Source organism: Protopterus annectens, chromosome 6.part0, assembly GCF_019279795.1.
Source record: "Protopterus annectens isolate FY-2018-M chromosome 6.part0, PAN1.0, whole genome shotgun sequence".
NCBI lineage: Eukaryota > Metazoa > Chordata > Ceratodontiformes > Protopteridae > Protopterus > Protopterus annectens.
Window position 1 is genome coordinate 528,943,946 of NC_056737.1, and position 288,358 is coordinate 529,232,303.

Below are 288,358 nucleotides of genomic sequence, written 5' to 3' on the forward strand. Positions count from 1 at the left end.
GCATGTGATTTGCTTCCTTTCCAATATTCCCTGAAGATCATCACAATGTTTAATGTACAGCTTGCCCGAGATAAGGCAAATCCTGAATCTTTTTTTTTTTTAATCAGAGACAGTAGTTTAGCATTGCCTGAAAGACAAAACTGATTTCCTGTTAAAGAGCTTGACTCAGGAGTTAAGAAATTACCAGGGTTTGCTTTATATAGGTTGCAAGGTACAGCTACTTTTGAAGAAACTATATTTTAATTTGTTGGTTGTAGCTGGTAAGAGATGTAAACAGGGTGTGTATGCCTCATTGCCCACTTTTTAGAGTTGATGAAACATTTGTAAAGCTTGTACAGAAGCTAGGAACACAAAAAAATAAGTGTAATGTAGGTATACCAGGGGAAGAGGTACTGAAAGGGAGGGTAAGCAATAAAGTGAAAGTAATTGTTCAAATTAAATAAAAAAATATTTATTCAAGTTAAGCACTTTCATCTTTCAACAAGTAATTACCTCCACAGTTATTTTCAGTTTATTGATTACCCACCACAATTACATTAAATGTATTGCTTACCTACCCTTTCAGAACAGAAGTTGTATTTTTTATGTTCCTGGTTGGATGGGGTGCATTGACGTTTTTTTGTTATTGTACAGAAACTATACTATTGATAGTTACGGCTAGCCCAGTACTTTTGTATTTGGCTTTTGCACACTCCTTTTTGTTGGAGCCCTATATTTGTAAAACGCATCAAAGTTTGCTTTGGTTTGGAAATGGGAGTTGCAGCAAGAATGAACCATTCATGTTATGAGATCTCTTAGGAAGGGCATTTGTACCAGAGTTTCCTTCAAATGTACAGTATTCTTTCTGGCCCTTTCATAATTCTTTTGACTTCTTAGTATTCTGAATGTGTACCTTTTATTTTGTAAGATTGAGTGGTTTTTCTGACTTCTAGTTTGCTAGCCAGAGCAGTTGTTTTGAAGTATCATACTGCAGTGACTGTTGTAACAGACTGACGTATGTGCTGTGGAACAGTGAGCTATGTGCTATCATTTTATTAATGCACATTGAACTTTTTTTTTTTTACTAAAACAATCTGCATTGTCATAATGTCCCATTTTCAAAAGTATTCTACTATTTCATTCTAAAATTATTACAAGATTATATTTTCATTATATTATGCCCTAGTTTGCACTGGCTGATTTTTTTACTTACATATATGATGCAAGTTTGCTTCTGTGTTACTGAGGTCTATAATTGCTTTTACAAAGGAGTTTGCTGGGGATGCCAAGTCAATTTTTTCAACAATTTTTCTAAGCAGTATTAGTAGGTTTTGTATTTTTTCCTGTGGGGTTGGTATTTTTAAATGTTATGATATCCTATACACAGTAGTTAGATTTGTGAGTTAACCGGGCAATCATGAAAGAAACGTATATGCTCCACATTACGTGGGCTAATGTAAAGAACAACAACCTTGCTCACCAGTCCACAGGCTATCAAAGGCAGATGGAAGGAGTACTTGCAGCAGCTTCTGAATGAAGAAAACCCCACAGAAGTTGTATTACCGCAGACAGCCTACAGTGACAGAATAGGAGGAGCCCACCATACATTAAGTAAGTACAGCACTAAGGAAAATGGAAAATGAAAAATAAAGTCAGGAAAAGCGGCAGGCTCAAATGAGGTTACAGCAGATATAGTCAAGATGTCAGATGGAATAGGAGATAAATGGTTCTTTAGGGTACTTATAGCAGTATGGACAGAAAGGCATATCCCAGATCAGGGCTGGTGTTAGCATTTTGGGGGCCCCCAGCAAATGTCAAGTTGGGGGCCCCCTAGGCACTTCCAGTATAAGTATCATCCTAACAATGCCATCCATCCTAAGCAACCTTTTATTTCATGCTGCAAACTTTTAGGAGTAGTGTCCACAGACAGACCTGCAGCTACAAGCTTTTACATTACAACAGGCCTATGTATCACACTATCACTATGTTGAGCTGTCTAACAAAGGGGCAGTTAGAGTTACTGGCACTTAGTTGCAACAGTGATACATTGCAACAAGTCTATGTACAGGTCTGGACTTAAAGTGAAATGATGACTGGACCTACATTTCAACCCCCCACATACACACACACACACACACACACACACACACACACACACACACACACACACACACACACACACACACCCTCCAGTCCTCTCCTCTGAGTCTTTCTCTTTTTGGGCTCCCCATACCATCCACGTTACCTTTTTCTTCCTTCTCTCACATTTTGCCTTATTCTAAGCTTTTTCAAGAAGCCATAACTTTCTATATGCTCTGAAGTGCATTTTACACAACCTTTTCATCCAATAATAGCTTGAACAGAAATTATGATTAAGGAAAGAAATTTACTGTTGTGGTTCAGCTTTAGTTTTCCTTGCATCCTTCAACACACCTTTCCTGAACAAGACAGCCCAGTAATAACCACTTAGGAAATAACTCAAGTCAGGGCCCAAGAAGCCACAGGTTTACAGATGGTCTGGGATGCATTTTAGAGCATTTTCTCAACATTTTACTCCAATGGTTGCCTAAATAAAATTATGGAGAAAAAAATAATTTCAGTCTTATTTTTTTCTTTCAAGGCATAATTTGTGCCCAAGGCTTTATTTTCAAAGCTGACAAAATTGTAGCTTACAGTAAACTAACAAGCCAGTAGTTGTGAGAATATTTAAGTCTTATCTAGAAATACTGCCTACCTCCATAACCCTCTAAAAAAGACAAGTCACTGCCTATGCATCCCTCTGGTGTAAGACTGGGATGAAAGCAGAGATTTAAATTGCCTTTGTCATATATTTCAAGTGACTGATGATATACATATACATAGCATGTTCTTCACCCCAGCCGTCAAAGGTAGCCACATGTATATGTGCCTAGTACATGATTGTGAGAATGATTTCAGTAATACTCAAATTTGTTGCTCCTAGACAGTACACCTCTCTTACACAAGCTATAGTAACCTTCTTTGTACACCTCTGAGGTCTGTGAGAAACACTGCCCTCAGCTCAAACACAAGCTATAATGACTTCATGTGCGCACCTCTAAGGTTGGACTGTGATGAAAATTAAAGATGTAATATCCACACAGTCTCTAGCCCCGCATAACCCGTAGCAGCTTTATGTACACACACACACACACACACACACACATTTGAGCAGGGCTTGTTTTAAAATGGGTGTGGTTGTAAACAGAGGCTATTATTAGCTTTATCCTAAAAGGGACATATCTCAGCACCATTCAGGTTAAACTTGATACACAGAAGAATAATGTATGTGTCCTGGCATTATTGGGTGCATGCACAGATCAAAATCAGTGATGTTTTTTACACACACACACACACACACACACACACACACACACACACACACACACACACACACACGCCACAGCAGTACTAGTTATGTACTTATTTCAGCACTGCCTTGTGCAACATTGGTACTGCCACACCAGATTAGTCACTGCTGTTTAGCAGTTGTCAAACAGCAGAAGTAGTAAGATTTATCCCATGGAGGAGTAACGCATGCTTGTCACTGTCCCCACTTTCACAGAACTTCCCTGATTTTGTTCATACTTTTGCTTTATCCTTCGTAAAAAATCTGATTTGCTGTTAAATCATTCAGGATTACAAACAGTCAATTAATCTAGACATCTGAGTTTTATACTTATTGTCCAAAAATAGATGTTGATGCAAAATATGTTATTCTAGTAATTTTTAAGTGAATTAGAGAAATATTTAAACATATTTATGATTCTGAGTATTTATTTTTGGGATTGTACTGAATTCTTAAGCAAAGAAATTGAGTTATAGTATCTGGTGTTCTGGCATTATTTATAAAACTACCTGAAAGAGAAACTATCCCTGATGATCGGAAGCATCACCTCTTCTTAAAATCCAAAGTTTGCACTGAGGTAAGTCACTCTGGGCTGCTGATCCCTCTAGTGCTTATATTGTTCATGTTCATTATCAGCTTCATACTAACAGGGTCATATCACAGCCCCGTTCATGTTAAAGAGCATAATTAGGAAATTAATGCATTTTTCATTCCTCGTTTTTCCCCAATCAGCAGCAGCTTTTGTGGGGCCCCCACACAGACAAAAATGATCAAGGGGGGCCCCTGCAGCCATGGTTTTGCAGGGACTAAAAGCTGGCTATGTAGTTAGTTTTAGTGGAGAAAATGTCCAAAAGCAGAGTTTAACTAAGCCAGGAGCACTATGTCAGTAGTAAAATATTTAATGGCATGCTGATGCCTGGTACTTGACAAAACACTGTTACTACAACCAGAAATATCTTTGAATTTTAAGGGAGACATAAATAAGAGTTATCACCCTCATAGTTTATCAAGTATGCAAGACTGCTGCACTAGCTTTTGTTGGTTTTACAGATGTGACAAAATATCAGGATAAGATAACTTGCTGTGGTTGGGGGCCCCCAGGGAACAGGGGGCCCCCAGCGACCGCAGGGTTCGCTGGTGCCTAAAACCGGCTATGTCCCAGATGACTGGCAAGTAAGCATACTAGTACCAGTGTTCAAGAACAGAGTGACATTCACATCTGTGGGCAGTATAGAAGTATCAAACTCCTGTCACACTGCATTAAAGTTCTGAGGAGGGTGATTGGTAAACAAAATATGCAGAATAGTAACACGTAAGATGGGAAATGAGCAGTTTGGATTCAGATCAGGATGCAGCATAACCAACTCAATGTTTGCAGTGAGACACATACTTGAGAAGAAGCAAGAAATAAGGAAAGAGTCCAACTGGACATTCCTAGACTTGGTGAAAGCATATAAGTCCCCAGTAGAGCTGATTTGGGCCATCATGTAGTGGTTTAAAGTCTCAGAAACATTGGCAGAACTAGTGAAAGCTATGTACTAGGAACCGATGACTCAAATACAAACAGTGTCCAGCCTTACAGAGGGGTTCCCAGTAGGGTGGGTGTGCATCATGGTTCAGCTCTAAGCCCAGTGCTGTTCATATCAGTGATGAGCTGAATTAGCAAACAGGTCAGAGGGGACAGATTAGCAAAGTTGCATTATGCTGATGACATGGCTTTAGAGTTAGCCTCTGAGCACAAACTTCAGCAAAGGGTAGGAGAATGGAATGCAAAACTGAAGGCACATAGGATGAAGCTGAGTACAGATAAGACAGTTGTAATGGTAGCAAATGGAGGAAGCAGAAGAATCTGAGAATGGTGATCGAAGGGAAAATAGTGGAACAGGTTAATAGCTTCAAGTACCTGGGAGAGGTGGTTGAGGGGACAGAAACTCTGACTGAGGAGGTCAAAGCTAGAATCAGAAGAGCTGCAGCCAACTGGTGCAGAGTGTTAGGGATAGTGTATGATAGAAGAATGCCAAAAATCTTAAAAGTAAGGTGTACAAGACAATGGTGCAACTAGTACTACTGTATGGTACAGAAACCTGGGCAGTAAAGGCAGAGCAATTGAGGAAGCTATAGGTGATGGAGATGAAGTGCCCACTGTGGGACTGATGAAGGAATGAATACATAAACAAAGAAGCCAAAGTAGCTCCAATTGCAGGAAAGGGCAAAGATAACAGATTATGGTTGTTTGGCCACATGTGCTGGAAAGCAGAAGACAATTTGGTGAAGAGGATTTAAGATAGACAAGAAGAAGGAAAGAGGAAAGAGGAAATGAGGGCATCCAGCAAAGAGGTGGATAGATTGTGTGAGAGAAGACCTGTGACAGTCAAGAATGACTGTTGAAGAAGGTAGGAAAGTTATATGGAATAGGGTGAGATGGCTGCAAGTGACATGACACCCTGACCCCTTGTAGATAAATGGGAAAAAGGGGATTGATGCTGCTGCTGCTGCTGCTGATGATGATGATAATCTTTCCCAGACATCTTCAGGTAACACTGTTGCAGCATGACATCCCAATTACACCCTAACAGAAAATACAAACTTGTAGGGACACCCACTATGCTAACCATGGGTTATGCTTTATTAATGGATATATACTTCTTAACTCGGTACTTAAGCTGGTGCTTCCATTTTACTGTACTGTAGTATCATACAAGCACAGGGGGATTCACACAAAAGTAAATTAATCATAACATTCAGTCTATCTCTCAGATAGTAGTGATTAACCATGTGCATTGCAGCAGCTAAATTTACAGACTTCAGGAGATGTTTTAAAAGAGATGTAAACTGTTATATTTTACACCACTTTCTAATTTTGTTTGGCATTATGTTTCAGTTTGTAGGGTCTATTTTAGAGGATGCTCATTCTGCAATGGATAGATGAAAGGAAGATCTAAGTAAGAGCCCATCATGGTTATGGAGATTATAAGAGGCTCCTCTATATCTACTTTATTTGCAAGCAACCTTAAATGAGAAATTTACAGTTAAATAAATCTTAAAAGAAATATAACCCCAGTCTTTTGAAGCCATTTTTTAATGCTAAGGCAATGATGTTCCCAGCTTTGTGCTAAGTGAATGAGTAATGATATTTTGTTTTCAGTCAAGTGAAGCAATTTATTATTTTGAGGAAAGTTTAGGGAGATTATAGGATGAGCATATTCTACTCCAAGAATAAAAACATTAATGATAATGGCCTTTCTCACCTTGGGTATGAGAAAGTGTACTAATCAGTAACGGTATCTTAGCTGCTGCAGAACCCTGCTTGTAATCTTCTCTCTGTGTTTTATAAAAGGTAGCTGGAATTTAATAAAAATCCTCTGGTATTGTGATTGAGTAAGTGGTAAATAAGTTGCACGGTTATCCTTTGAGCATATGTTTTGAGTAGATGCAAGCATTTGTGTAGTACCAAATATCATTCTGGTTCTTTTCTTTTTTTTTATTCCTTTTTTAATATTTTTTTGTTTTTAAAACAATAGATAAAGCGATTATAAAGCAAACAAATAACTATATACATAGTCCACAGCTGATCGATATGTTAAAGTTATAAATATCAGCAATTAATATTTTTCAAGCAAGTCTTTAAGTTTAAGTCAGGATTTATATGCATGTGTAAGATTAGAAGTTCTCATCTTTATGGTATGCAATTCACTACTGTAAATGATATTTTCAATACTATTAAATTCAACATTAGAGGGGGTAATTTACTTTTCCAATTTTTGGTAATTACTTTTCTGGCTATAGCAAGAATAGACCAAAGAAGAAGCACTTGGGTTTTTGAAATAATCTTAGAAATTGGAGGAGTAAATAAAAACTAAATATTTAGAAATATTACATCTATCTGACCATAGAGCTTAAATGAAGTTTTTAATTTCTTTCCAAAAAGGGGTGATGACTTCACATTTACATACCATATGCATCCAAACAGTTATTATTTCAGAATCATATCTCCAGCATTTAATTCTATTTGATTTATTCACAATTGTAATTTTGTTAGGAGTGACAAAAGCTATGTGTAAGAATTTCCAGTGAATGTTTTCCAATATAATGAAGATGAGGTTTTACCTGTAGATTGTAATATTAATTTCTTATATACTTCAGAGAAGATGAATAGTTCCAATAGGAATTGTTTAATATGTAAAATCTAACTTAAGAATTTTATAAATTTTGACAAATATAATTTATTTTTCATTCCATTATTATTGATATTGATTATGAATTCCAATCATCTGGGGAATGATTTGTTATCTAGGTTAAATACCTTATTTATCTCTGTGTTCATAAAGTCTCTAAATAATTGTAAAATTAACCAATTCTCAGAAAATTGATTGTATTTGGCCTTTAAATTTTCAACAGTATATATATCAATACCATTTATGTTGTGATGCCAATGAATTAAATTAATTTGTAGTTTCAATATAGCATTTTGTTGAAGTTATACATTTCTAAGCAGTCATTTTGTATATGCACTTGGAAGCATAAAAATATTAAGTCTTAATACAATGGTTAGAATAAGTGAACTTTTGGAAAGAGGAAATTATGTTATTTAAACTGGGAATTTGATTTGAGGGTATAATTCCATTTACACAAACAACTTTTAATAACCAGATAAAACTATTAGGGACTATTTGTTATGTCTGGCTGTGATATATTTATTATTTGCAAATAACATTTCTTGATGTATTTGTTTCCATTTTAAATCATAAGCTGAATCTATCCACAATGTATAATGTTTATAATTGTTGGAGTAGCATACAATTGACTATCACTGAATCCTATTCCACCATTATACCAACATTTTCTGTGCCAATCAAAGGTAAGTCTTGGCTTATTAGGATGCCAACATTTTAAGTAGAATATTATTTATCTTCTTCTTCATTTTCTTGGGTTGAGATAATATTAATAATTGTAAGACAAACAATATTTTAGGGAGAATTACCATCCTAATAAACACTAATCATTCTTCCATTGTAAATAAGAATTTGTTCCAATTTGTGTCTAAACTTAAAATTTTATTAACAACCTGTTGAAAGTAGTTTGCATCATTTCTTTACTGTTAAACATGATGGTTATACAAAAGTATTTAATTTGATTGCTATTCCAAATGAAGTTAGAATATTTTTGTATATTTTTTATTAATTAATAAAGTACTTGTTTTATTATGACTATATTAAGTTCAAGATTTCTTCAAACTGACTCATAGAACTAATTATATGTTTTAATGAATTTTCTATATTTACTATTGTTAGTAGAATATCATCAGCAAAGAGCTGAATCTTTAGTTCAAAATCTTCTTTTATTTTTATACCATTAATGTTCTTATTAGATCTAATACTACTATGGTTATTTTCAAAGAGATAATATTAAGCTACCAGGTCTATATTCATCAACACCTAATCAGTGAAAATCATGTCAGTGATTTGCTGAATTTTCTAAGGGCAATGAAATAGTTGCCTGAATCACAACGGACCAAGTTTTAGTTGACTTGAATCCACCCAGCCCACTAACTATATAGGGTCTATATTAGATCAGCGAATGCTTAAAAAAGTGAATGCTGATTGATCAAACTTATGTAAGCAAAAGCTTAAAATATTGATGCAACAGAAACCCACATTTTGTCCTAGGGAAAGAATTTGGTTGTCCATTTCTGTTGCTTTGGTATTTTCAGAGCTGTGGTGGAAAGTTACGGGTCAGGTTCAGGTAAGTGCACGATTGTGTGGATGTGAGTGTTAGGGCGGGTTAGGTGAGTTAGGATTAGGGCACGGGTTAGGTATGTGTGCGATCATGTGGACGTGAGGGTTAGGGCAGGTTAGGTGAGTTAGGGTTAGGGAGCAGGTGAGGTGTGTGAGCGATAGTGACGGACCTTAAGGTTAGGGTTTGGGTTAAGGTAAGTGGATAGTTAGTGGAGTGTGTATAGTTTAGTGTAGGGTTAGGTGTCAGATTTTAGGTGTATGTGTGTGGATTGCTGTTTGTTTGGTGTGCTTGGTTGTGTGTATCTGTTTTGGATCAGCGATTTTTTTCCCTAGGAAAAAAATCGCTGTTCTGACAGTTCGAGATTGTAAGCATTCGCTTACATAAGTTCGATCAATCAGCATTCGCTTTTTTAAGCATTCGCTGATCTAATATAGACCCACTATATATACCATTTCCGAGATCACTTTACAGTGGAGAAAAGGGCAATGTTTTGTAGTTGTCCATTGTGCTTCGGGCCAACTATTTCATTGCGTTTAGTAAATTCAGCAAATCGCTGAAGTGATTTTCACTGATTATGGGTCGATGAATAGGTGTTCACCAGAATGACATTTCTGCAACCTAATATAGACCCAAGCTACCTTGTTGTTTAGCAACCATGCCCCATAATCTATCAAGGACTTGCTGCAGGGATTTATCCAATTGTTTTAATGGCATTGTTCTCACTTATGAAGATAATGTCATCTGTGTAGAAAATGAGTTGATATTTGATATATCCCAGGGCAAGTCTTTAATGAATAACGGAAATAAGCGGGGTTCTAGAACTGAGCCTAGTGGCTCGGCTCTTCCAGAAGAAACAGTCCCTCTGACCTACTGTAATTTCATTTAGTTTAGAAAGTTTTATTACCTGCATACTTTGTGAGCCATATGAATACTGGTTCTGAAAAAAAAAAAAGAACACCAATCTGTTTATGAGAATTTCTACTCCGTTGGGGATGAGCTCTTTGTCCATATTTTGTTAAGATCTAATCTGTTAGGCTGCAAATTATACCAATAGTACTAAATTATTGATGATGCTCAAGTGGCTTGATTTTTTCAAGGGTTTGGTTATAGATGGTATAGTCATTTTCAAGCATTTCTGTTATTTGATCAATGATATGTATTGGTGATAGTCATTAGAAAAGGATATAGATGACACTTTTGGGACTAGACTCCTTACGGCATATTTGAAGCTTTGATGTAGAGCACCAGCTATTAGAGAGAAAGGTGAAGGTAGTAGTTTAAGGTTTGGATTATGTGATCTTCCAATATGTAGAGTTAGGTCTTTGATAGTACCAGTGTTTTCTAACAGTTTATGTACTATTCTGTGGCTAACATGTAATAAAGAAGAATGGAAGGTATTATTAGTATTTATGAACAAAAGTAGTAGGAGTAGGAATTGCACTTGAAGTGCAAAGGTCAGTTGTCAATCTCCTCTCCGGTCCAGCTGGTGAATCTGGGAATCTTGAGGCAATGTTACAACTGCCTCATGTACACAGACAACCCTCTCCTCCTCCCAACAAATTCCAACACATGTGAGAGATGCAACCATATAGCCAAACTGGAGGCTAAGCTCTCTCAACTCAGTACTGGCATAACCAGTCAGGAGGAGAAGGAAACCATACTCACTACAATTCCAGTCTCACATAGACCTACCACGACAGCAAACCAAACACATAATCACACAAAAACATACTCGGAGGCTCTAAATAAAGATCTGCCGAAGCAGCAGAGACCTCCAAAGCAGACACCCAAGCAGCCGCTACCCCAAAACAAAACACGTGCAACACATATCTCACAAAGCCAGTGTGCCAAACAGTCACAGCCCTTAAGACTAAACAACACACCTGATACACTTGTAATAGGTGACTCTATCGTCAGGCACACTGGCGTCCCGCTCACCAGGCTGAACAAGGAGAGGGTCACGGTGAGCAGCCTGTCGGGTGCTAGGATCCGCCACATAACACAAGCACTCAGGTCACTCCAAGGCAAGTACAAATATGACTCAGTCATTGTCCATGCTGGTGTGAATGACCTGAGACGTACCTCCCTGGACTACATGAAAAGAGACATAAAGGAGCTCTCTGAGCATGTAGCCCAGGCCGGTATGACCCTGACCTTGAGTTGCATCTTACCCTCACCAAGAATGATGCCACAATATGAAGACAAGATGATCAATTTCAACAATTGGCTTAAGTACTGGTGTCATTCAAAGGGGATCCAATGCCTGTCAGCTTGGGATGATATGCTCGACAAGCCACGATGCTTCGCTAGGGACGGCTTGCACCTGTCACCCTGGGCTTTCGGATATTGGCAAAGGCTCTTGCTACCCCATAGTGACTTTTTTAGGCAAGGCTCAAAAGACAAACCCACCTCCATAGGTATCACAAGGGATAAGAAACTAAGAGTAATGCTACTCAATGCCAGAAGTCTAAACCTCAAGATGCATGCACTCGAAACTCTCCTTAGCATGGAGAACATCGATATCTGTGCAGTAACAGAAACCTGGTTCAGGGCTCCCGAGAGCACCCCAGCACTACCAGGTTATACCTCATACCATGCTTTTCGGCCCCAAAACTTGGACCGAACCACAAAAGGAGGGGGAGTATCGATATTCATCAAAGATACCCACACCTCCAGGTGGGTGGCAAAGCACGAAGCATCAGAGACTATCCATGTGCAACTAACAGTGGGTAAAACTGCCTTCCAGTTTATAGCCTGCTACAGACCACCCTCCCAAACCTAGGAACCCCACTCGGCCTTCCTGAGAACACTGGAAAATATGAAGGTCTCTCCAAACACCATTATATTGGGCGACTTCAACTACCCAAACATAGACTGGGAGCATTACTCTAGCTCCAACACCCTAGCCCAAAGGTTCCTAGAATTTATAAACTCAAATGCTATGGAACAACTTGTTACCACTCCCACAAGAGGGGAAAACATACTGGGCCTGATCATCACCAACATGGGGACTCTATGCTCCAGACCAGAAGTGTATCCCTCACTGGTAAGATCAGACCATAAACTAATCTCACTGGATATTCACATCCCGACCCCACCCCCTGCCCAGAAAACCACAGTGAAAAACTTCTCTAAAGCAAATTTTACACTCCTCAAAACTGAGGTGGAATCCTTCAAAGCCCCAGGGCCTGTGGAAAATACAGCCCTGACTGCAGAATCCTTTATAAACGCATTCTATGAACACCTTCAGGAATGCATGGATCATGCGATCCCAAATAAAACCAAGACCCAATCCTCCAAAGGCAGACGTCCTGTCTGGTGGACCCCAGCCATAAACAAACTATACAATAGAAGGAGGAAGCTACTAAATGATAAAGAAAAATCCCAAAAAGGGAAGGCATCACTGATCAGTATTAGCAAAAAACTACTGGCACACATAAAATTGTCTAAGGCCAGCTTCGAGAGAAAAATTGCACAGGACACTAAGGATAATCACAAGGCTTTCTTTAGTTATATTAGGAACCTGGGTGGTAATTCCCAGATATGCTCAGAATTAGTCCAAAATGACAAAAAATACACCGAACCCACAGACATTGCCAACATCCTAGCTGACAGGTTCAGCGCAAACTTCTCCCCCCCCTCCCCACCAAAAGGGCAAATATCTATCCTAGCGGAGTGCTGCCCCCCTGACATCTCAGATGCTCAGGTAAGAGCCGCCCTCTCCAAAGCAAAAAACACAGCATCAATGGGACCAGATGGTGTCCCGGGCTGCGTCCTACATGAACTCAAAGAAGAGCTAAACCCAAACATAAAACTACTGTTCAATCTCAGCCTTACTACAGGATATGTGCCCAAAGAGTGGCGTACAGCAACAGTGGTCCCTCTCCATAAAGGTGGTGCCTCAACGGATCCTGGAAACTATCGCCCCATAAGCCTGACTAGCTTGGTCTGCAAAGCTATGTAAAGGATCATCATGGACCTCATAAATAAAGATATTGGGGACCTACAAACACTGGATCCTACCCAGTTCGGCTTTGTTAAGGGCAGATCCTGCCTCTTAAACCTGGTTGATTTCTTTGAAACAGTCACCAAGGCCATTGACGAGGGAAGGTGGTCCACACAGCCTACCTGGACCTCGCAAAAGCCTTCGATACAATACCCCACTCGGGCATTATAGATAAGCTCACCAGCTTAAATAGAAACCCCTATGTCACTAGATGGATTGCAAACTGGCTCAAGGACAGAACCCACATGGTTAGAATTGCTGGAGCCATGTCAGACTCCAAACCAGTTACAAGTGGTGTCCCACAAGGCTCAGTCCTGGGACCTCTCTTGTTCGGTATATATTTCTCGGAGGTACAAGCCAACACGGAAGGACTGTGGCTGACCAAGTTCGCAGATGACTGCAAACTGGGTTCCATAATCGACTCTCCAGCCGACACAAGCATCCTCCAAAAGGGCCTCATAGAAACAGACAACTGGTGCCAGAGCCATGGCCTCAAGCTAAATGCCAAAAGTGTATAGTCATCCCCTTTGGCAAAAACAAAGTGCCCACAAATTACCACATAGGTGGAAATCCATTAAGTACAGAAGAAGTAATTAGGGACCTGGGGACCCAAGTTGATAGCAATCTCTCATTTGACAACCACGTGGCCAAAGTGCTTAGAAAAACATTTTATATAGCCCACCTAATCATGAAGGGATTCACATCTAGATCAGGGGAGGTCATCGTGCCTCTTTACTCATCCCTCATCAGGCCCATAATTGAGTACAATGCCCCTTTTGGGATGTACCTTACCAGACACCTGCAGCAACTGGAAAGACCCCAAAAGTACCTCACCAAGAGGATCAAAGGGCTCAAACAGATGCCATATGCTGCCCGGTTAAAGAAACTCCAGCTCTACTCAGTGGCATACCGCCAGTTCAGAGGAGATCTGTGCCTGACGTATAAAGCCATGTCCAACCCGGAATTAATGGACATGCTCCACCTCAGAAAATCCAAATCCCATCGAGCTACGCGCTCGAGAGACTTGAACCTCAGCACTGAAATAAATAGGACATGCTGGAGGGACAGATTCATAACCCAGAGGCTCCCTTCACTCTGGAATAAAATCCCAGTCCAGGTTAGGCAGAGTCCCTCATTGACTCTCTTCAAGAGGAATCTTGATGAGTGGATGGGAGATCGTAGGTTTACCCCGGGTATCACTTCTGTGTCACTGTTAGATAGAGGCACAGTATACTAACCTCGAAAAAGGGCATAGCAAAATAAATTTAAAATGGGTGGTGAAAGCCAAACACATTCTGGCTAGGCTTATAAATGCCCTAGGGCAGATAGCCTAGTATGAACCTATGAACCTATGAACCTATGCCCAGATGGGTTGTTGCAAGTAGCTGAGTAGAAAGAATCCCCACAATTTATAAATGTAGGCGTGTAGGTAAAGTGCTCCATAACCTGATTGAGAATTCTTTGGAATTTCTTTTTTGCATGGAAAGGGACTTGATCTGTATGTAAACTAAATGCTGCATTATCATTTAGTTTAAATGAATACCTAGCCTTATTATTTCTATTCTGTAAAACATGGAATGCTTACAAAACTACTGATCACATTACTTAGCACTTAGCCCATGTTACTGCATTTGTGAATTATAGGGAATGTCTTTAACAGCATTTAGTACATTGCACCTTAAAGATTCATTGATAGGACTTTGATAAAATACTGTATTTACTATACGTTTAATTTGTCAGATTATCAATAGACAATCTGGCTATTAACTAAATCAAAATTACTGTCAGCACTGCTATATACCACTCCTTTTTGTAGCAACTGGAAACAAGCTACTTCTGTTCGTCAAGCTCAGAGCTCCATTAATCCTGCTAGAGGTCTTTGTGCTTAGTGTTTACAGCTATACAATACTTCTGGGACTGTCTTTATAACAGGCTATAAATGACTAAATGGCAAAATAAAATGTGGTAATTTCTGATCCAAAGAACATGGTCTCAGATGTTATTTAGGTGTCTGTGCTTGGGCATTTTTTGTTCACCGGCTTTGCAGCCAAAATATGGTTCCATTGCATGAATATACAAAATCACAAATCTTTTTGATCTGTTATTCTGTATTCCTTACCTTGGAAGATACTAAGTTCTCACTGTGAGAGACTTCAGTACACTGGGAGATTGATTGTCCCATGGTCAGACCATTATCAATGCCTGAAAAATCAAACCTGAACTGTTCCATGTAAACCATTCCACAATGGTGCAGTTCCATTATTAAAACAGTAGCAAAGAATCTATAAATTGATTGAGTTATTAAGATGCTATTTTCTACTCTTGGATCAATGAATGACATCCCAGCTGCAAATGCAAAACCGTTCACCAAAGTGAAAAGGCAGCCAGTGGTCCTTAAAAGACTAAAGACAAAATGCACCACTGATGCTGAACTGCAACTTATAAGAGCTGTGCTGATTCCACTTCTTCTGTATGGAACGACATTACATTTCCAGTTAATATAAGCCTTAATTTTCAAACTGGGTGCATTGTGCAACAGAGTGACAATGTCTGCAACTTGCTTATGGAACAATAAATGTCACTGCTAAGTGCTATGCACAGTCAGGTAAATAGAGCTATGATTCTGGTTATGAAAGAGCTATTTTGGTCTAGTCCAAGCAATGTTTTGTATGATGAAATGAGGACACTTCTCTGTAGTCTTACCACTCAGACCAGCCATGGTTGGATGTCTGCCCTTGCATGGCCAATCAGGTCAATATATAATATAACTTCCATAAATACCTGAAAAGACTTTCAGAACATTCATCCTCAAGCCACGGAACTCTTCCTGTTCTAATCAAGAGTTGTATTTCTATGTCTGAATTTAACCTCAAGGCTCAGTCATTCAGCATTGTGAGCTTGCAGGTGTGTGGAGTAGCTAGAAGAGTAACATTTTCCATTTTTCTCTCAGGTAAACTAATTCTCCAGCCTTGTTATTCCTACTTTCTTAACCCAGACCTGACAACTATTTGAATGCCTTCTTTAAAGCTTTTTATTGACTCCAGGTCTTCCCATTAATATTGTTTTATTTCTGTATGATATTGCTTGGTAAAAGCAGTGTGAATGATTTTATCCAATAGGCAATGCTTTTGTTCATTACAGTATATCTTAAAGTGCATACATTTAAAAATATTGGTAACCTGATGTTTACAATTCCTTGCACTGATAATCTAATAACTTTTAAGGGATTTTTATCAGCAATATGATTCAGTTAATCTTATGTATCATAATATGATTATTCCATGTTCAGTTTAAACATGAAGTGATGTGATAAAACAACAGGCACTACTCCCCAGGTAGCTCCGTTGCAAATAAACAGAAATCCAATTGCAAAAAACGACCAATGCAGGCAAAGCTCCAGGTTCACAGACAGTCTTTTAATAAACACACAAGCGCTTTCACCAAATGCTTCTTCAGGTGTAACATAAGAAATAAGTACTCAAGACACCATATTTAACTATTAAATCCCAATCACATGGCAAGTCAAATCCCAATTTAAAGGTACAAATTCTAAAATTCATTCAAAAAACATACTATCAATAATACAGGTTTATGCATAGAAAAATACATCATTATAAAATGAGCACTCATAAATTTCATCACAAAAAATAAGGCACAAATATATATATATATATATATATATATATATATATATATATATAAAACAGCCACTGGGGATGCACAAGTGTCAGAAAAATATGTATTAGTGTATGTATTAGTACTATGCTTAGTGCATTTAAGGCTTGAAAAGGGTTAACACATTTATTCTATTTCACACTGCATAAAATCTGTATGAATTGCAGAAGATTTCTAACCTTGTATTGTTATGAAATATGCGCAGCTATTGCTTATGCTTTGGAAATTTACAGGAAAGTAGATAAGTTCTGCTTGTGTCAGGAAAATAATGAATATATGTATTAATGTTATGAGACGAGTTCCGCTTGTGCTGTGAGAAAACACACAGCTGCAGGAAGCTATAGATAATCAGAACAAAGACTGCTTGAAAATATGAACTGCAATCAGCATTTGCTTGTGTCTAAGTTAGAAAAGTACCTTGAAATGTAACACATGTATTAGAACTACACAATAGAAGCTTGTAACGGGCTAGGGCCCACCAAGGCCAGATTGTTTTTCTCAGAATGTTTTTCATAAATCCAGTCATGTCAGCAGAAAATCTGAGTAACATCTGCTGTAGAACAATACTGAAAGTTGTGTTTGATTACGTCAGCCATAGAAGGCAATGTCTTGTAGAACAGTATAAGAATAGCATACTTCCTGTTAGTAGTTAGGCAAAATCCTGTATTTGCATGTTTTTGTCTCCTTGCAGCAAGTTATTAAATGTGCCTTAACTGAACCTTACATGTATTGGTCTTTGAAGTTTTTTTCCTTTGACACAAGCCAGTGCATTTCTTTCTGCCGGTCCCAAGCTCGGATAAATGGGGAGGGTTGCATCAGGAAGGGCATCCGGCGTAAAACCTCTGCCAAAAATTACTGATGCAGAGAACTTTTCATAATTACATACTGGATCGGTCGAGGCCCGGGTTATCAACAACCGCCACCAGTACTGTTAGCCAACAGGGTGCTGGTGGAAATTGGGCTACTGTTGGCTGAAGAAGAAGAAGAGGGGGAAGGCATGCCCGAAGGCAGGAAGAGAGGAGGAAGGTTAGGAGTGTGTAAATGAGAGGGAGGGTAGAGGAATGGTGAGGATGCAGGGAGTAGATTTGGTAAAGGTGGATGAGTTTAAGTACTTGGGATCAACAGTTCAGAGTAATGGTGAGTGTGGAAGAGAGGTGAAGAAGAGAGTACAGGCAGGGTGGAATGGGTGGAGAAGAGTGTCAGAAGTGATTTGTGACAGACGGGTACCAATAACAGTGAAAGGAAAGGTCTACAAGAGGGTAGTGAGACCAGCTATGTTATATGGGTTGGAGACTGTAGGATTGTCGAAAAGGCAGGAGTCAGAGATGGATGTGGAAGAGTTAAAGATGTTAAGATTTGCACTGGGTGTGACTAGGATGGACAGGATTAGGAATCAGTATATTAGAGGGTCAGCTCAGGTTGGACAGTTTGGAGACAAAGCAAGAGAGGCGAGATTGGGTTGGTTTGGACATGTGCTGAGGAGGGATGCTGGATATAATGGGAAAAGGATGCTAAGGATGGAGCTGCCAGGTAAGAGGAAAAAAGGAAGGCCTAAGATGAGGTTTATGGATGTGGTGAGAGAGGACATGCAGGTGGTTGGTGTGAAAGAGCATGATGCAGAGAACAGGAATAAATGGAAACAGATGATCCGCTGTGGCGACCCCTAACGGGAACAGCCGAAAGAAGATGATACATATATATATATATATATATATATATATATATAAATCTTTTAAAAAATATACATAAACTCATATGCATATCAGATCATGAAGGTGGTAAATACAACAGACCACTCATTTTCTTCGTATTGGTCTAGCTTTCAAAACAGGTCTAAGTGGTATACAATCATTCAGCCCATGTCCTGCATTCACTCTCAGCCTAATAATCCACTGCACTTCCATTTCTTCTGTTTTTAACCTCATATCCCCTCCTCTTTTATTCCCATAATTCATTCCTATAACTGAAAACCCAAAGCTATGCATATTATCTGTATTAGCAACATGTTTTGCCAATGCATTAAACATACTTTTCTTGCCTATATGATTAATATGCTCCCTAATCCTATCTTTTAGCATCCTATCAGTCTTTCCAACATAGAATTTACTGAGTCTCCCAAGAGAAGAACAAGAGAATCTATGTGAAAATCTAAGATGGGTGTTGTCCATTTCAAGTTTGTAAAATACTTTTGTTTTGTGTGAAAATAGTTTGTTTTTTCATGTTGGTGAATGTACTTATTATGCCTAAAAGGATTCATATATGGAAAATAAACAGCATGGTATTCTAATTCCACTAGCATAGTAATTTTTGTTGGATTCTGTAGAAAGCAACAGTTTTACAGGCTAAACAGCTGTTGCATACAACCACTCCCCATAAAAAGGGAAAATCAGTAATCCCTCAATAAACAATGAATGCTAGATTTCTGTTTTGTTTTCTTTCTTGTTTTTAATTTTTTATTTTTCTTTATAGTAATAGAGCACAATGTTTATGAGAAATTGTGTGTTTTATTAGTGAAGACAGAATGCAAACTGCTCTTATCCCTGTTCACCTGTCATTGTGGTCTCTCAGTAGGCAAATTCAGAGTTGTAAATGGTATACAGCATAAACATAGTGCTCTCTCTAGACAGAAGCTGATTCTATGTTGTATAACTATGGACTAGCGAACTGCACAATGAAAATGAGTCATTACACAATTTTACTTTTGTACCCAATTTTACTTTTGTTAACACTTTTTTAAGCCCTGTGGTATTGTGAGACATGATTACAAATTCCTGTCTTCAATTAGTTTTATATTTTTGTAATGTTTGTTATGTACCTGCAGTTTTGGTCAGCTGCTGCCATGTTTAACAATGTAGCAAGTTTATTTATTTTATTATGTCAGTTCTAATAAATAAAACTAGATATCCAACCCAGGCACTGCTTTTTTTCCTGAAAATTATTCAACTTCCTGGTTATTCTTTATGTAGAGTTGGAAGAACGGAAATAAAATGCTATTCATTGGACAATTTCTTTTCTTTAGGCTAAGTAGAAAGGTATTATGGACAGTGAGATAGAGACTACATGGAAACTCACAGCCAGCCCTTTTCTGAGAGTACAAAGTACAGCATAGCTGTTGGACATCACATTAGCAATGCAGATGATCTGTAGCTGGAAAAGTCTGCTGGAGTGGAATGGGAATTGGAAGCAGTGAAAAAACAAAGAACCAGGTGGGGAAAATCACACTGTGTGCAGTTCACAACATGGGTACATGTTAAGTGAGAGAGCTACATCGTGTGTGTGTGTGTGTGTGTGTGTGTGTGTGTGTGTGTGTGTGTGTGTGTGTGTGTGTGTGTGTGTGTGTGTGTGTGTGTGCTTGTATGTGTGTACTCACGTGTGTGTGTTTCCTTTATACTGCTGACAGCATTATAGTGATTACGATATCAGTTCCTTGCTGAGACTGCAGAGATCATTGCGGATGCTAGCAATTACAGAACATTATTTGTGAGATCTGCAAACGAATCAACCAACATTGTTGAAAGACACTGGACAGGGCCTATGAAGAATGAGAAACTGAAAGCTAGTAATATAAGAGACTTAATGTACCTTTTACCAGAATTCTGTCTGCACCCACTCACCCATCTATTTTCATGCTCCAAGTTTCTTTTGGGCTATATATTTTTGGGATCAAGGATTTTGAAGGTATATGTGAAACAAATGTAACAAGCACAGCATTGTTCTAATGCATGAACATTTACTTTGACATGCAGGTTGTTGAAAACTCATGCAGGCAGAAGTTCTGCCTAGTTTATTTGATCACATCTGCTGCTGTGTGCAAGGTCTGGAAATGACTGAAGTCATGGAAGAAAGATGTACTAGATATTCTGAGTGTTCTATGAGGTTTAATGCCTATATTGTGCGGGATCTGTAAGTATCAGAAAGAATGGTAGAAGGGAATATTCCATATTAACCTAAGTTCTGCCTCAGAAGAGACATTGTGAATTGTGCAGCTGTCTATTTAACTGAAGCACATATTACCTGTTGTATCTTAATGAAACACTTTAAGGATACAAGCAAGCAGTAAACTCTGAGACAGAATAGGAATGCAAAGACTATTGTGTATTCCCTGTCATACATAGGCACACCCATCTTTTGTTGGTAGTTTATATGCTTATCACTTTTAGATATTTCCTGATATGGGCAGTTCAGTGGTGCAGTAATTAACATTGCTGCCTTGCAGTCATTGGTTCTTTAGTTCAGTCCTTGGCAGGGGTATCTTCTGTGCAGAGTCTACTTAACTTTCCTGTATGTGGGTGGATTTTTGTCTGGTGCCCTGGTTTCCTTCCACTTCCCAAATACATGTTATAGGTCAGTTAATGAGCATCAAAATTCCCAAGGAGAAGTTTTATCATCATCATCAGCAGCATAACCAACCCACTTTTTCTCATTTTCTACATGGGGTCAGAGTATCACATCACTTCTCACCACCTCTCTTGATAGAGTGCCATTCTACTACCTTCTTTGACAGTCATGCCTAATTGTTTCAGCTCTTCTTTTATGCAAGCCAGCCATCTCTTGAATGAGCATCCTTGCCTCCTCTTGTCTTCTTCCTGTTTTTCCCAAATCTCCTTCATCAACTCATCTTCTACTTTCTTTCATGTGTGACTGCAGCACTATAATCTGTTCTCCTTCAGCTTGTCTGGAATTGAGGATACATTGACTTTGGCTCTAATGTCCTCATTTCTTCTATTGCCTGCAGTCTGTATATCCTACAACTCATATTAGACACTTCATCTCCATCACCTTAAGTATCTTCATCTGCTTTGTCTTCACTGTAAGTTTCTCTGCCATATCAAAGCACTAGTTGTGCCGCTGTTCTGTACCCCTTCCTTTTCAGCTTCTTTGCCAGTTACACACTACTCCTGATACCCTGTGCCATTTGGCTGTGGCCCCTCTGATTACTGCTTTAACCTCCTTACTATGACTTCCATTCTCCTTAGCCACCTTCAACCCTGAAGCTGTTAATCTGTTCCACTAGTTTCCTTTCTATCTCAATTTTCAACTTCTTTAGATTTCTCCAATTTTTCTGCCAGGACAACTGTCTTGTCTGTACTCATTTTCATCCTATGTGCATCATTTCTTCCTTCCCCTGTCTCTCTCTCTCTAACAGGGTGCAAGATAATTACAGGGTTTACTGGAAACACAGCAGTCTCATCCAAATAGGCAGTCTGAGTCCATTCAATCCAACCACCATTTAACTAGGACAAACTGTGCATTACCATTGGCCTTGTGCCATTTCACTGGAAACTTAATTGTAAACACAGCAGACTCATCCAAATAAGCAGTCTGAGTCCATTCAATCCAACCACCATTTAACTAGGGTAAGCTGTGTACTACCTCCGGCCTTGTGCTTTAAGGAAGTGTTAGAGGCATCCAGTCCTCTGCAATTATTTTAGCCCACATAGTGACTAGTCTGAAGACAAGTGCTTCAGTGTCCTAGTTTGTAAGCAATAGCCTTATAGTCTGTAAACCTTCCTCCACTGACATCCTGTTTGTTAGTCTTTACTCTCTCCTTCCTAGTAGACACTGACACTTACTCCTACTACTCAAACTATTTCTTTCTCTTTTATTTTTCACTTTTTCCAGACTTATTTCCATTATTTATAAGTCAACCTTGGTCTCCTCCCTTCCTTTTTTATTTCTCCTTGCCTGAGACAGTTACTAAACCAGTTTCAGCTCTGAGCTAGTATTTGCATACAGTCAGCATTGATTCAGTATACTCAACTCTCTCTCTCTCTCTCTCTCTCTCTCTCTCTTTAGTGTGTTTTTCTTTTTCTATAAAAGTGTTTCTGCAAGCAAATATATATGTATGCAATAGTGAAGTCTGCAATTTGAACACCAGTCTGTGGGCTATATTACTATGTAAATTGTAAATATTATGGCAGGCTAAAACAAAGAACTTTGCCCACTCTAATAATTCCATTTTCTTAGACCACAGCAGTCCCATTGGTACTTTCTCCTTTAACTGTGCTCAATTTATTGTTTTTAGCAGTCCACTGTCTCCCTTCCTTAAGTTTATTTTTCTTCTTGTGTAACCACTTTCAGGCAGTATTTTTCAGAGCTGAACTACTGCATTCTGATTTACCTTTTCTAATTGGTTTGCTGGTCTGTGGGGGGTGAGGTAGGCTTTTGGACTCTGCATTTCAAAATCCATAGAAATGTCCTTATATTACACAGTTGTTCAAACAGTCAAGTGCAATTTTTTACTGTTATCACGATAAGTCAAGTCAAGGTGATATTGGACTAACTCTCCTACTAAAAATGTGTCCTACAAAACTAACATATTCATCTACTCACAGAGAGGCCTTTTAAACTCCTCATCAGATTTGTAGCTATTTCCATTAAGTCACTAATTGTTTTCTCTGTCTCTTGACAAGTTTTCAACCTGCTTCATTCGCCCTCACTAATGCTTGGGCTCATTCTGGTCCCCTACCCTACCCCCAAATTCCACCCACCCCCTCTTACTCTACTTTTATACTTCCATAGCACCACCCACATATTCTTCTAACCAATGCCATTGGTTCCCTCCAGTAGCAAAACAATCAATACAATTACTCCAAATAATAACACCCACTCTAATTTACCACCCAAGACTCTCTCACAACTTGTCTTAATCCTTGCCACCTATAAATATCAAATTACATCTCTACAACCAGTCTACTACCCTTCTAACATTTTTTATCCTAATTTGCAACAAAGATTAAACCTGATTAAATAAGATGCACCTAAGTCAGATTATTTTACTATTTCTCCTCACTCTTATCACCCGTTATCAAATCCACCTTCTTCAATTACTTAGGACTTCAACCAATCCTCACAAAGAATATCAACATCTACCCAGCCTTTTTCCATAACACCCTATCTCTACAAACAAACCACATCTGATCTATATTTCTATAACTATCTTAAAACTAAGCATCCAAATGCATGATCGGATATCAAAGCAAGACCAAAATGTAACTGGCCACACTTCTGTCTGTGTAAAAATATTAGTTCAAAAAATTAGTGGAGATATTCACCCCAACCCTGGTCCCACTGTTCATAAAACCTTCACTTCCAACCCCAAAATAAACCAGTCAATTAATACATCTTAGCAAAAAACAGAATCCAAACTCACCTTACTATATATGAACCTAAGAAGTATGTGCAATAAAATCCATGACAAACAGGCTTATCTTGGCACATGCATTCCTGATGTAGTCATAGCTACTGAAACCTGGTTAAAAAAAGAAATAAAAGATAAAGAGATCACCCCCAGGATACAGTATACTCAGGCATGGCAGACAAAACAAGTGTGCAGGTAGTGTAGCAATCATCTATAAAAAATTCCCTAACCATTACCTTACTTTCACAGGAAATATCCAGATTTAACAGTGCTGAGCTACTAACAACACTCCTGAAAATCAACAATAGGAAAACTATATGCTTAACAGCAATTTATATACCACCAGCAAATAACACTGATACTGCTGAAAGCATCCTGTATTGGATATCCCAACAAATTAAACATGAAACTATAATTCTTGGAGACTTTCATATAAACTGACAACTCATAAATTCTACTACCCCTACTGAATCCATAAACTTGTACATCTTCAGCAATTAATAACCACACTTACTAGAATCAATACAACTTCAGGGAGACACTCAACATTACATTGAATTCTTACAAACAAACCAAGCAAACAGACAAAAGAAGGCTGACTCTCAAATAGCATAAGTGACCACATACTGACATATGCTAGCAGAACTCACCATAACCTAGATAAGCATATTATCTATAACCAAATACAACCAATTTCAGCAAGGATATTTTCAATGAAGCACTAAAAAATATAACTGGAATGTATTTAGTACAATGTTACTAGATACTGCTGCAGAACACTTTAATACTGTATTCTTAAAGACCTTAAATAATCTAGCACCAGTGCGTAATAAAAGAGTAAGGTCCAACCTCACACCATGGCTGACAAAGGAAAAAAAAATAAAGAGAAAAATGGATAAAGCCTGGAAAAACTGGTATAAAATAGAGCTTAAAATGCCCACCAGCAATTTACACATCTTAGAAACCTTACAAAACTCCATGTCAAACAGGATAAGCAAACATATTATACCAACCTACAAGACAGACATATAAACCCAAAACACTTTGGTCATCACTAAATAAACTACCCCACCCTGGCAAGACCACTAGTCCCTCTCCAGAAACAGATGATATGACACATTCTATCCCCACACAGTTTAATTCTTACTTTATACAATCAATATTATCTCTATTAGACACTAACACTTATGCTCCCCACTCTACCCCTGTCCAATCAAAACCACCCATAATTCTTCAATTTTAGTCCAGTACCTACTTCACTAGTAAAGAAGTTGCACTTTAAACTAAAAACTACTTCTGTAGCTGTAGACCAAGTACTATCAAGCTACTTAAAAATGGCTGCAGAAGTCATAGCCTTCCCTGTGTCCATACTAACTCATAGGTCCATACCAGAAAGATACGTTCCATCACTGTGGAAAAAATCCTACATCATACCACTGGACAAAGGTGGCACTTCTACAGAGTTTAATAACTACAGACTGATAGCAACTCTTTCTCCCCTCTCCAAAATATTAGATAAATGCATCCACATGCAAGTGATGCAGTACCCAACCTCAAATAACCTGCTCTCAGAAACCCAACCTGACTTGGGGGCATGGCCAAGATGTGCTCTAGATAACAGCAGTTTCCTTCAGCTCTTCCACTTCAATTTATTTATGACAGTATTTTTTTATTTAAAAACAATCCTATGTCAATTGATACTACCTAGCATCTCTTAGGCCTGTACTTAAAACTTTCTCTGAATTTTGATTTTTTTCCTGTCAAAAGTCTCTCAAAATATTTTTCTCATCACTGAAATGTAAAATGAGCTTCTTGAAGGCTAACCTTTAAGAAACTAGCTTTAAAAAAGAATTACAGTCCTTGCTCACTAACATCCAGGAGCTATCAATAAAAATAAATAAAATGGACTCAAAATTGGACAATTTTAAGAAGAAATGCTCTAAACAGATGGAGATTTTCCATGAAGAACTTTGGCAACAGAAAGCACAAATAACAGGAATTGAACAAACTCTAAATTATATGGATGGCAGATTACAGAAAGGAGAAAAGCAGAATACTTTACTTCAATCAAAAACTGATGACTTAGAAAACCGGTCATATAGAAATAATATCAGAATCTTTGAAGGTAACAACATGGTAAGCTTTTTAACAATATGGCTACCTGAAATACATGATCTTCCTGAGGCTCTATCCTATGGCATTGAAAGAGCACGTAGATCGGTAGTATCCTCTAAAAACTAATAAAAAGATTTCATCTAAATCTGGGATAGTAATATTCCTTTCATCACATGATAAAGAAATGGTCCTTAAAACAGCCTGGTCTAAAGCACCTATTAGTCATCTCTGATGGGTATTGCTAAGAGGAAACTTTTCTTGCCTTTGATTAAAGATCTTAAAAAAACTCATGTTAAAACTCACCTCTTATTCCTGGCTAGACTGAAAATTTTCCTGAAAAATGGTCCTAAAATCTTTGAAGATTTGGATACTGCTGCGACATTTATAAGATCAAATAAATTACTTGGCAAAATAGAAGAAATGGAATGGGCTAACACCTCACTGAAAAGGATGGCAGGTAATTCATGGAAAACATCAGACAAAAAAAAGAAACTAAAAAACAAATAGTTTTATGTTTAACTCATCTTGTTTTAATCTTATCAGTATATAGAGAAAACTAAACAATTTCCTGTATTAATAACTGGACATGCTACATTGCCCTTTGGATCTGATGCAGAAAAGGACTTAAGGGGTTGATGCTTTGTTATGCACGGTAAGTGTTATATTCAAAGGGAAGGGATAAAATGAAATAAATATATTTCAAATGACTATTGGTTAATTTATTTTCTATTTTTATTTGATTTTCAATTATTATTCCTGCTTTTTGTGGTATAGTTGACAATGTTGTGTTGAATAAGGTTCTGGATATTTCTAGTATTAAATGACTGTTATATTTTAAATATCTGAGAAAACTCTCAACATCTCTCAAGCAGCTGGTAAGGGCTTAAGACTCATTTAGTGAATAATAATGAAAAAGCACTCACTTTTCCTGCTGGAATCTTTTGGTTTGTTTTCCCTGCATTCTAAGCTTGAGAGAGAGCTAGTCACGAGCTGTTTTGATGTTCGACAGGTTTCCCAGGCTCTGGTATTATGCAATCTTGAAAAGGATGAACTTTGAACTCTGACTACTTCTCTCTGACAGGAAAGAATGTAGCACTGATAAACCTGTCAAAGAACAGATCCGCAGCACAGAAGAAAACCTATTTATCTGTATGTATAGCCTCTTTCTATCGTAATTTAAAAAGAATATATCTCTACGATGCTTTAATTTAAACAACAAACTTGACAAGCATGGTTGATTTTGATATGGTTATGTTTGACATATAATATTCCTAACAAAAGCATTTTATTACGGAAACAAGTATTGCAAAATTAATTGCTCACTGACTTGTATGTTACAACTGCAACCTGAAGCGAAATGTTTTTTAAGTAGATTTGTTGTTCTACATTTTATTTTCTGATCTGCTTAATCAATTAAGGCTACTGGCTTTTTTTGATAATATACTTAACTGCAACAGCTTTAAATTACCTACAGTTCTACTATCACAAATTCTGACATATGAATGCTTCCTAGACATGGAACATATTTATTTTATAACGAGCCATAATGCATATTTAACTTATTTATTGATTTTACATGTTTCTTGCTAGTATCTGGATATTTATACCTCTTTTTAGTATTTCAGAGGTGTTCTTAAATTTCATTATATCACATTTCTATATATTAGTGGTGCTGCTTGCTGTTATGTTTTTTCCAGCAACTTCTTGATTGTTTTAGACATGCGTCTTTTATTAATAAATTAGAGAAAGGAATGAAGGGAAGGAGGGGGGAAATGAAAATGAAAGGGAAAAAAGGGGGGATCTCTCAGACTGATACCTTGGGAAGAGTTAAAGATGACAAAGAAGAAGAATATATAGATCTGAAAAGTAATATACAGAAAAGGTAGATAACCTAACGTTAACACCAAGATGCACTAGAAATGGGATGCTCATTTTGCAAATACCGAGATGTGTATCTTACAGTGCTGTATGCACCACAGCCCCTTCTGTTATTGAAATGGTTAAAGCAGGGTGTGTATGTATGTAGTTTAGGGAGAATATGTGTCTTGTTTCATAAAATGGGGAGGATTTTGCGTGAATGTAATGTCTGTATTTATTTTCACATTGTAGACAAATGTACAAATATATGTAGCTAGCAACATGGGGATAGCCTACTTAACAACAATATACTGCAAATTGTGAATGAAGTCAATGCATAATTGGCACTATATTCTGCTGTGAATATTATTTTTGAAACTTGTTAATTGATTTTCAATAACCTATTGGCTTGACATTATGAAACATATATCCTGTGTACTGAAGATGCCTTTGTTTAGAATTCAGTAGTATATTGTAGCTAAACTTGAATTATTGAGGCAAACTCTTATTGTTTCCTTAATTTCTTAGATTTAAATGTTAGGTTTACTAGACAGACATTTATGGTGATGGTTACATCATCTCTTTTTATGTTAATGTTATATTCTTTGTTGATTACATTCACTTTGCTCTATTGAATACATAGGTTGACTTGATACTTGGTTTTTATTGTTGCAGCTCATCTCAATAACTTGTTTTGAGATATATTGCACAACTTTTTGTTCTCATTTTGCAACTGGGGGCTATGATATAATAACCTCTAATTTAACTCACATTTAACAAATGATTATTTTAACAACAGAGTTATATATTTTATAATCTAAACCTTTATGATAGTTGATGAGATTTTTACCTTCATAAAAATATTGTTAAACAAATCATTTGCAGTGGTAGTGGTTGAATAACTGTTGTTATAGGACGGGTGGTTGATTTGGGTGGTGAATACTACTCATATTGGGAGTTTGTAACTCCAGGAAGGGTTTGGGTCAATTTAATATTATGAAGTCTTATTATCTTTTTTATACATATTTTTCTGACATCCACTATCCGCTATGTCATGACTTTAAATGACATCAAATATTGGATTATACTTGAATTATTGTCTTTTAATTGTTTTGTTACAGATGAAACACAGTTTAATCAATACACACAAAAAATATTAATGGTCAATTTTAATTTAATCTTTATGAATAACCAATATATTCCCTTTAAAAGGTATTTCCATTAATATTAATGGTCTAAACAACAAAGGGAAAGTCTACTTAAATATTTAAAACTACATAAATCTCACTTAGTCTTTTTGCAAGAAACACATCTCCTAAAAGAAGATATATCTAAGTTAAATACTAAACTGTATACGGCATTATCAAGATCCATGGTGGTGGTGCTGCGGTAGCATTGTCGCCTCACAGTAAGACGCTGTATGGTTCGATTCTCAGCTAGAGCGCCTTCTGCGTGGAGACATGCGTGAATGGGTGTACCTTCATTGAAGGCTGTGCATCAGGTCTGGTAACTCGGCACGTAAAAATCAACTACCAATCATTAGCGGACTAGAGTTCTGCTGTGGCGACCCCTAACCAGGAAAAGCCGAAAGACACAAACAAATACTGTATTATCAAGCTCAGACCACTGTAAAAAAAGAGGAGTAGCTTTATTACTGAGCAACACAATACCTCTTCCAAGGATTCTAGAAGTTTATAATGATGATAAGGGAATGATTTGCTCTGTCACAATTGAAATTAATAGAAAATTATTTATGCTTATAAAACATATTTTGGATTCCAGGAATTGGGGTTAATACAGTTAAACAGCACTTAAACCAAAGTGTGCAACTATCCAAAGGTAACATTATTATAGCAGGAGACTTCAATTGTATTTTTAATGATAATGATACTAACGCTCCTGGTAAAAGGAGGATTTCATCTCCAGCTAAATATCTGAATGATTTCATTGATTCATATCACCGCAAAGATGTCAATATTCAAACTGACTCAAACTCACTTTTTTTTGCATTTTACTCTCATAGACACGGTGCACATTCCAAAAATAGATAAAGTTGTTATTTCTAATGAACTGATAAATAGTTTATCTAAAACTTACATAATTTCTTGCCCACTATTGGATCATAATTCTACAACCTTTGAGTTAATAATGAAATCAACACTCAATGTTCAGATTTAAAGAATCCCTGCTTACATTACAAAACTAATAGATTTTAACAAAATTCTCACTTCTGAAATCCAAAATTTTATTACTTCTGAAATCTACATATGGGATCCATTAAATGCCTATTTATATGGAAAAGTTATTAGTTGGCATAATAACAAAAATAAACTTTGGGACAAAGATTTGCAAGAGATACAATCTAAACTTGACAAACTAAAACTTAATAACAGAATGAATAAAGATAAAAAAAGAAAAGAAGAAGAAATTATTGGATTAAATAATAAATATTTAGAGATATTAAACCATAAACCTATGATTAGTCTAGAAAAGTTTAAATTTATAAATTTATGACTAACCCTAAATCCCTAAATAAACTGGTCAATAAAACCAAAGGACTTAGTCAACTTAATCATATTAATGAGATTTTCTCTCCTAGAAAAAGAGGATGATTTCTGACGTGCAGGATATTTTAATAGAATTTAGAGAATTTGTTCATAAAATTAACCAAAAATTAAACACTATAGATTCAAGAGAAGGGATGAAAGTCTTTAGCAAAAGATACACAAAAACAAACTCTCAAAAATAAAGCACATTTAATCTTTAGATAAACCTATTTCATTTACTGATCTTCAAAATCAAATCAGTAAACTAAAACAAAATAAAGCTCCTGGTAATGATGGAATCATCCCTGAAATGTATAAGATTATGCCCAAAGTTGCACTAAATTTACTACACAAAGTTTTTTCAATCTCAAAAAATTACATCATAGTCCACCCTCTTGGAAATATAACTTTATATCTCCAAAACTAAAACCAAATAAGGATCCCTCTAAATGTTCCGTGTATAGACCAATTTCTATATTAAACATTGATTACAAAATGTTTATGTCCATTTATGCAGATAGATTAAAGAAATTTCTCCTATTCTTGGTAGATGCGGATCAGACAGGCTTTATTGTTAATAGAAATGTATATGATAACATAAAAATGATTATAGCACTGATTGACTCTGATAATTTTTTTTAATTAACATTAATACATCTGGATTTAAACTGCACTTTTGATTCAGTTAATTGGGATTACATATTCCTAGTGATGGAAGAATTACACTTCTCTACAGGGGCGGCTCGTGGCATAGGGCTGCCGGACTGCAGCCCCCTCAAAAATAAAAAAGCAAGAAAAACAAATGAAAAATAAAAAAAAATATTTTTTTAAATTTCGCGGACTTCGCGCATGCGCATAGACCGAGTCCCGACTTATCGGTCTATGCGCATGCTCAAGGCAGCCCGGCTGTCCCCATAGAGGGACACAAGGAGACGTCTGTGCACTTTTACAGTGCACAGACCCGCCAGGAGTATAGGACGCGTCCGGACTGCAAGAGGAGCAGCAGGGACTCGGGACAGAGCCTTAGGGATCTCGTCGGCGTCGGGAAGGAGCATTGGGATCTCGCGGGTCTTCAGTATTGCGCGGGAAGGAAGGATGTATGTACGGACATTCTGGATGTATTCATTCAGGTAAGGTGCTTTTTTATTTTTATTGAGTTTGTGCTTTTGCTTTACTGGAGTTTGTGTATTGGTGCTTGTGCTTTACTGGAGTTTGTGTATTGGTGCTTGTGCTTTACTGGAGTTTGTGTATTGGTGCTTGTGCTTTACTGGAGAGTGTGTGTGTGTGTGTGTGTGTGAAAATGCCCCAGGTGCTTATGGTGGTGTGGTAGGGAATGCCTCAGGCTTGAACCCTGTACCCTGTATGCAGGTGTTAAAGACTTGAGTTCCCTACCCACCACCATTTGTAAAAAAATTTCAGATTTTTACCTCATATTCGATCTGATCTGTTCCTCATAATATCTGTGGTTTGTAAATGTTGCAATGCTTGATATTTGATGGTGTAGTAGTAGCATTGTTGCCTCACAGCTGTAGGTTCTTGGGTTTGATTCTTGGCTGGGATTCCTTCTTTGTGGGGTCTGTATCTTCTCCCTGTGTTTGTGTGGGTTTGCTTTTGTGCCCTCCCATGTTACAAAGACATGTCTGCATTATTTCTTCCTGGGCCTCTGCTGAAAATTGTTTATTTGTTCCAAGTCAGACTGTCCTGATTAAAAATGTTAAATAAAATTGATAGGCATTTGAATTTCAGACTTAAGGGTTTCTGAATGTTTAATTCCTTGCGTATTTGATGGTGCAGTGGTAGTATTGTTGCCTCACAGCTATAGGTTTTCTGGTTTGATTCTTGGTTGGGGTGGCTTCTGTGTGAGTCTGCATCTCCTCCATGTGTTTGTGTGGATTTGCTCTGGTGCCCTGCCATTTTACAAAGACGTGTCTGCAGTTTTAATCCCTGCTGAAAATTGGTTTTGTTCTGTCCGCAGTAAAATTGACAGGCATTTGAATTTCAGACTTCAGGTTTCTGAATGTTTAATTCCTTGCATAATTGATGGTGCGGTGGTAGTATTGTTGCCTCACAGCTATAGGTTTTCTGGTTTGATTCTTGGTTGGGGTGGCTTCTGTTTGGAGTCTGCATCTCCTGCCTGTGTTTGTGTGGATTTGCTCTGGTGCCCTGCCATTTTACAAAGACGTGTCTGCAGTATTAATCCCTGCATCTCTGCTGAAAATTGTTTTGTTCTGTCCGCAGTAAAATTGACAGGCATTTGAATTTCAGACTTCAGGTTTCTGAATGTTTAATTCCTTGCAGATTTGATGGTGCAGTGGTAGTATTGTTGCCTCACAGCTATAGGTTTTCTGGTTTGATTCTTGGTTGGGGTGGCTTCTGTGTGGAGTCTGCATCTCCTCTCTGTGTTTGTGTGGATTTGCTCTGATGCCCTGCCATTTTACAAAGACGTGTCTGCAGTATTAATCCTTGCGTCTCTGCTGAAAATTGTTTTTGTTCTGTCCGCAGTAAAATTGACAGGCATTTGAATTTCAGACTTCAGGTTTCTGAATGTTTAATTCCTTGCAGATTTGATGGTGCAGTGGTAGTATTGTTGCCTCACAGCTATAGGTTTTCTGGTTTGATTCTTGGTTGGGGTGGCTTCTGTGTGGAGTCTGCATCTCCTCTCTGTGTTTGTGTGGATTTGCTCTGATGCCCTGCCATTTTACAAAGACGTGTCTGCAGTATTAATCCCTGCGTCTCTGCTGAAAATTGTTTTTGTTCTGTCCGCAGTAAAATTGACCGGCATTTGAATTTCAAACTTCATGTTCTTCAGAATACATAGTAGCACAACCTTTTTTCTAGCAATTTTCTAAGTTTATAAGATGAATATTTTAAATTTGTCCCTATTTTTGGGACTGTATTCCCCCATTATTGGCTTCGTCCAGGTTTTTGTGCTAAGGTTGACAGCTATGGCAAGAACTGAATTCACTAAATATGGACTGTAGAATTGTGCATATTTACTGATAAAGGTGCACTGTAGAATTGTGCATATTTACTGATAATGGTGGACTGTAGAATTGTGCATATTTACTAATAATGGTGGACTGTGGAATTGTGCATATTTACTAATAATGGTGGACTGTGGAATTGTGCATATTTACTAATAATGGTGGACTGTAGAATTGTGTATATTTACTAATAATGGTGGACTGTGGAAGTCTGAGTAGACTTTTTTATGATAAATGTTCTCAACTGGGCAGTTTTGCCATTATGGGTGCATATGTTTTGTTTCATTGCTTACTGGAAAAATGTTCAAAACAAATTTAAAACACCCTCTAACAAGTGTACTGTATTGTACAAGGAATATAATTTTTAGTACAATGAGGAAGGTGTATCAAAGAGCACATGTATGTTTCATATGCAAGGGGCCTATGATTCGAAAACAGCCCAAAATTAATCTTTATCTGCCACTGGCAAAATGTATTTTCTTTGAATGTGGGTTTCAATGCTGTTTCAATGAATGTGAGTTTCAAGGGCAGATAAGTTTTAATGCTAAGTTTTCATTGTGAGACTGCATTGCTTTGTTTAACAGATGACTTAATGTTTGTGCTGTAAAATACAAAATAAAACTTTCAAATGAAGTCCAATCATTGAAGTAAAGCAGTATGCACATTAGTGTTTATGGTAAATGGAGTGAAATAGCCAAGTAATGGTTAATTGGAATGGCTGCAGAGGCTCCAGTTCAACCATTATTTTGTCAGGGGGGGGAAGGGCAGCAAACTCAGACAGGCCCAGCTGAACTATACCTCCCAACTGTCCAGATTTTCAAAGAATGAATAGATTTTTGCTTCTTATTTTGGTTTGTTGTTCATAAAATTTGTAGTTTTAATTCCTAAATGATTTGCCAGAAGTCACTAAATAATAAGTTTCAGACTTCATAACCTTCATAAAAATGCATGTTAAAGTAAGAGCCGTTCTATCAACTGTCTCAATTTATACAAGAGCAATTTTTAGTACTGTTTATATGTGCCCCCAATATATTTGGCCTTGTTCAGATTTACTGCATTAACAGGTTGAGAGGTACATGCAAATAAATTGCTTTATAGAATTAGGCATAGCCAACCTCTCAACTGTCCCCAATTTTTGGCTCAAAATGTTGCTCTTCCCCTAATAATCCCTCCGCAAAATAGCAATTTTGGAAGAAAACATGGAGGGTTTACAATTAAGAAATAACTGTAATAATCAAAGTTATAGATTACTTGAAATGCATGTAGATTCTTTTATTTTGTCAGCTGCTCAAGGTAGCAGTACTAATATTAAAGTGTCCCTTCTTTGACAGGTAGAAGCTGTATTGTGTGTCTATTTTATATTTTTGCATCACATTTTTGGTCCATTTTTCATAAAATTGTGTTTTGGCAAATTAGTGACAAATCACTAAAGACTGAAGTTAGAAAATGACAGACATTTGAGTTTCAGATTTTATACCCTTCAGAAAATTCATACTAATGCAAGACCTATTCTATTATCTTTCTAAGTTTATTAGAGCAATATTTAAAAATTGTCCTTATTGTTGTGCCTTTGTCCCACTTCTGTGTATGGCTTTGTCCAGATTTCTTGCTCTTGAAGTTGAGAGGTATGACAAATGTGTCAGGGCCATCACAGTCAGCCAGAGATTTCAAATTGTGACATGCTTGTTGCACCCCACTCCCCATGTAGTGACTCTGGATGTGTCCAAGCAAGGCAAGGAGTAGTTGTATCTACCTTGGATGGGGAGGACACACTGCATAAGTACTACAGTGGCTTTTCATCTGTCCTTGATTTTGCAGAATGGTCTGGTTTCTGTCATATTTTTGTACTGTTGATTTATGCTTATTACTCAAAGTGCCTGTTGCTCTGTGTTTAAGTAGCAATGCTTTAATGACCATAAGGTAAGCTTGTCTGACATCGTAAGATGCAAGTAAGCTTTAATAAGCATACTGTTAAAGAATTGCCAACATTGAAAGCCTTTCTGTTGTTGCCATGCAGAGAATACTTGACTAGATAATGTATAAGCCTTGGGTATTAAAGGACAGGATTCCATTATTTTAAAAAGCTCATTACACTTGTTGGAGACTTCCAGTCATCTCTACAGGCTTTACCCGTAAACTAAACAGAATGCCAATCATGTGTGGTCCATAACCTGTACAGTAATCCTTTAAGCAATGTATCTTGAGCTTGTTTCTTGTTTGCTTTTCATTTTTACTTTTATCATGTTTTCCCCATGAAACAAGTTGTCAGGCAGCAGGTCTTTTTGGATAAGAAACATTTTTACAAGTGGGGCATCACATAGATTTCTACTTTCAGCATGTTGCTTGGTACTTTAATAAAGCTGAATATATTATAATTAGAACTGCAGTGCAAGGAGAAGTGGTTTGAGTTGAGTGCTTCTGGTTTTTCTTATACTTGATTTTGACTGGCATTCCAGTAATGTATTTAAAAAGTAATTTATTTTTTCATGCCTCACAACCTTTTGTTTCCATCTAGATATTAAGTAAGCTTTCATGCAGCCAATGCATTGAAATATTTTTATTCTTCTACACTTATTTTTGTCTTGATTGGACTTTCATAATGATGGTTTGCCACCCAGGGCAGCGTATTTAATTAAAGTTAGTTTTTTTGTGGTTTTGTGCATAGCTCCTCCCCTTTATGGTTGACCACACCCCTTCCCTTTGACCCCGCCCATTCAGCGTCTCCTGCAGCCCCCCTGTGATTTGAAGTCACCAGCCGCCACTGCTTCTCTAGTAACTTTATAGACCTTATCTCACATCTTTACAAAGTCAAGCTTATATAAAAATAGGCACTAATATCTCACAAAATATACACATTTCTAAAGGGACCAAACAGGGCTGTCCCCTATCCCATTTACTCTTCACTTTAATAATTGAACCATGGGCTAATCTAATAGGGATGGAACATGATATTGAGGGTTTTAACTTAAGTTCTAACGTGACTTCTAAAATGCAGTTATTTGCTGACAATATTCTTATTACCCTGAAGGGGAAATAATACTTCCATTCTGCTATTTTTAGAATTATGGAAAATTTTCAAAGGAAATCAGACTTGATTTTTAAAAACAATAAAACAAAAATACTCCATACTCCCCATTTATCCTAATAACTATAAATTAAATAAGAAGTTTATCAAATATTTAGCACAATCAAAGCAAATAACATACCTGGGAATAATATTAACAAAAAAAAAAAAAAAACGTTAACAATATAATACATCTTAATTTTAACCAAAGTTTAGATACTATTAAAAATCATATAAGTAAATGGAATAAACTTATTTTTACAATAGAAGAGAAACTTTCAATTACCAAAATGATAATACTTCCAAAAATATTATATATTATACAAAAAATATCTTTACCTCCTCCTAAATCAATAATAAAATAAATTCATTGATCTTTAAATTCCTATGGTTCCCAAACAAACTTAGAGTGGCATTAACTTATCATCTGAAAGATTGGTCTAACGGGGTACAGGTTTACCAGTCTTGAAAGTATACTCAATTTCATCTGTAATTAAATCAATATCTTTATTAATAGATACAGATTATAACACTAAATGGAAAAAACATTTGGAGGTATTGTCTTTTGATTTATATTTTACTCTTAATGCTCATTCCTAATGCTCATAAATTATCTATAGTAAATAACTCATTTATATGGTCATTAAAAGATTTTCTTACTACATATACCACTCAAACATATAAATCTAACTATAGGGTATTTCTTTTAAACTATTTTAGAAATTGTATTTATAAATTTCTAGCATACGAGGCTTGTTTTTTCCTTATTTCATCACTTTCCTACACAGAGGGAATTGTGTCCTCCTCTAATCTTCTGAAAAGGTTGCTAATTAAGGATAAAAATCTAATATATTGATTCCAGATGATGGTAAAAGACAAATTGAAATCAGCAGATAATCTGATAGATGAGTTTGAATTAAATAAAAACTTGTAGTTAGAAGTAAAGGCATGCAGACAGTTTATTCTAAGTAAATTTGATCTGATGTTACCCATAATTTAAAAAGTTATACCTAAATTATTAAATTACTTGATTCTGTCCACACAACATCAATTTCCTGTTAAAGGCAAATTTTCACAAATATAAAATAAAATTAGAAAAGAAATAAATAGCTACCCTGAAAGCTATTGGAACTAGTTCTTCACAATTAATAACAATCAACCTAATGGTCAAGATAAGAAAATAACACTATAATCAACTAAATTGGCCACTTCTTTGCTTAAATGGAGATTATTTGCACATAAATTTATGTGCAGGTTATTTTTAACACCTCATATAATGAGTAAAAGCAATAGGAAAGATATTTTTTGTTGGAGATGTAAAATAGAAAAGAAGGCAGATTGGTCCCACATATTTGTTGATTGTGCAGCTCTAAATAATTATTGGGACAGCATTAATAACTTTCTTCAGGCTTTATTTTCAAATAATTTTACACTTTCTAAATCTTTGGTTCTATTTAACACACCAATACCAGTGTGTGTGTGTTAAAAAACTAAATATCCTCTGGTTTGGTCTATACTAGATGAAGCTAGAAAAGTTATAACAAGAAATTGGAAATCTGATACTTCTCCCTCTTTCTCAAAATTTAAAAACATTATAACTGAAGTTTGTCACTTGGAATTTTTGACCATTAAAGCAAGATCCATCAGGAAAACATTTTCATATAATATGTGGAATAGGTTAAAAATGTATTAGAAAAAGAGTCTTGTTTCCTTATGAAATCATCAATGTACACTAAGGTTTATACAGTGCTTAATTGTGAATATCTATGTAAATACTTTACTTATGTTTTGTTTAGTATTTTTTCTTTTATTTTAAAGTTGAATATCTGTGAACATCATATGTAACTGTTTGCTTATATTTGCAAATCAATAAATTTGTTTAAAAAAAAAAAGAAACACAACATGGCTTTAGGCCTCAGCACAGCACCACTACTGCTCTACTACGTTTTACCAATATAATAAACTGACAAAGAAACAATGATCTGCTTGTATCCACAATGTTCTTAGACTTTTCAAAGGCATTTGATACAGTCTCACACCAGCAACTGTTCCTTCAAATCTCCTCAATAGGACTGTCACAATATTCCTTGTTGTGGTTCCTTAGTTACGTACCTAGAAGACAACAAGCCATTAAATGGCAACAAACCTACTCATCCATTCAACCAGTTACTACAGGTGTCCCTCAGGGCTCTATCCTCAGTCCTCTACTATTTAAATATATTTATTGACCTCAACACCTCTAATCATCATGCTAGCTTAGTTTAGCATGCAGATGACTCAACATTAATACGTGCATTAATACAATACAATAAATAATCTCCAAGACATTACCCAAAAATCATTCTCCTCTGTAGAAACCTAGCTCAAAGTATAAAACTTCTTACTCAAACACAAGAAAACTAAGTTAATGTTTTTCATCTCAAAAAGTTGCCAAAATCAAAAGCAATCTTTTACCATACATTCAGCAAATAATGCTGTCATTGAAACTGTAACTGACAGTAAACTTCTAGGCATTATAATAGATGATAATCTCAAATATGACCGCCATATACTGCACACCATTAAATCTACGCACCAGAAACTGGGCTACCTTTATAGGATCAATGGATTCATTACAGATACTGCAAGAAAAAGTCCAGCCACCACCTTCTTACTGCTGAATCTGTTATACGCTGCTTCTATTATAACAAACATAAATAATACTCAAAGAAAGAAACTTACCTCCTGCGACAATAAAATAGCTAAATTTGCCACCAGTCTCCCTCATAGGATCCACCATTGTCTTAGCTTAAAGCAATTAAACTGGCTTGAACTGCACGACTGTCTAAAATATCCAAACTGACTGCAGCATACAAACTCATTCATCATCTAGAAAAATACCCTGCATTACAAAACTTATTACTACCCTACTGTCCAGCTAGGGACCTCCATTCTTGTAACAAATTCTTATTACTTACAAGTAAGTCAAATAATGTTGCAGGAGACTCATTCTACTCCTAATGCATTGCTAAACTTTGGAATAGTATCTCCATGCAAATAAAAGTCTCCGACAAACTCAGTATTTTTAAACCAATGCTTAAACAACATCTTATCCAATCCTGGTCCTGTACATGCTCATAACAAGGTTAAATCTTTTTCACTGTACAATACTATCCAAATACTCTCCTTAAACATATTTTTTTCAACCTCTTACTAAAATGACAAAACAATTTTTATACATAACTGCTGCCCATACAATCCACTAAGTTGCACATGTGCTTTCTCTTTAGTAACTTCCACCTCTGTAATATCCTAGAATGTATATTTATAAATGTAACTACTATTTGTGTATAAATGTAAATAGAAATGTAACTACTTAATGTCTGACTGAAACTTAGTATAATGCAATGTGAACAAATGAAGCTTTTCTCCTTGGGCCTCCGCTGAAAATGGGTAATACCCAGTTGGACTTTCCCAGTAAATAAAGACAAATAAATACATTTGTATTCCATTCCCTTGCCATTTGCTGAAGTTCCTGTTCAGAATCTGTTTATAGTATGTCATCTGCATATAGCAACTTTGTTAATCTGCTCCCTCCAACCTGTTTGGCAAGGTAGAAATCAACAGTAGTGGCTGCAGTGGGCTCAGATCTGAACCTTGAGGCACTCCCATTGAGAACTCTTCAGTGAAGCCAAGCACTGTCTGTACTTGTGCCAGTGGGTCTGTCTGCATAGCCTGCAGTAATTCCACCAATGTTTCTGGGACTTCACACCATTACAGGACTGACAAAGTCAGTTTTCTTAGGACCTTGTCATATGCTTTTTTCAAGTTTAGGAATACACAGTTGGAGTCTTTCCTCATCTCTTGGTTCTTCTCTACAATTTGTTCACTGCAGACATCAGGGTCAGTTGTGTTGCATCATGATCTGAACCCAAATTGCTCATTTCCTATCTTATTTTCTGATCCTCTGTACATTTGTTTATCAGTCACCCTCTCCACACTTTCATGCAGTATGAGAAGAGTTTGTTGCATCTGTATTGTCTGCACTTGAGATAGTCCCCTTTTTTCTTGTACTCTGGTGCTAGAAACTATATTTTGCTGTCATCTGGTATATGTCTTTCTCTCCATACTATGTTGAATAGTCCTACAAGACTTTTCCTCCTAACTCACCCAAATCATGGTCATATTTGCCATGAGCCTGCTGCTTTTCCTGACCACATTTCCCTTAGTGTTTGTACTTCTTCTAGGTTGGGTTCTTCTTCTTTCATTATAAGCTGTTCATGGGGCAGCAGCTTATGTCATTTTTCTTCATTCAGAAGATACTGGAAGTACTCCTTCCATCTGCTTTTGATGTCCTCTGGACTGGTGAGCAGATTGTTGCTGGCAGGGGTGTAGCTAGGATTTTCAAATTTGTACTCACAGCTCTCAAACTGCTACCCCCCCCCCCCCAGCCAAGCTACAGCCATTCTCGTAATTCACTGTTTGCTCTTTTAGTGTCGATGAAGAGGCATTTGCTGTAATGCCTCTTCAGTAATATAATATAAATTCACTCAAACTTGGTTCCTTGAATTGAAAATTAACCTGAAATGTCAGTTCTTTGAAAAATGCAGCATGGTAGTTGGGGTAGAGAATTTATGCTTTTGTTTTCTGTAACTAAGGTACAGGTTTTGAGCTTGAGTAAATTACTAACCACCTGCTACCCCTAACTAAGATGTTTCATTCACACACACACACCCCTACAGTACCTACCTCTTAGTGCAAGAAATATGGACAAAGCCTAAAATAAACAGGGACAGATATTAAATAATGCTCTCATGAACTTAGAAAGTTGCTAGAACAGGATTTGTGCTAGTGTGAGAAAGTTGCTAGAATAACAGGATTTGTGCTAGTATGAATTTTTCTAAAGGACATGAAGTCTGAAACTCAAATGTCTGTCATTATTTAGCAACTTCAGCCTTCAATGATTTTCTAGAAAATCACAAAATTTATGAGGAACAGACAAAAAATATGGGGCAAAAATCTGGACATTCTGCAAAATTTGGACAGTTGAGAGGTATGCTACCTACCTAACACACACACACACACAAATACACACACAAAACCTCTCAACCTCTTAGAGCAACAAACTCATAAATAAAACTGAGGCAAAGGCCCAAAAATAAGGACATTTTTTTAAATATTGCTCTTATAAACTTAGAAAAGATAATAGAATAGTAGTAGGTCTTGCATTTCTGAAAGGTATGAAATCTGAAACTCAAATGTCTGCCATTATTTTCTAACTTCAGTCTTTAACAATTTGCCATTAATTTGCCAGAAAACTGCAATTTTATGAAAAACAGACCAAAAATGTGATGCAAAAATATAAAATTGCCAGACAATACAGCTGGGAACCTGTCAAAGAAGGGACACCATTTTAATATGAGCACAGTTAACTTAGAGCAGCTAACAAAATTAGAGAATCTACATGCATTTCTGAAATAAAAGTAATGTATAACTCTGATCATTACAGTTATTTATAAAAAGTAAACCCTCCACGTTTTCTTCCAAAATTGCTATTTTGCAGAGAGATTATTAGGGGGAGAGCAACATTTTGAGCCAAAATTGGGGACAGTTGAGAGGTTTGGATATTTCTAATTCTATAAAGCGATTTATTTGCACATACCTCTCAACCTCTTAATGCAGGAAATCTGGACAAGGACAAATATATTGGGGGAACATACAAACAGTACTAAAAATTGACCTTGTATAAACTTAAGACAGTTAATAGAATATCAGGTCTTGCTTTAGCATGCATTTTTCTGAAGATTATGATGTCTGAAACTTAACGTCGGTCATTTAGTGACTTCATTCCTAAATGATTTGCCAGAAAAGTTTTATTTTACATTTTACAGCATGAACACCAATAAATATCTGTTAAACAAAGCAATGCAGTCTCACAATGAAACTAGACTTAGCATTAAAACTTCTCTGTCCTTGAAACTCACATTCATTGAGACAGCATTGAAACCCACATTCAAAGAAAATACATTTTGCCAGTGGCAGATAAAGATTAACTTTGGGCTGTTTTCAAATCATAGGCCCCTTGCACATGAAACATACACATGCTCTTTGATACACCTTCCATCATAAAAGTCTACTCAAACATCTACAGTCCACCAGTATCAGTAAATATGCACAATCTCTGAACTAGTAAAAGCCATCTACATAATTCCACATTAGAGAAATCTGTAACTAATGACGAGGCTGCTGCTAGCAAACAACTTTATATTTCATGGTTTCATCTACAAATAATGTGCCTGTTGCCCTTGAGGAATAAATTGCCTATATTGCATTAAAAACAATGATACGCTAGTAATATTGCAATAGGGAATGAATGGCAAACTGATAACAGGTTCATAGTTGCTACTAGATATCTTCGCCAAAACAGGCTACAGCATCCACCCCCCTTTACAACACAGTACAGTATCAGCAATGCATCTACCTACTGTGGGAGAAGAACCCACAGTCTTCTGCATCAAAAGCAAGTACACTACCTGTTGTGCTATTAACAGTACAAGCAAAAGCATAAGCAGCACTAAACTTAAGTTCCCCTGCAGCTCTCAGCTCCTTGTAAAATGTCGGCACTTAGCTGTATCTCTGAACTTTGCAGCACAAGAAATCTGGAAAAAGCCAACATTTATTGTGGGGGGGGGGGACAAAAGCCCAAAAAAGAGGGACACATTTTAAACAGTGCTTGTATAATTTTGGAAAGTTGCTAGAATAAAATGCTGCATTATCACCATGCATGTCTTGAACCCAGAACCATATGCACTATAGTCAGTGCAACATACCACTATGCTAAATCAGCAGTTTGAAAAATAGGAAGACAAACTTAATAGCTATCATTTAGATAGCTCTCAACCTCTTAGCACAAACAACCTGGACAAACAAAGCCAATAATGATTGAATACAAGTTCAGTTCTCACTTCACACCTTAGCACAAACAGCCTGGACAAACAACAAAAACAATAATGGGAGAAATACAACTTCAGTTCTCACCATAGCTCACAACCATTATAAAAGCAAATCTGAACAAAGTTCAGAAATGGTGGTGGTTAGGGACTTTAGGCTCTTCTTACCCTGAAGCAAAGGTACAGGGTTTGAGCCTGAACACCTATAACCAGCAGATGTATTATGTGGGGGCATTTTCTCTCTCACACACACACACACACACACACACACACACACACCAGTTCAAAGCCACTTTGAATAAAATAATTGCGCGATCGTTCACACACTAAAGCCTTCACATAATACACTACACTTGAATAAACACACCAGTTCAAAGCCACTTTGAATAAAATAATTGTGTGATCGTTCACACAATAAAGCCTTCACATAATACACTTGAATAAACACGCACAAGTTCAAAGCCACTTTGAATAAAATAATTGCACGATCATTCACACACTAAAGCCTTCACATAATATACTACACTTGAATAAAGCCTTACTACAAAGCCACTTGAATAAAATAATTGCTTCACATATAATTGCGCGATCGTTCACACACAGTTCAAAGCCACTTGAATAAAATAATTGCTTCACATATAATTGTGCGATTGTTCACACACACACTAAAGCCTTCACATAATACACTTGAATAAATCCTTACTACACTTGAATCGTTCACACATTCAAAATTGCGATTGTTCAAAGCCACCAACACATACACTGTGCACTTATTTCAAATTCAATTGATTGCCTTCCAACTCAGATAATCCATTTCTTTTGTTTCCTGCTCTTGCCTTCCAACTCCATTTGCTTGCTTTGGTCTTGCCTTCCAACTCTTGCTTTGGTTCCCGCTCACAGCCAGCCAGCCAGACATGATGTGAGCTCACTTCCGACTGGCTGGTATCCTCCTTAAAGAGCCAGCACCTCCTTAAAAAGGAAGAAAGAAATATGTACGTACGTTTGGTTTTTTTTTTTAAAAAATGTTACCCCCCTTCTAAAATAGTTGTACTGAAATCAGTACAGTGCGTATGCCTCCTGACGTCCCTGGTTGCTGGTATCCATTATGAAAGTTAGTCTAATTGCTAGAGATAGTGGGTTGAACAGAACATTTGTGCTTCAGATTTCACCTACTTTTTATTGGTTCTTTTGTTTTCTTCTGTAGTATTTATTGCATGGAAATACATGGAAATCCTCTTATAGCCTTTGGTGAGTCACTTATCTATTTCTACTTTGAACTGTTTGCACTGAGTTGTGCAAGCTTCCTCTTCACTGGACTGAGCAACACAGGCTTTTCCTGAACATATAACCATTCCAACTAACTCCCACAGCTGCAATATTTCCCAAGCAGCACTTCAGATACCCTCTTACTTAAACAGTCAAGCAGCACTGGTCATTATTGGTAGTCAGAACACACCCCACACCCCTACTATTAGTGTTATTGCACTCAGAATCCTAAGGCAGTGTATGAACTGCCTCAGGCTCAGTGATAATGAACTCCTACCAAACTTAAAAGACTACCTAACTCAAGTGGAATCATCTCTCTGTCAGCCAGCTGCATGCAATATGCTTGACCCTGTCTTACCTCCACCCACATCTATGTAACATCCAAGACCATAAACTCAAAGCCAGATGGAAACAGGTGTCATATAAACAGCACACAGAAGTCCTTAAGGCAGAAACATCAAACTAGTTCATCTAGTAATGTCAGACAAATGTTCCTCTCATCATGTTGAGCAAAGACAGGGTAACAGTTAGTTACCTCTGGGGTGCTTGGATATGTAACATCACTAAAGCTGTGTTTGTTTGGTGGCTTGCTTGCTGTACTCACCCTGAATATTGCTGATCTCTGGCTGCATGTTATTTTGAATTGAAGGTTTTTTATTTAAGGTTTGATCACTTCTATTTTGTGTCTTATTTTTATATTATATTTGTTTTGTATTATGTTTTATGTTCTGTTGGAGTTTTAAGAAGTCTTGGCCAGGGTCAGTTAAAAAATGTTAGCAAAGAATTCCTTTGCAGACAGTGAATAACATCAGTTAATTAGTGGGAGGAGTTGAAAAACAGCATTGCTCTTTTAGTTAGAGATATCTCTATATAGCTGATGTTTGTTTGGTGGCCACCTTGTTGTACTCTCCCTGAATATTGCTGATCTCTGACTGGATTTTATTTTTCCCTCCCACCTGCACAGTTGTTGCTGTGTTCTTAAATGTGTTGGCTTTTGAGTTGACCACCAATACTATAAATCTGTTTTGGGGCACTCCTCCCAGTTCCATCTCATCAGCTCATTCTACTGAGTGCAGAGAGACCATTTGGGTAGGCTCACCCCCTTAGTTTCTCAAGCCTTAATTATCTTCTGTTTCCTCCCTTCCCAGTTAACCTAAACAAAAAATGCACTTTATTCAGCTGCTTTACTGTATTTGTTTTTCTTCACACTTTATTGCTTTATTTTTTTTTGTTGCTGTTCCTAAAATTGCATTTATTACTGCTTGTTAGTAGTCTGATTAAATTGTAACTCTTATACTAAGCTTTTTGGTTTAAGCACTTGGGCTTCAGGCCAGCTGTTTTACATTAGGAAGGGTTGTGGTCTACACTGTTGTGGCAGGAGAGATAGCTTACATCCTTCCAAGTTGGCAATTGCTGGTGGAACACTTAGTGTTATTCTAAAAGTGTTTGTATAACTCAAGCACTAAATGAGGCCATCTTTTATTGAAGAGGGCTCCCCTGCACACTAGTGCAGGAGTCTGTAGTTAGAACTCATCAGATTGAAGGTTGCTGGAACAGGGCTCAGTTTTGAGCTTTTTTATTGATTAATTTGTTTAGATCCATTTGTGCTCATTTGTTACATATCACCGTGTTTGTGCAATGCCCACTGCTGCACAGCAGTGGGAACTGTTGGTGGTTATAGACGCAAACACTTGTGCTTACAAATTTTCAATTAATACTCTGCTGGTGCTCCATTGGTGAGTCCTCATGATTGTCCCTAACTGACAGGTGATACATTCAGCAAAGCTCCTCAGGTACCAACGCAGATCCTATCCACTAGTCCTTCATAATTTTTGTCCACTTCTCCTGTCTTCTACTTTACCTGTTCCTTCTTGTCTTCTCCCTGTTTTATAACCACATCAGCTTACCTAGCATTATGGATGGACAATTTCCCACAGTTTCCCCAGCCAGCCTGGTCAGTATGGGCATCCTGAGGCAATATAGCAATTGCCTCATCTACACTGACAACCCACTTCTTCTAGTCCACACAAATTCATTATGTGAGAGATGCGTCTATATCAATAACCTGGAATTCAGGCTCTCTCACTCACCAGTCAGTCTATCTGACACTAAGCAGGTTGTCAACATGCACACCTCACCTCCTGCACCTACTAAACCAACACCACACAAACCTACATATGCAGATGTCCTTACAAGAAGCTTACCTAAACATCAGAGACCTCCCAAACAAAAACACAAGCATGTTCACATAATACATCCACTGGAGAACATAGTAAACATAATATATCACACACCAGTGTCTCACCAGTCAAGCCCCTAAGGCATAACACAAAAACAAACATCTTGGTCATAGGTGGCTCAGTTGTGAGACACACAGATGATCCTCTCACAAGGCTGGATAAGGAAAAGGTCACTGTCAGCTGTCTGTCAGCTGCCAGGATCCAGCAATCACACACGCACTCAAGTTTCTCAACAATAGGCACTATTGTGACTCTGTCATAGTCCATGTTGGTGTGAATGACTTGAGATGTACCTTGCTGGACTATATGATAAGAGACATGACTGAGCTCTCGGATTATATGTCTCAGGCAGCTGTGTCCCTAGCCTTAAGCAGCATTTTACCTTCACCTAGGATGATACCTCAATACAAACATAAATTGATTGACTTCAATAATTGGCTTAGCTTCTGGTGTCATTCAGAGGAGATCCAGTATCTGACAGCCTGGAATGACATGGTCGACAAACCTTGGTGCTTTGCCAGAGATGGTCTTCATCTGTCACCCCTGGGATTTTGGTTATTGGCTAAGTCTCTTGTAATCCCCATAGTGCCTTTTTTAGGCAATGTCACACAAACAAAATTCCTGACATAGAAATACCCCCTAAAAACAGCCTCATGGTTATGCTGCTACACACTATGAGTCTAAACCAGAAAATGCACTCACTGGAAGCAGTCCTCACCCTGGAAGATGCTAATATTTGTGCAGTCAGTGAGACCTGGTTTAAGGCTGCAGAGAGCACCCCAGCTATACCAGGTTACATTTCCTTCCACATGTTCAGACCACATACTGATGATTTATCACAGATAAAGTCTATGTCAACCACTATCCACTGAGGTCAGTGTTTCCATATGACATAAATACAGTGTAAAATTCAAGAACAAGTGGAACTCCAGTATCAAAAATCTATGCAATATGAATGGCATGCCTGGGCTTGGCCAAAGCTTTCAATACCACTTCACATTCAGGCATCATTGATAAACTAGTCCAATTGTAAACCCTGTGTTACCCATTGCATAGGAGACTGTCTTACCAACAAAACTCAGTCTGTCACTGCTACAGCCACAGTCTCCAGTTAAAGGTAGCTACCATCAGTGCCCCTCAGGGATCATTCCTGGGACCACGCTTCTTTAGTATAGTCTTCTCTGATGTAAAAGTAGACAACAAGGGCCTGTAACTGAAGAAGTTTGCTGATAACTGCAAACTTTGAGCTGTCATAAATGCCCCAGATGACCTAAATATTATCCAGAAGGATTTAACTCATGATAAAAAGTGGTGCTTGGACCATGTCCTAAAATTAAATGCCAAAAAATGCAGCATTCTCCAGGGGCAAACCTGGGCACCCCTGCTGCTATTACTTAGGTTACTCCCTCCTAAAAATCTACTTGATCATTATGGACATGTGCACTTTCATTGATAATGAACTAACCTTTCACTACCATGTGACCACTGTTATTAAGCCAGACAATATTTCTTCTTAGCCTGGTATCTCTTTTCTATTTCCCATGTCTTCCTGCACTCATTCTTTCTTTTGATAACTTCCTGCATGTGTGCATTCCACCAGCAGCTTTCTTTATTTACCTTAGTTCCTTATGTTGCTTGGCTGCATATGTGTTGTTAGTCTTCACAAGTGCTGTTTTGAGATGCTGCCATTCTTCTTCAACTCCATTTATTTATTCTTCCTCCTGAATCGCTAGAGCCCTGAGTATTGCCTTGAGCTCTTGAGTTTTCTCTCCAGTCATCTTCCTGGTCTTCAGCCCAGTCTCTGTTGAACTTACAGCCTTCTCTGACCACTGCTTGCAACTGATTGTGACTACCAGTGAGAATTGATGTTTCACCAGAGATAACTTGAAATCTACAGTTCTATCACAATGCCCTTTTCTTAATAGAAAGAAGTCTACTTGAGTTGCACTTTGACCATTTTTCTATGCAATCTGGTGACTGTATTTTTGGTGAATTATGTATGGGCCACCAGTATGCCATCTGCTAGACAGAAGTCTAAATGACCACTTCCTTTTGTTTTTGTTGTCTCACCAATGTGGATCCAGGCAATTCTCATATCTTGTTCTGTCTGTCCTGATATGAGCATTAAAGTTCCCCATTATTAACACTAATTACATTAATAAATTAATACTGCTTTTTCTAATTGATCCTGCAACTCCTGTCTGGATTTATTCTTTTCTTCTACTTCACAACCCTGCTGTGAGGCATACGCTGAGATTATGAATTCTGCCCTCTTTATACTGAAGACTGATTGCCTTAAGTCTGTTACTAATTCTGTTGACATCCCTCACTGTCTTTAGAATGCTCTCACTCTCCACAATTTCCACAATGTTTCTGTCTGTCCTCCTTCTGAGTAGTGCACTCTGGTTCTTAAGCCGATTGACTTTGCTACACTGCCCTCCTGCTGTGTCTACTGGATACACAGGCTGTCTCACCTTCTCTTTAGAAATGTCACACGCTTCAAGGTTTCACTGTCTCAATGAACCTATATACAGTGTAACAATCCTCAGTTAATTTTTGGCAGATTGATAGGTTTTACTCCAGCTTTCACTCAACAACCTACCCCAGATAACCTAGGCTGGGCAACTGGAAATTGGCTGGTCAGTAGTTTATTGACATAGGGCTACTAGGCTTTTTAGTGAGCATGCAGTGGATAATAGAGGCAGATAGACCACTCCTAGCGTTAACAAGAGTCCTTGGTGTAGCTCAGAGTAGGGCGAGTTCGCAATTCACTTAGTACTGGAAAATGGCCATGCCCATTTTTAGCAACATTAATCAATGTGACTAATTCATCCTAGAGCCAATTTTTACACTGTTGAGTGTCTAGCCCTGACACAGAGCATGGTGTATGACCCATATTCTTCTATCAATAGGATTCTGCATACCACAGTTGACACCTAATGCAGCTGGTCTACACAACTCTTTCTCTGAAAGGAACTACCTATAGTCTATGCTGCACACATATTCTGGTATGGTTGGCAAAGTAGCTTTAATTTATTGATTTGCTTGCATTTATTGTATTTTTATTGCAACAGCAGTAATACATGATTTCCAAGCTGAATTGCATAAGTAGTATAATCTATAAACCAAATATGAAACATTGTGCTCACATAAAGAAACCCAAGGGTACACTATTTTGTTCTCAGACCCAACAATACTACATATGGTTATTTACTGTTTAAGTAAAAAAAAACTACATGTGCTGAATAAATGATATCAGCATACAAAAGTTGCATTTTGGTATTAGCATCAGAATCTTTAGAAACACAACTAGATTAAGCAAAACTAACCTAATCAACTGTAATTGTCTATTAAGTGTACATAATACAGGGTATACACTGACACATAGTGGGGAGCGGGGGATATGTACTGGACCAAGGATGTCTATCTTGACTAGTCCAATTTACAGGGAAGCCTACAGAGAAAATATCCAACATAATATACATGTAGATTTAAATACGTACATTTTTGCATAACAGAAGTACTGCAAAAATTAAAAAAAAAAAACTTAAGCATAAAATATATAAAGGTTAAAACAGATTGGAGGTATATATCAGTGCATTCTGTACACAGCAGAGAATAGACAGAACAGATGAGATGAACATAATACATGCATCCTAATTTCTTTGTACTTGTAGATCTTGAAATATGCTTATGCATGATTATAAGTTGGTTGAGTGAAATTTAACTAAGGTGTACAATTTAAATTTGTTTAGGGATACTATAATAACCAACAAGGCTACTGACATGACACAGATAATCAGTATATTAAACTTGAATGGTGGTAATCAATTGTTTGTTAAAGTACATTTTAAATATTAAGTCATAAAAAAAGGGAAAATGGTTTGTGACAATGGGGTGGCTAGGTGAAGTGGGACACAGAAATCTTAACGTCATAGCTCTGAGGGTAAAAGCATAGGAGGGAAGGTAGGTGTAATTAAAGGGGGAACTGTGGTTGTAGGAATGTTATAGAGGTTAAGAAGTTGTGGAAGATGAAAAAAATGTAGAAGAGGATGATGGAGTTATGGTGAATAATCTCAGTGACTGAATTTTCAAAAAGAAACTTCTAATGACATTTTACGTAAAAACAAAAAAGTTACCTGGTAGTTGGTGCAGAGGGATAGGGCTATAAGCTAAAGTTCCTGTGGTACAGTGTTTGATTCCCTCAACCCTCATTTGCCTATAATGTGAATGTGAGTAAGTCACGTGACCAGATATTGTTCCTAGGTCACCTCTGAAAAGGGACTATGCATCCAGTGGGTCAACCTGGTTAACAGATGGGTGTTATTATTATAATAATAACACTTGAAAACACAGTTATTCTTATAGTAACAGCTTAAACAAAATCATTCAGTTGTATAAAGCCATTTATACACAGACATATAAAGACACAAAACAAACTGCACTGTTACTTATGATCTATCTCATTTAGCATATACATAAGCCTGCTTCTAGCCAATAGTCCTTTACAGTAATAGATATTGCTGTCAGGCAGGATACAAAGTACTTTAATTTCCTGCATACCCATAATATATTATAATCTGAAAGGGAGAGGTATTTTGTTTATAGATACTGAGCTCCTTCACTAGCCATTTAAACCTAACAGAAATGTTCTCCCACCTTCCTATGGTTAACTCCTTCCTCCTCCAGTAAAATTCTAAACTTGTAAGCATCTTTATCTCTCAGCATCCACCCTTCTCTTATCATTTACCTATATCTAGCAAATCTTGCTTTCAGCTGTTCCTGTCTCCCACACTTTCTATGTCTATATAGCAAAAGTACCTTCCTTGATTATGTTGAAGCCTTTAATTTGTGTCTAATTGACTTCTTGTCCTGCCCTCCTATACAACTCATGGCTGCTGTCAGCCATTGCATCAATTTCCTGTCTTAGTACAATATAGTGCTGCAGTCTAGACCAAAATGTCCTTGCACTGCAGGTTCTTCAGATCAAGAAAAACAGAGCACATAAATCCAGGAGGTACGGCATTTAATTGTCAAGAAAATTTATTTAGCTATTCAGCCAGACAGATCATTTTTGTGGCAAGTCTAGACACTATTGTTGATCAACCAGTTGTCTTTGGCTGCGATCTCAGATCTTTTCCCCCTTTGTGAGAAATTAAGTAACTCTTTCAGCATACATGATAATGCACTCTCTACTGGACCGTTTTTTAATAACTCCTCATTACAAGATGAGACATACAAAATATACAAGTTGTTTAAAGTGGTTTAACCAACACTGTACACAGCATTTACGTCTGACTGCATATAAATGCTGTGCACATTTTTGTTCTTTTTTTTTTTTTGGAGGGGTGAGGGGGGGTTACAAAATTAATGCACCTTACCTGGAATAATTATATGCTGCTGTAATACTGTTCACAATGAAGGACAAATCTTTATAAAAAAAGTCTTTACAGTTGTGTAGTGTCAGTTGTTTGAAACTACATGTATTTGTTTGCTTTGCTTTAGCATAATAATTCAGACAACTATTATAAATTATTAACAATCTGTAGTCTATCATATTAACACGATATCCCTCCGAAAAATCCCTTAATCATGTGTTGTCCCATCCCCCCTTTAAATAACCACACTACACACATAAAGACATTTGATGACCTTTTATTAAACTGTATTATACAATGAACTACGTACACAAAAACAACATTAATTATCTTCTTCAGCAACGATGATCTCCAAGCAGCATCACCACTTACCCTGGACGAACTTTACCTTAAGGCAGCGTACCAACTCACCCTGATACCTTCTCCACCGGGGCAGCATACTTACTCACCCACATAAAGAGGCAGCATACCTACTCACCTCACCACCATACCAAACCATAAACCAATAACCACCTTCTTTAGAGGGGGAACAGAAGAAGACAATCCTGTCCCTCTTCTCTGCCTCAAATTGCCCACATCTTCCATCCATATATAAAAGAGGAGGGTGGGAGGGCCACCAACTCACGCCAAATGTGCCTACTTTCTTTAATCCCAAACCCTTAGTACTGTCAGAAGTCCCACCTACTCCTACCTCACTTCCTTTTACATCTCCCTCTCTCCATAACCCTTTCACCACCACAAACCCACTATCCTAACCACCTACAATCCTTACCTTCCTTTCTACCACTATACCCTCCCCACACCCCTTTACCCCCTTACTCGAGGGACCGGGACAACTTAGTTTGTCCCAAACTGCAATTGTCCCATCCCCCTTTAAATAACCACACTACACGCATAAAGACATTTGATGACCTTTTATTAAACTTTATTATACAATGAACTACGTACACAAAAAACAACATTAATTATCTTCTTCAGCAACGATGATTTCCGGGCAGCATCACCACTCACCCTGGATGAACTTTACCTCAAGGCAGCGTACCAACTCACCCTGATACCTTCTCCACCGGGGCAAAATACCTACACACCTACATAAAGAGACAGCATACCTGCTCACCTCACCACCATACCAAACCATAAACCAATAACCACCTTTCTTAGAGGGGGAACAGAAGAGGACAATCCTTTCCCTCTTCTCCGCCACCAGCCTGATCCCAGGCTGTTCCCCCTACTAAACCCTATCCACAATCGTATCCTCTAAAAAGAGTTTCAGATGCAAATTAAAAAGATCCAGACCCACGTCATTAAGGTCTACTCCATCCGTTCGATACCAAGACTCCTCTCCATCCTCAAAATCTCTATGGTCAATAGTATGCATCCCCAAAATCCTTAACTGCCTAGCCAACCTTTGATTAACACACCTTCTAACCCTTTCAATCACCTTATAACTATATGCAGCCCTCCAACACAAATGTGGAACCAACTCTGACCACACAATTTCCATACCTGGGTACAATGCCTGTAATCTCATCAAATCTTGCAGCATAATGTCCACCAATTGTTTTTTAGAAACAACGCCCAAGTCATTGCCCCCTAAATGAATGACTAGTATACAAGGACAACTCACCTTCAGTTTAGCCCTCTCAACTTCATGTAACAACCCGTCCCACCTAAGCCCCCTAACACCATGCCAGGACACTGACCACCCTAAATGCACTAAACCCAAATTTACCCCATCATCCCTAACTAAAGCACTCTTCTCTGCCCAGAGAATGAACGAATGCCCCAAGATGATAATATGCTTCCCTAAAAGAAAAGAAGAAAAATTAATAATCAGACCACAACTTATCTAATATAAGACAAAAATGCATTTGAAGACCACCTCCCCACTCTTTTAATCAATTCAATAGAACTAACCTCTCTAGCTAAATCTGAAGCCCTACCTATCCTGAATGAGTGAGCTGCAAACCTCTCCGCCAGAAATCCCATACAACGTAAAACCTTCCTCACCAAAATATGAATCTACTACTTGACACCACCTTCCCATCCACTGAAGAAAAAATTAACTGATCCGCACTCCCCTTTCGCCTCCTCTCAAATTCTTTTGCCCACATTACTGGACAAATGCAAGGATTCTTGTCAGTTTTAAGCACCATCACACATCCCCTACCCAACTGATCTGTCTTATTCCTCCTTAATGCAGTAGTAACCTCACCCTTCCCTATAATGACTTCCTTCCAACACAACGAGCCTAACAACTCTGAAATACGAAAAGCACCAAAATATAACCATGTACATAATGTACCCCACATAAAATAATCCATAGACCCCTTTTGCAACGAACCTAACCCTTTCAACAAAACTTTCAATATAACCCTTGTAAGTGGCCATCAAATATCCTTACGTTCCACCACCATTCTCCCCCAACCCCTCAAAATACACCCTAATGTCCAAGACCTAGTGAAATCCTGCAACCCTGCTACCTTAGCAAAAATGCTAATTGCAGCCAAATCAACCTTAACCGCCTGCAAAGCCCTGACTAACCCCCAAGCATGAGCTACATATCGCAGTAGTAATTCTTCCGACCATACCATCTCCTCCTCTGGCAACTGCAAAATAAACTGATTAAAATCAGAAAGAGCCCTACCATATGCCTTCCTTGTAGAAGGGGCCCAGGAATGCCATACCAACCACCTGGCTACATCAACCCAAGATTCCACACCTCCTCTGGCAGGATTTCTGGCACCTCTTCCGCCCATGGAACCAACCCTAGAAACCTGCAAAACTGAAATTGGGAGAAGCTATCAGCAATCTCATTCCTTACACCAGGCACTCCTGTAAAAGAAAAATTTATTAGAAGGCTCTGCAAAACCAATTTACGTAATACCAACAATAACAAGCGCAACTTAGCTGTCTTCTTTTGCAATACCCTCACTACAGCCATATTGTCAAAGTGAAAAACTACACGTTTTCCCCTCAATTGCTCCTTCCACACCACCGAAGCTGCCCATATAGGCATCAATTCCAGAAAGGCCACATCCCGCTTCCATACCTCCTCCCAATCCCGAGGCCATTCAGCCGCAAACCACCGACCCATGAAATAGACCCCCATGCCAGCACCCCCAGCTGCATCCATAAACAACTGAAGTTCCTCCTGCCCCACCCAGTCTGACTGCCAAAAAGGTATCCCATTAAATTGTTGTAAAAACCCATTTCACAACTCCAAGTCCTCCCGCACCAGTTGGGTTACCCTAACCCAATGGTGTTTGCTCTTACCCACTTTCAGCAAATACACCAGTGACCTGCAAAAAGCTTGCCCTGGGTGTAGTGCTCGACAGGCAAAATTCAAAAGCCTAAGCAGCTCCATAGCTGAACGAACCTGAATCGTATCCTTACCCAACACTGAACGTATCACCGACCTAAGCCTCTCTATTTTATTCTCTGGTAAACAAAACAGTCCTCGCTCTGCATCAACTGTTAATGCAAGAAATTCTAAAGCCCTTGCCGAACCCTCCATCTTATGCTGAGCCAATTGTACCCCTAACTCCTCACACATAATCTTAAACTCCCGCAAATCCTCCTGTGCTCCTACCCTTCCTTAACCCACCAACAAAAAATCATCTAAATAATGCACTGCCTTTTGAGTCCTCACTTTCTGCTGCCAAATCCAATGCAGTACTGTACTGAGCTTCTCAAAAGTCGCACATGCCAATGAACAACCCATAGGCATAGCTTTATCAAAGTAGTACTTATCTCCTACCCGCATCCTCAATAGTGGCTAATCCTCACTCCTAATAGGCAACAACTGAAAAGCCGACTCAATGTTGACCTTTACCAACCATGGCTCCTTAAATTCCCTAATCACTTTCACTGCATCATCTAAGGAAGCGTAATGCACCCTAACCTCCTCTTCTGCAATAAAATCATTTACTGAATTCCCTTCTGGATAAGACAAGTGATGTATCACTCTGAATTCTCCTTCTTGCTTCTTCGGCACCATCCCCAAAGGTGACACCCTGTAAGCACTAAAAGGCGGACTGTCAAAAGGACCCAATAACCACCATGCCCTACTCTCTTTCTCCAGTAAAGCCTCCAAGATGTCCTCTTTACCTTGAACAGATCGTAAATTCTTGCAACCCTCCCACCCCCTCCCACGGTGGACTTAATAGGAAACCCCCCTTGAAAACCCTGTATTATCTCCTCTTTGATGGCCTCTAAAGAACCCGAGTCCAAATCCCCAGGACCCACAAAAATTACCCCTCCCCCGGGCTGGCTGAAAGCTTTGCCCACCAAATTCACCCTCACGACCCATAACATTCGAGTTCCAGGACAAATCCTGCCAACCACAGCTAGTGGCCGAATGACCCCCTCCACATCTCAAACAAACATGGGCAAATTTGTACCTCACCCATGAACAGGAGCCGCTATTAAATGACCAACACACACCCTCTGTTTCTGGCCCACTCAACCTTCTGTTAAAGCCCCCGTAACTATCCATCATCGTAGCCAACTATAGATCTGGGTGATGCACCTCCCAATGAAGTGACTTGTCCACAGCCTTCTGTTTGCAGAAACACTGATCATACCAGAGCCACACATTACCTGGCCTTAACCACTGTGCCTCACGAATGGTAAGGAAATAGCCTAGCAGCAGCAGAGCCAAGGACCCATCCTTCTTCAGCTGTACTGCCATAAAATAAATAAAGCCAACCATCCAATTATCCCATGTCCTAGGGTGAAGCTTACCTACCCTCTGCCTTCCCAATGCCACTAACAAGTCCTTATTGTTAGAGGATTCTGCTTCCACTAGCCATTGGACCCCTTCCACATCGATCAGCTCAAACAAATCCACATACTCCCCTTTCCAAATTTTTTCCTTAACCAGACCCAAAATGTGCGAAGTCAGAATAACTGCTTCTGTCCCCTGCCCCAAAGATTGAGTAGCCAAACAGTCCCCAGGCCACAGCCCAAAATCAAAGCCTACCTCCGAGCCCAAGCCCAAACTGTCCCCGGAACCCACCGCCCCCCTGTCACATTTCTAACCGGGTACCTGGCACCCTGTACTAGCTGCCTTTGCTCCTCCTCTATCCTTTGCATACCCCCCTCGAGATCCCCAACTGACAAGTTGTCATCCCTCCCCACCCTACAATCCTCAACTCCTAGCTCTACCGACAATGCTGCCATAATAAATCCATTACCTGCACCTTTGTCTTGCGATGTGCTGGGAACCGGTGTCTCCACTGCTATCATCTGTTGCGATGCCTGTTGCCTCCCCCCCCCCCCGGCTGGGGTTCTCACCGCCGTGCATCATCTCTTCCAACCTGGTGTCTGTTCAGGTTCCTGTACCCCTCTGATGTTGCCACCTCCTGGAATAGCTCCTCCGCTTGGGCCACAATTGCTTGCCACCTCTGCCTTAGCTCAGGTAATTTGGCCATCTGTAAAAGAGAAATAAAATATTAGCACTATTGCATAAGCCTGACTGCCCTACTCCCCCAACCCCTAGTATTGCTTTGCCCCCGCACCTTAACTTACCCCTGCCTGCCCACTGTCACCTTTCACCCACCCTGTCAGCCACACCTCTTACCATTAGTACCCCTTCCTACCCTAGCATATCCCCTATCAATATCCCTCCCTATATGTATCTATGGAGAGGGGGGAAAAAAATTATTTAATTAATTTAGTCCCTCTAATTATCTCCCTATCTACCAGCCACCCAATCCCATCACCATTCACACAAACAAGCCTAAAAACACTTACCCTCCCTCCCAGCCCGATCCTCCATAGCGGTGACAGCTAATCAATGCAGTGCGCATGCCCAAACCGGCGCTAGGACCTAACGGCTGAAAGAACAGCAGAAGCAACCCATTACACCACCAGGGAGGATGGAGAAGCCATTTCACCACCACCACCACCGAAATCCAGGATGGAGGGACACCCAATTGGTCACAATGCCATCCTGAAGACGAGAGGACCAAAGAAGACTGACCGACACCTACAAACCCACCAGGGAGCACGGACAGCAAACTGCCACTATACCACTGACAAAGAAGCATGATGGACCCCCAAACGCATGCCACAACCACCAGGATAGTGACTACAGACACAGCGTCCCACATACCCACCAGGGAGAAGATATTCCACCACCACCACCAAATCCCGGGACAGAGGGACACCCGGATGAACATGACGCCATCATGAAGGGAAACCGGAGAAGACAAATGGACACCTATGAACCCCCCAGGGAGTACGAACAGAAAACTCACCACTACCACCAACGAAGATGAAGCCGGATGCAACGATGGACCCCCGAGGAGATGATCCACCACTATACCCCAAAGCTACCACCTACCACGACCACCAGGAGAACATTTACTGCATAAATGGATGCAACCACCCTAAGAACCCACCTAGGAGCATGAGGGGATGATCCACCACTACCCCCCAACCTAACTGGGACCAGATTCCACTGATGGACCCCCCCCCCATTGTCTACCACAACCACTGGGAGAACGCCTTCCTATTTTTTTTTTTTTTTTATATATATACCCCAACCACATAGCACTGACAGCCTACTGCCCACCGGAGCTAATGATAGGCCCAGCCTCCCCCCACGGATGTCACTCGACCTCATGACCCCACCGAAACAATGCTCGATGAATCCCCAGGAGACCGGTGGATGACAGGGAGCAAAGAAAAAATGTCAACACACAGGTAAGCCTAGCACTACTCCCATCCACTTCATTATATCTATATCTATATATATATCTACATATTTTTTTTGTCCACCCCCCCCCAACCATTCACCCATGCACTCACACACACACACACACATACACACACACACACACACACACACACACACACACACACACACACACACACACACACACACACACACACACACACACAGTTCTCTATCAACCTTTCCTACCAGTAAGCTCAAACTATATTCCCAGACTCCAGCTCCCCTTAAATTAACCTCTAGAAAACACCAAAGCGGGGACTGACCCAGACCACCTAACCCCTTCTCTCCCTACCATCCAAGGCCTACATTCATCCATGATACCTACAGGTCATCTGGACATAAGCTAGTTATCACTCCATCAACTCATGCCAAATGTGCCTACTTCCTTTAATCCCAAACCCTTAGTACTGTCAGAAGTCCCACCTACTCCTACCTCACTTCCTTTTACATCTCCCTCTCTCCTTAACCCTTTCACCACCACAAACCCACGATGCTAACCAACTACAATCCTTACCTTTCTTTCTACCACTATACCCTCCCCACACCCCTTTACCCCCTTACTCGAGGGACCGGGGCAACTTAGTTTGTCCCAAACTGCATTTATTCTCTGATACAGCAGAAGTAAGCTAAATGAAAAGCAAACTTTTACATCCTGTGCCATTATTTGTCAATACTTCTTTCATACACAATATCAATAGCTGTTTCACAGATGGTAAGTACCCAGGGCAATGATTTTATACTGATCCTCTGACACATGTCAGTTTTGATCTTTTGCTTCTGTCCCAATAAAACTCCTGACCACCTAAACACTTCTACTCTTTATTTTCATTCTTTTCATTTTTTTGCCAGGTGTATACTCATTTTCTTTCACTCCAGCAGATTTTTCTTTTAATATTACTTTATTCATTTATTTATTTTATTTTACATTTACTTTACATTTGTTTACCAGGAAAGTCTGACTGAAGAGATTTCCTTTTTCAGCAGAGGCCTGAGGACAAAAGCTCCACATTGAAAAAACATACAGAAATACAATATATCCATATTATACATAGTACAAAGACATTAAGTCAGACTGGTTAAGAGCAGTGTGTATGCTCAGCTATACAAAGCTAATAACTGCATTACTAATTGTATAAAATAAAACATGATAAGGATTTACAATTCAATAAAAAGCAAAAGATTATACAAAAGTAGTGAAGCATCACATCATTATACATGGGAATAACCTAGAGAGATCAACATGCTGAGGTTTCTCCTATGAACCCAACCTTTCTATACATCCTAAATCACAGTGCATCTCAGTATATCAGATTCCCCTTCGTTGTCCTTTCTTTTCTTTGTCTTTTTTTCTAGCATCCTCCCTTCTCCTATCCAGAGGTGGATCTTGGTCAACTGGACCCCTAGGCAGAGAAATAGATCACTGTCCACAACCCTCTCCTAGAACCATTCCAGTGTTCCATTAGTTGTCTATCTCTCCCCAATTACCATAAACACTGTTCAATCTGGTCACTTTATTACAGATACTTCAATTTAATTTAAAACTTTTATTTTAAACACTGAGAGCAATTTGCTAAACAAAACAATACAGTCTCACAATAAAAACAGACTTAGTATGAGCACAGTGACATAGCTAGGGAGGGGCGAGAGGGGCCGTCCGTCTTGGGTGGCACTTTTGTCACATTTTAATTTACAAAAACTATTTTTTTTCAAAGGCATTCTTCTTTAAGAACAGTCCCGTAGCTGGTCCAGTCGCATTGCATCTGTGCATGTATTGGGCACACACAGACATCCTCCCACACTATTTGAAATTGCTTCTATACCAACTAAGGGGAATTTACAAGCGTTCAATTCACATTTGCTGTTTAAAGGAATTTAGTTTGTTGCTTCAAGGTTTGTGTGTGTGTGTGTGTGTGTGTGTGTGTGTGTGTGTGTGTGTGTGTGTGTGTGTGTGTGTGTGTGTGTGTGTGTGTATGTGTGCGTGTGTGTGTGTAAAAATGTCCCAGTTAGGTATATCTGGTAGTTAGTGTTACTCAGGCTCAAAAGTTGTACTTTAGGTACAAGAAGTCAGAGCGTGAATTCTCTACTCGTACCACTGATTGCTTGTGAGTCAAGCAGTTGAGTCCATAGCTCTTTTTCTCTTTTTCCTTTCCAAATAAATGTGTCAAAACATCTCTAAACATCCAAGTGAACCTCCTCATGAGTTCTTGAAATTAATATGATGCAGTATGCGACTAACAATAACATTAATGTCATAATCAGTTTTATTAATCCTTTAAGGTATTTTTCCGCTCTGGACATTTACCCAGAACTTTCTTTATATTACCACCCAGTTCTCCCCAGCTACTATCCCCAGTCTTCGTGATGATGTATAATACTTTAATCCCTTGCTGTTTCTCTCCCATGTTAATGTATTGCAAATATAGCCCCTTTTCACTTCCCTTCTTAGCATGATTAGTATTTTTAGAGTGTAATATTAAGCAGAATACTTGCCAAACTTAAATATCTCCACATTACCTGGACTATGCAGTCATTGACAAATACATTTTGACTGATCTTAGCCCAAATTCCTTTAGGGTGCCCCAGCTTTTTCTACAACCTTCTCCATTACCACAGGGAAAATACATTGTTCATAGTGCAGGATGACTACATAGGGGGCAAATGAATAAGTAAAACACATACTACAGTGTTAATCAGTAAACTAATTGCCCTGTCAAATTATCAAGAATTGTTTTAAAAAAACTTGGTATAGACTTGCTTTGAAATATATATAAGGGAAGCTTATTCCACAAGTAAACCACAGAGTGAGGAAATGTACCTTTTGTCTTAATGCAGTCTTTTACATATCATCCCGGCCTCTAGAGCCAAATTTAGATTGTAGCAGTGCAATATCAATCAGTAATTGAAATTCTTTGTCTGAAAGGTCTTAAAAGTAAGTCACAGTTTGCCTCATAAATGCCAATAACTGATTGAATAAAGGCCAGTGTGCCATAATCCTACAGTATAATGAAGGTATTTGATTATGGAAGTTCTCCTGGTGTACTTTAACTGTATACTTTCCAGGTCAAGCATGTCATACCTACTATGAGCATAAAACAATGAGTTATATTTGATTACTGGTGTAGAATTTGTTATCTTCTCCTGGATTTTGAACTTCAAGTTATTACATACAACGATTCTTAGATCTTAGTCATCCATTACCTTGAAATCTGCATTTGCCATACATATGTTAAATCTAACAGATGGTTTGCCAAAGTGCAAGACTCTGATTTTATCTCTATAAATAAGCAACTCTTTATCTTTCAACCTACTATATACTTTCTCAAGATAAGTGATAAATGTATATTTATAAATCATCTGGACAAGTTACAAGGGCTCCAGTTTTAATGCCATCAGTAAATGTTGCCAGACAGTAAGAATGAAATATTGAAAAGTATGAAAAGACTGTATTGAACAGAAAAGATCCTGGTACTGATTCATCTGAAAATCCTGCTGCTCACAATAGACAATGCCCATACACTTATAAACAAAAAAACATCCAGCTGTGGTTAAATCCAAGGCACACACTATGACCATAAAAACAAGAAAGTTAAAATAAAATTATTGTTCAATACACATTCCATAACTTCCATAATGAAATTCAGCATGCATTGTCAAAATTACCTAGTGCTCCAATAGCTTCATCCAACAACTCCAGTCCTGTTCGATCGGGTATTGATGTGAATAGATCTACTATATCAATTGTGGAAAAAATAACTTCTTCAGAAAAGTATTCCTTTTTAATTTGTCCTAGAAAGTCCCATGAATCTATCAAAATATGTTCTACAGGGCATAACAAATCTTTTAAAATTCTATCTATAAAAATGCCTAATGTATAAGTGGAACTATTGTGAGATGCTACTATCATTCTCAATGGCGGAATCTCTATTCTCTTGTGGATTTTGGGTATTACACAGGCATTCGGTATCAAAGAATGATTGTTACTCAAAAAATTAAGTAACATTTTATTACTTCTTCCTGACTTAAATTGTAATATCTTTTATTATGTTGACTATGTATTTGAAATATTTCTTGCTTACAAATATTTTCAAAGTTGGCTACTGTGGGGTATAGTGGGGGGTTGAATGTACTGTTCTTTTTAAACTTGTTACCTAAGCCTTCTACATTAGGTTTGTCTTTAAACATAATTCTAAAATTAATCTTCCTTGTAAAAAGCTTGAGTTCTGTTTAAATTTTAACTATATCACTTTTTCGCCGTGGTACATATTTCAGACCCTTTTTAAAAAGGGAAAAATGGGTCTCTGTCATCCTCTGTTCTGTAAAGTTAAAATATTAAAGCCATCTAAACTCAACAATTTCCCATTAAAGGCCTCAATAATTCTATTAGTTTCTAATAATTCCCCCTGTCGTTCTGCTTCCATTGATTAACCTTCTCTTGCTGTCCTTTTGGAGTGTGTGGATGTGCTAAAAAATTCTGCTGTATTCTTTTATTACCAATTCTTTCTGATCTTCTTAGGGAGGGGTAGTCTTCTTCTATAAGACTATCATTTTGATAGTTATGTCTATTTTGTTGATAGGAACCCCGTTTTTTCCTCCCTTTCTCAGTTTGTAAAGGTACCCCCCCCCCCCACTGCCCCGAATTCTTCATTTGTATTCTCAAAATCTATTCTATCCTCTCTTTGGTATGCCTTAGGTAATGCGTAAGCTATTTTAGCATTAAACTCATGTTCATCCCTCTATAACATTTTCTGTTTCCCTGCCATGTTATAATTAACTTGTTCATCTATTTTATCTAACACTCTATCATATTCCAGTTCACAATTGTTAAATGATAAATCAGCAGTAAGTTTATTATTAATATCATTAATGTCATCTAACAAGCATTTAATTATTTTTTTTATTAATTTGAATGATAAATTGTACTAACTCTAAACCATGTTTGTCAAACAAACCCCCATACACTGCCAGGATTCAGTCATAACAATAACAGAATAGCTGTTTTCGGAACATAGTGCTTACAGCTCCTCAGATTTATTGCTCAGGCCATGGCCATTTGTCTAATGCATTTTCTTTGTTTGTATTTGTATCCTGTCTCCTACTTTTAGAAGATGGCAGAAGTCTAAAAATGGGTTACAATATCCATATCTTTCTTCCTCAAACGTTTGATGGTATAAAACCTCATGTGGAACCTAGCACTATTAAAAAGATCTTGTTTCTGTAAAAGAATCAAACATCCTTATAAGGTCTAGACTAGAGCCTTTGCATTACAACAACTGCACATATATAATGCCTTTGAAAACTGATAATCTAACAAGAACAATATGATCTCTGAAAGCCAAAGAGTCACCTTGTGCCTCATACACAACTCATACATGTCATCAGTCTGGTTATGCATGTGATATTAAGAGGTGTGCAATAAATCATTAACACCGGCATGAATTTACTTGTCATGAGCTTTTATAAACCCTTTGTTTTGTTGGATAGCTTACCTCCACTAACACTGGAGAAGCTACTCGTCAGTACTTGAAATGAGTCTGATAGATTTTCTGATCATTGACTCACCCAAAAGTAACATACGACTTTGCATAGTGTTACTGCTGTCACTTCCTAAAATTGAAACAGCGATCTAATGACTGAGAGATTTGGCACCCTTGCAGTTCTTACCTATTTGTCATTTTGTATGACCTTCCCTTCCCTTCCCAGTTACATGATGAACAGTACAAATCAGGAATTAACATTTACTACTATCAAAAGATTTTTGAATATCAAACTGCAATAACTGCTTTGTTTCTCTTTCTTTCCTCCCACAATGTGGAATTAGAGAGAACCTGCAATCACCCATTGAGGACCTTCCTTAATAAAACCCACACATGCCATATCTATGATCAACAGACATTCAGCCAGATTCAATAAAGCCTACATGGTCCATTTGCATCATGTAGTAGCATACCATTTTGGATTCAGTAAGCAGTGCACCCCACCATGCAAACAAGGTAAATACCATGGCACTTTAATTACAGCATAAACAGCTGAACTGTATGCTAATCAAGCAAACGAAGAGGAAGGAGCTACTCAACAAACTATAAAGCAACTGTGTAGACTCAGTGCTGGTTTTATCTTGTGAATTCCAAAACCTATTGGAATATTGCCATGGAAACTAGACTACATGGAAAGAATGTTAGGGGCTGCTGTTGTTTTAATTATTTGCATGTGCAACACACTGAGGTCTATTATGCTGCTGCTGCTAATACACCAAGGCCAAGGAGAACAGTTTTCAGATCCCATTTAACTTATCATAATCTACATGGTGTCCCCTACAGATGATCAAAATCTTAAAACTTTGACTTTCATATGGCCGAGACCATATGATCGACGTTACAAAACTTCAAACGTTCTATACAGAGATCTCCATACAGCGCAAAATGGGAAATTTCCCTTTTCCTCACTGTAGTGCAATCTCAGAGTTGGTATATTTAAATAGCAGGGGGTGTGGGGGATGCAGGGGGGCTTGCCCCCCTGCAAAAATGTACAGGAATTTTTTTTTTTCAGGTGTTCGAACTTTTGAAACTTCAATCATATGGTCGCGGCCATATGAAAGTAGATGTTTTAACAGTTCATTCATCTGTAGTAGACCCTCTACATGATGTGGAAATTATATAGGACTACAGGATGGATAGAGACACACTACAGGAACAGTACAACCTGTCATCCTCGACTCAGAGCCAGGACAAACTGAAGGGAGCCCATCCCAGTGGAGACAAAGGTAAATTATGTGTAGCACCTAAAATCTAAGCTACAGGTACTTTTCTAAGACCAACAGGGGACATGCTGGGGATATCAAAGGTATTAGCATCCAGGATCCTCCATCAATTCCTGAATGCTATGCTTCAACATGCCAGTGACTACATGGTTTTGGTGTCTAGACATCCTGGGGAATCCTGCAGTACAATCCACAGACATGTACTGAAATATTCACAGTATATGCCAAGCTACAGCACATCATCCTAAGAAAACAGCTTCAGCAGCATCAACAAGGCAAAGCAGTATGCATCCCACCACCAATGCCAAGGTCACCACAGCCACACACAGATGGGGAGTCAGAGGTGGAACCACCAGCTGCTGTTGGTGTAGGCAGATATAGGCATGCTTAATATGCCCTTGTATTGACTAAAAGACAACACAAAGTACACTCACTCACCACCTTAGGGCCTAAAACCTTCTTCCTATGCACATACATATAGTAACATTGATGCCAGGCAACTGTCACAGCCTTTACCTCCCCATGTATTGGCTGTGTACTTCTTGCATCAGGCAATGTCAGCCCTAAACTAAAACTGCTGCAACTGCTGAATTTACAAGGTAAGTACTGAACCTGGAGTATATTGTTTAATAATATGAATGAGTGGAATACCCTTGCATTTCATTATTTGGCATTGTAAGCAAGTGAAAGGTGGGAAATTTGTACAGAAATGACATTAACATGTGACAGCAGAGACTTATTTGACTTATATGTTTCCATTATTATATAGTAAGCCTCAGGTATCAAAGATTCACACAGTCATACCTCTCAAAAGTACTGAGGATCACTGCATGCCCTCAGTTTAGCACCATACATTTGTACTGGAAAATTATTAAAGAGAGAAGTTAGAAAGTAATGATACACACTGCAGTTTCAGACTTCACAACCTTCTCAAGATCATTCATAATAAAGTTGGGAAATGTTGATGAAATCAACTGTCTAACTTTCTAAGGTCAATATAAGTCAAAAGCACAGTTACCAGTTCAAGATCACAAGTTTAGATATACTAAGCACTAACTCAGCTATGCACCCTGACCATCAGACACAAAGCATATGCATCGCTGAATCCAAAATATATAAAACAGGGATATGGCACAGTTATCATCACTTGCACAGAGTGTTGTGTGGGGGGACAGAAAGCCTAGATTGTTGTGCACATGTGTCTGTAGTGGTCCTCTAGGTGAAATTGGTCTGTGAGTATCTGCATGAACACAGCCAAGTTCTGTGATAGCTCTACATCTTGGTATGTTGAAAGGTGTGAGCTGTGCATGGTACAGGTGACAGTTCATCATTGTCATCCCCAACCACGAAAACTGTTTCTGTCAAGAGTTGCACTGACACATCCACACCCACCATCAGATGCACTGCTGCTACCTGACTGTGACTCATATCTGATGGATGAGCTACCTTCACAAGGATGCACAGGACCATGACCTCATGACCTGCCACATCTGGGTGTGGACAGCTCACACACCTTTGTAGCAATAGAAGTACTGCCACTATTGGAGCATGATTGGACATGACTATGTTGGCTAACAGCAGATGATGTGGCTGCCCTACACCCAAGAGGACGCTGTTCCCCTCCCAGCAGATATTCCATCATAGATGCCCCTCATTCCAATGTGTCATTCATCTGATCCATTGAATTGGCATCATGGTGGAGGCAGTCATGCATGTGAGCATGTGCCAAATCTACAATCCTAAGCATTTTTTCTGGAGCACTTATGGGAACATGCACATACATCCATGATGGCCCTAGCAAACTTTGAGTAGCACAGTAAGAGACACCTGGATCAGGTTGAGGAGGGACAACAGGCCTCCTCCAAGCACCCCTAACAACCCTCCTGAGTGGCACCTCACTCACACTTTGTCTACAGCCAGAGTCAACAGGCAGAGAAGCTGCAGTAACCACACTTCCCTGTTCAATTGACTTGCCCTGCACCTGTCCAATATCTGAGGGCTCAGTGGAATGGGTAGGTATAGGCCTACTGGCTGTGTCTAACTGAATTGCAAGGGATGGCTATATGTCAATTTCAGTGTGAGATTCAACCTCTGCACCCACTGACTGCGCCTTTGTTTGTCACCATCATCATTAGAGTAAGCTGATACACTGAAATCAGACCGTAGAAGTCCCATATCTCCACTATCAGGATCTCCTGTGATAAAAAAGCAACAAACACAGGAAAAATTATTATCTGAACTACTATACTCCTATATACACCAAGACAACAGTGTTGTCACTATTAGACAGTACGGCAATACACACAACAGTCCTGACAACGACATCACACAATAAAATATTTATTTAAATTGCTCATCAGTACTGACATAAAAATGTTTGGCTTACCATCTGCAGATGAGATTATCCTCTGCAAGTCAGATGATCCTGGAAGAAGTTAAGCAAAAGGTAAGGACAACATCATTGCAAGTAATAGGAACACAAGGGTAATACTTTTACCCCTTTATATGCCCATTAACTATGCTTTCAACAAGAACTTGGATGAGAAGTCCAAACTAAGCTAATCAATCAGAATGTGTTGTTAGCTGTAGCAATATTCCCCCCCCCAAAAAAAAATATGTTGTGACACAGAAGTAACATATTGATTTCAATTGTTTTACACAACAGTATTTAACAATTGAAATACCAGAATGTACCTGGAAGCTCTTCCTGAGACATGCTTGCTGTCCCACAAACTGTCACACCGATGTTGAGGACATGCTGTTCTGCACTATTCTGGGAGCTGTCTGGATCCCTGATATTGGACAGGAACTCTTCATTTGGTGTTAGTAATTGATCTGTAGCAGGATCCCCCGGGTCCCATCTCATCACAGTGCACTGCAGCTGCTCTCTTCCATGCAGATATGATCGGGTCAGTGGCCCTATGGTGCACTTGCTCATATGTTCTGCCATAGCTGCCCACGGCACTCACATTATCCATAATCTGCCACCAAGTCTGCATTCTACATGGCATATCTCCCTGTCCCCTTTCAAGCAGGAAGGCACCATGTTGCCTGAAAGCATTGATGATAACTTGATTTTCAGCATCAGTGAAGGGTTGTCTTTGAAGATTGAGACTCCAGGGTGGCATAGTCCTAGGTGTCATAAAAGACAATAGAATTATAATACATATAAATATCACATAACTACAAAATAACTGTTCCCAGATAAAACAGAAAAGGTAGCATCACAGTATTACCCACTGGAGAAACATAAAAGAGTTTAGAGATTTGAAATGTGAAACAAAATGGATGCAAAAAAGGAGAGCAACAATAGCAACATATCCTTGTTTGTGCCATAACAGAAATGCAGCTTTGCCCCCTTTCCAAAAAAAAAAAAAAAGAACTGACAAATGACACATTTTGCTAACAAGCCATCTTTAAAATGCTAAAAGTGCTATCAAATGAACTGTCTCTTATACATTTCTACAGATTCATCACAATTCATTCCATTTTAAAGTATTGCCAATCATGTATACCTGTGCAATGTCTTGACAAACATGCCCATGGCATCAGTAAACTTCTAACTAATGCATGCAGTTAAGTGTTAAAGTCTTTGCTTCAGATTTTCCTTAATTGCATTCTTGCATATTCAGTATGTAGCTGACAAAATGTAAGTATACCTTCTCTTGTTCAGTAATCCTTTGTGCAGCTATATTCCAAAGTATTAGCCTCTGTTCAGTGTTCTCCACATAAACAAGTCTCCTCACCTTAAGTTTTCCTAGTTACATGGTTGATTTTTATATGGTGTAGATTCAGAGCTGTTAGCATGGTTGAAGATGCAAATGAGGTGTGAAATGATTAGAATTGCTGAATCTCAAATACTTGGCTCCTTGTAGGAGATGTAAACATAGTGCAGGCACTCCCTCTGTATTTGCTTTTAATGGATTGCAACTGTGAATGATTACTGCAGGCTGCCCTACATCCAGTGGGTGTGTCAGGTTACAATTAAAAGGTGTCAGTTGTAAGGTTGGAAATGCAATAAACAGCACACATTTCACATATTCTGTTTATTAATATCCAACCTCCCCTTCATTTGTTGGCAACTGCATATGATATTATTTCTATTTTATATCCTCACACATTTTAAGGCCAATGATATTGAATGGCTTACAGACTGCATGTCTCAGATTACTGGTCAGATAAGAGAAGAATGACCAACAAACACAGAGAGGTAAGACAGAGTTATATATTTTCAAGCAATGATCAAAACTGGTTGTGCAATCACTTAGTGCAGTACATCTCAAAAATAATAAATGTGCAAATAGTTGTATGGTTTTGTATTACTGTAGATGATATTGCAGTTGGTTGCATGCAGAATGATTTCAGTTCCTTGCTGTGAAGCTGTTTGTGTGACAAAGAGGGATGAGGCACCCTTCCCGTGTGCTGAGGGTTTATTGGAGTAAGAGTTCAAATCCAGCTGTATGTATACATATCTCATGTGAACCAACACTATGTAGTGTGTATGTCATAGATTGATTTTCCTGATTTCAACTACTTGTCCCTTTTTTTTTTTTTTTTTTTTTTTAATTTTTCTTGGGGGCAATGTTTGCTCAATTCAGCACTTAGTGCAATCACAGGAAGGGAGGGAATGGATGTCAGGTTTGGCTGTGCTTATCTCATTTGCACAAAGTGAGGCAGTGCACAAACTGGAGAACTGGACCACCCAGGAAGCTGGCAGAACACCTGCTGACAGGACCCAAACAGCCAAAAATAGAAACTGGATTCATTCAATTAATTCTGTTGGGCACTGCTCAAACTGCTAAGCAGCGTTGCACAGCAATTAACACAGAGGCCTTAAGAATGATTAGTAAATTATGAAATGTCATTTAACTTCTCCTGTAGCAGCAGGTAAAAGTGCAGGGCTGGTGTACAGATGGTTCTGGATTCTGATACAGGGAGTGAAACCTTTTTTTACTATTGTGACAGTGCTGTTTATAGCAATGATCTGGAAAATAGACAAGTGCTATTTCAACATTGGTAATCGCAAAAGACAGGCACAGCAGATCAGCAAGAGATATTTATTTTCACTCCACGAACAAACCTCACAGTACAAAAACAATAACACTGCTACAGTTCTCAGCACATTTTCGTCGACATACACTTCATGAGAAAAGCTAAACAGTGCTCAGTGTGCTAAATTTATGACTCAGATGTTATTTGAATCTACCAATGGTGTCTCCTAACTAATTAAAATGTTAATACATTCAATTAACATCCTTGTTGTTGAAATTACAGATTTCTTAACAAAATCAAAGAATAAAAATGAAATTAAAACTTGTTGAATGTTTTCTACAATAGTTCAATAATTTAAATACTTAAAAGAACATTAAAAACCAAAAAAAATAACACACTCTCTCTCTCTGTATATATATATATATATATATATATATATATATATATATATATATATATATATATAAATGTTTAAGTACATAGAGATATTCAACACAATTAGTGCCACAATATCACCATCTAGTGGTGAATCAAAAACTTTACAAGCAAGAATACATAGTGAAAATGTATATAAATATAAATAAATACTATATGCTTTAAAAGCCATTTTAAGTAATACATAAAAAATATACCTGTTTACAAAATATTTGAAAAACATTTTAAAATGTATATGTAAAAATATTAAGATGTATATAAAAAATATATATAAAATGTAAATATATAAGTACAACTGATGTATGGGTGAGTGGTTATAACTTGGCTGATCTCAACTTTAATACAGGTTTTAGAGAGATCATTTCATTTAAACCTGGGTGACTGCTAGCCTCAAGCATTAATTGCCAAAATAACTCTCGGTATTCTAAAGAGGCCTCCCAAGGACCACCCCTGGGATCGGGGGGGTAATACCTCTATGACGAAGAATATTCATTTTGAAGATTTACATGTTAAAGTATGTTTAAACAATGCGCTGTTAGTGTTTTCCTTCCTTACATCATATCGGTGCTTGTACACCCTTTGTCTCAGCCTTCTCTCGGTTTTCCCAATATAAAAGGAATCACATGTGTCACAGGTCACCATGTATACCAAACCACAAGTATTGCAGTTTGCAAATCCTTTAGTGGTGATGATTTTGCCTCTACTTTTCAAATATATTTTCTCACCTTCCTTGATGTTGACACAGTAATGACAGCTTCCACATTTATGTGTACCCAACTTGTTTGAGAGATGTGTGACCTGTTTTCCACCTTCAAGTATGTTCTTAATGTCACATCTTTTTTGAATACTACTTTTAAGGGTTCTTCAAAGTTGAGATTCAAATCTGAAAAACTGGTAAACCTATTCCACTCGTTATTAATAATATTTTTAACTATATTGGTTTTGCCATTGAAAGTAATGGTCAAAGCTGAGTTATAATATTTTATATCTACTGGAGAATTGTTTTTAGTGTTAGTGTTGCCACAAATTTTTGTTGAATTCCCCAGAATAGGCAAAAACCTTGTGGTCCTTGCTGTTTTTACTTCTTGCATCAGTCTTTCAAGCAAATCATCAGGGTAACCTCTTTCTCGAAACATATTTGCAATAAATTCACATTCTATCTGGAAATCTGTCTCATCTGAGGTCATCCTGCTAGCTCTTACTAGCTGATCCTTGACAATTGCCTTCTTTTGATAAGAGGGGTGAGAACTTCTTTTTTATTTTCTATTATATGTTGTCAAAATGTCTCCATGTCATCCATGTGTACCCCATCACTAAATGCTCCACAGCACATGAAGGTAGGCCAACTCCAGTTGATCAGCCTGCCGCTGCTCCACTGGCTCCAGCACTGATGCCTAGTACATCTGGGAGCCAACCTGGCAGCACTCCCTCTGCTGCTCCTACACTACCTGCACCCTCAGGTAGTCCTGCCCTGGAGGCTGGTGCAGTGGTATCCTCTGGGAGCAGTGGCAGAGGTGGTGATTTTATCACCCACAGCAAGTTGCCAGGAGTGGTGCATAGGGTTGTGCACTCCAACATTGGTACATACCTACACCAGATGGAAAGCCTGCTCTCTCTCATGTTCTGTAGAAGGAGGAGGAAACATCAAGCACTCCAGCCAATAATGGAGTAAGATGACAACAATGACAGTCCAGTGAGTGAGGACTCAATTCTCACTTTGTCCAAGCTTAATGGTCATGGTCTTGGGTTGTCCCCTCCCTCACACCAATCATGGTGTCTGTGGTGTCCCTCCTCTAGGCCAGTGATCAAAGAGCCTCAATCCTCAGCACTCACATGTGGGGAACATTCACTGAGGAAAAATAAAACAGACACACACAGTATTTTCTGATGCAGTCCTCTGCATCCAGTACAATTTCCTTTAAGAGCACACAGGGAATGCACACTCTAGTCCTGGGGCTAGGCTTTCTGTCCATGTTTGAAATAAGACTCCCCACTGACCACTATAGAGCTGAGTTCTTAGCCAGATGTTCCAAACCAAGTCATCCACCACCCTCTCTGTGAAATCAGTGCTGTCAGTGTCCCTGTTCAAAGTAGCTGGCACACACATTTTCTTTGATATTTGATTTTCATACACACACACACACACACACACACACACACACACACACACACACACACACACACACACACAAAACCTGGGAAAGGCTGGTACAGCTTAACCACCTCCACCCAGGCTATAAGGTCGATTCACTGCCACCATAACACCTGAAGCCAGCTACCTAAAGACTCTTACATGGGTATCCAGTTACACTTAGTAAAATTAATACTTATGCAAATGCTAGTGTTTGATCAAGCAGCAAGACTTTCAGGAATGTGGAACCACAGTGCTACTAAATAAATGCAAGTACTATCAAAGATTAAATATTTTCTAAAAGATCAACCAAAATGAAGGGTTTAGATATATTAAATGATAAATAAAGAAAACATGAAAATAGTGAATATCTATTTACAATAAACACACAATTGTCAATCACAGTGAATATTAAAAAACACAGATGGAAAGGCTCAGACAGAGACAGAAAAAAACTACATTTAACTAATCTCACTATATTTTTCTAAATGATTGGAGAATTACTGTTCGCTAGTTATTTACTAAAGCAAGGCAAAATGAAAGTGGATGTCTCTTGTCAGGTCCTAAAACAGAGTGCACTTATCACATCTCCCACTAGTATTCAAATACAATTTCAGTACTGACTACAGAATGACATCACATCTGGTCACCTGGCTCTGTGGTTCCCACACTACCCCCTCACTAGAAACTGAGCCAAAATCTGGCACTGATGTATACACATAGAACCTCAGCTAAGATTTATTACAGCACCTGGAAACTGCAAAACAGTTCCAACACTTACACCCTTCCTGCAGAAACTAACAAGCGCTTCTCTGGCAGCATTCAGACATGTGAGATAAAAGCTTTGTGGCTTAAACCAAGTCATGTATTAATTTCATGCTACTTTTCTTAAGGTAAGCTGAGCTAAGGTTAACTCCTTCCCTTCCAGTATCCTCTATTAAAATATATACATTTCATCAGTTACAGTAATACACTCTGACATATATGTATATTTATTTTCAGTCCAGCAGGACACACTGTTGATACATATTTTTAACACAGGCAACTTTACAAATACATTTTTAACACAAACATCTGTCCAAATCAGTTTGATATTCAAATTAAATATAATTCTTTACAAAACTCCAGCTAGCTATGCTGGCATATGTTACACAGGTACTACCTTACTCTCCCTGACACAATTGGCACTACGTCACATCATCACAGTGTCTCCCAAACTTTTGTGCCCATCTCCTTCCCCTGTCTCTTGTCTTGTTTATCTTGTATGTTTGCAATTGCTTCCTCACCTACCCAACTTACCTGATGCAGACATAACTGCATATCTTCCCCAACATCCCTCTTTCTCTGAAATAAAAAAAAATGGGCACCTGTCCCATAAAAAAAATCCCATACATAGCTCTCTATTTTGCACAAATGTCTTCTTGACACACTTGATTTAGTCCAATTGGCTATACAACATGATTGCTTTGTGGTCACCCCTCTTTGTGGAGGTGACAGTCGAAATTTAGTTAATATTCTGCACATATTTTCAGTTTACATTGTTAAAGAAATGGATAGCTATGGTTCTTTCCTACCTCCCTCCTGCACATTGCTGTACTGCTTTTCCTTTGTTCTTTCCCCTGCTTGCTCCCCATTTCACAATTTTCCTCTCAACCCCATTGTAAACTCTTTAATCTAGTTAAAAAAATAGAATAACACACAACACTCATAGCAACAGAAAATGCACTTTATTTGGGCTCCATGTTTGTGGAGAGGTGAGCATCATGCACCAATGCACAGTGATGGTGAGACTCAGAAAAATGCTGCAGTTACCTCCACTCAATGCCACTTAAACCTCTGTGCTATGCCAACACACAACAACACATGTACTATAAAGAATTCATGTAATTGCCTTATCAATGTTTATTTAAAAGTATTTCAAAGTATTAGATACACCTCAATTTGAACACAGTATCATCTGGGCTAACAAAGAAATGTGTCAATGCATTTTCACCTGCTGCTACAGAGTTACAGAGTTAGTTAAGCAGCAGGTGTGTTTCGTAGATTCAATACTAACTCTCAGACTTTAGCAGTGCATCTTGCATTTGTGCACTGCTTAGCTATGCACCAATAGGAATAGTATTGGAAATGTGTATCTCACATGCACAAACACTTTGGCAACCATTGCTCAAACCCACTGCTAGCTGCACTATGGAAAAGTAAATATTATTATGTATTACTGCTGTTTACTTAAAATTTCCTCTGTATGAAATGAAATTACATGTGGAAACATAAACTGGAGGCCCTATCTAACAATATGTCACATATTTACAACACAGCCATGTGTTGTCTCCCCCAAGCACTTTAACCCTGGTGTCTCAGTATTTTTGCCACATATATATCACCTACACTACAGAAATTAATATCAAATGTGTGATATGCAATGCACATCAATCTGGTAACATGAAGAACTAGAACTGTTGACCCATAAGGCTAAAAAGCCTTACCTGCAAGGCTAAGTAAGGAATCAGCATGAACCTTATCCACAGGGACATAGGTGACCTTCAACACATTTGACCAGACCCGTTTTGTTTTTTGTCAAGGAAAAGAGCTTGCTTATTAAACCTAGTGGACTACTTTGATACTGACCCCCAGGACCTGGGTGAGGGATAACACACACACACTGCCTATGATGAATTATCCAATGCCTTTGATTCTGTCCCCCATTCATGTATCATAGAGAAAATCTCCCATCTGAGATTTAACCCATACATTGCTATATAGATAACCAAATTTCTCACTGACAGAGCACACACTGTCAAAGTTGAGGACTGCACCTCTACCACAAGACCACTTACCATTGGAGTACCACAAGAATCTTTACTGGACCCTCAACTGTGTAGAAAATATTTCTCTGAAGCTTAGGCAAAGGTAGGTGGCCTGTGGTTTACCAAGTTTGCAGATGACTGTTAACTGGACGCAGTCATATAGAGTCCCACAGTGACATATTACAGAAGGGGCTGACTCAGACAAATGATTGGTGCCAAACTCAGGGAATGAAACTTAAAGCAAACAATGCCTCATTGTCCCCTTTGGCAATGAAGTACCCCTGCTAATTATGATATACATAGCACCCCTCTAAGCTCAAACACAGTATTGAGAGACTAGGGAACAGATGTTGATAGCAATCTACACTTCAGTCACTATGTGTCTATAGTGGTTAGACACACATTCTACATTGTGCATCTCATAAATAAGGTCATCACATCCAAGTCCAGGGAGGTCATAGGTCTGCTGTACTCTGCCTCTATCAAACCTCTAATTGAGTACAATACTCCCTTCTCTCTGTACCTCTCCAGACACATGAAGCTGCTGAAGAAAACATGGAGATGTGTGACTGGGAGAATCCAGGGCTTCCAAAACATGACATACATGGAAAGACTGAAAGACCTGTCACTGTACTCAGTATCATGTAGGCTGCTGAAAGGTGACCTATGCCTGGCCTACAGTGTAGTCTTAGACCTTGCCCTACTGGAAATGCTGGACATCTGCAAATCAAATAGGACAAGAATAACTTGCTCCAGGGATTTCAACCTAATCTGAGACATAAACAGAACATGCTAGGGAGACAGATCTATCTCCCAGCAATTGACACTCCTCTGTAATAGGCTCCCACTATATGTGAAGCAGTGCTCTTCAATGAACGTATTCAAGTGCAACCATGACAACTGCATGGGTGATTCATGGATAGGGTCAGTTGGTACTGCTCACAAAATCGCTCAGCTAGCAATGACCACCTAACTATGCTCAATAAGCGTACTTGTGTTTTTACATAGCTAGGCTTGTAAACACCCTAGAATCATTAGACTAGTAACCTTCTATGAATCTCTGAAGCTATGAACTTATGCAGGCCTCCCATCTTCCCTCCAACATTGCCTGCCAATGTCATCCACTATATGTTGACCTGCAGTCTTATAAAAGTCAGACTTGTGCCATGGCGCTTAAGTAAAGTACTGAGTTCTGTAGTCTGTGTACTTAGATAGGTAGGGATTTGTTTCTCACTGGAGTCAAGTGTGTGTGTGTGTGTGTGTGTGTGTGTGTGTGTGTGTGTGTGTGTGTGTGTGTGTGTGTGTGTGTGTGTGTGTGTGTGTGTGTGTGTGTGTGTGTGTGTGTGTGTGTGTGTGTGTGTGTGTGTGTGTGTGTGTGTGTGTGTGTGTGTGTGTGTCTAGACAGAAGAGCGGAAGTGTGTATCCTACAGTTACTGCTCCAATGCTACGGACTGACAATATTTTGGTACTTGCACATGCCTACACATCCATTTCATGCAGGCCTCCCAACATCTTCTCTCCAATATAGCCTGCTGATGTCATCCACTATAATTTGACCTGCAGTCTTGTAAAATTGAGACTTGTGCCATGAAGCTTGCATAAAATACTGAGCTCTGTAGTCTATGTACTTAACTAGGTAGGGAGTTCTGTTGTCACTACAGTCAACTGTGTGTGTTTGTGCTCTTGCTTGACATTACAGAGATCCTTTTACACCAGCATGTGGGATATTGTTATTGCTGTATTCTCCTCAACAGACACTGCTGATGTCATCAGCTATATCTGATTCATGGATATGCACTATCACCATCAGGGTCAGGTCAGAAACTGGTCTGGAGGCCAGGCATAAGTCACCTAATCCTATACAATACAGATTACAGTGACATGGCTTTCAGTCTATCAACATACATCATGGCATGGTTTGTAGGCCCTGTGCTTTTTGATGAGAAAGCCCTGTGGTATCTCCAGCTAATGCATGTGTCTGGTGAGGTACATGCAAAACAGAGCATTATACTCTGTTAGTGTTCTGATGAGGTTCGAATACAGTGTTGTCATACAATCCTATGATCTGAATATGATGGCATGACTTATGATGTGCGCAACATAAGCTTTCAATACCAGTGTGGACACTTGGTGGTCAAAGTTCAGATTACTAGCTACATGTGACCCCAGTGCTTGCATCACTTGGTTTCAGCATAGCAGGACTGTTGCCAGTGCTGTAATTAGCATGGAATTCCACTTTTCAGAAGGACATCAAAACACACTTCTGCATTTATTTGTAGATCGTGTGGCTTTGTCACCAATCATTTTGTCTGTGTTAGCTCTTCCTGTAGTATGTTATCATTACTGATGAACTCAGTGATTGCCCCCAATATGCAAGAATCAGCAAACTTGGAAAGCCAAAGGTGATATACTTTAGCCTGAATTGTCAAGAAATAGTGTCCAAACAGTAAAGGGCCAAACACAAATCCCTGGGGTACACCAGTGGTGACAGCTCTACTGGTACAGGTTGATTCACAAACTTTCACAGTATGTGTTCTATTGGTGAGACAATTTGGTTACCCATATGGTGATGTAAGGGTTAATCCCCAGCTGGGAGAGTTTCTCAATTACATCTGCATGGAAGATTGTGTCAAAACCATAGGTCAGATCAGTATAGGCAGTTTGCACTGTCTTACCTTCATCCAGGCCTGTCACACAGAATCAATGGACTATGACAACATCACAGATCCATTATGGTATATCTCAGCACATACACCTTCCTGATATAGTTGAATACACATCCTCCACATGGGCTATGTTCCCATAGAAGGGTGTACATCAACATGCATACATCTGAGTTGGGGGATCAGCAGCTGATCCATACATGTATAGACACATCCTAACTCTCCTCAACTGTGAGGTAGACCAACATGTTATCATGAACCTTTTCTAATTAGACACTAGTAATATCCTGGCTGTGTGCAACAGACCTGTGTGAGTTGTTAATGCTATATCATGTCTATCACATCTGATATATGTCCTAAAATAAGTCATTGAGGTCATGCATGATGACAACACTATCATCCTGTAAAACTTGACCAGATCAAGGCATTTGACACAAATCCATACTGAGGTATTCACTCAGCACTGTCTGATGTGGTCATCACCAAGTAGGTACACCAGTGTATCACATATGTGGCATCTCACTATGCTGAAATGTGTGAACTGACCTATATCTCAGGTCCAGTGATCAGGTCTGTACATCAGGGCTGTCTGCTATGACCGTTCCTCTCCATTAGTTAAGTGATGGACATCACAGATGACATACTTGTCCAAACAGCTGCCTGAAGGACTAATTATGTGAGGAATCATTGACTCCAACTGTGATATTAGTATAATACAGACAGTATCAACATATACCAAAAATTTCTGCCTCAGCTATAACAACACCTGCAATGACAAGAAAACATGGTGGGATTTGTTAAATCAGAAAAACAAACATACACAACCCAAGTATAATGTGGAAATCACACCCTATTATCAGCCCAATATATATGTAACGTGTCCTGGAGTAGATGATAAATGGAACATCCACCAGCATGTGATTACAATGCTGATTACTCCCTTGTGTGTAACACAAATAATGAGTATGTGAAGGACTTCCACGTCAATGGCCACAATACCTCCATAGTTCCCAGCCTTCATCACAGCAATAACTGAGAACAATGCACACTTCTTCATGTACCTCCGTACATATCTTCCACTGATGTGTAACTGAAATGTACCATGTTTGTTACGGTGAGCTGTCACACAGCTTATTAGCCATACCTCAGTACACTTTTTGTGGCATAAACATGACTGATGGTGTGGAACACCAATGAAGTTGTTACACCAGATGCATGTGTGCTACCTGTTCTGGTGATGCACATACAACATACATAGGTGTTTGACAACATTAATGGCATGGGTATCATTCATGACAGTGTGGATTGTGCCATATATATTTATGTGCCATATATATTTATATGCCATGCACACTGGTCAACTATCCTGTATTGCTCATAATGTCACATACAGGTATAGCAGTGTCCTTCTGAACACCTACAGCAGATATTATAGTGCCAGAGCAGTGTGCATGATTACCCTCATCGAGTGTGTATGTATCATAATAGCTGTACGAGTATGTTTGTGTAGAATCATCTCTGATCACTCTAAATCATGTATGTTATGTCAGAGGCATGGGATTACTGGTGGCATTATTCTGATATTGCCCATGATTGTGGTTGGCTCTTTTAATGTTGTCCATGAAACTTTACCTGTGCCTTCTTGCTGGAGACCTCTGCTGAGATTGCACTCATAGTCAGGCAAATCAATTTGCACAGTTTCGCAATATGCACCCTACCCCAACTGTATGTCAGATCAATGGTAGATGTCCTCTGCATTATTCATGCATTCAGTCACACAGACATTCTCCACATTTTAATGTCACTTTGTGTGACAGTCACATAGCACACATTTTCACTGTGCAGCCCCTACTTTACCATATAAATATGTGATTGGTGTTGCTGTTGCAACCCTCTTCTATTGACATGATCTCTTCTGCTGTACATTACATAGTTTTACCTGTCCTCTTTCCCTGTGTTCATTCTTACAGTTCATCTGTGTGCCCCTGTTCAATACACACACTTTCCCTGAGTATTTATTTTACATGGCAGTCCATGTACCATTACAGATCATTTACACAACTTCAGTACAGAATGCCAGGAATGGAATTTCACAATAATCTGCATTGTAGATTCACTGTCCTGTACTATGTTTGGACCATGTACTTAGCATTCATACCACTCTACTGTCCATATTTTCACAGAATGTCCAGATGTTTTTCTTATCAAATGTGTGGCTTTCTGCCATATCACTGGGATGATCTCCAGACTGACGTGACTCAAGATTACACACATTTGAGTTTCATACTTCATATCCTTCAGAACATGTATCTTAACACAAACCCCTGGTTATTCTAGCACATTTCTATAGGGCACAAATGTCAAATATGTCCCTATTTCTGGGTCATTGTCCCCCCATTATGTTGGCCTTTGTCCAGGTGTTTTGCAGTAAGAGATTGAGGGCTATCTGTGAAGCCCTGGTGTTCATTGTGGCATTCCATGCAAAACCATGGACCTTCAATGCTATGATTACAACAGGAGTGCTATCCATGTTCACTTACACATTTTCCTGACCGGCAACAATGTTGCCAGCCATGAAACCTCACTTAAACATTGCACATGGCATGAATATGCATTGCATGCTGCTGCATTCAGCGCACCACCGTGCACACATGTAAACTCTGTGTAGGCTTTGTGCGAAGCCTGCACAGAGTTCATTGAATCCCAGGGATTGTCTTTTGAAAATTGCCATTAAGATCCTTGCAAAAACTTTGGAGACTGCATTACATGATGATATCGGTCTATAATTATTGAGTCTTCCTGGTTTTGCTGGCATAACCAATATAGCTTCGCAAATCTGCAAGAGCTAGCATGCATAATGGTGGCTGCACCTGCAAAGAAAATGCCATTCTATATCTGTTTAACCCAGGTGCAAGTTTTTAGGGAACATGATCTGGGATGCTGATCAATCAGTAGTGTGGTGCAGGTTCTCATTTCATAATGGTTATACAGAATAATTGCAGTATTGCTGTTGTGGCATTAGGGCTATAGTCCTGAAGCACTCCAGTGCTTTGTGTGTGGACTGTTCGAAAAGCATTTTTATTGCAGAAACAGGATATGGCTCCTGTGTTTTAGGACATGTGAATAAATGTCTATGCACTGTTTTAGTTTTTAGTTCTTTTTTTTGCTATGCATTCATAATAATAATAACCCAGGATGTCTCCTTAATAAAATGAAACATGAACTATTGGACCCAACAGAATCATTATTTAACCACAGCCTCCAATAAAACTTCATGCCAAATAAATGGAGGACTGCAAAGACTATCCCACTGCACAAGGGAGAGCGACCCATGGACCTGAGGAACTATGAACCCATAAACCTGATCAGTCTAAAAGGTAAAGCCATTGAAAGAATAATCATGACTTGTCAATTAATGGTATCGGAAACATACAGCTTTAGATCCATCTCAGATTGGTTTCATTAAGGGCAGGTTATGCCTACTCATGCTGGTTGACTTCATTGAGAACATCGCCAAATCAATGGATGAGTGAAAGATGGTGCACACTTTCTACTTCAACCTGGTCAAAGCATTTAATGAGATACCCCAGACAGGCATTGTAAACAAGTTAACTGAATTATGTAATAACTCCTATCTCATCAAATGGATAGCCAAATGGCTCACAGACAGAATCTAAGATGTTAGGATAGGGGAGTATACCCCCACATAAAAGCAACTAACCAGTGGAGTGCCTCTGGGCTCAGAGCCTGCTGCATTGGACATCTACTTCTCTGAAGTCAAGAGTAATATCAAAGGCCTTTGGCTAACCAAGTTTGTAGAAGATTGAAATCTAGGTGCAGTTACTGAATCCCCCCAATATACAAATACCCTCCAAGAAGGCCTGACACAGACTAATAACTGGAGCAGGAGACAGAAACTTAAACTCAATGATATGAAGTGCATAGCGGTATCTTTCAGTAAGACAGCCACCTTCACAAATTACTGCATCAATAATATACTTCTAAGAGTAGATCCAGTAGTGAGGGATTTTGGAATGCATGTAAATAGTGACTACGGTAGTAAAGAAATCATTCTATGTTGCATAACGTATAAGTAAGGATATGGCATCCAGGTCCAAAGATGTCATCTTCTGTTGTACTCTGTCTTCATAACACTGATCATTCAGTACAATGCTTCCTTCAGCATATACCTGACTAGGCACATTCAACAACTGGAGTGGCCACAGAATTTTTTCACAAAAAGTATGTGGACCACCTGAAGGCCTTGCCCTTATGCTCAGTTTCCTACAGACTGCTGAGAGCAACCTATACCTGGCCAACAAAGTATTCTTTGATACAACCTTAATGGACCTTTTGCACAGCCCCATCTGGGACCTAAATCTTTCCTGCAACATAAATAGGATATGGTGGATAGGCAGGCGTGTGTCTCAGAGGCTGTCCACTTTCTGGAACAGTCTATCCATCCATGTTTAGCAACGTTTTTTCTTGCACTTATTCAAGCAAAGTTTGGATCATTGGATGAGGAAATGTAAATGTACCTTGAAACTGGCGCCTACATCTCTGTTAGAGAGAGGAAGCTTGTAAATGCTCAGCCACTACATTTTTATTTACTCCCTCAAAACCTAATGGGCTGATACCTTTGTAATATTGTTGCCAAATATTATCCTATGATCCTATCAAAAAAAAAAGTCCTTCCTGCCTATGCTCATAACTGGCAGCTTGTAGCCCCAAGCATTTTGGTACATCATAATAACATGTTGCTTGATCAATTACTTGTATATTACTTTGTGAGCAAAATTTACAGACTACCATTGTGCTCATCGTGAAAGTGGCATGTGACAATTACTATGGGTTTCTGCAGGGAGCTGTTATAGGGTGAGGTTATGCTGCATCCTCTTATGGTGCCTGCACACAACCTGGTGTGCCCCTATGTTTAAGTGCAATTTTCTGCATAACAATAACATATTCACAGGGGTCACATACTTGCCTGTTGCATGTCATGTAGTTAATGGGATATATGTAAGAGGCTGCCCCTTATATCTGTTGTTCTGACATCTTACAACAATAATTGATGTGCTCTTTCTATTACCTCCCGAGTACAATAAGAGCATTATCAATCAAGTTGCTTACCAAAAGCAGCTGGAGGGGCTGGATTTGTTCTACCTACAAATGATTACATGTGCTTTAAATATACTCCATCTATTGTCAAGACAAAGTCACTTATTGCAGACCTCCCATTATGTCTCCTCTGAGCAGGTCCAGATCATAGATTTTCTCTCGATGCATCTCCATAACATGCCAACTCCACTGAGTCTGTTGCTGAAGAGCATGAGGGTGAAGAGGATGAGATTTCACCCACATGATGCTTGGCAGCAGGGCTTGGTATGACTCATCCTCAGCCAGAGCAGGTATTGAAGGTTGTGGGTGGAGAGAGGACTATGAAGATATATGGACCAGACAGAGAACCTCCAGAAGCTCAGAGCAGATTTGCACACCCCTCCATCCCACTATCATTAGGCCATCAGAGGATGACTTTGCCCTTTCCATTGGCCAGCCTGATCCATCAGTGTTGATGAATGCCAGTAATATATTTCTAGACTGTAGTGGCAGATGTCACACTGCTGATTCTGACTCATCCTGTCCTCATCCAGAAGTTTCACTTTCTTCTTGTCTCACATCTGATACCCTGTGTATAGTGCAACCCTCCATATCTCCATTTGCCTTTCTTCTCTCTGTACTCATACAGTATCTTCCCATCCTATTGTATGCATATCCACCCTTGGTAAATCTCTATTGTTCTGTACGCATCTGTCTGCCCTTGCACAATATACTGCACTCCTTTACTACCTTGATTTCTCTTTCATTCTTCTTCCTCTTGCCTTCTGTATTTATAAAGGAAAAAAATGGGGATATAACCCAACAAAATGTTGCCCTTCCTCTCTCCCTGTATCTTGCATGCTCTGTCTCTGTTTGACAGCTTTCTTTTTTTGTACTTTCCTATACACTTTTCCACTCCCACTAGCTTTTAGGCACCTGAAAGCTGTCAACAGATGTAGAAACCATACCACCGCAGTTTCAAATATATGGAAATGCATCATTCTGTTGCTCTTTGTGTTTTTCTGTTGAGGACCATGCTAACATCCATGGCCTTGTTACTACTTATACTGGATTATTTTGAGATTTATCCCTCCGTAAATTCACATTTTTATTTCTTGTTAGGTCCACACAATGTAGCAGATGGCTAATATATAGATTGTGTATCATGCTTCTTTGTTTTGGGGTGAATGCATAGATATATCTAGTTGTATAGCTGACATATGAATCATTTGCCTGCTCTGGACTGCAGCTAGCTGCATGACAGAAGTGACCTTTACTTTGAATATCTAATTATTATTCCCTTTGTCCCACACAGTGCCACCTAGCAGCAAAAACCTTATTCAGAAGTGCAGTGTATCCCTATGAATTCTAGATTTAAACTCAGAAAATCTCTTGAAAACCTGTTTCAAAGGCTAAGGATATGCTAAGTAGCAATTGTATTAGACATACTTGAATTATGAGGAACTCTCTTTAATTTATACCCTGTGTTTCAGATAAATGAAGAAAAATATCCAGATTAACAGAGATATGCCTTCTGTAGGCTTTAAATGTGAGGAAATTTATCTGTTAGATTTCTGTCTGCAACTATCTACAGTTTTGTTTTATAATCCTTCAGTGACATTAATACTACACACTATCGATTCCATTTTGTTAGATAGAGGTTCTAATTTGTTAACATTTGATAGAGTACATATGCACTAAAGTAATTTCTGTTAATTACACTTGGTAATTCAGCTAAGTTTTGTCATAAACAGTTTTGCCATTAAAAGTGACTCTCAACTAGAATGTTCTAAAAGTTAAGTCATTTTTAATGATCTCAGATGTAATGATATCCATGCATGTCTTAAATTAAAAGATTTTGTTGATGATTGTTCCCAAGCTCTTGAGTTTATCATCTTTAATAAACTGATTTTAAATATGCAAGATGTTTATACTGCTGTACTTTACAAAGTGTATGAAAACACATTTATAGTAATTTAATTTGAGCCTCAAATCTGTGCAGCTTATACTAATAGTGTCTCATGCTTTCTGGAGTGTAATACTGATCATAAAGAGTAATGCAATCAATGTTATTTCCAGTAACAAATGTATTAATCCAATTAGATGGAGATTAGAATTTTAAACATAATAGGACCACAGTACTGCTAGAAAGGTCTACAACCAAATATTCATACCATTCATTTTGGCTTTGAGAATCACTTAATAATCCAATTTATCTGCTACAGATTTATGTTACTTTCAGTTACACAGATTCACAGAGTTAATAGAAGAGCAGTCATGAATTTCCCATTCAGTTGCAATGGATTATGTAAACTGACAAATAATCAGCCATCAATGTAGCCATTCTCCAACATGTATCATCTATAAGAAGTGCAAGGAACCTGCAGTTGCATGGAAATGTGACAGTGAAACCTTCCACAATGGAAAAATCCGTGGAAAATTTGAGGAACTGTATTTTCAGACATTTCACCTCACAATTTTGGACTTGTTTAGTTTTAAGATGGTCAGACTAGATTAATACATCTGGGAAAATAAGCATAGGGTAGCCTTTGCTGTACTGCTATGAGGTATACAGCTCTGCATGTCTTATGCTGTTGGTAGCTTTGAGTAACACTTTTTGTCAGACAAATATATTGTAAACCAGATGAATACAGAGTGAGATTTTATGGTATCAGAACCCACCCCCTTCTGAACTTCTTTTAAGAAAGTATATGCCGCATATTAATTATTTTACTGATATTTAGTTTAGTTTGATTACATATTAATACATTTTCTTAACAAAGAACAGCTAATATTCTCTTTTAAACTCTCAGTATCAGAAACAAGAGCACAAGAGAGCAAAACCTGGTCATGGTGCATAATTGCTGTTGAACTTGTAGTTATTCATGGAACAGAAAAAGGGGTCACATCATCTGACTAAGCTTAAAGGAAACAGGTCTGGCAGACAAAAAAAGCATAATTTATGTTAAACCTAGAAGAGACAAATAAACTGTATGTCCCTCATTCAACCATTTATGATGAATAATTACTAAAGTAAAGTTGTAGGCCTGTAGTTGTGAGTATAACATTTGGCACAGCCCTTGTGCAGTGCTTACAGGAAGTGTCGTAGAACTTGAGTTCTTCTTAGGTATGCTGGTTAGGGTTCAACCCTACAAAGTCTAATTGCCTAAATTAAGTATGTTCTTAACATCTGCGTGATAAATGAAGGTTTGTCTAGGCAAAATGGAATCCAGAACAGAATGCAACTTTAGCTTCTAGTCTGAAAATCGCCTAGTAGTGATGAGTGCTGCTAGATCAAGTTCAAAATGTACTTGGGAAAAGGAGAACATCCTACTTTAATATGTAGGTTATGGTGTATTCTAGGGATATAACCAGAAATGCATATTTTGTACTAAAATCTCAAGCTTTTGCCCTCTCCCTCACCCTTTACAAATTTATTCAACCCTTAAATTGCTGCCACTGTACATTTTGGAAAGGAACAACTTATATGCAAATGTTGCCAGCCATCAACATGACAGACTATTTTTTAGAGGAGCATTCCTTTCAAGTAAGCATATTTTATCAAGCTGTATACAACAAAAACTTCCTTAGACAGATCTTTGTCTTCTGTGCTCTTTGAACCCTTACTGTATCTAAGATATGCTCAGAAAAAAATGTACTAATCTGAGAACACAGAGTATACTGAGCTACGCCATTGATGTATACTGGTTGATCCGTACTTTCTCAGCACAAATTGTCAGTTGTTTGCAGAATTGCTTTTTATTATTCTTTATTGGGGAGTTTAGGAGAGGTAAATAAACTGGCTTTAAGGTCTGCCTTTAGTTGCCACAACATACTTAACTTAATCTCAGCCATGCCATTCAACTGCCCACATTTTCACAGAATGTTCAGAGTTTTGCCTCTTATTTATTTATTTTTTATGTTTCCTCATAAAATTGTAGCTTTCTGGCAAATCATTGTGTGTTGAAGTTTCAGACTTCATGCCCTTTAGAAAATTTATGTTAATGCAAAACCTGTTATTTTATCAATTTTCTAAGATTTTTGGAGCATTATTTAAAAATTGTCCCTCTTTTGGGCCTTTGTCCCCCTATTATTTATGGTTTTGTCAAGATTTCTTGCTCTAAGAAGTTGATGGGTATGATCTCAGCTTATTGAGATTTGAAAGTAATTTTTGGTGACTAATTATCTAATCTCCATTTACTGATAAAATATGAAGGATTCATGTCAGTACATCAAGATATAACTCTCAGTTGTCCAGAATTTTACTGATTATCTAGATTCATGCTTTACATTTTAGGCTGCTGTTCTGGCAAATAATCGAGGATTGAAAGCACTAAATAATGAGAGATATTTGAGTTTCTGACTTCATGTCCTTCAGAAAAATGCATGCAAATGTAAAACCTGATGTTCTAGCAACTTTCTAAGTTTATAAAAGCAATACTTAAACTCTGTCCCTTGTCCCTTGTCCCTTCATCACCTTTGGTTTTGTCCAGAATTCCTGCACTAAGAGGTTGAGAAGTGTACATCAGGAAAACTCACATCTGAAATTAAAAATGAAAAAAAATACTGCAACATCAACATTTTTTTACAAATAATGAATAACTTTTGCTGCATAACTTCTTTAAATAAGTATACTAACTCCATGGTCACAGGATCATAGGTACGTACTAGAGTAGCTGCCCTTGCAGGTAATTTTAAGCCTAGTCAAGGTCCTTTCAAAGGTAAGACTCAAACCCTGCACTGGGTTTGAAAGAGAAACAGCTTAACCATTATGCCATCCCCCAACCTCCTAAAGAAAGGGCAACCCACTTAAATATACTAACCCAATGGTTGCATAACCCAGCCATGGAGAAATGGCAAACACCTAGTAAAGGATAATGTGACTGAGGTGACCATCTGCAGCATTTATGTATTAATGACAATGTAACAGCTGCACTTGAAACCAATGATACTACCCTACAAAATATCTATACCATTTCATCCTCTTGTATCCAGAATATTTAATACTCATCATAATATTTAGTTTACCACTAAGAATGATAATAACATCTTCACATATCACAGCCAACAGACATCACTTCTCAAACAATTGGTATTAACAGTGATGATTTGAAATTACTGTCACCATAACACTTTATATAATACGTCAAAAAGGAGTTCGTACAAAAGAAATACCAGAGAAAATATGGTACCTTAACAATAAGAGTGACTATTTGGTATACAAAAGAGTGATGCAAGCAAAGCTAGTCTATTTATTTCCATACAAAATAAATTAATATATCAGTCAACAACAACTATAGTTTAAATTTGCTCTGATCAATGTTTGCATTTGCAAATGACAATTAACACCTGGAAAACCTATAATTTCAGATTCCTTACACACAGTAAGAGGTTGTTTAATGAGCACTATATATAATTTCAGGTTCCTTATACACATTAAGAGGTTGTCTAACAAGAGCTATATATAATTTAAGGTTCTTACAGAGAGTGAGGTGGTGTAACAAGCACTATATATAATTTAAGGTTCTTTACACAGTAAGGGTTGTGTAACAAGCACTATATATAATTTAAGGTTCCTTACACACAGTAAGAGGTTGTATAAGAAGCACTATATATAATTTAAGGTTCCTTACACACAGTGTTAGGTGGTGTAACAAGCGGAGTGCTATATATAATTTAAGGTTCCTTACACACAGCAAGAGGTTGTGTAACAAGCCCTATATATAATTTAAGGTTCCTTACACACAGTAAGAGGTTGTGTAACAAGCGCTATATATAATTTAAGGTTCCTTATACACAGTAAGAGGTTGTGTAACAAGTGCTATATATAATTTAAGGCTCCTTACACACAGTAAGAAGTTGTGTAACAAGCACTATATATAATTTAAGGTTCCTTACACACAGTAAGAGGTTGTATAAGAAGCACTATATATAATTTAAGGTTCCTTACACACAGTGTTAGGTGGTGTAACAAGCGGAGTGCTATATATAATTTAAGGTTCCTTAAACACAGCAAGAGGTTGTGTAACAAGCCCTATATATAATTTAAGGTTCCTTACACACAGTAAGAGGTTGTGTAACAAGCGCTATATATAATTTAAGGTTCCTTACACACAGTAAGAGGTTGTGCAACAAGCGCTATATATAATTTAAGGCTCCTTACACACAGTAAGAAGTTGTGTAACAAGCACTATATATAATTTAAGGTTCCTTGCACACAGTGTGAGGTGGTGCAACAAGCCAAGTGCTATATATAATTTAAGGTTCCTTACACAAAGTAAGAGGTTGTGTAACAAGCGCTATATATAATATAAGGTTCCTTACACACAGTAAGAGGTTGTCTAACAAGCACTATATATAATTTAAGGTTCCTTACACACAGTAAGAGGTTGTGTAACAAGCACTATATATAATTTAAGGTTCCTTACACCCAGTAAGAGGTTGTGTAACAAGCACTATATATATAATTTAAGGTTCCTTATACACAACAAAGGTTGTGTAACAAGCACTATATATAATTTAAGGTTTCTTACACCCAGTAACAGGTTGTTTAACAAGCACTATATATAATTTAAGGTTCCTTACACACAGCAAGAGGTTTTATTACAAGAGCTATATATAATTTAAGGTTCCTTACACATAGCAAGAGGTTGTATAACAAGCGCTATATATAATTTAAGGTTCCTAACACACAGTAAGAGGTTGTGTAACAAGCACTGTATATAATTTAAGGTTCCTTAAACGCAGTAAGAGGTTGTGTAACAAACACAATATATAATTTAAAGTTCTTTACACACAGTAAGAGGTTGTGTAACAAGCACTATACATAATTTAAGGTTCCTTACACACAGTAAGAGGTTGTGTAACAAGTACTATATGTAGTTTAAGGTTCCTTACACCCAGTAAGAGGTTGTGTAACAAGCACTATACATAATTTAAGGTTCCTTACACACAGTAAGAGGTTGTGTAACACGCACTATATATAATTTAAGGTTCTTTCCACACAGCAAGAGGTTGTGTAACAAGCACTATACATAATTTAAGATTCCTTACACACAGTAAGAAGTTGTGTAACAAGCACTGTATATAATTTAAGGTTCCTTACACACAGTAAGAGGTTGTGTAACAAGCATTATATATAATTTAAGGTTGTTTACTCAGTAAGGGTTGTGTAACAAGCACTGTATATAATTTAAGGTTCCTTACACACAGTAAGAGGTTGTGTAACAAGCACTGTATATAATTTAAGGTTCCTTACACACAGTAAGAGGTTGTGTAACAAGCTCTAATTATAATTTAAGGTTCTTTACTCAGTAAGGGTTGTGTAACAAGCACTGTCTATAATTTAAGGTTCTTTACACACAGTAAGAGGTTGTGTAATGAGCTCTATTACTTAATGGGAAGATGAATGAATGCTGATCACTAAGATGCTGATGAAATAATTTGTGACTTGCCAATATATTAAAATGAAGTTTCTGGATCAAACAGGTAAGGTAAATCACTCGCTTCATACATGGACAGTATTGTGGTGGTTGGAGATTAACAGATTAATAGACTGTTGCTTGGCTAATGGCCCAAGGAGCCTTTCTAAAACTAGCCAAGTTTTCCAGAAAGAATAATGATGTCCTTTATCCAAATAGGGCAATGAGGCCAGGCATTTATAAGCTACCTCTGTCCATAAGAGAAATGTGTGCAGGCCTGGTGTAAATTTCTTATTCCCTATCCTCTTGTCTAGGTTGTGTTTAAATTGGGTAATAGATGAACTCGGCTTCACAATTATAAGAAGCCTGTTCTATAGGACAGGCAGTCTCTGGGACACATATCTGGCTCTCTAGCATATTCTGTTTAAGTCACCGATAAAATTCAAGACCTTGTATCTCTGGTACTTTTTAACTTATAAATATGTAGGAGATTCATAAGTGTGGGTTTTGCGGGTGCCTTGTAAGCCAGGCATAGATCACCCCTCAGCAACCTATAAGAGACTGAGGAGAGAGAAAAGGCTTTAAGGTGCTCTGCATAAGGCAGGTTTGTTATACCTTGTATTCTTTTTGTAAGGAACCTTTGAGGTCTCTCTAGTTGCTGCATATGCCTTGTCAAGTACATACCAAAGGGAACAGTATACCCTATGACTGGTCTGATAAGGGTGGATTACAGTGGGGAAATGACCTCTCTGGGCCTAGATGCCATGACCTTACTTATAAGTTGCTCAACATAAAAGGATTTCCTCCCCACTGTGGCCACATGGTGGTTAAAGGTAAGGCCCCTGTCTATGTGCGTACCTAGATCCTGACCACTGGGTCAACTCTTAGGGGTGTATTATCATCATGATAATTTGCTGGGATAATTGATTTCCCAAAGGCTACAATTATGCTTTTCATAACACTGAGTTTAAGACCATGGCTTTGGCACCATTTGTTAGTCAGAGATAGACCTTCTTGAAGAATGCTACTGTCTGCAGGGTAGTTGATGACAGCTCCCAACTTGTAATCATCTGCAAACTTAATCAGCCATAAACCTTCAGCATTTGCTTCCATTTGAGAAAAACAGATGTAAACAATGAGTGGGGCCAAGAGACTTTGGGGACTCTGCTAGTGACTGGCCTTTTGGTGGAGGTGGCCTCACATATTTTGACCTCCTGGGTCCTATCAGTGAGCGAGTTGGCTACCCAGTTGGTGATAAAAGGGTTTATACCTAAATTGGTGAGCTTGTCTATAATCCCTGAATGGAGTACTATATCAAAAGCCTTAGCCAGGTCGAGGTAAGCTGTATGCACATTCTTACTTTCATCCTATATTTTGGTGACCCTCTCAAAAATATCCACCAGATATAATAGGCATGACCTTCCTTTAACAAAGCCGAACTGTGATGAGTCCTGTGTTTGTAGGTTGCGTATGTCCTTATTTATCATGTCCATTATGATTCTTTCCATGGCCTTATATATGAAGGTTGGTAAGACTTATGTACCTGTAGTTACCTGGATCAATGGTTGAACCTCCTTTGTGCAGGGGAATGACTGTAGCCATCTTCCATTCTTTTGGCACAAAACATGACTGAAGGCTCCAGGTGAATAGTGATTCAAGTGGACCAAAGAGGCCATATTTCATGCTATTTATTAAACATCCTGAGGTGTTTTCAGGGGCCCATTGATGCCTTGGAAAGTGCATTAATGACCTGTTCTCTAGTAATGGTTGTGTGGATTGTGTAACTCATCAGTAAGCTTAACTGAAGTTATGTTTAATACATACTGGAAGGATTATTATAGCCATGGCTGGGTGTGGGTAATGCTGGGTTTTCCCATGGTTGACATGGTTTGTCACAAGGACAAAGCCATGGGGTTATTGCTATTATACAATTACATTATTTAAAAAAAAAAATATGGTTACTTTTCTTAAATAAAGCCCTTGTTTAAGGCTGCCGTGTGGCTCTTCTACATTTTTCTCCAGTATCCTGGGGCTTTCCTGATGTACTGTGCATGTGTATGGCACTTATGTTCCTATGCTTACACAGTACATCAATGCTTTGGCAAGAAAACAATGGAGAAAGGAAGATGAAAATTGTTTCTTTAATTTTTTTTTTTAAGACAAAATGTGGACAGTTTAGTCCCTTAAACATGAAAAGGGAGGAAAGTAAACCACATGCAAACTGAATAACATATATTTGACCCTAGGAAGTTTGTGAGATTATCGATTGACCAATATTTTCTGAAGATGAACTTACAATATGGCCTTGTGTTCAGCTCTAGCTAATTTCAAGGGTTAGTCATACATAATCCAGACAGTCAGAGCCAGTGCTTTGCATGTCTCAGAATCTTGCAAGCTCTTCGAACTAGTGGTTCAAAATTCTCAATCCAGAAATACAAGGAAACTAAAGAAATGCACCTGATTTTCCTTGTATTTCTCTCCTGTCTCTCTTGTACTTGTAAAATGTCTGGATTGCGAATTTCATACCTTTCGTCATCTTAACACAAGAAAACTGAAAAATCATAGCATATATCAATAGAAAGTCCAGGCGACCAGACTTACTTCATTGTTATATGCTCAATTTACAACTGGCACGCTGGTTGGGCTGACCAATTAACGTGCTCAGTTTTGAATATTAATAGCCAGTTATTGTATAATATGTAATAAGTGGCATTCTGTGAACCACTGCTGTTGCATTGGGAGACTGGCTGTATGTATTGCACCATTCTAAGAATGTGCTCATGCAGTTTCAAGTTACTAGACCAAGAGGTAAATTTACCTTGTCAGAATGGTTTCTAAATTTGCTAGATATGACTCCTGAATTGCCTGTTTAGCCCTGCAGAATATTATTGTGAAGGATTTTATATTCTAGTCTATTTGGATCTAGAGACAGCAGGCAGAAAGTGAGAACTTTTTATCTTTGCCCTACACCACTTTCATTGCTTTACAGTGTAATGTAGAAAGATAATTTTGGATGTGGTTTGTTTGGTCACTAACTGCTCAGTAGGAGATGATGCAAACTAGCATCTAGGAGTTGGAAGAACATTTACAGTGTTTTTGTTGAGGAAAAACTGAACCCACCTTTTCCTTATGAAAAGTAAAACTAAATGCACATTAAATGTAACATATTTCAAGATTGCAGCATCTTGGAGAAAAAGATACATTGGCATCTGAATAGTGATGAATTAGCCATCCATCTAATGTATTTACTAATATTACTATTACTATTATTATTAATATTACTATGAATATTAATATATAACTGGCCATCTCTGAAGTAGTCCACAAACAAACATGCCGATCTTATCATTGCTTAGAAGAATTTTATGAGTACTCATCTGGATTATTAAATGTTTCATTTCTTGTATATACAGCTTATCTACAATTCTTCATAATGTCCAATGTCTAATGGCTTCCAGCTGAATGAGTAGATACTGCAGGTCACATTTGAGGAAAACCTACTGTTGTTATTTTATCTATAAAATCAATGTCGATTATCAGAGATACAGTGTGCAAAGCCTCTTTTAGTAATCCATTCATTCATTTAGTGGTTAGAAACCTGAAACTTTTGCGTTGTATTTGATTTATTCATGGTTTGTAAGGGAAGGGCTGAGGAGAATTAATATAGTACTGTCTGGTTTATTAGTTAACAAATCTGTGATTGTACTTTTCAGCTTATAATGTTTACATTAAAGAAATATTGAAAAATACACAAACATAGATGGAATTGACATATATGATTAGTCACAATGGTATTATAGTGGTTAGTAATGCCATGTGCAATCCCCAGGGGTTAATCATGCTCTTATTGTAAGTATAGAGTATATGTGTTATCCCATGTCAAAATGTTTCTTTTCTATGCTCTTTCTTTTTGAAAGCATGTTACTTTTGTAGACTGTTTAAAATTTACACATACTCCTTTTGACATTGCCTGGAACATAGTTAAAGGGGGGAGGCGTTGAAGAAGCAGTTTAACTGTCCTAGTTATGTATAAACCACTTAGAAAAACAAAAAAAAATATTACATACAAACCACAATGGAGACTGTAAAAGTATTTTGTTCCATCTAGTCCTCTGCAATGTCATTCAAAACTTAGAAACTTCCCTAGTTAAACTCTTTAAAAATAAACACAAATGCAGGCTTTCCTTTCCTTTCCTGTCCTTTCCCTTCCTTTCCTTTCATTTCATTTCCTTTCCATTCCTTTCCTTTCCTTTTCCTTCCTTTCCTTTCCTATCCTTTCCTTTTGTTTCATTTCCTTTCCCTTCCTTTCCTTTCCTTTCTTTTCATTTCATTTCCTTTCCCTTCCTTTCCTTTGGTTTCCTTTCCTTTCCTTTCATTTCATTTCCATTTCTTTCCTTCCTTTCCTTTCCTTTCCCTTCCTTTTCTTTCCCTTCTTTTCCTTTCGATTCCTTTCCTTTCCTTCCTTTCCTTTGGTTTCCTTTTCTTTTCCTTCCTTTTCTTTCCTTTCCTTAACCTTCCTTTCCTTTCTTTTCCCTTCCTTTCCTTTCCCTTTCTTTCCTTTCCTTTTGTTTCATTTCCTTTCCTTTCCCTTCTTTTCCTTCCCTTTGGTTTCCTTTCCTTTCCATTCCTTTCCCTTTTTTCCCCTTCCTTTCCTTGCCTTTCCTTTCCTTTCACTTTCCTTTCATTTCTTTTCCCTTCCTTTCCTTTTTCCTTTCATTTCTTTTCCCTTCCTTTCCTTTCCATGCCTTTCCTTTCCTTTCCTTTTCATTTGTTTAATTTCCTTACCTTTCCCTTCCTTTCCTTTCCTGCTTGTGACTGAGCACAGGACTTTGATAAGGAGTGAGACTACCATCTGAAGGGGTGTCTTTTTCTCTCTAGATTTTGGTCAGGGCAATATTAAGTATCCACCAATGAAAGACTTCCAGAAAAACTAGGAGTGGGAGCCCATAATGACTTTTTGTAGTATCCTCATCATGTATAAGTTGACTCTAAATACTTATGTGAGTAAAACAATACTTCACAGTTTGCCTTCTTCCAGGCTGATTCTCCTCAAGTGAATATGTAACCTGTGGAATGAGATAATTTTCAAGTGTTACCATTATTAAAGCTATTATGCTGTCTCTTCAGTGGTACAGGATGAATCTGGAGTGGATGTGTTAGCTACAAGGATTCTTTCTGACTATTTTGAGTGGGCTGTTGATGTTAGCACTATAGTTACTGTATTTGTTCTACCACAGGAGGAGAATCCAGCATGAATGTGCAAAAAGTATGAATTTCTGCAGACCATTGAAAATTCTTGTTACAGAAGAATGCTGTTTCCAACAATACAGTGCAAATAATAATTTCCATTTTCCTTCATTCACTCATATCATTAACGTAGCCAGATATAATTCTAATCTTCCATTTTTTTAGCAGCTGCATCATCAGGTTTATACTTCCAAGATGTTTTCTTCTTTATTTTTTATTGCTACAGCATACTGGTTGTGAATAACAAGTCTAAACAATGTCACAGTCCTCCTGATTAATTGCAAATTATGTAGTTAAGTAATTCCCTTATTTTACCAGTACAAAGCAAATATAGTGTTTTTTATATGCAAACTTGGTTTTCCTTGATGCACCAGGAAAGCAAGCTAGTTGTTTTATGACTTGCAGGCAATTTACTGCAGAGAACTAAATATATGTGCTGTTAACATACTTTATCCTAAGAGTTTGTTTTTTTTCAGGTTATTTTTGCTAGCTCTGAGTGAGCCACAGTAGTCACAGGTCAGACGTGAAAATACAGTTGTGCCTAGTGGATTTATATGCTTCATAAGTAAAAACAAAATAAAATATACTATCAGTGTATTTTCAATATTTAAGTAGTACTCTTTGATGTTTTTTGCTTTCCCAGCATTGGGTGAATATAATTAATTATTTTGTTTACAGGATTATTTGTCAGTCTTTGCAAATAAGTCTGCCTCAACCCCCCATTTACTGAAAATTCATGATAGTCCTGAATCCCTTTTCCCCTACTGTCGGTCTCTCAGGAGCAAGCCACTCAGTCATGGGTGATTAGTTGCTCTGTTTCTAAGGTGAATTGATAAATAACTGGAAAAGGTAGGGACAATGTAACCTGTATTTCATCCAAATGCCCTGAAACTGAACATCACCATCATTTTCCACATTCTCTACATGGGGCTGGAGTGTTGTGTCAACTGCTGCTATCTTTTTGTATGTGATGCCACTTTCCTACCTTCTTCAATGATCATGCCTGATGGGTTCAGGTCTTCTCTCTTGAAATCCATCCATCTCTTTCCTGGATGCCTCATTTCCTATTGCTTCTTCTTGTCCCTACCAAATCTTCTTCAGCAGATTGTCTTCTGTTTTCCTGCAGATATGTTTGACCTTGTCTGAAACTGGTGCTACTTTGACTTCTGCTGTCAATTTTTGTCTGTCCCTACATTGTGCATCCTACGACTCATCTCAGGTACTTCATCTACATCACCTCTAACTTATTCAGCTGCTCTGTCTTTATGGCCCACGTGTCTGTATAATACAGTAGTACTGGGTGCAGCTTTTTTGGTCTTCTTCTGTGAAAAACTTCCCTGACACTGCATGTCAGTTGGCTGCAGCCACTCTGATTCAAGCTTTGACCTCTTTACACAAGCTTCCCTTCTCCTCAGCCACCCTTCCCAGAAACCTGAAGCTGTTAACCTATTTGACCAATTTCCCTTCTATCTCAATATTCAACTTCTATGGATTCCCCCCATTTGCTGCCATAAAAGCAGTCTTGTCTGCACTCATTTTCATCCTATGTGCCTTCAATTTTGCATTCCATTCCACTCTCCTAACATTTGATGAAGTTTTTGTTCAGAGACTTCTCATAATACCACACCATTTGCATACAGCAGATTTACTGATCTGTCTCCTTGACCTTTTCCTTAATGTAGCTCATTACAAATATGAACATCAGTGGGCTCAGAGCTGAACATTGATGCAGACCCACTTCCAATGAGAACCCCTCCATGAGCTTGAATGCTGGTTGTGCTTGTGTTATTGGGCCCTTGTACATATTCTGCACTAATTCTACCAATGTTTTCACAACTTCAAACCATTGTAGGCCCAGCCAAATCAGCTTTCCTGGGGCCTTGTCATCTTTCTCTAAGTCTATAATGTTCTGTTCCATATTGGATTTTTTTCCTCATCTCTAGCTTCTTGAACACTATCTGCCACCCTGCAAACATCAGGCAAGTTGTGCTGCATCCTGATCTGAATCAAAACTGATAATTTCCTATCTTACTTTCTACTACTCTTCATATTTGTTTATCAATCGCTCTTTCCCATACTTTCTTGCAGACTGATAGTTTAATACTTCTGTACTGCCCACAGTTTGTAATGTCCCCTTTTATTTATTTATTTTTTTTAAACTGGCACTAGAATCCTTATTCTCTACTCATCTGAAATATTATTTTCTCTTGATACTGCTATGAGTACCCCCTTGAGCCATTTCTCCCCTAAGTGACCCAACGTCTTGCTCATATCTGATGTGACCTCATCTGAGCCTGTTGCTTTCCCAGGCTTCATTTTCCTTAGTGCTGTTCTTACTTCTAAATGGCCTCTTCTTCCTCTTTCATCATAAGCTGTGTATCAGGTAGCACAGCTTCTGTGGGGTTTTCTTAATTCAGAAAATTGAAAAGATTAGTGTCACAAAAGCTAAAAAGGAGAGGCTTGTAATATAACACAATAATGTTCTCAGACTGTACCTGGTTTGCACAGTAGTGGCACAGGAGTTATTCTGACTTAGTTACTTGAGGAACAAATTTCAAATCAGTTAATAACGAATACATACTATTGGCCCTTACCTGGTTTAAAATTCGGAAGCCTAAATTGCACGCATTCTAGTGTCTGCCATTCAAGGGACATTATTCTTCAATAAATTATTAAAAAGTATAAATGTTCCATTTTTTATTTCAGAAATTGAATAGCTTGCAGTGTTGTAATATTGCACTACCCAGTTCTTCCTCATTATTAAATTGCAAAGTCTACAGGATAGCTCAACAGCATCTGATGAGAAGTAAACATGTGGTATGACTGCAAACCTGCATGCAAGGAAGAAGAGATATTCAACATAGCTAAATACTCTTTGAAAAGTAAGCATTGCTGCTTCAGAATTATTGAAAAAAGTATTATTCTTATGTTTACATCTGCATATAAAATAGATATAAAGTAATAATGAAGCAGAGGTCGACCACAGAGGTGCAGCAGATAGCTTAGTCACTTCACAGCAAGAAGTTCTTCAGTTAAATTCTCGGCTTCGGTGCCTTCTGTGCAGAGTCTTATGTGGTTTTGTGGGTTTCTTCTGGGTGCTCCACTTTCCTCACAAATTCCAAAGACATGTACTAGGTGGATCGGACACTCTAAATTGGATATAGGTGTGAGTGGTATGGATGAACTACTGCAGATGGGCTAGCCACCAGAAGTGTAAACCTTGGCTCGAGATGATTGCCACTGTTGAAGTGACCCCCTGACCCCATGTGCAAAGTAGGAAAAAGGGATTGAGGGTGGATGAATGAAGCAGAGATGAGCAACAGAAGCTGCTTCCATAAGATAACAAAAATTCTCAATTCCTAACTTTGTTTCTCTTCAGAACTTTAATACATATTTATTATTTATATAAAATAACTAAAATCTATATCCTATAAAGGACAATATTGGGTATAACCATTGCCAGTTAATTATTTTCGTCAAGGTATGTATATGTGTTTTGAGCTACATTCTCAAAGTCATAATTGTCATGTTTAGACCTTTCAAACAATAATTCCCTGGCAATTATTCTACTATTTTTAAACTTCTTAGTACTTGCCCAACATTCTTTATTTCCTATTCTATAACATGATTATATTTCTTAATTTAAACAACTGCTTTCCAGCCTGTCTGTCAGTGCTGTAGCCTAGATATTTCATCTTCCACATAAAGGCAGTTTTCATTATGCTGAAGTGCTGGGGGATGCAGGTGTCTGAATGTCAGAATGTCAAATGTTTGAAATGTGAATTCTAAGGTAATGAAATACTATGCAATTGAACTTCATCCTTTTCAAAGTGTGAAGGAGAATCTATGTCAGAACAAACTGTGCTGTGGATAAACCACATGGATTTTGCATCATATCACAAAGATGCAATGTTATATGCTTTTATTTGTTCTATCCAAATTTAAGTACATGTAAATGACATTTCAGCGGTTTTATCTAATATATATATATATATATATATATATATATATACATACATATATAAAAAACACAGATATGGATCAAAAATCTGAGAAAGATTTAGGGCTTGCTTGTTAGGGTAGATATTCAATTGCATCAGCTTTCAAATTGGTTGGCATAATGTTTTGGCAAATGTGTAGATTGTATATGTATTGCAAAAAGACAGATACAAAGTCTTGTTTAATGAATTATTGGTGGAGTATGTCAGCGCCTATGTCAGCATCTGAGATATTGTAATCAAAGAAGATCTATGCAAATGTATGCTTAATACATTAATGTGTTTTAAGTAAATGATGAAGTAAAAGAGGGAGGCTCAGAAGGAGCAGGAGAACTATTATACAGAGGAATTATTTATTAAAGCCAGAGTATGGTAGTATACCCTGTGTACAATGAATAATATTAGGAGAAGAAGTTTGTAATTATTGTTTTGCAACCTGAGATTAAGCTGACTTCCTAAAATTCTGGGTTATATAGAGCAAGTCTGATATATGTTTCTAGACTAGATTTTGTTTCCAATTGTGCGGGGCTACAAAGCTTTATTGTGCACCATCATTTACCAAGGATTTCTTTCATTTTAAGAATTTACATAGCAGTGTTACACTTGAAGAAAAGCATTTACTTGTAAAATCCCTGTAAATGGTTATTCCACATGACATAGAGGTGGAATTGGTGGGCAGTATGTTGCTTAAACACAATGATTATGCAGTAGATGAAATCAAATTCACTGGGGAATGCATATACTGTTTTTTGAAGCATAATTATTTCATGTTTAATGAGAGTTTTATCAGCAAACAAGAGGGATGCCTATGGAATGGAGGTTGGCTACCAGTTATGCTAACTTGGTGATGGGATATTGGTAGAGGAATTTGTTTATGCAAGTATTTCAAGAAGGTATCACTTTTGTGCTCACTTTATTGATAATATTTTGTTTTGTCTGAAGGGGGAATAAAATGGATTTTGAAGCCTTTATGAAGTAAATTAAAGATACAACATAGTTTTTGGATTTCAAGTTTGTCATAGATCATGAAAACATAAATTATTTTGATATGTGGATTTATAAATGTGATAAGAACAAGGAATTGCTAATTAGGGTAAGTTTTAATTCAACAGGGAGCAATTTTTTTGTATGGAGGGTCAATGAATTAATCACAGAGGAGGTAAGGAGTGATATCACAGAAAAGAAGGAGGTTTAGGAATCGAGGGTATCACAGACAAGCATTAAAGAAGGAAGTATTAACAAAGGAAACTAGAGAAGCTAATAATAGCAACAAGAAAAAAGGAGTGGGGGTAAGCATGGTGTTCACTCACAGAGCTATAAAAACCATTATTGGGAACAACTGGAAATTTTTAAGTAGTAATCAGGAAGTGTTTTCTTGTGTCAGCACATGACCAAGGTTTGTGAATAGAAGGGCCAACAACATTAAAGGGACTTTAGAGAGTGGGAAAAAGAAAAATGAAAAAGAAACAAAATCAATAATAGATTTGAGGCCACATATAAATGTTTAAGTTGTACGACTTGCAGGAATATTCTAGATGGTTCAAACACCTATTATCCCAACACCATGACAAATACAAGCCACTAGGGAGATCTACTTGTGAGTTAGAGCATGTAGTGTATTATGCAGCCTGCACAGTATTTGAGAGTTTTTATGTAGGAAAGACTAGTAGGAAATTAAAAAGCAGGATTCTTGAACAGCTGAGGGCCACAAAAAGAAGGGAACAGCTCAATGATATTTTTAGAAATTCTGACAAATGCAAAAGTTTTAAGTGATTTTTGTTTGGTTCATAGATTCATAGGTTCATAGGATGATACTAGGCTATTTGCCTGGAGGCCCTTATAAGCCTAGTCAAGAATTTTGCCTATGTTCCCTAAAAGTCAGCACCTGTTTCCCCTGTCCAGCAGGGATACAGGTGGGATCCCAGGGGTATATTTTCTGTTTCACATCCAGTCATCCAGGTTCCTCTTAAAGAAAGCTAGAGAGGTACTCTACTTGACATAAAGATATCACTGCCAAGTCTCAAACACAGGACCCTTTACACTAGAGTCAGAGCAATGCACCAATATGCCAAATCAGCTGTTTGGTGTTTTAGATTTAGATTATGCACCAGTCAATGAAAGTGAGAGTAGCTGGGAACATGATTTGAATTACCAGAAAGTATGAATGGCAAATTTTACTGGATGCATGTTAGGTAAAGGTTTGAATACAAGTATTAATTATAAGTTTGTTTCAAAAAGGAAACAAAAAAGATATGTGGAGTCAAATGACTTTTTTTTTTGCTCAAAACGTTTTTATTTTCAAATACAGTTAAATGAATTCCATAGTATTTGTTTATAACATCATAAATAACTATGTACACTATTTACATTAGCCTGACTTCTATAACAGACTTCCATATATACAATTACTTTATAGATATAACCATCCAGTTATCAGAGTATGTATGTTCAATTATTGCATAGTGTCAATCAATGATAAGACTTTTTTCCATGGGTTGTTGAGCAATGGCTTAGGATGAACCCTTAATTATTTAATTTTAATTTCCATCAACTCTGTGGTCTTCAGTAGGCTGTAGAAGTCTTCCAGAGTCAGTAGTGTGTTTGTATTCCATCTTCTGGTTATACACTTCCTTGGGATTGCAAGTATTGTCCATAATAAATACATGTTCGACATGTTCAACTGAGGACCTTCATTCACATTTAACAATATAAGAGCTTTGGATAATATAAGCAATTCATTAAATACAGTCTGTAGAAAGTTATTTATACCATTCTAGAATGGCTTAATTTTAACACAATCATAGAAAATATGGTTCCAATCTGCTCTGTGAACTTGTTCACACCTCCAATATATTCCATTTGTGGAAGAATAGATTTTAGTAATTCTATCTGGGGTTAAAAATGCTCTATGAAGCATTTCCAATTACATATTTTCCTGTATTATGTAAAATAAGTATATTTTACAGATAAGATATTTGACTTGATTTCATCAGTTAACTGTAATGAGTGTCCTTTTGTTATATATTTTCAATATGATATTTTGGGTGTTGTTTTATATTTTATCAATAGTTTGTAAAATGTCAAAATACCATTTTCCATATCGCAATCATTATATATGATTTCATATAAGTATTTAATAAGTTTAGGTATTTCTTTAAATGAAGAATTATTAATTATTCTGCATAAATCTTGTAAATATGTCAGAATGCTTTGTATAATTAGCCAGTCTTGCTGTGCTGAATTGTGTATGTTGTTTTTATTATTTGTATATCTAGAACTTTTAGATCTTTGATACATTGAAACCAACAAACAAATCCTTTCTGTTCCCAGGAGTTAATTATTTCTCTATATATTTTATGTGGATAATTCTTTGTAACTATGAATGGTGTTAAAGGGTCAATCCAAATTTTTAAATCTATATTTGTATTAATGAATTTTCTGAGTCGATATAATAATTAATCAGCTGTGTTTTAGTGGGCTTTTTATATTCTGTTGCAAACTGATACTTAGTATATACCAGGGTATATTTTTTTGTAAATCAAACTCAATTATTGATATTACAGTTAATAATTATTTTCAATTTGTAGAGTAATTTGGATTTATCCAGTCTGTAATGATTTTAGCTATGGATGCCTTTATATATGTTTCAATGTCAGGAAAGTTTAGTCCTCCCTGTTTCCATGGTCTAATATGATGTATTATGGCTATTCTATTTCTTTAGAGAAACCATAAAAACTTTATTAGGCATGAGTTTATTTGAGCATATCCAATGCAATATACAGAATCTTAGGTAGTAAAACCAGTTTTTATTAATTGTAGTCTATCTTCAAATGTTAATATTATTTTATACTATTTTTCCACACAGATTTTAATTGTGTTGATGATATTATTATAGTTTTTGAGACAAGCTCATTATTATCATTACATAGCTCTATTCCTAAATATTTAAGAGTAGATTATTGTTTCCCTATAACGTGATTACCCTTAGCCTGTAATTTTTTTTTTTTGATTTATTAAAGTGGAGTTCCAAAGTCCTATAGAATTTCTCAATTAATATATCTTCCAAATTTTCTTTTTCTAGTATATCACCTAACAATAGTATGCTGCCGTGGTACAGCGGTAGCGTTGTTGCCTCACAGCAAGAAGTTCTCCCATTCGATTCTAGGCTGGGCTTGGGAGTGCCTTCTGTGTGGAGTCTGCATGTCCTCCCCGTGGTTGGGTAGCATTCGAAAGACATGCATGCGTAAATGGGCATGCCTTTGTTGAAGGTTGAGCGTCGAGCTGGCACCGCGGCATTTCGTAAAAATCTACTGCCAATTGTTAGTGGACCGAAGTTCCGCTGTGGCGACCCCTTACTGGGAAAAGCCAAAAGACAAACAACATATCACCTAACAGTGCTTTAAATTTTTTACCCCATTCACTTTTAACATATTCTACATTTTCTACATTTTTAAATTTAAACCACTGTTAGGTAATATACTACAGGAAAAAGAAAATTTGGAAGAGGAGAAACAATTTCATAAGGCTATGGTTATTCCTTTTTGTGGACAAGTTAAACAAGTGAAAAAGATATTTGAGAACAATCGGTCCATTCTTAAAAATAACCCTAGAATATTTTCAGTTGTTGGGAAGGAACCCACATTTGTATACAAAACTGGGCTCAATTTAAAAGGGGTATTTGAACTTACTAACAAAAGTCAGGTAGTGGGTAATAGTGGTACAGCAAGATGTGATACTTGTGTGCAATGCAAGTTCATACAAGTTAAGATCATGGTAACCCTGCAAAACATTTTGAAGTCTAAAGTTTGCTTTGAAAAAGGAAATTGTCAAACATCAGGGGTGATATATTTGGCAGCTTGTAAAATCTGTCCAGCTTACTACATAGGCAAGACAGAAAGGCATCTTAGGGAAAGAATATATATCAGCAACAGTACCAGATTGCTACAAGAAATAGAAATAATGCCCCATATAAACATTCATTAGTATGTGCAAATTTTGTTCAGTTTTTATTTGGCATTATGGAGTGAGTAAGACTAAATCCTAGAGGGGGAGATTACAGGAATTATATAGAGGAAAGGGAAATTAAGTGGCAAATAAAACTAGCTGTGACTCATGCACCAGGTCTTAATGAAATGGTACCCTTAAAACCAATATTAGTGAGGAAAGCTACCTCATAAGTACTGTGTACCTTTGTGTGTGTGTGGGGGGAGGGAGTGATTCAACTACTTAGTATATATTTTTTAAAGTAAGTCAATGGATAAAATGTGGTTGATTTTTTATCTTAAACAATTTTTAAGTTTACATTTGATGAATGTCTTGGAATTTGAAAAGTTCTTTTTTATAAATGATGTTTGTTAAAATGTTCTTGTGTCAAAAGGTGTTTGTAGTGCATTTCATTTGAGCATTAAGGTGGTTGTATCTTTAAAGGATTGTGAAGGGTGATGACAGCACTCATTTTTAACAGTATTTAAAGGCTGTACTATGGAGTGCAATTAGATTCTGATGAAGTCCCCAGTTTAGCAGCTGAAAGTGCTCAGTCTGTGTTTTTGTATGCTGGAAGAATAGAAACAGCTTGGATTGAGGAGTTTGGCTGACTGAAAGTGTTTCCTACTGCTTTACAGTGTATGTTTTGGACTTTTTTATCTTCATACTCATAAATGATTTCTGGGATGATTACATTTGTTTTCCATATAATTGTTACCCCTTTTGTCTTTGTCTTATACGAAGATTGGGCCAGTATCATATATTCCTTAGGGTTCATTTATAATTGTCATTTGTTTTCGAATGAGTTTCTTGAAGGAAGACTACTTGTGCTTTGTTCAGTTTTAAATATTTCAGTAGCTTTGGTCTCTTACTAGGATTATTTAAGCCATTAGTATTTAGAGATAATAAGGTTAATTTTGAATTATTTAGAAAGTATATCCTTATTTTTATTGTGGCTATTAAACAGCTTTCTCTGATAACAGCAACACTTATGTTTACATATAAACTTTTAAGAGAAATTGTTAGTTCTATTTTCTGTGTGTTTGCCAATGAAGTGTTATATTGGTCAGGCCCACTAAGAAAGTTTTTGTATAATAACAAAACTAAAATAATAACTATTAGTATAACTAAGATCCACTCTAGCCATGGAATGAAAATAATTCCTAATCTGATGGATCATCTATGTCCATCAGATTATGACTCATACCTTTGACAAACCAAAACATCTGAACTCCATAAACTAAACTATCATATGGAGAGTATTTGTAATAAGAATAAAAAGATTTTCATTTGTAATACATTATACTGCTTTTAGTAGATTAATCAATAATTCTGTTACAGCATAAATTTTCTAACTATTGTAGATACAATTAGTACTTACACGAAAGGAAGATGACAAGCAAGTCAATCATAATATGGTAAGTTATGTCATATATAAAACCACACTAAGGAGGTTACACCATAAATAGTCACCTAACATATTCACCAGTATTAATGAAAATCAGATCTATCTTATATGATCTTCTAAGTTATGAGGAATCATACTTACAAAATGTATTACCTTATATGAACTGGTAATAGTAAAACTTTATAACTAATATTTATAAAACAATGTAGTCAACTGAATATGTCAGGGATTGTACTACGTACTTTACTAGCATATAAGTAATCATTTTGTTTTGTTACTGTCTTGCTTAAAACAACACATTTACATTATGCAAACATTAATGAAAGTTAGTGCCTTTCAGATACAGTGAACCCCTCCTTTTCCCCACATTCTTCATTTGAGAAATTTTCATATATGGCACTTCTTAGTATAAAGAAATGATATTATAAGTTAAATCTACAGATTCTCTTGCTGTGTCTAATAATCACTATTGTTTGGTGTCCTTCCTGTAGCTGCCTAACAGACAAACCAACTCAATCTCAAGTTTCACTTCTACATTCATTAATTGCCATTCTATGACAAATACTAAGACTCTTAAATTTAAATAACAACTTTCTAAATGGTATAGTCTGTAGTAATTAGACTGACTGACTATTGTTAATTCAAGACTGTTTATTCAGAATGTGACAATTGCATTCTGTGGCAATTCCAAAATTTCTGTCTTCTATTGTTTCCTTTGAATAACTTTACCTTAGTGTCATATATAAAAATATTAGCTCCCTTGGTAAGATCTTATATATTATACATGGTCAAGATGGGTTTCAAACACTGAAATTCAAGTTAAAACAATTAACTTGACTTATTATGCACATTTACTTGTATGAGAAATCAACATGCTTCTCCATGATGTTCAATATTATGTATGCCTTTATGGTGTGTTAAAACAGTGGTGATGTTATAAGACAAGCCCCTGTTACTAGATCCTGTCACTTAATATATAACTTCAGAAAAAGTAGTTCCTCTTATCTGACAATTGTATGTTATGTATCTGAGACTACTATATTAATATATTTCATAACTATTGTGTATGCTTTGGGCTGTTGCTATGTTCTTTCAAAGACCATATGCTGTAATGATTATTCTGGTTACCAGCTCCTTCCAAGCATGGTCATACAGTTCACCAAAGTTTAGTAAATAGAACTCATTGAGTTCACATATTTACTTAAGCTTTTTGGAGCAGAAAATACACTTTCAATATCACTTGTATTGGGCATCAGAACAATTTCAGTAAGTTGAAAAGTGTGTTAAATGAGTGTCTGTATTCAGGCACATAATTTAGCAACAACCTCTTAAACACGGGGGCTTTCTAAATGCTGAGATTCATCCCAGAGTCTCTGCAGAGCCGTTATGCATTGTCGGCATGGTTTCCATTACCATGGAAACCTAAATGGAGTCTATTCCTGTAAGTATAAATATGTAATGTATACCAGGGGATCGTGAGGTATTCAAAGCAAAAGCTTCACATCACTACAATTTTAACTCAATTTTCCCCTCCTTTTTTCAGTGAAGGAACAACAAAGAAGAGAAAGAAAATAGAAAAAAAAAAGAAAAATCTCCACCAAGACACTGCAGTGTCTAATAGAGGCCCTACATTCCATAAACTCTCTATTCTACACCTAATAAACCTGGAAGCATACTATCTGTTCCCGGATAAACCGATAATCATAGCCTCATCCACTTGCACCCCTCAACCCCAAGCTGGTCCAGAAACATGTCACTCTTCATTTTAACAAGTCAGTAACAAACTTCCAATGCAAAGTATCACCCTTAGCACTTCAGTGATGAGAACGACAGCATATTATCAGCTGTTTGACACAATAGCATTTTTGTACACCATATCAGATTAGTTAAAACAGCACAGATAGCTATAATACCTGACAAATTGTGATTATAGCTACATTTGGACAGATTATAAAAAATAACTATACCAAGATCTTACTAACCAATATCTCAACAAGAAGACATAAATGACATGTCTAAAATGTAGTTTAACTGAGAGTGTCATTAAAACATTGTGATAAGTATTTAAACAACTAACAGGTACTACTACTTTTATAAAATATGAATTTGGTACATTTAACTCATGACACAAATGAAAAGTACTTCATTAAACCAATTAATTAAGTAATTCGAGTATTGAAAAATAAAAATCACTGAACAAACGAGCAAGGTAAATATTCACTGAGTTCAATAAAGACTCCATGTTTATATTATATGTTGCTTTGTTTAGATTAAATAGTACATTATTCCTATTTCACTTATATAGAAAATAACCCATCTTGACCTACCTGTGTTTGTGTAGAATTGTTGAACTCTTCAATCATTCTGAATAAAACATTACTGTTTTGCAATTGTTTAAGAAGCTTTTTGTTTTAAGAATTCATACTTAGGATGCATGCTCATTTTAAGTTTGTTTGTGTCTTTCGGCTTTTCCCGGTTAGGCTTCGCCACAGCGGAACTCCGGTCCACTAATGATTGGCAGTTGATTTTTACGTACCGGCTTGCCAGGCCTGATGCACAACCTTCAACGAAGGTACACCCATTCACGTATGTCTCCAAGTAGAAGACGCTCTAGCTGAGAATCGAACTGGACAGCGTCTTACTGTGAGGCGACAATGCTACCGCAGCACCACCACCACGGGTATACATGCTCATTTTAAATAATTACTGATAATAGTTCATATCAGTTGATACTTTGAAAGAAGTAGTTGTAAGAGTTATTTTTTTTGACACAGCTATCTTGGAATCAGTCTTTTATTTCTTCTTTTTAGCATCAGTCCAAGGATTTGTTTCTTTTATTCTTTTAAGAATTGGGGACATCCATTCCATTTCTTCTGGCATAGCAATTACATTGTTATTTTGAATGAATACTGAAGCTTCTTCTAAGTCATTAAAGGTTCTAATCTCATTGGCAAAGAGGATTTTTATCTTGGTTGGAAAGCCAAGCTGTGCCTTAATGCTGTTTTGTTTTATTAGTTTTATTATTGGCCAGACCTTGTTCCTTTGCTCTATTATTCTGGTAGAATAATCATTATCAAGCCTTATCAGGCTTTGATTGCATTTTAAGGGTGATTTTTCTCCAAGCAGATTTTAAGATTAGCTCCTTGTCTAGAAATGAAAGAAATTTTATGACTGTTGCCCTAGGTGGAGTATTTGTTGAATTAGAAACAGGATTCCTCAGTGCTCTGTGCGCCTTTTCAATTCCATAGGAGAAACCTTCTTTCACGTCTAAAAAGTCAAGAATCCAAGTTGTTAAAAATGAAATAATGTCCTCACCCTCAGTGTTTTCAGGCAGTCCAAAGATCCTTATGTTATTTCTCCTTTCCCTGTTTTCTAAGTAATCTATTTTGTTATGCAGCCAGGCATTTTGTTTAAGCAGATATTCTTTTTATGTTTCTTCTTCTTTGACTCTCTCTTCAATGTCATTTAGAGAAGTCTCTATGTTTATTATTTTTATTTGATGTTGCAAAAGTTCCTTGAGAGTATCAGTCTGTTTTGAAGAATTTAATTTGAAGTTTTCTAAATCATTTTTAAAGCCATCCATTTTTGGGGATAGTTCCTGTAAGGTAGTCGTTATCAATTGTAGTTCTCTCTTCAAAGCAGCATTCGGATGAGAATTCCATGAGTTGTTCATTTTCAGTAACTCAAAATGTCTCCAAGTTTCTTGACAGGAAAATTTTTATATAACTCCACCAAATTTAATATTTATGTAGTTTAGTTGTTTATCTATAGATATTTAACTTTTTTCTTTAAAAATAATAACATTTTCCTATATTAGTTTACTAGTTTATGGAGCGCTAAAAGTTCACTGCTCTCAGTTGGCCATCCAGGCTCCGCCCCTCAAATCACTTTTTATATGCATTTTTGCCTTTATAAGATCATTACATTAGGGAAACAGTGAAGTCTGATGATATGAAAAGACAAAAACATTTACTTCATTATTTAAAGAGGAAAAAGTCCATTATTACATTTTCTCATCTCTATTGGCTTATTCATTTTATCTCTTTTTTTTAACGCTGTTCATATACATATACATATATACATATATACAGTTTATTAACGAAATATAGATTTCTCAGTATTGAAAATGCCTATTTAAGGGAATGCTTAAAAAGGGAGATAGTCCCTAAGGGTTTAAGGGTATACAGATACCCTAATAATGTGCAGATAGGCTCCCATTTTCATAAATGTTTGTTAGATGTATTTAATAAATGTGGTTTAGAGGTTATTCAATTAATTATTAATGAAAATGAAAGTAAACAAATGGAAATGAAAAGTGAAATAGAGTTATTAGATACTTGTATCACAACAGATTTGCTGCATGAAATTAAGGAGGAAAAGGATAAGTACCTCCAAATAAGGAATGAAATAGATAAAAATGTGAAGAAGTGATACAGTAAATTGTCAAAATTAAACAGAGATGTAAAGGAGTATGAAAATCACACCAACTATCCCAAACCAGTATATCAAGGAAATAGGGAGAAAAAATTCAGAAACAAATGGAATAAAAATGTTAATAACACAGTTTTGAATATAAAAAGGGACTGGAATGGATGATGGTTGGTTTGGTGAAGATTATGAAGTGGAATTTCCACCTTTAGGTGAAATGAATAATGAGTATGTAAATAATTTTCACGATGGGAGAAATTTTCAGAACCGGGGGGGGAGAAGAGGGAGGGGAAGGTACATGTAGATGCCGACCCTTGAGAATAATTATACAGACTCTAACAAAGATATAATAATACAGGATGAAGTTAAACACATTTACAACAATTTTACTATCTATAATTTCAGCAGCCTTATTCTGAATCCTAATCATTTTTCTTTATTTAGTAAAGGGTTGAAGTATATACCTAACAAAAGAAGTGATGACACCATCTTAGATGTCAAGTTATTTATGAGAAAAGTTAATTTGGAAGTCATGGTTAATAGGGCTGGTATTACAAGAAAAAGGACTAATGAAAGTGTTTTAAAGAGAAAGTCAATTTTTAACCCCCCATTGATTCCTCAAATCAAGAATTTTGAGAATTTAATGATTAACACAGTTAGAAAACATTCCAACAAAGGGTGGATCCATTATAATCTCAATAAAGAAGAGATGGAGGTTTTAAACAATTTAAGTAGTAACAATTCACTTAGAATAATGAAGCCGGATAAGGGTGGGGGTATTGTCATAATGGACAAAATATTATATGAAGGAAAGTTAAATTCCATTTTGAGTGACAATTATAAGTATGGAGAGGTATCCCTGAATGAAATCAATATAGGCTATCAAAAAATAGATATAATTTTACAAAATTTGGTGTTAGAGAAGGTTATTGATGAAACAACCTATAGATATTTGGAGGTTAAGAAACCAAAGATAGCCTATATTTTCGGGATACCAAAAATCCATAAGGATATGACAAACCCCCCCCTTAGACCCATAGTCTCTGCAGCAGGAGCCAAGACGGGTCCTTTAGCTAAATTTGTTGACCATAAAACTAAACACATTTGGTTAAAAAACAATTTTATATTAAAGGATTCTTGGAACCTATTAGGGGTAATTAAACAGGATATGTATAAGGAAAACTTATTATTCATAACTATAGATGTCATTGACCTCTTTGGATGTATCCCTTTTGGAGAGGGTATGGACATGTTTGAGCAAATGATTTTTAGTGATGAAAATTTAAGTTTGGAAGACAAAATAGCAAGTGTGACACTAATGGACACCGTCTTAAAATATAATTACATCATGTTTGACGGTGGTTATTATCAACAAAGGACGGGTGTTGCAATGGGCGCAGTTTGTGCCCCCACATTTGCAAACATTGTTTTAGCCCAATGGGAAGAGCAATTTATAGTTAATTGTAAATTCAAGGAATGTTGGATAAGATATTTCAGATTTTTGGACGATATAGTCATTTTCTGGGTAGAGACACAGGAGAAATTTTCTGAATTCATGGAATATATCAACCAAACAACTACTTTTTTGAAATTTACGTATACTGTAAATAAAGAAAAATTGAAATATTTAGATATAGAAATATATAAAGAAAAGGGTAAATTTCAAAGTAAGGTTTACAGAAAAGACACATATGTAAATTCTTACTTACATTATGAAAGTGCACATCCCCTTTATAGTAAGAAAAATATAGTGAAGGGACAATTTGTAAGAGGTTCGAGGATGACATCAGATGAGAAGGATTTTCAGGAAGAATGTAATACCCTCACAAATATGTTTTTAGAACGAGGATATCCCATGAGTTTTATAGAGAATTTACGAGAAGAAGTAGAGTTGGGTAGGTTAGATAGGTTTAGACCTATTTTAGATACAAATGTGGGTTCCCAAAGGAATATAGAAATGACTAATCAAGAAATGGTGAGTAACAAGGAGGAAACAGTTAATTACTCAGGGAGCCTGATAGTGGAATATAATAAGTCAAATATCAAATTGAGAGAAATTTTTAAAAAAGAATGGAATAATTTTAGCTCATTAACAGATATAGAAGAAATAACTAAGATGGCACCTAAAATAGTGTACAAAAACCCACCAAATATAGGTAAAATATTGGAAAGAGGTAGTGGTAAATTATCTAAGGGAAACCAACGAAGGAATGGGACATATAGATGTGGTAGATGCCAACAGTGCCCATACATTATTAATAAACAAACAATACAGATAGATAGTAGAGACAAATGTATTAAAAGTGAAAATCATTACAATTGTGAAAGTAAGGGTATTGTATACATGGCTATTTGTCAGAAATGTCAGTCGTTTTACATAGGTAAAAACGCTGTTTAAAAAGAAGAATTTATGAGCATAATTATGACATTTTGAAAGCGAAGAGTACAAATGCCTTATATAAACACACAACCACATGTCCGAATATAGGTTCCTATTTTTGTACTTGATCAAGTTTTGCCAGATATTAGGGGTGGGTTATGGGAGGAAATATTGGAATCAAAAGAATTATGGTGGCAAGTTTATTTGGATTCCAACACTAAACCAGGTCTAAATGATTTCCTTACCATAACACCCCTATTAAAAATAAGAGCTAATAAGATATAGGAAAAATTGTTGTAATGTTTAAAACTGACACTAGAGGGCATTATTTCATTAAATAAACCACTTATTAAATTAAAATACAAACAAACCAAATAGCTTGTTTTTAGGTAGTTCATTTTTAACATATACATGTGTTTTTAAATTTAAATTTATATTTAAATAAATATTTATATGACTATTTTTAAAGGATGGATGAATCAAATATTGTATGTTTATAACATTATTTATGAATATGTTTTAACTAAGCACTTGAAAAGTGAGCAAACATTTTATATAATAGTTGCTTTCATGTATTTCCCTGAATGGCATTAATATTCATGAGATTTCCCAATGGGATAGGAGGTTTTAAATAATTAAGCAAGGTGATTGGACAATTTACATAAGCAGATTAGTATATAAATGTATTAATTAATTAAAGCATTGTCTGATGAAGTCCTATATGTAAGGCAGGTTGATTCTTGTTTTTAAAATAGCGTTAACAATAGAATTTGTGTTTGATCTTGATTTGTGAACCTGAATGGTTTAATAAACTGCTGGGACGGATTTCGAACGTTTGCAGGCACTGTTTTTTCATTTTCTTGGTTGTTCGAGTGCTGATACCTGTTTTGGGAGATTACATATATATATATATATATATATATATATATATATATATATAAAACATATTATACCTCCTACATAACCATTTCACTTGTGACTCTTATTCCAAAACCCTCTCCAAATGACCTTAATATTTCTATTTCTATACATACACCTCTGTTTCTTATTTCCTACTTTTGTTTCTTATTTCCTACTTCCCTATCTCTGTTTAATTTTTAGTCCCACTCCCAACTATCTTTCTCCCTCCCATACTGTTTTGCACTATATCCATTTATAATCAAACCCCTCCCTATCAGTACCTATCTATTCCACATTGTACCTTTTTTCCCACATAAACTCTCATTTCTTATTTTGTCTACATTATTATAATCAAGCCTTTAATATCCACTTATTCCTTGCATTCCAGAAAAGATACCAGGAGAACCTATGTTTCTTCTTTTATTGAAAATACGTGTCTCCTTACCTATCCTCTTCCAGCTTTTAGAATCCACCATCACTGAATTTCCTACTGTCCTGCAGCTTCTTATTTTCTTCTTCATTGCTGCTTCTCCACTACCTGACATCTATAAAATACAGATAGCTGTACCTAATAAGGGTACTCTTCTGCTTATCCTCTATTCTTCTTCTTCTCCTACTGTGCCACCTTTCATCTTACCATGACTCAATAATATCTCTCAACATCTCTCCAACTCTGTCCCAACCTCCTATCCATGCTTCCTCTTTACACTCTCCACACAATGCACCAAATTTATTTAATATTGCCCTTCCCCTTTATTCCAAATATACACTGATTAATTGCACTTCACCTCAAACCAACACAAAATTAAGTGCAAGAGTCTTCTCGAAAAAATAAGTATGCCCTGATATACTAAAATCCTTTAGGAAAAGATATACACCATAATACTGGTCCCATGTATCATGATGAATAGAAAGATGTTTCTCTCTCAAACACATTTCTATAGCCCAAAAACAGCCAATTCACAACAATGGAGATCTAATGTATAGTATAAGAAATAAAACTGCTGAGCTACATGCCTGGATTACCTAACATAAGCTTGATGCTGTAACTGAAACTTGGCTTAAACCCAGCATAAACAACTCTGAAATTAAACCTTCTGGCTATAATATCATCCATAATGACCATATAAAGAGGAAAAGTGGTGGTATTGCTTTAATATTTTATTTATTTTATTTATTTTATTTTACATTTGTTGACCGGGCTGGTCCAACTGGATTTATGTCCATTTTCAGCAGAGGCCTGGGGAGAAAAGCTCCACATGCAAGCATTTGTAATATCAGGTAAAACATTAGACATGGTTATAATATATATGTCAAAATCATTAGATATTAAAAGGCAGAAGTTGAGAAAAATAGTGAGTGTATTTTGTTAGGCGTTTCTAGAGCTAGAGAAAGTAAAAAGAAAAAATGTAAAGAAAATTTTTCTAGTGCCTAGATACCTGAGGAAAGGTAGTTATTTACAGCAGAGAAGTTGAGAGTACCTAGATACCAAGGTAATCTAGTCAGGGTTGCTACAGGGGCAGAACCAGTGGGTTTTGAGGTGTGTTTTGAGTTGGGATTTGAAGCAGGGAATAGAGGAGATTGCTGTGAGATTGTGAGGAAGAGTATTCCAGGTTTTTCCTACTGTGTTGGAGAACAAGGATTTGCCAGCTGAGTTATTGGGTTTACTAGTTGATATAAGTAGTTTGTCGGAGGAGCGAAGGCTTTTAAAATTGCAGTATGGAGTGATAAGTGATGTGAGAATGGGTGTGTTTATGGGGTTGTAAAGGATTTTGTGGGCTAAGGAGATCTGTTGAAATAGAATTTGGTTTTGTAGCTCTAGCCATCGTAGTTGCCTTAAGTTTTGGCAGTGGTGAGTTCTAAAAGTAGAATTAGTGGCAAATCTGGCAATATTGTTGTAGGCAGCAGACAGTTTGCTGAGGTTAGCTTTGGACACTGAAGTGTAGATGGGAGAGGCGTACAGGAGAGTGGAGATAAGATGGGTCTGAGCAATGGAAGTTCTGGCATGTGGAGTAAGGAATGGTTTAATTCTATAGAGGGAGCCTAGTTTTCTGTTAACTAATTTTATAGTATTGTTGATGTGTGTGTCAAAGGTCAGATTGTTGTCTATTTCAACTCCGAGAAGTTTGGTAGATGGATCGGGTGATATGTTTGTGCCATTAGTTGATGTGACACAGAAATTCAGTGGAGAGGATTTTCGGGTTGGTGAAAAGAGTAATAATTTGTTTTTTTGGGGGTTCAAAATTAAGCATCGTTTGAGGAACCAAAATTCTACGGTTTCAAAAGTCTTTTGGGTGAGAGAGTGCAGTACAGAGGGGGATGAGGCAGAACAGATTAAAGTGGAATCATCTGCATATTGTATACAGATGGCAGGAGAAATATGAGTATGGAGATCATTAATGAAAATTGAAAAGAGGAGAGGGCCAAGAATTGAGCCCTGGGGAACTCCTAGAGTAATGGGGAGGTGGTTGGATAAGTTATTTTGCCACCTCACTGCCTGTTTTCTGTTGTCCAGGTAAGAGTGGAACCATTTAATTGAGTTTGTGTCAAGTGCAAATGATTTAAGTAAGTGTAACAAGATTTCGTGATTGACCATATCAAAGGCTTTGGATAGGTCAATAAATATAGCAGACCTAAGGGTATTATTGTTCCTATTTTTATTGATGCAATCTGTGAAGGAGAGGAGGGCAGAGGTGGTGCTATGGTAGGGTCTAAAACCATGTTGACAGTTAGCTAGCAGATTGTTAGTTAACAGGTGTTTCAGAAGTTGCTTTTGGACACATTTTTCCATGATTTTAGCAAGAGGAGAGAGCAAGGCTATGGGTCGGTAGTTAGAGAGTTCAGTTGATTTTCCTCCTTTATGAAGGGGAATAACATGAGATATTTTCCAGAGAGAAGGAATGTAGCCTTCTTCAATGGTTCTGTTAATCAGGATGGAGATGGGATAGGTCTTCCAAGACCTACCACACTTCCCCTTACAACAAACCAATACCAAAATTCAGTTCAGCAGTGTTTTTTTTTTGTTATAAACATTATTGATAAGATTATTATAACACATTTATAAAGAAAAAATGAACTTTTACAATAGATACAAAAACAGAATGTAATTGAATAAAATCAAATCAAGAAAAACTATTTACAACAATGCTCACTATATTACAGATCAATGTCATAAATAAGTTAAGTTGATTATTTCTCTAATAATTCATGTATATTTTTTCATTGATTATAAGAAGTTGTATCCCTAGTAGATCTAAGTTTTATAGTTAACATTTCTAACTTAGATATTTCCAAGAGAAGATCTTTAAATTCTTGTAATGAAGGTATACGTGGAGATTTCCAATTATGTGTAATTGTTTTTCTGGCAATGGATAAAATAGACCAAATAATAGAATATTTATTTTTTAATACATTCTGGAACTGGTGTATTAAATAAGACAAGTGATTTAGTGAGTAGGAAATTATCCGAAAGATCGCTTGTAAAAAAATATTAACTTCTTCCCAAAAGATCTTTAAAAGTAAGCAATCATAACATATATGAGACCAACCTGCATTCATTACAATATTACATCTTCAGCATGCAACATTTTTTTTGTTATTATACTCATGTTATAGGGCTTGAGAAATGATTTGTGTAGAAATCTCCAGGTAAAAATTCTCTGTTTAAGTGAAGAAGTGGTTTTAATAGCTGTTATAAGAATATTAGTCTTATCTGTCTCTGAAGGAGAATAATTATTAATAACAGAAAAAGATTTCCAATTATTTACTGTGTGTGTATCCAAATCAGATTTAATTGCCCTATAAATAAATGGCAATCTGTTTTTGACTGGTAGATTATGTTGTGAGAATAAAATCAAATATTTAATAAGTTTAGGTATTGATTTTTTGATACTTAAAGGAATTAAATAGAGTTTGTTCAAAATGTATTTTCTGGTTTCTTGCAGATCTAGCCATAATAGTGTAGCAATGTTGTATTCATCCATAAATATGTTAATAGTTTTCAGTTCATTATTATTCTTCATTTGATATCAGAATATTAAATGTTTTTGTTTAAATAGAGACATTTTGGAACAATCTGTAGAGAATATGATTCCTTGTGTATGAACAATGGGGAAAATGAGAAGCAACCATTTTTCATATTCTTTAAACCTTAATATAATATTTTAAAAGATTTTAAAATTAGATTAATATAACTAGATTTAAATGATTGTGAGGAATAGTTAGTACAATAACCTTTTAAATTCCATATGAATAAATTTTTTACAAAAGTTGATAGTTGAACACTGTCATTGTTTTTTGTTTTTTGAGATAAAGTTATTATTATTTCTTTCCATTTAGCTGAATATTCCTCATCTATAGGATAAGAGATTGTTTTTATCACTGAAGAAATTGAATATATTTCTAAGTCTGGTAAGGCTATACCTCCATTTTCCCATCTATGGGTATGATAGGTTAAAGCTATCCTAGGTCTAATGGGATGCCATAAGAATTTTTTGATCATTGTATTAAACTTTTTAATTATTATATAAGGAGGGGGTATAGAAATAGATTGTCTAATATAATAATTTAGGGAGTTATATCATCTTAATAATCGAATGTTTTTCATCTATTGGAAATATAATTTTGTTTCATTTATTTGCTAAATGTTCAATAGTAGTCAAGCGTTTATTGTAATTTATTTGCAGTATATCTTTAATATTAGTGGTGATAATTATTCCTAAATATGTTATTTAATTAGATTGGGTTATAATTTTTTTGTATTCATCCTATATATCATGATTTTTAAGCCAATTAAAATAATTTTTGTTTTGTTGTTATTAAAGGAAAGGCCTGAATTGTTTTGAAATAAATCTATGTTTTGAAATAGGTCTTGTAGTGTTGGATTATTATTCCCAAGAGTAATTAATATATCATCTGCAAATAATTGGATTTTGGATGTTTCATTGGGCCCTAGACTATAACTATGTATATTTTTATTGTCTCTTATTAGATTTGCCCATGGTTCCATAATTAATGCGAACAAAAGAGGAGATAAAGGGCACCCTTGTTTTGTACCTTTAACAATAGGTATATTAGAGGACACATTTGTGCCAATTTTAATATATACTTGACTATCACTATATAATTGAGTGATTAAATTAACAAATTTATTAGAGAAATTTAATTCTTTAAGTAAAATGAATAAATATTCCCAATTGATAGAATCAAATGCACAGTTTATATCTAGGGTATTTAGAGTTAGTTTACTTCTACAATTTTTTACTTATTCAATTAATGTAATAATTATTTTAATATTATCATAAGATGTTCTATTTATTATAAAACCTGTTTGGTCCTCATGAACTAAGTTAGATAAAAATTGTTTAAGTCTATCTGCATAAATGGATATAAACATTTTATAATCTGAGTTTAATAGGGATATTGGTCTATATGATGAATATTTAGTAGGGTCTTTATTGAGTTTCAAAATGGGACAAATAAAAGTATATTTCCAAGAAGGAGGGACTATATTTTTGTTTGAATTACGTTAAAAAGTGTGTGTAACAATGTGAGTGTTTTAGAAGGTAAAAATCTTATAAATTTTAGAAATAATTCCATCGTTACCAGGAGCCTTATTATGTTTAAGCTTAGTTATTTCATTTTGAATATCATTAAAGAATATCTGTCTATCAATAACACTTATTGGTTCATCTGATAAATTTTTTTTGTATTTTTATTAATAAATGTTTTATGTCCTTTTTGACATTAATTGGATTAATAGATTAATTTATTTTTAAAAAATACTCTCTAAATTCCTTTAATATATTATGTAGTCCAGAAACCATTCTGTTTTTATTTGGGGAATATACTTCTTTTATATGGTTGAATTTACTTAGCCTTTTTGTTTTATTGGCAAGCATATTTAGAGATCTGGGATTTATAGAAAAAATAATAAATTTAAATTTCTCTAAATCAATCATAGTTTTATGATTTAATATTTCTAAGTATTTATTATTTAAAACATTTATTTCCTTTATTCTATTATTGTCTAGATTTTTTGAAATATCAAGTTTCAGTTTGTCTAATTTTGTTTGTATTTCTTGTAATTGCTTATCCATTAAAATTATTTTCTTTTTATACCAATCAATAATTCTGCCATATAAATATGATTTTAAGGCATTCCATATATATATATATATATATATATATATATATATATATATATATATATATACATATATATTTCAGACAATTCTGTGCTATTAAACTCAATAAAATTTTGAACTTCAGTAGATAAAAAACTATTAAAATCATTTAATTTTGTAATATAGGCTGGAATTCTCTTTATCTGGACATTGATACTAGAATAAACAAATAGATCAAATGTTAAGGAATTATGGTCTGACAGTGGACACAATATCACTTTAGCATTAGTTAAAGTGTCTGTTAAGTTGTTAGATATTAAAACACTTATCAATTCTTTAATATGTTTTGTGTCTGTGAATAAAATGTATAAGGTAATGAGTTAGCATCTGCATAATTATTAATATCTTTGAACAAGAACATGTAAGAGAACTCTTTTAATAGCCTAGCTGTCGCTGAACTTTTTCTCTTACTATTAGAGCTAGAATCTTTTTTATCAAGAATACAATTAAAATCACCAACTAATATGATATTGCCTATAGAAAATTGTATAATATGATCAATATGCTGTTTTACTGTATTTACACCAATAACAGGTATTCAATACATGTTAACTAATGTAAAAATGTTATTACTAAACTCTATAATAATTGATGATATCTTCCCTTTGTTATCTTTATATGTATCTATTATTCTTGGTAAAGGTAAAGTATTTCTCCAAAGTATTGTGGCACCCCTTTTTTTTGATAGTGCTCAGAGCTGACCAAAATTTTATAAAGTTTAGTATCCAACGTGGATATGTCATTAGTTAATAAATGTGTTTCTTGTAGAAATACTAATTGTGAACTATGTCATTTAAGATATTTATTTAAAGATCTTCTCTTGTTTGGATTATTTAAACTGTTGATATTGATTGAAATGCATTTCAAAGATGTCATGAGATGTTTAGTTTATTTAATAAAGTATGCTGACCCTTAACCTTTTTTCTCCTTTCATTATAGTATAATGTTACATGATCAAAAGGGATAGTATTTATAATTGTACATGAATTACATATTACAGCTTTAGATATAAGTACTTTCAAATTAAATTCAGTAATATAAGAGATAGTGAACATTTGAAAAACTATTACCAAAAAACATAACATAAATTTATAATAAAATATCCCCCCCAAAACCCACCTGGAGTTAAAAACTCCTAATTTGAGTGACATCAATCACTCAAATTATCCACCTAACTAGTAGAATCTATCAGCTACTGTCTAAGTGCTTATTCGTTGTAATTTATTAACTAATATGGCTTTAACTAATTATACACAAACGTCTATGAATTTGTTAAAAACATTTTATAAAACCCATAATATTTAAGAATCTTTAAATAAATTCAACTAGAACATCAAAATAGTTATAAATGGAATAAAATGTCTTTAATCAACATTCAAAAAACTCTGTTTTTGAGTATCAAATATGTCACAAACCATTTATCTTCAGTATGTAAAATAACTTCTATATCAAAACATCTAATGAAATAATAGACTCATTTGATTAATATAACAATTTTCAGTAAAGTAAATTTTATATTAACATATATATATGTTAATTTATTTAGAATTAAATTTAACATATTCTAATGAAACCCAACCTTAAAATATAGTGTTTTAAGTTGCAATCAACTGATAATATACTTGTGTACATTAATGTTGTAAAAGATTATAATTCTCCATTTTCCCTCTTTTTTTCTGTCCTCCTTCCACTACCATTTTAATATGCCCATGTGAGAAATAAATCAATATTCCCAATTTCTAATTATGTAAATGTACTTATAATAAAATTATAATATAGTTAACTTCTAGCTGCTTGTAAGCTTGTATAATAAGATTCTAAGATCCCTTGTTCTAGTGTTACATTTATTGGTGTTAATTAATTGACAGACTTGCAATTTCTCAAATTAATGTATGTTTTCAAAAGTGTGGTAATATAAGACCACATTATGAGAACATTATTGTCCTTATATAATTGAGTTTGTATGTTACTATCTACTTGGTGTATACCAATTGATTCCCTTTAGATATCAACTTATGTGTATTTGTGTGTTATAGATAGGCTAACAAATGGCAGTGTGCTGATGTTTCAAATTTATCTATATCAGAATGAATCCTGTGTAAACTGAGTTGCTAATGAGAGTAAGTCCATATGCAAAGCAGAGAAGTGAAGTTAAAGGTACTATGTGAAAGCATCTAATGTGTAATCCATATCAAAACCAGAGCATTTGCATGTTAGAAAACCTTTGAAGCTGCATCGAACTATGGTGGGACCATAGTGAATAAATCTCTTAGGCATGTTTTCTTATTCTGGTGTCTTAATACTAATTTTCATTATTATGTCCTAGTTGAGTACATAACTTGTGCCGTTGTACACATATTCTTTATGTTATTGTGCAAGCAGTGCATAGGAAAAGTCTGCATAGCTATTTAAACAAATATAAAGCTCTTAAGACAGTCTGTAAAATGAAAAGTTGTTTCAAAAATTATATGCCTATAATGCTTTATATTATGAAAAGAAAGAATTAAGAATTTACTTTACTCAGCTTTGCAGTAAAACACTACCCCACCATGACTTCCATGCAGGAATGGGCGTGACCTACATGACTGATAAGATAAGGCTGTTTGACATTGCATGGAAAATACAGCTGAGTGATAAGCCATGCGGATTCTGTAGTTACATGCTGAATATTCATTATATGACCATTTTTAGCACAGTCAAGAGCTGGTTTGGGCTCAAGTCTAAGTATTAGTGGTTCAGAATCTTTATAGGTCCAAATAAAAAACAGTTGAAGCCAAACAGACTTCTGTGGAGGATGAAAAAAATATTTTCAATTAACTACAACAGTGAACTACTTCAAAAAATGTCAATACCCAACCCATAAAGCCTGAATTCCCACTTTTCTTCACTATACTTTTTGTGCAGTAATTGTTTTAGCAGGGAGGCTAACTACCTTGCACCCCACCACCTTTCTTTGAGTATATTTTTGCTTATAGGCAACAAGCCATATTCTGAGGCAGTGTAGCAATAAAGAAATTCAATAAGAAAAACTTTCCAGAAAGATTGCCACCTACACCTACAGAACTTAAAGAACTGTAATTCTAAATGTAATACTGTAATAGTTTGTATACATACAACATGTTATGTGTTCACAATGCTCACCCTGCAAATAATTTTATTTTTAAGTGCAATGCTGTAAAAGTGTAATCTTTTTTTTTTTTTTTTTTTTTTTAAATGCAGCATATTCTGCATTCCTTTGAATAGGTAATATAATGTATCGAACCTTTTCATCACAGGGAATTGGACTGCTGTTTTGTCACAATCTTGGTACCAGCAAATAAGGGATAAAAGGGTTTGTACTGAAATAACCACAGTGCTTTTTATAGCCATTTTGCAGATGATGGTCTCCTCATGTTTATTCAAAGCACTTTTAAAAGTAAACGTTATGCGCAAAGTGCTGGGCGGGATTAGGGCGGTCCATGCTATTGCGCATCTGGTGGGGCAATGTTCCAATACAAAACTGTTTACTGCAACATACTCCTTAGTGATCAGATTTATATGACTACAATTATTTCAAATCTAACAAATGTGCAATCATTAAATATTTATATATTAGCATGCCACACCTGCCGTCTCGACAGATGAAAAAGACCCTTCCTTCCTCTCACTATGCAATAATGTCATTTTTAGATAAGGAAAAGTATACATCTAAAACAATCAAGAATGATATTAAAGGGTGTATTTAAATGATTTATCCACTAGATGGCACTATAATCCATTCTATCAGCATTCCCAGCTGAAAAGCAGCAGTCCAGAAGAAACAAGACTGATATACGAAGAATCCGTTGTCAAGGTAATGACGCTTTCCAGTAGTCTACTAGTCTGGCAGCTATAAGGGGACGAAACTTTGAGCCCACTGAATACAAAAACAATTCAAACAGTCACAGCGGGAAACTGTAAGTTTTTAAATATTGATTGAAGACTTCAATGTGTCTCGTGACTTGCCCGGGAAACAGAAAACAGGTCTATTCACCACAAATTCACCATTAAGCACAAGTCTCCTGGTCCAGCATTTTACCAAACCACCAATTCAAAAGATCAAATGGACAGCAGACCATTTCCCTTAAATATGATACAACACATCCACGACCACAGAAGAATAAAACCAATCAAACAAATCGGACATCACATCCCACAACAAATTCTGTTCTGCTCCATCATCAGACCACTTCACTGTATCACCAGTTTTTTCTTTTACATATTATTATAAAGACTCCGTATCCTAATAGGCGAATGCTCTTATCAGCACAAACTATTATAAAGCATCAATAACACAATTATAGAAGGAAACTGATTTGTTCTATAACAAGGCATCCAACAAACATATTCTATGTATAATATGTCAACAAAAAAGAAAACAGTACTAATAGGAGACCATAAATCATATTTTCCATAACTGAAACAAGGCATAGCAAACACACAAAGCAGTCATGTGACAATACATAGAGCTAAGGTATTACATTATAAATATCACAAGTAGCATACGTTCTAGACCAAATTTAAATAAACTATATGAACTATAATTCTATTACAAAAAAGATCAAGGTAAACATATAAGTTATTCAGAAAAAATTAATAGTAAAACTATCTAGAAAGGAGACTTAATTAACTATGACTGCTTTATAAGAAGAAGAAATATACTATAAAACTAATAATAAGAGAAAAAAATTGAACAACAACAACAGTCACCTGTTGAACCATTTCCATTCCCCCTGACTTTTGGGTCATCAAATATAATTTGGTAATGTGAAAGACATAATACAGTTATGCTGATTCATTTGTTTTTGAGCTTCTTTTTATGTTCAACAGTTTTCCATGAGCTGTTATCAGCAATTCTTTTAAGACTTGTACTAGCCCATTCCATTTATTCAAGTTTTTCAATGATTTTGTTAGATTTAATAAATGTTATGTCAGTTTCTAAGTCCTCAAGTGTTTTTGTTCCATTTTGAAGGGAAATTTTTAGTCTTGCCGGAAATAATAAGTGAGCTTTTATTTGAGGTTTCTTTAGTTCTTTATGCAGTGGTAAGAAGAGTTTTCTCTTGGCGATAACAGATGTAGAATAATCATTGTCAAAGTGTATGTTATCTTTAAATTTAACTGGTGATTTGGCCCAAGCAGTTTTTAAAACCATTTCCTTATCATGTGAAGATAAGAATCTTACTAGGACAGATTTTGTGGAATTGCTTTTGCTATTTCTGGATGACACCAATGACCTGTGAGCCAGTTCAATACCAAAGGGAAAGGCTTCAGGGAGACCTAAAATCTCTGGAAGCCAGGAGGACAAGAATGTATCCATATTATTTTGTTCCACATTGTCAGGTAATCCAAATATTCTTATATTGTTTCTGCGAGATCTATTCTCCAAATCATCAATTTTAGATATTAGCAGAGAATTCTGTTTTAAAAGAAAGTCAGTATTTTGCTCACCTTCTTGGATACTTGTGTCCATGTCATTTAGTGATGTTTCTATATTTGTAATCTGCATTTTCTGTTGTTTAAGGTCTTGGTGTATTATTTCTATTTGATGTGAGCATTTTTCCTTAAAATCATCTAGTTTAACATCCATTCTATCAATTTTAGTTGACAGTTCTTGAATATTTCATAGTAGAGATTGAAGTTCTTTATTTATTGATGTTTCTTGATGTGTAGATTTTGTGGAGCTCATATTGTAATCTTTTACCAGAAGGTTATTCCTAGTACTTTTGACAGGAATAAATATAAAATTTAAAGATTTTTTGATATAATAAAGTAGAAGCTTAAAGTGATCCGAATATATAAAATAAGCTATAGCTATATTCAAAAATTCCTGTCATAGAAATCTTGTACAGGCAGAGCTGAGAAGAAAAGCTGTTACTCACTGTTCATCATGGCCATGCCCCTCACAGTGCTTTTTAATGCTTTCTTGAAAATAAACAAGTATAGACAAATATGTATTACTGTCCATTATATCCCTCCTGGTGACAATATAGCTATACTGGAAGATATCCTAAATTGAATATCAATAACATTTCCACAAGAAGAAAATATTTCTTGGTGACGTGAATGTTAGTTTGGTGGAAATAAACTCTAACTTCCCTACATCTAGCATGAATGTATATGGTTTCACACAAGTAATTAATACCCCCACATATTATAGCAAGACATCAAATTCTCTATTATACTGTATCCTAGTATCAGACCCTAGCGAATACTCCATCACAGGTACAATGTCAGACTCTCTCACTGATCATCTCCCAATATATATGACTAGACATCTGACACATCCAATAAAACAACATATTTATAAAACAGTAGGTAATCTTTCCAAGTTTAACCCAGAAATGTTCATTACTACATTATCATCTATTAAGTGGAATTTCCTAAAAATCATGCCCTTAGATGATGCTGCAATTCAATTCAATACTTTTCTAAATATCTTAACTAGCCTTGCACCTTCTAGAAGGAAGAGACTGAAAACAAATAATGCAATTTAGCTATCCAAAAAGAGTAGAATGCTAATGCAGGATAGAGAAAAATCATGTAAAGAATCGCAAAAATATAAAATACTTGAATATCTTGAAAACTTCAGAATACCTTGCAATTATACTAACAAGCAACTACATGAAGGCAAGAAAACAATACTACAATAATTTTCAGAAAAATACTAAACACAACCATAAACAATGTTGTATATCCATTAAAAAAATTGTACATCCCAGCCACAAATTCAACCCAAACCCCTCTCCTGATAACTCACCACTGGAAACTTCAATACAGTTCAACTCTTTTTTATGGCTAATATAACATCTTTAACCAAGGATTCCTCAACATCTAAACCAGATGCTGATGACCTAGAGGAATTCATGCATTTCTTGCATGAAACACAAGAGGGAAGAATGATATTAGCTGGGGACTTAAATTTACCAGAAACAGATTGGAATAATATTGATTCAACAACATTAATATGGAAATTATTTGTAACATATATTCAGGAACAATTGCTTCAGATTGTAAAATAACATACCAGGGGATGGAACATACTAGACATTGTTTGTTTTCATAAAGAAATTACTCTTACTTCAAGTCAAGGTTTACCACCATTGATGTGCAGTGATCATGGGATTATAAAGGTTAATTTGTTGCTACATAATTCTGCCAAACTGAAATCTAAACCAATGCACAGAAGGTTAATTATAGATTATATGGAAGTAAAACAGTCACTATGTAAAATGAACTGGAGTGAGGTGTTCAGTGGAAAAACTGCAGATTGAATGTGAAAAGTTTTGAAAGAGAAATTGAGTGCAAAAAATCAAAAAAATGTTTAACATCAAGATCTAGGCATGCAACATCAGGGTGATATATTTCCATAAGAACAAAATTTAAGATTAAGATGAGAGACAAAACTATATGAAATGCAAGAGAGGTTGAACTACAACTTTGAAAACTGAAATTAATAAGCTAGACAAACAGATTAAGCATAGTGTGAGACAAGATGAAGAAAAATTTGAAGAAAATATATATAAAGATATTGAGCATAATAGGATACCTTTTTTATAGATACATAAGATGTGGAAGGAGTAAATACGCACAAATTGATAAACTGCGTGCAGATTCTAAAATTTATTCTCAGATATATATATATATGTGTATATATATATATATATATATATATATATATATATATATATATATATATATATATATATATATATATATACGGGTCTACTGCTTTTAGTCGAATTACATTTGGTCGAAAATGATTTCAGGCAGCCCACTTCACTGAAACCTCATTTGACTGAAAGCACATTTGGTCGAATTACATTTGGTCGAAAATGGTATTTAGCCCCTGCCCCACTGCAGTGCGACCCTGGAGTGAGAAAGTGAGAATATAAAGTTAGGGGGGTGTGATGGGCACAGCCCCCCACATTTTGCAACCAGTTTTTACTGATGTTATATGTTTTAATGTATTTGTAATGGATATAAATGTATATAATAGTGCATAAACTGCAATTATCATACATAAATACTATATATATATATATATATATATATACATATATATAGATATATATATATATAGATATATAGATATAGATATATATACACACACACACACACACACACACACACACATATATATATATATATATATATATATATATATATATATATATATATATGCAATATATATATATATATATATATATGGGAGAGTGTAGAAGTCTCTAGAAAGTATGTGATGGTATCATTTCTTAGCATAAGAGTTATTGAGCCAATCAGAGAATGTGTGAACTGCAATAGTCAGCTTCATGTTGCACCCCATCCCCAAAGTTTGTAGATGTTTGTGTTTGCTCTCCTGTACTGATTCATTGTCTGTAGTATTTTTTTTTTAACTCAGTTTTGCTTTGTTTTGATTATGTGATATGAATTTTCTGTATATAAAAATTACTGAATAGTACTTTTACCTAATAGATGTATATTTGTTGTAACAAAAATATAAACCAGCAGCACAATAGCAATCCAGTGGGCCACAACGAAGTTGTCAGTACAAAAAGTTTAACAGTAAGCGCTTTTGGCTGAGACGCCAGCCTTCATCAGACAAATTTACAAATACAAAAATATCATTATATAGCTGTGCTATTGCTCCAATAATCCAATTAAACAATTAACTAAAACAATTAATGAATCCTAAAATCTTAAAATGCAGTTGTGACTATACACATTTCTATATTTATGCATGAAATACAAAATAAATATGTTGACTTAAAATCAAATAAAATAAATGTATGAGCATACTGTTATACCTATCTATTATAAGCCTTAAGCTTTAAAATACTTGTAATAGATGGTGAGTCATTACGACCAGGGAATTGTGTGGCATTTAACAAAACTTGCCACCAATATTCCTTAGATTCCAGTATTGTTTTCCAGGGACCTTTCCTGGGAGATGGTAATACTTTTAATATAATGAAAAGGAAACTATGTGTGGGGCTGTCAGCTAAATGTCTATACAATGCATTATTGTGAGATTTTTTGTTTATCTCATAAACATGCTCATATATGCGTTGTCTTAACTTACATTCTGTTTTGCCTATATAATAGGCAGCAAAGTATGAGCAAATCGCTACATACACCACACCAGATGTATTACAATTATATTTACCTTTTACATTAATCTGAATTCCCTTAATCAAAATTTGCTCTCCTTCTAATATATAGGCACAATGACTGCACATATTACATTTTCTCATTATGCCATTTGTTGTATACCTTGTATTGGAGCATGCATTTCACCAATCTTTTAAATTACGGTCCCTTTTAAAAATAAAGGAAGGTTGCATCCCCAAAATTTCAGCTAAATATGTATCGCCCTTTATAAATGTCCAATTTTTATTTATTAGACTCTTTATGTCCCCAGAATCTTGTGTGTATGTAGTGATGAAAGCTATATTACCAAAAATATGTGTGTTATTACTATCATAATTAGGGTGTAAGTTGGTTGCTCCAACTGTTGTTGTCCCATGTGGACTTTCTTCAGTATCAACCACCTGTGTGTCAGTTATATTGCTATTTCCTAATAATGGCTTATAAAAGCCCATATTTCTCTTATGCAATACCTCAAGAAAAATGTTATTAACAAATTGTGTCAGATAATCTCTGTTTAAAAACATATTCATGATATAATGACATTCATTCACAAAGTCATCAAATTCTGATACCATTCGGGCTGCATGGACCATTTGCCCTTTATTGACTGCCTTTTTGACATGCTGAGGATGGTTACTAGTAAAATGCAAAAATGTATTTGAATAAGTTGGCTTCCTTTGAATATTGGCCTTAATCAAGCAAAAAAGAGGTAGGTCTCACCACGATGTTGTTGAAAATAAAACTCCGTGTCTCCTTATAGTAGAGGCAAAAATACAACTTTATTCCATAAACAACAAGGATAAGCGCTTTCGCGTAGGTAATACTAAGCTTCATCAGATAATTTTTAGAATGAAAAGAACTCTGTATTTAAATTCCAAAAGGCGGGAACTTAATTGATATCAACATTAATTACAAAATTAAATAATTGAATAATTGTATGCAAGTTAATACTATTCTCACTGTTTTGAAAGACAATGTTCTCCCTTCAAAACAGAAAACAGAGTGTACCTATAAAGTATGTATACATATGTAAAATGCATTTGCTGAGTAGATTCAAAATAATTATATTTGTATTTAATAAACATTCTATAGACTCATAGACAATATTGACATATTTGTATAAACCACTTTTTTAAAAACATTTCTAAAATGCTCAGTTCAGAGTAAATGCTTTAAAATCAACTTATTTGTGCAACAAAACTTCAATGCAACCTCACTATGTCATAAGTTATAATACTTAATTCCTTAGAATATAATTTAATGCGTGTGAGTTATAAAACTATAAACCTCAACAAAAAAACCAAGGTAAGAAATGTATATATATATATATATATATATATATATATATATATATATATATATATATATATATATATATATATATATAAAATATCAATATATAAAAATATGTAAATACAAGCAGCCTTATGGTTTTATTAATAAAAGTAATATAAATAAATAAATAAATATTTAAGCTTTTTAAAACCTAATATGCTATTAAAAATACACACAGTTCATGTGGAAGGTTATTTTGTAATGGCTATAGATTAAACTTGGATAAAGTGCTATGAATTTGTGTTATATGAACATAAAAACTTTTGTGTAGAATCCCTTTGTATAGAGATGGTATCATCAGGCTATAGAAAGTTAAATATGGCTAGTTAAAAATATGTATGTATATGAAACATAGACCACCTAACCATATTAAATAGTTGGTGTATTACCATCTATTTTTTAGGATGGGTTTAATAGAAACAAATTTGTTTAAGCCTGGTAAAAGATGAGCTCCTAGCCTAAATATCCACTTCAGCTCTGCCATAGCTAAACCATTGCTTGTGTCTCCTCTTCTTTTATTTAGAGGGACTAATTCTAAAACTCTGAAATAAAAAACATGTTCTTTATTATCTTTAATGTGCAAGGCTAAGGCATTATTTTCACAACCCTTCTTGATCTCATACAAATGGTTGTAAATTCTATCTGTAAGCTTCCTTTTTGTCAAACCAACATAAAAAGCTGTGCATCTATTGCAGGTTGCTAAGTACACCAGATTATTTGTTAAACAAGTGGCATAAAACCTAGGAGTGAACTTAAAATCTAACACCGGATGAGTGTAAACTTGTTGTGTGGAGATATATGAACATCTACTGCAACTCATACATGGATGGGTACCTACTCTATTGCTGGTTCTGATGGATGTATTGTTACTATGGGTAAAGGTGTCGCATAAAATTTGTTTTAGGTTTGGACAATTCTCATATAAAAATCTAGGTTTTTCACCTACTATGTTCTTCACTAGTTCATCTGTGATTAATATATTCCAATTGTTACCAATAATTCTCTCAATCTGTTTCACATCACTAGTGTATTTGATTACATATCTCAAATTTCTAGAGTTAAATTTAGTAAACTTATTGTGTGTAAGTGCAGTATTACTAACTATCTTAACAGCGTTGTTAAGTATGGGATCTATCTTAACTTGGTCTTTTATTACGTCTTGTCTGATGCTTTTTACCAAATGAATATCATAGCCTCTTTCAATGAATAAAGATTCCAATTTATCTGCTTCTTTAGTTAATAAAGTGTTGAACTTGCACAGCTTTGAAATCCTTACGAACTGGCTTTTCACTATGCCAGAAAAAGTGTGCCTCGGGTGCATGCTATCAAAGCTAAGCAAAGTGTTAGTCCAACATGGTTTCCTATAGACAGATGATGAAATGCAACCTTCATTTTTCAGAGTAAGAGTTACATCTAAAAAGTTTATGCTAATGGGTGAGGATTCCATAGTAAACTTGAAGTAGGTAGTTGTATTATCCAGATAACTCAAGAAATGTTCAAAGTCATTCTTTGTGCCTTCCCATATAACCAGAACATCATCAACAAAACGTTTATAGTATTTGACTCTACTGAAAGAAGGATGATCAAATAAAAACTTCTTCTCCCAACTAAAAACTACCAGGTTGGCATATGTATTCGCACAGGGGGTGTCCATGGCAACCCCCCATGTCTGTAGATAATTAACATTGCCAAACATAAAAACATTGTTGTTAAGCACCAAATCAAGAAGTTGACAAATTAAAATGATTTTGTCTCCAGTGAATGTCGGCTCACCGACTAGTAACTCTCTAATAGCTTCTAGACCTATTTCATTTGGAATGGAGGTGAACAAATTTTTTATGTCCAGTGTTACTAAGAGGTACTTGTTAGGTATCTTGTCTAACTTCAGTTTCAGTATACTATCTAGTAGTTCATAAGAATCTTTCAGAATAGAGGGTATAGAGTTTACTATTGGTCTAAGATTATGCTCAATGTATTTCGAAATATTAGAGGTAACCCACCCTTTTCCTGAAACAATAGGCCTCATAGGCATAGGTGTAACTTGCTTGTGAATCTTGGGTAAACCTTTTACAACTGGTGTTAAAGGGTGTTCAATGAAAAGATAACTGTGAAGATCAATATTAATCTGTCTACAGTATAGTAAATCATTGATAGTTTCCTGTACATTCTTAATTATTTTGTTAAGATCATTAGAACTGATAATATTATAAGTATTAACATCAGAAAGTAAATCTAACATAAGTCTCTCATAGTCAAGTGCATCAAATATAGCAATCCCTCCTCCCTTGTCAGCAGGTCTGAAGACTACTTCTGCTGTTTTCTTAAATTTATTTAGCGACTTATATTCTAAAGGAGAGAGATTCACATAAGCAACCTTCCTATTCCGTTTGGAGAACAGTGAATAAAAATCATTCTCACATGTTTTTAAAAAACTTTCCACACTAACTGATGGTGTTGGAACATAATTACTTTTACATTTAAAAGGGCTGTTAAAATCAGTGGTTATCTCAGTAGTATCTTTAAAAAGCATTTTCAATGAAACTGTCCTACAAAACAAACGTAAATCAAGCAAAGTATCTGTTAGAGTGCTACTCAGTGCAGGAATAAAGTTTAAGCCTCTGCTTAGTAGCGCAATGTCTGCATCATCCAATACCAAACTAGACATATTGTAAGGCAAAACAGTCAATTTCTTGCTTTTCTTGCATCTTCGTACCTTTCTCCTGTTAATTTTCGCTTTCTGGGTCCTCTGCTGTTCGATCGTCCCCTGTTGCGTGTGACCTGTTTTATTGGGTAGGGTAAAAAACGTGTATCCTGCTTCACTTTTGGTATTGCTCCTGTAGCAAATTCTGGCGGAACATCCAGGAAAGCTTGCTGGTTTGGCGGTGGAGTCGCAGGAACACGCTCCCTAAAATTGGCAACCGCAGGGGACGTAGGTCCAATATTAGGACCTGTAGAGTTCCCCAAAACCACAGGAGTATGTTGATTAAGGTGAAAATCAGCTCTAGAAGAAGAAGCAAGCTCAGCCGATACGTCATCAACACGCTGACGTGCTTGTGTAGCATTATACCTCGGCCAAACAAATATCTGACCGAGAGAAAAATCTTTATAGTCTCTTTGAAGTTTTTTCAACTTTGTTTGTTTGAGCTTATCACTAAAGATGTTAATACGTCTACAAATATCTTGTAATTTAGACTTACAGTGCTCAGATTTGAAGCGAGAAACAATGTTTTTATAAGTGGAATCAATCTTGATCCTCAATTCCGCTTCCAAGGGTGCAAAATATTCATTAAGGAGCCTTATATAGCTGAACCCTAATTCTATATTAAGGTCTTGCCATCTTTTCAAAAGGGTAGGATGGCTTTCTCCGTATGTGGGCATGCAGAGAACCCGCATGCCCCTGGGAACCACACGGAAGTGTATAGATGCTTCCAAATGCTACCTTTGCCAGGCATAACGTTGCAGTCTATAAAGATCGTCTTCAAACTCTTTGGAGAGTTTGAAGAAGTCAATCAAGTTTTCATCAGTATTTGGTACACTTCTAGTATCGGCAGTCTCTTCTAGGTCCAGAGCCAATAAAGGGTTTATCTGGCAATGTAATAATTCATTAAGTGCAGTACTTGTGTCCCTCGTCTCTGGCCGATAATCTAATTCAACATTGGATGATTCCATCGTGTCAGGCAGTCGCAACACAAACCAGATAAAGTAAAAACCAAAAGATGCAACTGCTCTGATCAAGAGACCAAAACTCACATGTCCAGAGAATAGTCAAGCAAAAAAGAGGTAGGTCTCACCACGATGTTGTTGAAAATAAAACTCCGTGTCTCCTTATAGTAGAGGCAAAAATACAACTTTATTCCATAAACAACAAGGATAAGCGCTTTCGCGTAGGTAATACTATGCTTCATCAGATAATTTTTAGAATGAAAAAAACTCTATTTAAATTCAAAAAGGCGGGAACTTAATTGATATCAACATTAATTACAAAATTAAATAATTGAATAATTGTATGCAAGTTAATACTATTCTCACTGTTTTGAAAGACAATGTTCTCCCTTCAAAACAGAAAACAGAGTGTACCTATAAAGTATGTATACATATGTAAAATGCATTTGCTGAGTAGATTCAAAATAATTATATTTGTATTTAATAAACATTCTATAGACTCATAGACAATATTGACATATTTGTATAAACCACTTTTTTAAAAACATTTCTAAAATGCTCAATTCAGAGTAAATGCTTTAAAATCAACTTATTTGTGCAACAAAACTTCAATGCAACCTCACTATGTCATAAGTTATAATACTTAATTCCTTAGAACATAATTTAATGTGTGTGAGTTATAAAACTATAAACCTCAACCAAAAAACCAAGGTAAAAAATGTATATATATATAAAATATATCAATATATAAAAATATGTAAATACAAGCAGCCTTATGGTTTTAATAATAAAAGTAATATAAATAAATAAATAAATAAATATTTAAGCTTTTTACAACTACAACTTTGAAAACTGAAATTAACAAGCTAGACAAACCGATTAAGCATAGTGTGAGACAAGATCAAGAAAAATTTGAAGAAAATGTATATAAAGATATTGAGCATAATAGGATACCTTTTTTATAGATACATAAGATGTGGAAGGAGTAAATACGCACAAATTGATAAACTGCGTGCAGATTCTAAAATTTATTCTCAGATATATATATATATATATATATATATATATATATATATATATATATATATGTATATATATATATATATATATATATATATATATAAATATACGGGTGTACTGCTTTTAGTCGAATTACATTTGGTCGAAAATGATTTCAGGCAGCCCACTTCAATGAAACCTCATTTGACTGAAAGCACATTTGGTCGAATTACATTTGGTCGAAAATGGTATTTAGCCCCTGCCCCACTGCAGTGCGACCCTGGAGTGAGAAAGTGAGAATATAAAGTTAGGGGGGGTGTGATGGGCACAGCCCCCCACATTTTGCAACCAGTTTTTACTGATGTTATATGTTTTAATGTATTTGTAATGGATATAAATGTATATAATAGTGCATAAACTGCAATTATCATACATAAATACTATATATATATATATATATATATATATATATATATATATATATATATATACACACGCACACACACACATATATATATATATATATATATATATATATATATATATATATATATATATATATATATATATATATATGCAATATATATATATATATCTATGGGAGAGTGTAGAAGTCTCTAGAAAGTATGTGATGGTATCATTTCTTAGCATAAGAGTTATTGTGCCAATCAGAGAATGTGTGAACTGCAATAGTCAGCTTCATGTTGCACCCCATCCCCAAAGTTTGTAGATGTTTGTGTTTGCTCTCCTGTACTGATTCATTGTCTGTAGTATTTTTTTTTTAACTCAGTTTTGCTTTGTTTTGATTATGTGATATGAATTTTCTGTATATAAAAATTACTGAATAGTACTTTTACCTAATAGATATATATTTGTTGTAACAAAAATATAAACCAGCAGCACAATAGCAATCCAGTGGGCCACAACAAAGTTGTCAGTACAAAAAGTTTAACGGTAAGCGCTTTTGGCTGAGACGCCAGCCTTCATCAGACAAATTTACAAAGACAAAAATATCATTATATAGCTGTGCTATTGCTCCAATAATCCAATTAAACAATTAACTAAAACAATTAATGAATCCTAAAATCTTAAAATGCAGTTGTGACTATACACATTTCTATATTTATGCATGAAATACAAAATAAATATGTTGACTTAAAATCAAATAAAATAAATGTATGAGCATAATGTTATACCTATCTATTATAAGCCTTAAGCTTTAAAATACTTGTAATAGATGTTGAGTCATTAAGACCAGGGAATTGTGTGGCATTTAACAAAACTTGCCACCAATATTCCTTAGATTCCAATATTGTTTTCCAGGGACCTTTCCTGGGAGATGGTAATATTTGTAATATAATGAAAAGGAAATTATGTGTGGGGCTGTCGGCTAAATGTCTATACAATGCATTATTGTGAGATTTTTTGTTTATCTCATAAACATGCTCATATATGTGTTGTCTTAACTTACATTCTGTTTTGCCTATATAATAGGCAGCAAAGTATGAGCAAATCACTACATACACCACACCAGATGTATTACAATTATATTTACCTTTTACATTAATCTGAATTCCCTTAATCAAAATTTGCTCTCCTTCTAATATATAGGCACAATGACTGCACATATTACATTTTCTCATTATGCCATTTGTTGTATATCTTGTATTGGAGCATGCATTTCACCAATCTTTTAAATTACGGTCCCTTTTAAAAATAAAGGAAGGTTGCATCCCCAAAATTTCAGCTAAATATGTATCGCCCTTTATAAATGTCCAATTTTTATTTATTAGACTCTTTATGTCCCCAGAATCTTGTGTGTATGTGGTGATGAAAGCTGTATTACCAAAAATATGTGTGTTATTACTATCATAATTAGGGTGTAAGTTGGTTGCTCCAACTGTTGTTGTCCCATGTGGACTTTCTTCAGCATCAGCCACCTGTGTGTCAGTTATATTGCTATTTCCTAATAATGGCTTATAAAAGCCCATATTTCTCTTATGCAATACCTCAAGAAAAATGTTATTAACAAATTGTGTCAGATAATCTCTGTTTAAAAACATATTCATGATATAATGACATTCATTCACAAAGTCATCAAATTCTGATACCATTCGGGCTGCACGGACCATTTGCCCTTTATTGACTGCCTTTTTGACATGCTGAGGATGGTTACTAGTAAAATGCAAAAATGTATTTGAATAAATTGTCTTCCTTTGAATATTGGCCTTAATATTACCTTGTATAGAATTTTTCAATAATAAAACACCTAAATAAGAAATGCTGTATATGCCAATGTCATAAATACATCAGAAACATAATCTCTATATATGTGTATGTATATATATATATATATATATATATATATATATATATATATATATATATATATATATTTTTTTTTTTGTGTGTGTGTGTGTGTGTGTATAAAGACACATACACACACATGCGTGCACTTACGCACAGAATAGATGTAAATCTCCAAAGAACCCGCAAATTGTTTCACTTTTATATATTGCTGAATTATATCATTCCTTGAAATAGTTGTGTTAGTTTTACAAAACAGTGATATAACACTTTCTGATTAGTGTTTTGCTATTTTTGTATCATACTAGAGGTTTTACAATCTGTAGAAACCAAAGTACACATATACATTAACATATTTAAAGTTTCACTATGTACACTAACAAATGCAGACACTAATACAGTTTTCCACAATAAACTTTTTATTCAATATTTTCTTACTATATTTATGTATATTTAAATGGGTTTAGGATAAAAATAAAGAAAAAAACAGTATAGCTGATGTGTGAAAATATTCCTCATAACACCTCTGGGATTATGGAGTTCTTATACTAAGGTGCCAGCTTCATTTTTGGATTGGGTGGTGTTGCTTTTCCATTTGTCGATAATAATTTTTCAGTATGAGTAATACAGTGAACTTGTTCCAATAGGAGAAATGAGAAGAAATATTAATATTTCTGCAGTAACTTGTGTATTTATATGTTCATGACATGGTGTGTGTGAACAGATTTAAAGGTTCATCTACGGTGCAGAAGAATATGCAATCAGCTCAAACAATATGATCATGTTCTGCTTAATAAAACAGTTATTTGGGAACATATGTTTTGGAAATGTAATGAGCTGACATATTTTATAAATTCTGTACAGATGTGAAAAATGATGGTAACTAAGGAAAGGATTCTTGTGAGCTGGGATATAGATTCTGAATTGTTTGACATAGTACGTCCTTTTTAAGATTAATGCTGTCAGGAAAATACTACAAAATGGAATTTACAGGAGCAATAAACGCAGAAGAACATACAGAAGGAGTCATCATCAGCCCCTCCCCTTTTCCCATTTTGTACATGCAGTCACAATGTTACATCAACAGTGACCATCACATAGAACCAGTGTTCACATTGCCAGGTGGCTAGCCCTGCTTTGTAGGAATTGATCAATTTATGTATGTATACTGCATGATAATGATATAACTGTTTTTCTTTCTTATGTATGTGCACTCACATTGCAATTTAAAATGTAATGACTTAATAAATATTTTTACAATAATTAAAACAGTTATTCTTTTTGTTGAATTCTTGCTGTAGAGTTCAGATTACTTATTAAACAACTTGTACCATTAAAGATGTTCTACGTTATGTTCAAAATTTAACATCTGACATCTTATAAGAAGACATATTGAACTGGGTCATGCAGTAGGTTTGTAAGGAATGCAAAATAGCCAGCACTTATAAGAAACTTGAAGGAGAAGGAAATAAAGGAAAATAAAACTGTTTTCACTCTGACTGCACTTGATTTGAAAACAAAGTCAACAACTGTAAAATAATAGCACCACCTTTTACCGCTGAGATTGGGAATGCATACGACAAAAAAAAAACTTCTTATAATTATCATGCAGCTGCTGTACCATACAGTCTGATGAGAACTGTATAATAGATCTGAGAAATCCATTGAGAAATGTATGTGTAACTGGAAGTTTGTTGAAAATCCTTAACCCTAACTGTAATGAAATAGTAGAAAGATTCCAGTGTGTCTCTCATAAAAGAAAGTCTAATGAATCTGTGATTGAGTTTGTGACTGAATTAAGAAAGTTATCCTGGGACTCTAACTATGCAGAGATGTTCTGCCAAATGCTGAGTCACTGCATTGCATGCAAAAGTGTTAATACTCATATACAAAGATGCTTTTTGTCAGAGACTAATTTAACTTTCAAAAGTGCCATAAAATTGCTTTAGCAGTAAAGGTAACAAATAAAATATTAGTAACAGTACGAATTTAACAGACTAGAACAAACCAATGCAGAAGAACACCAGGAACATGAAGGGAGCTTGTATACATGTATTAATCCAAAAATAAAAACAGTAGAGCCATAAAATGTATAACATCTTTTAGAATGGTTTATAATTTATTTATACTGATTCTAGACACTTTTTGTGAAGGAAATGCAAGAAGTGGGTCTGTGACGTTAAACATTATTTGATTGGTTAAGCTGTTTCAAACATCATTTGATTCATGGTGGTATATTTAAAAGCTTCAAAATGCAACAAGGTTGTATCTGATGAAGTCCTGTAAGTGACAGTATGAAAGCACTTATTTTATGGTTATTTTATGGTTCTATTGTTTTTATTTTTGGATTAAATATGTGTATGCAAGCTCCCTTCATGCTCCTGGCATTCTTAAACAAATAAAATATACCAGATTTAAAAGTAAAAATAGACCATAGCATCATGTAATAGTTTATAGTAACAGAAAAGAGTGTAAAAAGCAGGCACCAAAAGTTATGATAGCAGCAGAGGCAATATATGTTACCAGTGCCTTGGCAAACTGCACATGATTTTTAAATATATAGAATATGATATATACTGTGAGACTGTAAATCATAGATAAATAAATACTTTAAGCAGCATGTTGAGAGTGATAAAAAGACGTTTAGTAGTTATTCCTCTAAAAATATTCAAGATAAGGGAATGAACACAGAAAATGTAGGGAAAGTCACACTAAGGGAATAGACACAGAAAATGTAGGGCTAGAATATCAATATCTATATCTATAGATTCATACTAGACTTATTGCCCTTGTGAGCCATTTTAAGCCTAGCCAATTATCCCCTGTGAAATTCAAACCCTGTACCTTGTGTTTGTAAGGCAAACACCTTAACCATTCGACCACACTCCCAGCCTATAGCTATATATATAATACTTAATGCTAGGAGTTTAAACCAGAAACTGCACTCACTGGAAGCAGTCTTCACCCTGGAAATGCTGACATTTGTGCAGTCAGTGAGGCGTGGTTTAAAGGTGTGGAAAGCATCCCAGCTATACCAGGTTACATTTCATTCCACATGTTCAGACCACAAACTGAAGGAATGAGAACTAAAGAAGGTGTTGCATCAATATTCATTAAAGATGAATACACCTCTAGAATGGTTAAACAGCATGATTTCAAATAACTTCAGGTGCAATTGACTGTGGGTAAGACCTCTTTTCAGGTCATTGCATGTTATAGGACCCCCCCTCCTTGAATCAGGACATCCACTTAGCCTGCTTGGATTTACTTGAGTCAATCAAGAAATGACCAAACACTCTGATTTTTGGTGACTTTAATTACCCATCCATAAACTGGGTAAATTATATGAGTTCTAATTCACCTTCCCAAATGTTCCTGGACTTCGTTAACTCCAGTGCCCTGTGACCAGCTGGTTGACACACCCACAAAGGGCTCAAATATCCTGGACCTGGTGCTCACCAATACGTGAGTATACTGTACCACCCCCAGTGTGTGGCCATCCCTGCTGAGATTTTACCACAAATCAGTCTTGCTAAAATAACTATAACACAAGACTCCCCCTTAGCAACAACTAGACTAAAAAACTTCTCTAAAGTCAATTACAACCTCTTATGTGACAGCATAAATAGCTTCATAGCTCCCCCCCCACACTGATGGAACAGACACCTATGCTGAGTTATACGTCAATGCTTTGTACAAGCACCTGTACAATTGTATTGACTTTGCTGTACCTGATAGAACCAAAGCAAGATCTTCAAGGAAAAACAAACCTACTTGGTAGACAGCTGCCATTAATATGCTATACAGTAGGAGAAAGAAATTGCTGTCTAAGAGCAGGAAGGAATGGTCTCAAAACTGGAAACACTCCCTCCTCAATTTAAACAAGCAAATAAGACTCCTACTGAAGTCCTCCTAAGCTATGAATACAAATGAGCTTCCTTAACTAAGGATAACCACAATGCATTCTTTACGTTACATCTGTAACCTCAAAGGTAATGCCCAGATTTGCGCTGAACTCATAGCTAATGGTACCACATATATAAAACCTATAGATATAGCAAACCTGTTGGCTGACAGGTTCAGTGAAACCTTCACTCCCCTGTCCTAGCACATATACCTGAAAGGATCTCAAACACCTGTCCCCCACCTAGTATCTCAGAGGAGCAGGTCTTAAATGCCATCTCCAAGGCCAAAAAACATAGCCTCTATGGGACCAGACAACAACCTGGGCTGTGTTCTGCATAAGCTAAAACAGTAATTAGCATCACCATTGAGTACACTTTTCAATCACAGCCTAAACACTGGCTTCATCCCAGTAGAATGGAAACCAGCTACCATCATCTTTTGCATAAAGGGGGTGGATCCATGAACCCCAGGAACTATAGACCCATTAGCTTGACCAGCCTTATCTGCAAGGCCATGGAACAAATCATCATGGATCTTATTAACAAAGATATAAGAAATCTTGAAATGCTCGACCCCACCCAGTTTGGCTTTGTCAAAGGGAGACCATGCCTGTTAAACTTGGTGGAGTTCTTTGAGACAGTCACCAAAGTCCTAGCTGAGGCCATATCTGTGCATATGGCCTACCTAGACTTAGCCAAGGCCTTTGACACAATCCCCCACTTATGCATCATTGATAAACTCACCCAGCAGGGTATTAACCCATATATTGTCAGGTGGGTTGCAAACTGGCTTACTGATAGAACTCATACAGTCATAATAGGGGACTCCACCTACTCCAGCAGATAACCATTAGTTTTCCACAGGGATTGGATCTGGGACCCCTACTTTTCAGAATCTGCTTCTCAGAAGTACAGGCTAAAACTTTGGGACTGTGACTGACAATGTTTGCTGATGACTGCAAACTGGGAGCGATCATTGAAACCCCTAGTGATGTCAGCATCCTGCAAGAAGGTCTTATGCAGTCTAATGACTGGTGCCAAAGTCATGGTCTTAAGCTTAATGCAAAAAATGCATTATCATCCTCTTCAGCAAGGGTAATGTTTCTGAAAACTACCACATCAATAGCAATACCCAAAGTACACAGTCAGTGGTGAGAGATCTGGACACACAGGTTAACAGCAACTTTAACTTCGATGACCATGTCTCCATAGTGGTAAGAAGGGAATTTTATATTGCTCATCTCATAAGTAAGGGTATTGCCTCCAGAAACAAAAGAAGTTATAACCCCCCCCTGTACTATTCCCTCATCAGGCCAATAATAGAGTACAAAGCTCCCTTTGGTATGTTCCTTTCCAAACACCTGTAGCAATTGGAGAGACCACAAAGGTTCCTTATGAAGAAAATTCAGGGTCTTCAAGATCTGTCTCAATCGGACAGACTGAAATCATTGTCACTTTACTTTGTGTCATACAGACTGCTCAGAGGCAACCTATGCCTTGCATTTAGAGCAATCTCTGACCCAGCTTTGATGGAAATGATGCACATTTACAAGTCAAATGCTACATAGATCACTCGCTCAAAGGACCTTAACCTGGTATGTGACATCAACAGAACTTACTGGATAGATTTGTCTCACAAAGGTTGCCCCACCTTTGGAACAAGTTTCCTATTCATGTTAAACAAAAACCCTCATTGGCCCTATTTAAGTCCAATTTGGATGATTGGATGGTTAACCTGAAACTCGCCCTGGGGGGTTCACCTGTGTCCCTCTTGGACAGAGGCAATTGGTGCTGATTTTAGTGTCTGCTTGAATCAGACACCCCTGGGAAAACTGGTTGAACTTGGCTAGGCTTGTAAGAACCCTGGGGCCATTAGCCTAGTAACCTCCTATGATCCTAGGATCCTATGACTATTTATTGACATTTGATTACCAGGAAAGTCCGACTAGGTAGGAGCCCATTTGCAGAGGAGGGCTGAGGAGAAAATCTCTAAACTATTGCAAATCAATGTAAGTATAATAATTTTACAGTGTGTGTGTGTGTGTGTGTGTGTGTGTGTGTGTGTGTGTGTGTGTGTGTGTGTGTGTGTGTGTGTGTGTGTGTGCGTGCGTGTGCGTGTGTGTGTGTGTGTCTGTATACATATATATGTATATGTTTTATACATATATATGTAGGTTAGTTAAATATTATCATAAATATATTCGTCAGTGGTACATTTGGTTGAATTATGTAATGGTCGAACTTCAGCAGTTCAACCACTGAGTGATTCAGGTTTTATTCCCCTTTCTACTCAGTTTTGCAACCCCAGAGTTAGTGTATCTAATCTGTGAGGGTGGTGTTCAGGGCAAAGCCATTCACAAAATAAGCCATTTTGTGTTTTTCCTTTGATAATCACAAATGTAGCCTGTTGGTTTACATGTGCTGTTATAATAGTTTGATGATTTAAATTGAGATGACCGTAATAGCTGATGAGTTTGCTCAGTGTTTTGTGTTTCAAACAATCTGAGATTATTAATTATAGAATCATATCTATATGAATATCTATAATCTATATCTATATTGCAACGTCATTATATCCAAAAAGTAAAACCTTTTCTGATAGAAATGAACACAAAAGGACAAACTGAACTTTAAAGTTGATATAAGGTTGATACAGAGAACAGAGTCACTATAGTGAATCGACTGAAATTTAACGGGCAAGTCACACAGGTCTGAAGCCATTTCAGATTGTGCTGAAAACATACAAAGGAGAACATAATAAAGATATTGGGCCAGATTCAGGAAGGCTTACACGGAGTTCAAGAGTAGTGTAAGCCTCCGTGTAAGCCTCCCGATTCAGGTACAGCCCAAACCTCCGTGTAAGAGACAGCTAACACGTCTCTTACACGGACTGGGCGTGGAAATGCTCAATACCTCATTTGCAGCTCCAAGATATGCAAATGAGGTATTTGAGCGATCCACGAAGCAGAAACCAGTCCGTGTAACGGACGTGTTAGCTGCAGAAATGGACTCAGCTGACAACTGAGTACATTTCTGCAAAATCAAAACGGAGCTATGTCAGCTCCAAATAAAGGGTGCATATGTGTCATTAAGCATGCCAATGGCCAAATATGTGGCCATTGGCATGAAAAAGTGTTGCAAAAATAAGTTATTTAACTTTTTTTTTCCCACGGGATTATTGTGTTTAACTGCAGCGCACACCCGCGCAAACGGGGTGCGCTACTTAAAACTGAAAACCGAAGCTTATAAGCCCACAATTGTGGGATTTATGTATTACATGGAATGTCAATGGAGGGACTTGCTGACTAAAAACAATATGGCCTCCGTTTAGTGGTTGTCAAGGGGGGGAAGCTCCGTGTAAGATATGTAACTAAGCATTACTAGGCAATCCTATGTAAATGAGGGTTACAATACTGAATCACACTGCCACATACGTAATGAGCACTTTCTGAGTAGTGTAAGAGTTAGAGAAGGGGGAGGAACAGAGTAAGAGGTAGGTGACATCACGGAGGGGAAGGATAGAAAGAAATGTCCCAGATTGGAGGGCAATGTAAGGTAACAGATGACAGACAGACATCAGGGGGGGAGGTGTGTCCCAACAGAACACTAGGAAAGTCAAGAAATTGAGGGTATACGCTATCCCTACACTCCAAGTTTCTTGATATACGTGTATGCGCGTGTGTGCACGCGTGTAAGGCAGGTTCAACATGTGGGAGCGTGTTGCAAACTGTTTACAACGGTTTGCGTGGGTGTGCACGTGTGTAAGGCAGTGTGCGCGCGTTTTAGCATGAATCAGCCTAGCTAACACCGTGTAAGGATGTGTGCATGCGTGTAACACTGTGTAGGGATGTGTGCGCGTTTAAGTGACTGTGAGCGTGTTTAAGCTGGTGTGCACATTGCTCCCCCTCAGGAAACAGAGAGGAAACAGGAAACAACCAAAATACAGGGAAACTGCGAGGGAATACTGCTGGAGTTAATTGGTGGAAACAATTACAAGCAGGCAATTACACAGGCAGACTAGAAGCCCAGCCCAGCACTTAAAACACAACAAAGAGCAGTGAAGGCTGTTTCTCACAAGAGATACTGCCAGAAGCTAAGCTATCAGAATTGAAAACTGAAATAAAGCTGAACTCAGAGCAGAAATGCTAGGGGCTGCCATGACTATTATAATCAGGCATAGGCGAATTGCTGAGGGTGGTGACAATGCAGATGCTGACAGACAACCCAGAGTGAGGAGAAGGAGAAGAGTATACAGGCCCAGGGTCACCTACCATGGGTTACATGAGCTGGAGATAGTAGAGCTATAGAGTGGACAGAGAGCTCCTGCAGCAGATTGTTGAGCTGTGCAGGCCACACCTCACACACAGAACCAACAGAGGGGAACCCATCCCAGTGGAAACCAAGGTATGTGTTGGCCTAAGAATACTAGCAACAGGTACCTTCCAGAGACCAACTGGTGATATGATGGGGATATCACAGGCATCAGCCTCCAGGGTACTGCACCAGTTCCTGGATGCCATGTCACCACATGTCAGTGATCATATATATGTCCCTAATGACCGTGAAGTTGTGGCCAGCAATATGCGTCTCTTCCAGCAAATAGCGGGATACCCTGAGGTGCTGGGTGCAATAGACTGCACGCACATATGCATCAAAGCACCAGCCGGTGAGCGGGGTAGAGTCTACATTAACCGCAAGGGATACCCCTCCATCAACTGCCAGGTCATGTGTGATGCCCAGGGCATAATAATGAATGTGTGTGCTGGCTGCCCTGGGAGCTACCACGATTCCCACATCTGGCATCTGACGCAGCTGTACCAATCATTTGCCAATGGGGACTTCCCACACGGACACCTAGTGGGGGATGCAGGTTATGCACTTGAGCCGTGGCTGATGACACCCATCAGAAATGCACACACACCTGAACAGGAACGCCATAATGAGGCACACGCACAAACACGTAATATCATAGAGCGTGTGTTTGGGCTGCTCAAGTCACGGTTCCGGTGTCTGGACACATCTGGTGGAGCTTTGCAGTACACACCAACTACATGTACCCAAATGATCATAATATGTGCTATGCTACATAATATGATCCTGCGGAAACAGCTGCAGCAGGACCAGCACAGGGCTGGGCCAAACATCCCCCCACCATTGCCAAGGCCACCACAGGCAGGAGGTGACTCGGAGGAGGAACAATCTGACCTTGTCCCAGTAGGCAGAAGGAGGCGTGCCCAGTATGCCCTGGCCTTGGCAAAGAGGCAATGCATAGCACATACGCTTGGTCAGTAGGAACACTGGGACTGATACCCGCTCTGACTCACTCATACAGTAACAGGGATGCCTAACATGACACAACCTGCTTCCAAATGTACAGGGAGTGTAGTATGTGTATCCGACAGAGGTGGCCCTGCAGCACCACCTGAGGCATGAATGCCATGTGTTAAGTAATGTAATATCATGTACAATATGCACACCTGAGGACCCCAACTAACATCCATATCCACGATATGACCCTGTGGAAACAGCTGCACGTCATACAGTGATGTACATGTGCAAAAACATGGAACAAGATACAAAATGAGGGTGTCTAGCAATAAATAGCATGGATAACCACACACCCATGTTTGTACCACAACAAGAAGCAACATGGAATAGCCATGGTCAAAAACAATGGCTAAAACCGACTACTACTATATAGCCTGCTGCAGACCACTGTCCTAATAGCAGGAACTGCCCCAGGCCTATGTCCATAGGTTCATACTAGGCTATCTGCCCTAGGGCATTAATAAGCCTAGGCCAGAGTTTTGTGGCGTCTGCCACCCCTGCAAGTTGATGGATATGCCCATTATTTTGCTGTGCCTCTGTCAAGCAGTGATACTGAGGTTATCCCTGGGGTATACCTGCAATCTCCCATCCATTGGTCAAGATCTCACTTGAACAAAGCCAGTGAGGTGCTCAGCCCCACATGTACCAGGATGTTGTTCCACAGCATATGGACTCTCTGGGTGATGAATCTGTCCCTCCAGCACATCCTATTAATATCTGTGTTGAGGTTTTGGTCTCCTGCCCTTGTAGTTCTGATGGATGTAGAGGTCTTGAGGTGAAGCATGTTCATAAAGTCTGGGTTGGACATAGCCTTGTATGTCAGGCACAGATCACCTCTGAGCAGTCAGTAAGTGACTGAATACAGCTGGAATTCCTTCAGTCGGGCAGCATAAGAAATATGTTTGAGACCCTTTCACCTCCTGTCGAGGAATTTGTGGGCCCATCCAATCTGAATGGGGCAGTGTATGCAATCATTGGTGTGATGAGTACAGGGAACGATGACCTCCCTTGATCTAGATGTGAATCACTGCATGATGAGGTGGCCAATGTAGAAGGCCTTCCAAACTACCCTGGCAATGTGAGTGTCAAGCAAAAGGTCACTGTCAACCTGGGTGCCCAGGTCCCTGATAACCTACGTTGTGCTTAGAGGATTGCCACCTAGATGGGAAGTAGTGGTAACCTTGTTCTTCCTGAAGGGTATGGCTATGCATTGTTTAGTGTTTAATGTAAGGCCATGGCCGTGGCACCAGTTATCTGTGTCTATGAGACCCTTCTGAAGGATGTCTGTGTCAGATGGGTTTCCAGCTATGCTTCCCAGTTTGCAGTCATCTTCAAACTTTGTCAGCCATAATCCTCCTGTGTTTGCTCGTACTTCTGAAAAGTAGATACTGAACAAATGTGGGCCCAGGACTGAGCCCTGTGGGACACCACTTGTGACAGCTCTGGAGTGTGAACTGGCACCAGCAACTTTGACCCTGTGTGTTCCGTCACTTAGCCAATTTGCAACCCATGCTGTGATGTATGGGTTCACAATTAAGCTGGTGATGTTTTCAATGATACCTGAGTGGGGTATTGTGTCGAAAGCCTTTGCCAGGTCAAGGTAGGCTGTGTGGACTGCCTTGCCCACGTCAATGGCCTGGGTGAGTGTTTTGAAAAAGTCAACCAAGTTTAAAAGGCATGATCTGCCCTTGACAAAGCCAAACTGGATTGGATCCAATGTCTGCAAGTCCCCTATGTCTTCATTTAGAATTCCCATTATGATCCTCTCCATAGCTTAGCAGAACAGGCTTGTCAAGCTGATGGGATGGTAGTTTCTGGGGTTGGTGGAGGCACCTCCTTTGTGAAGTGGGTCCACCATTGCTGTATGCCACTCCTTGGGAACATATCCTGAGGTGAGGCTAAGATTAAACAGCTGTCCTAACTGCGGGTGTAATTACTCATTGAGTTCATGGAGCACACAACTGGGGACACCATCTGGTCCCATGGATAAAGTGTTTTCTGCCTTGGATTGAGCAGTTCCCACCCCAGCAGTGGAGATGTTTGGGGCTACAATCCTCTGGTGTACATACCCCCAGTTGGGGAGGGGGAGAAATCTGCACTGAACCTGTCAGTCAGTATGTTGCCAATGTCTGTAGGTGCAGTGATATCAACATTATTCTGAACTAAGTCTGAGCATATCTGGGAGTTTCCTCCCAGGTTTCAAACATAGGTAAAAAGGCCTCATGATTGTCCCTGGAGTCCTGAGTGGGTTTACTCTCAAAACATGCCTCGGATGATTGTATGGGGAACCCAGTGTTTTACTCACAATGAGCAGGGGTGCCTTCCCCACGGATTACGCTCTTTCTTGTAGTAGCTCCTTCCTTGTGTTGTACAGCTTGTTTATGGCTAGGGTCCACCAGACTGGATGCTTGCCTGTGGTACAAAGAGTCATTATTATTTGGGATTGCCTGAACCATGCAGTCCTGGAGGTGCTGGTAGAAGGCATTTCTAAGTGATACAGTGGCTTGGGTAATGGTGTCTGCTGGCCTGGGGGCCTTGAAAGAGACCACACCAGTCCTCAGAAATGTGAAGTCGGCATTTGAGAAGGTCTTCACCGTTTCATTTCCCATCTGGGGTGTGGGTGGGATGTGGACTCCCACTGAGAATAGTCCATGATCTGATCTCACCAATGATGGGTATATGTCTGGTGTTGAACAGTGTGACCCCATGTTCGTGATGATGTGTTCTAGTATGTTGCCTCCACTTGAGGGGATTGGGACCAGTTGTTCCATGGCATTTCAGTGTATGAACTCTTGGAACCTTTGTGTTAGAGTGTTGTGGCATGATTAGTGATCCCAGTCTATATGTGGATAGTTGGAATCACCCAGTAGGATGGTGTTTTGAGATACATTTATCCCCTTCAGTGTTTGCAGGATAGCTGTGTGAGGTACCTGAGTTTGAGCGGGTGGCATGTAACATGCTACAAACTGCAGAGCAGTCTTGCCTACGGTCACTGGCACCTGGATGGTCTCTGATGCATCGTGTGTTGCCACCAACCATGAGGTGAGGGTGTCCTTGATGAATATGGACACCCACCATCCTTCTTGGTGTTGTCGGGATGCTGGTGCCAGAATGCATGATATGAGGTAACACCCAATAGTGCCGGGGTGCTGTCAGAAGCTGTGAACCAGGTTTCAGGCACAGCACAGACATCAATGTGCTACATACTGAGAAGGGCATAGAGTGTGTGCAGCTTGAGGTTGAGACCTTGGGCATTGAGCAGCATTACCCTTAGTGTCTTTCCTTTACTGTGTTCTAGGGTGGTAGGTGTAGAATCTGAGTCTTGCATAAAAAGGCACAATGGGGGTGGCAAGAGCATCATCTGAAATCCGAAGCCCAGGGGTGACAGGTGCAAGCCCCTTGCAAATCACTGTGGCCTGTCCAGCATGTCATCCCAGGCAGACAGACATTGGACCCCTTAGAATGACACCATAGTCTAAGCAAAATACTACAGCTGATCATCTTGTCTCTGTTTATGTGGCATCATACTTGGTGAAGGTAGGATACTGCCGAAGGTCAGGGTCATACCTGCCTGGCCTACATAATCAGAGGGATCCTCTATGTCTCTTTCCATGTAGTCCAGGGAGGTACATCTCAGGTCGTTCACACCAGCATGGATTATGACTGGGTCAGACCTGTACTTGCAGTTTAGTGACCTGAGTGCTTGCATTATGTGGTGGATTCCAGTGCCCGATAGGCAGCTTACTGTGACCTCCTCTGTACCTGATCTGGTGAGTGGGACATCAGTGTGTCTGACTATGGAGTCACCTATGACAAGTGTGTCCGGCATTGTGTTTGGCCTTAAGGGCTGTGACTGTTTGGCACCAAAATGGGATGGGTACAATGTCTGCATGTCCCCTATATCTTTGTTTATGAGCTCAATTATGATCCTCTCCATAGATTTGCAGACTACACTTGTTAAGCTTATGGGGCAGCAATTAACAGGGTCTGTAGAGGCACTGCCTTTGTGCAGATGTGCACAACTGGACCCTAACCAGGCTGTTGTGCACACTATGGAAATGTAAAGCAGTGATAGGACTAAAGGCCAGGATACTGACCACCATAGTGAAAGTACTGAAACACTACACTAGACAGTGCTACAGTGTTAGGTCAGGTCAGTATGAACGGATGTTGACAATTGTGTGCAAAGTATCCCATGCAAAACCTGCAGGCACAGTATACTCCCTGTTTTGTTCACACAAAAAGCATTCGGACAGTAACTACACAACATGGCACAGAACACACAACCATAAACTTCAGTTATTTGTTGAAGGTCACACTCATCCACAAATGTGATGGGCTGCAGAGTTCAACATATGTAAAGCCCACACTGGGCATGCTCACACACTTAGATAAATGAGACATCTTTCACACAACATGCCACGGGAAGGCTGAACTGGGCATGCTCACACACTTGGTCCAAATGTTACCCCTAGCAAATGTGAAAACACACCAGAGGATGCTCAACCCCCTTTCTAGACACTGATCATGTAAAAACCCTATAAGTATATTGGAGAAAAGGATTCTCTCAGTAATCCAAATAGTGCGCCATGCTAATGCGTCTGTCTCTAGTGTCATAACATAGTTAGGTAGGGGTTTGAATCCAGCAGGTGGCAAGTGTGTGTGAAGGGGGGTAAGTGTGTGTGTAAGTGTGTATGAAAGAAACATCCCTTTTGGCAACTGGGAAAACACACCACAGGATGATCATTCCACTTTCTAGACTCTGATGATGTCAGCACCCTATAAGTATATTGGAGAAAACGATTCTCTCAGTAATCCGAATAGCGCACCATGCTAATGCGTCCGTCTCTAGTGTCATAACATAGTTAGGTAGGGGTTTGAATCCAGCAGGTGGCAAGTGTGTGTGAAGGGGGATAAGTGTGTATGAAAGAAACATCCCTTTTGGCAACTGGGAAAACACACCACAGGATGATCATTCCACTTTCTAAACTCTGATGATGTCAGCACCCTATAAGTATATCAGGGGAAAGAAAATTCCCCAGTAATACGAATAGCGCGCTGTGCTAATGCGTCCGTCTCTAGTGTCATAACATAGTTAGGTAGGGGTTTGAATCCAGCAGGTGGCAAGTGTGTGTGAAGGGGGGTAAGTAAGTGTGTATGAAAGAAACATCCCTTTTGGCAACTGGAAAAACACACCACAGGATGATCATTCCACTTTCTAGACTCTGATGATGTCAGCACCCTATAAGTATATTGGAGAAAAGGATTCTCTCAGTAATCCGAATAGCGCCATGCTAATGCGTCCGTCTGTAGTGTCATAACATAGCTAGGTAGGGGTTTGAATCCAGCAGGTGGCAAGTGTGTGTGAAGGGGGGGTAAGTGTGTATGAAAGAAACATCCCTTTTGGCAACTGGGAAAACACACCACAACTTTCTAGACTCTGATGATGTCAGCACCCTATAAGTATATCAGGAGAAAAGAAATCCCTCAGTAATGCGAATAGCTTGCTGCGCTAATGCGTCCGTCTGTAGTGTCTTAACATAGCTAGGTAGGGGTTTGAATCCTGCAAAGGGAATGTATGTGTGTTAGTATGAGTGTGGTTTATGTGTGTGCACTATGCTGGGAGGGTTAACTGCCTTTTGCCAACTGGGAGAACACACTACAGGGTGCACATCCCTCCTCCTACACACAGATGATGTCAGCACCCTCTAAGTACAGCATTAGTAAGGATTTCTCCAACTACTGCAAATAGCACACTCTGCTAATGTGTCTGTTTCTACTGTCATTGCACAGTTAGGTATGGGTTTGAATCTTGCAAATGGAAAGTATGTGTTTTACTGTTGGTGGGGTTAGTGTGTGTGCACAATGATGGGGTGGGATGTGGCTTTTGCCACATGGGGCTATGCACTGCAGGGTGGTCATTACCCTTAACAAGCAGTGATGTTGATAGCACCCTATACAAACAAAACTACAAAACAGAAGGTAGTGGTACTGATAACACATGTAAGGTAACACTTCTTCAAGTAATGTCCACAAAATGGAGTAGGATAATTAAACAATTATTTTATTCTATACAGACAACATGACAACAGACAACTAACTGCCAGTACTCAGTATAGTGTTACATGCTACTGTAACACGCACATGTACCCGAATATACCTAGATAGTGTTCTGAAGCCTGAATGTGGCAAGTGTGTGGATGTGGGATGTGTCTGTGTGTGCATTTCCGTATGGGAAACATGTTTGCTGTGGCAATCAGGGTACTACAGTACCTGATGCACATTACATCTTCCAACTGATGAGGTTGCCTGAACCCTGTGAGTACAGGTAGAGAAGGGATGCCAGTAGTAAACAACATAGTGCACTTCTGAAATGTGTACCTGTCATGTATCAACAGCTACTCATGTAGGGTGATAAATAATGGGAATGGCAGGTGAGTGTGTGCATCTGTGTGGGTAGCAGGGTGTGTATAGATGCATGTGTGACAGAACAGATACATGTAGCTGAATCTACATAACAGCACAAGATGCGCATTGCCATAGTCAATGTTAGCATGTGATGGTGTGCAGCTGGTACACTTTGTTAAGTAGTATGGGTGCAGATAACAATTGAGGACATTCATACAGTTACTGCAGCAGGACTGCTGGGATATACACACATTTATACTGCAACAGTCAACAGTTACCAACATGTTACTACTTATACACATCTATGTAGTCACCCTGTGCATCAGCAACGTGTTTACCTTTACCTGCACCGATGTTGTAGTATGCAGGAGGTGACACAGTGTCATCATATGCACAGGGTGTGGGTTAGGTATGCCCAAGCCGGCCACTGGTAACACCAATTGACATGTGTGTGTATGTGTGTTTGTGAGGGGCAGCAGTACAGGGTGGACCGTTGTTGGTGCAGTGTGTGTGTGTATGTGTTTGCCCTAGGTGTTAGGTTTCCAGGTTTCTGCATGTGTGTAAGCACACACAGTCCCACATAATGGCTGCCATGTACAGGGTTTTGTGGACAGCCACAGACTGCACCTGTCAGGTCATCCAGATCAGTGTCTGTGGGCATGGACACGGTACCTGTGCCTGGCAGGGGTGCTACGGGCCGTATCCGGTACTAACCCAGACTGGGTACTGTCATCGGAAGCAGGGGTGTGTTGACTGGACACAGTTCCCTGTTGGGACTGTCCAGAGCCACGTGCACGTGGTCTCCTGGGGCGTCTGGATGACAGCACAGACCCAGCATTGCTGGGGCTGGTACTTGAGGCGCGCGAGTGGGCCTGTTGTCGTCCGCGGCCACTGCCAGCTGGTGCTCTTGCTGGCATACGGCCACGTCGACGCCGCAAATGCACACCATCGCCCTGGCCCATGGACATCTGGTTGTGGAGCAGCTGTTCTATGCCCCCACAACGTCTGTCAACGACATCTGTGAAGTTACGGATAGCATTCGCAACATCATGCATGCCGTCTGTCATGGCTATGCGACATGCTCTCAGCTCCCTCAGACCCTGTCTGGTGTACCTTTCCATACATGCCTGTGCCTGCATGACAGTTCTAAACATAGTGGAGGTTGACATACCTCCTTGGGCACATCGGCCAGAGGCAGTACGGCCACGGATGCCCCCACGAGAACCCATGGGCGACTGTCTGCGTGGTACCATTGGAGGCCTCTGCACATGGCTGCCTTGTGAGGATGCATGTACCACAGGTACCACATTACCCTGATCTATGCCCACTGCTGACTGTCCATCACCTAGGGACAATGGTGACAAAGGATGTAACGGCAGGATGACTGTGCGATTGACGGGGTTGAAAGCTGTGTACTGTCAATTGGCTGACCAATGGCGGACCCAGACACACCTTCCTGCACCATTACAGACATTTCATCATCATCAGTACCTGGGGCACAAGATTTAGGTTCCCTGCTGCAGGTCACCAGAGCAGCACCAGAACCTATGGGAGGAAAACATGGAACACAGATTACAGTCTCAATACATATTTGAAAGAGATGCACTTCAATACTAATGCACACATTCAGAAATGGACACATGCACTCATGGACACTAACACACATGCACACTTGGGCACAGGCACACTTGCACACATGCACACCCCACAGTAAACACACACATCAGTACCGTGTTACACTACTCAATTTACTACCTGTCAATTACAGTTATTGTGAACACAGTCACCAGCATGTCTACTACAGAGTTACACTACTCTTCCTAGTTTTATAAATTGTTTTACAGATAATTTTAAAAAGACTCACCAGCATGTATGGCCTGCCTCATTGCTACATGGGAGGGACCTGGAAGTGTGAAGAGTAATGTCAGTGGGCACATGTGTGCCATTCATTTTGCACATGATACAGTACAGTAGTACACTAGTTCCCTTATACACATCAGCTGCACATCATGTCTGTATATATATCATGATGACAGATACATACCACATGCACACCTTATGCGTGCATGAAGTAACAGCGTACAGAACAGTCATATGTACATACCAGGAGTTAACTCTAATCTCACCCTTACCTCTCTTCAAACGTCAACTCAAACTGTACTTCCAAACCCACTGGCTTTGTTCTTCTTGGAGTCCAGGCTAATGTCCCTCTCCCTACCCTCTCTTCACCTTTAACCCCTCATTGTGCATAGAAACTAGCTTCTACCCTGTTTCTTTCACCTTGATGTCCTTCTATGCTCTGACCTACTTCTCCCATCCCCCCACCTCCTCTTGACTGTCTTCCTTCTTTTCCTCACTTCCCTTCTTGACTCCTGCCTCTTCCATATCATTGTATCTGTCATACTCCTTCTACTTCTCTACCCTTCTGAGCCCTAACTATTATGTATATGGCTTTTGCCTTATTGCATAACCATTATGCTTTAGGTAGGATTGCTTTGAAACCAACGATACATTGTGTATGACTCTAAACTGTTTGACTTCCTTACATGTATGTTGATTTAATTAACAGGCTGGTGTACAATTCCATTATGTTGGCTGTCTGTAATGACAACTTGTCTGTCTGCCTTTATTACGTTATGTGTGGAGCTTTTCTCCACAGGCCTCTACTGAAAATGAACTTATATCCAGCTAGACTATCTGGGTCAACAAATGTAAAAGTAATAACAATAAATGAAAATGGCATCTTACCTGCATTTCGCTGTCTTGCTGCTGTGTGGATCCAACCTCCATCAGGATGCATGATGGTTGCTGTTGTTCTGGGGCTGGATCCACAACACTTAGCAGTAGCCCCTCCTGTCTGGTGAGGGGGATGTGTGGCCACCCCACCTGTGGCAGCCTGTTGCCTGCGGATATCTGCAGCACGCTGGCGGACATTTCTTATCAAATCACTGCAGTGATGTCTCACCTGCTCATATGTCCTATCATGCATGCCAACATCATTTATCCTGCTAACAAGGTTTTGCCACAGTGCAGACCTCTCCTGCTGATTCTGGGTGGTGCGTGAGAACAGGATGGCATAGTCACGCACCAGGCTCTGGTGGATCACGTCATCCTCTGCAGCAGAGTAGGCAGGATTCCGTTTAGGTGCCATGTCTATCTGGAAAGGTACACAAACAGGTTATCAGCATAGTATCTCAACAATACATGGTACACATTCTATACAGGTAGTGTTAACTTCTACTTATTACTGATTGGTTAAAACCTGATTACAGTGTAGCTATCATTCTATGTCATTTGTACTAAGTACTTGGCCTTCAGACCAGTTGTTTTACATTAGGGAGGTTGGTGGCAAGCACTGTGGTGGCAGGACACATATCTTTCATCCATTGAAGTTGGGAACTGCTGATTGTGGGCCCAGTGTACAAGTGTATTACTTCTGGTATGGGCAGTTGGCCTTCAGGCCAGTTATTTAACATTAACGAGGTTTGTGGTCTGCACCCATGTGTGACAATAGGCTGTACTCTGCCATTCATAGCTGGGGACATCTGGTTTCAGGTTTATAGTGCCTGCATATCTGAGCTGTATCTTACTGACATTGCTACACCTTGTTTGTTGTAGCAAACACTACATCCAGGCCTCCTGCATCTACCTTTGTTTATATGCTTGTTATCTGTTAGCTTGTTATTTCACTGGTATGCTACATCCACATAGTACACATCTTTGCAACACATCTGTGACTCACTACTGTTATCTGCATTGCTTACTGTACGTACTTCCATGTTACACATGACAGCAAGTGACTGCTTGTCATTGTTGCATTTACTTCATTGTGACACATTGCACTTAGGTTACCTGGCATTTGCTCACTGACGCTTTTATATCAGTCAGCAGTTGTAGGTAATGTCAGTACACCCTCACTCCCCACTGGACCTTGTTTTCAATCATTAGTGATTACAGAGTTCACAATAGTATTCTAGCATGTCCAGAGGTCAGTTGTCAGTTCCTCCTCAGTCCAGCTGGTGAGTGTGGTACTCCAGAGACAATGTTAGAACAGATGCATGTACACAGACAACCCCTCCTCCTAACAACAAATTCAAACTCATGTGAGTGATGCAACCATATACCAGACTGGAGGCTAGGCTCTGTCTAGTCAATACCGCCATAACCAGTCACGTGGCAAAGGGGATCACTCACTACACTTCCAGTCTCACGTAGACCTACCACAACAGCGGACCTAACAAATGATCACACATGATCATACTTGTAGGCTCAGACCACAGCTCTGCCTATGCAGCAGAGACCTCCTAAGCAGACATCCAGGCAACCACTACCACATAAACGAACATGTGCAACACATATCACACAAAGCCAATGTGCTGAACACTCACAGCCATTAACAGTTAACAACACACCTCATACACCTGTACTAGGTGCCTCTATCATCAGGCACACTCACATCACGTTCACCAGGCTTAACGAGGTGAGGGTCACGGTGTGCAGCCTGTCAGGCACTATGAACTGCCACATAACACAAACAGTCAGGTAACCCCAAGGCAGGTACAGGTATGACTCAGTCAATGTCCATGCTGCTGTGAATGGCCTGACACATTCCTCCCTGGACTACATGACATGAGACATTACAGAGCTCTCTGAGCACGTAGCCGAGACAGTTTGACCCTGACCTTGAGTAGCATCCTACCCTCACCTAGAACAATGCCACAATATCAAGGCACGATGATCCCTTCCAACAATTGACTGACATACTGGTGTCATTCACAGGTGTGCCAATGCCTGCCATCTTGGGGTGGTATGCTTTGCTAGGGACAGCTTGCACCTGTCACCACAGTCCTATTGACATTTGGCGGAGCCTCCTGCTACACCCATAGTGCCTGTATTAGGCAAGGCTCATAAGGCAAACCCACATCCATTTGTATCACAAAAGATGAGGAAGTAAGAGTGATGCTACTCAACACTGGACGTCTAGACCCAAGGATGCACGCACCCAAAACCCTACCTAGCATTCTGGACATCGATATCTGTGCAGTAACATGAACCTGTTTCAGGTTTCACAGGAGCACACCAGTACTACCACGTTATAGCTGTTACCATTCTTGTCGGCCACAACACTTGAACAAGGGAGGGTAGTATCAGTATTCAATGCAGATTCCCACGCCTCGACATTGGTGGCACAGTACAACATAGGTGTTAGGCCATTGAGTACAGAAGACGTAGTTGGGGACCTGGGGAAGAAACATGGTAGCAGTCTGTCATTTGTCTACCACATGGCCAACGTGGATTGACAGACATGTTATATAGCCCAGCTAATCATGACTGATTCACATGTATGGCAGAGGAGGTCATTGTGCCTCTGTACTCATCCATCATCAGGCCTATAATTGCATACAATGCACCTTTTGGGATGTACCTAACCAGACACCTACAGCAACTGGTACAGGACAACAGTACATCATCAAGGGGATGCAATGGCTCACACAGATGTCATATGCTGCCCAGGTAAAGTGAATCCAGCTGGACTCAGTGGCATACTGCCTGTTCAGAGGCAATCTGTGCATGCCATATACAGCCATGTCCTACCTAGCAGTAATGAACGTGATGCACCTCAGGCAATCAGAGTCCCATACAGCCACATGCTCAGGAGAGCTGGACCTCAGCACTGACATACATGGACATGCTGGAGGGGCATATTCTAACCGAGAGGCTCCTTCACTCTGTAATGAGCTCACACTACTGGTTAGGCAGAGTCCCTCATTGACTCTCTTCCATAGGAATCTGGATGAGTGGATGGAGATCATAGTTGTACCCCAGGTATCACTTCTATGTCACTGTTAGACAGAGGCAAAGTATACTAAAGTCGGACAAGGGCATAGCAGCATAAGATGTGATTGGGTGGCAAAAGACAAACACATTCTACTAGGCTTACCAATGCCCTAGGGCAAATAGCCTAGTATGAACCTATGAACTGTTCATTCTCAACTGTTCGAGCTCATTACAGAGTGAAGGGAGCCTCTCAGTTAGGAATTTGCCTCCAGCATGTCCATGTATGTTCTATTCAGTCGCCAGCTTGCTCAGAGGTGACCTTTGCCCAACATACAAGGCCATGTCAAACCCAGATTTGATGAATATGCTTCACCTAAAAACCTAGATCCATCAGAGCCACAAGGGCGGAGACTTAAACCTCGACACGGCTATTAATAGGACATGCTGGAGGGATAGATTCATCACCCAAAGACTCCCTATGCTGTGGAACAAAATCACGGTATATGTGAGGCAGAGCACCTCGCTAGCCTTGTTCAAGAGAAATCTTGACCAATGGATGGGAGATCGCAGATATACCCCAGGGATTACCTCCGTGTCACTGCTCGACAGAGGCACAGCAAAATAATGGGTATGGTTCCCCATACTAAAGGGGTGGCGTAAGCCACAAAACGATGGGCTAGGCTTGTAAATGCCCTCGGGCAGATAGCCTAGTATGAACCTATGAACATGTGTGTACTGCTATAGTACATCTGCCATATGTTGCATGTGTGTGTGTTGTGGGGATGCACAGGTAATGGCCAGATACTTCTGCACAGGTGACACGTCTGACACATTCTGGGTGTTCATCCATACATACTGGATGTGTGCTGCCATCCAACCCTGTGATGTAGACACACATTACTCAGCCTGGATATACATATCTGAACAACACCACAAGCACAGTACACTACCTTGCTATGTATGCATGTTATTACACAGTTATTCAGTAGTTATGACAGTGATGCTATCCATGCAACCCACTGGGCCAGTGGAAGCCACAACACACACCGCCAGCACCTTTGCATATGCGTACCACAGACATCCCACATACTGCATGTACTGTGCACACAGTTATCTAACCCAGAACAACTGCACACCACTTATTAATCCTGTCCAGTGGACTACAGATACAGGCATATTGTATAACAATAGTAGGAGGCTACTGCAGCACAGGGCAGATTCACATGACGGGAAGGCATCTGTTGTCTGCAGTGTTAAGATGCTTCACATTCACCAAATGCACAGATATTGCCAACATTGTTGCAGACAGTTTAGGTGCAGGTACCCCCCATTGTCCTACACACGTGTTATTAGTTATCCCAGATGACTGTAACCTCCCTATCCTCTCACATGTCCAGGTGAGAGCCACCCTCATCATTGCAGAACACATATCATCACTGTTACGAAATGGTATCCCTGGATGTGTGCTACATTCACCCCTGGAGGACATAGCACCACATGACAGACTGATATTAATCCTGGCCATACTACAGGATATGTACCTGAACAGTGCCATACATACACAGTGGTCCCACACCAATGAGGAGGAACCTCTACTGACCCTGGGAACTACTGCATCATATGCACAGCTGGCCTTGTGTTCTAAGCTATGGAAGTGTTAGTTATGGCCCACATGTACAACAATATTACATATGTTTATATTTCATGACTATGTACACACAACCTATCTCATGGACATACCTATAGATAGTGAACTATGATACATTTGGAGGTGTCACAGTATACACAGGATTAACCTGCTACTTTGCATTACCTGTGTTTGTGGCAGCTGTTGGTGTGTCACTGGTGCTGCTTGAAGTTTGCTGCTGCTGCTGCTGCTGGTTTTGCTGCTGGCTGTCTTTATTTCTGTTTTGTTCTGTTTTGTTCTCTCTCTGTCTCTCTCTCTCTTTCTCTGTCGGTTTTGTGCAATGAATGTATTGCATGAGTGTAGTGTGGGTACTCATTGCTTTTGTAGGTATCTGCATAGGTCCATGTGATGGCCTCTGCACCAATTGTAAGGCAGCATTTGCTAATTGCATGCAGCTGGGTGTGTACTGATTGCATGTCTCACTGTGATTTCAGGACACTGCTATAAAAGGGTATGTGAGATAGGCGTTGCCCTTTCAGATTGTAGGGCGTGGACCATGCTGGTATGCTGTTGACAGTGTTTTGTGAGTGAAGGTTAGTACATCTACCATGCTTCATGCTGTGTTGTAGATTCAGGTTGCTGCATTTATCTTGCCTGTTCCCTATAGTGAGTGTGTATGCATACTGACACCTACAACTATATGTCATATGTATTGCTATATAAATATATATATATATATATATCTGTGTACATATACATACTTTCATATATGTACATTAGTTGACATTATTGGGTACAAGCTAACAATTAGCAGGGCTGTTTCTGTTAACACTACACTAGTATGGGAACCCAGTAATTGGGACTATAAAAGTCTGCATGACATGCTTTGGGTAGTAGACATACTATATTGCCTTTATCTTCATTCATACTATTACGTGTTCCACTTATTTAGCACTATATTCCTGTATGAGAGTCATGGCTTAGTGGTAGGTCATACAGACTAGTGTTACAATGGTCTTGTGGTAGGGCCTACTATGCTCATATTCTGCTTTTGAGTTGAGTATAGGGCCTATCAATCAAAGTGCTGGAGGCACCTTTAAGCAGTTAAAGGGCTTAGTAGGTCTCACAGGAGCCAGGCTGTGTTGCAGATTCTGGTTGCTGCATATATCTTCACTATTTCCTGTAGTGAGTGTGTATGGCTACTGAGACCTACAACTATATTTCATATGTATTAATATATATATATGTATGTGTAGATATACATACCTTCACATATGTACATTACCTTACATTATTATGTACAAGCTAACAGGTAGCAGGGCTGTTTCTGTTCATGCTGAACTAGTATGGGAATCCAGTAATTTGGCCATTAAAACTCTACCTGACATGCTTTGGATAGTACATCTCCTATATTGCCTTTATACTGATTCCTACTATTACATGTTATATTTATTTTAGCAGTGTGGTCTTGTAAAGCAGGCATGGCTTAGTGGTAGGTCATACAGACTAATGTTACCAAGGTCCTGGGTTCGAGACTGACAGTGGGAATTTATTTTTCTTAGCAAACTTTCAAACTGAGTACAGGACCTGTCAATCAAAGTGCCATAAAGGCACTTTTAAGCACTTTAAACCAGGTCTGGCGCTTGCTTAGCGGAGCTCACGCATGCAAGACTGGTGAGCTCCGCTTAACACAAGCGCACCAGCGCTAATTTCTTTGAAAGAAAAGAAAAAGGTGACAGGAAAGTGGTGAAAAGGGGTCACAAAGAGGTGGCAGACAGTGGAAACAAGCATAGGGATTTGCAGGAGGGGATGTAGGGGCCCAAGAACAGTGTCTTGGATCTCCTTCGCACCACAGACCGGACACCGGAGGGTGAGTGCACGAACCCTCCGCCACACTTGCAGAGGGGGGACGGGTCCCATCCCCTGCAGCGCTTCCACCCGAAGGTGGCACAGGGCCACCAGAGGGGGTCCGGCCTGGGCACTAGTGCCAGGTGCAGTCACCAGCTGAGGTGGGAGAGGTGGGTCCGCTGGGACCTGCCTTCCCAAGCGTTCTAGGTTTGTGAGTAGTTATGTTAGTTTGGGCTAGTGGCATTGTATTCCATTCAGATTAGTTGTAACAGCCTGCATTGGTATTCCCATCAAACAAACACCCAGATATTAACACCATTGAACAAGGGGCATATCAATATCACATGCATTATTTGAACAGAAATACACAGTCAAACAACATGCAGGGTTGATTAATGGCAACAGGCCATCAGATTTGCAGGTATGAACAGGGCACATGCACGAACAGACATGCATATATTTTTGAAACGGACAAATGTCCATGATTAATGAAATGTTCACATACCATTATTTAGTGGGTGTTGTTATATGGAATTATAGGGTTGGGCGGAGATAGAAAGTGATGACACATTCATATGTTACACATTGATTTACATTTATAATAGGTACACAATTAAGTTGAGGCTGATGTTTCAAAATAAATTTTATTTGACTGTCAAGCTACACCTGTTACAAATACATCACTATCCTACTTATTTTGAATCTGATCAGATACATCATCCTGCTACACTTTGATGACAGGACAGGGGACAACTATGGCTGTTTAGTCTGTCAGATAATCATTCATTCTATCTGCAAATTGTTTACTGTGATCACCATATACAGCATTTGGCTAGACATTCCAGATTCTGACACACTGAAATCAGTTTGGTATATTAAGTTGTACTTCCCACATGCATTTAGTTCTGTAGAAACACACTGGGGCTAATATATTCCGGGTTATTACTACTTTATTTATTCATACATGACCCTTTCTGTCAGTCTCACACTTCCTGCAAATTCACAGTTCAGGTTGCTACTTCTAGGCTTTGTTCACATGTTAGACTAGTGGTGATTCAAACACTTTCCAACAGCCTCACTTCTGTCATGATTCAGCATTTCAACAGGGATATATCTCACATGTGACTACCTCAGATTCTGAAGCTGTACTCTTGAGACTACTGCAGGTTACACTATATTTAATTAATGGTGGGACATCTGTATGACAGCACTGTTTAATTCTATCAATTATATTTCCAGTTACACTTGCATACTGATGAACTTGTTGCAGCCATACCTGCAGACTTTCAAATCTTGCTTGCACATTATATTACTTTTAATCAATACACTGCAGTGTTCTGATACATGCTACAGTATAATATTTATTTACAAGTACTGGGCGGGTTACTAACCTGCACGGTGGCGCATCCGCACCAGCCTACGGGCATGCATCTCGCGATTCATAGAGCGGACACCTGCAGCTGTAATACAAAAGAAGTAATATTGGACTACACATCTCCATGGTATCAGCTAGTTGAAATCCTTACATACATAAGTAAAATGTAACTTACTCAGTAGTGGGGCGTTGGGCATATCCCGGGCCTCCTGGATCCATTCGGACAACTGGTCTTGCTTAAGGCGTGCTTCAAGTCCCATGGTGGTGACGGACCTGCTCACCAGTGCGTGGAATGCCAGTAGCACTGGTCAGATCACGAGCCAACTGGTCCCATGCCTCTGCCCTATATGCTCCCCATGAGACCTGGCCCTGCATGAGTTGGGCCTCGTGATGGTGGACAAGGAGCCAGACCATGTATCTGGACTCCTCAATGCCCCAATGCTGTGCTCGAAAGCAACGTCCCTCACCTACTCCACTCATTCTGACTGCAGCTCTGATCTACAATCATTTCTGCTGTGTATTCCCGCCTATGGGGCTTATATATGCTGATTTTCCCGCACATTTCTCTGATTGGCCATTTTGGAATTGTATCTACTTCACTGAAAATGCTTTATCATGCTCCATTCTGGATTTTATCCCATATATATGCTATTTCTGCATTGCTAGGTATTGCTGTCATGGCTTAGTGGTTTAGTACCTTGACTCTAGTGCATGGTATCCTGGGTTCGAATCTGGCAACTGATTTTTGATTTTCCTGACAGAAATGAGTTGAGACCTGTCAATCAAACATGCCAAAAGCACTTTTAAGCACTTAAAACCAGGTCTGCGTTTGCTGGAGCTAACGCATGCGCACTGGCAGTTAGCTTGTGGGAGCGCAATAAACGGTGTGCGCTGGGATAAACCTTAATTGGCTAGTGACACACATGTTCAGCTAAGCACAGCTAGTTGCAAACAGTTTCACTCTGTTAAACCGATGCCTAGCAACAGGCACGCAGTTTACAGCTTTTAAACACTACTCAGCTACGGGCACTCCGTCTCACAGCAGCTACCTATCAGTACATTTCTGACTATTTTGTTATTGTGTTACTTCAGAATATATGCTCCGTTTCATTCCATTTTACAAAAGGGAATACATTTACATGTGTACAATACTGTCAGGGCTTTTAGTGCTTATTTACAAAAAAAAAAGGTTGTTGTGGGGCTCGAACCCTGCCTGCCTACTCTTAGGCGGCAACTCTACCGCTAAGCTATTACTTCTTGGTTTACTTTGCATATTTAGTTCTTATATCCTTTTCCACTGATTGCTAACTGTGATTGCGCTAGTAGCACACCCAGCAATGCACACAGTAGCAAACATTTACGGGTTTAAAAAAAAAAGGTTTTAATTTAATTTTATTACATCTCTTCACTTTATACAGTGATGGTCTATCGGGCATGTGTTGTGTAGTGTGTTTATGCACATTTCCATGGCCTCTCGTGGCTGTTTACTTTCAGCCATTCTAGTCTTCCGGGGGCGTGTCCGCTTGCAGGGCTTAGCCTACAGACACGCCCCATACTCTCTTACACGGACCGTGTAAGAGTTACTAGTGTGATTCAGCATGCCTTATGCACCTCATGCATATGCATGACATGCTGACATCACACAGTTTCACTGCAGCCTCCGTGTAAGAGTTATAACTCTTACACGGAGGCTTCCTGAATCTGGCCCATTGTGAGTTCCTAATGTGAAAGTTACTTATAGGGGAAAAGAGAGGACATTATCTTTGGTAATAGTTGAAAGTTCTAGACAAAGTTTGCTTAGGACAAGCTAGAGGAAATCAATTCAGTTGAGTTGCAGTTAAATGAAAGAGGTATATTCTAAAACTGATGCTTTCAAAACATTATCAATTACAAACATGTTCAAGTTAGACCACCGCTACTATTTGTGATTCTTGACATGCCAAACCTAGGTTTTTCATACTACAAGAAATGTTTTATGCTGTACATACTATACTAGAAAAAGAAATAAATTGCTGTGTGAAAAAAAATTACAGCTCCATTGAAATAATAAGAATTGGCTACTTCTGTGTTACTTGTACACTATTCTGAAAGTATGCATGGAATTATAAACTGACTATCAAACAAGTAGCTTCTTTGAAATCATACAGTGTAGAGTGAGAAACAGTCTTGCATTACTGACAGAGGTGAGAATGTTCAGATTTAGATAAAAGCCATGCTTGTCAACAATTTTTTTTTTGGGGGGGGGGTTATGAGACTAAGAATTTAATAGCAATTAATATTCATGTAAAATAATGGTTATATCCTGCTGTGTAGCTCTTTGTGTGTTGTCTGCATCCTCTATATTTCAGTGGTACTAAGAAGTCTGAGAAAAGGTACGCCTCATATTGTAGTTAATGGATGAGATTCTAGTTACCAAATGCACACCAGATGCAACATATGCAGAACTTAGAAGAGAGGATGATGCTGTTTTACATCGAAAGGAGAAGGAAATGGATTTTTCTTCTTCATTTGAAAATGAAATTAAGATATGTAGTAGGTGCATGTGATTTAAAAAGAAGCTAAAGTAAAAGTCATGATGGAGGCTTCTTCTAAAATGTCAGTGAGATGAAAGCATGTTTGGATCGACTATTATTACTGTCCCGGTCCCCTTCAATAAACACACCACACCAGATGACATTAGACAACCTTTATTAAACTTCTATAAACATAACTTCATTGAACAATATTTTAATTTATTGATCACAGCATAAGCATCCATATAACTATTTACTATGGCAGCATAAACTCCACTCACCCTAGCCAAATAAACAGTATCCTTACCTCCGATCAATTACTTTTACTTATCAAGCAGCGTCCTCACCTTCTCTTGCTTACTTTTACTTATCAAGCAGTGTCCCATCACTCACTTTTATTCCCCAACTCGTTGAATTAGCATCCAACACCAGAGGGGGATCAGAAGAGGAGCAAACCTGTCCATCTTCTCCTCCAACCAACCTGACACAGGGTGTTCCCCCTCATTCACTCCAAAGCCTACAGAAATTCTTCCACAACAAACCGGTGTACATTAAAGAGGTCCAAACCAAAATCATTCAGGTGTACTCCATCACCTCTGAATCAAACTGGATCCCAGTCATTGACATCCCAATGCCCTATAATATAAATACCCAAAGCAACCAATTGGCTAACTAGCCTAAATTGAACACACTGACAAGCCCTCTCCAAACTAAAATAACCATGGTAATACCTCCAACCACACAATACACATACCTCAGTATAACCTCTTTAAAATAAACAGATCCTCCCTTATCCTAACTGTCACCTATAGCTTCAGAATTATACCAGGATCATCACTTGCCAAATGTACCACCAGGACTATAAGGAGCCCAATGCCACCCGAAACAATGCAAGCCCAATTGTGTGTCATCTGGCCTAACTGCAGTCCCCCATTTGCCACCCAGTGGATATAAGAATGTCCAAAATGAGATTTCCTTTCCTAAAAAATAATTTAATACTAATCCAGTCACAGTACCCAATTATCTAATATAAGACAAGAAAACATTTGATGACCAACAACCCACCCTTCTAATGAACAATTAATCTGCCTTCCCCTCACTAAAACCAATACCCTTCCAATACTTAAAAAAAAAAAAAATAGTGGAAAACCTCACACCCTGAAAACCAATACACTAAAAAGCTTTCCTCGTCATATATACAAACTGATTACACGTCATCACCTTGCCGCCTCCTGATTTAAATGAAGTCCTAAGAACTCCCAACATGACACCACAACAACCTCTTAGTCCAACCCATGGACACAACCAATCATTCCTGTCCATTCCCAATACTATCTGCCTGCCCTTCCCCAGTTAATCTGCTGTAGATCTACACAACCAAATATGCACAGAAGCAAAAAACACTGAAACATCCCGCCAAAATAGCAACCAAAACAACTCTGACACCCTAAGAACTCCATAATTCATCCAGAAAGCGAACATAAAACATAAAGTTTATTACAATGAAACTTCACTTACCAATGCTAATCCCCACAAAAAAACCTTCAACACCCATCTTATCACTGACCATTGTCTGTCAGTCTTTACACTATCCACCCTACTCCAAACCTTCAACATACGAACCACATTCCAAGATTTAGGAAAGTCATGTAACCCTGCTACCTGTGCAATTATACTAATTGCAGTTCATTCCACCTTGACTGACTGAACTGCATTACCTTGTTCCCAAAATATCTCAACAACAATCCTTCCCATCAAATTCCTTCCTCCACAGGTAGCTGCAACATACATTTAACAAAATCTTACAATGCCCTACAATATGCCTTCCTTTTAAAATCTGCCCGAGATTCCTCTACCAACTATGATCACTTTAAACCAACCTGACACACCTCTTCTGGCAACAACAACAGCTCATATCACTTCCATATTGTCTGAATGAAAATTAACCCTTTTCCCCTGCATCTTCTCCTGTTAGACTGTTGACACCAGACACATTGAAAATAACTCCAAACCATGCACATCCCTTTTCCTCCAGTCATCCTTCCATCCTGCTTGCCTGTGACCCACAAACCATCCCCCCCAAAGATATTCTCCCATCCCAATACTTCCTGTTGCATCCATAAACAATTGCAACTTCCCTTGAACAACCCAATTTTGCCTGCCAAAACACCATATCATTAAACTGCTCCAAAAGACAACCACAATGCTAAATCAACATTCACCAACTCATTAACTCTCATCCAGTGATATTTGCTTTTCCCCTCCTTCAACAAAAAGTTAACAGCTCCCACAAAAGGAATGACACACGTGAACTTCCCATCATGCAAATTTCAGGAGCACAAAGACCTCCGTGCCATCCTTAATTTGCACCTTGTGCTTGGATTTCTACACCAAATCTTTTCTTCCCAAACATTTTGCCTTAACGTCTAAGACCAAACAAACCATGGCCTGCATCCACTAGCAATCCCAGGAAACAGTGCCTTGCTTGAGCCTTCTAACTTCTGTCTAGCCAGTGGAACACTCAGTTCCTCACAAATCCCCTTAAAATATAGCCTTCCACTTCCCTTTATCTATTCTTAAGAAGTCATCCAGAAACTTCACCACCGCCTGGCAGCCCACCCACTGCTGTCAAATCCAATGGAGAGCAGTGCTAAATCTCTCAAAGTAGCACAGGCCACCAGGCATCCCATCGGCATAGCCTTCTCAAAGTAAATCTTAAACCCAACTACCCTGCCCAACAATGGCTTCTGTTCCTCTCAAACCAGTAATAAATGAAAATGAATTCATTATCTACCTTCACCAACCATGGGTCCATAAACACCTGAATGACCTGCACTGCATCATTCAAAGGCACATAACTGACTTTTGCATCATCTCACGAAATAAAATCATACACAGAATTCCCCTGGGGATAAGACCCATGGTGAATCAAATGAAATTCCCCGCAGACTTCTTAGGAACAAAACCAACAGAGAAACCTTAAAGCTGTTAAAGGAAGGAATATCAAATGGACCTAATAACATACCCACCCACCATTCCTTCAACACCAAGCCTTGCAAAGTCTGTTCCGGGCTGCCCCTGTAAGGAATGCAGATTCCTACAAATTGACCTCTCCCTTCCCACCCCTGATTTAATAGAAAATCCCTCAGAAAACCCATCTAATAATTCAATTGCAACTGCTGAATCAGGAAATTGCATTAGCAACTGACACAATACCTGTGTGTTAATGGGAACATGCATCCCTGATCTCTTCTTTGACCCACAAAAAGACACCCCCTTCTCTGCCCCCAAAAATTCCACCTGCTTCAACTGCCCTAAAATCCAAGAAACTATAAAGGTAACCCACCCAATTCAGGCTGCTGCAAACTCAAATTAACAAACACACCTTCCCATCTGCCACCTGCACAGCTGAATGCATATCCACACACTTTGAGCAGTTGTGCAAAATCTACATGCCACCCACAAGCAACACCTTGCATTAAAGCCCCAGCATACTGCCTTTCCAACCCCTACTAACTTAACCCCCCTGCTAATGGCTCCAAAGCTATCTATCATAGTGGCTGGCGAAATGTCAGGATGTCTCGCATCCCAACACAGCGACTGATCCACCATCTTCCACTTCCAAAACCTTTGATCATACCACAGCTAGGCATTCTCCACCCACAAATGCTGTGCCTCATAGATCATGAGAAATTAAGTCAAAAGTGGTAAGGCCAAAGGCAGTATCCTTCTCCAACCAAACCCACATGTAATAAGTGAAGCCTAACATGCAGTTATCCCATGTCCTTGACCACAGTCTACCTATCCTCCTCTGTCTGGAGCCACTAATACTGCCAAAAGTCTTTACTGTTTGTAGTTTCTGATTCCATCATACACTGAGCCCCATCCACATCACTTAATTCAAGATATTGACATACTCCCCTTTCCAAACCTTTCCTTTAATGAAAAGTGGTGTGTGTGTGTGAGTGGGTCAAAAGCCCCCTTCCCTTACCAAAGGGTCTGCTTAGCTAACCAATCACCCATTCAGATCCCAAAGTCTGAACCAACTTCATACTGATGTGACTATATCCCAACTGTGGATGACCCCATACTCCCCAGAATAAAACCTAAACCTGCCTCATTGCCAAAAGCCTCCTCAAGAAACTGTGCCCCCTTCACTTAAAAAGGGATCCCCCCAAACCTCTGTTGTTCTTCAGCCACACCACCTGCTTTACTCCCAAACTGCACCAACTCTGACATGCCTAAATGAGCACTTAACAGTGTATCATTACCTGTGACCTCACTGCAAACTGCACTAGTAGCTGGAACATCCAGCACAGCAGCATCATCCCTCTCCTATTGAGTCCACGTCCCTCAGGTCACTGGCTGATGCATACTTTGTGCTTCTGCCATCTGATCACTACACAACCTACACGTTGTCTAAGATGTAATCTTGCACTGTAGCAATTTCAACCCCAAATCTGATCCCTTACCCAGTTACACTCACATAAAAACCAGTTAAGCCCCTCCTTCCACTTACCTCATTTCCTCCCAACCCTCCCACTTTCCCAATTTAACCCTTTCATCCTCACCACACTAATTTTCTTCCAAGACCATCTTAACTCCCATTACTATTGCTACATGACCCTCTCCTGAAGATGTCTCTGAACAAATTGGCTTGTTCCCAAACCTCATTTAGGATTCTCAACAATCAATGTGAGATTTTCGGACAAACTATACCCTCACCCAGTGTAATGGACTGGGCTTCTCTTTTTTGTCAAGTTTAAAGCTCTTATAAAATTTGAGTTGTCTTTTATTTCATGAAGTATTGAGGCATTTTAGATACAAAATAGTTTTATGTAACTGTTAGGAAAAGTTAGGATATAGTCTTTGTCCTAAAATAACAGGACATTTGGCATTTTACATGTTTTTTCATAGTTCATAGCTGTCCAGATATGGACTGTATTGTACTGTACAATAAGAAAGAGAGGCAGGTGGTAACCTTAATTATGGGGATGATTAGCACACAAGACTAAGGTGGACAGGGGGCTTGCCCCCATGTATCATCTTACTCATGTGTCTTAACCCTAATCCTGCTGTTAATCCTAACCCTAGACATGACATTACCATTTCCCTAACAGTATCACTACATAAGACAAAATGACACAGAACACATGTAATACAAAACATGCACATCACTGAATCTGTCCCCTTATCTTATAGTTTCATAGGAGATTACTAGGCTAATGGCTCAAAAGATCTTACAGGTCTGACCATTATTACCCACATTTTACATGGTTTTCAATCCTTAGGGCAAGATGTATAATTATTGCTAATATAACAGTTAAGAAGTTGTAGAAACCTGAATTTTCACTCTTATAGATGACAAGATTTGCTAGTATAGACTGTCTGATCTGATTACTGCTTCAAAGAGAGGTTCACAGCTAAGGAAACATCTAACTGCTGTTAAAACTCTACATGAAGGTTCTTAATGGTCCATTTCGAGAACTTTTAAGTTGCTCTCATTGCTCTGAATGTAACCTATCCCAATTATTTTTTACTGCATTTTAACCTGGTGAAATATACCCTACCTAGGCTAAGCATTTAATGTTTTAATTCTCTATCTTTACAGTTCCCATTAACTAAAGCTAGAGTGCTGACCCTTCCTATGAAAACACAGTAACCAGGACAAATCAGCACCCACAGAACCATCTTGGGAAATACCTAACTTAATTACCAGTGTATGTATTGCTCTATGTAGCAAGTAAAGTGATTTGTTTAAATTGTCATTAACTGGCAAGAACACAGCAAAGGGTTCCCCTTCTAGGCATCCCAGTTCCCCAGCAAAATATAGTAAAACACATAAGCGCAACATAGATAAACTATCTCACTTCGATGTCTATATTATGGTAAAACAGAATAAGAAGGACATAGAACACAAAATATATAGCAGAAGTGTTAAAATCTGAACTGTGGCAGTCTAGTATATAAGAAGGCAACCAGGTATTTCTAGATAGGGCATATGTAAATCAAACCTTACAGAAAACTTTATTAAAACATATAGAATAAACTGAATGTAAAATACTGAAACTAGCAGAGACTCACTTGCAGGGATTACAGTTGAAACAAGCATAACTGATTGTTTCTTTTGAGGAAACGCACTCACTGCTTCTCTCTCCAACCCCAGTCCCATCCAATCAAAAGATCACTCTGCTCTTGCCATACTTATTACTCCTCTCACCTACACCCCTGTGGATATTTATAACTCCCTCTCACAACTCATGTTTAACCACATATTAAAACAAAACTTATTACAAAGAATATACATTTATAACTATAATAATGAAACTAACATCTCCACTATTCTCACCAGTATTAAAATATCATCATACCTTACTACACTTTCATTACTAATTCTGGCAACACATTGCTCCAGCTACCACACTACCACACAACAACCTATCACCAATGATACCACCCCTACTCATACAAATCCACCACACACAACTAATAACATCACCTTGTCACCATCTATCTTTAATATAGACATTCAACTCATCACCCCCTTCTCCCTACTACCTCATGCTACTACTACTAACCCCTCTACTAGATTCAATAGACAAGTACTAACACTCCTTAAAACTCTGACCTCTATATCCTCCAACATAGCTATCAGTGGTGACATTCACCCTAACCCTGGCCTACATACAAAACCTCATCCCTCAGCAACTATTAATTCCAACCAAACAAAATGCTCACTAATCCCCAACAGGAATAAATCTGACTTTCTAACTTTAAACCTTAATATTAGAAGTATGAACAACACAATTCAAGAACTACATGCAAATCTAGCACTTTACTCCCCAGACATAGTCCTTCTTACAGAACCTGCCTCAAACCACACACATCCAATAATGAGATTCTTCCTTCTGGATATAATATCTTACGGCTAGATAGGTCAGGGAAAAAGGGTGGTGGCATTGCTTTTCTATACAAAAGTCATCCAAGACATCCCACATTTTAACAATGCAGAAGTATTACTAGCTAAATTTACCCTGCACTCAAACATATCACTCTAATTGGCACCTATATCCCTCCTGGTAAAACTACCAGTACAGTGGAAAACATACTAAGCTGGACTGACAATTCCCTTCTCCAAGAAACCATTATCCTAGGGGACTTTAATATAGATTGGTCTGCCTGTAACTCTCAAAACCCCACTAATCATATTAACCTATATAGCTTTACACAGACCATACAAAGCCTTACCAGGATAAGTAGAACATCCAAAAAAAAAATCCACACTAGACTGGATACTAACCAACAAACCATATCACATGCTCCACTCTGGCTGTCTCCCAGAGTCCTTAAGTGATCACCACCCTACTTATATTATCAGACAAAAAAACAACTCCAACAAACAAGTAACCTACAAACAAGTAATCTACAAACAAATAAGAAGAACAAAGCAATTTAACCCCAACAACTTTATCAGCTCCCTAAACCATTGCAACTGGCAACCGCTGAAGCATCTTCCTCTCGAAGATGCTAGCCATCATTTCAACAAAACCTTCCTCTCGATACTAAACATGCAAGCTCCTATCAGAACCGTACATGTAAAATCTGGCTCCCTATTATGCTGTCACAGAAGCAGGTTGTCGAATGCATCTTTGTCGAACTGAAAAGTGCGAAAAGGTAAAATAGCGAAGCGGCTTTTCAGCAAAATCTTTCCCTGGGAAAGAATTAGTTTGGCCGCTTTCACTACTTTGCCTTTTCGGCACTGTAGTGCGATCTTGGAGTTGGTATATTTAAGTAGGGGGTGTGGGGGGATGTAATGTTTCACAGTTTTTTTTGTTTGTTTGTTTTTTTTTTTGGAACAGCGATTTTTTTCCCTTGGAAAAAAATCGCTGTTCTGGGGTTTCGACGTTGTAAGCTTTCACTTACTTGAGGTCGATTATGTGTCGTTCGCTTTTTGGAGTGTGCAGTATCATAATATAGACCCTAAAATCTAACTATGCCCCATGGCTAAAAAAAGAAACAAGGTAGCTATTAATAGCAAGAGATAAAGCATGGAATCAGTGGTACAAAACTAAAACTAATACTGCTAAACAAAGCTACCAAGAGCTCAGAAACAAGGCTAAAAAACAGATCAAACAAGACAAAATAAAATATTACACTGAAATCCAAACTAAATACCACAGAAATCCTCAAAAATTCTGGTCAACAATACAAAACATACTTCAGCCAGGTCAACCAACTACCCCACAACCCACCACTTCAAATAAAATAGACAACATAGCTATCCAATTCAACAAATACTTTAACAAGTCAATAATAGCCCTATCCAGACAACAACCAACCTCCACTATGCTAGACAGTCCAACTCCCAATGAAACTGGAACTACCTTCACTATTCACCCAGTCTCAACTAAAACTATAACAAAAAAATGCTCGCTAAATTGAAACCTACAACACCAGGCGCTGACAATTTACCACCTCGATATCTAAAAATAGCAGCCAAAGCAATAGCATACCCATTCTCCATACTGTTAAACAGATTCATAGTTAAACAAAAAATCCCAACCTTATGGAAGATATCCCATATAATACCCTTCCACAAAGGCAGTGGTAGCACTGACCTAACCAACTACTGACCTATTGCTATCTTATGCCCACTATCCAAAATATTAGAGAGAATTGTCCACACACAACTCATGCACTACCTTCAAACAAACAACCTATTAACTCTGTCTCAACATGGTTTTCGTCCAAATCACAGTACAACCACTGCCCTGCTAACTTTCACCAACATAATAAATCACCACAGAAATAATCACAAATACGTATCCTCTATTTTCTTAGATCTATCAAAAGCCTTTGATATGGTGTCCCACAGCAAACTTCTTTCCACCCTTTCTTCACTAAACTTTTCCCAGTTCTCACTTAACTGGTTACAAGACTACTTGACTGGATGTCAGCAAGCAGTACTATGGCAAGGAGAACTCTCACCCCATTACCTACCACCATAGGCATCCCCAGGGCTCTATACTAGGTCCTTTCTTATTCTCATTATTCACAAATAATCTCCATATGTCAGTCCCATAAGCAACCCCAATTCAGTATGCAGATGATTGCACAATGTTCTGTGCTGCCCCCATTCCAGAACTATAGGTACTCACCCAAAACTAATTTCTTGCAATTGAAAAATGGCTAACCAACTGGCAATTGATCCTGAATACCAACAAAACAAAACTTATGCTATTTCATCCAACCAAAGCTACAGCAACCCCCTCCACATTCACTATTGAATCTGCTAACAAGACTACAATCTCACCCACTGCCCATATAAAACTGTTAGGAGTAGAAATCAACAATAACATGAGATTTGATTTCCACATAGATCAAACCATTAAAAAAAGTCCACAAAAAACTAGGCACTCTGTACAGCAATAAACTATACTTCACAAACAATACCAAAGCCACCATAGAACAAACACACTTATTCTCTACCCTCATGTATGCATCACCAATTCTCACCAAACTTAGGAAATTTGAACTCACAAAACTCTAAACATGCTACAAAATTGCAAGATTTGCAGCCAGCTCAGACTCCAAATTACATCACTGTACATCACTCAGACAGCTTAACTGGCTAGAGTTTCCTCATCTATTATGTCATAACCAACTAGCTTTGGTCCATAAACTATTCTATGACAAAGAAAAGACCCCTGCCCTGCAAAATCTACTATAACCATACTCTTGTACCAGAACATTACGTTCTAATAATAAATCCCTAATAGAAGTCTCCACTGCTAATAATCAGGCCGGGGAATCTCTTTTCTCCAACTGCATAGCTAATGTCTGGAATACTGTACCTTCTAATATATCTACCTCAAATCAACTGCAATTTAAAACTTTACTAAAAACCCACCTCACCAAAAACTGGATATGTCCATGTAGGGCTCCTGATTAATCCAGTATATTTTCCTAAGCTGACTTTAGATGAGAGTCTCTCTTAACAGTCAAACACAAAAATGCATGACATAAATAATACCTTGTATTAAAATTTAGTAGTATATTTCTAATTACAGTACGTGTCCTATACTCTAGAATTTTAATCTTGTCTTGTATCACAATTTAGTATAGTGTTTCTAATTACACTAAGTGTCCTATATTCTATATTTCTAGTTATGTCTTACTGTGATGATTATATTTTATTGTACATTTATATGTTCATAGGTTCACAGGTTGGTACTAGGCTATTGGCCCTAAGGCCTATACAAGCCTAGCCATAACAATTCCCTGGATATTTCTTCCCACAATATTTACTTCCCTGGACCCCTGTCTAGCAGGGTGACTGACATGATCCACGGGGTAAATTTCCTATCTCCTATGCAATCATCAATGTTCCTTTTGAAGAGGGCCAAAGAGGTGCTCTGCTTGACATGTATGGCCAGTCTATTACAGAGTATGGGTCAAGAACCTATCCCTCCAGCATGTTTTGTTCATTATGATGACAAGGTTTAAATCCCTGGAGGGTGTGGCTCTGAGGGATTGGGATTTCTTTAAGTAGAGCATGTCTAACAGCTCAGGGTTTGACATGGCCTTGTATGTTAAGCAGAGATCGCCTCTGAGTAGACGATATGCCACAGAGTGTAGCTGGAGTTTCTTTAGATGGTCAACATATGGCATCTGCTTTAGGCCTGTGATTCTTTTAATGAGGTATTTCTGCGGCCTTTCCAGCTGTTGCAGATGTCTTGTGAGGTACATACCAAATGGGGCATTATACTCTATAATGGGTCTAATGAGGGATGAGTACAGTGGGACAATGTCCTCATTTTTATTGGATGAAAAGCCCTTAGTGATGAGGTGTGCCACATAGAAGGATTTCCTGACTGTTGTGGTGATGTGGTTATCGAAGGTGAGACCATTGTCCACCTGTATCCTTAAGTCTCTCATCACACTTTCGGTGTTTAGAGTACTGCCACCTATGTGGTAATTCATGGGTACATGGTTTTCCCAAAGGGGATGACTATACATTTCTTGGCATTAAGCTTGAGCCCATGGCTCTGGCACCAAGCATCTGTTTCTGTAAGGCCCTTTTATAGAATATCCACATCATTTGGAGATTCAATAATGGCTCCCAGTTTGCAGTCATCTGCAAACTTTGTTAGCCAGATTCCCTTAGTGTTGGCCTGTACTTCAGAGAAGTAGATGCCAAACAAGAGCGGTCCCTGAACGGAACCCTGAGGTACTCCACTTGTCACTTGTCTGGAGCTGGATTTGGAGTCAGCTACTTTTACAATCTGGGTTCTGTCAGCAAGCCAGTTGGCAACCCATCAAGTGACGTAGGGATTCATGCCCAGCTTAGTAAGTTTATCTATGATTCCAGTATGGGGGATGGTGTCGAAGGCCCTGGCAAGGTCCAGATAGGCTGTGTGGACAGCCTAACCCTCGTCCACAGCTCTGGAGACTGATTCGAAGAAGTCAATCAGGTTCAGGAGACAAGATCGGCCCTTCACGAATCCAAATTGGGTGGGGTCCAGTGTTTGAAGGTTGTCAATGTCTTTGTTTATAAGTTCCATGATAATGCGTTCCATGCCCTTGCAGATCAGGCTCGTCAGACTGATGGGACGGTAGTTCCCGGGATCCAAGGTGGAGCCCCCCTTGTGGAGTGGGATAATTGTAGCTGTGCACCACTCAGTGGGTACGAAGCCTGAGGTGAGGCTATGATTAAACATGACACTTAGGTGAAGTGCCAGTTTATTTTGTAGTTCATGTAGTACACAGCACGGGATGTCATCTGGTCCCATGGATGCTGTATTCTTAGCTTTGGAGAGTGCGGTTTCTAACTGTGTGGCCATGATTAATGGAATTTGGCAATCTTTTGGTATTGAGATGGGCCCTTTAGGGGGTGAGAGGGGGTGAAGTTGGCACTAAATCGATCTACCAGGATATTGGCAATATCCTTGGGATCAGTATATTTAATGCCATTCTGTTGTAGCTCAGAGCATATCTGAGCATTGCCATTTGGATTCTTGACATAACTATAGAATGCCTTGTGGTTGTCTTTTGGACTCTGGCAATTTTATTTCATAACTAGCTTTTGAGGATTTTATGAGAGATCTCAGCTTCTTACTGAGGCTGGTAAGGGAGTTTTTTGCATCCTGGGATTTTCCTCTTTTCTGCAACAGTTTCTTCCTTCTGTTGCATAGTTTGTTTATGGCAGGGGACCACCAGATCAGCTTCCTTTTTTTGGAGGAGAGCATCTTGGTTCTATTTAGGATGGCACGATTCATGCACGAGTGGATGTGCTCATACAGTGCCTTAGTGAATTCAGCAGTCGAACTTTCAGACCTCGTCTGCATGGGTGCCATGAAGTTTGTCACTTCTGACTTGAGTAGCATGAAGTTGGCTTTGGAGAAGTTTTTTACAGAGGTTTCCTTACTGGTGGGTGGGAGTGGAATGTGGATGTCAAGGATGATTTGCTTATGGTCAGACCTGACCAATGAGGGGGTGACCACTGGTGTGGAGCATCTATCTTCCATGTTGGTAATGACCAGGTCTAGGATATTGGAGCCCCTGGTGGGACAATGGATTAGTTGATCCAGGGCGTTGGAATTTATGAATTCCAAGAACCGTTGGGAAAAGGTGTTGGCACCTGGGTAGTTTTCCCAGTTAATGGCAGGGTAGTTGAAATCACGCAGTATTAAGATGTTTGGTTGCATCTAAATATTTTCCAGTATGTTTAGAAAGGTGTAGTGAGAATCTTGGGGCATGGTGGGGGATCTGTAGCAAGCTACAATTTGTACTGCAGTCTTACCTAGTGGTAGTTGCACCTGGAGAATTTCAGATGCATTGTGTTGGGCAACTAGCCTGGAGGTGTGACTATCCTTGGTGAATATGGACACTCCTCCACCTTTAGTATTTCGAACTTGGTTTGGTGGCCGAAAAGTGTGGTAAGAGTTGTAGCCTGGTATTACAGGGGTGCTCTCTGGAGCCTTAAACCAGGTCTCAGTTACTGATCAGCTATCGATGTTCTCCATTTGTAGGAGTGCCTCAAGAGAGTGCATTTTGAGGTTTAGACTTCTAGCATTGAGTAGCATTACCTTCAGATTTTAGATGCTTTATCTGTTATGGTGGTGGTTTTGTCCTTTGAACCTTGCCTAAAAAAGCACTATAGGGGTGGCAAGAGCTTTAACCAGTAACCTGAATCCCAGGGGTGACAGGTGCAGACCATCTCTGGCAAAGCATCATGGTTTGTCGATCATGTCTTCCCAGGCAGACAGATACTGGATCCCCTTTGAATGACACCAGAAGCTTAGTCAATTGTTGAAGTCAATCATTTTGTCCTTATACTGTGGTATCTTTCTGGGCAAAGGCAAGATGCTGCTCAGGGCTAGGGTCATACCTGCCTGGGACACATGATCCGAGAGTTCTTCCATGTCTCTTTTCATGTAGTCCAGGGAGGTACGTCTGAAGTCATTCACTCCAACATGGACAATGACAGAGTCTTATTTGTACTTGTTATGGAGTGACTTGAGTGCATGTGCTATGTGGCGGATCCTGGCACCTGACAGGCAGCTGACTGTAATTTTCTCCTTGTTCAGCCTGGTGAGTGGGACATCAGTGTGCCTGACTATAGAGTCACCTATGACTAAAGTGTTGGGTACATTGTCTTGCCTTAGGGGCTGTTGTTGGGTGGCACACTGGTGTTGTGAGCTATGTGTCACTTTGGTCGTGAATGGTATTTGTTTGCGTTTCAGTTTCAGAAGTCCTTGTTGCTTGGATAGGTTAATGTTAAGGGCCTCCGCATATGTGGGTTTAGTGTTGCTATGTGTGGGTGTTGATGGTGTGGGTTTTGAAGGGCTATGTGTTTCTTGAGGTGTAGTGCAGGTGTTAACCTTCTCCTTTTGACTGTTTAGCACAAACTTGGCTGGAGAGAGCTTTGCTTCCAGTTTGGCTATGTAAGTGCATCTGTCGCAGGTTGTAGTGTTGGGTGGTAGGAGGAGAGGGTTGTCTGTGTACATGAGGAAGTTGCTGCATTTCCCCAGTATGCCCAGATTCACCAGGTGGACAGGAGAAATCGCTGGAAGCTGACCCTTGGACATGCCTGTTTAGGTGCTTTTTTTTTAAAGTACAAGAGCTGTTTTCCCTTACCTTTGCAAGGTACTTTGCAATTGTAGGCTTAGTTGCCTACGATTGATTTCTCCTTATTGACAAGGAGAGTTGAGTGCTTGTATCAGTTTCAGGTTTCATAGTGCTTTCCAGCAGGTTCTAGAGGAAGTGCTAGTCACAGGGGTTCAGATTTTAGTGCTACTACTGAGAAACCAGCTAGTTCTAAGGGAAAATTTGAAGAGCAGACTTTCAGGCACCTGGAATAGTTTAACTGTAGCCCTGTGGTGCTGCACGATGCAAAAAAATGCACAAACACACACGTTTTTAAGCCAGAAAGTTGAAAGAGATAGAAATCAGCCCAAAAAGGCTAATAAAATTACAATTTCAGAGCTGGAAACCACCCCTCTAGTGTTAAATATGCAGTACAATGCTTATCACTCACACTGGTAAGCAGTAGGACTTCCCTCTACCACAGCAAGTTCTGGATAGCTCTGAACACAGAAGATAAAGTCTTTGGACAAGCAAAGCCTGGGATCTGGACTATACTGGCTAGGAAAGGTGGGAAACAAGCAAACAAGATAGTATTTTTTTTATTTTTATTTTTTTTGTTTTTTTGTTTGTTTTGTTTTTGTTTTTTTTGGTTAAAACAGGCTAAACAATGCAATAATACAGTAAATAAACACAGAAAAGGCTAACACACTTGAGTGTGTAGTCCTAAACAGTAAATGCAATTAAAACTCTACAAAATTAGCAATTTAAAACTTCTTAAATGAAGCAAGGCAATTTGCTGTATTGATCTACAGTACTTGTATGTTTTATTTGTTCTATGTATTATTTTTTAAGTGGAGCTTTTCTCCTCGGCCTCAGCTGAAAAAGGACTTGCATCCAGTCGGACTTTCACGGTTAATAAATGTTAAGTAAAAAATAAAAATAAACTTTGTGCTTATGCCCTTAAGTATTTTACAGAATGCCCCTGTCCATAAGGGGCTATTAGTATCTAACCCATAGTTTAACCCTAACCTGTGAACCCTTGCCTATTCCCACTTACAGCTGTAATACAGTCTTACACGTCATCACAATCACCACTTTTTCATTCAACCATTCATTTTTTGCTCACCTACACTATATAAAAGTAAATTCAACAATATGTAATGAGCATTCACTCATTTGTACATTCTTTTTTTTTATACCTACAAAAATGTTTCTACCAAAAGTGTATTCTACTTTTTGAATTACTGATACACACACACACACACACACACACACACACACACACACACACACACACACACACACACACACACACACACACACACACACACACACACACACACACACACACACACACACACACACACACACACACTCACACACACACACTCACAATGTAATATTGCAAAACATCTATACATACTGCATATGGAATCTTAGTGTTCTGGACTCTCAGTGATAAAAAAGCAAGAAAGAAACATTGGGTATAACATATAAAACTGCAAGCATCAGGCAGTGTTTTATATCCTTCGCAGTGGCGTAGCTGAGGCAGGAGTGAGAGGGGCGGTCCACCCCAGCACATTTTTTTTACTTCAGTTGCCGAGGGACTGTCACATTTAATTTTTAATTAAAAAATACTGTTTTTGTTTTTAAGTGCATTTTTCTTTAAGAACGGTCTGGTTGCACACATTTATTAAGTCATGTCTGCATATGCATTGTCACGCAGATGTCCTGTTCTTCCATTCTACCTGTGCGCAATTTTAAATACAAGAAGACATTCCATTCTTGTTTCATTCTCTGGATCTCTGTATATCTTACAGCCTGTCCACCTCTTCTGTTATCAACAGTGCAACATATAGGTAAGCTTACACACACAGTCAATACTAATACAGATTAAAAATTATATGTCCATTAGATAGACACATGCAATGTTTCAGAACAGAACAATAACTAAAGTTTAATATAGTACAATAAATAAAGGTATACAAAGATGAAAAGTATACAGTACAGTGTATTTTATTTGGTGAAACTTTAATTGGAGTTGCAGTAATGTCCAATTGCTTTTTTTTTTGAGATGAGCTAGCATAGGCACCCCCATTAACAGGTGACAAGTCACAAGATAATAATAAAAAATATATAAAATAACCATCAAATCCAAACAGGCAGCCATCACTGGTTTTTCATGTCTAGAATGGGTCAGTCTTAATTCAGCATTTGTGCACAGAATTTGGACCGGTGCCAGGGGTGTAGCTAGGATGTTCTGTTTTTTACTCCCACCCCCCACCCCCCATATAACTGGACTGGTGTTTTTCGAACTGTGTTTAATTCAAATGTGGAATCAAAAGTGGAGCATGTATACTCAATGCAACTGTTTATCTAGTAATATAACATGGATATATCAGTTTGGGCTCAGGCAGCTTCATTGCTTGGTCACTTGTATGCTTTTAATTTTATTTATATATTCAAAGTTAGGGCATTTAGTGGTCTTTTGCAGAAATGTCTGGAAATATTTATTTTTTACTTCCTGTAACAATATTGAAATTTAAGGTGTGGCATTGTAGAACCCCATATTCTTCTATTATTTCTCAACTGAAGATTTTTTTTCCTCTCTTGCCAGTCTTTTGCTTGCATGTTTATTAGCAGACCTGTACACTGTAAAAAACGCAAAAAACACAATGTAAACTGAGAACTGAAACAAAAGCAGTTCACGGACTCGACTGGCAGCAAACTAGGTTAAGGAACAAACCCAGAAGGTTGAATTGTCACATAAAATCCTTTATTTGCTTTTAGAATACAAAACACGAGAAAAGATATACTACAACAACCACAACGCATTACGATACAGACTGGCCCACAGATGGGCATTGGCAATAGTGGGGATCTTGAAATTTTATAGGTCCTAAAATCAGTCCTTATTCTGAATGGTTAGAAAGTTAGAAATTTCTAACCATTCAGAATAAGGACTGATTTTAGGACCTATAAAACTTCAAGATCCCCATTATTGTCAATGCCCTTCTGTGGGCGAGTCTGCATCCTAATGCACCGTGGTTGTCATAGTGAATCTTTTCTCATGTTTTGTTTTCTAAAAACAAATAAAGAATTTTATGTGACAATTTAATCTTCTGGGTTTGTTCCTTAACCTAGTTTGCTGCCAGTGGAGTCTGTGAACTGCTTTTGTTTCCGTTCTGAGACCTGTACGCTGTAACCAGAACAAGTAACCCAAAGACAGGAGTACAAAAGGACACACTGTCTGAACATGGGTGGAGTTTAGGACCATGAGGATACCACTGGCTAAAAGGTAAAGGTTTTAAAATCTTGTGTAGAAGCTGTGAATATGTGGTCAGTTAAAGCAGGAGAATTGCGATTATTTTAGTTAGCTTAAAGTAACCATGCTGGGTTGTTTGCTTTAATTTGTTGTCCACTGTAATTAATATTTTTTGAAACTTTACATCTGTTACTCATTTCTGAGAAAAGAAATGTTAGAAAACAAGTTGGGCAGTGAGGGATCACAGAAGGATGGAAGAACTGATTTTAGCTAAAACATGCACAGCTTTTTACAGCCTCAGTTTGCACTGCGGGGACCTCAAAAGCAAGCCAAGGTATAACGTAATGTTAGTGAAGAACTGACTGACTGATGGTAAATGAGCTGGTAATTGGTGAAAGGGCCACTTTTAATAACGGGCCAAATTATTCACAAGGCATACATTAAAAACAACATGCAGTTATAATGCATAACAAATTCATTAGAATTACTCTGCTATTTTAAAAAAATAATAACCTAATAATTACTGCAGTTTCAGTCATTATGCAACAGTCATGACAGTAACATTATTTATTGAAATGGTCTGCATCTAATGATTATGGTCTCTTACATATTAAGAGACATAATACTGTGTTGTACATTAAGGGGGTGGGGTGTTGCAGTCCTGAGTATGTCCTCCTTTGGATGAGATGCCTAGAAACTATGAACTTGTTATCAGTTTGTCATCCATTCCCTATTGCAATGTTACCAGCTTATCATTTTTTTTAATATAACATAGGCAATTTATTCTTCAAGGGCAACAGACACTATTTATAGATGAAACAATTAAATATAAAGTTGTTTGCTAGCAGCAACCTCTTCATTAGTTACAGATGTCTTTAATGTGGAATTATTTAGATTAATTTTACTTCTGCAGAAATTATGCATATTTACTGATATTGGCAGATTGAAATTACAGAAGTTTGAGTAGACTTTTATGATGGAAATGTTCTGAATTGGGTATTTTTGTCATTATTGGTTCATACTTTTTGTTTCATTGCTTCCTGGAAAACTGTTCAAACCAATAAAAGTGTACTGTATTATACAAGGAGTATAATTTAATACAATCAGGAAGGTGAATCAAAGAAAGACGTGTATTTGCATGGTCCTAAATAAGTGTGTAAAGGGCCTATGATTTTAAAACAGCCCAAAGGTAAACTTATTTTCCCACTGGGTGAATGCATTTCCTTTCAATGTGTGTTTCAATCCTTTTCAATGAATGTGAGTTTCAAGGGCAGAGAAGATTTAATGCTAAGTCTGTTTACATTGTGAAACTGTATTGCTATATTTAGCAAATATGTGTCAGTGTATGTGCTATAAAATTTAAAATAAAGTTTTAAATTAAATCCAAATAATCATTGTAGAAGTAAAGCAGAAAACAGTATGCACATTAGTGCTTATGGTAAATGGGGAAAACTAGCCAAGTAATGGGACACTGAAATGGCTGTGCAGGGGGGGGTCTGTATGGGGGACCCATTTGACCATGATTTTGTGAGGGGGGAGGGGTGTCAAACTCAAAGACAGTCCTGTACGGAATAAACTCTAGCTACACCACTGATCCTTTATTGTACAGGTAATCAAAAGTAGGTATGAAACCACCCTTTCATTCATGCTTTTTTGTGCTGGGCATCTTGTTTATGTTACTGTAGGCTGTTGCCAATTGTAGCAAAAACATTTGTCTTAGTAGTAAGGAGGAAGCAAATAAATAACTTCCTAAAATGTACTGTTAAGTCACTGAAGAAAGAGTGAATGTTCAATTCAAAGCTATACAGATGTGAGCAAACCACTGAGATGCTTAAGCAATGCACCTGAGAAATCAACAAAGAAATAAATATAACAAACACTTCTTGCATTTGCAGGCATTAAATATGCAGAAGATAGATCCAGGTAGAAATACAAGTCAGCTGTAGAATAATATTTTCTGATAGATGCAAATAAAAAAATAAAAAGTGAGATTAAAACATCTTTGAAATTGTCTAAGAATATCAGCTGGCACCATGGATTATATATTACCATTATGATAAATAGAGTTCTAATTGGGCAGTAAATAATCTGATATGTATTATATATAATCTGATAGAAAAGCATTTTTTCACAGTAAAAAACTAGCACAATGCAAATGTATGTGTTTTTAAACAAACTGATGCCACACAGCTAGAAATACCTTTTCTGTTAATAAAAACGAATGTAAGCATGTTGCCATCGGAGTTTATAAAAGAAGTTAATCATTTTAGACATGAAAAACAAGAGTGAGAAGAGCTTCAGGGTAGAGAGGGTGCAGGGAATGACTGACGTCCTTAATGATGAGGAGTTTAGCCAGCTGGTACATGAGTCTATCCAACAGGATGGAATTCTGCATGTGTTCCTAACTACTGTGGAAGGGGTCATGGATGTCCACATTATGTCACTGTTAGCCAACAATGATCATGCCATTGCATAGTTTAGAACAAGGAAGAGGGTAAGACTTTAAAATACAATGACAATTGTGTGGACTTTTAGGACAGTGTATTAGACTGTATTATATTGTGCTAAAGGAGAGATTCATGGAGAAGTTGGCAGAATGGGAGCAAATTGGGGAATAAAACATGTCATATGACATCGGTCAGTGACAGAATTCTCAGGGATATGAACAAGGATGTGATAATGAGGCAAAAAATGAAAGAGAAGGCCAATTTTTTTTCATAGGGATGTGGGAATAGCAACTCAGGCAAAATCTAAATCCTACAAGAAATGAAAAGGAGTGGTGCAGAGGTAAAAAGAGCAAAGCATGGGGGACGCAAGCGGAAGGGCAACAAAAGTGGTGACAGCAGTAACATCAAACAATGAAAGAGTGCTGATGGATCAAGAAGGGAAACTAGGACTTTTTAGGTAGATATCAGAAAGGAGTATGGAAGGGACAAATCTTATCTGGCTAACCAAAGATGGAAAGAAGATCACAGAGTCCTGGGGAGAAAGACAAAGATACTAAATAAATACTTTGCTTAAGTCTTTCCAAAGAAAGAAGATGGTGTCATGCTGGGAAGGAATATAGGAAGAATGAGAACTGTGAACAGATGCCAAGCTACAGGGAAAGCACTGGGAGTAATGCTGGCCTTGGGGAAAATAATGCACAAGGGCCTGCTGGGCTATCTCAAGGGTCCTCCAAAATTTGAACATTATGTTGTTCTACTAGCCCATGATAGACATCTTCTAGAAATTATAGACCAGAGCAAAAATTCCTGATAACTAGAAGGCAGCATATATCAAGAATCATGACTGGGGTACAAATGATACAGTTTCTAGTGGACAACAGTCTCCAGGACTACAACAGGACAGCAGCCTGAGCAGGTTCAGGACCAGAAGTAGTTGTCAGTCAAAGCTGATGCAGTTTTTTTTAATCAGTTACTTTATGTCACTTAAAACAAAAGACAACTTTCAGAACAATAATGAAATACAAAAAGTTTTGCAACTAACAGTGGGTAAATGCCTTCCAGTTTATAGCCTGCTAAAGACCACCCCCCAAACCCAGGAACCTCACTCGGCCTTCCTGAGAACACTGGAAAATATGAAGGTCTCTCCAAACACCATTATGACTGGGAGCATTACTCTAGCTCCAACACCCTAGCCCAAAGGTTCCTAGAATTTATAAACTCAAATGCTATGGAACAACTTGTTACCACTCCCACAAGAGGGGAAAACATACTGGACCTGATCATCACCAACATGGGGACTCTATGCTCCAGACCAGAAGTGTATCCCTCACTGGTAAGATCAGACCATAAACTAATCTCACTGGATATTCACATCCCCCCCCACCCCTGCCCAGAAAAACACAGTGAAAAACTTCTAAAGCAAATTTCACACTCCTCAAAACCGAGGTGGAATCCTTCAAAGCCCCCTGTGGAAAATATTCTATGAACACCTTCAGGAATGCATGGATCATGCAATCCCAAATAAAACCAAGACCCAATCCTCCAAAGGCAGATGTCCTGTCTGGTGGACCCCAGCCATAAACAAACTATACAATAGAAGGAGGGGCATCTCTGATCAGTATTAGCAAAATCACGGGGCACTCAAAAAAATCGTCTAAGGCAGCTTCGAGAGAAAAATTGCACAGGACACTAAGGATAAGATATGCTCAGAATTAGTCCAAATGACAAAAAAACTCACAGACATTGCCAACATCCTAGCTGACAGGTTCAGCACAACCCCCCCCCCCCCCACAAGGCAAATATCATCCCCAGCAGAGTGCTGCCCCTGACATCTCAGAGGCTCAGTCCAAAGCAAAAAACACAGCATCAATGAGACCAGACGGTGTCCTGGGTTGCATCCTACATGAACTCCAAGAAGAGCTAAACCCAAACATAAAACTACTGTTCAATCTCAGCCTTACTACAGGATATGTACCCAAAGAGTGGCATACAGCAACAGTGGTCCCTCTCCACAAAGTTGGTGCCTCAACGGATCTTGGAAACTATCGCCCCATAAGCCTGACTAGCTTGGTCTGCAAAGCTATGGAAAGGATCATCATGGACCTCATAAATAAAGATATTGGGGACCTACAGACACTGGATCTTACCAAGTTCAGCTTTGTTAAGGGCAGATCCTGCCTCTTAACCTGGTCGATTTCTTTGAAACAGTCACCAAGGCCATTGACGAGGGGAAGGTAGTCCACACAGCCTACCTGGACCTTGCAAAAGCCTTCGAAACAATACTCCACTTGGGCATCATAGATACGCTCACCAGCTTAAATATAAACCCCTATGTCACTAGATGGGTTGCAAACTGGCTCAAGGACAGAACCCACATGGTTAGAATTGCTGGAGCCATGTCAGACTCCAAACCAGTTACAAGTGCCGTCCCACAAGGCTCAGTCCTGGGACCTCTCTTGTTATTATATACCGGAGGGTACACACAGGCCAAGGAGCTGATTGACCCAAGTTGCAGATGACTACAAAAAAAGCCGCCAATCACTCTCCCAGCCGACACAAAAGCATCCTCCAAAAGTGCCTCATAGAAACAGACAACTGGTGCCAGAGCCATGGCCTCAAGCTAAATGCCAAAAAGTATATAGTCATTCCCTTTGGCAAAACAGTGCCCACAAATTACCACATAGGTGGTAATCCATTAAGTACAGAAGAAGTAATTAGGGACCTGGGGACCCAAGTTGATAGCAATCTCTCATTTGAGCCAAAGTGGTTAGAAAAACATTTTATATAGCCCACCTAATCATGAAGGGATTCACATCTAGATCAGAGGAGGTCATCGTGCCTCTTTACTCATCCCTCATCAGGCCCATAATTGAGTACAATCCCCTTTGGGATGTACCTTACCAGACACCTGCAGCAACTGGAAAGACCCCAAAAGTACCTCACCAAGAGGATCAAAGGGCTCAAACAGATGCCATATGCTGCCCGGTTAAAGAAACTCCAGCTCTACTCAGTGGCATACCACCTGCTCAGAGGCGATCTGTGCCTGACGTATAAAGCCATGTCCAACCGGAATTAATGGACATGCTGCACCTCAAAAAATCCAAATCCCATCGAGCCGAGAGACTTGAACCTCAGAACTGAAATAAATAGGACATGCTGGAGGGACAGATTCATAACCCAGAGGCTCCCTTCACTCTGGAATAAAATCCCAGTCCAGGTTAGGCAGAGTCCCTCATTGACTCTCTTCAAGAGGAATCTTGATGAGTGGATGGGAGATCATAGGTTTACCCCAGATATCACTGCTGTGTCACTGTTAGACAGAGGCACAGTATCCTAACCTCGAAAAAGGGCATAGCAAAATTAATTTAAAATGGGTGGCGAAAGCCAAACACACTCTGGCTAGGCTTATAAATGCCCTAGGGCAGATAGCCTAGTATGAACCTATGAACCTATGAACCTATGAAATACACAAACTACATATTAATAGACAGACACATGACACATAAACCAAATATTTAAAAAAATATATATACAGGGCTTGTAAGGCTACTGGATCATATACCAACTGCAACAGACTTGAATTAAATATTAATATTAAAAGAAAACATATTACTACCCATTTGACTAATTATGGGTATGTAGTTCTGTGTAGAAGCTCATATGTTTCCAACAAAACACCTCAAATTCACCCCTATCTATCTTATAACTGACTTAGACTGCTAGATCAAAGCTAGAACCAAACATTGCTATTTGGCCTTCAGTTTTTCTATTAACATGCTACTTTTATTCTGTAGATGTGGCTTATATGAATCTTCCATCAATGCCATTAACACCTGCTCTAGCTTTATGCCTGAGATACAGATGTAACAATGGATTACCAGGACCATGGATAGGCCTTTTACTCGGTCCCATAGTAGACAGTGATAAGATAACTGGAGGAGATGATGGAGTGACCGTGACTGAGGATCTGAATTTCTGCATGTTTGAATGAAAGGACAAAGAAGGTTGTTGTGAGAGGGACACTATCAAGATTTATGAAGATCACTGGTGGTGTACTTGTAGGTGATAGTCCTCAGTCAAAAACTCTTTGCAGTCTTTGTCTCAAACAAAGCTTTGAGAAACTAGATCAGGATCAGCTTCAGTGGTGGTTACCATGGTAGTATCTAGGGAAACGGATCTAGTGCGCAGAAGGGTGTTAGCTATAGTTTACTGTAAACAAATGCAAATTAATTCACTTGGGCTACAACAACACTGGTGTAAAGTGTAAAGTACCATCTTAGGTAAGTGGAACTGTTGACAACAGATCAGTAAAGTTACCTCAAAGTTTTAACCACAGCTGTTTGGACCACAAAGAACAGAGTCGGGCCAGTGGTTGTATTTAACAAAATCTTTGGAAGTTGACTTTGGAAACAAGAAATATTTCTTCACCTCTACAGGACCTTAGTCAGAATACACCTAAGTATCCTGTGCAGTTCTAGAGGTCCTAAAATGATAAAAAAATAAGGTTACTGGAAGAAATCAGTAAAAATGCAAAAAAAAAAAACAAAAACTTTGAGTTACAGTTGAAGGGATATAACGAGACTAAAAGAACTAGAGCACTTCTCACTTTACACCAGAGTAGACATGGGAAGCCATGATGTCGGTGCACAGAATAGTGTCTAGAAGTGAGCTTGTATGCTTGCAAAAGTACCACAGTTTTATTCTTAAGTACAAGACTGCATGTAAATTCATAAAAAGAGCACAATGATATGATACTTATATAAGGAAAGAAGCATCCTTGAAGTGGTTGGCTGAAGCAATACCTCATCAGACAGCCAGAAGGGCTCACTTGAGTCCATTAACACATTTACCAATGGTCTGTAAACAGAAACTATTGATTAGTTTGCTAAATAACAATGAGAACTCAGCAGGTTTTTATATGAGACCATGTTGATAGTAATATTACAACAGGAAATCACCAAGCAGGTGGCATGCAAAAAAAAAAAATAGTCTGCACATACAATGGACTAGTTGCCTAATAAGCTCTTGCAAACAAAACAAAAGTTTATTCCCTCAACAACATTTTTCACCTTATTTTTATTTAGAAAATGAAATCAAGAAAGGTTGAACATGCATTTGTGTTTCTATCTGTGCTGCTATTCAAATGTGGGGGGAAAGAAAAGCAAAGAACAAATGTAAAATAAATAAATAAATAAACCTTCATTCAGTAACACCTCCCAGCAGTTAGTTATTTAGGTATCATATTTTTGACAACTGGTATACCGGACAGCAGTTGCCTGTAGTTTAGAATGAAAGAAATGTTAAATGTGATAAAATGTTTTAGCTGAAAATCTAAAGCATCATTTTGTTTGATTAATTAAAATCATTTTCTCTCTTTTCAACAGCTAATTCAGGGCAGTAAATTCTATAAATGCAAAACAACAATTAAATTGCAGTGAAACTGTGATCTGCTTTTTATGTGCTGTAGGCTTGAATGTGACAAGGACTAACACTGCAGGCATAAATCAGCAAATACTTTAAATGGTACTGTAGGCATGATGAGTTAAGACAAAACAGGTGTAAGCTTACATATATTGGAAGATACAGTCTCCACTGAAAGTACTTTCTAACAATGACTGTGGTGAAAGACATGAACAAAGTTAAAGGAACCTGACCATGGCAAAACCACAGAAAGAAGTTAATCATACAGCTGCATTCAGCAAAGCTGTCAAAGTACCATAGTTTGTATCTGTATGTAGTTGGTTGTCTAACAAACAGGCTTCAATCTTCAAAACATGTCATGTCATATCTGAAAGGCATAGGCAAAATATTTATTTCAGTTATATATGCTAGCTGTCTTTATTTAGAAAATGAGAACTTCAAAAAAGTCATATACGTATGTTTTTTTCCGATATATTTACCAAAATAATAGATGTTTCTGTTTAATAAATTAATTAATTTGAAATGCAATATAACAGGATTATGCAACATTTTAAGGAAAGCTAGAAATATTATTTTCTTATAAATCATTAGGACAGTTGACATGTTTTACATTTTATAAATGTTTTGACATGGCACATCTGGCAAAATTAGGAATGCTTTGTGAAAAGAGGGACAGGTGTCAACTTAGGACAGATGATGTCAAATGGCAGAGAGCAATGGAAGGAAGAACAGAAACATAAATTGGTGTCAAATGTAACATACTGTGTAAGGATTTGTTTTTCTGCTTACATGGATGGCTAAAACTCCATACTGAACAATAGCTGCTGTAAATGCTTCATTTTATTCTTGCATTTAAGAAGTACTTTTTAAATTATGCTTACTATTTCATAAAAGTGTCTAGTATAATATAGCATGCACTATCCTACAGTCTTCAGTTAGATATACTGTAGTGTTAATATTTGTTACTTTCAGCTAATAGGCAATAATTATGGAACCCATTTTAAGCAGCAGGTTATATTAATTGCCCCAGAATGAGCTCAGTACTGGATTATGGATCACCAGGGTGCCATTTGGATATTTAGTTAATAATTTTGTGTTGCTCATAAATTTAAAATTTCATAAAGCTAAATAAAAACTTAAATATGTCTAATAAACGCTAATCAGTTTGCAATCAGAGCAGGACCACTCACCTGGAAAACATTCCCCAATCTCAGGACCAATGTGTTATAAAGATAACTCCAGTAGTTATGCAACTGTTTTTAATTACTTTGCCAGCTGTATCAATCAGAACATGTTAATTTATTGTGAGATTGTGGCAGTGTCTCCTTTGTAACATTCTTACATTTCTGAAGTGCTACTTCCAGGGTGTCACCGTTTAGCCAGCAAATGATATGAAGAGCAAAATATGTGAAGAATGTATACTACAAGAAAATTGTGATACAAGAAATGTAGAAAATATATAGTAAAAGAAAGGCTTTTGCTGAGTACATTGAAAGAAATTCCTTTACTTTGCATGACATGCTACTTTTACCCTGCCATACTAAGAATTTAACAAAAATAAATAAAAATAAATAAAAGAAAAAAAGAAAAAAAAGAAAAGAAATCTCCAGTCAGTAACACCTTCAAGCAGTCAGTTATTTAGAAGTCACATTTCTGACAGCTGGCAAACTAGACAGCAGTTACCCGTGGTTTAGAATCAATGAAAATGTAATTGTCCCAGTCCCCTTCAATAAACACATCACACTGAATGACATTTGATGACCTTTATTAAACTTCCATAAACACAACTTTATTAGCCCATATTTATTAATTGCAGCTGAAACATCATATAACTGATTGAATTCCACCATCAACATCCATGTAATGTTAATCTGGACAGACTGACCTTGTTCATCCTGACCCAGTAAGCAGCATCCATACCTCCACTCACTTACTGATGAAGCAGCATCCCACCACTCACTTCATTTACCATTTATTGAATCACAAATCCACCAAATAAGCAGCGGCCTTACCTCTGCTCACTTATTTTACTTATGAAGCAGGTGCCCATCATTCACAAATGAAGTAACATCCAACCAAATAAGCAAACCAAAACCAGAGGGGGAACAGAAGAGGGCACACCTGTCCCTCTTCTCCATCCACCAGCCTGACCAGGCTGTTCCCCCTCTCTCCTACAAAATTCCAACCTAACAGCTCATTAAAAGGCATGAAAAACATAATTTGGTGTACAGCATCCTCTCTAACCAAACCAGATCCGTGCCACCACCTCCCAAAGTCCTAACACATAAACAACTAAATTAGCCAGCTGCTTAACTGGCTAAAATTCCATCCCTCCACAATGCTAAAGTGGCCAACCATAACCTCATAACCTAGCAACCTCTGTATATTGGCTACACTCACTTACCTAGCCACAAATATTACCTTCACAATATTTCCCAGGTTATTACTTGTCAAATGCACCATCAAACACTAAGTCTACACCAGTCAAAACCACACCAAAACAGTATACCACCAAAGCTCTAAGCCCAATGACACCAGAAACAAAATCTGTCTAATTGCATCCCCATTCTCCTCCTAATGACCCTACTAATGACCAGAATAAGACTTCATTCCTAATGGATCAATCACCAATAATCCTGCCATAAAACCCACTATTATAAAGCAAGAAATCATTTGGCGACCAAGACCATCCTGTTAATGACATCAGTACATCCCTGAACAATAAGCAGACAAAATGTAAGTCAATGACCACCCATAAACCCACACCAACCATTGCAACTGACTTACTTTGACAATAGGCAATGTCTGCCAAACTTCTCACTAACAGATGTACCTTCCGCCTAAAATTTAAAAAATTAACCTAGCCTTGTCACCTACGGAACTGAAGTAATTGCAACTAAGAACTTCTTGACCCACTGACATGTCCCAACTTATTCCCAAGCTTGAACTAAATAACTCAACAATCCATCCCCACCAATCTCCTAACCCCTGGTGGCTACAACACAGTATGACCAAGCTAGCAACACCCTTCCATATGCTTTACTTCTAAAAGCTTCCCCAGCATCCTGCCATAAGCATCTAATCCTTGTAACCCAGCCTAACATGCCTAAGCTGACCATACCATTGGCATCTTGACCAAGTGAAAATGGACCCTATTCCCCTTAACTTCTCCTGCTAATCTTATGCCTGATAAATTAAAATCAGCTTGACCCTCCCATATGCCTTCCTTATAAAAAGTGCCCCAAACTCCTGCTATGCAAATTTAACCAATCTGGCAATGTCCTACCATAAACCTCTATGTAAAAAGGTGACCCAAACTCCCAAAATAAACTTTTAATCCTGAAACAACCTGGTACCTCATCGAAAAGGAACATACAACCTATCCCACTGCTATATTAATCAGATAAAATAAATCCTAATCCCCAACAACTCACACTAAAACACCTACTCCATGTTAAAATAAAAGTTCAAATATTCAACTTCCCCCAGTCGTCCTTCCATCCTGCCATCCAGCTAACCTCAAACTCACCCCCCAATTATGCCCCCTAACCCAACACCTCCTGCTACATTTGTAACAAATGCAAATCCCCATGAAGAAACCTATCTGAAAACCATCCTAAGGCACCACAAAGGTAAACAATCCACCCACTTGCTAATCCTCACCAAAAGATGCAAGTAAACTGGCCAACAAGCAACTTCAGACTTGACTACATCCCTGAAGCTTTTCTTTCCATGTGTTACCTTAAAGCAATGTCACAACTTATTAACCCCCACCCAACCACACGATGCTCTGTTAAAAACCTTTCCCCTAGCCTTAAAAGGAGCCAGATCATGTACATCTTTTGATTGCCTGCCCCGATGCCAAATCCAATAAAGCACCATGCTAAACTCTTAAAGTCGCACCAACTACTGAGCAACCCATCTGTATTGCCATTCCCCAGAAAACTCAAACCTAAATCACCATGTCCCATCATCTGATTCAACATCACCTTATCACGACTCCACCACACCTGTGGACAATTCCAACTCCCCATAAACAACCCCCCAACCCACTCTATCCCGCCCTTGTACCACCTCAGCCTCACTTGCTTCCATGCTACTCCCAAACTGCACCAAGTCTAACATGTCTTAATGAGCAACTAAAGTAGGATCACCTGCGATCTCCTTGTGCACCACTCCATTGGGCAGCATATGTAGCCAAGCAGAATCCATCACCTTCATGCCATCAACTGATGCCTATATTGTGCTCATCCATCTACGACCTCATTGCAGCACTCGAACTACCAGCACAAATATCGACTCTGCACTCACCCTACAGTGATCTGCAAAAGAAAAGAAAGCTGTAAATTCTGTGGACACCCAACCAAAAATTTCTTAGCACTGAGTGCTGCCAAGAGCCCCCTGCCATATCCCCCAAAAAATCCTTTTGCTTCCAATAAAGATACATACTACAACAATAAACAGTGTTATGCCACCCACCACAGTGACTGGACAAGTACTTTTAGATGACCTATTAAAATGTAGAATGCAAGTGGGCCAACTGAAGTATATTCCACTTAACCCATTCAGTGGGCACAAAGCCTGATGCAAGGCGATTATTGAACATGGTGCTTAGGTGGGGAGCCAGTTCGTTCTGAAGTTCATGTAAAATGTAGCCTGGGATGCTGTCTGGTCCCATGGATGCTGTGTTTTTGGCTTTGGAGAGTGCAGATTTTACCTGCATAATTGTGATTACAGGGACTCTGCATTCTTCCTGTATAGATATGGGCCCTTTGGGGGGGGGGGGGTAAAGTTAGCACTGAACCTATCTGCCAGGATGTTGGCAATATCAGTTGGTTCAGTAATTTTCGTGCCATTGTGCTGTAACTCAGAGCAGATCTGGGTGTTGCCATTGAGATTCTTGACATAGCTATAGTATGCTTTGTGGTTGTCCTTTGAATTAGTGGCAATTTTGTTTTTGTAGCTAGCTTTGGAGGATCTTATAAGGGATCTCAGCTTCCTACTGAGGCTGACCAGGGAGCTCCTCCACTCATGGGATTTTACTCTCTTTTGCAAGAGTTTCTTCCTTCTATTGTACAATTTGTTTATGGCAGGGCACAACCAGATTGGCTTCCTTTTTTTGGAGAATACGTCTTGGTTCTGTTTGGGATATCATGACCCATGCACTTGTGTAAGTGTTTATAGAGTACATTTGTATAGGATTCAGCAGTTGTAACTGTATTGTCTATCTGCATGGGTGTCATGAAGTTCAACACTTCTGTCTTAAAAAGCATGAAGATGGCTTTGGAGAAATATTTTACCATGGTTTCCTTAATGTGGGGTGGGGGCGGGATGTGGCTATCAAGGGTGATTAGCTCATGGTTGGATCGGACCAACGAGGAGTTGACTTCAGGTGTGGAACACCGGTCACTCATGTCAGTAATGACTAGGTCTAGGATATTGTTGCCCCTGATGGGGGTGTGGATAAGTTGATCCAGGGCACTGGAGTTTATGAATTCTAGAAAGCGTTGAGCTAAGGAGTTGGTACACAAGTAGTTTTCCCAGTTAATGGTGGGGTAGTTGAAGTCGCCCATTATTAGGGTGTTTGGTTGAATCCTAATAATTTCCAGTACATCAAGAAAAGAGGAGTGGGAATCCTGGGGCATGGTGTGGGATCTGTAGCAAGCTACAATTTGGATAGCAGTTTTGCCCCGAGTTAGTTGCACTTGGATAACCTCGGAATGCATTATACTGAGCAACTTACCTGGAGGTGTGGATATCCTTAATGAATATGGACACACCTCCACCTTTGGTGTTTCGGTCCCAGTTACATGGCCGAAAAGTGTGGTATGCGTTATAGCCTAGTAGTGCAGAGGTGCTCTCTGGAGCCTTGAACCAGGTCTCAGTGACTGCACAGATATCGATGTTCTCCATTTTAAGGAGTGCCTCGAGTGAGTACATTTTGAGATTTAGACTTCTAGCATTGAGTAGCATTACCCTCAGTTTTTCCTTGCCTCTTCCTGTTACAGTGGTGAAATTGTCATTTGAGCCTTGCCTAAAAAAGGCACTATAGGGGTGGCAAGACCCTTAGCCAGTAACCGGAATCCCAGGTGCGACAGGTGCAGGCCATCTCTGGCTAAGCACTGTGGTCTGTCGACCATGTCATCCCAAGCAGACAGATACTGTATCCCCTTAGAATGACACCAGAAGCGTAGCCAATTGTTGAAGTCAATAATTTTGCCCTTGTACTGCGGTATCATTCTGGGCAATGGCAGAATGCTACTCAGGGCTAGGGTCATACCTGCCTGGGCTACAAGATCGGAGAGCTCTTCCATGTCTCTTTTCATGTAGTCTAGGGAGGTACATCTCAGGTCATTCACACCAACATGAACAATGACAGAGTCATATTTGTACTTGTTGTGGAGTGACCTGAGTGTGTGGGTTATGTGGTGGATCCTGGCACCCGACAGGCAGCTGACAGTAACCTTCTCCTTGTTTAGCCTGGTGAGTGGGACATCAGTGTGCCTGACTATAGAGTCACCTATGGCTAGTGTGTTGGGTATATATATATATATATATATATATATATATATATATATATATATATAAAATATTATATTATGTTTAAATATATATTTTTTCCTTTTTTTATTTAATAATAATACCCACCGAGTGCTATAAACTGTGTAGTACAAGTGGTTACAATTCACTGCGCATGCACAGCCTGCAACTGTTATATGCACCTGCCTTGCAGTTAATGTGTGCTTTGTATTAATGATCTTACCCAAGAGCCTTACCATGAATGTCAATATTAATGCACATGCATTGATTACAACTACATCATTGCCTAGTTCTTTCTCATATCTGCCCTACCAGTCAAGAGCCTACTGAAACATATTCTTTAAGTTATTAGATCTTTTCTATACAAATGTAATTAAAATAAAATTTATAGAGCTTCTACAAGAAATGACCTATGGATAATTGAAATGTTACTAGGCACTTGTATACGCATAGCTTTATTTCATTTCCATACAATGCCCTAAGTAAACATGCCCTGATATGCAATAATTTAAACAAGTTTGTTTTTTTGTACTGGACAAACATTCAGATGCATAGTAGAAGGAGAAGATGGGAGACCCAGTTAGATTATCATGAGAATGCTGGAATACCACTGGATTTGAATGATTACATTCGTATCTGTATTATATTAAAATGAGAGCAACTTTATAAGGACACCTGATTTAAGATTTTTTTTTACTCATAAATTTAAATTTTTATTTCATATAACATCATTATGTATATTTAAATTTATATAATTGCTCTTAATAAGTATGTTTATATTTGAACATGTGTAATTCAATTTCTTCTGAGTATTAAATCAGATGAGTTTTGCAATATCTAAATGAAGTGCTCTGCTCTGTGCATCAATTATGATAAACTCATTTATTGTAGGAAGAAAGTGCTCAGTTCACTGATTAAAGTTACAGATTTGTTTGGTAGACTTCTTGGTCGGTGTATTTTTTTTTTTCGTGATCGTTCTGCTTCTAAACACTGCTGGTCACAAGACTTTATGTTTGGTTATTAGTCTTTTTGTCTCATGTGTTATGTCTTTCCTAGACTTGTTTGATAAACAAATGCAAACTAATATCGGAAGTCTTGCCCTCTTGTTGACAGTAAAGAATTTAACTATTTTAATTCAACAGTTTATGCAGCACGTGACAGGCCAGAAATAAAATTCCAGCAAATTCTGCACATCCAAGTAAGGAAAGAAACATCTTAAAATGATCAGTGGTAACATCTAAAGATCTGATTGCAAGGGCTCTGAGCAAAGAGACTGTTTCCATTGATCTATCTAAGTTAGATCAGTGTCTTACAACTGGCATGGCCTCTTAGTCTAAACATTGAATGGATAGCATTTAATTATCTATTCAATTATAGAAATGTGAAAAGTTGTTGTTCAAATATACTCCTCTACAACTTGACAACAGCATTTTTAGAAGGAGTGAGTCTAGAAGGGACCCATGTAATGGAAGTCCCCCAATGACTTAATGGAGGGATATGTTTTACATTTATTATTTATTTTATTTTATTTATTTACATTTGTTAACCGGGGGTGTCTGACTCAGCCAAAAAGGCCCCTTTTCAGCAGAGGCCCGGGGAGAAAAGCTCCACATAGAATAATTACAGATACATTTAGTTATTTAGGCATGATCAGTATACACACAAATTACAAAAGACATGTTTTTACAGTGGTATGCAGCACAGCAACATTTACAGTGGAGAGAACAAATAAAAAAATATTAATTTAAAAATAAAGGTAATTAATAGATTGGCAGTGTACAGCTGAAATTTGGAACATAGGTAGAATGCATACACAGTATATACATTGTATATTAGCCAGTGTCTGTGGGTAAGATTGAAAACTATTATCAAGTACTCTAAGTTTAGTATGTGTACCTTATCCACTTTCACTAGCCTGGGGAGCAATCATGGCACTGCCAACTTTGCTTGAGATGTTGCCTGATGAGGTCTTTAAAGGAGGCTTTGGATGATGTGTTTTGAATGCTAGAGGGGACAGAGTTCCATTTTTTAGCCACTGAACTACTATATAGTACATCTCCAAAGCTATTGTAGCTGTTGGTGACTTCTAGTAGTAGTTTGCTTGATGATCTAAAAGGCCTTTTGGCTGAGTGATGCACTAGTTTTTTGAGGGCAGGACACTTATTGAGGAGGTAATAGATCGAATGACAGAGGCAGAGCTGACTGTAGGTTAGGAGGTTGGGCAGTTCAAGCCAGTGGAGCTGTCTCAAAGCAGTACAGTGATGAGTTCTATATGAGCAATTTGCAGCAAAGCGGGCAATTCTCTTATAGCAGGCTTCCATTTTGCATTGTTCAGTTTTGTTGAGATTAGTCAGAATGGGAGATGCATAGAGTAGGGTGGATAGAAGTTGGGAGTGAGCAATGGCTGATCTTGTGTTGTTGGTAAGAAATGGTTTGATACGGTAGAGTGATCCCAGTTTGGCATGTACCTTTTTAATAGTTAAGTTGAGATGACTATCAAATTTTAGGTGGGAGTCTATGGTTATTCCCAATAGCTTAGCCTGTGCTACAGGAGTGACTGGAGTAGCCTTTGTGGAGTAGATAGCAAATTGACTGTTATCAGTGTTTTTTTTTTAGAACTGGTTATAATCATAAGCTGAGTTTTCTTTGCATTGAGGATACTTTGGGCTTTGGTAAGGTAGTTTTCAATGTCAGAGAATGCTAGTTGAATTGTTTGCTGGAGGGTGGGAATGTTTTGTGCAGCACAGATTAAAGTAGTGTCATCTGCATACTGAATGATAGATGCATGCTGTGTGGAGTTATGGAGATCATTTGTGGAGATTGTGAACAGTAGTGGTCCTAAGATAGAACCCTGTGGGACTCCTATAGTTATGGGCAGCTGAGGAGAGAAAGAATTTTCCCATTTCACAGCTTGGTACCTGTCGGTTAAGTAACTCTGGAACCAGGTAAGAGTGGAATTTGATAGATGATATTGGTTTAGTTTGTTTAGTAGGATTTGGTGTGAGACTGTGTCAAATGCTTTGGACATATCCAAAAAAAGAATTGACACCTGCAGGACTTCATTTTTGAGATGGTTTACTGTGTCTGTGAAGCAGAGGAGGGCTGTAGTGGTACTATGGGCAGGTCTGAAACCATGCTGAGTAGGTGACAGGATGTTGCTGTCTAGGAGATATTTTAGCATCTGGGTATGGGTGCATTTTTCTAGGATTTTGGCCAGGGGGAGAGTAAAGCAATGGGTCTGTAGTTATTAAGTTCAGTGGAGACCCCACCTTTATGTATGGGTGTAACATAGGATATTTTCCAGAGTTTGAGCACACAGTTTTCAACAATTGATCTGTTTATGAGAGTGGAGATTGAGATAGTAATAGCATCTGCTGTGAGTTTCAAGAAATAGCTGGGGAGTAGATTGGCTGCTGTTGATGAGGTTTTTAGTTTCAAGAGCATGCTTTTGATTGAGGTGCTGGAAATTGTTTTGAGGGTAAAGCTTGTTTTAGTGTTATTTGTGTTGGGGAGGATAGTGAGGAAGAAACTGTCCTGTGAGACTAAGGATAGAATTGAGTTCACAAAGTGGGAGTTGAATAGTGTTTCGATGAGAACTTTAGTGTCAGGGGTGGTTGGTTTGTGGGTAGCCTTTTGGGTGGATTTTAGTAGCTGGTTTACATTTTTCCAAAATTTTTGGGGATTGTGTTGGTATTTAGTTTGTAATGTTGTGTAGTAGGATTTTTTGTCCAGCCTAATGCATTTTTTTGCACGGTTGCGTAGTTCTTGGTTTTTAGTTAGGCTTTGTGTTTCTTTGTTTTTGTGATAGTAAAGCCAGGCAGTGTCTCTGGACTTGAGGATTTGTTTGGTTTCTTTACTGAGCCAGAGGTTTGTAGAGATTTTAACCTTGATTTTGCACAATGCGTGACAGTGTCTAGGTGTTGTAGAAATGTTTTGTTGAAATATGCTACAACCTGGTCAAGTGGGAGGGTTTTTAGGTGGGTCCAGTCACAGTTACAGAGTAAAGTGTTGAGGACCTCAGGAGAGAACATTTTTGTGTTTCTAGTGGATATATAGTTAGTCGTTTTCCGTATGCTTGTTCTACTATGTATAAAGTATATTATGTTGTGGTCACATAAGGTGTCTGGGAGACTGCCTGCGTGGGGGTACGATGTGGGGTTGTTAGTTAGGATCCAGTCAAGGATGGATTCCCTTTTAGATTTTTTTATCACATCTAGTTGGAATTTGGACTAGCTGATGGTAGCCATGGAGATTTATTAGATTACTTGGTGGTTCTGATATATAAGTGAACCAATCTAGGTTAAAGTCCCCCAGAATAAGGGTTTCTTGTGAGTATGTGGAAGAACACCAGGATAATAAGTCTTCAAGGCTAGCAGGTGTATTACCAGGTGGAATATAGATCACAATTGTGGTGATGACCTTTTTAGAGTGAAGATGAAGTTGTGCGATAAGTATGTCCCAATTATTGGGGGAGGGGTAGGAGTTTGGTAATAGACATACAGTTAAGTTGGACTTGTACAGTAAGGCAGTTCCATCCCCTTTATAAAGTGGTCTGTCTTGTCTAATGATATTGTAGCTGGTAGGGAGAACTTCTGAGTTAGCTATGTTTTTATTTAGCCAGGTTTCTGTTAAAGCAACTATGTCTGGGGAGTAGTGTGCTATTGTGGCCTGGAGTTCAGGTATTTTATTTTTGATACTTCAACGGATTCACCAATAAGTGCCTCTCACTGCTTCCTCGCCAAAGCGAAATAATAGCAGCTAAACAGAATAAAATTCCTTCACTTCTTGGACTTCACACGAACAAACAGTTTATTCACAGCCAAACAGCTAAAACTGCAACGGATTCACCTATAAGTGCCTCTCACCGCTTCCTCGCCAAAGCGAAATAATAGCAGCTAAACAGAATAAAATTCCTTCACTTCTTGGACTTCACAAGAACTAACAGTTTATTCACAGCCAAACGAAAACACAGTTAAAATCCGATCCCATATACATGAATTGAGTATTGATAAAGCAGTTATACAACAAAAAGTTAAGCGCTTTCACCCAACATACTGGGCTTCCTCAGAACTGCTTCTACTATTCAACTGGCATATTAAATAAGCTTTTTGGTGTGAAAAAGTTAAAATTTTTGTGTATTCTTTTAAAGCAACAGTATCGTTTAAATACATTCAGTTCTCTTCCGTTCTAAATTATATCAATATTTCTTCGCTTACTCATAATAGCAAATGGTTTAAAAATATTCCATATATGCCTTTCAAATGAAACTATGCTATTCTCTTATATATACAGTTCATAAATATTATACAAATATGTCTAAAAATATAATATGTCTAAAAATATTTCTAAAAATGTATCCAAACATTATTGCGCTCACTATAGCGCTAGAACTGCTACATGATCTCTCTACGTCGATAGATAATATCTAATAAATACATTTGTACTTAAATATATACATATATTGTACATAAATTATACAAAAATTATACAAAAATTATTATATCTACTATATTAAAAACATATGAATCAATACCTACTAAATAAATGCAAATATATTATGATAAATAAACCAAAAGGTTCCGAACCAGCAGGTGTAAAACTCCAAAGGTTTATTAGGAAATGTAAAAGTAAAGCGCTTTTCGTCTCCCTTAGTAGGAAGACTTCTTCAGACAAAGGAAAAAATCATCAAACACAATTTAAAACCCAAAAAAAGGGATGTGTGTGTTACAAAATTACAAACAGCTGCCTTAATTGAACCCACTGACATACCTTCACATTTAATTGTATTTAAATGTAATTGTATTACATTAAAAGCATAAATAAATGTCTACTTAGTGTAGACAGGGTGTCAAACATAAAAAAGTTTTCAAAAAAGAAACATGAACTTGATAAAAGTAACCAAGAATGTCTTAGTGAAGATTCATGAACCTAATCAAGTGTAAATACTGTTTGTTTCCCTTAAAATACATTTTAGCAAACAACTTTTCATAGGGTAAAACAAAACTCATACAGAATCTTGTGATTAAAAAGAAAATAAAATGAAGTAATGCTTGCAACTAAGTATATACAAATATAATACCCATTCCTTAACAGAAAAGGTAGTAAGGAGTACACATCTCTAATGCATAATGAAGAATCAGTGAATAAATAAACAGTGCAACTCAACTAGGAGTCTGCAATAACCGGAATTTCAAAGGCGTTTCTAATAAATAATTGTAACGACCCTTTGCTTTAAACAGACGTTGCTTCACTATACATGTGGACCCTGTAGATATAAATTTACAATGGTTGCATGTCTCACATTTGTATGTGCCTTCAGTTCTAGTATGCTTTATTGAAGGTCTTTCCATAATGTTTTTGAGGTTTCTGCTGCATTTTGACTTGTTTTGGCTGCTACAACTGTGCATACTAAAAGCTTAGAAAGTGTTCTCATCGCAGCTTGGTGCTTTACCCATTGCTCAAGGAACATTTTTAAAAAAATTCTTTTTCCATATACTGTCATTGCATTCTGTTGGCGTTGAAATGACAAGCAATTTCTGTGTTAGATTTTTAACACAGAAATAAACATATTCGGTTATTTAACATTAGAAATAACATTTCTTTTATTAGAAATGCCTTTGAAATTCCGGTTATTGCAGACTCCTAGTTGAGTTGCACTGTTTATTTATTCATTGATTCTTCATTATGCATTAGAGATGTGTACTCCTTACTACCTTTTCTGTTAAGGAATGGATATTATATTTGTATATACTTAGTTGCAAGCATTACTTCATTTTATTTTATTTTTAATCACAAGATTCTGTATGAGTTTTGTTTTACCCTATGAAAAGTTGTTTGCTAAAATGTATTTTAAGGGAAACAAACAGTATTTACACTTGATTAGGTTCATGAATCTTCACTAAGACATTCTTGGTTACTTTTATCAAGTTCATGTTTCTTTTTTGAAAACTTTTTTATGTTTGACAGCCTGTCTACACTAAGTAGACATTTATTTATGCTTTTAATGTAATACAACTTTAAATGTGAAGGTATGTCAGTGGGTTCAATTAAGGCAGCTGTTTGTAATTTTGTAACACACACCCCTTTTTTTGGGTTTTAAATTGTGTTTGATGATTTTTTGCTTTGTCTGAAGAAGTCTTCCTACTAAGGGAGATGAAAAGCACTTTACTTTTACATTTCCTAATAAACCTTTGGAGTTTTACACCTGCTGGTTCAGAACCTTTTGGTTTGTTTTTTGACAGTTTGTTTTTCTTCAGTTTTGGAAATATTATGATAAATACTATATAATACTATATAATATATGTTCAAATATATAAATAAATACAATCAATACCATAATCTACGAATGGATGAATATCAATCAAAAAATCTATCTAAAAATCTATCTAAAAATAGATCTAAAATTGTCAAAAAACTTCAGGGACATACCTACTTAATACTCTATAATGTTCCTATAATATGTTGTGTGTTAACTGTTTTGCAGAATGGGTTTAATAGGGATATGATCATTCAATCCTGGTGGTATAGTGGCATCTAAATAAATTTGCCACCATACCTCATTATAACTTAATACTCTTTTAATATCGCCTCCCCGAGGATTCATTTTAATAAAATCCAAGATAGCAAATTTAAATTGATGTGTATTATCATTTTTCTGAATATGTCTATATAGTGCATTAGTGCTATCCTTGGTTCAAATTCTATATGTATGATCATAAATTCTCTTCTTAAAACATCTTTCAGTTTTACCTATATAATAGCTGGTGCATATATTACATTTATCCAAATATACAACCATTTTTGATTGCAATTTCCTCCTTTAAATCTAACCATTGTATTCTGTCCATTTTCTAACTGTAATTTATCCTTTTCCAGTATATAACTGCATTGATTACATGCCCCACATTTCTTGGTGTATATTGTATTGTATTGTTTCTCTTGTTAATCTTTTTATTGCCATGAAATAATTCAATATAATGTTTTATATTTCGCCCCATTTTATATATAAAATTGGGTTTATAGCCCATAAGTTCTAACATATCACTATCACCTTTAATTAAATACCAATATTTATTCATTAACTTTTTTATCTCATCCGCTGCTAAATTGTATTCAATAATACAATATCTCTGAAAGGGAGTTGACCTATTATTAATTTCATCCTGTGTAACAAACTTATTTTTATTTTTAGACAAATTCGCAGTTCCATCTCCTAATAATGGTTTATATCTATTGTCCCTTTCCTGCTTAATATATGGAGTCACATTAGTCAGCATATTTTTAGGATATTCTCTTTGTAAAAATAGCTTGGTTATAAAATTAAGTTCTTCTAGCATAGTATCAAGTTCAGATGTCATTTGTACAGCTCTGATACATTGCCCTTTAAATACATTATATTTGACTTTATCTGGATGACAACTATTATACTCTAAATAATTATTAGAGAAAGTACTTTTTCTATGTATCTTAGATTTAATTTTCCCTCCTTGTTGATAAATATAAGTATCCAGATACGCTACACCCTCATGGCTATATGTGTGTGTGAATTTTAAATATTGAATACTGTTATTAATGAAACAGATAAAAGCCTGTAGTGAATTCAAATCTCCCTCCCAGAGGATATAAATATCATCCAGGAACCTAGAATAATGTTTAATACATTTATAATACTTGCTAGGAAAAAGAACAGTATTTTCTCATTCAAGCATGACTAGGTTGGCGTAGATAGGGGCACACGCTGCCCCCATAGCTACTCCCCTAGTCTGCTTGAAATACTCTCCCTCGTAGAAGATAAAATTATTATCCAATACTATAGACATCATCTCAGTAATAATATTTATTTCATCCCATTCATATTTACTATAGTTCATTATACTATTAGAAAATGCCTCTAGGCCTTCATCTCTAGGAATGCATGAATAAAGATCTACCACATCTATAGTGACAAATATAACATTTTCATTCCATACTTCAGTTGGGTAACTTCCTAGAAATTCCCATGAATCTTTCACCATGTGTGGCACTATACTATAAATATATTTAAGTTTTGTATCAATATAATTACCTATTGGAAAGGTTTTAGATTTGTTTCCTGAGATGATAGGTCTAAATGGTGGATTAGTGGTATCCTTATGTATCTTGGGTATGCCTACCAACGTAGCTAACTGAGGATGTTTTACTGAAAGAAAATTAAATAGCTCACTAGTAATTCTTCCATCTATCAAATATTCATCTAAATATGAATCAATTCTTTGGTAGGCTATATTGATCTCATTAATAGATTTTGTTTCATAATTACCCGAATAATGTAAAATATCATACATCTTTTTTATATATTCAATATTATCATAAAGGACCAGTCCTCCACCTTTATCCGGTTTCATTATCTGAATATTATTATCTATTTGTAGAAACCTTAATATCTTTTCTTCTTCTTTGGTTAAATTACTACTATCCATAATTTATTTAAATTCAATGCATCTCTGATAAATTTTTCTTGTCACTACTTTTTCGTAGATATCCACTACAGGATGGTTAGGTGGAATATATGTACTGCTTTTTTTCAATTTGTCACCTATATAATTAACACTATTATTGTTATTAGAACTTAAATGAATTGTGTTCTTAAATTGCAAAGCTAAAGTCAACTTTCTTGTATATTTCTTAAACTCCCATATGCAATCAACTAAATTAAATTTAGGATTAGGTATAAATTTCATGCCTCTAGTGAACAAATCAAAATGTGAACAATTTATATCTGTACTGGAATAATTATATATACTAAAATGTTTATAAGTGTATATATTATCCTTGTGTTCAATAATGTCTGTCCTATCAATAGGTACTTGTGTACCTTTTTCTAATTGTCTCTCCACATTTGTCTTTGATTGTCCCTCATATATGGTGGGTGATTTACTATGTAGTCTTTGTTCCTGAAATGTATTGCCCTTCCGAAAATTTTTCTTTTTATAATAAAATTGTCTATCCTGACCATTAAAATCCTCTTGAGTCCTATCAATATTCAGATAGTTATATTTATTCTGTCCATTCTTTGTAGGCCATATATAGGCCAACTCTTTCTTATATTGATCTACATCCCTTTGAATCTTTTTCAATTTCCTATCCCTTATATTATTGATCCATTTATCAGCAATTTGATACTGTTTAATATACAATTTTTCCCACTCTGGGAATAAGAGATCATTAATAATCATTGTAATGTATTTAAACGATACTGTTGCTTTAAAAGAATACACAAAAATTTAAACTTTTTGCGCCAAAAAGCTTATTTAAAATGCCAGTTGAATAGTAGTAGCAGTTCTGAGGAAGCCCAGTATGTTGGGTGAAAGCGCTTAACTTTTGGTTGTATAACTGCTTTATCAATACTCAATTCATGTATATGGGATTGTATTTTAACTGTGTTTTCATTTGGCTGTGAATAAACTGTTAGTTCGTGTGAAGTCCAAGAAGTGAAGGAATTTTATTCTGTTTAGCTGCTATTATTTCGCTTTGATGAGGAAGCGGTGAGAGGCACTTATAGGTGAATCCGTTGCAGTTTTAGCTGTTTGGCTGTGAATAAACTGTTTGTTCATGTGAAGTCCAAGAAGTGAAGGAATTTTATTCTGTTTAGCTGCTATTATTTCGCTTTGGTGAGGAAGCGGTGACAGGCACTTATTGGTGAATCCGTTGCAGTTTTAGCTGTTTGGTTTGCTGTTTGGCTGAGCTGAAAGCATTTTCTGTTGTTGCTTTTGCTATGGATGACGCTGGTGAGGTATCACCGAAGTGAAATGAAGCTGAGAAGGATGACTTTATTGGTCTGCATGCGGAGATTAAGCAGCTTAAAGGTGACTTGAACAAACTTATTGATATGGTCAACCAGTTATATAACAAGGATAATACAGTAACATGTAGTAAACCATTAAGGGGTATCGACAAGGAAAACAGATCTGATATAGCAGTCAATGCTAATATGTCTACTACTACTTGTGATCTGGAATTATTGGGGTCTTGCTCTACTGTTAACAAAGGCAACGCTAAAAGTGAGACAAAGTTTGACAATGGGGTAAGGGATGGTAATGATGACAGTTTTACTATCCCCAATGGCCAAGGTTTTGGTCAGAAAAATACTGTTAAGGGACAAGGTAACGAACTGGACATTACAGATCCATTTAATAGTAGCAAGATAAACATTACAGATTTTACATTTGACTTTTCTATTTATGATATAGATGATGAAGCCAAAAGAACTGGTACAAAGCCTAAAAGGGCGCTACCACTAAAACCATATTCTACTGTGACTGGTAAAGATGTGCAACAGAAGAATGATATGGTCTGTTCACGTACACATTCTGGTTCTCCAATTGAAGAGACAGATACTTTTAATAAGGACACATATTTTAATCAATTTCTTACAGTGAATTGCAATATAGATTATAAAAAGCCCAATCAGAATGTTATGTCTCCAGATAGAGACACCTTGGGCAGTTTAAAAAGTAAAATTTATCTATTGGGTAAAAAACTAAAAATCATCAATGGTTTAAAAATAGATAATGCATATTTGCTGAAATGTATAGATATTAAGATAGTGCCGATGGGCTTGAGATTTTTCAAGCAACCTATGGGCCTAGACTTAACTGACAATGGGATTATGGAATTTAATACATTTTTTAATGACTGTGGTATTAAGTTTATGCGTATGCTTATTAAATTTAATGATGAAAAATTAAGTAAGTTAGTACAAGAATGTAAAAAATTAAATACAATGATTATTAATGATCTCTTATTCCCAGAGTGGAAAAAAATGTATATTAAACAGTATCAAATTGCTGATAAATGGATCAATATTATAAGGGATAGGAAATTGAAAAATATTCAAAGGGATGTAGATCAATATAAGAAAGCGTTGGCCTATATATATGGCCTACAAAGAATAGACAGAATAAATATAAGAATCTGAATATTGATAGGACTCAAGAGGATTTTAATGGTCAGGATAGCCAATTTTATTATAAAAAGAAACATTTTCAGAAGGGCAATACATTTCAGGGACAACCATACCAGAACAAAGACTACATAGTAAATCGCCCACCATATATGAGGGACAATCAAAGACAAATGTGGAGAGACAATTAGAAAAAGGTGCACAAGTACCTATTGATAGGACAGACATTATTGTACGCAAGGATAATATATACACTTATAAAAATTTTATTATATATAATTATTCCAGTACAAATATAAATTGTTCACATTTTGATTTGTTCACTAGAGGCATGAAATTTATACTTAATCCTAAATTTAATTTAGTTGATTGCATATGTGAGTTTAAGAAATATACAAGAAAGTTGAATTTAGCTAAGCAATTTAAGAACACAATTCATTTAAGTTCTAATAACAATAATAGTGTTAATTATATAGGTGACAAATTAAAAAAAAAACAGTACATATATTCCACCAAACCATCCTGTAGTGGATATCTACGAAAAAGTAGTGACAAGAGAAATTTATCAGAGATGCAATGAATTTAAACAAATTATGGATAGTAGTAATTTAACCAAAGAAGAAGAAAAGATATTAAGGTTTCTACAGATAGATAATAATATATGGATAATGAAACCAGATACAGGTGGAGGAGTGGTCTTTTATGATAATATTGAATATATAAAAAAGATGTATGATATTTTGCATTATTCGGGTAATTATGAAACAAAATCTATTAATGAGATCAATATAGCCTACCAAAGAATTGATTCATATTAAGATGAATATTTGATAGATGGAAGAATTACTAATGAGCTATTTAATTTTCTTTCAGTAAAACATCCTCAATTAGCTACGTTGGTAGGCATACCCAAGATACATAAGGATACCACTAATCCACCATTTAGACCTATCATCTCAGGAAGCAAATCTAAAACCTTTCCAATAGGTAAATATATTGATAAAAAACTTAAATATATTTATAGTATAGTGCCACACATGGTGAAAGATTCATGGGAATTTCTAGGAAACCCAACTGAAGTATGGAATGAAAATGTTATATTTGTCACTATAGATGTGGTAGATCTTTATTCATGCATTCCTAAAGATAAAGGCCTAGAGACATTTTCTAATAGTATAATAAAATATAGTAAATATGAATGGGATGAAATAAATATTATTACTGAGATGATGTCTATAGTATTGTCTAATAATTTTATCTTCTTCGAAGGAGAGTATTTCAAGCAGACTAGGGGAGCAACTATGGGGGCAGCTTGTGCCCCTATCTACGCCAACCTAGTCATGCTTGAATGGGAAAATACCGTTCTTTTTCCTAGCAAGTATTATAAATGTATTAAACATTATTCTAGGTTCCTGGACGATATTTATTTCCTCTGGAAAGGAGATTTGAATTCACTACAGGCTTTTATCTGTTTCATTAATAACAGTATTGAATATTTAAAATTCACACACACATATAGCCATGAGGGTGTAGTGTATCTGGATACTTATATTTATCAACAAGGAGGGAAAATTAAATCTAAGATACATAGAAAAAGTACTTAGAGTATAATAGTTGTCATCCAGATAAAGTCAAATATAATGTATTTAAAGGGCAATGTATCAGAGCTGTACAAATGACATCTGAACTTGATACTATGCTAGAAGAACTTAATTTTATAACCAAGCTATTTTTACAAAGAGGATATCCTAAAAATATGCTGACTAATGTGACTCAATATATTAAGCAGGAAAGGGACAATAGATATAAACCATTATTAGGAGCTGGAACTGTGAATTTGTCTAAAAATAAAAATAAGTTTGTTACACAGGATGAATCAACTCCCTTTCAGAGATATTGTATTATTGAATACAATTTAGCAGCAGATGAGATAAAGAAGTTAATGAATAAATATTGGTATTTAATTAAAGGTGATAGTGATATGTTAGAACTTATGGGCTATAAACCCAATTTTATATATAAAATGGGGCAAAATATAAAACATTATATTGAATTATGTCATGGCAATAAAAAGATTAACAAGAGAAACAATACAATATACACTAAGAAATGTGGGGCATGTAATCAATGCAGTTATATACTGAAAAAGGATAAATTACAGTTAGAAAAAGGACAGAATACAATGGTTAGATTTAAAGGAGGAAATTGCAATACAAAAATGGTTGTATATTTGGATAAATGTAATATATGCACCAGCTATTATATAGGTAAAACTGAAAGATGTTTTAAGAAGAGAATTTATGGTCATACATATAGCATTCGAACCAAGGATAGCACTAATGCACTATATAGACATATTGAGAAAAATTATAATACACATCAATTTAAATTTGCTATCTTTTATATTATTAAAATGATTCCTCGGGGAGGCGATATTAAAAGATTATTAAGTTATAAAGAGGTATGGTGGCAAATTTATTTAGATGCCACTATACCACCAGGATTGAATGATCATATCCCTATTAAACCCATTCTGCAAAACAGTTAACACACAACATATTATAGGAACATTACAGAGTATTAAGTAGGTATGTCCCTGAAGTTTTCTGACAATTTTAGATCTATTTTTAGATAGATTTTTTGATTGATATCCGTCCATTCATAGATTATGGTATTGATTGTATTTATTTATATATTTGAACATATATTATATAGTATTATATAGTATTTATCATAATATATTTGAATTTATTTAGTAGGTATTGATTCATATGTTTTTAATATAGTAGATAATTTTTGTATAATTTTTGTATAATTTATGTACAATATATGTATATATTTAAGTACAAATGTATTTATTAGATATTATCTATTGATGTAGAGAGATCATGTAGCAGTTCTAGCACTATAGTGAGCGCAATAATGTTTGGATAAATTTTTAGAAATATTTTTCGACATATTATATTTTTAGACATATTTTTATAATATTTATGAACTGTATATATATATAAGAGAATGGCATAGTTTCATTTGAAAGGCATATATGGAATATTTTTAAACCATTTGATATTATGAGTAAGCGAAGAAATATTGATATAATTTAGAACGGAAGAGAACTGAATGTATTTAAACGATACTGTTGCTTTAAAAGAATACACAAAAATTTAAACTTTTTCTCGCCAAAAAGCTTATTTAAAATGCCAGTTGAATAGTAGTAGCAGTTCTGAGGAAGTTGTTGTATGTTGTTGTTGTATGTTGGGTGAAAGCGCTTAACTTTTGGTTGTATAACTGCTTTATCAATACTCAATTCATGTACATGGGATCGGATTTTAACTGTGTTTTTGTTTGGCTGTGAATAAACTGTTAGTTCGTGTGAAGTCCAAGAAGTGAAGGAATTTTATTCTGTTTAGCTGCTATTATTTCGCTTTGTCGGGGAAGCGGTGAGAGGCAATTACAGGTGAATCCGTTGCAGTTTTAGCTGTTTGGCTGTGACTAAACTGTTTGTTCGTGTGAAGTCCAAGAAGTGAAGGAATTTTATTCTGTTTAGCTGCTGTTATTTCGCTTTGGCGAGGAAGTGGTGAGAGGCACTTATTGGTGAATCCATTGCACTTTTAGCTGTTTGGTTTGCTGTTTGGCTAAGCTGAAAGCGTTTTCTATTTTTGATACTTCTAATATTAATATTTAGCATTAAAAGATGGTTGGTTTTGCTGCTCTTGTTGATTTGCCCAGTGATGAAGATAGTGGGGGTGTTATGTTTTGACATTTGTGTTGGAGCAGTTTGTGTTGGACAGGATGGATTTGGGCCTGGGTTGGGGTGGATATCCCCACTTATGGTGAGCCTGGTGTTAACATGGTGATACAGATTATGGAGTTTAGTGAGGAGTGTGAGAAAGTATTGTGTTTTTTTTGGAGTAGGAATGAGGGCATATGTGTTTAGTTCTGAATTGGTCCATTATGTAGTTCTTGAACAATTGTTGGCAGATATTATTATAATGTGCTGTGTCTGTATATGAGAGTGGATAATGTAGTGTTGTGCTACTAAGTTTAGGGATATTGCTAGAGTGATAACTTGTGGTGTTATAAAGAATTATGAGAAGACAGACTAGACTTAGTTGTGTGATAGTCATGGTTATAATGTTTAAGTTGGTTCTAGGTGGGGGGCCTGATTAGGAATTATATGGTTGCACTATATGTGGATGGGTAAGTAGTGTGGGTGATGTAAAATGCCTAGTGGGAATGAGAGTGATTGGGAGTATTTTGTGTGGAGCAAGTTGGTGTGGTATAAAGTGATATGACTTGAGGAGTTGTGATTGGTGGAGGTGATGTGAGGTTGAGCTGTGGGTGTGGCTGTGATTACTATAAATGTAGAGGTAGTGGGAGTGGGAGGGAATAGGGTGCAGGGCAGGGGAGCAGAGAGAGCCCGAGCATTAGCGAGGGCGAACGGAGTGGGGCAAAGCCTACATAGACAAGAGTAAAAAGTAAGTATTACATTACAAATCTGAACACTTTAAACAAATTCCTGAGGTCTAATGGTTTACCAGCAAGCAGAATGCAATTGCTGAAGAGCACTTGTGTCCTGGTAGGAGCCTAGAAATTTAAAGATGGCTCCATGCTCAGCAGGATTCTAATATAGACTTAGTATTGGGGGAGGGAGATAGCACAAGGGGTGTAAACCAGGTGGAATGCAAAGAAACCAGAGAGGCAATCAGTGGAAATCAGTGAAGGCCTCAGAGGGGGTAATTAATAATTCAAACTACCTGTAAAGTGAAGGAGAGAAGAGACAGCAAAGTTCATTAAGGTTGGGAGTGTGTCTTCACATTGACTTGCTGATAAGTAACCAGTTTGTGCACATATTAGAGTAGGGAGATACATTAGCAATGAAGAGGAATGTATAGAGATGCAAATAAACAGGTGGGCCTTCAAGTGATACAAACTAAGGCAAAAAGCACTGAGAGGGCTGCTTGATGGTTAATTTAGTCACAGGGATCTGAATTAAATGTATACTGTCTATTGGACAGTAAGGATTACTGCATTATCGGGGGGGGGGGGACACAAGGCTACAACAGTCAGTTTTATTAGCACACTGAGAACTACTAAGAAATACTACTTATGTAATAGCGTCACTCTCATAAAACATACAAGTAGAATGCCTGGGTGTACTGACCTGCTCTTGAGGCTCACAATGTATATCCTTGTTTAGTTTTGCAGCACTGATTCCTTCTTATACTGTATGGGTGGAGTGCTAGCCGCAGACTGCATATTTGCTTGAGTGTGCTCTGATGAGAGAGAGAGAAAAAAAGAGAGGATGAAGCTAGTAGAATGAGACAAAGATAGGTTAAAGGAAGCAATGAGGAGATAGGAGGGTGTAAAAGATACAAATCTGAGGATAGTGTGGATAAAGCAGGAGAATAGATGCTACTGCTACAGATTGAGAGTGCTTCAACAGTTACCACATCACAGTGCCATAACTTAGTTTGCATATAGGTTAATAAATCATGCACAATGCATTTATCAGCCACTTATCCTGAGCATACAAGTAGGGTTGCCAGCTGTCCGTTTTTTGACTGAACTGTCCGGTTTTGTGATAAATTGTCCTGTTACAAATTTCATTCAAAACCGGACAATTGAAGTCCGGGTTTTGTGACACACTGCCACGGTCTCAAGTGTAAGCGTAATGGGGATGCTATAAAGTAGCGACCTTCACTTGATCTTCCTGCTTACTGGCCCTCACCACATTCCTCCACCATTCAATCACTACTAAGACCTCACCACTGCTTCCGTGTTTTGGGAACAGAGTCTGGTAGGCAAGTTTGACATTTACATCCAGTCTCGAAATAGGCGCCGTCCCAGAACTGTAGTCTATAGAGTGAGGGGGGGAGGAGCGCCCTCCCCACAATTTTACAGCTGCAAAAACCATGGTACAGTCCAGTACATCTATGTGTGTGTGTGTTCCTGCTGCCCGCGCAATTTTAAGATAAAGGACAGTAAGTACAGCTTTCATGGAGAGTTTACAATAGCCCTAATGATGAAGGAAGGGCTGAGATCAGCATTTTTTTTTCATCGCTTTGCCTTGATGCGGAAGTGGAACACAAGTTTGAAAGCAGAAAGTTTCACTGAAGTTAGAGGGAGGTGTTCTCTGCTTTATGCTGAATCTGTTTTGTGTTTGGCAGATCCTGCGGTAGTCTCCCAGAGGTAAAAAAGTCAGTATCAGTGAAGTATTTACAGACTTGTGTGACCTTACTAAGTATTTGGTTTTGGAACTGAATAAATAGCTTTTGCATTGTCCTGGAGTTGCCGAGGTAACTAACTGTACGACCAGTTTTACAGCAACCTGTGCTGTCTCGGCACACAGTGGGGTTGACAGGGTCTGGGAGACAAACAGATGACCGGGTTACCCACAGCGATAGAAAAGCCGATTAAAGACGGACAGTTGTACATGCAACAGCAAAGGTTTGGCAAGGTAAGAGTTACTTATACATTTTTAGTAGACAGCGAGTTGCACAATTTAGAAGGGCGGATGTGTTGTTCTGTACTTGCCTTGAGAGAGACAGCGAATTCAGTGCAATGCTTTGTGGAAGATATTTCAAGTTGTTTAATCCTCTTTGCAAGAGGCCATTATTCTTTTGTTTAAACGAAGCATAGCATAGAAAAATAAATGCTAACTTTACTTTAGAGTTATGAAGGAGGTGGTGGTACTGATTTCATAGCACACCCAGTCCCACCCCAACACACACAGACACACATACACACACACACACACACACACACACACACACACACACACACACACACACACACACACACACACACACACCACCACCACCACCTGGGTAGTTGATAGGCTAATAGACGAAAACTTATAATGATTTATTTATTATTTTATTTTACATTTGTTGACCGGATAATTAGCATATCAGTGGTGGTCTCAGTGCAGCCACTGAGTCCTGAAAATGCACCGCCTTATTTAACTGTATGCGTGTATGTATACATATGTATTTGTATGTGTGTCTAGTGGTTGAAGTAGCATTCTTGGACACAGAAGGGTGCTGTTGAATGAAGTGCCATTTACCTTGATAGAGAAGATGAACAGTCAAATGAAGTACTGCTGAAGTGTGTATTTATCCGTAGAGACTGTGGTATTGTACACCAGTCATTCAACAGCCAACTACCACAATGAGCTGTCACACAGAAGAGCAAGGAGTAAACACACAATTTTATAAATCTGGGACTGAAGCAGTGTTTAAAATGTTGCTATTATTCACTTAGAGTTTAGACTTGGAGGACATGTATTATATTTTCCTAAGAATAATAAATCTATGCCTGTAAGGACTGGTATTGTTTGTTGTTGGCTATTTTCAGTAGTTTATAGCAAAGTTGCATGGTTGGCCAAGGTCAAAGAAGCATTCTAAGGCAGAATCAGGGACATCACTGAAACCTCAGAAGTATGGTAGTGCACAGATATTGACCTTATCAGCTGTAGTACTTTATGGCTGGTGGACTGCCTGAAGCAGTCTGAAGGGGGCTGCTGGTGGAGGAATTGGTTCTTGTATTGTGTGGATTGGTCTATCTTCTAGCTTCTTTACATTGCTCATTGTAGACTTCTGTGTTTGTGCTATTTTATTTCAATAGCTGTAATCATTGTAGAAGTAAATAAGAAAACAGTATGCACGCTGAAAGGTGAGTTCCCATCAGCTGATGTCACGGTGATGTCACAAGATGGGTGGAGCATGGATGGGAGAGGGTATGGGAATGGGTGGGGTTATGGGTGATGTGAGGGGCATGACCTTAGTCCAGTTTTAGCCACAAAGAAAGCTGGCAACCCTACATACAAGAAAAAGGGAAATGAACACTTAACAACACAGCTGAATCAGTAACAGAGGCAACTGTAGTGCTAAATCAGTAAATACTGTTTCTAACTCCAACACTAAGTCAATTAGATTTACATTACAGTTATAACAGCATTATTAGTACATCATAGTAGCATAGAGACAACATAGCTGCAGTGGTAGTGTCAGTAAAACACAATTGCTGAATGACAGAATCAACCAGTTAAATAAACAAATAAGCAGGTCAGTAGTCAGGAATCAGAAAAATGAATGCTAGTTGTATAGATCCAAATGCAGTAAAAAGTAAGTATTACTTTACAAATCTGAACACTTTAAACAAATTCCTGAGGTCTAATGGCTTACCAGCAAGCAGAATGCAATTGCTGAAGAGCACTTGTGTCCTGGTGGAAGCCTAGAAATTTAAAGATGGCTCCATGCTCAGCAGGATTCTAATATAGACTTAGTATTGGGGGAGGGAGATAGCACAAGGGGTGTAAACCAGGTGGAATGCAAAGAAACCAGAGAGGCAATCAGTGGAAATCAGTGAAGGCCTCAGAGGGGGTAAATAATAATTCAAACTACCTGTAAAGTGAAGGAGAGAAGAGACAGTAAAGTTTATTAAGTTTGGGAGTGTGTCTTCACATTGACTTGATGATTAGTAACCAGTTTGTGCACAGATTAGAGTAGGGAGGTACATTAGCAATAAAGGGGAATGTATAGAGATGCAAATAAACAGGTGGGCCTCCAAGTGATATAAACTAAAGCAGAAAGCACTGAGAGGGCTGATTGATGGTTAATTTAGTCACAGGGATTTGAATTAAATGTATACTGTCTATTGGACAGTTAGGATTACTGCACTATCAGGGAGGGACACAATGCTACAACAGTCAGTTTTATTAGCACGCTAAGAACTACTAAGAAATACTGCTAATGTAGTAGCTTCACTCTCATAAAACATACAAGTAGAATGCCTGGGTGGACTGACCCTGCTCTTGAGGCTCAAAATGTATATCCTTGTTTAGTTTTGTAGTACTGATTCCTTCTTATAGTGTATGGGTGGAGTGGTAGCTGCAGACTGCAGATTTGCTTGAGTGTGCTCCTGCTCTTGAGGCTCAAAATGATTATCCTTGTTTAGTTTGCAGTACTGATTCCTTCTTATACTGTATGAGTGGAGTGGTTCATAGGTTCATAGGTTCATAGGTTCATACTAGGCTATCTGCCCGAGGGCATTTACAAGCCTAGCCCATAGTTTTGTGGCTTACGCCACCCCTTTAGTATGGGGAACTATACCCATTATTTTGCTCTGCCTCTGTTGAGCAGTGACACTGAGGTAATCCCTGAGTATATATCTCCCATCCATTGGTCAAGATTTCTCTTGAACAAGGCCAGCGAGGTGCTCTGCTTCACATATACCGGGATTTTATTCCACAGCATAGGGAGTCTTTGGGTGATGAATCTGCGCCTCCAGCGCGTGGTATTGATAGCCGTGTCGAGGTGTAAGTCTCCTGTGGCTCTGACGGATCTAGATTTTTGAGGTGAAGCATATTCATCAAATCTGGGTTTGACATGGCCTTGTATGTTAGGCAAAGGTCACATCTGAGCAAGCGGTGGCGACTGAATAGAGCTGGAGTTCTTTCAGTCGGGCAGCATAGGACAGATGTTTGAGACCCTTTATCCTTTTGGTGAGGAACTTTGTGGCCTCTCCAGCTGCTGCAAGTGTCGGGTCAGATACATTCGAATGGGGCATTGTACTCAATCATTGGTCTGATGAGTGATGAGTATAGGAGACTATGACCTCCCTTGATCTAGATGAGAATCCCTTCATGATAAGGTGGGCAATGTAGAAGGTCTTCCTAACTACTTTAGCTACATGGGTGTCGAATGACAGACTACTATCAACCTGGGTCCCCAGTTCCCTGATAACTTCTTCTGTGCTCAGTGGATTGCCACCTATTTGGTAGCTAGGGGTAACCTTGTTTTTCCCGAAGGGTATGACTATAAATTTTTTGGCATTTAACTTTAGGCCATGGCTCTGGCACCAGTTATCCGTTTCTGTGAGACCCTTCTGAAGGATATCTGTGTCAGATGTGTTTTCTACTAAGTTTGCAGTCATCTGCAAACTTTGTTAGCCATAACTGTCCAGTGTTTGCATGTACATTGGAAAAGTAGATGCCAAACAAGAGTGGGCCGAGGACTGAGCCCTGTGGTACACCACTTGTGACAGGCTTTGAGTCTGACATGGCGCCAGCAACTCTGACCCTGTGGGTTCTGTCACTCAGCCAGTTTGCAACCCATCTTGTGATGTATGGGTTAACATTTAAGCTGATGAGTTTTTCAATGATACCGCCAGATCGAGGTAGGCTGTATGGACTGCCTTTCCTCATCAATGGCTTTGGTGACTGTTTCAAAAGTCAACCAAGTTTAGAAGGCATGATCTGCCTTTGACAAAGCCAAACTGGGATGGATCCAAAGTCTGCAAATTCCTATGTCTTTATTTATGAGGTCCATTATGATCCTCTCCATGGCTTTGCAGATAAGGCTTGCCCCTGGGTATGTATCCAGAGGTAAGACTATGATTAAACAGCTGTCCTAGCTGTGGGTTTAATTCCTCGTTGAGTTCGTGGAGCACACAGCCGGGGACACCATCAGGTCCCATGGATGCTGTGTTTTTTGCTTTGGAGAGCAGTTCTTGGAGATGTTTGGGGGCTGCAATTGGTATAGATATCTCTCCTTTATAAGTTTGCACTGAACCTGTCAGCCAGTATGTTGGCAATGTCTGTAGGATCAGTAATCTTCACATCATTTTGAACTAGTTCTGAGCATATCTGGGAGTTTCCTCCCAGGTTTCTAACATAGCTAAAGAAGGCCTTATGATTGTCTTTTGAGTCTTTAGCTATTTTTCTCTCAAAATTTGCTTTGGATGATTTTATGAGAGCTCTTGGTTTTTGAGTTATAGTGATCAAGGGTGTCTTACCTTTTAAGGATTTTGCTCTATCTTGTAGTAGCTTCCTCCTTTTGTTGTAGAGTTTGTTTATGGCTGGGGTCCACCAGACTGACGCTTGCCTTTGGTACAAAGAGTCTTTGTTTTGCTTGGGATTGCCTTATCCATGCAGTCCTGCAGGTGCTGGTAGAAGGCATTTGTAAGTGATTCATTGAGTACTGTTTTCCGCTCGGGGCCTTAAAGGAGACCACACTAGTCTTTAGAAGTGGTTCTTTACTGTGGTCTTTTTATTTCAGGTGGGGTGGGATGAGGACCTCCAGCGAGATTAGTTTGTGATCTGATCTCACCAGTGAGGGGTATACTTCTGGTGTTGAACATTGTGCTCCCATGTTCGTGATGATGAGATCAAGTATGTTTTCTCCTCTTGTGGGGATGGTGACTAGTTGTTCCATGGCATTTGAGTTTATGAATTCCAGGAACTTTTGGGCTAGGGTGTTTGGGCTTGAGTAGTGTTCCCAGTCTATATTAGGGTAATTGAAGTCACCTAGTATGATGGTGTTTGGTGATACATTTATCCCTCTAGTGTTTTCAGGAAGGCCATGTGAGGTTCCTGAGTTTGTGAGGGTGGCCTGTAACATGCTACAATTTGCAGAGCAGTCTTGCCTATGGTTAATTGCACCTGGATGGTCTCCGATGCATCGTATGCCACCAGTCTTGAGGTGTGGGTGTCTTTGATGAATATGGATACCCTCCTTTCTTGGTATTGTCCGGATTTTGGGGCGGAACGCATGATAAGAGGTAAAACCTGATAGTGCTGGGGTGCTCTCAGGAGCCTTGAACCAGGTTTCTGTCACTGCACAGACATCAATGTTCTCCATACTGAGAAGGGCCTGCATTTTGAGATTTAGACTTCTGGCATTGAGCAGCATTACCCTTAGTTTTTTCCTTTTTGTGTTCTAGGGTGGTAGGTTTAGAATTTGAGCCTTGCCTAAAAAGGCACTATGGGGTGGCAAGAGCCTTTGCCAATATCCGGAATCCCAGGGTGACAGGTGCATTGTCCAGCATGTCATCCCAGGCAGACAGACATTGGATCCCCTTTGAATGACACCAGAGTTTAAGCCAATTGTTAAAGCTGATCATCTTATCTCTGTATTGTGGCATCATTCTTGGTGAAGGTAGGATACTGCTCAAGGTCAGTGTCATACCTGCCTGGGCTACATAATCAGAGAGCTCCTCAATGTCTCTTTTCATGTAGTCCAAGGAGGTAGGTCTCAGGTCATTTACACCAGCGTGGACAATGACTGAGTCGTATTTGTACCTGCTGTTGAGAGACCTGAGTGTTTGCATTATGTGGCGGATTTTAGCACCCGACAGGCAGCTTACTGTGACCTTCTCCTTACTCAGTCTGGTGAGCGGGACGTCAGTGTGTCTGACTATGGAGTCACCAATGACTAGTGTGTCTGGCATTGTGTTTGGGGCTGTGACTGTTTGACACTCTGACTGTGAGGTCTATGTGTTGCAGGTGTTGTGTTCTGAGGTGGTGGTTGTTTGGGTGTCTGCTTTGGTGGCCTCTGCTGTTTTGGTAGATTTTTGATCAGAGCCCGAGTATGTCTTTGTGTGTTTATGTGTATGATTTGAGGTTGTGATGGTACTATGTGAGACTGGGTCTATAGTGTGTGTGGTAACCTTCTCCTCCTGACTGGTCTTGCCAGTCCTATGTTGAGAGAGCTCAGCCTCCAGTTTGGATAGTTGCATCTCTCGCATGTATTTGTGTTTTGTGGGAGGAGGAGAGGGTTGTGTACATGAGGCAACTGCAACATTGCCTCAATATTCCCAGGTTCACCAGCTGAGCAGGAGAGGACACTAGCAACTGATCCCATGCTAGAAGGACTAGACAAAAACTTTAAAAGAGATTCCAGGGAAATGGGGGTTTGCCTTTGGGGTGCTATCTATAAGAGTGCCGTATCAAGGTAATAAGTACTGTAGGAGCAAGTGCTAGGTTTAACAGATAGAGAAAAGTCTACTTGGAGTCAAGTAGAGATGATCTTTTTAGGTATTAGAGAAAGTGCTAGTAACAGGGATGCTTAAAGGTAAGATTGAAACGAATGCACTCTGCAGTGTGCACTAGAGAAGTTAGATATGAAAGTAGGTAACTTGAGTTTTACCTGTTTAAAAAGTTAAGGTTTAGTGGAGAGTTACTATTTTTAAAACAGCAAGATGGACTGAAAGGGGTGGTTACTTTTGTATTTTGGTACTATGAAATACTGTAGGATGGCCAATAAATTTAAATAATTGAAGGATTTCAAAAGTGATGGTTTTGTGATTACTCACATAAGCCAGTGAAAGTAGAGAGAAATGAGATATATGGTCAGATTAACATAAGGCGGGCAACTAGAAAGACAGTGGTATTTAACAACACAACTTAAATGGGTGGGAGGGAGGGAAAAAATTCTGCCTGACTCAGAACAGAGAGAGCTGTGGTCTCTTTTGAAGTTTTAATATGCTGTTAAAACAGAAAGCAAGCAAAACACAAGATAAAGAAAACAAACTACAGTATTCAAAATATAGAAAGGCAATACAGAAATACAAAAAATAACAGCAAACTAACCTTTCCTTCACAGCAAAGTGTAGCAGAGTGTGGATGAGCCTTTCTGGTAGCTGCAGACTGCAGATTTGCTTCAGTGTGCTCCTGCTCTTGAGGCTCAAAATGTATATCCTTGTTTAGCTTTGCAGTACTGATCCCTTCTTATACTGTATAGGTGGAGTGGTTGCCGCAGACTGCATATTTGCTTGAGTGTGCTCAGCAAGCAGAATGCAATTGCTGAAGAGCTCTTGTGTTCTGGTGGGAGCCTAGAGATTTAAAGATTCACATATGAATTTAATTAAATTATTTAATCATTTTCATTTGAAGCTAATGATTTTACTAATGAAAGTCAAAGCTAGGAAGCTTGAGGAATAAATGGGTAGATCAAGAATTCAAATAAGTCCATCTCTGGCAACTTACTTTTTGAAAATCACAAGGAGTTCTACATGATAGTGATGCAAATGTAATCATTCAGTCAATCACTTTCTTCTAAGGTGGACTTACCAATGGAAGTGATTGGGGCTAGAAATGAAAAGAAACTCAGATGAAACCAAAAGGATTAACAGTCTAAATCCATGTACCCATTGCCCAAGCAACACAAGAAACAATGTAAGAACTTGGCAAGGGCAATCACCAATGTAAACATGTTATAATCATTGGAGTTAAATGTACCAGTGAATGGCAACTTTAATTTAAAGATCCCTTAAGAATTTTCACCTCTATAATGATCAGAGAGAGAGAGTGACAAATCAGAGGAAACGTAGAATAGACCACAAACCATCCTAGAAAATGTACATGGGGGGGTTGGGCAGAGGAGTATTCCACTATGTCAGAGTTGGGACACAGGCCATTGTCAATGGCAACAATGTGGAAAACTTTTGTGAGATGATTCTGGTACTATTAAAATTTCTGAGAAGCGCACTTTTAAAATGTTCATTTACACTGATTATGTCATAACCAACATTCATAATAGATTATTTGAATGTATCTTTACTTTTATTACACACAAAAGGATGAACCTAGATGAAATATTAATACATTTAAAATACTTTATTTGCAATTTAAGTATGACAAAGATTTACAAAGACAGCAGTCTAGAGATGGTAAGAAGGCATGTTACATAAGAGAAAGTGTTTTCAATCTGCCATTTATTTTTATTTTATTTATTTACATTTGAGTACTGTGTAGTGTCCAGCTGGGCAAGAAACCCATTTTCAGTGGAGAAACGCTCCAAAAATTACAAAATAGAAAAAGTAGTAGAGTGAATACAAGAAAAGTACCAAGAAAAATATTTACAGAGTTAAAAATGCAATGCAGATGAAACAGTATTTACAGAGTAAAAATACAATACAGGTTAAACACAAGGCAGATATAATATAGTGGGAAAAATACAAATGATAAGAAATCATAATGGGTTTGAGCTAAAAAAAATCACTAAACACTTTATTTTTTGTAAAACAATCAAAGAAAAGCATATAGAAATGACTTTAGGCTGTAAGAGGTGTAAATAGAGAAGATTATTAAAAAGAGATAGCATATTACTGTACTAGCCTGGAGATGTGCAGGAACATAGCCAGTGTTTAGCATAATATTCTTTTAAGAGATGTTCAATAGTATGTGTATCAGAGGTAGAGAGAATATACTGGGGGACACAGTTCCATGATTTAGCAATTTTATAAGAGCATAAGGAGTCCCCATGATAGTTATGAGATTTGGTAACATTGAGCATGAGTTTATTGCATTACCTAAGGGACTTAAGGTTTGTGTAAGGTTGAATGAGGGCAGAATTCAGGTTTGTAGATGATTCTATGAGTGATACTTTTCTAGCTGAGAGGTAGTAAGTTGGGGAGTTCTATCTAATTAAAGTGGTGAAGAGCTATACAATGATGAGATCTAGGAGGTAGGTTTGAGGTGAATTTGACTATTTTTATTATAACAGGTTTCACGGTTGTTAAAATCTGCATTACGTAGGTTGGTAAAGATTTGGGAGCAGTAAAGAAGGGGGGAAAGGAGGTGGGATCTAGCAGTAGTGCACAGTCTCTTAGATAAGGTTTTGCTCTATAGACTGAACCAATCTGTGCACTTTTTTGATTGTTAGTGCAATACATTTATTGAACTTTAGGCCATTATCTATTGTAACACCAAGAAGTTTCATCTGTTTAACTGGTTCTATTTTTGTGCCATTAGTGGAGAAGATAGTGAGAGGCAATGTGGTGTTAGTAACCTTAAAATTACCGAAAACTATGAGTTTGGTTTTGTTAGGATTTAAAATAAGTTGATGGTCAGATATGTAGTTTTCAATGTTTTGTAGGGCAATTTGAGTTTTGTCTTCCAGTTCTTTAATAGCTGGGGCAGAGCAAATGACAGAGGCATCATCAGCATATTGAATGACAGAGGCAAGATTAGTTGAGGTACTGAAGTTATTGGTAAATATGATAAAAAGTAGAGGGCCAAGGATGGAGCCTTGAAGGACTCTGACTGTGACGGGTAGTAGGGGAGAGAGTTTATTATCCCATTTAGTGATTGTTGATGGTTAGAGAGATAGCTATGAAACCAGTTTAAGGATGCTGTACTGATATTCTATGAGGAAAGTTTATTAAGATGTTTTTGGTATGATACTTTGTCAATGGCTTTTGACATGTCAAGGAAAGTAGCTGAGATGAGGTCACCATTTTTTAGGAGATTTATGATGTTTGTGAAAGTAGGTTGTTTTTAAGGAAGTAGCCATGGATTGGCTGATGTATACATTTTTCCAATATTTTGGCTAGTGATGAGAGAATGGCATTTGGTCTATAGTTGGAGAGATCTGTACAGGGGCTCTCTTTGTGAAGGGGTATGATATGAGATATTTTCCAGAGATAAGGTACATACTGTTCAGAGACAGAGTGGTTGATAAGAATAGATATGGGATAGGAAAGGGATGAGGTGGCGAGTTTTAGAAATTAATCAGCTGCAAGAGTATATGGTTTTAATTTATCTAAGAGTTTCTTTATGTAGCTGGTTTGAATTGGCTTAAAGGAGAAAGGGGTAGATTTGAATTCTGTGGGGGATGGTATAGATACCGGTGGATTAAGGGTGGTGTTTAGTAATGTAGTTATAGAGTTGATAAAGTGGGTATTGAAGTGAGAGGCTAAACTTTTGGTAGAGTTAGCTGTTGCTGGTGCTGGAGTAGTAGGTTTTCTGGGGTTTAGGAGGTGGTTTATGGCTTGCGAGAATTTTTGAGGGTTATTTTCTTATTTTTGTTGACAAGACTGGAAGTAAGATTTTTTTTGTCTTTTTTGATTTATTTTAGCCTGATTTATTTGTTGGTAAGAAGTTAGATTCTCTTTGTTTTTGTTACTGTAATAAAGAGTCCAGGCTTTATCCCTTTGCTTAAGTAGAAGCTGTGTTTCTTTTGTTAACCAAGTTAGTTGTTTGGATTTGGAGCGAATTTTTCTAACAGGGGCTAAGTTATTAAGTATTTCAAGGAATACTTTGTTAAAGTACTGTACGGCAAGGTCTAGTTTTAGGAATTTAAGAGGTAGTCAATCATATTATTGTAATAATGAATTAAATATAGAGGGGGAAAATGTTTTTTATTACAAATGAAACTGAATGAGATATTACTAGTTGAATGTATATAAGTAAATAAGATATAATCAGACAAAAGAGTTCAATCAAAGGTTCAATAAACGTTTGTTTCAACTATTGCCAGAGTGGTGTGTGGTTCTACTTGGAGCTCTCAGACTGTTTTGCTTTTATCTGGTTGTTTGGGGTCAGTTGCAGGTAGTTGTTAAATGTATATGTTTTCTGATTAGATAGGTTGGAGAGTGGTCACTAAGAGTATCAGGAAGACAGCCGACATCATAACTTGTATTACATTCTATGTTACTTTTATTTGAAAAATTATGCAAGAAGGACATTAGAGTTGGTTATAACTTTAAACATCATCAAAAATATTTTAAATTAACATACCCTCTAGACCTAGGTTTAAACCCTTACTCTACTCTGAATAAGTCATACTCTGTACTGGTTTTGTGAACGTTTATGTGGATTTTGTTCTGAAGAAGCTCATACTTATGAGTGAAAGCGCTTAACTTTTATCCATGTAATTTACTGTTTTGGTATTGCATTTCCATAATAAAGTCTTCCGCTTGGTGTACAGTGCTGGTTGCCTTGGATTTTATCAGTGGTTCAATTTATTTGGTCATGGATTTAATTCTGAAGCTTATGATCACTGTCAGTGGTCACTGTGTCATCAGACAGCAAATGTCAGTATAACTACACTGCAGTGGGTAGTCACTGAATCAGGTGCTACTCCAGGTGATTTCAGAAAAGTGAAATATCTCTATGATTAGAAATCTACTTTTATATGTTTTTTTTTTCTCAACACCACTCTTGTTTTTGTACAACTCACATGCTAGTGGTGTTATAATCATACTCCATCTGATACCATGCAAGTTCAGCCATTGTTTGTCGGTCATGCACAACCAAAATGCATGCTGTCTATCCTGGGATTTACTCAGTAATTTTGAAGTTGGTGTTGATGCAGTAAAGACTGGTGCATAGACCATTCCTTAAAATCTTCTTATCCTCTAAAACTGCTGTAATTAGACATTAAGCTAAATCACTAATGAAATGTTGGCTGAGACATCTGCAAAAGAAAAAATGGGATATAAAAAACCTGAATTAACTATTCTAAGAATACTTTAGAGAGATCTCTTTTATTTTCCTCTAGAAAATTAATATATGCCAGCTATTACCTAATATGTCTTCTATGTGTCTAGCCTAGAAATCAAATGGGGTGTGAAGATATTTATACTCAACAGTTACTGATGTGTTTATGATCCTGCCATGTTGGCTGACTCACATTTTTACTATTTTATACGTGTTTATGATCCTCTCTTTTCCTGGCACCTGTTACAGTCAACATTGTTTCCTTTTCCTGCAAGAAAAAAGGCATCAATAAATAACAAGAAATACTACTTAAAGTATTTATACATTGCAAAGAAGTCACTAATTATAATCTGAGAGCCTAGAAAACATAATAGTTATTTTTTTTGCACATGTAATTCCAACATTTTTAATTTCTCCAAGTCTTTTGGGTTTCTAATACCATGAGGATAATGGACCCCATTCCTAAGTCAAGGTATGATTAAAGTTCATAAAATTAATATTGTTTCAGTCTTTGATGTCAGCCAGAAGTGTCCTTCGCAGCACCCACAATTTGCCCAGTAATGGTAGATTGTTTTTCTTAGCTTCATCTCCTTGGCTCTTGGCTCCACCCACTCCATTCACCCTCTGGGCTCACTCCACTGCCCAATTCCCACCCACCCCAGTACCTCTACACTTATACTTAGTAAACAACACATACCTCTTGACACATCCAATTAACCTATCCACCCATAATTACTTAATTACTCCTTCCAGTCCAACCCTTACATCTACTCCACCCCTCTCACTCCACTCAATCTACACTTTTAATATAACTGTCTATATACCTTCCCAGCACAAACTTACCCCCCAAATCTAACAAAAACACCATACCTGTCAAACCAATCACTTTTCTAACTCTAATACTAATTCTTATCTCCTTATCCTACTTAGCACTATCTTACCATACCTCTCTATGCCAATCACAATCCCCGATATCACTCAACTATCTCATCTTCTCTGCAACACACACACACTTCTCTATCTGCACATACCCTGACCTCTACTCCCTCAATAGAATTATGCTCTTCAACTATAAACTCATACCCTACCACAAAAAGACTACTCCAGTCTATAACAGCCACATCTCAATAAACTTAACGACTCATATACTAGATACTAAACAACTTAAATAACTTTTCTCCTACATTCACCATTTTATCTCTATCCTTGTCTCTGGGGACATACACCCAAACCCTGGCCCCTCTGCTTCACCCATCTTTCTCTACATCCCCACTCAGCTGGTAGATCCCTCCACTTTACAGCATTAAATGCTCACAGCATATGTAATAACCTCCATGCCTGTCTTCTCCACAAATAAACCCAATATTCTTTCCATCTCTAACACCTGGCTCAAACCACACATAAAAGATGTAGAACTGACCCCACCAAACTATTGTGTTATGAGAAATGACAGAACACATAAAAAGGGGGAGGTGTCTCTCTCCTTTACTTCTCATCCCTCTTAGTCACCCCTTACTCCAAACCTATTCCCAAATTTGGTAATGCTGAATTAATTCTAGCCCTCCTTCAAGTAAACAAACACAAATTTATCTGTATTGCCACCCTTTATATCCCTCCCTGAGACAATGTCCCAATCCTCAAGGACATTCTCTCCTGCCTCTCAACCAATATCACCAACAAAACTATAATCCTGGGGGATGTTAACATCAACTGGGACACAATTTAAACTCCAACTAACTCCCTAAATATAAATCTTTATAAAGTCACTTAATTTATTAACACCACAACCAGACCTTCCAAAGACTTCCTCTCTGGCAGTACCCTAGACTAGATTTTAGTTTCCCATCCTCAGTACATCTCTAAAAGTGGCACCCTTCCAAACACATTAGGTGAACACCTTCCCACTTTTAGCCATCATCTTCCCTCCTTCTGACAACTTTCCCACACCTACACATCTTCTCGGTACCTAAAAAACTTTAACCCTAATACATTGTCTGATGCACTACAAAGAACTAACTGGAACCCACTCAAAACTCTACCCCTGGAAAATGATGTTACTTACTTCAATAACACCTTATTAAACCTGCTAGATTCCCTCACTCCCTGGAAAACAAAACGCACTGAAAGTAACTCTGTCCCTTGGCTAACTAAGAATACCTTAGCCACCATGTGACTCCATGATAAAGCTTGGAAACACTACCATAAAACTAAAACTAGTATGTCCTTTAATGAATACAAAACACTCTGTAACCAAGTAAAAAAACTCATTAACACAGATAGTAAAGCCTATTTTTCCACTCTCCAAGCCCACTACAACAATAACTCTAAAATATTCTGGGATGGAATCTCCTCTCTTCTTAACCCAGGTAAAAAAGGACCTTACCCTGACCCAAATGCCTCTGACTCAGATTTAGCTACTCAATTCAACTCATTCTTTATTGATTCCATATCCAAACTAACATCATCCTTCACGAATAACCTTGTTTCCCCACAACAACCGCCATACATCCCCTTCTCCTCCAGTACCTCTAGCTCCCAAACTCCTCCCTTCTCCATGAACCCTACCCCTATCCCTACCATAAGAAAACTTCTTCTAAAATTGAAACCTTGCTCTAATGCCCCTGACGAAATTTATTTATTTATTTTATTTTATTTTATTTTAGTTTACATTTGTTGACCGGGCTAGTCTAGCTGGATATATGTCCATTTTTATAATCTCTAATGATAATAAGTAAAAACATTAAAGAACTACATGTAAAGTAGATAGTACAATAGTTATGGAATAACAAAAGAATTGTAGCTCATGACATACATGGAGAATACAATAACATGTACAGAGAGTAGGGATATAGGAAAATAAGATGAAAAGTAGATATTTAGAAGGAGTTACAGGTCAGTGAATGCTGATTTGACATAGAAATTGTTAGTCAGGATTAGTACAGGGCACAGCTATTGTGTTTTGAGGTCTAGCTTGAGTTTCTTTGAGGAATAGATGAAAGTTCAGAGGGAAGCAGGTTCCAATCTTTTCCAACAGTGTTAGAGAGTTGTTTGAATTGACAGTGTCTATAAGAAGTTTGTGTGCAGATCTTAGGGACTTTAGGTTATGGTATGGATGAATCAGACTGGATAGTATAGGTCCAGCCTAGTTGTTTTAAATTAGTACAGTGGTGGGTTCTGTAGGGGTTTCCTGTGGCAAATCTGGCTATGGTGTGGTAGGAGATTTCTAGTTTTGACAGATTCTTTTGATAAGTTGGTAAATATGGGAGAGGAGAGAGGGTGAGATATAAAGTGGGCAATATATAGTTGTTCGAGATCTGGAGTGCAAGGGTTGAGATAAGGTGGGTGGAGCGATATAGTTGTGAGATTCTGGAGTGAGGAAAGGTTTGATTTTGTAAAGAGAGCCTATTTTCTTGTTAATGGTTTTAAGTGTGTTGTCAATATGGGTATCAAAGTTAAGGTTGTTGTCAATGGTAATGCCTAGTAGTTTGGTAGTAGAGTCTTGTGATATAGGTGTGCCATTTTTTGATGTTATAGTAAAATCAATATGAGATTTGCTGGAAGGTGTAAAGAGGAGCAGTTTAGTTTTACAGAGTTAAATATGTGTTGTGTGAGGGAGTGAAGGTCTGATACAGATGTGGCTGAGCAGATTAGTGTTGAATCGAGGTCATTGATAAATAAAGAAAATAGGAGGGGACCTAGTATAGACCCTTGTGGGACACCAACTACTTCCTAAAACTAGCCACAGAAGCCATTGCCTTCCCTATCTGTATCCTAATAAATCAAAATATTTCAGAATGCCATGTTCCCCAGCTCTGGAAAAAAGCCTACATTATTTTGCTCCATAAAGGCAACAACAATAATGATATCTCCAACTTCTGCCCCATCGCTATCTTATCCCCTATTTCTAAACTTCTTGAAAAATGTACCTACCTGCAACTCTTACCCTTTCTTATAAATAATAACCTTCTTACTCCCACCCAGCATGGATTTCGACCCAGCCATAGCACCACCACTGCTCTCCTCTCCTTCCTAGAAACTGTAAACAAAGCCTGTGACTGTGGTCATATTGTATCCACCCTCCTCATAGACCTCTCCAAGGCCTTCAACACCATCTCTCATAACCTTCTTCTTACTAAGCTCTCTAAACTAAATATATCCCACTCCTCTATTAACTGGTTCACCAGTTACCTATCAAATAGGCAACAAGTAGTTAAGTAGAAAAAAGCTACCTCACCATTCCCAAACACTCCCACAGGTGTGCCCCAAGGCTCAAATCTAGGGCCCCTTCTATTCAATATTTTCATTAATGACTTCTACAATGCCATTCCTAATACCAACCTCAGCCAATATGTGGATGACTCAAGCAATAATCTCTTCTGCAACCTCCACTTCTTAATCAACAAAACTAACCCATGATGCCTTCTCCTCTACAGAACAATGGATGCTAGATAACCATCTAGCACTAAATGCAACCAAGAATAAACTCAGGATACCCCCCCCTAAAAGCATCACCCTAAACAAAAACTTTTTCTCTATCACCAGCCAAAATAGCACTCCTCTTGAAACGGTCTCTACTGTTAAACTGTTAGGAATCCTCATCGATGGCCACTAAAGTTTGATAGCCATCTTCATGTAAATATCAAAAAAACTCACAGGAAACTTGGCATGCTTTATTGCCACAACCATTTCATTTCTCCCTCCACCAGACTCGATCTTGCTAACACATACCTCATCCCTTCCCTCCTGTATGGTACCTCTAACCTTACCAATCTGCAATCCTCCCTCAAATCAAAACTCTCCTCCTGCTACTATAAAATTTTAAAATTTGCAATTGGCCACATATGCAATGCCCATCACTGCATCTCCCTGCCCCAAATGAACTGGCTTGAACTGCCCAGTTATTTTACCTATATTCAACTTATCCATGCACATAAACTTATTTTAGCTCCTATATCTGCCCCTCCCTTGCCTCTACCTTCCAAATGCATCTTCCTTACAGATGCCTTTGATCTAACTTTCAAAACCTAATAACACTACATAAACCTGCCAGCCCTACAGGCAAACATCTCCTATCCTTCTGCTTAGCATGCCACTGGAATTCTCATTCACATCTTATCCATACCACTAACAGTCTCTCTACCTTTAAAACTCTACTTCACTCTCACCTAATCCCACAGTGGGCATGCTCTTGCTTTCACCATACATAACTTCCTTAACTATAATTCTCTTTACACCAAACATATCTGCTAATAGCCTCCTCTAGCCCATAATTTTCCTGAAGGAACTTGCATTCTTTATACTACCTTAAATTTTTCATAATGGGATTTTTCATGCATTTGCTCCATCAAAGGCCAATTTATTGCAACTCTTGTTACCATGTATTTTTTTTCCTCTTATGTCTCTTTAACTGCTTTTGTAAACTTTGTAATTGTTCTTATTTTGTATTCTGTAATTTACTATATTTGTATTTTCTGGAGCTTTTCTCCACAGGACTCCATTGAAAATGGGCTCCCCATGGTCCAGTGGACCATCCTGGTAAAGAAACTGCAAATAAATAAATAAATAAATAAATAAATAAGGACTCCTTCTGCAGTTTGTATAGGGTTGCATGTATTGGTAACATATCTAAATATGATTGGAGTTTCTTTTTTATAGGACCCATTGCTCCTACTACTATTGAAACTGTCTGGGTATCTTTCTTCCACATTGCTCTCATTTCTGCCTGCAAATCCTGATAATTTATGACTTTGTGTCTGTCTGTACACAAGACACTGTAGTCGCTGGGTGTGGGGAATTCAATGATCAATGCCACTTTTGTCTTCTTTTCATGGAGCACAATATCCAGTTTTCCAGCATCTATCTTTTGAACTGTTGGTAATGAGTGATCCCATGTGATGTAGACTTCATAATTTTCTATGATGCTTTGCAGCTCAAGTTTCCAATGTTTTTCATTGTTTGCACAATCCCCAGTGCAACAGTCTTGCCACATTATTATGCCTTTCAGTATACAGTCCTTCTGCCATTAGTATGTCACATCCAGCAACGAGTTGTGCAACTGTTTCCAATTCTGTTTTACAAAACCTACATTTGTCTGTTTCTCCCACATGTCCAATGAACTTTGTAAACCAATGTGTACTTAACCCACTATCTTCGGCTGCCAATATTAACCTTTCATTTCTTGGTTTGAATTCACCTCTCCTTAACCATTCCTGTGTTAATTCCAAGCTATGTGCATTTGCCCATGTTTGATGAATGGCTGGAAACTTTGTTGTGCCCCTTATCCAGGCTGTCCTCACTTCATGACAGAAACCATACTGCCACCAAGAAGAAACTGATCACAACATATCAACTATATAACTTTCCTAATAATGGTAACCAAAGGAAAACACAAGCTGATCAGAAGTGACATTAGTAAAAACACATGTGTCATCCTTTCCAATACACTTAACTGTTTTTGTGATGTCAAAATAGATACAAAGTAGATCTAAACCTTTTTGTTGAAACTTCCATTAAGAGACTTCAACATGATTAGGGCCTCCATGGGACTTAATAATTTACCCTGAAAAGCCTTTAAATACCCAATCACATGCACAGTTGTCATATAACTACCACCTACAAGGATTTATAATGGTCATCGACATACAAAGGCATACACATTATATGATGTGGCATTAACTTTTAAAAAAATGGTTATTTTTTCTACAGTGAAAACTTCTTCTTCTTTTGGCTGCTCCCATTAGGGGTCACCACAGCAGATCAACTGTTTCCATTTCTTCCTGTCCTCTGCATCTTGCTCTGTCACACCAACCACCTGCATGTCCTCTCTCACCACATCCATAAACCTTATCTTAGGCCTCCCTCTTTTCCTGTTGCCTGGCAGGTTCATCCTTAGCATCTTTTTCCCAATATACTCTGCATCCCTCCTCAGTACATGTCCAAACCAATGTAATCTTGCCTCTCTGGCTTTGTCTCCAAACCTTCCAACCTGGGCTGACCCTCTAATATACTTATTCCTAATCCTGTCCATCCTCATCACACCCAGTGCAAATCTTAACATTTCAACTCTGCCACGTCAAGCTCTGACTCCTGCCTTTTTGTCAATCCCACTGTCTCCAAATCATATAACATAGCTGGTCTCACTACCCTCTTGTAGACCTTTCCTTTCACTCTTACTGGCACTTGTCTGTCACAAATCACTCCTGACACTCTTCTCTACCCACTCCATCCTACCTGTACTCTCTTCTTCACCTCTCTTCCACACTCACCATTACTCTGAACTGTTGATCCCAAGTACTTAAACTCATCCACCTTCACCACCTCTACTCCCTGCATCCTCACCATTCCTCTATCCTCCCTCTCATTCACACACATATATTCTGTCTTAGTCCTGCTGACCTTCATTCCTCTTCTCTCTAGAGCATATCTCCACCTCTCCAGGGTCTCCTCCACCTGTTCCCTACTCTCACTACAGATCACAATGTCATCTGCAAACATCATAGTCCATGGGGACTCCTGTCTGATCTCATCTGTCAACCTGTCCATCACCATTGCAAATAAGAAAGGGCTCAGAGCTGATCCTTGATGTAATCCCGCCTCCACCTTAAACGCATCTGTCACTCCCATCACAGACCTCACCGCTGTCACACTACCCTCATACATATCCTGTACCACTCTTACATACTTCTCTGACACTCCTGACTTCCTCATACAATACCACAACTCCTCTCTAGGCACCCTGTCATATGCTTTCTCTAAATCCACAAAGACACAATGCAATTCCTTCTGACCTTCTCTGTACTTCTCCGTCAATACTCTCATAGCAAACATCGCATCTGTAGTGCTCTTTCCTGGCATGAAACCATACTGCTGATTCACTAATCATCATTTTTCTGCAATGAAATGAATTAGCATTTTAATTAAGAAACTTGTATATTTATCGTGTTTAAATTGCTATTTTTGGAATGCCTGTGTAGCTTAACTTTTTTGGCATATACTGCATTTCTTGGGTTTTATGGCGTTACATTTTTGGAAGAGAGGCAACATTCTGGAAGCTGATTTGCAATTGCAAAATTCTTGATTATGATAACACTGTGATTTTTTTTTTTCAGATTTTTTTCTGCTAATATGTCATTGCTGTAACTTGAGTCATAACAAAAAAAGATGCTGTCATAACCATGACTAGTGTATTTACCAAAATGTCAAGATGTTGAAGGGGTCAAATAAGTGAAGGGTTAAGCCTAACTTAGAAGTCATTCTTATGATTATCTAGCCAGCCACTTATATTCCCATCCTAATATTTAGGGCTTAAATCCACATAAAAGGGAGAATGAAAACAAGTTAACAGACTTCTCCTTCCTGTCAATCAGTCTTGTTTGTTTCTTTACAGACAATATCAGAGTAAAACTCAGTAAAATTGTTTTCCTCTTTTGTCATTAATGACTGTACATTAAACTTTTTGTAGTTATGTCTGTAAATTTAGCACAAAAGTCTGCAAATCACACTTGTATAGCTGCAGCATTGTTTACATATAGGTTTTTACCATGTCAGGAAAAATTGCTTAACTTATTCAGCTGCAGTAAGAAACTCCTTGACAGGTAACATCTGTGACATCATTAACAGCTGAAAATGAAGTTAACTGAAAGGTACAATCATAATTTATTTTGTTTGAAATGCATTGCCTTTCCAACATGTTAGAAAGGTAATTCAGTTGTCCTTTGGTTGAAACATTACAACAAACCCTTCTATCTCTTACCACCTTTTTAACGTTTCAAGGAATCCCACATTCCAGATAACACCCCCCCCCCGACCTGCAGCTAATTTTAGACACTTTTAGTCACATGGTATCTAGCACCATCCTTTTAAGTAATTTAGAGCAATAGCAGTTCATTTTTTACCTTAAATACTCCCGTCTGAGTGATATTTTTGGCCAATACTGTTTTCTTTCTTGTCCTTTAATTGTGCCCCCTCCAGTGCCCATTTTCTGGGATGTTATAAAGATTCATATTATTTAACTAAGGTAGGGTTTCCCTCATTTTCTTATTCAGAATACTACCAGGCACAGGTTCATCTGTTACCTTCCAGCCCGTGGCACCTCACACAGTATGATTTCAACTCTTTAAACCTTTGTAACAAGCTATTCCTTTATGTATCTTGTTAAGGTAATGTGGGTATAATGCCTTTTTCATAGTGACTGACCTATTAAAAAGAGTCCTTATTCCCTGGAGGCAACACTATTTATTTATTTATTCCCACTGTAACCAAAGGACACTCGACCATGCGATCGATACTCTTCTATTTTTATACATACAGTAGGTGGTTCACTTATAATTATTCCCATCTGTTACTTGGACCATTCTTCATTTGTGATTGCTTCAGTCTCCTGACCTTTTATTGTAAAAATTCCCTAAACCCTTGATTAATCTAGATAAGAAATGAGCCCATCTAGCCCCCCCCCCCCCACAGCTGTGATCTTCAGCAAGATTCATTAACTCTCAATATATATATATATATATATATATATATGAGTTACTTATTTTGGATTTTATAAAGCTGTGCTCAGACATTCATCCTAGTCTCCTGTGTTTCCTTGATTGAGTTCAAAACATCTCAAAAACTCATTTATTCCACATTCGCAGTTATATTTACAGATCGTTGAGCAGATCTATACAGACTTTTCCCCAGGACAAAAAGGGAACCTTTTAGAATTTCACATACATGTCAGTTATCAGTTATTATTTTTTAATTTTTTATTCATTTATTTATTTTTTTTTTATTTTTTACTTTGTTGGATAGTGTGCCCACAAATGTTCTGCTTTATTAAGATTAATTATTAACCAAAATGTGAAATCCTTATTTCCTGACAGATCTGATGAGGAGTAGATGAAAGTGCCTCAGGACTTAGATGACCTCCCTCCTATTCCTTTTTAGATCAACATTTTGGAATGTGTGACATTCACTTTAAACAATTTAGCTATCGATTCTTTCTTGGTTAACTTTTTACAAAAGCTTGACATTGTTATTATGTAACCCACCCCAAAGCACACATAGTCAGGCCCACCATGATATCATGGGTGTTTTAATAAATGTATCCCTTCCTCCAATACAGCCCTTTGATGTAATGGGAGGGACTTACCTTGTGCCCACCCACAAAGGATGGAATAAAAAAGCCCTGATGAAACTAATATTACTCTGCCTTCTAAGCAGCGCTCATCTGCCAATAAATGTATTTTTTTACTGGAACAGGCACTGAGTACTTGTCAGAATTTTTCAACCTAAGCACAACTGAATTACCTCCCACAGGTACCTCAAGCTGATTGTACACTGTGACAAGAAACACTCCAGGGTCATGGGGAAAGAAACACCTTGGAGCAAAAGGTTTCTTCCTTTGTAGCATCTCCTTCAATAACTGCAAGTGGATATCCATTCTTAATGTTTTATTCCCTCAGTTTCTTCAAGTACTCAGGTTCCATACTTGCTGCCACTGGGACTAAGACTGTGCTGATACCCTGTTAACATGTCAGAAAGGGGAATTTGCCTGAGTATGTTTGAAATAATATTTGGCAATAGTTGAAAGTCACTCTGAACCACAGCTCTCCTTTAATAACTGTCTGATGTGCCCAAGGTTTAGGTCACATTAAGAAGAGGAAGCCTAGCACCATTATCCAGTGTTTTAGCAATACTTCCTGTTATTAATACTTCCTGTCAGTAATACTTCCTGTTATTAATACTTCCTGTTATTTTCTTCCTTCCTTTGTCCTCTGTATCCCCCTGCTGTTTCAGTTTTTCCTTCATCTCTGCTGTTCTTTGACTACATGATTATGTCAGGCAGTTCCAGTGCGCTTTCTGTCGTTACTCACTTCAGAAAAAGTGAAAGGGAAACAAGCAGGCATAATTTTATTTCAGTCAAGAGAATCTGGCCATGCCTTTAAGTCTGAGTTGTGTTTCTAAGCTGCCCGTTCACTTCTGTGAAAACTTAATGATAGAAACTAAAACACAGGGGGAGAGTGGCTGTGGACTGTTCTGGAAGGTGAAGAGAATAATGGTAGACTGCACATTTTGTTCCATTTGGTTTGATAAAATAGAGCCCAGTGGATCTAATACCATTATCAGTTGTCAGGTTACTAAACATACCTGCAGTCAAAATATATGTTGTTAAAATATTGGACAGTATATTTCAAAGTCAAAGTTAAAGTTTAGCAAACATAGTATTAAAAAGAAGAGATTGAAGAAGTATTTCAAATTCATAAACCTTTACTAAAGGATATGTTATATAAACTTTATGCTTATCATTGAAATAACTTGCATTTCTATCTGTATTGGGCTATACTGCTGTCCATGAACAGTGAAAGTTGTGGTATGTCTGGAAGAGACATAACTAAAGAAAACATGGCAACATTATCAAATTTTGTAATATCAGAAAAGAAATACTTTGAAACCAGAAAACCAATGCTTTGATTCTGTATGTCCAGTGTTATATATGAAGGCAATATATAAATATCACCTCTGTACAAATACTTGTATTTTCTTACTGCATTATTTCATATAGTCCAGCTTCCTGGGTTCCCACTTTGCACTAAGTAATTTAGAGCAATAGCAGTTCATTTTACCTTAAATACTCCCGTCTGTGTGATATTTTTGGCCAATACTGTTTTCTTTCTTGTCCTTTAATTGTGCCCCCTCCAGTGCCCATTTTCTGGGATGTTATAAAGATTCATATTATTTAACTAAGGTAGGGTTTCCTTCATTTTCTTATTCAGAATACTACCAGGCACAGGTTCATCTGTTACCTTCCAGCCCGTGGCACCTCACACAGTATGATTTCAACTCTTTAAACCTTTGTAACAAACTATTCCTTTATGTATCTTGTTAAGGTAATGTGGGTATAATACCTTTTCCATAGTGATTGACCTATTAAAAAGAGTCCTTATTTCCTGGAGGCAACACTATTTATTTATTTATTTCCACTGTAACCAAAGGACACTCGACCATGCGATCGATACTCTTCTATTTTTATACATACAGTAGGTGGTTCACTTATAATTATTCCCATCTTTTACTTGGACCATTCTTCAGTTGTAATTGCTTCAGTCTCCTGACCTTTTATTGTAAAAAGTCCCTAAACCCTTGATTAATCTACATAAGAAATGAGGCCATCTACCCCCCCCCACCCACCCACAGCTGTGATCTTCAGCAAGATTCAATAACTCTCAGTATATATATGAGTTACTTATTTTGAAGTTTATAAAGCTGTGCTCAGGCATTCATCCTAGTCTCCTGTGTTTCCTTGATTGAGTTCAAAACATCTCAAAAACTAATTTATTCCACATTTGCAGTTATATTTACAGATCGTTGAGCAGATCTATACAGACTTTTCCCCCAGGACAAAAAGGGAACCTTTTAGAATTTCACATACATGTCAGTTATCAGTTATTATTTTTTAATTTTTTTATTTATTTATTTATTTATTTATTTTTACTTTTTTACTTTGTTGGATAGTGTGCCCAAAAATGTTCTGCTTTATTAAGATTAATTATTAACCAAAATGTGAAATCCTCATTTCCTGACAGATCTGATGAGGAGTAGATGAAAGTGCCTCAGGACTTAGATGGCCTCCCTCCTATTCCTTTTTAGATCAACATTTTGGAATGTGGGACATTCACTTTAAACAATTTAGCTATGGAGTCTTTCTTAGATAACTTTTTATAAAAGCTTGACATTGTTATTATGTAACCCACCCCAAAGCACACATAGTCAGGCCCACCATGATATCATGGGTGTTTTAATAAATGTATCCCTTCCTCCAATACAGCCCTTTGATGTAATGGGAGGGACTTACCTTGTGCCCACCAACAAAGGATGGAATAAAAAGCCCTGATGAAACTAATATTACTCTGCCTTCTAAGCAGCGCTCATCTGCCAATAAATGTATGTTTTTTACTGGAACAGGCACTGAGTACTTGTCAGAATTTTTCAACCTAAGCACAACTGAATTACCTCCCACAGGTACCTCAAGCTGATTGTACACTGTGACAAGAAACACTCCAGGGTCATGGGAAAAGACACAGTTTGGGGCAAAAGGTTTCTTCCTTTGTAGCAGCTCCTTCAATAACTGCAAGTGGATATCCATTCTTAATGTTTTATTCCCTCAGTTCCTTCAAGTACTCAGGTTCCATACTTGCTGCCACTGGGACTAAGACTGTGCTGATACCCTGTTAACATGTCAGAAAGGAGAATTAGCCTGAGTATGTTTGAAATAATATTTGGCAATAGTTGAAAGTCACTCTGAACCACAGCTCTCCTTTAATAACTGTCTGATGTGCTCAAGGTTTAGGTCACATTAAGAAGAGGAAACCTAGCACCATTATCCAGTGTTTTAGCAATACTTCCTGTTATTACTTCCTGTCAGTAATACTTCCTGTTATTAATACTTCCTGTTATTTTCTTCCTTCCTTTGTCCTCTGTATCCCCCTGCTGTTTCAGTTTTTCCTTCATCTCTGCTGTTCTTTGACTACATGATTATGTCAGGCAGTTCCAGTGCACTTTCTGTCGTTACTCACTTCTGAAAAAGTGAAAGGGAAACAAGCAGGCATCATTTTATTTCAGTCAAGAGAATCTGGCCATGCCTTTAAGTCTGAGTTGTGATTCTAAGCTGCCCATTCATTTCTGTGAAAACTTAATGATAGAAACTGAGACACAGGGGGAGAGTGGCTGTGGACTGTTCTGGAAGGTGAAGAGAATAATGGTAGACTGCACATTTTGTTCCATGTGGTTTGATAAAATAGAGCCCAGTGGATCTAATACCATTATCAGTTGTCAGGTTACTAAACATACCTGCAGTCAAAATATATGTTGTTAAAATATTGGACAGTATATTTCAAAGTCAAAGTTAAAGTTTAGCAAACATAGTATTAAAAAGAAGAGACTGAAGAAGTATTTCAAATTCATAAACCTTCACTAAAGGATATGTTATATAAACTTTATGCTTATCATTGAAATAACTTGCATTTCTATCTGTATTGGGCTATACTGCTTTCCATGAACAGTGAAAGTTGTGGTATGTCTGGAAGAGACATAACTAAAGAAAGCATGGCAACATTATCAAATTTTGTAATATCAGAAAAGAAATACTTTGAAACCAGAAAACCAATGCTTTGAGTCTGTATGTCCAGTGTTATATACGAAGGCAATATATAAATATCACCTCTGTACAAATACTTGTATTTTCTTACTGCATTATTTCATATAGTCCAGCTTCCTGGGTTCCCACTTTGCACTTATATATAAATACTATTTGCACAGTGAGCTAGTATTGATAAAATGGCAACTGTAATCAATATTTTGTGTTTTGGAGTAAGTTAAAATAGGATATAAAAACATTTTGCAGCACTTTAAATGAGAGAAGCGGATAGCCACACCTATGCCCATATACACACACAGAAACACAACACACACAGATAAAATTTTTGAAGGCAGTTTTCATTTAATATTTTATGTATTAAATTGTATAGTCTGAGAAGTGAAATAACAAAGCACAGTTAAGCCATAACAAATATCTCTGGCATGCAGGGCAACTTGTGTGATGTTGTCATTTACTCATCTCTGAATTACATGTCCCCTACACAAGCCACATTGATAAGGTGGCCCCATGCCTCAGTTGGTAGTACCAGGGGGCATTAAGGTAAGGAACAATAGTGGCACATAAATGGTGGGCAAATACAAAACCTGTACAAGAATTTGTTTTATTTCTTGTATTTTCTTCTCTCCTTCCCTTTTTATGGGGTTGGTAAGGATTATTAACATCAAATGATAGCTGCAGCTGTGTTGTGCCTTTGTCTCAGTTCTTATTAAATATTGTAACATTTATGATACAAGTACTGATATATTGTTTATTTATTTGATCAGGCAATCAGATACATTACATTCTTTTTTAAACATGTTTTAAAGTGAATATTAATAACTCATTGAAATATATGGATCCTGAGGCACCACGGTTAATTAAAAATGACAGAAAGTAACCTGTATCTCTTCTAGTGTTTTTTTTTTTCAGTTAAAGACATCTCATGAATGCAGGTTCGACTATTCTAAGTAAAATCCATTTCATAAACGCATATCTTATTAATTCTGAAACAACATGTCCTGTAATGAAGGAACATACAAATCAAGAGCTAGGTTTATCTTACAGCTCTTGTGTAACTTAAAGTGCTTTAGTAAAACTGATAGTATTATTTATTTTGCAAAACACACAGCATCATGTTAGTCTGTTTGTGCTTTGAAGAAGTATTATTTCATAACATAATGCTTACCCATTAATACTACCAATACCCATTAAGAACAATGTTGAAGATTTCACAACATAATCCTAACCCACTGATCCTACCAATACTCATGAAGAGCAGTGTCACAGACTTCACAGCATAATGCTAACCCACTAATCCTACCAATACCCACACAGAGCAGTGCCATAGACTTCACAGCATAATGCTAACCCACTAATCCTACTAATACCCACACAGAGCAGTGCCACAGACTTCACAGCATAATGCTAACCCACTAATCCTACCAATACCCACACAGAGCAGTGTCACAGACTTCACAGCATAATGCCAACCCACTAATCCTAACAATACACATGCAGAGCAGTGTCACGGATTTCACAGTATAATGCTAACCCACTGTTTGTGTCTTTCAGCTTTTCCCGGTTAGGGGTCGCCACAGCGGAACTCTGGTCTGCTAATGTTTGGTAGTAGATTTTTTCATACCGGGTTACCAGCCCTGATGCCCAACCTTCAACGAAGGCATGCCCCATTCATGTATGCCTCCACACAGAAGATGCTCTAGCTGAGAATCGAACAAGACAAAGTCTTACTGTGAGGCGACAACGCTACCGCAGCACCACAACCGCAGTATAATAATGCTAACCCACTAATACTACAAATACCTATGCAGAGCAGTGTCACAGATTTCACAGCATAATGCTAACCCACTAATCCTACCAATACCCACACAGAGCAGTGTCACAGATTTACCAGCATAATGCTAATCCACTAATCCTAACAATACATATGCAGAGCAGTGTCACAGATTTCACAGTATAATGCTGACCCACTAATACGACAAATACATATGCAGAGCAGTGTCACAGATTTCACAGCATAATGCTAACCCACTAATAATACCAATACAAATGCAAAATAGTGACACAGATTTAAGGTGATAAGCTCAAAACTCAATCACTAAGTGCCACACCTGCAGTAAATTAAAAGAAAATGGCAGACAACACAGACCATACATACACCCATTCATTACTCAATATTACTATGATATATGTAAACAACAGTACAGAAATGTGCCCATATGAATGATTGCATCACTCTGTCATTGTTTTCATTCTATAGTCTGTTGGAAAATGGAAAAATAGTATGCATTGTTTGGATGTGATAGTGTTAAGGATTGGCATCCCTTGTATATCTGCAGAAATGATGAATACTGCCATAAGCAAAGCTAAAAACACATGTTCCATGGGTCAAACAACATATTTATTTTATTTAATTATTTCATTGTGTCTGTTTACTGGGATGGTCTGACTGGGCCATGCAAGACTCCTTTTTAGCAGAGGCCCAGGGAGAAAAGCTCAAAAAGTAAACAATAAAAATAGTGACGATACAAAAAAAAACAAAACAAAAAACAGAGTAACAATATTTACAGTATTTACATGCAAAGCAAAAATATGACAAATTCAGTACTAAATGCGATAAATATCACTTGTATGCAGGCTAGCAAAAAAGAATGCAGAGAAACAGGAAACATCTGTCTGGTGGTTTACAGAGTCAAGGAAAATCTGATTAATCTTTTGTCAATTATGTTAAATAAATTGATAGCCTGTGCACACATTCCCGGAATATAGCGACAAGTTATAACAGTGGCAAATCACAAAGGGCAGGGGTCATAGCAATTTCAGGCTCATCGATCTGACCAGTATTCTATATAAAGCATTGAAACATTCACAGTATAGCTTATCCAAAATGGTAATAGGAACATATTTCTGTCATTTATGGAATTGTATGGGTTTGTTAAGCCACCAGGGGGTGATCTTACCATTTGGATTCTCTTAAAATGTAACAACAGCACTTGGGAAAGGATGACAGTGCATACTGCTTACCTTGACCTTCTAATACATTCAGCACTGTCCTATGTAAGAGATAAACTGAATAAACTAATGGTATTAAATGATAATGCAGCTATCGTTCAATAGGCAAGATACCAGTTACGCAACAGGACACAAGTCAAGGTGAAGGGCTTGCCTTTCTATCCCAATGGGATACCAGTTATACCTTACATGACTCTGTACTAGAACTACTACATTCTAGTTTGGGATACTCTTTTCAGCGATAGAACTACAGAACATGCTATGAAGAAACAGATTCATTGATGAGTGCAAACTGAATAACATAATTATTTCAGTAAAATATACTCAAGTTCTACAAGATGGTCTATGAAAATAAATACATAGTAGAGCAGTAATGACTTCACTTTTTAATATCAACAAATGCAATAACATGAAAAAGAGACAAATTATGATTACAAAGTAAATAGTTATATCATAAACCATGTCCCCATCATTAAAGTTTGAACAATAATGGTAAATTATTTAAACTTTACTAATGAGTATATGCTTAAGTCAGGGAAGTATATTTTGTAGTCCATTTATTGTTAAAAGCATGTTTAGCCACTGCAGGGAGCTCACAGCTCCATTTTATACCTCACAGATGTAATCCAGTATTTAATACAAGACTACAGTCTGAAGAATGTAAAGACACTACCTACAACTATTTGGAAAGGTACAATGATTTCTTACTAGAAAAGTCATAGAGTTGGTAAGCATGAACACTTTTAGGAACTGTCATTGTATTCTGCTTAGGTTACATAGAGGTGACATCTGCCTGGCCTATAAGGCAATGTGTGAATTAGTTCTACTTGAGAGTGAATGCCTAAAAAGCACTGCTGGGGGAAAAAAAAAAGTGGCACATACATTCACAATATCTTCCAAGATTATAGAACAGACATCCCCTTTACTATCAGGAGAAGTTAGTCATTAGTTCATTCAAAACTGATCTTCATATGAATATACATATACATATATATATATATATATATATATATATATATATATATATATATATATATATACATATATATATATATATATATATATACATATATATATATATATATATATATATATATATATATACATGTACATTTCCTGAGCATTTCAAGAAGAATTGTCATACATTATGCATCTGCAGGAATCACTGAATTTTCTTATTAACCATTTATGCGTAAATCTTTCATTATCCATGGAAGAACAGTGGTGAACATGAATTTTGCAAGAGCTAAAGCTGATTTCTCTTCGCTTTCATCACTATAAACACTAGGAAATCCATCCAACAAGTGATCTCCAATCTTCCAACATTCCTTAAAAAATGAAGTGGGTCATATTGGGCAGTCTGATGTCTTTTTTTCATATTCTACCAATATAAACAAACATTGCTTACATGTTTTTTATTTTTTTAATTTTTATTTATTCAGCATTCTTTATCACAGATTTCTGACTGGGCTGGTAATCATGCCCTTTTCTTTAGAGGCACAAAGAAGAAAGTGTCCATACAATAAGGTACAATAGGATGATTGAAAACATTGCTAGAAAAAGAAAGAGCAAATAAAGAAAGAAAAATGCACTAAAGAATACAGTGTTTTAAAATACAAGGTTACTAGCAAAACATCAGTCAATGAGGAAGAAAAAGTAGCCACAGAAGTATACAAGCTGGATAAAAAATGCTTGATAGCCTTCAAAACCGAAGGGGATTCTGAAAGTACTGGCTTAAGCTGCATCTCAACAAACTTAGAGAGAGGTTCAGTTCCTCAACCATGTCCTGGAACAATAGGATGCAATGGGGGGTTAAGACTGTCTTTATGGATTTTAGGTAGTCCATGGATTACAGGAACAAGAGGGTTATTAACAGTGAAGGACTCATACAAATCATGATCAATCAAGCCACATATCAAAAGGTCATATAAATCATTTCTCACAGAGCTAATGCATCTATCCACATCTTTCACTGAAACTTTACAGTAAATAAAACAGTCATCTAACATAGTTGCCATGCTAGCTAAATAGTCAGCTCTATTCAGCACCACAATAACCCCTCCCTTATCTGCTGGTCATACAGACAGTCTTAATCCTCTTCGGTTTTGAAGGATACTGAGCATTTTTTATCTAGCTTGTATACTTCTGTGGCTACTTTTTCTTCCTCGTTGACTGACGTTTTGCTAGTAACCTTGGATGTTAAAACACTGTTCACTGTCATCCCAAATCAAGCAGGGGTGGATGCTGTTAGACTATTTATATCTCATCATGGTCACTTCACACACAATATGGTAATGGTGATCTGTACCCTATTAGATTTAATTTTGTGTAATGGTGTGTTTTTTGTTTGAGAATCAACACTATCTCCAATTGTTAGGAGTAGCCATGGATACCCCTTGCACCAATAGCTATGCCAACTTGGTTATGGCGCAATGGGAAAATGAGCATATATACAGCAACAACCCACATAGACATCATATTAGATTTTACGCCAGATTTGTGGATGACATTTTTCTTTTATGACGAGGTGGCGAGGAAGAGCTTTTGGATTTTGTCAAATATCTTGAAGATACTTCTGATTTTCTGAGGTTTACTTTAAATCATTCACTTACTTCCACTGATTTTTTGGATGTTTCCATCTTGAAGGACACTAATGGTACCTCAGAGACACAATTCTATAGTAAAACTTGTTGGAGGAATGGGCTCCTACACTGCTCTAGTATGCACCCCCCACACATTTTTTCTAATATACTTAATGGCCATTGTTTAAGAGCATCCAGGATATGTACTAATGATCTTGTGTTTGAGGAAACTGTGCATAGAATGAGTAATGTTTTTAAGAAAGAGGGTATTCACAGACTCAGATAGTTAATACCAGGAGGGCTGCCTTACAAAATCAGCATGGCAGATGTACTCAGTATTTTTCTTCCAGTAAACGTACCACAAATGGTGATCAACATGCCAGAGTGAATTCATCCCCCAAGGTATTGTTTAGATATTCCAGTAATATTCCATATTATTGTAATATCATAAAAAAAAAGTTGGCCAGTCCTTTTGGCTGATAACAAGGTGAGACAAGTAGAGGGGGAATGCCCTGCCTTTATTTTTAGAAGTATGTCGATTAAAAGGCTTTTATGCTATGGGCCGATACCCTTGCTATCTACACCAATAGGGAAGAATGGTACCCTCCCCTGCTATAATTGCAAGGCATGATTATTTATTTCCCCTGACCCTTGTTTTGTATATCTAGTCACAAGACATGTTTTTTCACCTAGGTTTGTAGCAACATGCAGGAGCAACAATTTGGTGTGTCTTGCCACATGTTGCTCATGTGATGGTTTTTATGTGGGTAAGACCACACACCAACTTAGGGAAAGGATACTTGAGCATCTAGGGAATAAACACAACCAAGTGCTATCTAGTGCCCATAGCTAATCATGCTTTGCTATTTCCAGGACATAGCGCTTTTAAATTTAGAGTTTTACAGATGCTGCACCGCAGTATCAGAAGAGGTGACGTTAATAATACTGTTGAAATGTGTGAATTAAGATGGATTATTTCCCTACGAACATATCAACAACCAGGACTTAATAGTGGTGTCTCCCTTAAGCCAGCCTTATTGAGAAGGCGATGACTGAGACTAGGTCACTTTTTCTGATTGGCTTGTTTTTTGATGATTTTATTTGATTGGCTATGCTGTGTTTTAAATATGTTTGACTTAATGTACGTTTTGTATTTTGTGTGAAGAAACAGTAACCCCGCGAAAGTGCTAACCCTTTTTTAATAAACCAGTTGCTCTGTACTTTTTTGTTATTTCTAGTAGTTTATTTGCCTGGACCGCGTTGGTTGACTCACATATATATATATATATATATATATATACATATATATATATATATATATATATATATATATATATATATATATATATTTTTTTTTATTTAGTTGTTTTTGTTTGTGAGTCTCCTTTAGCAGTGTGGATAGCTTGTTGATTTGTTTAAAGTATCAGTTGTAAAGAATCCTCATGTATACCTTCTTACCATGTGTTAGTAATTATTATCTTAGTGAATCCAGATAAAATATGAGTATAGTAAGGAATGTTAGACCCCATCTACCTGCCTAATACTGATATTAAGCTGTATGCCCAGGTCTTATCAAAAGATTCCAGGCATATCTCCCAGGATAAGCTTTGCCAGAATAAGCAGGGTTTGTGCATATGTGTTCAAGTGTACTCCATGCCAGGTCTCAATCTACCCTAAAACAAAAGCCCAAAGGTTGGAAAGTAATACTTTCTGTGGACTTTGATTTGATCAGGTGACGTTACTTGTAGGAAGTTTTACAGATGCTGCACTCCAGTATCAGAAGAGGTGATTTTAATAATACTGTTAAAATGTGTGAATTAAGATGGATTATTTCCCTGCAAACATATGAACAACCAGGACTTAATAGTGGTATCTCCCTTAAGCCAGCCTTATTGGGAAGGCGGTGATTGATAGGTCACTTTTTCTGGCTGGCTTGTTTTTTGATGATTTTATTTGATTGGCTATACTGTGTTTTAAATATGTGTGACTTAATGTATGTTTTGTATTTGGTGTGAAGAAACGGTAACCCCGCGAAAGTGCTAACCCTTTTTTAATAAACCAGTTGCTCTGTACTTTTTTGGTATTGCCTGGACCATGTTGGTTGACTCACACACACACACACACACACACACACACACACACACACACACACACACACACACACACATATATATATATATATATATATATATATATATATATATATTTTTTTTTTTATTTAGTTGTTTTTGTTTGTGAGTCTCCTTTAGCAGTGTGGATAGCTTGTTGATTTGTTTAAAGTATCAGTTGTAAAGAATCCTCATGTATACCTCCTTACCATTTGTTAGTAATTACTATCTTAGTGAATCCAGATAAAATATGAGTATAGTAAGGAATGTTAGACCCCATCTACCTGCCTAATACTGATATTAAGCTGTATGCCCAGGTCTTATCAAAAGATTCCAGGCATATCTCCCAGGATAAGCTTTGCCAGAATAAGCAGGGTTTGTGCATATGTGTTCAAGTGTACTCCATGCCAGGTCTCAATCTACCCTAAAACAAAAGCCCAAAGGTTGGAAAGTAATACTTTCTGTGGACTTTGATTTGATCAATCAGGAGCATTACTTGCAGGAAGTCTTGACGGTCATTGAAATGAAATTTAGAGATGATTAATTCGGATGGTAAAACCCTGCTGCACAAAGTTCAACTGCCCTCTGTGCCTACTAAAGAGGAACTGTCAATTCCCTTCTAGTTGAAGAATGGCACCACTTATGGATATCCACTATCTACATTTCACACTAGACTTACACCACTCTTTCTCAGAGATGATTTGCCAATATGGTAGCATCTATGGACAGAAACTTGAAGAGGCTCAGTGTGAATATCCGCACCAGATGACTGTCAGCTATTGACTGAGAACCCTGAATTGGATATTCTGATTCTTTATGCTGGGTTGGAGGTGCTCCCAGCAATAGCTGGTATTACAGGAAATAGGAAGAAGACTGACATGTTTCTTGTAAATGAATAGGGAAGGAGGGAGCCTATTACCACATGGATAAGTTCCTTTTCAAATGCTGTTTCAGTTCTCCACCACGTCATTTCCAATTACACCAATTATTTGAGAATACAGATGCACCCAGAATCAGTGAAAATGTTTGGAACTTAATCTTCATCTCATTTGTAGAAAAACAAATGCATTCATGGAGCTGCCTCCTACAGGAAGAGAATCACAGTAATCAAAATGAGCATTTAACAACAAATCTTTATGAGCAACATTCTTAGCTACCCTGATCAAACCTGCCACAGCTTACAAAATGGCTGAACTGATGTCATCTTTTGTTTGAAATAATATTGTTATTATCTTCTACAGCTGCTCTTCATGGCATGGGCATTCCTGATCTTGAAATTATGCATTAATCTTCACCTTCCATGGGCTAGTTATCATAGATGACAAGTCTCTGTAACTATCAATTCTCCCCGGTGATAGGTTAATGCCACTATAATCTCCATGTAAATTTGAAACTATGACATACACTTCTCTCACATGACATTTAAGGCAATACAGAAGCGTTTCAAAATGGGATATCAAGTAAGTTCTGCAATTCCTGTGTGGAAACAATCAATTCTCAGAGCAGTAGACAAAATGATTTGATGAGAAAACTAAGAATTAAAATGCATCCATGCCTTGCTGCCTTGCCTGATCTCATGAGTTAATCTTTCAATAGGACAGTCTTTATGGACTACATTTCCTTGCAGAGGAAATATGTGTTGCCAAAATTAGACAATTGATAAGTCTTACAAATCAGAAACATGGTGTATTATTTACCTTTAAAAGATCGGATATTCCTTGGCCAATTAAATCTTGAAACTTGGTATGCAAGTTTCCTTAACCAAAGATAAGACATTGCATTGGTATCCCTTGCTGAAGAGGAATCTCATTACACATTGACTGGGATTCATAAAAAAGGTCCTCTGTGCTCCTAAAGTGACTACCAATAGTAGGTCAGTTTATGAAACCACACGATAAGTAATTTACAAACATTATCAGCTAATTTGCAAGTCTCTGTTTTACCCTTAATTGAAACGAGTGCTAAAAGCAGTTTGTGGTGGTCATTACTTCTGGTGGTGCAGGCATCGCATTTGCACTGACACTCTGCACTCACACATGCGTCAGACATTTATAAATGCACACACAGATGTCCACTCAATACCAACCCACACACTCTTCAATAGGAGACCTCACTGAAACAGTCACCTATTCACCCACATGGACACACCTAGACATACACACACACACACACACACACACACACACACACACACACATAGTCATCTCACATCTCAGTCCATTCATACCCTTGCACACATGCACGCACACTGCCACACTGCCAGACATACACACACACACACAAACACACACACACACAGTCATCTCAGTCCATTCATACCCTTGCACACATGCATTCATACTGCCACACACACACAACACAGTCATCTCAGTCCATTCATACCTTTGCACACATGCACGCTCACTGCCCCCCCCCACACACACACACACAGTCATCTCAGTCCATTCATACCCTTGCACACATGTATGCACACTGCCACACACTCACCACCACCCACCACTCCTTCTCTGCTGAAATTCATTAAGCCTAGCTGCAACATGGCCTCTCCATTGATTGAATGTGGGACTTCAGCATTTGGCTATGTTAGTTATCATGGCCTGCTAGTTATTTTATGCACACATAAGGTTTTCTTAATTGCTTGGCTTCATAAATCACTTAAAACAAGCATCTCTGGGGATTGCATATGGTTAAATAACATTAATCATTCTCCTGGAATACCTCATTAGCCTTCAGCATAACCAGTGGTAAAGCCCACTGAACTGATTCTTCCAACCATGGAAAAATCACCATGGTTGGTCTGTCTCTGAAATGGACAGGCTTACCATGGGTGTTTGGGTGGCAGGACTTACTGCTCACAATCACTTTTCTGAATCCCAAGGTAAAGTACAATTTTCTGCCAAGGTATATTTGTAGTTCCTAAGGGCTTTCATGCTACTTTTAATATCTGGTTTAAAGAAACAAACGTGTGTTCTTTTATAAAGTGGCACAACTTTTTTTTTTTTTTTACTCATGGTCTAGTAGTTCTAACAGCCAGCCAGAATAAGTCCTTCAGACATTATGGCAACTGGACTGCATACAGGTTTTTGCTGCCTGAAATGACACTGAACTGCTGGTTGTGCCCATCTTAGAAAAATTTCAGGAGAAGCTGTCTCATGTATACTTTCCCACAAAGTGCCACACTCTCTACATGTGTTGTTCATTATACATCATTCAGAGCATAAGTTAGAGCACTTTGTCAAGGCATGACTCCTGCAGGAAGCCGGTAGAATAAGACAGTGTCAAACAACACTGTAGCTCCAGCAGATAAATCCTTTTAAAGGTGAAAAAGCTTTCTCTAAATCAAACATTCCTATAAAAACACTGATACATATAAACTGCACTAATTCTAATACACACACATATATATATATATATATATATATATATATATATATATGTAAAACCTTTTATTTCAAACTCCACTGCTTTAATATGGGTTTTATGCCTACAACTCCACTCAAGCCAGATTCTTTGTGCGCCCTAAAAGCAGTGATCTGTTTGTATTTCAGAGCCTCTGTTTTATCCCATATATTGCCACCACTACCTTTTAGCTTCATTTCTTCTAACACTGCAAACTCAAAAGTATGCTCTTCAACTTTATTTTGCATATGTTTATATTATATTATATTACTTAGCTTTAATTTATATGCTAATTTGTAAATCAATGAACACAATATATATAGTGCTATGTAAAAGATATCATGAATGATCCTATATAGATAAAACAAATAGAAACTTAAAAGAAAGAAGATGTGATCACTTATCAGAAGTACATAGGAAATTAGAAACAAATGCATTATATAAGCATATGGATCATCACTTTTAGTGCAACAAGGAACCTGACTTGAATAGAGTCGTATGCATATAACCCATATTAAAGCAGTGGAGTTGGAAATAAAAGATTTTATATATATATATATATATATATATATATATACTGTATATATATATATATATATATATATATACTGTATATATATATATATATATATATTTAGAATTAGAGTTGGTGGTTATGTATAAATATATATATATATATCATGTGTATAAGTCTGATATTTTATACTTTAAAAAACATTGTTGTTTCAGGTTTGGGAGCATGTGTAGTTTATATGCTTACTATTTGCTGTTCATTATAAAACTATTACGTTTCTTGTGGATCCATAAGCTGTTTTGTAGTATAGAATAAGAAAGTGCATTGCAGAAGACTGGAAAAAACATCAGGAGCTTCATGAGGTAGCGAAGATTAGGACAGTGGACAGAGTCCCAGAATGGTTTCATGAATGGCAGACTTAATTGTAGATATTATACATCCTTATTATTCTTTGCCAACTTAAAGATTTTGCTGAATTGTAAACATATTTTATGGAATGCATGAATAAAATTTATAACATGCTGGAGCATCTTTTTTTTCAACCCTGCAAATAGAAGAACATTTGATTTTTTTTTATTTAATAGCAGAATTATCAATTATTTAAATAGCATTTTGCTAGTACTAGCTATTCATATTACTATTGGAATATATCTTTCTTATCAATGTCTCTAATAATCTAATTATGACGTTTTGTTTTTACTTGATATTGCAGTTGAAAAAGTTTAAAAGGTTTGTTGAATAAAAAAATCACTGATCCAGAGGATAAAAAAAGACTTTCATACTCAGAGATCCAGAGGACTGAAAATAGTTAGTGGCAAGTTGTAAGAAAAACTCTTTAGTCTAATAAGTTGTGCCAACTAGCAAAAAAAATATTTCACAACACAAGAGTGGCTGGTAAGAAGGCATTGATGTCAGTGGCAATCATAAATATCAATCTTTGTAGAGGTAAGAGTGTTAAGGAGGATTTTAGATCCCAGAGTGAAAGTTAGTCTTATTCTGAGATGAGAAGTGAGTACTCCATTCCATGTTGTTTGTAGTAACTGTATATCACATGTTGGGAACCCATGAAACAGAAGAGGGTTTCACTGTAGCGAAGGAGAAGCAACGGTGGTCAGTCCATAATAGCATGAACTGTAAGAATTTATTTTAGGTTATATGAATAATTGAATAGTTAGGCAGAACTGTGTGGCCACATTCCTTAGGAGGTAGCAAAAATCAGAGATAGTTAATGTCAGCTATGGTATACCACCAATCCCAAATTAAAATTTCCCAACTAATTCCTTTTTAACAATGAGCTAAAATTAACAGACTTAACAGATTTACTTTTCCAGAATTTTGCTTTTCCCCAGTTATTTTACAGACTGTAAGTAATCACATTTCTCTTCTTTTACCTCAGTTTTTGCTAACCCCTCTGACTAATTCTATGGAGTATTTTACATAATTATTCATGCTCATCTTCCAACATATACATAATTAATAACCACCATTTTAGCATTTTATGTATGTTTTTGTATGTGTGCACATGTTCTCTAGCACTTAGATAACCAGCTGTTATGGCATTGCTGAGTCTGCCCCTGGTTATCAGAGAAGCTTCATTACTTGACCTCAGTATTTTCTGTGGTCTCTCATTAAAGTCAGGTCTCTATAAACTAACACAGGAATTAAAAGCATACACTGAATCTTATAAACAAAGTAGTACAAAGTAATTCTAATTTGTGATAAATGCCCATTCATTATTTATTCACCACTGGGCCAAATTAAATGCTCAGGATACTCTATGAAGACCTGCTTTGTGAATCTTTAAGCATTTGAACTATTTCCTTGATGAGCCCAAGGTAAGACACTTAGTATAATAGCGCGGGTCCTTGCCATTGTTATGTATCTCTCATTTTATTTCCCTAAAATTAAATGAGCTTCCATTCATTCACACCATATTATTTTTTAAAGATATAGGGGCAATGACGTTCCATTTTTGTAGGAAAATAGTACAAAATCACAAACATGGACTATCTGAGGATAGGAAGAACATGGGATTTTCATAGAATTTTACATTTTAAACCACAGCCACTTGCCACAACTTGCATTTCATTTTATCTTATTTCTGCTGCATATAATACTGCAGCAACCTACAGGTGGATTCAAATTTAACTCTTGAGTTAGTGCCATTTACCCATTGTTCAACCTGCTGAGGATCAGAATTCCTCCATAGGCAATAACTCTTGGTGAGTTCTGCTGACAGTGATGCCCTTTTTGGGTGGATTCTCTCCTTTTCCAAGTTAGTGTGACAGTGGAGTCAATATATATATAAGTTCAGAGATCCCCCCTACACTAGGCTGTACAGGGAGTTTGCCCCTGAAAAAAAAACCACTTAAAAAGTATTTTTTAGCCATTTTAGGAGAATGCAATGTTGAATTTCGTCCACTCATGGTGGAAGCTAATACTGTTAGTTTACATTGCTGCATGTTCTTTATCTAGAATCTGTTTAAAATTTTACATTTAACTGGGTACAAAAATGTTGTAATGAATGTAATGCCCGTGCAGTGGCCCAGCAATCAAGCAGCCTCAATCCTCACCAGTAACACCAGTGAGGGGCATCCATATAGGGAAAGGATAATAAATACACACACAGTAAAGTACAATTTCCCTTAAGAGCACACAGAGATCACAGTCAGTCTGGGGCTGGTTTCTCCCTTTCTCTCCAGGTCCCCAATAAGACATCCCACTGGCACAGCTATAGGGTCCAGATTTCAGCCTAGTGGGCAAGCTAAAACTTCCAGCCCCCTCTCTGTCCAACCAGTGCTTCATGTCCCTGTCCAAGTAGCTGGCACATACACACTTTGAGATAAGAGTTATATACAACCACTAATAAACAGACAAAGCACCAGCTGGGCAGACCAGAACCAAGAAAACAAGCAGCCCAAAACAGATAGTGAAACAATAAAGCCCCAGGAACCAACGCTAATATCACTGTTTAATGCACACATAAACGCTGTACACATACATTTTCATTTATACACTTCATCAGATCAGATCAGATCTGATGAAGTGCATAAATGAAAATGTATGTGTACAGCATTTATGTGTGCATTAAACAGTGACTTTATCGTTCTTGCTATCTGTTTTGGGCTGTTTGTTTTCTTATATACAACCACACAGACACTCCTGGGGAAGGATGGCACAGGTTTCCAGCTGTGCTTCTTTTACCCAGACTATACGGTAGTACCACTTGCCACCACCCACTAATATTTATCATTTACTAAAAGGCCCTTATGAAAGGGTGTGCAAATATACTGTGCAATATTATTATCCAAATGGTAAGTGCAACTGAACAGTCAAGGTTTATTGGAGTGGCTTGGCCAGTATCACTATATACATGCAATGTACTCTAGAACTTAAATTATCTCTACACAAAACAGCCACAGTTGAAAGGTTTAAAAATATTTAATAATAAACAATAAAAACACAAGCCAATACTTTTTGCTACACAGTGCTAGTCAAGAGTTCAGAGATCAAAGGAAAATGCTTAAAATAATACAGTAGAATAGTCCTGACATCAGCACAGAAAAACAAGTGTCTAATCTTCCTATTTCCTAGCTATTTCTAAAAGAGACACTGACATCTAAGATCCTACTTACATACAGAACACAGGCAGATAGTGGTGAGTTGGATATTCTCAAGCCAAAATGCCATGACTTTCCTCTGAGGAATAGTTTTTAAAATCACTAACACACATTTCTGCTGGGCCCTCCCAGTTTACATCATTCTTATCACCTCTGATATAGTTCCCAGGACAACAGAAGTTCAACATTTACATTTTTAACATTTCTTTTATCTTGCACCTGCAGGAAGCTACAACAATAAAAGACATTCCACAAGTAAACTCTAGTAATTATTCCTTAAGTTAAAAAATAGAAAGAATGTGCTAGCCAAGACAGACTGACTCCAAGCTCTGGAGATCACAGTTACAAGATTCTTTGCTTAGCAGCTTTCTACCAGCAGAGTGCATTGTGGTTACATTTTTGCAGTTTCACATTTAACACCATTTTTCTTCCATTTAAGAGAACAAGCCTGTGGCTTATATTAATATTTACAAATAACAGAATTATCTACAAAATTCTATATGGCTAGGCTGGCAGCCTTCACCTATCTTCACAATGAAATCACAATAAAGACCAGAAACTGCACTTAAAAAAATTATGGGTATATTTTCTGCATTTTGATTTATGAAAATATAATTTTTTTTTAAGATCTGTAAATCAGTGTCCCTGACACTTTATTATTTTTACTGCAGATAATGCTTAATTCAGTAATTCATTTTCTGATATCTGCTATATTCTGTCTATATATGGAATAGTCAGAGCCTATTCCGATACACAGTGAAAATAAGGTATAGAATCTGGATGGGGATACTACATCACAGGACAAACAAACACACACACACACACACACACACACACACACACACACACACACACACACACACACACACACACACACACACACACACACACACACACACACACACACACACACACTCAATCTAAGGGCTATTTGGAGGATTGCCAAATTCAACCTACTGGCATTTCTTTATGATATGGAAGAAATGCAGAACTAGCAATTAAAACTGATACAAACTTGGGGGAGCATGGAAACTGGACAGAAATTACCTAAGCTGGGAAATAGACTGGAGGGTAAGCAATGCTAACCACTGCAACAACTGATTTTTAAAGTATGTAATAATGGCCGAAACTATGCCATATACTGGCTAAATAATTAAAAAAAACACTTTCACTGAAAGAGAGAAAATAAACAACATAATTCATCACTTTTTTGCATTTTTCATATGATCACTGCACTGAAATATTTCAGTAGGAATTTTTTTTAGTACTTAACTTTGTTAGCAGTTTATTGAAATGTACGTTTGGTTGGGTTCATCTCTGACAACACATTTGTTTGTCCTATGTACCATTTGAGCAGTAATACATTGCAAGTAATGGAATTACTGATGCAATGCTCCTGAAACAAAATCTGTAAGGCATTTTGCCATAAACTGACAATCCTGGTTGTGCTCAAATGGTTCATTTCCATTGCATCTCTTAATTAATCATATTTGCAAACTTCCAGAACATGACATTTACAGAAAGTTATTTCTTTGACTTTAACAGTAGAACCCTAGGCACTATGACCATCTGCTTCTTCAACTAACTACGCATCAAAAATACATTATTCATGATTTGATTGTGTATACTGTCAAATAATTCTTTCTCTTTCCATGCCCCCAGTCTCAATACCACATGTCAGAGTGACATTCATATTACAAGAGTCAGTCATGTTGGGTAGGACAGACTGACCATTCTGAAGAAAAACAGTATGATCCCTTGCTCCCTTGTTGTCCCGACACCTGCTGGAGAATGGGTGTCACAGCATACAGCATATGGCTGGAGAAAGTCAACTTTGAGCATTCATGTTCTCTAGACATCCATCATACTTGTGTAGAAATATGTATCTGCTTTGGGTATGGATGCCTCAGCAGGCTATCACTTCTGCATGTGCACAGATCAGCTGCCCAAGTAGAGGGGGGCAGACTTAGGAACAGAGCACCTCTTGATATTTGCCTGGATGAAGGTAGTGCCATGCCCCCCCTTATTCTCTTAATTGAGTTAGTTAGTAGGCACATGGTTGGAATGGAAGCAGAGCAAACATACAAAAAAGAAATTCAGTTTAAGTCAGCATTTGCCATTTTTAAATGCTTGTTTGTCTGTCCTTCAACTGACCACTTTTATTATCATATCCAATTAGAAAATATAAATAATCTATTGAATGATGGCCAGTGTGATTTTTAACACATTGACAATTTGGCTTTTGACAACATTTGAACAATACCATATGCAAGAAAAACTTGAATCAGAATTGAGTATAATCAGCTGTTCTTTAAGTTGCCTGCAATCAGTGATGTCACTAGCGTGTTATAATTAAATGGAGGGTCATGCTTCTCCTTTAAGGCTATTCAGAGATTACAGATGAGAAGGCTAAAACTTGTAGAATATATAATAACCTTTGGAACCCTTTAGGAAAATGACTTTGTAACAACTGAGAATTTAAAATGTGCTTATCAAAGAACTTTTAAATCCCAGGACAGCTTCTTTCCTTCTTTTTCCTCAGAGCTTGTATGCAGGTAGCGCAGTGGTACAGCAATTAGCACTGTCACCTCACAGCAAGAGGTTCTCGGATTTGATTCTCAGCTGGGTGCCTTTTGTGCGGAGTCTGCATGTCCTCCCTACATTCATGTGGGTTTCCTCCAGGTGCTCCGGTTCCTCCCACATTCCAAAGACGTGTCTGGAGTGTTTTTCCCCGGGCTTCCATTAAAAATGGGCTCTCTCCCAGTCTGACTTTCCCAGTAAACAAATGTTAAATAAAATAAATAAAATAATTTAATTTGGAAACTGAGGATAGGTTTTTAACTGAAATGACTTAATTTCTGTATTCTATGTATGTTTGCTTCTTCCTGGTTATATTACTTCAGATAGTATCACCTCTGATTTATACTGACTATATTCATATTAGTATTTGTTGTTTTGAGGTAATCTTGAGGGTAACAGAGAGGAAGTGATGCATCAGAGATTTGGCTGGCTGCCATATTAGGTATTAACAAACAAAATTGTAGGAGAATAAAACTTGCAAGTAGGTAACTGAGCATCATTATGGGGCTTGGAAATGAACAAACAGGGAAGAGATAAGGGGAAATGCTTTTAGTCTTCATAAAGCCCCCACTGAAGAATCTGCCTTTTCACCATAAAAAGGAAAGTTGTGTGATTTTAGAGGGCAAAGATGCAGTGAAAATTTATGAGCCTTATCCCTGCTTTTAACCAGCAGATATCCTTTACTGCAGAGAACAGTAGGATTTTACTTATTTCAGTTCTGCAAAGCAAAATGATAATTTATAGCAGAGCTGAAATCAGCAGCAGCATATAAGATTAAAACAGAATGACATGTCTACTACACATTTCAGTAAAACATCAATCCTGAATACATTTTCTGATAGCATTTTGTGCAAGCGTTTATTTCAGAAACCATAAATGCAGTCTTCATAAGTTCACCAGAAATCCTTACTTACACAGATATCCCAACTAATGCACACAAATTTCCACGCTTACATGAATCAGTTCCACAAATCATAGACTCACTATCAATAAGGAGATAGCCACAGTTTCCATCCTTTTGTCATCACCACTTAAGTTATCCTTGGGAGATAGAATTAAGCAAATTAAAAATATCCTACCCATCTTTTAATCACTATATTCATGAAAACTGACACAAGCATAAGATGCAAGTAACAAGACATTGTTTCCTCATGTGAACAATGCTGTCAAATATAACCTAGTGCAGAAATAAAGCTTAACAAAATATGTCAACTACAGCTGTATCCCACCCAAAGGCAGTAAGTCTGACCAATATGTTGTGCTACCATGCCTTTTTTCCTATAAAGTGGATGCTCGTTAAAGAGATGAAAAAGCATCACAGGATGCTCATTAAAAAGATGGAAAAGCTATTATCCTTTAGAAGTTTTAATATCATAACACACAAGTTACCCATCATCAAATGTCATCAAATGGGGTCTATATCAGAACATCGAAGTTTTAAAACTTCGAATGTTGTAATATTGACCCGTTTTAATCAAATGTTAAAAACAGCGAAGCTACAGAACACCAAATTCTTTTCTAGGGAAAGAATTCGGTTGACCGGTTCTGTGGCTTCGCTATTTTCAGCACTGTGGTGGAGATTTACGGCTCAGGTTCCGGTAAGTGTGTGATTGTGTGGTTGTTAGGATTAGGGTGCGGGTTAGGTGAGTTAGGTGAGTTAGGGTTAGGGCGCGGATTAGGTGAATTAGGTTTAGGGACAGGTTAAGTGAGTTAGGGTTAGGGCGTGGGTTAGGTGAGTGTGCGATAGTGACGGACCTTAGGGTTAGGGTTTGGGTTAAGGTAAGTGGATAGATAGTAGTGTATGTATAGTTTAGTGTAGGGTTAGTTGTAGGATTATAAGTGTATGTGTGTGTATTGATGTTTTTTAGGTGTGCTTGTGTTGTGTGTATGTGTTTCAGAATAGCAAATTTTTTCCCAAGGAAAAAATTCGCTGTTCTGAATGTTCAATATTATGTGGTTTAGATATTTTAGGTTCGATGAAATAGCATTCACTATTTTCATCTTTCGATAATGTGATATAAACGCATTAAATATACAGGAAGGCAGCAATCCATCCTTCGATAATACTGAAGTCCACAGAGTCATCCCACTTAGTGGTAATTATTTCAAATGTTAAAATATGCTAAAGCAAATCCCAAAACACAGAGACTGAATGGCAGAAAATGGACTTATATATATTAAGTCCAAGATGGCTATTTCTTAGAAGTTTCTCTTTTCAATGAGATTTCTGTAGTCCAGCAACTTTTTCTAATCATATGTTCAACTTCAAATCATTCTGTTGTATTTCATCTCTCTTACCTGTCAGCTTGCACATCTAAACAACCATTATGCCATCCCATCACTGATACCCCTAGCCCCTTCCTCAGTTTGGTTGTTGAAACTGACTTCCTCTACCGAGTTCCACAGCCAGTACATATCTTCAGCTTTCCACCAGCAACAAGGGTTAAACCACCATCACCTCTGACCTTCTATCCATAGTTTTCACCTCAAGTCTATGAGAGTATGATCAGAAAGACACCTTTTTCATATGTTCATAGGTGTGTACTAGGCTAATGTCTCTGGAGCCTTTACAAACCTAGCCCATAGAAGTGCCCTGGCATTGTGCCACCCGACGTTAGCTCCCAGTGCCTCTATCAATTAGAGCCACTGCAGTGATCCCTGGGGTGAACTTTCTATTTCCCATGTACTCATCAAGCATTCTCTTGAAGAGGGCCAGTGAGGTGCTCTGCTTGACATGTATGGGAAGTCTACTCCAGCATGTTCTGTTGATTGTGTTAATGAGGTTGAGGTCTCTGAAGTGTGTGGTGTGGAGGGACTGAGATTTCTTTAGATGTAGCATTTCTAACAGAGCTGGGTCAGAAATGGCTTTGTAAGTCAAGCAGAGATCACCTGTTAGTAGATGATATGAGACAAAGAATAGCTGGAGTTTTTTCAGTCTGTCCATAAAGGACACATGTTTAAGGCCTAGGATCCTTTTCATGAGGTACTTTTGTGGCCTTTCCAGCTGTTGCATGTGTCTAGTGAGGTACATGCCAAATGGGGCATTATACTTGATGAATGGCCTAATGAGGGAAGAGTAGAGAGAGATGATGACCTCTTTCTTCCTGGATGCAAATCCCATTGGTAATGAGATGTGCCACATAGAAGGATTTTCTGACCACAGTGGCAATGTGGGGGTCAAAGGAGGGGTTGCTGTCAACCTGTGTCCCCAGATCTCTTATAACGCCTTCAGTGTTCAGTAGGCTCCCATCAATGTGGTAATTAGTGGGAACTGAGTTTTTCCCAAAGGGGATGACAATGCATTTTTTGGCATTAAGCTTAAGGCCATGGTTTCGACACCAGTCATTGGTCTCAGTGAAGCCTTTCTGTAGGATGTCTACATCACTTGGGGAGTTAATAATGGCTCCCAGCTTGCAGTTGTCTGCAAACATGGTCAGCCAGAGACCCTCTGTGTTGGCCTGGACTTCTGAGAAGTAATGCTAAACATGTGAGGACCCAGGACTGGTCCTTGTTGGACTCCACTCATGACTGGTCTACGGTCTGACTTGGAGTCTGATACTTTTACAGTGTGGGGTCTATCTGTGAGCCAATTTGCAACCCACCTAGTGATAGAGGGGTTGATGCCTAGTTTGGTGAGTTTATCAATAATTCCTGAGTAGGTAATGGTATCAAAGGCCTTGGTTGGATCGAAGTAGGCTGTATGAACTGCCTTGCTCACATCCACAGCTCTGGTGACTGACTCAAAGAAGTCAACCAGGTTAAGCAGGCATGATCTACCTTTCACAAAAATAAATTGCGTGGGATCTAGAGTGTGGAGATTCCCTATATCCTTGTTAATTAGGTCCATGATGATGCGCTCCATAGCCTTACATGTCAGACTCGTCAGGCAAATGGGGTGATAATTACCAAGGTCTGTAGTCACTCCCCCTTTATGGAGAGGGATGACTGCAGCAGTGCACCATTCGGTAGAGACAAAGCCTGATGAGAGGCTGTGAATGAACGGAGCACACAGATGTGGTGCCAGTTCACTTTGTAGTTCATGTAGAATACATCCAGGGATATTGTCGGGTCCTATGGAAGCTGTATTCTTGGCCTTAGGCATTGCAGCTTTAACCTGTGCTGCAGTAATGCTGGGTGCCTGCATTTCTCCAGTATTGTGATTGGTCCTTTGGGGGGAGAGAGGGGTAAAGTTGGCACTGAATCTGTCAGCCAGTATGTTGGCAATATCTGTTGGCTCACTATAGGAGGTACCATTGTGCAGTAACTCAAAGCAAACCTGGGTATTGCCGTGGGTATTCTTAATATAACTATAGAAAGTCAACAAGTTTCAAGTACGGCAGCTCACATTGGTTCCAACCCTGAAACTGTTTCTCAAGCCATATCTATCCCTCATGGACAAAATGGTAATGTAAATCTTTGTAGTTCAACTGGTAATGAATTTATGATAACTCCGGAAGTTTTTAGACCAAATGAAGGGTAGCCAAGCATTAATCGCTCAGCGTGGTTTAAACAGAACTTGTCATTTCATTGCAGTGTTCCTAGAGATAATGGATCCTTGTGGCAAAGCATAGATCTGTTGAGAGATAAATTGTTGAAAATTAGAAAATTGCAGGTGGATAATTGTTATTTTAAAGAAAGTGTTAAAGTGCGGAGGGTACCTAAAGGCCTCCTCTCTTGGAAGTTTCCGAATGGCTTAATAAATAACTCTCCACTAAATTTAGAATTAATTGACCTGTTTGATCACCAGGGTTGTGAACTGCTTAAAGTTCTGACTAAACACAACCAGACGTCAATTGATGAGCTTACCAAAGAAGCTATTGACCTGGAGAAGATCATTATGGCCAATCTGCTATTTGAGCAACAGAAGGACAAATTTGTCAGCATTTTTTCTTATGAGGATAAAATTGTTGGAGACATACAAAAAAGGAAGAAGGAAAAAGTTTGAAAGAGATGGCGTAGATTACTCTAAGGGTTTAGTCTATCCTAAGCCATCAAACCTTGCAGTCCTGACCAATGTTGATATTTCCACCAATAAAATTCAAGAGGATGCTGCCATCAGTCAAAATGCTTCTTCTCTTTTAGGACAGGAACTTCTGAGATGCTCAGAGAGAATTAAGAACCATCAATTCAACAGATAGAATTCTACGAGCATGACGGGGAAAATTAATGGGGCATTCCAGCAGCAGTATTGGAGGAACACCAACTTTAACTAGAACCGGTAAACGCTATGGGTGCCTAGTTTTTGGAGCTCAATGATTTTGAAGGCGATGGTTTACATATTATGACAAACCCACAAAGTGATTTTCATTTATATAATTATACCGACAAGTCATTTGATAAAAACATTGTAGAACTACTAAGTAAAGGCTTCAATTATATTCCTATGGTTAGAACTAACATTGCAGACCTGATTTTAGATTTTAAAGTTTTTTTGTGAAAGTTGAACTTCAGGTTATTATTTAAAGACAAAGAATTTGAACATGACATTAATGTTATTAGAAGGAGTAGTGTTTTTAACGGCCCTCCCCTTGGCAATGCCCTTATTGATTTTTGAAAAGCTTTGTGAATTTGATTTTTGATGCATGTTGACAGGCACAAAGGCACAAGAAGATTTACTGCAATTTATCTAACATGGAAAGGGATTTGTTGGACCAGTTGTGTAAAAACAAAGCCATAAAGGTTATGAAACCCGATAAGGGTGGGTGGTAGTAATAATGAGTTCTTTTGACTACTCTAACAAAATGTTTTCTTTTTTGCTTGGTGGAGATTTTTATGAAGAAACCTCCATTAATATGGTACATATTTCTTATGCTAGAATTGATTGGTTATTGCAGGATGTGCTCGATCAACAACAAATTACTTTAGATGAATGGTTATTTTTTACAACAAAATATCCCACCATCCGTTCCATATTCGGGTCGCCCAAAATACATCAAAATTTGAGTGACCCACCCATGAGATCGATTGTTAATGCATCTAAATCCAAAATTCATCCTTTAGCGAAATTTGTGGATATTAAACTGAAAAAAAATGCTTGAAGGTGTTACACATATTTGTAGGGACTCTTGGGATTTTCTTACCAACCTGTCTGAAGTAAAATATAAGGATGATTCAATATTTTGTACTGTAGATGCGGTTAATTTATTCAATGTGATACCTCATGACTTGGGGGTGGATTGGTACCATGAACTTCTATTAGAAGCTGGGTTTTTTCCAATAATGAGATTAATGTTTTGGATGTGCTGATGGAAATGCTGTTAAAACACAATTATGTATTTATTGGTGGACATTATTTTTTGCAGAAAAGGGAGTTGCAATGGGGGCAGCATGTGCCCCCATTTTTGCTAACGTTGTAATGTTACAATGGGAGAAAAAAAATTTATTTGAGAGGTATGGTGATTCCACCGTGGGATTTATATATGCGTTTCCTGGATGATATTTTTATTGTGTGGAATAGAACTGAGAATGAATTGAAGTTTTTTTTAGAAAATATAAATCAAACTACCTCTTTTCTTACTTTCACTTCCCAATGAAGTTATTATGACATTTTATATCTAGATGTGAGAATTGTGAAGGACACAAGTAACAGGAGGTTGAAACCTACCTTATCGAACAGTTTTCTGCATTATGATAGTTGCCACCCTGAACACCAAAAACGAGGTATGGGTCAATTTGTATGCTTAACTAGGATGGTTTCAGAGGATGAAACCTATTTGGACGAATGTGAGACTCTGACTAACAAGTTTTAGCCAGGGGTTATCCTTATGACCTAGTTAAAGGTGTAGCTACTAAAGTTAGTGATAAGAGGACTAATGGATTTTACATTCCTTTATTAAAGAGTGATGTGAATATTATGGACACAAATGACACCACCACTACTGATGTAGCCACGATTAGAAAAGTAAAAAATGAGTACTCACTGGCATTTATTACTACTTATTCCCTGACTGCTCCCTCATTTATGAGATCTTTAGGAATAATTGGAATATTTTTTCTTGTTTTCATGAATTCAAGAATGTTGTGGGGGTGGTATTAAAATGGTATACAAGAGGGGAAAGAATCTGAAGGAATTATTAGAAAATGGAGAGGGTGGTGATTTGACCAATACCTCTAAAAAAATTGTCACATACAAATGTGGATTTTGTAGTTCAACCAAGCACGTCATTGAAGGTGAAGGTATCACAATTAATGGTGTTTGCATTCGGGTGAATTGTTTTTGCAATTGTAACACCATGGGCATTGCTTACTTGGCATTAACTTAACAATGTAAGGGATTTTATGTTGGAAAGACACAGCGAAAATTCAGGGACCAAATGTATGCACATATGAATGACATCAGGAAATGCAATCTCAATAATGCTCTTTATAAACATGTTTTGGAAAACCCTGGCCATGAATTTGGTTTCATGTGTTTAGAACGGATAAATAAAAGTGGAAGAGATGGTCTTTGTGCTGATCTTATTGAATATAAAGAGTTAAGATGGCAAATCAAACTGAATGCCTGTGTGCCACCTGGACACAATGATTTTTTATCTATTGTCAGTATTCTCAAACTTCGGTCATATGTAGTATAATTTGTTTTATGCAAATGCATGTTGAATTGCATTTTATAAGGAAATGTAACTTTTAGAGAATACATTGACTTTGCTCTAATTGGAACAAGTGTTTTATTGTTTTTTTAGGCCATGTTGTTTCAGGGAGGGAGATTTAAGGCATTTAACAGGCTATGTTCAATGAAATAGTGTTTCTGATGAAGTCTTTTGTTATATCAAGATGAAAGCGCTAAAACAAGTTTTAATAAATCTGGTTCATCTAAGTTCCTGTGTGGTTTGGTTCCAACCTGGACTGTAATTTCTGTGTGAATTGCTTGTTGGTTTTTGGAAATAACTATAGAAAGTTTTGTGGTTGTTTTTAGTGTCTGCTGCAATTCTGCCTTTATAGCTGTCTTTAGAGGTTTTGATGTGGGATCTCAACTTTTTGTTGAGGCTAATAAGAGAGTTTTTACAGTCTTGGGACTTCACCTTTTTTTGCAACAGTTTCTTCCTTCTGTTGTAGAGTTTATTAAAGTCAGAGGACCACCAGATTGGCTTCCTTTTTTTGGAGGAGAGCGTCTTGGTTTGTTGGGTATGGCTAGTTCCATGCATTTATATACGTGTTCGTACAGTGCATTGGTATATGATTTAGCAGTCATAAATCTATTTTCCACTGACATGGGTGCCGTAAAGTTAGCCACCTCTGTTTTTAGGAGCCCAAAGTCAGCTTTGGAGAAGTATTTCATGGTGGTTACCTTTGCAGGGGTGTGAGTGAGATCTGGATTTCCATGGTGATTAGTTTGCAGTCGGATCTAACCAGGGAGGAATTGACTATTGGTGTAGAACAACAGTTGCCCATGTTTGTAATAACCAGGTCAAGGATGTTGCTTCCTCTAGTGAGGGTAAGAATGAGCTGGTCCAGGGCATTGGAATTGATTAATTCCAGGAAGAATTGGTCCAGTGTATTGATGCATGAGTAGTTTTCCCATTTGATGGAGGGTAGTTGAAGTCACCTAGTATTACTCAACTGCTAGACATGTAATTAGATTACCCACCACAAACCAGTCTTATCTACTCTTGTAGCTTTTGTCATTTACAGAGAAAGCATATTTTCAGTCTTCCCTCTGAATCTCCCAGCAGATATCTATTAGACACTTTTAGATACTTCTCGTTCTCAGTTCTCTTTGGCATTGACTATTGTATTCTCATATAAAGAGGGTGGCCTAATGGTTAAGGTGTTTGCCTTACAAACACAAGGTACAGGGTTTGAGTCTCACAAGGGATAATTGGCTAGGCTTAAAATGGCTCACAAGGGCAGTTAGTCTAGTACTAACCTATGAACCATACCCCATATTTCCTGTATTTCTAAGCATCTAGTAAAACTTTACAATGATGGCTGATGATAATTAAATCCTCATCCTTTCTCATTTTAGCCAGACTATTAAACATTTCATTTACTATCCCCATTCATTCTTATTTGATCATAGCTTCTAGTGTCAATAAGCCTCCCTAATTATTTTCAGTCTAAGAAGCCCACTGATTTCCACATTAACCTGATTTGCCATACACTGCCACTAATCCCCTTCTTCACTTGTTGCTTTTCTTTGCACATGCATATTCAATAAACCAAACTCCCTGCTTTTCAATTTATAAAACTCCCTGGCTGACATAAACTTAGCTCCATGCATTTCAGTTTCTAAAACTCCATGGCTGACATAAACCCAATTCCCTACATTTCAGTTTATAAATCTCCCTGGCTGACATAAACCCAGCTCTCCGCTTTTCAGTTTATAGAATTCCCTGGTTGACATAAACCCAACTCCCTGCATTTAAGTTTATAAATCTCCCTGGCTGATATAAACCCAACTCCATGCATTTCAGGTTGCAAAACTCCCTGGCTGACATAAACCCAACTTCCTGCATTTCAGTTTACAAAACTCTCTGGCTGACAAAAACCTAACTCCCTGCATTTCAGTTTCTAAAACTCCCTGGCTGACATAAACCCAGTTCCCTGCATTTCAGTTTCTAAAACTCCCTGGCTGACATAAACACAACTCCCTGCATTTCAGTTTATAAACTCCCTGGTTAACATAAACCTAACTCACTGCTTTTCAGTTTATAAAACTCCCTGCATTTCAGTTTATAAAATTCCCTTCATTCCAGTTTATAACACTCCCTGGCTGATATAAACCCAACTTCTTGTATTTCAATTTATAAAACTGCCTGGCTGAAAACTTTTTTCCATAAAAGTAGTTCAACAGCACATGCCTTCTTATCCTTAATACTTTAAAATGTAGAACTTAAACATTCTGGGAAACTACCCCAAAATGGACTCCAATCTGCCAACCCCTCCCCTATCTCACCTACCCGTCCCACTCACTTTTGCTCTGGGACACCCACTCACAGCACTAGGCTTTGGCAGTCCAAAATTGTGATCTAGGATTTTTTGTAAAGACTTTACAAATGCCTTATATTTCATTTTAACAGGAATCCAAGTATTTCACTGTTAAGCTGTAAACAGAACTGATTTCTTAAATTAGGTGTAAGCATATTCATGAAACTCATTGATGTGAGCACCCTGGGATTCTGCTACCCATAGTGTCACAAAAAATAACTGCTTTGATTCACAGTGTTATCATTATTTGAATCTTAGGCATGAGAGTGCAGAACACTACGAAGCACATTTTTTTCTGACATTTTTATCAGTGAGTGGGCATTTGCTTAGCTGACATTTGTGAAAGACAAGCATATCCTTGAAATCAATGGGCAGAAATCATGTGAAAGAAATTGCTCCTTAATTAAATAGCCTAATCACTGACTAATGCAGTTAAAGTATAGTTATTTATTTATGTGTGTATGTATATATTTACGCAAGTATCTATTCTTTTTTACAGCCATGTCATTTTGACTGAGCAAAACACATTTTTCATAGAATTGTGTTCAGGAAAGCGCTACAAAGTTAGAAACAAATCAAAAAGTAACCATTATTAAAAAAGAGTAAATTATGCAGGTTATAATTAACATAAATGTATAAGCAGAACAAACACAAATACCAACCCTTTCTGGTAAAGAAGTCCCAGTAAAAAAAAAAACAAAGAATTAATCCAGCAAAACAGAGGGACTCCAAAACAGCCAGCTTCAATATAAAAACTTTTATTGTCTATACCACAAGCGCTTTCACAGACTAAGCTACTTCTTCAGGTAATGTCTATCAAACTAAAAAACTCAGTTTAAATACCATATACTACTTCCTTTGATTAATCATGTGACATCAAGGCACTCAAATTATTTAAACAAACAGTCACTTAAAAACATGCATAGCACTTCACTACAGAAATCATAATAATAATAATAATAAAAGGAGGCAGTATATGATGTCGACAATAAAAGTGTTTTATTGAAACTGGCCATTTTACTTCCATGGTGGTGCAGCGGTAGCATTGTTGCCTCACAGCGAGAGGTTCTCCCATTCAATTCTCGGCTGGAATGCGGGAATGCCTTCTGTGTGGAGTCTGCATGTCCTCCCCGCGGTTGAGTGGGCGTTTAAAAGACATGTGTAAATGGGCATGCCTTTGTTGAATGTTGAACGTCGAGCTAGCACCTCCACATTTGTAAAAATCTACTGCCAATCATTAGCGGACTGAAGTTCCGCTCTGGCGACCCCTAACCGGGAAAAAGCCAAAAGACAAACAACAACAGCAACAATTGAAACTGTCCGTTTTGGAGTCCCTCTCTCTTGCTGGATTAACATAAATTTATAAAACAGTTCAAAGAAAATGAATCAAACAAACTTGCAAATACAACATAATAGGGGGAATTCAAAAAATACTGCATGGATTAATTTTCTGTGTAGGCATAGTGGCATGGAGTTTACACAGAAGTAAGCAGCCATGCGATTCAGTAAAGAGAGCTGAGGGGCATGCAGGAGCATGCCAACACGGAAGTGTCCATGGCATGCAAATCACCTCATAAGCAGGTGAATTGCATGAAAATGAGGCTGTAGAGTGATTCAGCAAGCAGACAGGCAGCACTCCAGATTCTGTGTTGGTGTCCGAAGTGTACACTGAAAAATTCCATGTACATGAAATTAAAAAGTAAACAGGGGCTGTAAGAGCCCAGTTAGAAGGTCAGAAATAGCAAAGCAGACACATATATGTGCAAAACTATGCCCGGTGTGTCCAAAAAGTAATAGAAAATAATTTAAAATAGTTTTAATACCCATATTATGTTTGTGCGGTGCACAGCAGAGCACAAACATGCCGTTATGCAAAAATAAATATTTAAAAGTGTAAAAATGAAAAAAATAAAATATGTGACAATAATGCATTACAGAGCCTTGCATGGAGTATGTACAATGGTAGATGTCTGGGCTTGCTAAGGAGGTGGGTCCTGGAATAGTGCAGTTTCCAGATTGCGTGCACGAATCTGCATGCAAATGATTTGGGTTTACTGAATAACAAAATTGGGTATCCGTGCCCGCAGATCAAACCCATGTAGTCCAAGAACCATGTTAGTGTCCACAGCAGAGGTAGCAGTCATCAAAAAGGGGTGTGTCTCTATTTCTTTAAGAACATTGGAGCACAGCGGTGCCCATTTGCATGCTGCTCCACTGAGCTGAGCGGGGCAGTGTGTCCAGTGCTGATAAGCTTTGTTTAGCTTCAGGGTACATGTTTAAGCTGGTTTGAATGTGTTTGCATTGTGTGCCATTGTGCTGAGTGTGCCCATTCATGGGGGGTATGTCTGTTGACTGCTGAGCATTGTTAATACCTGTGACGTGGGTTTGCATACCTTACTGCAGTGCTTAGCAAGGAAGGCTGTCAATAAAAGAAAAAAAAAAGAAATAGGCTAAGAAAGCCAGTCATATATAAATTACTGACGAACCCTGTTCCACCTACACTGGGGCATTCCAACCCCTCAATGGTGTACTTGGCAGGTGGAATGTATCATAGTTAGCCAATCACATAGGCTGCATTTGCAGCAGAGCACTATAAAGTATGTATACACCCTACAATCTGATTTCCTCCCCATATTCTGCACCACTGGAGTACAGACTTGGGAATTTTTACAGAAAGAATGCTAGGAGCTGCTGCAGCTCTGCGACATGTGTATGTGCTAGATGCTGAGGTTAGTGCTGCTGCTGTAGCTGACAATAGGCCTAGACTGAGAAGGATAAGAGTGTTCAGGCCCAGGGTAACCTTACAGGAGCTACATGAGCTGGTGCTAGTGCTACAGGGTGGACAGGGACATATTAAAAGACCTCACCGAACTCTGCCACCTTCAACTCAGATCCAGAGCCAACAGAGGGTAACCATCCCAGTGGAAAGAAAGGTATGTGTAGCCCTTTGGATACTAGCTACAGGTACTTTTCAAAGACCAACTGAGGACATGATGGGGGTCTCACAGGCATCAGCATCAAGGGTATTCCACCAATTCCTGGATGCCATACAAACACATGCCAGTGAGCACATTTATTTACCCCACACCCCTGTGGAGATGGCCAGCAGTATGCATCTCTTTTACCATGTACCACACTACCCTGAGGTACTGGGTGCCATAGACTGCACTCATGTCCATATCAAAGCATCACCCAGTGAGGAGGGTAGAGTCAACATCAACCACAAGGGGTTTCACTCCATAAACTGCCAGGTCATGTGTAATGCCCAGGGCATTATCATCAATGTGTGTGCTGGCAGCTCTGGCAGTCATCACAACTCCCATATCTGGCATGCATCACAGCTGTACCAGATGTTTTCCAGGGGGAGACATCCCATGCGGCCATCTACTGGGGGATACTGGCTACACACTGGAACTGTGGATAATGACACCCATCAGAAATGCACACACACCTACCGAAGACCACCATAATGAGGCACATGCATAAACTAGGAACATCATAGAGTGTGTGTTTTGGCTGCTCAAGTCACAGTTCCAGTGTCTCGATATATCTGGTGGAGCCCTTCAATAATCTCCAACCATATGTGCAGAGATGTTCACAATATGTGCCATGCTACTCAATATGATTCTGCAGAAACAGCTGCAGCAGGATCATCACAGGGAAGGGACACAAAGTCCTCCACCAGTGCCTAGGTCCCCACAGCCACTCCCACAGTGGAACTCAGAGGAGGAATCCACTGAGGCTGTCCCTGTAGGCAGATGTGGGTGTGCCCAGTATGCTCTGGCCTTGGCCAAGAGGCAATGCATAACACATGCACTGACATCTTAGGGTTCTAGGGACTGACACATAACCCCAACTTGCATACATAGTAAAAAGGATGCCAGCCACACCACACAACTTGTACATAACCATGTATTGGCTGAGTACTGCGTGCATCAGACAGAGACAGCACTGAAACACAGGTCTCTCAACCACTGGATTCACAAGGTAAGTCACTCTCCTATACAACAAATGTATGGGGTACTAGACTATGGTAGCATATGCATGGACCTGTTGCATGCATTTAAGGGAATAGAGTGGGTTACTGGGCTACTTGCAGAGAACTAACAGCTACATGGGTCAACCCTGTCCAGTACTGAGTTCCCCATAATATGTATTAGGTCATGTGGCTGGAAACTCCACTGCATTATGCAAGGAAAATGCCAAACAGTGGGGTCATAGCACAGACGTACAACTGTCAATGCCTGAGTTCCCTACCGCAAACACATTAGTGTTCCCATACAACTGCAGTAACAGTATGTTTGCAAGGATATAGCAGCAGACCACACAATTCCAGAGTTGTCACAAAACACCTGGCAATATGTTCTATTTCCACAAAACTCAGGGGTCACAGCAGGGGTCACAGTGTATGTTTGTATGATGTTGATAGTGTGAGGAATTAAACCTCACTTTCTGGTGGCTGGTATGGCTCACTGGGCTAAGAACATTAGCATGGTTGATAGTGCTGATGGTTCAAAATTGGTCGCACCTACAACTTTTGCATGTGAGTTATTCGTACAGTAGGAGTCCCACAGGCTGTCAAAATGCTGCAATCTGTTACTGCAAGAAAGCTGAACAAAGTCAGAGAAAATGAGGGGACAGAGGGCCAGACCTACAGACATTATTCATGCTCTGAGTAACCTAGACGTATAGCAGCAGGTTGCAACAGGTCAGATTAGCAGCAGGATGTAAAGGCCATCACTTTACTGTGTCAGTACTTACAACAATTCAGTCAACTGCATTTAGTAGTATCTTACAGGATAAACACAACTGTATGAGGAACAGTGCTGGACATTCTGCAAAACATGTACAGTGAGAGGTGTGAAGACTGTCACCCTGTGTGTGGTGTGACATCATGCACCTCAGTCACATCATACCTCTCAACCACTTATAGCAAGAATTTTGGACGAAGCCATGAACAATAGTGGGACAAAGGCCCAAATATAAGAAGAAGGATTAATTATTGGCCAGGCAAATGTGGAAAGTTCAGAGAATTCAAGTGCAAAAACATCGTTCCCATACAAACATGAGAGCTAATCGCCCCCCCAGGGCTAAATACTATGGTTCCATTTAAACTTGTACTCAAGGCCAGAAGGAACGTTATCATTCACAAACAATAGTTTTAATATAAAGAAGCATGCACCTATTTTAATTTATGGGAACAATGTTTTTGCACTTGAAGAGACTCACTATATAAGGGCAAATTTATTGGAGAAGAACTCTATGTGCCTTTTAACTTTTGAAATCTATTTTTGAGATTCTATTCACATGCTAGCAAGAATGAATCATTAATCCAAAAGCTGATATGTCTTACTTCCTACTTTGTTCCTCTAAAGTGAACTTATTGGCAGCATAAGGAGGCTCGTCTCCTTTGAAAGAGACACGATTTGTCCATCAATATCATTACTTAAATACTTTTGATTTGTTAAATGAATGTCTAATCAAGTGTGATTGGCCAACAACAGATGATCACTACGAATCAAAAGATTGTCTCGTCCTTACATGATTGTGTCTATATTTAAATCTGAAGGGTTTTGGTAGGCAGAAAGAAAATATCTGCCTTCTTATAATGAAATGATTGGTCTTTGTCTATGTTTTTTTCAGATGGAAACTACGGTTGAATCTGCCATCTAAATGCTGTTCATATTTTCAGCTAACCTAATACTAAATGTTTTCTGCAGCTTATTTTGTGTGAAAGCAAGAGAGATCCCACTAATAAGTTGGTTCATCTCATTATCTGAAATTAATGTGTGATCTATTTTATAGTAAGATTAAAAGTACAATGAATATACGTTAATATGTTTGGAATACATCGCAATGTGGCTTTCACTTAAGCAGGATACGGAATGACAACTAAAAAAGTTGACACGCCTTACCTTCTACTTTGCTTGTCCACAGCAAGTTGATTGGTAGGCTAGGGAGGCTTGTTATTTCTGAAAGGGGCATGATTTGTTCACTAACATTATAATTTGTATATATTTGATTGGCCAAATGATTGCCTTTTTCTTTTTCAACTGACGTACTATTGGCTAGAAATAGATAAATATTATGAACCGAAGGATTGCCTTGTTCCTCATGCGACTGTAGAACTTGCTACACATAAGTTGTTAGCACCAATAGTTAGCTTAATGTAGAATGCCCTCTTTACTCACATTTGAGCTTTGCTCTATGTATGAACAAGAGATGCATTTTGAGTTAAGAGACTGACACATCCAGTTTTGTATTCAGTTCACACGAAGCGAGTGTTAGTTTTATGCAGTGTGAATGAACAAGTTTGTATCTGAATTTGAAGGCTAATATGCCATGTTATGTCTGTCCCCGTTTAAAGTGAGCTGATTGGCAGGTTAAGAAGGCCTGTTCTTTTGCAAAGGATTTGATTAGTCCAACAGTATTTTAATTAGAAGACATACAAATGGTGGAATAGGTATGTTTTCCATCTCCCGAAAGCTATGATTGGACAGAAACAACTGCCTAATATGCATTGAAAGACCTCCCTTCTACTAAAAGACTGTATTTGCCTTAAATTTGGAACAATATGATAGGTTGAAAACAAATATTTTTCTCCTCCCAATGGGTTGTTCCATGCTTGCGGCTTTTTGGCCCAGTGATAATTTGTTATATATAATATCCATGACTGGCTGGATGCAAAGTGTTCTTCGTTACTTTGAATTTGATTGGAAATTTGTCTTTTAAAAACAAAATCAACAGTCCCAAGCTTTACGACTTGAAGAAGGCAAATTGCCGAAAGCACTTATCGGACTTGGAAGGACTGTGTTTTATTGTTTTACTCGCTCTTGGAATAAATATTAACTTTTTACAATTGTTTGGGAATCTTTGCTGTGGTGGTATACCGAAGGTACTTATAAATATGGTCATTGTACCCAGTGTAGGATGGTATTGGAAGGTGATCAAGTAGAGGTTAATTATAAGATTTTTAGACCAAAGTTTAATTGTACTTGTAATACTATGGGGGTTATATATGTGGGGAAATGCCTTTACTGCCAACATTTTTATATAGGAAAGACAAAAAAAAATTCACGGAACGTCTGTATGAACATGGACTTGATATTAGGAAGGGGGATATGAAAAATGCAATGGCTAGGCACATTAGTACCAACACTAACCATGTTTTTGTTTTTTTATGTGTTGGAATGTGTTCCGAGGGACGATAGAGGGGGACCTTGGGAAGATGAACTGGAAGCCAAGGAATTAAGTTGACAATTGATATTGAATGCCCCTGTCCCCCCAAGTCTCATTGATAATATATCTATAACCAGTGTGCTTAAATTAAAATCTTATATTGTTTAAAGCTACTTCTCCATTTGTAGTGTATAGGGTGTTTGTGTTTATGCAATTTTATTTGAATGCTGGGTATTTAATATTGTGTGTTGCTTTAAAATCCTGTGTGTGGTTTTTAATTAAGGGAAAGAATTTATTAGTTATGTAATTAAGGGTGGGGTATATATATATATATATATATATATATATATATATATATATATATATATATATACGTGGTGCTGTTCAGTATTTAAATGATTCTGATGAAGTTTTTTCAAAAGCGCTTAATCCTTGAGCTGTGCTATTAAATTTTATTCAACCATCTTCCTTCAATGTTTGGTTTACTATCCTGGATGAACTGCTGCCTGCATCTTGAGTCTAGTGTTTCATGTATTTTCCTGTGGTTCTCTGGCCTTGTGTGTCGGGGTGGCATGTCTGGACCAGGTTCTGAGCTGAATGGCATGGAGAAATTATCCCAGAGTGTGGGACTTTTAACCCAGTTAGTCAAAGAGTTAACTGGGAAGGTTAACAAAATGCAACACCATTAAGACCACCTTGTTGGGAAAGACAATGAGTTTCTTCAGACTCCTGCTTGTTTGGTTCATGCTGGAGGGATGACCCAAGTTCCAGATAATCTTTCAAGAACTGAAGTTATGGAAGGTGTGGGTGGACCTCCAAACAATGTTAAACAATGGCTTTTGGGGACAGTTTCATTTGAAGGACTGGAATACAATGTGGAGCTGCAGACTGTTAGCAGCTCCATTTGTTCCCTAGAACAATTGATTTTTCATTAGTGTGGGTTCTATCAGTAAGCCATTTAGCAACCCATTGGGTGACATAGGGATTAATGCCCAGCTTAGTAAGTTTATCTATGATTCCAGAGTGGGAGATGGTGTCAAAGGCCTTGGCAAGGTCTAGATAGGCTGTGTGGACCACCTTACCCATGTCCATGGCTCTGGAGACTGATTCAAAGATGTCAACCAGGTTCAGGAGACAAGATCGCCCCTTCACAAACCCAAACTAGGAGGGGTCCAGTGTTTGAAGGTTGCCAATGTCTTTGTTTATAAGTTCCATGATAATACGCTCCATGGTCTTGCAGATAAGGCTTGTCAGACTGATGGGACGGTAGTTTCCGGGATCCAAGGTGGATCCCCCCTTGTGGATTGGGATAACTGTAGCTCTGCACCACTCAGTGGGCACGAAACCTGAGGTGAGGCTATGATTAAACATGACACTTAGGTGAGGTGCCAGTTCATATTGTAGTTCATGTAGTACACAGCCCGGGATGCCATCTGGTCCCATGGATGCTGCATTCTTGGCTTTAGAGAGTGCGTTTTGTACCTATGTGGCCATTATTACTGGAATTTGGCAATCTTCTGGTATTGAGATGGGCCATTTAGGGGTGAGAGGGTGAAGTTGGCACTGAATCGATCTGCCAGGATATTGGCAATATCCTTTGGATCAGTATATTTAATGCCATTCTGTTTTAGCTCAGAGCAGATCTGAGCATTGCCATTTAGATTCTTGACATAGTTATAGAATGCTTTGTGGTTTTCTTTGGAATCTTTGGCAATTTTATTTTAAGTAACTTGCTTTGGAGGATTTTATGAGGCATCTCAGTTTCTTACTGAGGCTAGTAAGGGAGGTTTTTGCATCCTGGGATTTTCCTCTTTTCTGCAAAAAGTTTCTTCCTTTTGTTGTAAAAGTTTGTTTATGGCGAGGGAACCACCAGATTGGCTTCCTTTTTTGGATGAGAGCATTTTGGTTCTATTTGGGATGGCACGATTCATGCATGAGTGGATGTGCTCCATTACAGTGCCTTAGTGTAGGATTCAGCAGTTGAACTTTCAGTTCCCGTCTGCATGGGTGTTATGAAGTTTGTCACTTCTGACTTGAGTAGCATGAAATTGGCTTTGGAGAAGTTTTTTATGGTGGTTTCTTTACTGGGGGGTGGGGGTGGGATGTGGATGTTAAGGGTGATTAGCTTATGGTCAGACCTGACTAGCGAGGGGGTGACCATAGGTATGGAGCATTGATTTCCCATGTTGGTAATGACCAGGTCTAGGATATTGGAGCCCCTGGTGGGACTATGGATTAGTTGATCCAGGGCATTGGAATTTATGAATTCCAAGAACCGTTGCGCAAAGGTGTTGGGACATGAGTAGTTTTCCCAGTTAATGGCAGGGTAGTTAAAATCACCCAGTATTAGGGTGTTCGGTTCTATCTTAATATTTTCCAGTAGGTTTAGAAAGGTGTAGTGAGAATCTTGGGGTATGGTGGAGGATCTGTAGCAAGCTACAATTTGGATTGCAGTCTTACCTAGTGTTAGTTGCACTTGGAGAATTTCAGACACATTGTGTTGGCCAACTAGCCTGGTGGTGTGAATATCCTTGGTGAATATTGACACTCCTCCACCTTTAGTGTTTCGGTCCTGGTTTGGTGGCCGAAAAGTGTGGTAAGAGTTGTAGCCTGGTATTGCAGGGGTGCTCTCTGGAGCCTTGAACCAGGTCTCAGTTACTGCACAGATATCGATATTCTCCATTTTTAGGAGTGCCTCGAGAGAGTGCATTTTGAGGTTTAGACTTCTAGCATTAAGTAGCATTACCTTCAGATTTTGCATGCTTGTACCTGTTACGGTGGTGGTTTTGGCCTTTGAAGTTTGCCTAAAAAAGGCACTATAGGGGTGGCAAGAGCCTTAGCCAGTAACCTGAATCCCAGGGGCGACAGGTGCAGACCATCTCTGGCAAGCATCGTGGTCTGTCAATCATGTCATCCCAGGCAGACAGATACTGGATCCCCTTTGAATGACACCATAAGCTTAGCCAATTGTTGAAGTCAATCATTTTATCCTTATATTGTGGTATCATTCTGGGCGAAGGCAGGATGCTACTCAGGGCTAGGGTCATACCTGCCTGGGCCACATGATCCGAGAGCTCTTCCATGTCTCTTTTCATGTAGTCAGGGAGTGCGTCTCAAGTCATTCACTCCAACATGGACAATGACAGAATCATATTTGTACTTGTTGTGGAGTGACTTGAGTGCATCGTTATGTGGCGGATCCTGGCACCGACAGGCAGCTGTCTGTAATTTTCTCCTTATTCAACCTGGTGAGGGGACATCAGTGTGCGGACTATAGAGTCACCTATGACTAAAGTGTTAGGTACATTGTCTTGCCTTAGGGGCTGTTGCTGGGTGGCACACTGGTGTTGTGAACTATGTGACACATTGGTTGTGATTGGTGTTTGTTTGCATTTCTGCTTCAGAGGTCTTTGTTGCTTGGGCAGGTTACAGTTAAGGGCCTCTGCATATGTGGATTTAGTGTTGCTATATGTGGGTGTTGGTGGTGCGGGTTTAGAAGGGCTATGTGTTGCTTGAGATGTAGTGTGGGTGTTAACCTTCTCCTCTTGACTGTTTAGCACAATCTTGGGTGGAGAGAGCTTTGCTTCCATTTTGGCTATGTAAGTGCATCTCTCACAGGTTGTAGTGTTGGGTGGTAGGAGGAGAGGGTTGTCTGTGTACATGAGGCAATTGCTGCATTGCCCCAGTATGCCCAGATTCACCAGGTGGACAGGAGAAATCACCGGAAGCTGACCCTTGGACATGCGTGGTTTGGGGCTTTTTTTTTCTTTGTAAAGTATAGGAGCTGTTTCCTTAGCAAGGTACTTTGCAATTATAGGCTGTTTAGTGCCTACTATTAATTTCTCCTTGTTAACAAGGAGAGTTCAGTGTTGTATGAGTTTAAGGCTTCCTAGTGCTTTCCAGCAGGTATTAGAGAAAGTGCTAGTCACAGGGATGCTTAAAGGTAAGATTGAAAAGAATGCACTCTGCAGTGTGCACTAGAGAAGTTAGATGTGAAAGTAGGTAACAGGTTTAGTTTTACCTGTTTAAAAAGTTAAGGTTTAGTGGAGAGTTACTAATTTTAAAACAGCAAGATGGATTGAAAGGGTGGTCACTTTTGTATTTTGGTACTATGAAATACTGTAGGATGGCCAATAAATTTAAATAATTGAAGGGGTGGGATTTCAAAAATGATGATTTTGTGATTACTCACATAAGCCAGTGAAAGTAGAGAGAAATGAGATATATGGTCAGATTAACATAAGAGGCGGGCAACTAGAAAGACAGTGGTATTTAACAAGACAACTTAAATGGGTGGGAGGGCGGGAAAAATTCTGCCTGACTCAGAACAGAGAGAGCTGTGGTGTCTTTTGAAGTTTTAATATGCTGTTAAAACAGAATGCAAGCAAAACACAAAGTAAAGAAAACAAACTACAGTATTCAAAATATAGAAAGGCAATACAGTAATACAAAAAATAACAGCAAACTAACCTTTCCTTCACAGCAAAGTGTAACAGAGTCTGGATGAGCCTTTCTGGTAAACATTTCCCCTAAATAATGTCTATTCCTAAATAATCATCCTAACTGTACTATTAAAATTGCTAGTATCGTAATTAAAAAAAATATACAATTGCATAACCTACACAGTAAGTATTAAACCAAGACTGGCCAAAAAAGCCGAATGTATGTCTATCTTGCATAGAATTTAAACCAAATTTAAATTAAAATTCATAAGGGAACATATCCAAAACTATTTATAACTTAGCCTGTCTTAATCTCAACACACTCTGTATGCTAATGCTATCATTCAGTCCAGGGGGTCTACTGGCATCCAATTTGAGTTGCCAAAATAGCTCCCTGTATTCAACCCTGGATTCCCAGTTTCCCCCCCTGGGATACATCACTACCTGCTCAATGACCGCAAATTTAATATTCATATTTTTGCATGTCAATGAGTGTTTGTAGAACGCATTAGACTCTTTCCCTTTTTTTGTTTCATATGAGTGCTCGTATATTTTTTTTCTTAGGGTACGTGTAGATTTACCTATATAAAAACTGTTACAAACAGTGCATGTTCCAATATATACAATACCTTTTGTACCACAATTGTAATGTCTAGATGGAACCAACTTATACTTTCTAGATGGAATGTAAATGTCTTGTTGATCTAAAATATGTTCACATTGTCGACAGGACCCACATTTATATGTACCTTTCTTACTATTAGAATTCCATGTCTTATATAGTTCATTTGTCTCAAATAAATCTTTTAAATTCTTTCCTCTTTTTCTAATAAAGGTGGGATGGTTAGGGATGTAATTACCAATGTCGTTGTTCATTTTCAATATTGGCCAATATTTACTAACAATTCCTTCCACAATATTGGAAGTATCCGAAAAAGTATGGATCATAGCTTGACTATAATTTTCCTTTTCTCTTTCCTTCTTAATAACCGTCAGGTCATCTTTCTGCCCTAATAATGGAAAGTATTTATTCTTTCTCCCATTTGTCACTTCCTTAATTAAAGTCTGTATTAATAAGTCCGGGTATCCCCTTTCCAGAAAAAGTTTCTTTATAAATTTGACCTCCTTCAAAAATATCCCCTCTTCGCTCGTCATCTTCGATGCCCATATCAACTGTCCTTTTACTATACCCTTTTTCTGAAAAAGCAAAAACATCGTTCCCATACAAACATGAGAGCGAATCGCCCCCCAGGGCTAAATACTATGGTTCCATTTAAACTTGTACTCAATACCAGAAGGAACGTTATCATTCACAAACAATAGTTTTAATATAAAGAAGCATGTACCTATTTTAATTTATGGGAACGATGTTTTTGCACTTGAAGAGACTCACTATATAAGGACAAATTTATTGGAGAAGAACTCTATGTGCCTTTTAACTTTTGCAATCTATTTTTGAGATTCTATTCACATGCTAGCAAGAATGAATCATTAATCCAAAAGCTGATATGTCTTGCTTCCTACTTCGTTCCTCTAAAGTGAACTGATTGGCAGCATAAGGAGGCTCGTCTCCTTTGAAAGAGACACGATTTGTCCATCAATATCATTACTTCAATACTTTTGATTTGTTAAATGAATGTCTAATCAAGTGTGATTGGCCAACGACAGATGATCACTATGAATCAAAAGATTGTCTCGTCCTTACATGATTGCGTCTATATTTAAATCTGAAGGGTTTTGGTAGGCAGAAAGAAAATATCCGCCTTCTTATAATGAAATGATTGGTCTTTGTCTATGTTTTTTTCAGATGGAAACTATGGTTGAATCTGCCATCTAAATGCTGTTCATATTTTCAGCTAACCTAATACTAAATGTTTTCTGCAGCTTATTTTGTGTGAAAGCAAGAGAGATCCCACTAATAAGTTGGTTCATCTCATTATCTGAAATTAATGTGTGATCTATTTTATAGTAAGATTAAAAGTACTATGAATATACGTTAATATGTTTGGAATACATCGCAATGTGGCTTTCACTTAAGCAGGATACAGAATGACAACTAAAAAAGTTGACACGCCTTACCTTCTAATTTACTTGTCCACAGCAAGTTGATTGGTAGGCTAGGGAGGCTTGTTATTTCTGAAAGGGGCATGATTTGTTCACTAAGATTATAATTTGTATATATTTGATTGGTCAAATGATGGCCTTTTTCTTTTTCAACTGACGTACTATTGACTAGAAATAGATAAATATTATGAACCAAAGGATTGCCTTGTTCCTCATGCGATTGTAGAACTTGCTACACATAAGTTGTTAGCACCAATAGTTAGCTTAATGTAGAATGCCCTCTTTACTCACATTTGAGCTTTGCTCTATGTATGAACAAGAGAAGCATTTGGAGTTAAGAGACTGACACATTCAGTTTTGTATTCAGTTCATACGAAGCGAGTGTTAGTTTTATGCAGTGTGAATGAACAAGATTGTATCTGAATTTGAAGGCTAATATGCCATGTTATGTCTCTCCCTGTTTAAGGTGATCTGATTGGCAGGTTAAGAAGGCCTGTTCCTTTGCAAAGGATTTGATTAGTCCAACAGTATTTTAATTAGAAGAAATACAAATGGTGGAATAGGTATGTTTTCCATCTCCCAAAAGCTATGACTGGACAGAAACAACTGCCTAATATGCATTGAAAGGCCTCCCTTCTACTAAAAGACTGTATTTGCCTTAAATATGGAATAATATGATAGGTTGAAAACAAATGTTTTTCTCCTTCCAATGGGTTGTTCCATGCTTGCGGCTTTTTGGCCCAGTGGTAATTTGTTATATATAATATTCATGATTGGCTGGATGCAAAGTGTTTTTCGTTACTTTGAATTTGACTGGATATTAGTCTTTTAAAAACAAAATCAACAGTCCCAAGCTTTACGACTTGAAGAAGGCAAATTGCCGAAAGCACTTATCGGACTTGGAAGGACTGCGTTTTATTGTTTTACTCGCTCTTGGAATAAATATTAACTTTTTACAATTGTTTGGGAATCTTTGCTGTGGTGGTATACCAAAGGTACTTATAAATATGGTCATTATACCCAGTGTAGGATGGTATTGGAAGGTGATCAAGTAGAGGTTAATTATAAGATTTTTAGACCAAAGATTCATTGTACTTGTAATAATATGGGGGTTATATATGTGGGGAAATGCCTTTACTGCCAACATTTTTATATAGGAAAGACAAAAAGAAAATTCATGGAACGTCTGTATGAACATAGACTTGATATTAGGAAGGGGGTATGAAAAATGCAATGGCTAGGCACATTAGTACCAACACTAACCATGTTTTTGTTTTTTTATGTGTTGGAATGTGCTCCGAGGGACGATAGAGGGGGACCTTGGGAAAATTAACTGGAAGCCAATGAATTAAGTTCATAGGTTCATAGGTTCATAGGTTCATACTAGGTAATCTGCCCTAGGGCATTTATAAGCCTAGCCAGAGTGTGTTTAGCTTTCGCCACCCATTTTAAAATAATTTTGCTATGCCCTTTTTCAAGGTTAGTATACTGTGCCTCTGTCTAACAGTGACACAGAAGTGATACCCGGGGTAAACCTATGATCTCCCATCCACTCATCAAGATTCCTCTTGAAGAGAGTCAATGAGGGACTCTGCCTAATCTGGACTGGGATTTTATTCCAGAGTGAAGGGAGCCTCTGGGTTATGAATCTGCCCCTCCAGCATGTCCTATTTATTTCAGTGCTGAGGGTCAAGTCTCTCGAGCGTGTAGCTCGATGGGATTTGGATTTTCTGAGGTGCAGCATGTCCATTAATTCCGGGTTGGACATGGCTTTATACGTCAGGCACAGATCGCCTCTGAGCAGGCGGTATACCACTGAGTAGAGCTGGAGTTTCTTTAACCGGGCAGCATATGGCATCTGTTTGAGCCCTTTGATCCTCTTGGTGAGGTACTTTTGGGGTATTTCCAGTTGCTGTAGGTGTCTGGTAAGGTACATCCCAAAAGGGGCATTGTACTCAATTATGGCCCTGATGAGGGATAAGTAAAGAGGCATGATGACCTCCCCTGATCTAGATGTGAATCCCTTCATGATTAGGTGAGCTATATAAAATGTTTTTCTAACCACTTTGGCCACGTGGTTGTCAAATGAGAGATTGCTATCAAGTTGGGTCCCCAGGTCCCTAATTACTTCTTCTGGACTTAATGGATTACCACATATGTGGTAATTTGTGGGCACTTTGTTTTTGCCAAAGGGGATAACTATACACTTTTTGGCATTTAGCTTGAGGCCATGGCTCTGGCACCAGTTGTCTGTTTCTATGAGTCCCTTTTGGAGGATGCTTGTGTCGGCTGGAGAGTCGATTATGGTGCCCAGTTTGCAGTCATCTGCAAACTTGGTCAGCCACAGTCCTTCCATGTTGGCCTGTACCTCCGAGAAATATATGCCTAACAAGAGAGGTCCCAGGACTGAGACTTGTGGGATGCCACTTGTAATTGGTTTGGAGTCTGACGTGGCTCCAGCAATTCTAACCATGTGGGTTCTGTCCTTAAGCCAGTTTGCAACCCATCTAGTGACATAGGGGTTTATATTTAAGCTGGTGAGCTTATCTATAATGCCCAAGTGGGGTATTGTACCAAAGGCTTTTGCGAGGTCCAGGTAGGCTGTGTGGACCACCTTCCCCTTGTCAATGGCCTTGGTGACTGTTTCAAAGACATCAACCAGGTTTAAGAGGCAGGATCTGCACTTAACAAAGCCAAACTGGGTAGGATCCAGTGTCTGTAGGTCCCCAATATCTTTATTTATGAGGTCCATGATGATCCTTTCCATAGCTTTGCAGACCAAGCTAGTCAGGCTTATGGGGTGATAGTTTCCAAGATCCGTTGAGCACCACCTTTGTGGAGAGGGACCACTGTTGCTGTACGCCATGCTTTGGGTACATATCCTGTAGTAAGGCTGAGATTGAACAGTAGTTTTATGTTTGGGTTTAGCTCTTCTTGGAGTTCATGTAGGACGCAGCCCAGGACACCGTCTGGTCCCATTGATGCTGTGCTTTTTGCTTTGGAGAGGGCAGCTCTTACCTAAGCATCTGAGATGTCAGGGGGGCAGCACTCTGCTGGGATAGATATTTGACCTTTTGGTGGGGAGGGGGGGGAGAAGTTTGCGCTGAACCTGTCAGCTAGGATGTTGGCAATGTCTGTGGGTTCGGTGTATTTTTTGTCGTTTTGGACTAATTCTGAGCATATCTGGGAATTCCCACCCAGGTTCCTAACATAACTAAAGAAAGCCTTGTGATTATCCTTAGTTTCCTGTGCAATTTTTCTCTTGAAGCTGGCCTTAGACGATTTTATGAGTGCCCGTAGTTTTTTGCTAATACTGATCAGAGATGTCTTCCTTTTTGGGATTTTGCTCTATCATGTAGTAGCTTCCTCCTTCTATTGTATAGTTTGTTTATGGCTGGGGTCCACCAGACAGGATGTCTGCCTTTGGAGGATTGGGTCTTGGTTTTATTTGGGATTGCATGATCCATGCATTCCTGAAGGTGTTCATAGAATGTGTTTATAAAGGATTCTGCGGTCTGGGCCGTATTTTCCACAGGCCCGGGGGCTTTGAAGGATTCTACCTCAGTTTTGAGGAGTGTGAAATTTGCTTTAGAGAAGTTTTTCACTCTGGTTTTCAGGGCAGGGGGTGGAGTCGGGATGTAAATATCCAGTGAGATTAGTTTATGGTCTGATGTTACCGGTGAGGGATACACTTCTGGTCTGGAGCAGAGTCCCCATGTTGGTGATGATCAGGTCCAGTATGTTTTCCCCTCTTGTGGGAGTGGTAACAAGTTGTTCCATAGCATTTGAATTTATAAATTCTATGAACCTTTGGGCTAGGGTGTTGGAGCTAGAGTAATGCTCCCAGTCTATGTTTGCTAGTTGAAGTCGCCCAATATAATGGTGTTTGGAGAGACCGTCATATTTTCCAGTGTTCTCAGGAAGGCTGAGTGGGGTTCCTGGGTTTGGGAGGGTGGTCTGTAGCAGGCTATAAACTG